Below are 288,358 nucleotides of genomic sequence, written 5' to 3' on the forward strand. Positions count from 1 at the left end.
TTCTAAAAAAAAAAAAAAGAAAAATTTTAACATATGGATTTCTACAGCGTGGGAAGGCTTTGCTTTGCATTCAGGATTCTTTCCAATTAAACTGAACATTAGCTCAGCCCATTTAAAATGCGTATAAACTGTACTTACAGGTTTCCAGCTATGCTTACTCTCCTTCTGAAAGATACCATGAAGGGCATGACCAGAACTGCAAAACTGTTTTAACCCTGAAGTTTACAAGTGGGTTTCTGTTAGTTGGGGTGTTTGCCTCTCTGGATGGAAAAATGTAGATACCTAAAGACAGTATTTACTTTTTTAAAGGTTTTTTAAACCATTGAAGTAGTCGAACAGTGAAAAGTGTACAGTGAAAAGAGTGTATTCTGAATAATTATTGTCATTCAGCATAACACTAGGGTGAAAACAATTTTGACTATGTTGAGTAGTCCACAAAGAGCTTCACTGGGACTAAACCTGGTGTGACATTACTTCCCACAATCACAATATGAGAATTTAGTTGTATTAAGTGAAACATACTATTAAGAATTGTATACTTGCAAATACTCTCCAAGGACGGGAATAAATCTGAAAAACTCATGCAAATGATTTCATAAACCAAAGTTTATTGGAGTCCACGATGCAGTAAGTCACTGTATCCTTGGTAAAATCTCGTGGATGACATTTTTTCTTTTAAAATAATAAAGACATTTTAAATAGGTTTCACACAGAAGCTGTCACGAGATTCATTTAGTACAGATCAGTCTGTCCGCACTATCTCTATTCACACATTCCAACCAACCTTCATTGTCAGAGGGAAAAGCACAGCCCAGGAAAACATCTAAACAAATAAATAAATCCTTTTTCCTGTCCTTTGAGAAAAGAGGTATGATTTCCTCCCAGAGAAGCCTCAGAGAATTAGGTGGCTAATGGAAGAATGGTACATCAGCCGGAAGTCCCAGGAGTAACAAGGGTGATGAGTTGCTTCCTCAGAGGCAGGCAGAGCTACATCCTGACTCTTTCAGTGGCTCTAAAATGAGCAACTCTTCTTTCACCAAGGGGGAGTGTTTTGCACAGAGAGCCCCCCTGGGTGCCTCAAGCCATTTCTCATCAAGCTCTGCCTAGGATAGCAGCTCTTGGCTGTATTCTCTCTGGGCTGTTGCTCCTGGGTGTTAATCTCCATGCAAAATGGTCCCTCCCACAGCTCACAGCATCACTGTGTCTCTATGCCATGATTAGGTAGAGAGGAAGCCATTGTTAGCTTCTTCATGTCATCAGGGCTGAGGCAGGCCAGAGATTTACAACTCCTCATGTCTCCCATTTGCTTTATTATTTCCCTCATCTCCCAGACAGGGCAACAGCATACTGAGAAATAAACCTCTTTACTCTGCCATATCCCTGTAAGTGGGATATCCTCATTAGCAACTGCCTGAGCCAGTCAGTCAAAGTTTTCCCAAATGCTTCTTAGCATCAGCTAAATCACATAATATTAATACCACCGATGTCTGCTACATCTCTATGGGATTTTAGTGAAGAGCAAATGTTATTAGAAGAGATACTGTGGCTTTCCCTTCATTTGTTCTTACATTGTACTCGATAAACAAGAAGCAGTTTTTCAAGTCACACAAATCAAGCACAGGTATCTAGGACCTAATGTTCTCTGTAAGATGCAGAAATTCAGTCTGTACAAAGTCAGATGGGAGCAGTGAAATGATACCAGGAACCTTTTCAGATCATTAGTGCCAAACCAACCCTGGCCAGGGCTGACCAAAACCAACAAAACCAACACTGTTGCTGCTATTTGGCACTTCCTCTCCACTGCCCCCAGCAGAAAAATCATTATCCTTTCTGGTAGTCATTAGAGGCATTATTACCTTCCTCACTGTGAAGTCACAGGTTGTCCAGGTCCTGTAAGACCCGTGCAGTTCCTGGGAATGCCTTAGCTTCAAGGGTGCAACTGAAGGGGATTTAATGGCGGGAAAGGGGAAGCATAAGATGAGTCAACATATCTCCACGGGAAAGTAGATTTATTCTGTTGCACACACACAGGACCAAACTGACTCAAAGGTGCATGAGGAAAAGCTGAAGACTCCTCTGAGCTCCCCATACTACTCTACCTCCACAGGATACAAAGTCATAATTTATCCAAACATTGAAGTCAGAGTTCCTCAGCTAGCATAAACAGGAGTTTACCCATTGGCTCTGGCCCTCCTGAGAACAAACTCCCATTGACTGATAAGTGATCCTGAGGATAAGGCACTATTGTTGGGCTGTTTCTAAGAGCTGGCCTTCATAAACTAATCCTTTCATGGGTGCCATAGGCACCACATTCTAAAGCACTAAATTCACTTGAGAAATCCCAGAATTAGAAAGAAAATTGACTCACCAATTTCGCCTGTAAAGGTTTTATTTTGACAACCTATATTTAAGAGGACACGAATCTAGGCATGATAAGATTAGCAGTGCATGAATAGGTGAAGTGGAGGCAGGGCTACCCCAATGTATTTTCAAATCAAATTTACAAAGGAATTCCATGTGCTCAAGGGCAATTATAGTCATGCAACTGTAGGTGACTCAAATCCATGACTAATAAAAATTAAATTGGCCCAAAATTAATCATATGCAGCAGAAATTATTTGATTCAACCAGATTAGCTGCTAAAATGCCTCTAGAGGGTTGGATTAGCAGAAGATATACCCTCCTATCTCCAGACTCAGAGAGCAATATCTTAAAAGGGCAAATTAACAATAGAATACATTAGCTAATTCTCCCTTGGTCTCAGTAATGAAGAAAAAAGCAAGGGAAACATGACTGTATGTGTTGCGTTGTTCCTGCACTTTCAGTTCTTCCATCAAAATTATTGCAGCAGATGCTGCAATGCATGATTGATGGCAGACTAGGCAGTTAGAAAGAGATCACTTGGTGGTAAGTATAACATGTCCAGTTTTGCATTTATTTGATGAGGAGATGAGCTAAAACCAACTGGTCTTTCCAGCTTCCCTCCAACCTTCTCTTCCATTATCTGAGCATGAAGCAGCCTAAGAGACCTGCTGGCTGGATGTGCCTGGTGGTGTGTGTGCTAAACCCCTGAGCAGCTCACCAGGCAAACCACCAGGCTCAGGCTGACTGAATTTTGTGAAGGAAGCTTCTTCAGCCGAAGACCTCACTTGAAGACTTGCTGTTCAGACAGACAATCTGAACTTGATGGTGGCTGGAGAGCATCCCTCAATACACACCAGAAGGATGTGAGCAGCACTGTCATGCTTTCCCCACTGGTTGTATCTGGGCTACACATACCTCCTTGTGATATTCATACCAGTTCACATTTATTTACAGGGTTAATTCAGCTTGAGTTGTTCAACTTCACATTGTGTTGTGTCCTTATTTCACAATTACAGACTGGCATCTCACTGCTCGAAACCTGCTCTTAACAGCAGCACCCTGTTCAGGAACTTCTGTGTTGTGGTACAAAGCAGATGCAACGCACCACAGAACATTTCCAGCATGTCCAAGAATATTGCATGTGGGCTAAGGATTGCATTTTGTGAACTGATGACCAATGAAACAGTCCTATTCATCCTAGTTTGATTTACAGCAGACTGAGAGACACAATGGCAATGAAAAACAGCTTTAAATATCCTTACTACCCTTTTCCAATCTCTGAACCTAGGATTAGATAGATATTCACAGGTTCTTGTTTTGTTTTACATCTCCACGAAACATTAGTGCTTCAAAAATAGAAAAAGTATAACCAAAATGTACATATAGGCTAAGGATCAGCCTACACATCTTCAATAGTACTTTAGTACTTTAAAAGCCTTCCTTCTCCATTCTCCCAGGCAAAGGTACACAGCTAGATTTCCATCAGAGTAAAGGCACTGTCCCTGTGGCTAACTTTAAATATGGAAAAACCATAACCCTGATATCCTGTGGTTTGCTCTGGATTTTTTTATGTTTATTTGTAGGGACCACCACTGCCACTCTGTATCTTGTAAATACATAATTGCACAGAATAATTCCCTCCACCAGAATACAGTCCAGTTCTGATAATTTTTGGTGTGGTCTGTAACAGTCACATACATGAAGCCAATCATATAAAGCAAAACAAAAAAGAAACCAAAAACAACCCCTCCATATTTTCTTACATGCTGTACTTCCAATACAGAAATATTGCTCTAAATAGGCAAAATACGTATTTAGTTTTCCCAACAACTGGATCTAGAACTGTGTTGGAATTTCTCCAGCACCTGATATAGACCAGAACTATAATATCATCCCAGACCTCTGCTCATTCAAATCTTTTTGTCCACTCCCTTGTACAGAAATGACATCAGTCTCATAACCCTTTCACTTTTCCTTGTAGGGTACATAAAAAGAATCCCTGCAGTTCTCAAATGCTAGTTAGGAACGGTAAAACTAATGAAACTCTTTTGTAATATAGCTGGCTAGGTTACACAGTGGTTGGTTATTGTGCTAGAAACTGTTTTTACATGTGATCCTAACATGAATTGACTGAATTTACCCAGACTATGGAGAGGGCCTCATTTATCTGAATTCTGATTTATAGTATATATATATAAAAAAAAAAATCAGGTTTCATTTACATAATTCCCTGAAGATACATAAATTTGCTCACCTGTTCTCATTCCTTTTTATAAACCTAGGCAATCTCTCTAAGAACATCTATTGGAAAACCTGGGAAAGAAAATAGAATTGATATCTATGGATGATTTTTTAATGTTTGGGAGACATTTAGCTCAAGCAGTAAACACCTTTATTTTTATGAATAGTGTTATTAAGGAGATTTCATGACATTAAGAAAGCTTCATTATTATAGCTTTCCTTTAAGTCACTATTGAGTCAAATATAGCTGCAAAACCTTCAGTGTGTTGGGTACTTATGCTTGAATCATCTTTTACATTTTTCATAAGCCAGAATCCAAACAAAGCAAAAACAAGATTAGGTCCCTATAAAAATTATGTCAATAAAAATAATCTTTTTTTAATCATCTTCCTATGAAGATCAAAATATGTCCAATGTGAGTATGAGCTCTGTATTCTTCCCTTACAGGATTTTTTAGACAAGATTTTAAGGTTTTAGTCACCAGTTGAAATATATTTACAGTGCTGATGGTACACAACACTAATCACAGAGGATTATAGAGAAATTGAAGTTGGAAGAGGGCTCCGGGCACAACCTAGTCTAAACCTGCACAAGGCTACTTTAGGGCTGGGTTGTTCAGGACCTTTTCCAGTCAAGCTTTGGGTGTCTGAAGAGAATGAGATTTCACAGCCTCTCTGGGCTCCTGTCCAGTGCCAAACCATTCTCTCAGTGAAGGATTCTTCCCTTAAGCCTCGCTGCACTGTGCCATGGACAGCTTAGCCCGTTGTCTTGCAAGGGCTTTCTACCTGCAGTGTTGTAGACCTTCTTTTTCATGCCCAGCTTTGCTCCCTTTCACGCAAGCTGCCAAGGCAGTGTTTTCCAGAGCCTCTGCCATGGTGTCTTTCTTTTGTTGATCTCAAGCTGTTTCTTCAGGCTGTTTCTCTCATGGACCTGCAAACACTGATAGCGTTGTTGGGTAAGGGGTTCTCACGGGAAGTGACTTCTACTGGTGTGACCATCACATCTTCTTTCTCCCCTTCTCCCGTTTCCCCTTCAGTTGCAGCATCTGGGTTGCATCAGAGAACCGGCAATGCACATCCACAGAGTTCAACTACAGAGCAGCACACAGCACCTGCTGCTCATCAAAGCCCGTTCCAAGCCACACTTGGGAACTCTGATGCATAGGAGAGGACATACCCAGAGGGTGTTCCTCTGAGGACCCATGAGCAGTTTCCCCACCACCTTCTTTCCGTCTGTTTTTTTCTCTTTCCCTACCCCTGTATTTTTCCCTAAAGAAATGTTTCTTCATCAGAACTGATGTACACACCATCAGCTATGGATGGTCCTTGCTAATACACCTCCATGCATGGGAACCTGCCTGAACACACTTTCTGTTGATAATATTATAACAAGAATTTCCCTTTCTGCAACTCGTCTCTCATCCCCTTTTTGTGCACAAAGAAGAGTCATGTTCTGTGCTCCCTCTAACCCTTCCTCAGGTAAAGAAAGACTGAATTAAGATACAAACACACCAAAACTTAGACTTCCTCACATCCTCCAGTCTCCTCAGTGTCTTAGCAGCCCTTCTGTGGACTCTTTCCAGTGTGTCAACAACTCTTTTTAGGTGCCCCTAAACCAGATCCAGCAATCCAAGTGTGGCTTGTGAGTACTGAACAGAGGGGAAAATGTCTTTGTTTAGCCTGCTAGATATATATCCACTGCTCTCCACTTGTCCAGAGAGAACGGTATTTCACCACAGAAAGAGTTCAGGCTAATCAAGCACAGTTTTCCTTTAGTAAACCCTTCCTGGCTGTTCCCAGACTTCAGAAGTTTCTCAGGATTTCCCTGTTTGCTCAGCGTGGTGCCTTATATCAATTGCACTTTTGATAAAAACAACTGTGATTCCTCATTTTCTATAGTTAATATTCTAGTCTAAGCAAGTTTAATAGTATTGTGAAAGTGTATAAGGATCTTAAAAATTAATGACTTCACATTTCTTAAATTTTCTACCAAGACTCTTTTAGAAGATGTATAGCACAGAACTTTCAAAGGGGACACCCTCTTTTACAACAGTGGGCTTGTACTCTGTAAAGCAAGTATGCTTTTCTTTTAGTGGCTAAGTCAACGAAATAAGTGAAATCTTAAGGGCCATATCTTCATTTTATTTACATCAACACGCATTTTACCTACAATGTAACTGTACTAGTCTATGCAGTTTATGCCAAAGGAGGATCTGGGCTCCAGTTTCTATTTCCAGCTCTGTTTTTCTCATGTGAATGCAGCAGCTAATTCACAACATATGGGAGAGGTGGGGGAGGGAGCTCCTGCTCACACAGCTCATGCAGCTAGATTGATTTTTGCTAAAACTTGAAAAAAACCCCACAGTACATACCACATGTGACAAGACACCATCCTGCATTTCTGGTACAAATTATATTGTATAACAAAATGTGAGTGTAAAAATTTAGTAGCACAGCAGTTATGCTACGCAACACTTCACCTGCCTGGGAGTACTGTTATTTCCATTTTCATAGTAATGGGCTATTGTATCCCAAAATGTGCTGAGAGAAAATACACTGATGGGATTTTATGTGAACACTTGGAGAACCAATTCATACAATGGAACGGGACCGGAATTGTTTGATTAAATGCAAATCATTAATGTTGTAAACAATACAAATAGAGAGTAAACCTAAACTGAATGTGAAATAATGAGAGAAAAATGGGGTTTACGGTGTTTAAAATGCACGGGTCAGAATCCACAGTATCTGCTAAGGCGATTTTACAGTAGAAATGGGTTGATTTTTTGGTTATAGTAAAACCAGCTTTCATTTGATTGACTGGAAGAGATGTATTGCAATACTGAGCATGGTCTCTATGCCCATGAAAGTATTTCTCTTATTCACCTCCCTCATTTCCCACTGAAATCAACTGGCAGTATGAATATTGTACAGCCTTTTAGATCCAAACTATGTGACTTAAATCCCTTCAGAAAATGGTCTTGAGTTGGAAGGTTGTTTTTTTATCCAGAAATGAAAAGAAAGAGTATCTCATAAGAGAAAAGGAGAAGACAGCTTATATTTCACAATCCTTGCTTGAATGAATCTCAGTCCCCTGCTTCCCCAGATAAGCAAGGATGTTTAGACAAGCAAGATGGCAGGAGTTAGAAGAGACTGGAGTGTCTACAACATGGAGACAAAAATACTGCAAATTAGGAACAAACACAATGTGAACAGGAGTTAAGTGCTTATAAATACCCATTTTCTGCAGCAAAGCTGTAATCCAGATTCAAAGCTGCTTGTTTGTGTCTTCTACAGAATTTTCATTGCATCTCCAGGGTCAGGAAGGAAGGGAGGAGAGGTGCCAAAGTGACACTGTGCCCTGAAGTTTCACTACAGCTCTGTGCTGGATTGTTTCAAGTGGAATGCTTGAATTGTAAAGGCGCAAAACACGGTTCCCCTCAGGAACTGCTCACATTTGTGAGAACTGCAGAAACGTGACCTTAGGAAATATTCCCCCTTTTTATTTTTTAAGCACTCACCATCTAGATTCTAGATTTAGATGCCTGATTTTGGGAATTAAAGTTTTAAGATGTCAGATTTCATGTCCAGGTTGAATGTTTGGGTTTTTTTTTTCAATAATATATTTACCTGGGTCAAACATATCCCTGAAGTAACCTGGTCTATTGTGCTTACAGTCTTCTTAACTTTTATTTTTTGATTATTTCTTCTTTGCTTTACCTCTGTTTTCTACCCTGTGGCAAATAAACAATCCTTTTATTGAAGATAGCTGGAATTGAATGTGAAGACTCGTATGTATTACTCACTGATGGTGCCTTAGAGCAAAGGGAACCACCTTACTTTTTCTATTCTCTCACCAACCCCTCTTGTAATAGCACAGAGTATTGTTACTATGGTATGAGTCAGAGAAACAGTGAAAGAGACATTTTAGCAGACAGGATAAACAACTTCTGAGGAACTGGGGCCCTATTTCTGTCATTTATGCATCCTTTCCAACCCCTCATTGGGCTTTCATCAGATGCTATTTTCAAACCTCATGAGTTATGGGGCTTCCCTACATAAGAGCTCAAAATGCACTGCCATCTTCTTTGTCCAGGGGACCTTGGAACAAATAATATTCAGAGACAACATTCAACCAGACACTAATTAGTTTGGGGTCATTTTGAGATTTGGCTCGAGGGCTGAACCAATTCTTCCCGCATCCCCTGCTAAGCCAGGTTGTACATCTCTCATTTGAAGCTCTAGGTACTTTACGGTAGTGTGGTATGCACTGCGTCCTGTCAAGCTGATATGAAAAGACTTTCGTATCTGAAAAACATTCAGATACAAAAATCACCAGGAAATTTGGAAGATGGAAAAATTCCAGCTTTACAAATATCCTCCCAGAGGGATCTGCTGCTAAATTGAGATCTATTTGTTTATCACTTTTTAACTCTCTGTGGGAGACACAGCGCTGGGACAATGAGACATGTAGATAATGAGCTGGGCAGAAGAAATCACGTAAGAAATATCCCCAGCTTCAGGAGTTGTAATCTGTCACCATTTTTTTTAACACATTTTTCCTGTAACTTAAAAAGCACTGGATTTCCAACCTTTAGGAGATGACGACTACTACTACTACTACTACTACCACCACCACCACCACTGCTGCTACTGCTGTTGCTACTGCTGCTACTACTAGTAGTTATTGGTTTTGTTATTATTATTGTTATTGTTATTATTATAATTATTATTATTATTATTTCACGAGGAAAAGAACCTATGAAACCAAATTTCCTATGAGTCTGTTCTTTTACCCTCATGTCCATCTCACTACAGTGCCCCTGGGCAATTTCTGTCTTTTATAATACCTCTAACTTGCAGAAGATTACTCATGCTATGGTCACTTTGCAGCTAAGGTTAATAAAATAAGTTTTCTACATTCATAAGTAAATAAACACAAAGTCATGCATAATACATAGAAAAAAAACTCAAAAGGAAAGAAAAGCCTGGAATCATCTTCCCCACTGGGGTAAATCCATACCAAGACCTATCATACCAGGACTTATCATAAACACACCAGGACCTATCATACCAGCAGAAAGAACAACTTGCTTAGGAAAAATATGAGTAATAAAGGCAGGTTTAAAGAGTCTGGGTCTGCTTTGATCAAGCACTGTTATATTTAAAACATTGCCAGCTACTAAGATGTATACCATTGCTGATGAAACTAAAGGAATGTCAGAGTAGTGGCATTAATGAATAGGCAAAGGGACAATTTAGGAAGGCAATACCACATGAAATGAAGAAGCTTCACTAGCAAAGGGAAAAACCTCTCAGAGCCTCAGAGCAAACGGAAAAACTTCTCAGCCTCAGAGTATAACTTCAGTCCCATCAGGACCAAGGCCCTTAGTGCCTTTAACTCAGTAGGAACCCTCAGTGTTTAGCTAAGACAAAGATATCTGTATAAATTGTATGAAGCTGATATAAGTTTCCACCTGGCTAGATTTGACAGACCTAGTATTAAATTCTGCTGTAGATATGCAGTATTTTTGTGAATCAGAATTTTGCCATGGTTTAATGATGGAAGACAGGGTTTGCCCATGGTTAAAAGTCACTGAGATCCAATACCAATTAAAAATGGTCAATGTGGAAGGTCAGTAGTGCCCTACTTGGGTCTCTAAATGATTTGTAAAACTTAAACATAGGGCTCTCTGTCCTCCTCGGAAACACACATCAAACAGATTTCATAAACTTGTTATAGGGCTGGGAAAATCCCTATTCCCTGTTCAAATTCCTTTTGGAAGTACTTTAATTTCTGTTTAGCTTCCAGTATCAGAATGTTGTGAAAGCACCCTGTAATATGCATATCTGTAATTCTCTTTTGACTCTAATATTTGTATTAAACCTCAAGTTCTTTACAAATTCAACAGTAGTAATCCTAAAATACATCTGAAGTTACAGAGGACAGCAGTTAGCTCAAAGCTCAGAAATATAGTAGTATTTTAAGTAACATTATCACTGCTTAGGGGAAGGAAAATTTTCCTTTTTTTAGAGTCAGCAGTTCTTTATCTAATTGAGACTCCAGTGTGTAGTGTGTCTCATCTTTTGGCATTCTTTGTACCCTTAATGTCACATGGAGAGGAGTATTTGAATGATCACTCAAGTCACTTTTAGAAATCCTGATTTCATGCTGCTCCTCCATGTGACATGTAATATTGAAACAGTAATCAGGACCTATGAGAAGAAACCAAATATTACAAAACTAATTGTTCTTTTTTTTATGAGAAATTGTTTCAATGTCATAGACTTGTAAAAGACATAGACAATGTAAAAGACTTTTCCCAGACCTTTTTAGATCTATTCCTTAGGCTGCAGCTTTTTGCTCTGTGTTAAAACACTTTCCCAGTATGTCTAAGTGAGACACTCTTCCCTTTTCAGTCATCATGAAAAAAACATAGCAAGTCCCATTGATGTTAAACTTGGAAAGGGTTAGAAGAAAGGCAACACTCCCAGTGTATTTTTTCCCTTTTGTTAGATGTTAAAATAGAAATACCCCAAATGATGGAGTCCAAGATCAGATTTCTCATTGTGCCAGCTTCCTCTGAAGAACCTAATATAAAAATAATGTCATGTTCTTCATGAACCTACTGTCCCGTAATCATGGCACTTGTTACAGTTGGGAAGATCTCTGTGTTTAGGCAACATGCCAGCTGAAGCTGCCTAAGGAAAGTGTAACTGTTCCTAAGTAACCAGTAACACACTCCAGAGTGTGCATTTGTCAGCCTATATATACATACCATGTGTAGCTGAAGAGCTTTCAGGCTCAGACTAGGAATATTTTTGAGTGCTTATGAATAAAACTACACAACCATACATGCCAGTGTAAATCCAGATGTGGGTCAGCTGCACTGTACACAGCAGGGCTTAAGCAAACATCACCTGTGTGATGCAATATAGATGAAAGGAGTTACATTGAAATATCTGCTTCATATGAAATCATCGCACGTGCATAAATTCACATACATGTAACTGTGTTGATGCAGTCAGATTCCTGTGAGCATTTTTGAACCACACATGCACTGGTCTTGACGTTTCATCTGACTTTGGGAGAAACTGCTTTCTCTGGGATATTTGGTCCTTGGGACATTATGCGAAATGCCAATATTAGTATCTCATCATTGGCTCGTTTCTCAGTTTACTATCTCCCTAACTAACCTAAAAATTGATAAGATTGTGATAACTATGTGCCTACATTAGATTCCATTCAAATCACCCACCCCTTCATGGATTGCCATTAGCAGCAGCAGCAGCAGTAACAGTAAACATCACTCTAACAGAGACTGGCTTTTATCAGAGGAGGGCAGACTTCTTATTTACTTCATGCACAGCAGTGCTGCCTGTCCTAATTCTCCTACTTTTGCTACAACCAAGAAGAGCTTAGGACTGACATTGAAGGTAATGACTGACAGAACATGCCAAGTTAATACCAATAACTTAGCAGCAGGATGTAAGCAGGCTGGCAGGCTCTAACTTAAGAGGTACATAACTCTTGCTACTAATGGTAATACTCTCTCCTACACAAGGGAACTGCGGCCATCGTTCTCATACTACATCTTTCTTGGTTTCTAACTGTACTGGCATTATATGATATTATTTCTTGGCCCAAAAAATTGTATTTCAGCTCCCTTGACTGTCCAGAAGGACCAGTCAAGAGATGAATATTCTGGTAATCTCTTTCACTGCCTCCATGACTGCACAAGAGATGTCATGTCAAAGCCACATTCAAGCTGTGTCTTAGTCCCAGTCGTCTTCATCTTTCCATCCCCTTTCTAAAGTGTGTTGTTTTAGCAAGACTGCAAAGTCTTGGGTGGCAGAACATCTCTTCCTATGTGCTAGTGCAACAAAGAGAAATGGGCTCCTATCCCAGCTGAAATCTCTGGATGCTGCTTTAGACCACAAATGCTTTTGGATCTCAGCCCAAAATAGATAACAGTGTACACAAGGCTGTAATAGCCTAGCTCTGTCTTGTTCTTTTTCACACGTAGGAGTTTCCTTGACATTAGACCTGATAATTATTGAATGAATGGCCTCTTCCACTCTCAGCCCCCAGCAACCATTATCTTAATTGCAGTTAAGCTGGAATCAGGCAAAAAAAAAAAAATCCCACAAAAATCAACAGCATTAAGTTATACCTTCAGCACACAAAGCTGCAACCACTTCATTTGCATCTGAGGTGCTGTATATCTGAATACCTCAGTGCATTCCACCTATGCTTTGGGGGAAGTCCACTCAACTTTTGCAAATGCATGAAGTGTATAAAGCTTGTTCAGCAAAATGAGGTTATTGGCAGGGTAAAATCCCAATCTATTGGTGAGAGGGGGATTTTAAAACATGGCCAGGTGGAGCTTTTTCTTTCATCAGCCAGTAAACCACTCAGAACCCACTAACTTCTGAGGACTTGTATCTTAAAAGAAAGTTACACACAAAAAAAATGAGAAGTACTGTAGTCTGGCAGATCTGGATATTTTAATTTTCCAGCAAGCATAAGAAAATTTTTATCAGGTTGCATATTTAGGCTTCCTTATTTGTGGGAGCAGAACAGACCCAGATACAGCACTATTACATGGTTTATTCTGACAACACAATATGTAATGAATGAAAAAAGTTGTTACCAAGGAGATAATTGGACTTGAACACTGAGAATATCTCAATGTGCCAATTTTCAGCATCAGCTTTTCTTTTGCTGTGGCTGTGAATTATTGCTGGCCATATTTTTATAATAGTGAACTAATGTATTTTTCTTATTTTTGTGTGGCAGATTCCATAGCCTAATATATTGCTCTAACAGGGATTTTATGCAAGGCTTGGCCTGCTATATATTAATGATCTTTGAAAAAACCAGACCAAACAAAACATAACCAAAAAATAGAGTACCAGTAAGGAAGGACAGTTTGCAGACACGTCAAAAACAATTAAAGACAAAGTAATATTAGTCCAAAGAGTGCACAGAAAATCTTTTGCAAGTGGCAGGAATGGTACGTTCTGATGCAATATACTGAAAGGAGCCCTGCCTACCTGTCTGGCCAAACTTCGTTACCATATTACCCTCTAGTCTTATTACTTTAAATTCTGTTATGCTCTGCTTACTAATATATTTTTCTAGGCCTCTCTGATACCCACTTTTAGCATATTATCTGTAAACGAAATCTCTTTGCCTTTTTTCTTTTTTTTTTTTCAAAACCAGCTTCAAAACAACAAACTTCTGAGACATGCATATCACACAGAGTATAACAAATTGATTAAATTGCCTTCTTCTCAGCCTGTATCAAAGCACAAATACTAAGCATATATGACAATTATTTTTAATCTTTACTGATGTTTGATATTTGGCTGTTCACCACGTGGAGGGATGTCCCCATTTGCCTTATTGTTCCCTGTCCTACTTGTTGAAGGTGAAGCAATCAAAATCACTATTTTTTCCATTATCAGCTGTAGCCTGTATCCTATATCTCGGTGTTCCTAAGTCTGTATATCAATGAATTCCCCATACACACACAGAGGTTGGGAATAATTGAAGGAAACAGCCTAAAGGTTTGTCTGTATTCAAGGCCTTAAAAATTTTCTTGCACCTTGTTGAAGTTTCTAGCAGTGTGTTTTCAAACAGTGGTTACAATTAAGTCTATGTGTGATCATCTTCCAGTATTAGGAGTGCCACCGTTTCCTTCCTCAAGGGATCCCACTGTCCCCCTGAAGACTGACAACCGCTAAGGTCCAGAGGATAAAATGCTCATGCAAGTCCTCCTTAATAAGTTGCAGTCGGAATTGACATGCTGGTAAATGCTGGTGAAATGACCAGGACAGCCTGTCTCTTTCTACCTGCAGAGGGTAAGCAGTGATCCCAGGAGCAGCTTGCTGATGGACCATGGGGAAGCAGCTATTAGAGTAACTCGGAACTTAAGAGTAGCCATTAGAGGGAAGGGCAGAGAAGGGGAGGTTCAGCACCTTCTTTCACAGCCTGTGCTGTGCTGCTTCTCCCCATGCTGGGATCACTCATTCAAACATCTTTCCAGCCTCTAGGAAGTTAGTTCTAAGTTTCAGAAGTCCAGTGTTTTTTCTTCTCTTCCAGGGAGTCACTGGCACTCATCTAGATGCAGAACTGAAGAAGAATGTCTCTTTTGTTCAGATTAAAAACATCCATACCTTCTGCAAAGACTTCCTTAGCACTGCCATGCTAGGAAAACACATGTAATACCTACTTTTCCTGAATACTTGCTTCTCATCCAGTTTCTCTCCCCCACCCAGTTTCACAGTTTCTCTCTGCTCCCAGTTTGCCCTAATAAATCAGTAACATCACAGGATCATTTCCTAACTGTAGGTATGTTATAGGAAACAAGGAGATTTGCTTTGCAAGACTTAGGAAAGCAGCAAGTAGCTGTGGTATTCAGCACAGGGATTAGTCTTTCCTCTCCACAAAGAAATATCAAGGATAAGTAGTTCTAGATCACTTAGATACTTGATCACTTAGTTCACTCACCACAAAACCTGTACCCTTATGTGTTAACAGAAGAACAGCATGGAGGGAGAGCAAAAAAGAGATGTGATAGCATATATCTTTCTCTATAGGTTTACTGGAGGCAGAACACCTCTGTGTTTGAGGGTATGTCCTATATGACAAGCAATGGGTATAAAGCTGCTTAACTGTCTGCTTTAGTTTGGCTTGATATTCTATGTTGTGTGAATTAGTGGTGGGATGTGCTTGGTGTGGTCTGAATGTAATAAAGGAACCAGAGCTAAGCAGAGACCTCTAATTTTTCTCTGATCCTCCTCAGCTCTGTGTAACTGCACTACTAACACTCAGAAGTGATGTCCACACCTCCCAAGACCTTGACAGCTTTTTTTTATTTTACTTTTAAACTCCTTAAGGCAGATGGGAATAAGTTCCTTGCCAAGATAAAACCTGTTAACTGGGGTCATTCTATCACTGCTTTATTGTCTTGAGTGCCCACTAATCTTCAAGCAGCTTCACAAATGCATCCTGCTTCATAGCTACTGAAACCAGGCAGTGACTCTTCGAGTGATAAAGATGGGTAAGACAAAAAAATTATATGACTTCATTTTTTTCTCTCTCCAGATTCACAATAGTGAAACTGCAAGAATTTAGGTCAGTAGAGTCACTTTCTTTTTAGATTTTTCTAATGAAGGAATTTTTCTTCCTTTTCATCAGTTAAATGACCAAGAGAAATAGGTTGTTGATGTACTTATGAGAGCACTGCACACAGTGTATTCTGATATCATCTTTCAGTTTCACCAAAGAACATTTGTCATCACTTCTGATGGAATTAAATTGTTGTCTGCATTTAAGGCATCAGCTGAGAAATAAAAATGTGTACATTCATGCAGAAAATACTAGTATCAACATTAGCATGCTGAAGAATGCAATGATGCAGAGACTTTGTACAGACAGAAATACAATATAGTCTCTGCAGAAAACTCTTACTGTTCCCATGCAAATTAAAGGGAGATCAGAGGATTATGTGGTATGGAAGTAACAGTAAAATAAGGGTAGTGTAATAATTTAAACTCAAAGTTAAATTTAAGAAAAATTGGGTTCTAGTAAATTTAAATGTTCTATTTGATGAAAATAAATTATTCTGATTTCAGCAATTTTTAGGTTTTGTTCTCAGTAAGGAAAAAACAAGCCTCAAAATAAAAATGTGTTCAGTTCTTCTCTGATTTCCAATTCTTGGCCAAACTGCACTATTAAAATTTTGCTCAATCAAAAAGTTTCTCTTCTCCATTTCTGGCCTCCTTTTTCCCCTAACCAGTAATTATGCTATCAGTTGCCTCCCATTCCTCTCCTAGGTATTTTCTCAAGGCCTGTCCCCACTACAGAAATTTATGATACAAAGAGCTGTGCTGGGCTTCTAAGGATGCTTGTAAAACACTTCACATCCATACGCCAAAGTGCTCCAAGTGGTTTGTATTTCTGCCAAAAAACACTTGGATTTTTCTTATGTTCAGCAAGGGCTAAACTTGGCTTAAGGCCAGTAGGGACAGCACTAAAGGAGATAGGATGCAGCACTCATGCTGCAGCCCTACAGAGGCACTCTGTACATTCCCAGAATCCTGTCAGAGCTACACTGGGAACGGGGAGATGGCTGCCCAAAGGGCTCTGCAGCTGAAAAGCCTTGGGGATGTGAGCAGAAGTGCTCTTATTCAGAACAGCAGTCAGCATGATACCTCTGGATATTACAAATAGTTAGCATTTAAACCAAGGAACTGGGATAAGCTTAATAAGAACCCTTCTAATTATCAGGGTATTAGCAAGGAAGTGAGAAAATTACACAAGTAATAGAAGGGATTGCTGCTGCTCACCCCCTGCCCTGCCTGTCCTCCTCACCCAAGCATGCAGAGCTCTCCTTTCTCTCCTTTCAGTCAGGATCTAGAGAAGCAACATGAAGAAAAGAGGGAGGAGGGGGGAAACCCGCATTCAAAATAGCAGCAAAGAGCTCTTCTGCAAACTCTGTCTGGAGGTATAAAAGATACAGCTGGCAGCTTACACTGCTTTACTGAAATAATGAGACTAGAGCTGTACAAGCAGCTACCTAAAATGGGCATTATTAGTTTTCTTTATTAGGGACTGGGTGGGAGAGCGAAGACAAGCAGCACTTCCCCAAGCTTTGTTCTTGTCACTTGACAGCTTTTTTGTCCTTGAGATATTCTCTCAAGGGGCCAGAAGTACACATGGCTCCAAGTCACTACTGGATCGGGAGAGGACATTGAAGCTCAGCGTATCAAGGGATATGTGTCTGCAGCAAATTTGATTGTTTAAAATAATCTAGAATAATTTTGTCAGGAAAGTAAGATTTAATTGTAGAGAAGAATTTAGGCTAAAATTGGAAGGGATTTTAAGCGTCATTATTTAATTCCCCACATAACACATTAGGCACAGGACAGGGAATCCTGATTTAACCTAATGATGAGCAGACTGACCAGATTTTCAAAGTGAAATAATGGGATTCCTGTGGGGGAAGGAGCTGTTTTCAGTCACAGAGGTTTTGAGTGAAAAACAGTACAAAAAAGGAAAAGGCAGCTACCTTCTTTCCTCCCTTGCTGTTCTGCTCTACCTTTCCTCTACTCCACTTGTGAGAGGCACAAATTCCTCACTGGACAAGCCCCATGACAGCAAGTGACAAACAGTAATGTTGATGAAGTCAGGCAGCAATGCTGGGCTTGTACTGATGAGATTAACTGGAGGAGAAGCAGAGCCAAGCAAGGATCCAGTTTGCCCATCCAAAGACTCCCTGTTCAAAAGCTGGTGGCTGCATTGTGAAAGGTGAGAGATACACTGGTCAGTACCCTCACATACCCACAATGTACTCACATACAGAGTCAGGCCCACATCCTCACTCTGTTGTGCAGGTCATTCACCTATAAAAGCCTTATTTCACTGGCTGGTAGATAAATCATATTCTTTCAATGATAACTATGAGATAGTCTCCATCTTGTGTGTGCTGACACCTCACGTCAGTCTCAAACACCTTGAGGTTTTTCAAAAAGCATCACTACTGGGTTTTGGCCAGCCCTCTGAATCAGCATCCTTGCCTGAGGGTACAGGACATCCTCACCTTACCAGCAACTGGAACATAGTGAGGGGATCTCCAGTTTTTGTTCTTTCCTGCATCATTTGAATCAAGGCCTGCTGACCTAGCCTGTTGTCTGCTCGCTTAAAGAATCATCCCTTAAGGAAAACTTTCTTATTCCTCTTCCTTGTGCTCCCTTTGTCAGATGAGCCTGTCTTCCCAGGCTCTCAATTACCATGAACATTCTCATTTTCTCCAAAATTATTGCCCCTTGTTCTGTACAGGAGACAGCTGCCAAAGTCCAGGACTGAACTGGTGGTGAACATCTCCATATGCTTTACATACCTTACACTATCTGTCACTTGAATTAGTTGTATATGATATCTGCACAAGATGATAAGTTTTTTCCAAGCAGGAACACAATTTTTATGTGTTGGGTTTTTTCTCCTCTAGAATTCCTCTATTATTCATAAATAATGAAAAACCTAAACCCTCCACACTGAACTGGGACAATTTAATATCTAAAAAGAGTAAGGCCAGGCTTGAAATAAGGCTTTCAGTTTCTACAACAGATGTAAAACACATGCAGGACTGATGGGACAAGCTGGAAATACAATATGATCGTGAGCTTGCAAGTATGTAGCACCTCTGAGACTCATTTGGTATACAATAACATAACAGTGCCATCCTAGAAAAATACTACTGAGGTATTTAAAAGTGTACATAAGCTCTATGTTTTTCTGCCTTGCCTCCTCTTTGTCAAATTGAAATCTTCCCACTCTGTTCCCCACAAAAACAGCACTTGGTCACTTTTGTCTGTTCAGGCCAATACTAACAATAATAGCAGTGGTCACAACAATAACAAGTCACCATTAGGTTTACCATTTCAAGACTTAGTTATCATAACCATACCTTTTCTGATCCCACTAAAGTCAATGTTGCTTCTATTTGCTTGGGAGGATGTTACTGCTGAAATCATCCTTGTTTTCACCAGTGGTGTAAACCAGTGATGTAAACCAGTGGTGTTTACACCAGTGCTGTAAACATCCCTGTTTGATTTGCCTCCCATTTCTTTGCTACACTGGTCTCCAAGTCTGCTTCCTGCTGTTTTATCTGTTTGAATGCATTTGCCTCCCATTTCTTTGCTACACTGGTCTCCAAGTCTGCTTCCTGCTGTTTTATCTGACTTCAGTATTTGGCCACCGCCTCCTCTCAGTACGTAACATCAGCTTTGGTAACCCAGACCTCCCATTACTTTCACTGTGTTTGCTATAATGCTCCAAACACAAACCAACTCTAGGCAGGGCTCTCTTGGAGACCACCTTGTTCATTTAAGTTCTCCTAGTGGTTCTTTTAGGTTAAGACAAGGACTTAGCAAAGTAGATATCTATGCACAATGAACAAGCTACAGAGCTCACCATGCCACATATGAATTTTACAGCCTTTCTACCCACCTTCACTCTTTTGCTACTATTAAGGAACCACGCTGCACTTACTACTTTTGTAAGGTTTCTGAGGAGTTCTCTGGGTTTCATGTGGCACATTACAAACAGTTACTCAGCATAATAAATAATAATTAGCAACAAAGCTGCTCTGGGCCAAAACATTACTATTATGAAAATCCTGAGTTCAGTTCTGGGGCCCCCATTAAAACAAGGGCACAGACCTGTTGGAGCGAGTCCAGAGGAGGGCAATAAAGATAATCAGAGGACTGGAACACCTCTCCTATGAAGACAGGCTGAGAGAACTAGGGTTGTTCAACCTGGGGAAGAGAAGGCTCCAGGCAGTCCTCAGGGAGTCTTCAGTCCAGGAAATCTCTAGCAGCTTTCCAGTATCTAAAGGGGGCCTACAGGAGAATTGGAGAGGAATGTAGTGGGCATATAGTGATAGAGAAGAGGGAATGGCTTCAAACTTTAGGAAGGTAGATTTAGATTAGATTTAGATTAGTAGGAAGGAATTTTTTACTGTGAGTGTGGTGAGACACTGGAACAGGTTGTCCAGAGAAGTTGTGGATTCCCACTCCCTGTAAGTGTTCAAGGCCAGGTTGGATGGGGCTTTGAGCAACTTGGTCTAGCAGAAGGTGTCCCTGCCTGTGGCAAGGAGGGTGGAACTAGATGATCTTTATGGCTTCTTCCAACCCAAACAATTTATTTCATCAACAAAATGAAATGAAAAGCAAAAAGAAAGAAAGACCAGTGTTTTTGCCCACACCTACTGCTCCCTGGCAGCAGGTAAGACTGACCTACGTAAGCTGATGATTTCTCCCACACTTTCAAAGCACAATAACTTAATGGAAATGCCAGTGAAGACCAAGTCTGTATTATTTCTCGTTCAACTCACCACTGTCACAGAATGGTGCCTAATAGATACAGAAGGGTGAGCTGGAAGAAGTCTGTATTTTAAGCTGCATTTTGGATATTAGTTGTCATTATAAAAGTTGAAACATTTACAGTAAAGATTTCTTCACATTTATCTGGAGATTCAGGTGAAAGAGAAGGAAACACAGTCAGGACATGGGAGATTTCAATGTCCACAGTATCAAAGGAATCTAGTTATGTAAATATGACCCAGGGATGTGAAAACATTAGCTCAGGAGGGAAATTAGACCAATCTTTTTGTGATGCAGTGTAAAATGTTCAACATTACCAATGTTACTACACTTCCTGAAATGCAAAAGTTTAGACTCAGACAAAAGTTCTTGTTGTGAATAATGAGGATGTCAGAGAGGATACGATTTTCTGTTCCTTTTCAAGAAATCTCTGAAGTCACATTAAGAGCAAAACTGAAGCAATTATAGAAATTTAGGAGCCTGATTTATTTTTCCACAAATAAATACTTATAAAAGAACAAAGGAAGAAGAGGGTAGAGTTCTGATTATATATCTACACATAAACAGCTATTTGTATTATATCTTTAATAGGTAATATACTGTGTTGTCCTTTTCTATCACTAGTAGCCCCTAGGAAACTTCCTACAAGCACACTCAGAGAGCACCATTCTACCAGGCTTAGAACTTGGCTTTGGTGTTAGGACGCCATATGTTCTTACATCAAAATTGCCCTGGAGATGATTATAATTTTCAAAAATTCTTCTTGATAGACCATCAGATTAACACCATCTTATCCCCGATAACTACAAATTTGTCTGCTTCTTTTTACAAGGGAAACAACATGTTTCTCAGAAAACATTATGCTGTTAGTCTATTGTTTCCCTGAAGACACTCTGGGGGTCACCATGACGGATGTTTTATTGGTATGGGCTGTCTTTATAAACATGTTTGAATCTCAAAGTGTCCCAGGCAAATTCAGTGTTTGATTAAGAGAGAGATACTCAGTTATTTGCAACATAGACCTAGAGCCTGAGTAAAATAAAATGACACAACAGTGTTGCCACAAATACTGGAGGACTGCACAAATGCCTTCCAAGGACATAAGAAAGAGCAGCAGTCCTCAGAGAAGCTACAGGCACAGTTCCCACTTTAACATCTATTTTTCAAAAATTTCTCCCACTTTTACTTCTGACGTTAGAAAAAGAGTTATTTCTTGAAAAACAAAACATTTTGTCTTATTTAAAAAGATGGTTTAAATGTTCCTATTAACACATTTTACATTGTTATTTTTTAATTAATTTTTAAAATTAAACACTTGAGGAAAAACCAAATAAATATTTACCAAACATTAAAATCTTATCAACCTTTACCAACTAAAATAATATGTCAAATTCAGCAGGACTTTCTTCAAGGTTTTATCCATACTCTAAAAAGTATTTTTCAGCAAATGTCACTTGACAATATTCTCAACTCAACATATCTCCACTGTTGCTTCCTTAGCTATCAACACTGAGAACACCAATTCACACGTTATCAGATATTATGAAACTAGAGATGCCCAAAACATCAAGAGATTTGGTCAGTCTCCCTTACTCTTCAGCTGGCGGTAGAGGGAATCCAGCCGTAACGCAGTTGGGATAACAATAGATTTTCAGCAAATTAGGCTGCTGTGCCAAAGCCCTGGAGATCTTCCTGACCGCTGCTGCTGCTGCTGAGTGGGTGCCAGTGGGAGGCCAGGGGTGAAGAACACTGCTTCTCCCCTCATCCATCACAGGAACGAGCCTCCCTCTGCGTGGTTCCCCTTTGCCCCATCCGTGCCCATCCCAGTGACAGGAGAGGATATTGGCCTGGCCCCACTTTTCAGCCTTCTGGTAGTGTAACTCTGCTTTTGCCATGCAGCTGAGAAGCTCTGCATTGGCACTGCTCCAGGCATGCTGTATTGCTATGCTTTGGAGGTTTTCACAAGGATGAAAGAAAGCATTTAGGGAGGTTCCAGAAACGATGCTGATGGCTGCCATGCTAATGCTCGTAATGAATTCTAAATTGGTAATGGGACCACTTATGGATAACTAAAGGCTTATTCACTCCCCTGGATATCTGCTTTTTTCCTTTACTACTCTTTGCTGGATTTAGTGCCACTATTCACTTCGCACTTTTTCTTCTTCCTTTTTTTTTTTTTTTCAGTTCTTTTACTTTTCTACTGTAATTTCTCATGTTGTACTCTACAATTATCATCTGTCAGGCTCTCCACTTATTCTAGAGGCCTTACTGCAGCAAATCCATGTCCTGCAAATCTCTAGGTACCATTGCTAGTTCTCTTTTCCCATATGGGACTAATCACTCGAGTTGCATGATTTTGAAACAATGCAGTATGGATAATAACATTTCTGTGAGTATAAAATTTCATTTTACTTCTACTGGAAAAAGCAAACTTCATTCATACCACCTAGGGATGGGTGGTATAATGACAAGTGGTAAAATAATAGGTGGTACAATAACAAAGGATTGCATTAATGGGCAGCAATCATAACTGACACAGACCTGTAGTCTCTGGCTGATGCAGTTTTAAATGATGTTAGTGTTGATTGCAGTGTGTCTTATTGCCTTAGGAGATATGTGTTAAGTATAAAGGTTTGCAGTTAAAATTCCGTGAGGCACAAGACTCCTCTGGAATATCTATCATGTCAGCAAAACTGCTAAATTGTAACTCTGGTCAAAAAAAAAATGACACTATAAAAATGACATCTATCATGTACTGTATTTATTTTTCCCTGGTGATTTTCAGATTAAATCTGCTCAGTTTACAAATCAAAAGGGATCTTTTTCTACATGCCTTTTTATCCAATAGTCTATGTTCTCCTGTTCAGCTTCTGCCTAAAAAAAAAATTAAACTGTGTTATTTCTGTTCCATACATCATTTTCCATCCACTCACAACAAAAATTCTCCAGCTAAAATACAGGTTGTATTTATACTGACATGGAATGAATCAGAACAAACCATATCTCACTCACCTTTCAGATCAAAGTAAAATGAGTTTTTTTCTAACCAGTAAGCTACAAACAGATATAGACAACATGGAGTGATCAAACTTACAATTTTTACAACAACAAACTGAAGAATATTCCATATCAAATATATAGCTAACTACATGTCACACATCTATCTGTATATATACACATATATGTATATATATATATATGTGTGTGTGTATATGTTTGCATGTAATACACACCTCTATATTTCTATACATATATATTTGGATATGCTTTCAAGCATTGTCTTAATCAAGGGCTGTCAATGATATTACATATCATTTAAATATGTATGCTGCTGCTTCCCTGAAATGTCCTTTCACATTTAGGAGAAAGGACAGTACCAGATTTTACTAGTACCAAATGACTGTAGCCCTACACTGCTTCATCTGTGCTGAAAGGCATTAGGATTATTTGCATCATTTCCTACCCCTTTCTTCTGTCTCCTGTTTACTCACCTATATTTCATTAACTCTCCCTTTTGACATGCTGAATTGGGTCAAATTGTGGATCTTTTCTATCTATAGTAGGTAATACAGTTACCCAGTTCTTGTTATCTCTTCATAGCATATGAATAATGTTATACAAGATGCTATAATACAGAATGAACATGGCTAGCCAGGAGGTATTTTTTTCCAATGGTAAAGGAATATTATTTAAAAAAACCAAAAAAACCACAACAAAACTACTATAAAGAATACTGGATTTAAAATATCAGGATGATGGAGAAATCAAGAAATGCAGAAATGAAGCTGATATTCTAAGAAAAAAATTACCTCTACTTCATCTTCAGCATTAATCACTAGAATGGCAATCAGATTATCTCATCTAACAAATGACGTACAGCCAAATGGAGGTAAACCAAAGCAACGCAAAGGTCATTCAGGTAAATAGAATATACTTTGTGCAGTGTGCTTTGCCATGTTTGAGTCCACTTTGGCTGAAAGTATGTGTCATTAGTTGGTCAACATGACTTAGTTGTGGAGCATTTGCTTGTACCAGATTCCTCCAAAACTTTATTTGTGAAGTGTCTTTTGTATCAGCACTATTTGATAATGTAAATCTGGTGGTGATTTGTCCCTCCATCACATCCCACAAGAAAATGACATCATCATCCATTGTCTTGTCCCATCGCAACTTTATTGCAAGAAGTTACCTGGACAGGAAATTATCAGTCCTTAGGAATAATAATATCAGTCATCATCCTCATCACCTTAAGCCCATGTCCTCAATAACGTAACCTACCATGAGTACATTTGATCTGTTTTTCACTTCATGTGCTGGGCCACAGTCTTTATTTTCCAGACAAGACTTGGGGTGGAGCCAAGGTAATTAAAAAATTACCTAAAGCTCTCAAATTGTGACTAATGGGTGGTAGTATTATTCTCCAGACACAAGGGTGATTTTATGATAAAGGTAAAGCTTGTCTATGCAGGAGACACAACATTTTAGGGGTGTCTACAAAACTATGAATTAAGCTACCACATGAAATAACGGCCTTTACAAATCTTTCCACTTTCTGCTATGACTGCATCTGATCAATGTTAATCATTTCATTTAGTGTAGTGCTGGAAGGTGAAGGGGAGAACAGGAGCTGAGACAGAATTTAAGCCTCAATTTGTCTATATCAGTGGTTGGCTTACAATATGGTCTTAATGTATTTGTGTCAGTTAATAAATTGCTATAAAAACCTACAATAAAAATGAATTAAGCTTGACAGCATATATCTGAAATCTATACTAAAACATATTCTTACACTGTTAGAAATTAAAACTGTATGGGAAATAGTTTAATCATCATGGTAAAGGTCAAGATTTTATAATCTCTTCCCACACCAAATCAAGAAAAAAATTGAGATCTCAAGAATATTCAGTGCAATCCAGCTCAATTTAAACAATTAAGCCAACAATATAATTAATTTCAACCAATGAACTTATTTAAAAGGTTTGATTTAATTCACTTAAACTTGCAATTGAAAAATTATTTGGACTCATTAAATGGTTGATGCTGTTGTTTTATAGACTGAGCCTTGATTTGCATTTTTTAAACTGTCAAATTCTTGCCAAAGCAGAATCTTCCACAACAAGTGGTTCTGCTCGAAAACCATGTTCAACCAACACCTCTGTATTTTTCTGCCCCAAACCATCATACACTATAGAGTCAAAATAGAACTTAGAAGTACAACATGTATATAAACTAAAAATGTCAAAAATTAATTCTAAAAACTAGGCACCAGCTATGGACAGCCTCACAACCAATCCATTTCTGATCTACAGCGTCCAGTGAAATTATGCACTAACCTCAGGTCCCGACTGAGACATCCATCTGGATCCTCACCTTTAGTGGAATATTTATTAAAAGTAATTACTCCCCAGGACACATTCAAGTGCCTTTTTCTTTCTCTTTCTGATGTCACAGGAGCCCACATGGTTGAGATGTCCATGCTAGACTTCCTCACAACTCCCTGCCCTTCCTGCATACACCTGACACGTGGTCTTGTCTGCCATGCCGTTTAAATGCACACCTGCACACTCACCCTCCCTTACTCTGCCCTTCTTACTACTGCTATTATTTTAACTAATGATAAAAGAGCTAAAACTTACTTTACTAGATGCAGGTGCTTTTTCCTAGTGAAACAAAAGAATTATTCTCTTTCAAAATGGCTGCTGTTTCCTACTGCCTTCAGCAACACTGATGCTAAGATATGTATAGAGAGAGAGGCTTTCTAGACTGAAAGAGGAAAGGGTTTTTAGAATGATGTTCATAAAAAGGAATTAGATGTTGAAACGTATATCTGCTCAGATAAGAGTAGTCATAGATTTATCCTGGCTGTACTCCAAGCTAGGAAGTTGTGAGTGTGCCTTGGCTTGGCAGCCAGAGAGGCAAATTAGCAGCGTATTAATACACTCCACTTTTCAGCTTACTGCTTCAGGTGCAGCTCTAGATCAGGCTGACTCATATTTGGGAAGCTCAGAAAGAAAGATGGGAGAATGGGAATATCTGGATACTGGTGACCCTCAGCTGTGAACAAAAAGAGGTCAAGAAATTAGTTCCAGAATTTAAAAAAGCCACTGATCTGGTAAGAAATTTACATCAAACCTTACTTTAATGAACCTACTCAAAAGTAGTATCATGTTAACATTCATAAATAGTATCATGCTAATGTGCATAAATAGCATCATGTCATCTTAAAGTAATTAAAGAAATTTAAGTGGTGAAATTTTTAGTGTTAATATGTTAGGTGTTAGACAACTTAATGGATAGCAAGAATTGTGCCCCAGCTTTGATTGTGAAGTTGTGAGTTAGTGAAGATCATACTGCATGTGCAAGTGAGAACTGATGGGACATGAGTTCAAAGATGACAAACAGCAGCCTCATAGTGATCAGTCCTCTCAATACCCTCCAAGATATCCCACACAGACATATACACCTAACTGATCTATGCAGCCTTGAATTTGATCATCCTATCCTGTTCCAGTCCTCACTATGAGACATGGAGACCCGGGAAGACTTAGAGCACTTTATTCCTCATATATTCCTTGAACATTCTCTCTTCCAATGCTACATTAATCTCCATGAACATAGAGAATAACAAGCAACTCTTTAAATATTTGAAGTTTGTAACCATGTCCTTCCCCTGTCTCTTTTTCTTATGGAAAACGACTCATGATGCAACCTTCCCTGGAACATGAGGTTTTTCAAATTATGGATTACATTCATTCTTCTACTTTTAGCTAGTCTGCATCATTCTTGAAATTTAACACCTAGAACTGAGCACAGACCAAAATCTAATACCCTAGTTTCATTTAAAATACTGCAGTTTTCCTGTGCGCCAAATATGTACAGCAAGATTTCAATATCTTTTTTTTTTCTTTCTCCCCTCTTTGCATAATATATTTAGATTTCATGGTATTTAAAAGAAAGGTTTTGCAGGACTGATTCTGTGTAGTGGAACTCCAAAGACAACTCTCACTGATTTAAAACTCAGGATTGGGGTCTTTAGGAGTGATGTTCTCCCATGGTATTACTAATTGGGATGCTAAACCTACTTCCCACTTTTTCTAAGATTTAGAGGCAGGCAAAAGCATATCCACTACCTGGATGTAACAGTATGATGAACAGCTGTAAGCACTGCTCAGTTTAATCCTCTTGACCTAAGGCTGTCACTATATCACTGAAAAGTTACTTCTAGCTCAAGAAATCACAATGCAGAAGCTTAGTTAATTTTTTCGAGACCAGAGCTGGGTGAAAGCCGGTTTACCAAGCACTGAAAGTAAAGATTAAGATGTAGCTAAGAGGAAATATGGGCATATGCCTTTTTATCTTTCTCCTGCTTTTCTGTGTTCTTTTGAATGAATGAATAAATACCTCAATTTGAGTTATTTTTACCCAGAGCGGTGATCACAGACTCTTCGGCAGGAAAGATTTTGCATTTGCTGGATATAACTGGATCCATAATGCCAACACAGCTGAGAATACAGAGCTACAGGACTCCAAGACTTCATCTTTTGTGAAGGGTGAGGGAAAATAAGCCTGTCACTTGATAAATATCCTAGCAGGATCTAAAGCACAGTTTGTCATGCAACCATAACATGCTTAGATTTACTGTGCCAGATCCTTAAAAGAAAGCTGGGCTTGTTTGTACCCAGTCCATAAAGTTCGAACTTTGTGGGAATTGCATAAGCATTTTTCTGAGAGCCACTTGCCACTGTGTTTTGAAAGTGCATCTGAATGCAGATGTAAAGACCTTCATGGTAGAGAGATAATTATATGATATGATAGCAGTATCAGTGCTGATTCAGAGCTGTATGCAGCATGCAGCATCACTGGGTAGTCCACAGAAGCAGATTACTTGGTACAGGAGCCATGCTCCCCCCTTCAGCTGACACATAAAACTGGGGCTGTTAAATGGAAGAAACTGAGCCCTTTCATCCCCTCAGCAATCTTCTCTACAGATCGTACATCTTATGTTTCCCACTGAGAACAAATTTCTGACCTCCTGAAGTCTCCTCCCTTTATGTAATATTAGAAGTTTTCAGGGGATGTCAACATCGTAAAAAAAAAATAAAGAAGGTAGATAGAAAAAGTTATTATTCATACCTACCTAATCTCCAAACACTAACAGTTTTGGGTTTGTGGTTTTCTCTTCCCAGACTAATACAAAATTCAGTTTTTAAAGTTGCTTCTGTGGGTGGGAGGATGCAAAAGACGTGAGTAAAGCAGGCTTTCTAACAAATGTTCTTGAGATTGAGTATTCTTTAATCCCTTTTTAGGAATGTGAAGTTCTCTTAAATTTTACTTTGTTGTTGAGCAATTTACGTTTTCTCCAGTACAAGATGAAGTGACAGTAAAGTCTGAAAGCAAAAGCAATGTAAAGAAAAAAATAGTCTTTAAAGCTGAGTTTCCCAGCCTCAGCCATCTTGAGGGATGCTGTTTTATTCGCCCTTTTAGTATATTAAGTCTTAAAGGATTATTATTTCTAGTAGCACTATAAATGTGACAATTTCTCTACACTGCAGTTTTATTAGTGGAAAATGTGAAGATGGTTTTGGCAATGGTTGAACAGCATGTGACTGGACAGACAGTACAGAGAAGTCTATGATGCATCAGCAGTAGCCAGAACAGCAAACCAGCCATTGAAGCATTGATGATAAAAACTCTGTAAGTATATAAATCATGCAGAACTGAATTATTATTAAGTTCAGACATTAAAAAATCAACAAGGCAAGCAAAATGTCTGGATTTTATATTTTATAAAGGAAATCTTATTGCTGCTGTGTTTTGGAATGGATTTCTGAATTGAAAAACATCAGAGTTGTGAAACTTGAGGAGAAAGGAGTTCTGATCACATTATGGACCGTATAAAAGGATACTGGAAGTGGAAAGGAGAATAATTTTGCTGTTCATCCTGCCTCAACTTTAGAAGGAAAGAGTGCCTGTTTTTGATCCAATGTTTGCTTTTTACAACTAGTATTTTTTTATAAAGCTGTACTAGAAAACAGAAAACTACCTTTCTAGAAGAGATGTGAGAATGTGTGCAGAAACAATACTGGTTTAAATTTTTTAGGATAAATCCTGTGGCATAATTGCCTTTACAGCTTTACAAAGTAACACAAATTTACAGAAATTTATAGGCTTTACATCTATCTCCTTCAGACCAGGCTTTCCACACCATAGCTCCAGCTTAAACATTTCTTACATTTGCTGCATACGTGCCAACAAAAATCCCTGACAAGTCAGGTGATGAGATGGGAAGAATGATTCAGAGAGACTGTAGTGCTTTGAAAGTGCTAATATTTACTGTTAGCTTCTCTGTTATAAAAAGAAATATTTCAGTCAAACTGTGAGACTGAACTTAATTGTTTTGCCATTGTAAAAGTTCTTTCTTCTCTATGATGGAAATCTGTCCTCTATTCCATCCTGGTGAACAAAGAGAAATAGGAATTTTAAAATCTTTTACACCTGCATTAAGTAGCAGGTACGTGGAGGAGATATGGAACTGAAGATCCAACAGGCTCATATGTAACTTAAAGAGCTGAGATTAAAGTGGCCTATTTAGAATAAATGTTAGAACAAAGTAATACAAAATTGTAGCAGAGGTTTTCAAGATTCTTTATGGGTGTTCTGCTGTATTTATTAGTTAGCTACTGAAAGCTTTTTATATGGATTTATATGCAAGTTATTTTTTAAATAAAACTTTCTATGTCAGTTCCAAGTTGTCTGTTTTAATTTAAACTTCAGTGGAGTGTTCCAAAAATAACTGTAATGTAAGTACTTATCAAAACTTCAACAACATAAGCCAATGTTTATTTCAAGTACTATCTAATGGTGGACTGCTGAAATGCCCTGTCTTGGTTTTCCTCTAACTTTTCTAAAATTTGGGATTTTTGAAACTTAAAAATATACAAGACAGCATCAGCCTAATTTACAGAGCCTTCTTTTCTTGGCTGTCTTAACAGGTTCATTCCACTATAACATCTTCTGTAGTACTGGTCTCATAAGTCAAATCTTATCAACCCAGAGGTACTTTCAAAGACAGAATGTATGCATTCTCTCTTCACCATCCTTCTTAAAGATGAAGAATAACTTCCTACTTTCACTCGCTCCTTTCTGCTGCCTTTTTTTTTTTTTTTTAACCTGTTTATGGAAAGGATAACTGATTTTTTTGTCTTTAGGAGCAAAATTGCAGTTTTGCATCATTGAGAATTATTGTTTGAATGTGAATAAGACCTCCTGAAAACAAAAATTTTAGCTAAGCAGCTTTTGCATTTTAGTCCACACCTTACTTATAACACTACTTAACCTTAGTTTTAATGCAAAGCTAAAATATATTGCCTACTTTTATCAAAAGCCAAAAATAACATAGCACTCAGTACTTTCCTGTGCAATTATTATTAAAGTTGGGGGAAGAAGGGAAATAAAACTGACCTGAGCAGAATGAAAAATCATGCTGCAAATAGACTCAGCTGTGGCAGAGAGAGAAATAAGAAAAAGAAAAATACAGCAGCGTGTAAGAAATAAACAGTAATTAGTGAATGAGACTATTAAAATTGGTATTTAAAACTTGGAAGAAGATCAAGCAACTTTCTTGTAGCTTTTCTATATTAACATGTATAATAAAACTTCATATCAGCAAACTGCAGCATAAAGAAGTTAACGTGTTATCCTACCACTAAAATAGCATGAAAAAGTCTTGGAGGGGAAAAGAAAGGAATCTGGGGGAGAAAGGTTTCTGCAGTATGCAAAATGATTTATTTTGTCTCATGTGTATTTTGCAATAAAGATTTAAAATTTAACAATGACAAGGACTGTTAGTATTGCAGCTAATGTTCTAAGCAGAGGTACTTGTGTTACTCAGGTTTCTTTTATTAACATTAGAACTCTGTTATTACATAGAAAGAGACAGACAAACCCTGCAGAATAACAATATTTGTGCTTAAAAGTTTCTGATATAACAAGAATGCTTCTCAAAGTGCACTTTATTGATTTTACAAATACTCTCTGTTGAAGAGGTAGGAGTTATATTAATAGTAATCTAAAATGTTCCTAACATTTCTTTTGCTTAAAACAAAAAAAGTTGGAAGATTTCAGTTACTGTAATGCATAATATACACCTGTCCCCAAAAAAATCTTTCAAAAATGTTATTTTTTGAGCTGGTGAAGACCCCAACCTCTCTAGAAAGCCCATATATGTGAAGGCCTACTTTAGTTAACATTTATGTGGTTCTCTACATGGGCATTGTAATGAGGTCACAGTGCAAAATCCAAGTGTTTGTTTTTCATTCCTAATGGCAGAAAGGTTTTAAACATGAAGCAATCACTCACTTCTTCAAGAAAGGTAATTTATCTCTTCCCTTAGCACAGTCAGATCCTGGAGACTTGCCACTTCAATTCTCTGGGATTTTATAACCCACACTACCATATTCAAATAAAATCTTATTGTATTGTGAAAAGGGGAGGGGGAAAGAAAAACTGTGTTAGCACTGATTAAAGTTGAAGCTTCAATTTTGTGAAGGTCAGGAAATTCAAAATAGCTTCTTATAATATCTTTATCCTGCTTCGGTGTGTGAACATGTTAAGGTTTCTTTTCAGAGAGCTGTGTGTTCATGTGACAAAATACCACTTTAAATTGTTTGAAAGTGAACTAATTTCAAGGTGATCCAGACCTCACTTTCAAAGAGAACTGTTTTAAATGTGATTGACTTTTCCTTTTAGATCAGTACAGTAAAGTTGTGTGTTTCTTGCCCATGTTGCTTGACAGGGAAAGCTGGTGGTATCCAAAACAACTGACTCTAGAAAACGTAGACTTGTTACCAAAGATTTTAACAGTATGATTTCCAATAAAGCCTGGAGTAGCCGAGATTGTGAAATCCAGACAATTTATTTAAACGGTACCATTTTCAGTTGTCAGCCATCAATTTGAAAGGCAGGTAAACTATCCATTAAGTCATCAAAGCAAATCTAATGTCCACTGTCTTAGCATTTCCAGTGTTTTCCCTAAAATTAAACTTTTGTACTTTCTTTAAAGACAACAGTAATCATGTCATTCCTTTTGCACATTATGTCCAAAGCTGAGCATATTTTTTAAAATTAATCCCATTATTCTGTCAGACATCTCTCCTCTTTTATCAGTTGAAAAAATAGCCTCCTGTAGAGAGTCAAATCTTTTATTTATCATTTCAGTGTTAGCTACAATTAACTTTGTTATTTTAAAGGACCTACCCTCTTACTGAAGAGACCTGAAGAAAAAAATTCTTCAGTTAAAAGGACACACACTGTCAGCATTGTTAGTCTTTGAAAATCGCCTCATGTTGTGCTTCTTCAATTTTATTTTTTTCAGGAGTAGAGTACATAATTCATACACACACATGTAACTGGCTGTAGCAATGAATAGTAAATATTAGACTTTAATTTCTGCTGTAAACAAATTTATTGTCCATAGCAACACGTTACTTCTAGATTGATTAAAAACCCTCAAAATTTACAGGAATCTTTAAAACAAGAACTTCAGCCATCCAGCTGTCCAAGTTTAATCACCTTGGCTGCATTTGTTTAATAATAAAGTAGCAAGTTCCTCATGCAACATTTGCTCAGAATTTAAGAGATACCTTCAATGGAGTTCAATGAAGATTGAGCTGAATTCAAGGAATTAGTATAAATCTTGGACAGAGAGGATCAAGGAAAGTAAAGGAGCATCTAAAGGGTAACTAAAGTGCAATATAGGAGAGGGCACACTGTTCATTCCCTGCAGTAGGGGCCAGAAAAATAGTAGATTCTCAGATCATGGCAAATTCAAAGACAGTAGAAGCCAAAGGACTCACTCCTAGCAGCAAATTTTACTTGGGATTCACCAGAGAGAAGGAGGATTCAAATTTAGTATATGCTCAAAATATTCACTGCTCCTTTTTTCCAGTGACTTGTGGATTTTATTAGCCAGTTCATCAGCAGGTTTCTTCAGTGAGTCAAAGAAAACTGTTATCTCAGTGCCTAATTTCCAGGAAGTCTAAAATTTCTGATTTTTTTTTTTAATTTTCTCTATACAGTGGTTGATTCAACTCTTAAAGAAACCTCAAGCTTTTATAATAGAGTATTATCAGTTGAAAAAATTTGGTCATAAATGCAACAATGTAAAGCAGGTGCAGACTCTCCTCTGAGACCTTCCCAGCTTCATGGTTATCAATTATTAAGGTAATTACAGGAGTAGCTTTTGTCAGTTCCATGTTTGAACTGTTGGCAAGACACTTAAAAAGATATTGCTTAACGTCTTTAATATAACACAAATAAAATGTTTTTGCTTTCTGGGAACTTGTTTTAAAATTTACTTGCCCTGTAAGGACTAAGGTGATATCCTCATGTCTTTTCTGTGCACTTCTGCATCAATATAGAGTAACAGAACTGATTGTTAGGTGGTTAAAGATCTATAGAACTACGATGGTTGTGTAGATAGATGAATGTATTGGCTGGCCAGAGTTCTATTTCTGATTCTTCCATCCAACACAAACAGAGCAACTGGGTTTGGTTTATTTTATTTTTAAAAGTCAGTTTTATTTAATTTTTTTTTGGGGGGGGGAGGGGACGTCAGGGAAGTGTTTGGTTTCGGTCTTTTTTTGTTTTATTTTGGATTAAGATGAATCATTACCTGGGTGGAGTGCCTCCTGGTAACCGGATTATTATTATTTCATTTTATTTCATTTTCTTTTAGTTTGAAACAAACAAAATCCTTTGTTGATATCATATTTGATATTTTGCATTAGGAGTTTTCTTCAGACCCAGCATGACCTCAAGACAATTAGTGCTGTCCTTCAGTTGACACTGGCAATGTTTAAATTACTTGCTAGGTCTAAGCAAAGCATTCTTAAAATGTATTGGCACTGTAGCCCATCATGACTTCATATAGCTAGGATAATGTACATTATTTTGTACTAAACACTGGTATAATTCTATTCAATGGGATTTTTCCTTGTAACAGTACTTTATTGGTGTAAAACCACGCTGACTCTAACTGCTTGAATTATCTCACTAAGTGGCATTAAGGTTAATTTGAATCTTGATCTTGTACTTCTGTGGTTTACAGGGCTTTGCCAGTTTTTAGACAAGACTGAGCTAGGGGAGAGACATGGCATTCAAAAAAATAAACTTTCTCAGTACTTTAATAAATACTTTCTGGTACAGGTTTTAGCAAACAATATCGAGTAAAATTAACTCATATACACCTATCTGAGGCTGCACTTGTAATTGACCACACATAAGATAAACCAGTTTGAGCACAGGAATTTAACAATATCAAACCCAAGAGGGTCTGTGTCACTTGATGGCATCAGCATACAGCAGTGTCACTCTTAATGCTATTTGTTCAAATGCACCACTCTGTAGCCTGGGAAGATGCACTATGGTATGACGTTCCACCACACACCTGTATCCTACACATTTGGGTCATTATGTTTTTCTCTCAGTGCAGGATAATCCCTGCAGAAAAGAATTTCAAACTGTGCCTCAGATTAACACTGTCCTCACTGTTTTTTTGAATTCCAATACTTTTGCCACTTCTGTTTTTAAACAGTTTTCAGGACACTGGAAGAAATCTTGATTAATGCTGTGAATATAAACTTATTTATACAAATAGGCAGTGTCTATACCACTGGGATTTTACAGTAGATGGATATCACCATGAAGTATTGTGTACTTTCAGATGTCATGGTTATCTGGCTTGTGGAAGAGGAGTAACAGGCTCAGCAGACAATTCTACAGAACATGGTTCAGCTTTCCTGGCTTCTGCTCTTGAGACAAGTTAACTGCAATGACAAGGACCAGAGCAGTGATGCCGTCAACAATGGCAGCAAAATACCAAGATGACAAAGGTTGTTTTTCTCTGTATCTGCATGGTATGTCCTCATCTTCCTGTCATCAGAAAACTCAGTTTTCTCCTACTTGTTTGTCTTTAGCTAATTATTTGAGCAGATTGACAGCGAAGCAGTCATAGGGAAAATCAGAAGTACTGGGAGGAGCAGTGTTGTCGTGTCATATCAGTAACTTTGGCTGTTCAGGATGGCCTATGAATTGCATTGTATAGTTGCATTCATAATTCCATTAGGACTCATAGAGGAATGACTAACTTTCAGAGGGTTTCAAGCCTTCATCTTTCAAAGTCTTCGCCTACAGGACAAGGTATTTTTCCATGTTGCTGCAGGGCCTCACCAGTTATTAAGGAAATTCCACTAGAATTAATGTGGAAACATCAACATTGCCAAGGACTGGGGTTCATTTCCAGCAGTGTCCAAAGGAAAATCTGCTCTGTGGATAATCTGGATATTAATGTTAAGAGTTTGCACCTCAGTAGGGAATATCTGATTTATTTTCAGTTCCCCAGCATATGGTGCTTCCTCTGTGTTCCTCAGATAGAAGAAATAATAGTTTGGCTTCATTTTGCTTAGTTTAAAATTGGAAAATGTTTTTGGACCAGTTATAGTTAAATGCTGAATTTCTCCCAAGGATGTGTGGAAAGAACTGTTTTATTCTGAAGGAAGGAAAGAAGGAGCGAGTTATTGCTGTGAGAAGGTCCTATAGCCATTTTTTGAAAGGCTGCTCCCCACAGTGACAGAAGCAGAGCTTGGGGCCATGCTGCTCAGCCTTTGCCGAAGATTTCCATTGGCATCATTTCTCCATTCATCTTCTTCATTTTGACCCCTTCCTGACCCTTTTTCTCCAGTTTGATCCCTTGGTCCTATCATAAGAAACTATTTGCTTCTCAGCTGTCTCTTAGAGCAAATGCAACAATCCCCCAACAGATTTTTTTCTTCTTTCTTTTCCTGTGGAGATGTCTGCTTCTCATTGGAGACGAGCTACCCCCTTTACACAAGCTGCAGCATGACAGAAACATCCCAGGCACTTGGTGACCTCTCTTCATAATATTGGTGCTAACAACATAAAAAAAATCCTCTTCCCCTGTCCCACCTTTCCCACAGTTTTTGGGGAACCATTTCCAACTGCTCTTCTACCTTAGGATTTCTTTTGATGTCCCTTGAGAAGCTGAACTATGCTTAAAATTAATTTCTTCTACTTAAAGCTTCTGTGACAGTAACTGCTTGTTCAACCAGCAAATTGTTAGATTTCAGTGGCTAGGAAAAAAACAAAAAAAAAAAAAAAAAAGAAAACCAATTTGATGGTTGCTAATACCATCAAAGCTGGTTTTACTTTTGAGGATGTTACCCAGAGGCAAGACTTTCCTGAAGTATAGAAGCATCTTACTCAAAAACCCAATAGACAAACTGGAATGATGCACAAGGGTGCTCTTCATCATGATCTTTTCTTCATTTTACTCTCAACCCTAGATGCACTCCAGCTGCTGGAAGAGTAAAGGGAAATACCAACCATTTGAGCAGGCACAGGAGAGTTTTTCTTCCTTGAAGTCCATGCTCTTAGCTTTCAGTACTATTTTATTACCCCCAAAATAATTGCAAAATACGCTGTAAAACTAATAGCATTCTGCAGTGGCTTTTTAAGGGTAAGTAGTTTGCAATATCTTAAAATGTGTCTGAACTGTCTTTGTAACGTGATTTTGGCTGTTTATGTTATTAAATTTCAATTGCAGGAAAAACTAAGCACACTAAAGAAACCATGAGCCAATGTTCTTTCACTATTTCTCATACTGATCTGTCACTATAATAGGCACCCTTCCTCTGCAAAGCATCATGTTTGGTTGTTTTTTTACTCCAAAGTCTTGGTTTATTGACTTTTTGGAGGAAAAGCAGAGAACTCACTGAGTCCAAATATGACCTGTAGCCACACTGCATTTTCATACTACAGTGACACCTGAGGACACAGAAATCCCAGTTGCCTGTTTGCCACAGGAGCGATGGTGACCAGGAGACCGGGTCTCAGAAGCATGCAACTTTTAAAAGGTTCTCACAGAAATTAATTGAAGGAAATTGCTGTTCCATAATGAGCCTTGTATTAAATTAGGGCTTATTTCATAATGAGCTTCTCTTTACGAATTAGAAAGGAGACACATGTTGAAATTAGCTTATACAGGATTCTTTGGACATGTGTTACCAGGAAGAAAACGAAAGTAAAATTTATTTTTAGATGAACACCTTGCTTCAGCACTTGCTTCAGCAGCACCTCTAAGATATTTTGGGAGAGATACTGTGAATGGATATTATACCTTTTACGGCCTTATATTCATTCACAAAACTTCAGTGAGCACAAAACCAGCACTCACTGAAGTTGAAAGGCAGAAGAATGAATGGCTGTTCACCTGCATTTCAAAGTTGCTGCCAAAGGAAAATAGAGCAGTTCAAATACCTAAAATGTTTAAACTTTTTAGGAAGATGGGGGGAATAAAAGCAACAGTCAGGAGTTTGCTTTTGGCCATCACCCTCCTCTCTTCTTGGCTGAATACAGTGACTGAAGAGACAGTGCAAAATGGTGACAAGTTCCTGCCTGGCAGAGCAGGTGCAAGTTCTGTGTGACTGTCCCACCTTCCCAAACACCCTGGCAAAACAGGTTTTGAAAGTGGAACTGAACAATGATGAGGATGGTAGTTCAGCTATCATGGAGGTATTGCTGAAGTCAACTCAGCCTACGTCCTGCATCAAAACTGCCTCCATAATTGTCTCAGTGGAGGTAGGGTTGGAGATCCATGTGACATCAAGGCTGCAAGGGTTATCTATGTGTTAGAAACTATGGAAGAACTTAGAATGGTCATGTAGGAATGGGGGTTTGTCCCCATAAAAAGGCTGCAGGTGGGATCAATAGCCCAACTGAAGTGTACCTTATTCAATGCAAACAGCATGGGAGATGAACAGGAGGAGCTGGAAGCCTCTGAGCAGCATGAAAACTATCATGTAGTTCCAATCACGGAAACATGATGGGGTGAAACACACCACTGGAGTGCTGCAGTAATGGCTATTCCTTCCTCAGAAGGAACAAGGAAGGAAGGAGAGCCAGTGGGGTAGCCCTGCATGTTAGGGAGTGTTTTGATTATCTGGAGCTTAATGATGGTGATGATAGGGTTGAATGTTTACGGGTGAGAATCGGGGGAAGGCCAACAAAGCAGGTACCATCTAAGGAGTCTGTTACAGACCACACAGTCAGGATGAAAATACAGACAAAATAGTCCATAATCAGCTGGAAGATGTCTCATAATCACTAGCCCTTGTTCTCAGGAGAGTCTTCAGCTTACCAGATATCTGCAGGAAATGCAACACAGTGGGGAAAGGGAACAGTCTAGGTGGTTCCTGGAGCATGTGGAAGAGAACTCCCTTACAGAGCTGGTGAGTAAGGCAGCAAGGGAAAGTGCCCCACTGGATACTTTCTGTGTGTAAAGGACTGATGAGTGAGGTGATGGTTGAAGGCTGTCTTGGGCATTATGATCATGAAATGACAGAGTTTTTGGCTCTCAGAGAAGTAAGGAGTGGTGTCTGAAGAATGGTCACTTTGGAATTCCAGGGGGAATTTGGCCTGTTTAGGAGATTGGTTGACAGGTTCCCTTGGGAGGCAGTCCTGAAGGGTAAAGGAGTCCAGGAAGGCTGGACATTCTTCATGAAGGAACTCTTACAGGCACAGCAGCAAGCCATTCCAATATGCCAAAATTAGAGTTAGTGAGGAAGAAGACTGCCCTGGCAGAACAGAGAGCTTTGGCTGGAATGCAGGAAAAAAAGGAGTGTTTATGACCTTTGGAAGAAGGGGCAGGCAACTCAGGAGGACTACAATGATAACATGAGGTTACGCAGGGAGGAAATTAGAAGGGCCGAAGCCCAGTTGGAACGTAATCTGGCTACAGCCTAAGAGACAATAAAAAAATGTTTCTATAAATACATCAGCAACAAAAGGAGGACTAAGGAGAATATCCATCCTTTGTTGGATGTGGGGAAAAATATAGTGACAAAGGATGAGGAAAAGGCTAAGATACTTAGTGCCTTCTTTGATAGTAAGACCAGCTGTTCTCAGGGTACCCAGCCCCTGAGCTGGAAGACAGGGATGGGGAGTAGAACGAAGCCCCCATAATCAAAGGGGAAATGGTCAGTGATCTACTAAGAGGTGAGAGTGTTCATTGACCACTTAAGGACACACACAAGTCTATGGGGCCAGATGGGATCCACACAAGTGTACTGAGGGAGCTGGCAGAAGTGCTCAACAAGGCACTTTCTATCATTTACCAGTAGACCTGGATAATCAGAGAGGTCGCAATTGACTGGAGGTTAGTCAGTGTGATGCCCAGCTACATGAAGGGCTGGAAGAAGGATCTGGGGAACTACAGGTCTGTCAGCTTGACCCACATGCTGGAGAAGGTCATGGAGCAGATCACCTTGGGTGGCATCATGCAGCATGTAGAGGACAACCAGGGGATCAGGTCCAGCCAGTATGGGCTCATAAAAGGCAGGTGCTGCTTGATTAACCGGATCTCCTTCCATGACAGTGTGACCTGCTTAGTGGACAAGTTGAAAGCTGTTGACATTGTCTACCTAGACTGCAGAAAAGCCTTTGACACCAATTACCACAGCATTCTCCTGGAGAAACTGGCTGCTCATGGTTTGGATGGGTGCACTGTTTTCTGTGTAAAAAAATTAGCTGGATGATTGGGCCCACAGAGTGGTGGCAAATGGAGTTACATACAGCTGGCAGCCAATCACTAGTGGTGTTCCCCAGGGCTCAGTGTTGGAGACAGTCCTGTTAATTATCTTTATCGATGACCTGGACAAAGGGATTGAGTGCACCCTCAGCCAGACCTAAACAATTTTATGATTCTATTAAAATACTGTCTTCAGCAGCAACTATTGTCAGACTTTTGTTTTCCTAGCACTCCTCAAGGAAAAACAGTACTGTGAATAGAGGGCTGAGTCATGATATGAATGTGTATGCAAAATGTGCAGAAGCCACTGAAAGAATGAACCCCTTCCAAAACTTAAATGTTGCTCAGCAGAGCCCTCCAGTTCAGACTGACGTTTCTAGTGCTTACACAGCACCCTGACTCTAGGGAATTAACAATACCAGGAAGAAACAGATGTGAAGCAAAGTAACATGCATGAACAAAACTTGAAGCCAACCCAAGGCCTGGAATTTAGTGCATGCAATGCAAAGGTACAGCCATGGATCATATCAATTGTGGTTTTGATGGATAACTAAACACCACATAATTCTTTGGTTTGATGTAATCATGATACAGACTCCTCACAACTGTGGTACATCCATTACCAGTAGTCCTCCTCTGCTTCATCCTTCTCATCCTTCATCCTCCTCCCTTATCCTTCTGTCTTTGTTGCCACTTCTTAGTTATTGACATGAGGCCCCATATTTGGAGTGACTTCTTCTGTAGTTCTGAAAATCTTGTATGTGTTTACAATTTACTAATTCATCTCCAGGTGGGATTACACATGCTTCTCTTCAGAAGCCTATGATATGTTCAAGCAGAATCAAAAGGGGCATGGCTGCTTTAATGGATATGGAAACTCAATATTATTTATCAGTGGATTGGGGCACTCCTGGCTTCCCAAGGGTATTTATTTGTAGAGGCAATCTGGTCATGATGACTCCAAATCAGTGGCAGGAGAGAATACAGAGCGATGTACAGTGATGAGCGTGGGATGGAAGTGGAAGACTGCCAGAAGTGGAACTGCAAAGCATGTATTTACAAAACCATCAGTGCAAAGGAAAATGAGGATTCTTCCTGCAAAAGTCAGATGCCTGGGAACAAATACTGAAGGGTGTGTTTCTGAACAAGGAATACTATTTTTGGAAACTGTGGTTCTTACTGGGGAGTCATCTGAAAACCAAAGAAACCCCCAAAGCAAGGGTTAATATGATCGCTGTATCTGTTAACATGGGAGTATTGAGTAGGAGTCTAGTACATGTATTACTTCTGTTTTTCAAATTACTACAGCTGCTGGTGAAATACAGCCTGCAGTTTTAGCACCAGTATTTCAAGCAGTATGTTAAAAATGAGAGGGTCAGGGAAGAACTGGAACATTTATTAAATGATTGGGAACTATATGTTTTAATGAAATACTCAAGGACTTTGATTCAGTTAGTTTAATGAGGAAAAGCTTTGACTTATCAAAGGCAACTGGTCTGTAGTGCCAATACAGTAAACAGACATATGAGAAAGTAACTCTTTCAGTGCTGAAAGAAGCAATAGGAGTGAATGTCTAGCAATTGCACAAGTTAGACAAATGCAGCTTACCCATGATTTCCCTGTAAGTGTTTAAGGCCAGTTTGTAAGGACCAATCTGTTCTAGTGGGACCTGTCCCTGACCATGGCAGGGGTGTTTAAACTAGATCATCTTTAAGGTCCCTTCCAACCCAAACCATTCTGTGATTCTATGATTTTATGATACAGACATTTTTAAAGAGAAGGGTAAGCATCCACTGGAACAACTTAGTACAGACAACATTAGACTCTCCATCATCAGTAATTTTTAAATGAGAATTGAATTATTGTTTTGTAGAAAAAAATAATCTAGTTTAGGAGCAACTACTTCAGTAATGTTTTATAACCAAAACTATGTCAAAAGACAGCCTACACCTTTGTTCATTTAATCTAGGATACATAACATTTCCAATGCAACAACTTTAAGGTAATCACAAGCATGCATAAAGCATGCCTGACTACAAACCCTGTGAGGTATAAAAGCATTTTCAACATTTATTTCTTTTTGTCCAAAAACTATTCTTGGCTGTGCAATAACTGTGGTGCAACGTAGGTACCACTGCAGTAGCAGTGCATCAGACCAGGTGGTAGCAGCACAAAGTTCAGAGCTGGATGCAAAATCCTTCCGCAAATCAAAGTGAATACTTGGATGTTTAGTCCATGCTGAGCTCCCTGCTGTTGCCTGCAGCTCAGGAACTGTGAACAGACAAGGTTGTACAGCAACTGATACAGCACCCTCTCCAGAGTGGTTCAAAGAAAGGCCTAGGTGGGAAAAGTGTCTGTCCCCGACTTGTGAAGTCAGACTTTTCACAGAAGAACCTCATTCATTGGGAAAATGTAACAGTTACAAGACTTGTCATGGATTCTGTCACTCTAAATCAAGCGTCTATGTCTCCCTCAAACACATCTCCTTGCTCTGCACAAGTTCTTGGCATTGTTAGGAAAACTACTAGGTAATATTCTTAAGTCTGTGCTTTGATGAAATCAAATGAATTATTAAAATGGTCCCTTCTGACTTTAGAAAATATAAAAAACCAGTGGATATTATCCACTAGCAGTGGAGAAAAAGAGATTTTATTTTAAAGCCAAAGAACTAAAGTAAGGGATTTTTCAGTTAGCTAGTTAATCGTTTTCAGAATCTGCACATGTACTGAATTGTGCTCTTTAATACAGAAAATAAATTAAGGCTATGATTAAAAGAAAAAAAAAATCTTAACGTCTACTCCTAAATACTTCTGTTAAGATCTCGGAAAAAAATGGACACACTTTTAAACACTACAATCCCTCAGGAACTCCCATTGATCCTAAGGTGAGAAGCAGCAGAGTGGTGTTTATAAGGAGGAAGGATGTAGATTTAGGGCTTTGACAAAGGAGCCTTGTCTCATCTTTCGATGGCAGTTGTTAACACCTTAATCCAAACAACCCTCCTGCTCCTTGGCCTCAGAGTCACCACGCCTTTTTCTAATCCACTGCCTGGTAGCTACCTGGGAGCAGCACTCAGCTATTTAGCTCACACTGCTGTTGATGCATTTAAACTAACTGGTGAAGAGGGGTACAAGCACGTGTTTCCCTCAGCTCCGGGGATGGAGACCCCTTGGGAAGAGACAAGGTGGGCAGTTGTTAACAGTAGCCAACTACATTGCCACAGGAGAAAGACTTTGTCTTTTTGTTTGCTTTGTTTGAAGAGCTTAGTTGCAGACAGAGCTGTGCCTGAAGACATCAGATTTTTCACAGGACATACCTGGCACTGTGAGGACAAAATCCCGTCTCCAGGCTGCCAGACAAGGAATAATATTCTTCCCCTATGAATAAATGTTCAGAGACTTCCTGAAGTTCAGGTTAATGATCGGATCATGTAAATTCAGATAGCATTTGGGGATAATTTAGGCTTACATTGCTGCAAAACAGAAAGAAGATCGCCAAAATGTCATTTTAAAGATGAATGCCATTTTTAAGTCCTACTAATGCAAAAATGATTCAAAAACCAGGAAGGTTTTTTTTAATCATCAGATTTCTCTAAAAGTATGTAAATTATTTTTGCATGGCTACTTCACTGAGTGTCTAATTTTACCTTGGACTGAATTTTTGCAGACAAAAAGTAAATTCTTTTAATAAAAGAACTACCATTATTAATCTACTTGTCAATAAAAACAATTTTTCAGATGCTTGAATCCACAACTTCTTAACTTTTTAACTGCTCTAAACTTTTTGAATTCTTCTGCAATTTTTAGGAACACTGTGATTGAAAACCCAGTTTTCGTACTTTTTGAAAAGGTATGAAAACTTTCCTTGAAGCGGAAAAAGGTATCAACAGCATATGAACTATATTATAATTCTGGGCCATGTTATATTCTACCTTCATGTTCCCAATGGAAAACCTAATTACTGCTATTATAATGCGTGACAAAGGAGGGTATCCATGGCGTGTATCTACAGTTTATATTGACAACACAGTTTCTTCACTGGAAGAAGCCCTATGTTTCTGTTATTTTGTGGGGAAATCTTTAAGCACTACATTTTTTTTCCCCCAGTATTGCATCCAAGAGAGATACTGCCTCAACCCTTCCCTTCAGCTTACCCTTTGATACATCAGCCAGACCCAGCTCATCCCCTGTGCTGTTGGGGCCTTTCAAGGGGAGCAACAAACTCATGAATATAGACAGTCCCTACCATCTCTCCGGTGCTTAATAGAACAGAAAGTACTGGAAATTCCAGACCAGTTCCTCCAGTCTCCAAATAAGGCATGCTGACTTGCTCTAGGAAGAAGGTTTGTTTGCAGAATTTTTGCAACACATCAGTTGTTTGGGGAATAAGAGATATATTAGATGCAGACAGATCTGTCAGGGGACGTAGCTGTAGAAACTCTTCTAACTATAACAACATAATTTTTAGATCTGTAAATATGCCAGATTTTGGTCAACTTTAACAGAAACCGAAAAAAGGCACAACCTCAGCATAAGAATCATGCTCTTCCCAAAGTTAAAGTCTATTCTCCAGAGCCTGGAGTAAAATACCTGAAATGGCAATAAGAATTTTCATAACAAAAATAAAATTACATATCTTCCTTGATCTCATTCTTCAAAAAGGACAAAGGATATTTCTGAAGTTTTCAAAAAGCACTTGGCTTGAAACAGCCAACCAGTCTAGAGAACTGAATCTTGCTAACTAAAAAAAGGAAATACTAAAGTGAATGAAAATAAGATTTGGTGATAGAAAATATTAGGTAAATGTAATTATAGATATTAAAAATTATGTTTAATAATGAAAGTGACAATCCACATAACAGTCCTTACAATTTCACTAAAGTAAGTTATTGAAATTTCATTACATGAAATTATTATTTACGTTGGTTTACTATAAACAATTAGGGTCCCAGTTTCTTAATTTTTATTACCTAGAAGTCAGGAGTAACAAGAGTGGTTGTTTGCAAAATTCTTTGTTTCTTTTTTGTAGTGTTACATACATACCTCTTCAGAGAAGCCAACAGCTTCATTCATGCTAGTGAATTCTTGTTATGGCTAAAGGGGAGAGTCTGGGACTCTGCAGACTGCATAAATCAGAAAAAAGGCTAGACTTCTAATCCCAAACCAATAAAATGATTACTTGATATAACTGAAAAGCCAATCAAGAAAAAGGAAATACTTCACTTCAAATCATAAATAATAATAAAAAAATACATTTACTGAAGCTAGCTTTTTAAGAGGCCAGTCCACCCTTTTCTACTGGCCTATTCAATATGAAACAGTTCAATGACACTCTAAAACTTTCTATTGTGGGGATTAGAAATCATCATAGGTCCTTGTTCATCATCCTTTCAGTCAATCATCAGTTACAAGTCCATCATCCTTTATCACACTATATGATTAAGGCCTTGTTCTGGAAAAGATTTTTTTTTTTTTGAAGATATCCCACTGAATAGAGATGCTATTCTGATAAGAAGGTCTCTATCTTGATTTTCAATAGAAACTCTCCATACCAAACAGCTTGCAGGCACTGGGCAGTGACGCTGAATGAGATCCCTGGAAGAATGAAATACAAGTACTAAGCTTGACTATGCTGATCCCAGATCCTCACACTAAGGCTATAGACATAAAGCAAATTACACATTATGCAAATACATTTTATCACACCTGGATTACATATGCTCAGCTTCTTCTCCACAGAGAAATTCTTCACAAAATTCATTAGCAATTTAGAGAAATAGAAGTATGGCGATAGATACTATTTAACTATACCAGGAAAATGAAAAAAAATCCTCTTCTACCAAATCAGATAGATAGATAGATAGATTGATAAAAAGAGATTGATGATGCCAAGGGTTGCTAAAGCAGAAACAGAACTGCTGAATGCAACATTCCTCTTTCCTAACCCAGCTGATTTTCAAATTTGAGCAGAACAGCCCACTAATGCTGCAGCTGTAGTTACTTTTTCATGTCTTACATTGTCTTGATGTATGAAACAGACTGGAGAAACATGTAGGGCTAAGCATGTTGGAGTAATGATAGGTCCAGAAAAGCCCATCAGGATAAATTGGTTGAGTTCTGTAATAAATTAAAAGATGCAGTCAAGTGAATATTACTTACTGTTAAGACCACCTTTTTTTCCTCTTTCTGAGAGTATTTCCTAAATAAAATGACAACTTATCAGGGGTTTAGTTCACACAAGTAATCCATATGAAAAAGCATATTAAAAACCCCCAACACTCAGACCAAACAATTCAGAGTCATATTTATTTTACTGAAATAAGAGAAAGATAGCAGCACTTACAACAATATTTTAATTATCCAAACTTTTAAAATATTTAAGCTGTTTTAGCATCTGTGACACTCAGTTTTTCTTACTCATTTGATGTTATCTACATGAAAACTGTATTCTCCCTGGCCATACATTATTATTTACTTCCTCAAACAATAAATCATTTTTATGTGTTGCCAACAACTAACAATCTCACTATTCAGAAAAAATCTCCCTCCCCTTAGGAATTTTACATGTGTGAAATTGCTATACAGAATACACAAATATGCTTTTCCCCCATTGCCTGTTACAGACTGCCCATAAGAAATCTGGGGTCTTAAGATGACAACAGAGACCAAGTTAAAAACCGCTGTCCTAAAAAGTTGTATTTTTAGTTTTGTTAGTGCTTATTCCTTTTCTGTTAAAACAATATTCTGGATATTTATCTGGATCAGCTGACAGTGTGCTGCAGCCTTTGTGTCATAGTTAAAAACATTCACTGCTTTTTCTACTATTGTGATAAAATTCATGAACTCACATTGAGTGCCCTCAGATCCATGAATTGTGTGGTTTGGTTTTGGTTCTTCAAAAAAAAAGAAAAAAAAATTTCTTCATATGGCATGAAGAATACAAGAAAACTGGGCAAACTAACATGCCCTTAGTACTTTTGCTCAGTACGTTTAACCTTCCATCTCGTAAATACTTAGACATATGAACGGGGCTATGCATGTGTGCAGTGTAACTCAATTTGCTAAGATCACACGTATAAATGTCAGATCAAGGCCTAAACTGTCTGTAAAGTGCTTAATTTACATAATTTGAAATGAGGAGAGTAGTAGTGGCATTACCTGGCAGATTAAATGTAAGACTAGACCCACAGGAAAGGGTCTTTTTTTCCAAAATATTTGAAGCCATAAGCAATCTAATATGTTCCAAACTGAAAACATTCATTTTTTACAGAATTTTTATGAACCTTAGGAATGAAAATTAATTTGGACAAGTTGAAAGAGAGACTCAAACTCCATGACTAACATGGGAATTACCCTAATCCTCTCTTCAACTTAATCATGGAATTTTAACAAGGTTTTTCTGGAAGCCCTTGAGATCTCCTAGGTTGAACATTAACTTATGTCCATTATTTTTATACTAGTTAAAACACATACTCATAAATGCAATCTGAGGCCGAGTTAGGAGATCAGCCCTTTGAGTTCTATATCACTTGTTTGAATCTTGGCCAGAAATTGTCACCATTTGCTGGCTTTTGCATAATATACATAAAAAACGCTAATGATCTCAATCTGACTCTCCAGCTATGTCTACTTAATGCTAGATTATTTCAGAGGGGGAGAAAAAAAAAAAACAACTGTTCTCTTGGGCTTATGCTACAGATGAAGATCATAAAACCTGAGGAATCATGCATGTTTGGAAGCAATGGACAGGTTTCTCCTCTGCTCTCTCCAACATATGCCTTTCACCATAAAGCAATGCAAAGATTATACCTTAAAAGGTATTACCCAGCCCTGCTCTCTTATCTCTTTATCACAATATCCAAAAGTAAGAAACTATGAGCTGGAGGAATCTTTTCGTTATAATGTAAATGAGGGAAGCCAACTGCTTGACAGAAACTTGTTCAAGGCTAGAAGACTCAGTAAAATGATGTTGGTGCGAACAATTTTTCTGCCAGTGTTACTATTTCTGCTAAGTAAATTTAAAGGCAGCAGTAGAACCGTAAGATGCATCAGCCAGAGCTCAGATCTGGTAACTTTCCAGCTATACTGCAGTCTTTTCTTTTTTTCAGGCCTTTAGGGATGGATGGGTTGAAGGATGTGTGGGGCCAGGCTCATTTAGGTGACAGGTAATTACTCTCATCGGACAGTTGGTTTATGGAACTGTTTATGCTTTGTGCTTTGCATTTTGTAGAACACTTGTAAGAGTGAATAAATGCCCAAATACATTAGTCATTAGCAAATGCTAACATTTTGCCTACCTACCAGAAAACACAAACAGGAGTCTGTTACTCAGAGAAAGTCACCGTTTCATAAGCATATCCAAGCAATTCTCATTAGAATTTCTAAAGAGACTGAACACATGCTCTGTCAGGTGCAAACCCGGAAAACTCTTCCTTGTACCAGTGTTTAAACATCAGCTATGCCTCTCTTGCTTACTTTCCCTCCGTCTTGGGCTAAATTTTAAGCCGAAATTCACGACCAGGCGTTGTTTCCCTCACTTACTGTTCTTCACAAGTCCCGGCAGCGGTGCAATCGCACGGGCTACAACTTTGAAGAGGGCGCGTGAAGGGAGGGGCTGGCGGGGGTCTGTTTTTCTAATTGAGGCTGCCTCTTCCCGGCTGAGTCTCGTTTGGTTGTTATGACCTGCAGGTGGTGAGTGGCTCGCTCGCCGCCCGGGCCCTGCTCTGCCCCGCGGAGGCGGCGGGCGGCGCGGCTCCCGCTCAGGCACCGGCGGGCGCGCATCTCCCCCGCGGCTTCTGGGCCTCTTCTCCCTCTTCCCTGACTGGGGTACGCAGCTGCGTGGCAGCTCGCAAGTGACGGCTATTTTCAGTTTCAGGGCTAATGAAATCAGCATCGTAAAAGCGCGTACTTACCCCGCCTTTCACCGACAAAAATATAAAAGCAAATCCGCTGTTTCCTTTCAAAACATGAGCATGACGGTTTGTGTTATTTTCTAAAGCAGGGGGGGAAAAAAAGTATTTTGCCTGCAAGTTCAAGTGTAAAACAAGATGCCTTAAAATAAATAATGCACCATTTTGGATCACCACTTCATGAGATTGTCTAGGGGCCAGTGCCTACAAATCGTCTCCTTATTATGTCCAAGGATGGAAGCTCTGATGCATGGACACAAAACAACTTTGCCGATTGACCTGTGGGCGAGAGAAAATCCGTGCCAGCTCTGCAAATGAGCCAGCACTGGTACTCGCTTGTCTAACTGTTCGCTCAGCAGCACTTCCCAGCTCCGTTCCGCACGCTGACATTTTTGGACAAGCTTTTGAAAACATTTGCTGATAAAATTCAGCAGGTAGTTCAGGAAAAAAAAAAAATACGGAGGGGAGGTGGTTAAGGAAAACAAACAAACAAACAAACAAACAAAAAAAAACCCACTAAGCAGTAACAGCTGAGCGGAACTCTCCGAGCCGCCGGCACCCGGGCAGCGGGCGGGCACGGGCGTCCCACGGCCCGGGTAGGCACCAGCGGCGCCCCCGCAGCTTCTCACTGCACCGACTGTTCCCTGCCGAGCACGGCAGCTCCTTCCTTCCCCAGCAAGTTCTCGCCACCCCCCTCCCCCCCCCCAAACCATTTCAGTGCACCAAGTGTGTGGGTTGGAATTTATTTCGCTCCCCCGCTCCTGAGCTGCTGGCGTTGCGGGGCGAATGGGCGCTGGCGCCTGCCCCGCTGCCCTCAGCGCCCGCTCTCCGGGGACCGAGGAGAGGCAGCGCTATTCGCAGGCACAGCGGCGAATTTCCCCGGCGCTCACTGTGCCGTGCCGTTCCCATTGGCCGCGCGGCCGGCAGGGAGCGACGGGAGGCGAGGAGGGAGCTGCCAGCAGCAGAGAGGCAGGCAGGCACCGGGCGAGCGCGTACACAGGCGCACGGCAGGCAGAGGCTGCTGGGGTATTGTTATCATTGTGCTTCGGCGGAGGGCTTTGCCTGCAGGGGGAGGGGTGGAGGGAGGAGAAGAAAGAGGGAGAGAGAAAGTGCGGGGCGAGCATGCAGCAGGGCTGGGGCCGGCGAAGCGGCGGTGTTGGCGTGCCCGGGCTGAGGCGCTGAGAGGAACCGCCTGCCCGAGCTCGCTGAGGGGCACCGGCGGGAGGAGCGAGGTGGGCACGATCCAGACGTGGGGAAGTCTGCCAGCCGAAGGGAGCCGCCACCGCACCGGCCTCGCAGCAGCAGCGACTACTTCTTTCTTATCTCCCAGCCTTTTGTTCGCCCATCCTCCTCCTCCTCCTCTTCCCTGCCCACCCTCTGCACCGCGTAGGGGGCTCGGCAGAGAGACAAGCAGGCTGACCCAGAGCTGAGTTTCATCCATCCTCCGCCCCCCGCTGTCTCTGCCGTCTCTCTCTCTTCCTCCGCTGCATCGCTGCCCATGAGCTAGAGCGGCAGCCGGCTACGGCAGGCGGGGGCAGACGCCGAACGCAGCTCCCGGCAGCTGCCGCTGCCCGACCCTCCCCGCCGCTCCCCTCGCCCCGCTCCGCGGGCTCCAGCCGCGCTCCGGAACTGCTGGGGGCCGCCCTGCCGCCGCCCCTTCTCGCCTCCATGTGCCGGGTAGCGGGAGCGCCGCCGCGGATCCTGCCGCCGCTAGCGCTGATGCTGCTGGCGGCCCTGCAGCAGGTAAGCACCGCCGGCGGGGAGCGGGCCGGGCTGCGGCTCTTTGTTCTCCTACGGGCGACGATGCCCGGGGAAGGCGGGAGAGCTGGGGGGCAAATGGGAGGTGGGGGTGGGGGACAGGCAGGCTCCGCTTTGAGGAGGTGAGGTCCCGGGGAGGGGGTCGGGAGAGGTGGCACCCGCCGCTGCCCCGCCGCCGGGGTGCCCCGCGGTGGCTTCTGGCCGCTTGCGCGGAGCCACCTGCTCGGGGCAGCCCCGCTGGGCTCTGGCTCCGCGCTCCGGGGAGAGACAGGGGAGCCCTGGGCCGGTTGAGAGGGAGAGGGTGGTCCCCGAGACGCGAGAGGTGACGGGGCGCGGATTCCCCCCCCGGCTGCTGGGAGAGCAGGTGCCGCGGGACGGGGGGGCCGGCCGGTCCCCGCGCGGCCGGCAGGAGCACGGGAGCTCGGCCATGAGCGCGGGGAACAAAGTAACGGAGCGGGGGACAGAGCGCACATCCCACTCCTCCGCCCCGCGTGGGGAAGGGCGGGCGGGGGTGCCAGGGAGGTGCGGTGAAGGGGGCAGCCCCCGCACCTCAACTACCCCCGGCTCCCGTGCCCACTAATCGCTTCCCGGGAAGAATTTAATCAGCCTCCGCCTGGGCGCCGGGCTTCCCCACCCCCTGCCGCTAACGGGAATTTCCACTGGGACGGGCTCGGGCTCCGAAGTGTTTAATTTATTATTATCCGAGTCCCGCTGCTGCCTCGCCGGGGCCCTCTGGGCGGGCTCTGCCTCGAGTGACGGGGTCCTGGGCAGGTGGTCGCGGGACGCGGGGAGGCGCCGGGCACCGCCGGCCGCCATGCGCTCCCCGTGGGGTGCAGAAAGTAGGGGTCTGCGGCGAGATGGGATTGCCGGGACGCTGTAGGGGGGGGGAGGATGGGGAGACGACAAAATGGATCCCGGTTGGGGCAGCGAGGGCAGTGCCCGCGGGGCGGTGGTTGGGCTCCCCTCCGGCAGCGCGCGGTGTCCGGAGCGGGCGCGGAGCCCGCGGCACCCCGAGCGGAGGTGGGGAGGGTGGCGGTGGGTTCCCCGTTCGGTCTGTGCTGGCTGAGCTCGTATCCGGCGCGGCGCCGGCGGTGGAGAGGGCGGTAAGTCCTAAGGACAGATGGCGCAGATCATCGCCTCTTAATGGTATTTACGGTTGGGGCATTTCTGCCGGGCCGGAGGAGCGGGTTGAGGCGAGGCCGGCGGCGGGGCCGGGGTGCAGGGGCGGGCAGGGCGCCCTCCCGCCGAGCCCGCAGCGGCTGGCGCAGGGCGGGGGGGGCGGCGGGCGGCAGCCACTGTCCATGGTGCGGCCCCGCCGCCTCCGCCGCAGCGGGGGGCAGGAGGAGCCCGCCCGCCTCCGCTTCCCCGTCCCTCTGACACCCCCGTCCCCTCACGGGGTCCCCGTGCGAATGAGTCCCTGCCGCATTTTCTGAGGCTGTCTTGGGGGCTGATGACTTGCACCAGTCGAGGTACGGGGATTTTCCCTTGAGTCTTAGGAGGACGCAAGGCAGGCTTGGCTGGCGTGACACGGGAGTATCCGGCTGGGCATGAGCGGCTGCATGTGAGAGCAGCCTCCCTGTTCAGAAACTTGGGATGTGCCACTTACCGGCTGTTGTTGTGTTGGGTTGTGTTTTTTTCCTAAAGTCCTTATGTACTGTTTACTGTATGTGCTTTCAGTTCTGTTTAGTCTTCCTATCTCAATAAATCTTTAAAGCACAAAATCTGCAGTAAGCTTTTATTCCGTTGTGGTTGTTTTTTTTTTTTTTTCCTTCTACCCAAGGCAGGTTTGAAATTGAAGCACAAACTATGAATTAAGGACAGGAGCTAACCGTGTTGCTTTTATGTATCACTCAGTGTCACTGGCACGTTACGGTTGGGGAATCCAATTTCCCCCTTGTTTGGGTATCCATTAAATCAGGTTAGGGTTGATTTTTAATAGTGTGTAACAAAATTGGAACTTAGGTATGAAATCAGATTTATAGACCTGTGTCTGTACAACACTTTCATTTTAAAAGCTCTTTTTTCCTCTCCCCTTCTTCCTTCATGTTTACTGTGAAGAATCTTCGCAAGCTGGGTGCAGTGCTAACTTTTATTCCCCTGTCATCGCACCTACTACTTTTGGTTTGTAGGAGGTTATCAGTGTCAGGTTCTTGTGAAATGATGAAGCTTTCCCCTTAGTTTTTCTTCTTTGCAACACAACTGCTGTCTGCTTTTATTTTCTACAGTTAATAATCAGTTTGTTATTTGTTAGTTGGTGTAGAAAAGCTGACATTATGGTATTACTTGAAAGATTGTAACTGGAAGCAGATTTTAAGGCAGATCTGTGGATGTTTTTTATGTACAGAAACGGGGCTCTAGAATTTTGGCAATATGTAACCTGCTCAAGACAGAAGAGAATGAAAACTGCCCTTTATTTTGCTGGTTAGCAGATCAGTATGAGTCTGGGAGTATTATGTGTAAAAAATCCTGACAGAAAAGAGGATAAAAGGAGTGAGTTTTGTTTTTCTGGCTAAAACAACAGTTCCAGTCCAACAGGATTTAAGGAGTGGGAAAGCTAGCATGAGTTTACAGGACTGAAAGTACTGTTAGAAATAAACTGGAAAGGGGAGTAGAAATTCTGCTCAAAAAGGGAATAATTTTTTTTTAACATATAAGGTGATTGAAGCACTCTGGATGTTGTCCATTTCTAAATCAAAAGCAAGTAAACAATGAAACAGTTTTGGAGCCTTTGGAGCTTAGGTGACTGGTTTGAATTCGAATTATGATGACAGAGGACATGAGTTATTACCCTCTGCAGGCAATTTTGGTCTTATTCCAGGTCTTAGCGAATGTATCCAGGTGATAAAGCTACTATCCTAAATGACACTCCTGTTAAGCTGCCTCAGCTGAGAATTCGGCAGTGGCATTTCTTGCCACCTCTACCCCTCTAGTAGAGAATTGGGATGAGGAATATTAATGTGGTTTTATGCAGAAGTGACAACGAGATCTCCTGTTGTGGGTACATATTCTCTCATATAACTATATCTTAGATATTTTTTAATCAGTCTATTTTAAGTAATAAATATATGATTCTATAAGCATGAGTTTTAAGATGTCTCTGATTTTCAACCCCATTAACAGACTCCATCATCATTAACTCCTTACAAAGTGAACTGAAATGAATTGAATGCGTTTTATAATGCATCTCATAAACCCCAGACCAGGATAGCTGTGTGAGTACCTCAGCCTTTTTGGAAGTAGATCTTACTGTTCTGGTTTTGCTTTGTCTTCAAAGAATCTATTGGAAAAGTTAAATGTGGTAGGCTATTGCAGCAGAGAGTTCTCTAATCCTTATCTGTCTGGTCTCGGTGATAGTGATACCACTGACAGAGCCTCAAAATTCAGATAATTGAACTGAAGGAAGAAAAGTATCTCTTTGGATATTAAAATGAATATATTATTTAAATATATATTTTGTTAAAATAATTTTTAAAAACTACTTTTTACATCTATTACAGGACAGAAAAGGTTGCATAATTCAGCAGCAAGGCTTTGGAATTTAAATCATTGGTTGACAAAACAGGAGATAATTTTGTGTATTAAATGAGTTCTGATTGTCTGGTGAGATACTGTAGCAAGCCGAGGAATACATATACTGCTTACATAACCAAAGGTGTATGTTCTGTTGTGTTGTCAATGTTTGTATTTTTAATAATTATGTATTTTCTATAGAGCCTTCTAGTACTCTCTGTCCTCATGGGTAGTACTGCTACTTAGGCATGCAGTTCAGTGTGCTAGAAAGATGAACGTATAGTTTTGATACCAGTTTTTAAAATATTCTCTCAAATTACCATAATTTTGAACTACATCTAGTCAGGAATATGTAATTCAGAAACTTCCTATCTGTTGTTTTCCCTTCTGCTTCCAGAAGTTGGAGGACCTCCCAGAAACGTCACTGGAAGAACCCTGTCATGTTCTATCTTACTTGGTTTCATTGATGCTTTTATCTCAATAATTTAATTTATTAGTTTTTTAAATAACTGAACAGTAACACATGAGACAATTTAGTTATGACAGAATTGCATGTGTATATTTAAAAATAGCTTGAGGAAGCTGTGAGTAAAGTTATTTTTACTCAGCACAGACAGTATTGTGTAAGGGATTTTTGTCATGTGGTAAGGAGCAGGAATTTTTGAATGGCCTTTCCTGCCTGAGTAAGAGAATAATTTGCCAGTTGAACTCTGATTCTGTTTCTCATTGGTTTTGTAAATGCTTTTGCAGGTTAATAAAAAAGTCTACAAAACTTGGCAATAGTTTCAATAGTTCACCACTGCTCCCATTAGGATGAGAATTTATTTCAGACAATATATACATACAAAACATAAGTCCATTCCCCAAAGGCTGTGCAATCTCTGATGTTCCATGGCATTTTCATTTTAAATTTTTGTTACAAAGCGTGGGAGGAACCCTTAGTGGCCTTACCGAATACCTGTGTACTTCCACTAACCCGGTGGCACCAGTTGAGCATAAGGTGCAGTGAGACATGTTGGGGTGGAGAGTAATAAAAGCAAAAGGAATACTTCATGTCTTTTACAGTAGCAATGCTAAAATACTTCTCACCTGCCACTGAACTGGGACATGCTCTTTGGCCACGTTAATATTGGTATACAGAGAAGTGAGTCTTGAGAGGAAAGAAAGGTATTGTATGTTATTGCAGGATAAACTCAGTGAAGATTCGTATTTTACTAACATATGTTTGTAGTTTGTGAGCTGAGCTGAGAGGGACCTTTTTCACCTGGCTGCCAGACCATGTTGCTGTTCACCTTGAGAGGTGTATAACCAAGTCTGCATGATTCATCATTTGATTTGATCTTGCAGTTCTTGTTGAAAGATCATGGGAGCTCTGTCTGAATAAAGAAGGGAAATTAGGCTTTCTATTTTTAAATGGTTTATGAAAACAGATACAGGATCAGCAGCTTCCAAGATGGAAGGTATATCACTGCCAAATCTTTTCAGTGTTTCAGTTAAACTATTTGGTTTTAGTCAGTATTCATGTATTTAATTAAATATCATGTTTCCAAAAGGCGCATTTATCCTCTCCTCTAGGCACTCCTTGACATATTTAAAAAATATATTTTTACCAACAGACTCCTCTAGGGAATCTTCCATTCCTTATAATTAGCATATAATTATCACCCAGCAACTGAAGACATAGTTAAAATTTTGTGGTCCCCCCAAAGAGGCCTTGCAAGGCCTCCCCAAAGGTGAGGAAAAAGCAGCATCCTCCTGTACACGTTAGCAGCAGTTTTCATGGTCTGAGATGTTCAGTGTGAGCAATACAATGGCTATTGTCAAATCAGAGAGAGGTAATTTCCTCTTACAGAGAAACTAGAATATATGGTCCAATACAGGACTCATTTATTTGGTTGGGGTTCTTTTATTATTATAAAAAAAATGTAACTTAGACTTACAGGAATTCTACTTGGTTTTGTTGTTGCAATTGAAATTTTAAGATACGCTACTCTGAACTGTGGCTTACTTGAAGAACCGTGTGTTAAGGAAGAGATGCAGTACTACTGTGTTCTCCTAGTTGAGGGAGGGGAAAAGTCCCAATTGGGTGATGGCTTTGAACTATATGGAATATACTCAATAAGTGTCTCCTTGTTTAGTAGAGCAAATGAACATTGTTTCTCAGTTGGAGTTAACAGAATAGGCTATGAACGTGGTTTGTAAAGCCGGCAGATGAACAGGTTGAGAGCAGACTTGCTGAGAAGGACTTGGGAATGCTGGTAGATGAGAGGCTGGACGTGACCCAACAATGTGTGTTTGCAGTCCAGAAAACCAACAATATCCTGGGCTGCATCAAAAGCAGTGTGAGCAGCAGGTTGAGGGAGGTGATTCTTCCCCTCTGCTCTGCTGTGGTGAGACCCTACCTGGAGTGCTGCCTCCATCTCTGGGGCCCCAGCAAAGGAAGGACATTGACCTGGTGGAGCAAGTCCAGAGGAGGGTCATGAAGATGAGTAGAGGGATGGAACACCTCTCCTATGAGTAAAGGGTAAGAGAATTGTGATTGTTCAGCCTGGAAAAGATAAGGCTTCAGGGTGACCAAATTGCAACCTTCCAGTATCTCAAGAGAGCCTACAAGAAAGGTGGAGGGAGACTTTGTACAGGGGCATGTTAGTGACAGGACAAGGGGGAATGGCTACAAACTGAAAGAAGGTAGGTTTAGGTTAGATACTAGGAAGAAATTCTTTACTGTGAGGGTGGTAAGGCACTGGAACAGGTTGCCCAGAGAAGTTGAGGATGCCCCATACCTGGAAGTCTTCAAGTCCAAGCTGGATGGGGCTTTGAGCAACCTGGTCTAGCGGAAGGTGTCATTGCCTATGGCAGAGGGGTTGAAACTAGATGATCTTAAGGTCACTTAGAACCCAAGGCATTCTAGGATTCCATGAACCTTTGGTGGTTTAAAAAATTTTATTTTAAAACACAGATGTTGCAGATTTTGTCACTTGAGGGAAGGTGCTTGAGAGCTGTAAGTGTTGGTTTAATTTCTTATCTAAAATCTTGTGATTCATGAAACAGAGCATTAACTAGAAGTGAAGATGGCCTAACGAAAGCCCTTTCTGGTGTAACTGAATGACCTCTGGGAGGATGTAGCCTGGCACCCACTTTGGAAGCTTTTGGCTTCCCGAACACTTTGAATGAAAGGCACATTTCTTTTTCTTCAGTTGCACTCTAGTTGAAAACAAATTGTACTTGACTACATTTGCTGAAGTACTGAGTACTGTGGGTGTATAAACTGTTGCAGCTTTTCTTTGCAGCAAGTTGGAGATTTAAGAGAGTTGCTTAACAGTTTGAATTTTAGCATCTAAAGCTTTTCAGAGATGTTCTATCATCCTGCAGAATATCTTTCGTATGCCTTATGTCAGTAAGTAGAAACTTTTTATAAAATGACACCAGCCTTTTACAGCATATCCCACTGTGTCAGATAATGTCTGTACACAAAACTAAAAATGGAAAGAACAATCCCTAGAGTTGCAACCTAAGTTTTGCAAGTGAGTATTGGGTACCATCCTGCCTTTTAAATTAATGAAGAAACACCCAGTCTTTAAACACAGTCACAAATGTTTCTGTGATCTGTACTTAAGTTGAATATTGCTGTCATAACTGCAAATTAATGTTGGTTATTAAGGAGGAAGAGCTCGAATACCCTGTTCTTGCTTAGTCATACATATAATTATGTCAGACATTGTTTTGAACTTCATACGATAATGTCCTGGTGAATTGGCTGGACTTGGCAAATAGTAGCTGTACTGTGTGCAATTATACTCTAGTATGAAATTTTCTCTGATGCATACCCCTCTGTTTCTCATTTTACTGCCTAGGCTTATTTTCCTATAGGAATAAGTTACATTGATTATAAAAGAAAGCAGTATTTCAAAAACAACTTCCCTTGCATTGTGGTACAATCGCTCTTAAGAAATCTTACATTGTAGTACATGCAGAAGAAGAGACTTCGAAGAACAGAGACTTTGATATTTCGGATTAACATAGCTGCTACTGAACTCCAGTGGTGTATGGCATATGCAGAAAAAGTGGTGAGCTTACATTTTGAAATAGATGTTTTTTTAAATGGATGTTTCCAGATGTTTGGAATTGCATTTTGAATGTGTTTACTTTTAAGAAACTCTGGAAATTGGAAACGGTTATTAGTCCAGAACTGTCAAGACTATTGAAGAAATCTTGCCTGGCTTCATTCTTGTTTCAGTTTACAAACTTTTTACAACTGTGAGGCCTGTATTGTTGGAAAACTTCTACTGGTGATGTTTAGAAAAACATGTAAATGCGAATCCTTTAGAATTATAAAGTTGAGATTGTCAACAGGTTGTTGTGGTGTTTTTGTAATTTTTCTTTTTTAAAATTGAGCTGTAATACAACCTAGGAATTAAACCATGGATTTCTAGATATGAAACTAAAGTAGCTGAGGAGTGGGGTATCAAAACTGCAAGCTTAACTGTCTAAGTATATCAAAAGGGTGAATTCTTTTAATTGATTGAATAACAATTTTGGCAGAGGACTTCTAATTTACATCATGATGCTTCATAATTGCAGTTTGTGTGTTGCATTTAATCTGAGATTCTACAGTACCGAGTTTATAGGCATGATCTTCCACCATGTTTGACTAGGTGTTAGCTCTCTAGCATCTGGAGATAGTAACGCTTATTACTCATTTTGCAGTTAAAATTGACTAAATAAGTCATAAAGGATGAGGAAAGCAGCATAGTTTTTCAGTAGTAACTCTATTTTGCCCTAGCAAACCCTGTCAGCACTTAAGAGGAGAATTTTCCAAGTACTGGAACTTTTTTAAAGCTTTGTAACTGAATTGAGTAGGTTTTGTGTGGGTACAAGCTAAAGTAATTGCTTTCCATCTTAAAAGACAGGTTTTTTTTTTGAGTAGAGTCCTTCTGTAGATGAATGTACAAGTAATATTATCTTATGTTTGAAACAGTCTTGGGAATTGTGCTAATCACACAAAACCCTGTAAATTACTATAATGTAATTTGTAATCATAATCTTCATTAGCTTTCACCTTTTGCCCCAGATAAGGGGATAAAAATATTTCAGCATCCTCCTTTGCTTAAAATGGTTTAAATCTTGCAGTACGCTTAGGCTGAACTTGATATGACCCAATGTGTCTGAAGCTGCAACTTCAACTTAATTCAGAATGCTTAACATAGGGTGATTAAGAATTGCTGAAAATTTGAATTCTTCCTTTCCCTTGTGTTTTTATTCTGAAACAATCTTTACAAAGGGCTGTTTTTGGAGAGCAGAGTACAGTCTTTTGTTTCCGGATAAAATTGATGGCTGCAAATGAAAGAATAAAGAAGGCTCTCTATTCATCTCCCCCAGCCTTTGTTTCAGTGGGCATTGTTTCAGTTTATAAGAGCTGTTTAGTACATATAGATTACTGGAAAGGCTGAAAGATTCCAAGGCGCATGGGTGCAGACTTGTTAAAAATCCTACTATCTCCTCAGCTACCCACCGAACCACCCAGTACCTCTTTGTTATCAAGGATACCATGAAAGTCTTTTTTTTTTTCTTTTCCACCACATTTACTTTGAGGTCACCTTTTGTACAATAGTTTAAATGAGACTCTTACTATTTTTCTTTCAAATCATGGGAACCTTATCAAACCTGTGATTTAACTTCTAAAGCTGAGGTAAACTGGTTTATTTCTGGTTTACCAACTTTTTGTCTTAAAAACTTAGTGTGTAAATAGAGTGTTAGGGCTTAGCTACAGATCCAAGTTCCAGTTTTGCAGGTAAATATAGTCTCATGGTAATTTAAACTGTTGCTTTATGTTTGCTTTCTCTTTGGGGTCCTCATATAAACATTTTCAAGTACATTAGGAATTGTTCACAGGTGAGATACCTATGTAGAGCTTAAGTCACAAGTAAATCCACACCACAGTTTCCATTAACCTGAAACTTGATAATTACAAGTTGTCTCACTGAGCACTTATCTGGATATTGAATTAACTTGCTGATTATGTAGTAAATTTTTCAATTTTTGGGGTTTTGTTAGTGTGAGTGTTGAGTTGCACAGTTAGGAATGTGTTGGTGTTAATGTAGAGCAATGTGTTACAAATGCCTCCTTATATCAGTGATAAAATGATTCTAATAGGGCTTGGCAGGCTGAGCTTGGCCATGTGTACAAGTGGAGAGATTCTTCTGTCCAGTCCCTTTTCCCTGAGGAAACCCTTGTGGTTTGAAGTGCTCCTGTCCCACGTGTCTTTCCTTGAGATTACTATGGTGAATGGGTGAATAACACCATCATGTCCTCTTTCTCTGTACTTTTTTTTCCTTTTTCCTGTAGGACTTTCTTTACCAAGTGTTTGCAGACATGCTTACATGGCCTTGAACAGGTCTGCTCGGTGGAAGACCATCTGGGAAAGTAAGAAGGAAAATCTCATTTAAGTCTTGATCAGATTTAAGTATGATATGACGGCACAGCTGTTGGTGCTTTCAAAGACCATATACTACATCTGGGCATGCATGTGGATAGGCCTTTATTTGGCATGTAGGCATGTTTGAGGTTGTGCGAGGGCTCTCATGATTTCTTGGACGTATTTCAGCCCAGGCTGGAATGGGAGCTGGTCTCTCTGCCATGGGCAGTGTGAAAGGGATTTTGCCATTTATCCTCACATACTCACATGTAAGATGGGCTGTTGTCTTATGCAGCACTAAAATGAGACAAAAACAACCCACTGAAAAGAAATCTTAGTCCTTTGCCATAGAACTGTCCTGGAAAATATCTTAGCTATCAGAAGTATATTGTGAATATGGAAGACTACAGAACAAATAAGTTTCCGAATGCTGTATTATATTTTTTAATAAAAAGGCATTTATGAAACTCCTAAGACTGTGATTTGAGGGTCTTAACAAGTGAGAGAAAAAACAGTTTCAGTCGCTCAGCTCTTCCCTTGTTGTGCAGATTTAATAACGAGCTGCTCTGCCTTTAACTTAATGTCCCTTTGAAATAGGAGATTGCATTGGAAACATTTGGCTTTATATGGTATCTTTTTGAATGCTAACAAAAGTGTAAGTTCTGCTAACTTTGTGCAAATGTAACATTTTATCTTGGTTTACTTGCTCTGGTACAGCCTCACACAGATATAGTCTAAATAAAGCATTTTAAATCAGTGGTTGAAGTCATTCCTCTCAAGTTATCTGGCTGTGAAAAAGTTGCCAAAGGGTTTTGTGCAACATTTATTTCCAGAGGAAGGAATGTTTTTGTTCCCCTTATGATTCCCCTTCACTCTTGATGGCTGGTTTAGTGGAAATGCTTGGTTGTCAGAAGAATCAAGATTGTGTATTATTTAGATCTTACCAGACAAGTGGGATTTGTTCCTTCCATTCCAGTTATCAGAAAGATTAACCCTTTGCCCTCATGGTCCTAATTACAGGCATTCAGAAACAAAGATTCTGCTTGTACAAGACAGCAGCAAAATGGAGTATGCCAACCCGCATGTTTCTCTGCTGAATGAGGGTTGCAAGTATTACATAAATTTTGTCTTGTGTTTCAGGCACCGATAAAAGCAACCTGCGAGGAAGATATGTCATGCAAGACTGGGTTTCCTGAAGATGTTCACAGTGCGGTGGTGTCAAGGAGTGTTCATGGAGGACAGCCTCTTCTCAATGGTATGGTTAGAAAGCATATTTTGATTCTTTTTTTCTTTTTGTTTCCTTTAGTTGTAACCATAAATCACTCCGAAGCATTTTCATCCTTAAATAGGGCAGAAACTCTTGCAGGAAAGCACATCAGCTGCTCTGTGATTACTTTTTGATTATTATCATAGGACTTGGAAAATCTATTGGCATTAGTGGCAGCACGTGCACCTCTGACTGTACTTTGAAAACTCCGAGTGTTGCAGAACTTCCTGTTGTTGTCCACTGATTCTTGTTCTCAGCACAGCATTCACTCTGATGGTTCAGTCTATACCTAGAGCCCAAGTATGCATGATGAAGAGGCAATGAAAATTTCCTTTGTGCTTTATATCTTCCATAGAAATACTGCACTTACACCCAGTCCTAGCACTCATATTAATGCAGAGACAGTTCCCATACTGCTTTTTTGTGGCAACCTGAGAAGAGACACCTAGTACCAGGACAGGCAGCAACATGAGAGAGTGATTGTCTGTGAGCCCTTGGTCGGTGACTGCAGCTCTGCAGGCTCTGTAAGGACCAGTGCTAGGGCTGTCTCATGGACAGTGTGCTGCTCTCTCACCCTGGCACCTACCTGCATCTGAATGGCACAGTGCCCAGGCTCAGGATGCTGGTGCTCACGTTGTGCTTGGTGAGTGCAAGCCCCTGCCTCCACCGGGGATGCCCTGCAGTCAGTGCATCTGCCCGCGGGTTGTCCAGGTTGGGAATACGGTTCATTGTTCTTTTGTGTCTTAATTTTTCAGGGATAGAGTAGGACACAGAGGCACATGCTCTGAATCTTTCCTTGGTTTCCCAGCCAGTTAAGTTTCAGTATACAAGTTTGCAGAACTACAACATTTTTAAAAATGTGCATTAATTTGCTAACATATTTTTTTAATCTAATTTAGAAATTGTGGAACTAAGAACATCAGTTTTAGATGGTTTCAAATTCAGCTTAAATAAGGAATAATTTAATTTAATTTGTTGTTTCTTTCACATATAAATTTGGCTACACAGTTCAAGATATTTAAATGAAAAAAATTCTAATGAGTCTGCAGAACAAATGAAATAAAAGCTGTAGTCTTGATTTTACAGGCTGTATGTAGCAGTCTCTCCTTAATTATATTTTACAGACCTGTTTTGTGCTTTCTTAGAAGTATAATGGAAACTCGAGTGCAGGATGAATTGATTAGCTTTAATGTATTTAAACTTGAGTTGTTAAAGTTTCTTTCTATTCAGTTTCAACGAAATATACTCTACCACCACAGATTTTTCTTTTATTTAAGGATAGCTTAGAAATTTATATATTAAAGTAAATGTTCTGACAATTGGGAAAATAATAGAAAGGAAAGAAAATGTTCCTTACTTTCCCACCAAATGAGAGTTAATAGATGGCTATACTACAGATTTTTGCAATAGCCATCAGCACTGAGAACTCCTTGGTGAGTGATGAACAAACATGGATGGGGGTAGAAACAGGGACACGCAGCACAGCAAAGTGCTTTCCAAAGGTGCCACCTTGAAATCGCCATTTGTTTTTTACTGGTTAACTGTCATGCTATCAGTTTGTCTTAAAATGGAGATCACACAAGTTGTGAGATCTGCTCTGTCTTGTGGAGGTTCTCTTCACTCCATGAAATCAAGACCCCTTCTGCAACTTCTCCTCTTTCTTTTCCCACCAGGAACCACAGTGGACTGGACACTAATTGTTTGTTGCATTGCTCATGCAAACCTGATGATAATGACTGACCAGCATTAATTGAATCTCAGCTAGTAACATAGGATGACAGACTGACTTTCTTTTTCATTACTCATCCCATTCCAACAGTCCCCTCCCTTGCTTCTCAGAAGTGAGTGAAGCATGACTGTTGGTTTGTCCTTGAATGGTATTAAAATGCATAGCATTTTAGGGAAGTAGGAATTGGAAACACTGTATGAGGCAAGCAGTATGTATCACACCATATCAGCTGGTTGAAAAATGACCTGGGGGAGTCTTTTTCCTACCACCGTTTCCTCAGCTGAATTACTGCAGTGGTTAATTCTTTTGAAAATTCTGACATGCTTAAAAGCATATAATTTGCTGGTTACACATAAACATGCAGTCCATCATTGCATAGCTTTGACTTAAATTTAATTATACTGTCATTTTGAAATACTATTGTTGTCAAAAGCCTATTTTCTGGTTATTAAACTAGATTCAGATGATGCTGCAAGTTAACTATAGTTGCATGACATTTGCTTCTTGGGGATAATCGTGTGCCTGATTCTGATCTCCGTTGCCTTTCCAACTTAAATCGGAAAAGACCTCTAAAATCACCAAGTTCAACCATTAACACAGCATTGCCAAGTATATTATTACACCGTGTCCCTAACCACCTCATCTGCAAATCCTTTAAATACCTCCAGGTTTGTGACTCCACCACTTCCCTGGGCAGCCTGATCCCACGTTTGACAGCCATTGAGCTGAAAAAAATTTTCCTAATATCCAGTCTACACCTCCCCTGCTGGAAGGTTATGCCTATTGCTTGTTTCTGCAAGAAGAAACCAACCACCACCTCAATTCAACCTCCTTTCAGATAGCTGTAGAGAGCAATAAGGTCATATGGTTGGCCTTGGCCCATTGATCCTCTGTGGAACCTTCCTACCCTCCAGCAGATCAACGTTCCCAGCCAGCTTGGTGTCATCTGCAAACTGACTGAGGGTGCACTTGATCCTCTCTTCCAGATCATTAGTAAAGATATTGAACAGGACTGAGCCCTGGGGAACACCACTAGTGACTGGCTGCCAGCTGTATGTAACTCCATTTGCCACCACTCTGTGGGCCCAATCATCCAGCTAATTTTTTTTACACAGAAAAGAGTGCACCCATCCAAACCATGAGCAGCCAGTTTCTCCAGGAGAATACTGTGAAAAATGGCATCAAAGGTCTTTAGTAAAGTCGGGGTAGACACCATCCTCATCCACTAAGTGGGTCATGGAAGGAGATCAGGTTAGTCAAGCAGCATGTGCCTTTCATGAACCCATGCTGGCTGGGCCTGATCCCCTGTTTATCCTCTGTGTGCCACATGATAGCACTCAAGGTGATCTGCTCCATGACCTTCCCCTGCACCAAGGCTGACAGGCCTGTAGTTTCCCAGATCCTCCTTCTAGTCCTTCCTGTAGATGGGTGTCATACTGCTCACCTCTGATGCACTGGTACCTCCCTGCTTATCCAGGACTTCTGTAAATGATGGAAAGTTACTTGTTGGCCAGTTTTGCTAGCCCCCTCAGTTCCCGTGGATGGAACCCATCGAGTCCCATATATTTATGTGTGTCTAAGTGGTGTACCAGGTCCCTGACCATTTCCTCTTGGATTATGGGCTTCCTTCTGCTCCCCCTCCTTGTCTCCCAGCTCAGGAGGCTGCATACCTGGAGAATAACTGATCTTACTGTTAGACTAAGGCAAAGGAGGCACAAGGACCTTAGCCTTTTCCTCATCCTTTGTCACTGTGTTTCCTCCCACATTCCGTAAAGGATGGAGATTTTCCTTATCCCTCTTTAGTTGCTGATGTATTTATAGAAACATTTTTTTATTGTCTTTTAGGATGTAGCCAGATTATGTTCCACTCCTGGCAGTGTTTCTTGTGGGCAGGCCAGTCCTCCTGCTGGCACTGTGACCCGCAGTACTGCGTGACCTGGCAGCACCCACAGATACTGAACTCATGTAACTGTTTTTCAGTTATTGTGCTTGGGGAGTAGTGACATTCATAATACGTGCAGGACTTCTTTTCCTCCTCCAGGACATCCTCGTTAGTGTTGTAATATCTTGTTACACTGAGGACAAGAAACTACTCTTCTAGATGGTCTGTAGGAAACTGCTGGATTGCCAGCCACTGCAGACTTTGTTCCCTTTGTTTGCTAGAGTTTTCTTCAGCTTTGTGCTTCCATCCCCAAGGGACAAGGCGCAGATTGTCCAGGCAGTTGTCTGCTGTCACTGAGTTCAGATGTACTACCTGAAATCTGGGAGCAATTCCTCCCTGGTGTCTCTCCAATGGCATCTCATGCAGGAGGTGGCCAGATTCCCTTCCATGGTTCTTGTAGAATGCATAAGCAAATACTTTAGAACCATGTCCATCAACATCTACCTCTACTTTGGCCCTTCTAATTTTTTCCCTGTATAACCTTGTTACATCCTTGTCTAGATACCAGTTTCTGAATGATTTAGAGATTAAAGCCTTAATTTTCTTTGGTTTTGTGCATTGATACCAGAAGCACAGAGACTTTGTGGAATTCTAAGCTGCAGAGTAATTTGAACCTAACTTGATGCGTTCTTGACAAGTTGCTTCTTAAAATACTGACCAAGAAAAGGATGATATATTTATTACCTGTCTTGTTCATTTGCTTTTGTCTGGTACAGTGGGGGACAGGCTTCTTTTAAGTTTTTTGGCTTCCATGTCACCAAAATTTAAATAAAATTAGTGTTGTCATATGGCTTGTTGGTTTCTGCATTCCAGCTTTTACAATAAGGTAGGATATCTGGCTTTTAAAGTATTATTGTAAGAAATCTTATCATCAGGGTTCCACCATGTACTACTACATGATACTGTATGTTTTCTGAAGAGATTTCTCTTTATCCTTGTATTCAGGTGATGCTTGTTTTTGGGGGAGGGTTGGACCTGTTACCATTGCATTTAAAAAAATATATATTTGATAATAGCTTTGTTCATTCATGTGATTAAGACATTCATATGGCATCTACTAATTTGTCCTTTTGTGCATGAGGGCAAGTACACCTTCAGTTGTTATCCAGATGTTCAGTTGTCCCAGTATGTGAAAAATTAATGGAGCAATATATTCAGAGTAAAATAAATTGGCGAAGGGAAAAGAAACCGTACATTTATTAATGGGGGGGGGGGAAGTGGGAGGAGAGAGAAAGATAGGTGCCCTTGCTGCCCTTGGTTTTGGGATGAGAAAACAGGGAAATAACGCATCTAGTTGAGGAGTCACAGCAAAAGAAGCTGGAAACCGTTCCTTTAGTAGGTTGTGACTGAGCCGTGTAGGAGGTAACCTGCACTATATGGACTGTGTCCTGTTGTCTCTTTCTGGCGTAGTCTCACCAATGCCCTATGCTCCAGGAAGATGCTTCACTGGCCGTAGCCTTGGAGACTCTTCAAAGCTGATGTCTTACAATTTGTCTTGCACAATGTCTGGCAGTTCTGACTTCAAGATACAACATGCTTAGGTCACTATACAGATTTAAGCTAAGTCTTACAGGCCTGGTTTTGAATTTGTTTATTGTGTTTTACATGTTGTTCCACTTGGTTCCAGTCACTTCAATGAAATTACGATGAATTTTACCAAAGTACTAGGTGAGCTCAGAATTACTACCTTAATTTCTGTAAAGAGAGAAAAAATAAAGTAATAATTTTGGAAACAGAATTAAAAGAAACCTCATGCACCACTAAAAACTGGCTTAGTAATAAAACAGTGGAGTTTTTAGAATTTAATATACTTTGAATTATTTTAGGACTTAAATGTTCCAACATTTAAAAAAAGAAAATAAATAATAGGAAAAAAGCTCTCCAACCATCACCTAGCAGAACTAGATAGTTAACCCAAATTTGTAGGCACCATACTTATGACTTGTTTCTGTAAATAAAATGTGATTGCTGTTTGGAGGGCCATATATAAGACGTGATATTCAGAGAAGGAGAGGTTTAAGTTAAGAGGGAGTTCCATTTAATATATTAAATGCCCTTGCTTGTGCTGGTTTTATCGCATTTTTGTAGTTCATCCAGGAAAAAGTACTTGTGGCAGTTCGATATGTCCAGCCTGTTTATCTAATCTTTGTTCTATATAGTGCAAATTTGAAGGTACAAATAATGTGTTTCAGCTAAAATCATTCACCTAGGAAGGTTACTTGAATGGTTATTTACTGAATCATTTCTTAGAGATTCTTACTCTGATAACTTATAGTAGTGGTTTCTTATCTTTCAAAGACATTATTTTAACATTGTCTGTCCTGTTAGTAGTAAGTACATGATTTTAGTTTTGTGCTAAGCAAATTCATGCCTAAATGTATCCTTAGAGCTCTGTGTAGCTATAAAATTTTCTAAGCTCTTTGAGTTGCACAATGATAAAGAAAAAAATATGTTTTGGTGTTGATCACAGAGATAAGTAGTGATTATGGGTGAGTAACACCGCAGTTCTGTGAGCCATTGGAGCCAGAATAAGCATCAGCGTCAGCTTTGCCAGAAGAGGTGTGCTTGCACCTTCCTTCCTCTTTGAGCCTGGTACCGAGTGCTCATAAAATGAATGGGGTTAGCCAATTTATCTGGGCTAAACTTACACTCCTACTCCTTTAGTTTTTTTTTTTACTCAAAGACCTTGTATGTTTAAATACAGCTATGGTGTCCCTGCTGCCTTTTCTCTTCTAGCAGTGAAATGCTTAGAAAATAATATTTGTTTTGATGCTTTCAAACTGAGTGACAAAACTTGATTCTGGCATTCCCACAGACTTATTTTGTAGTTTACTGTTGAAAATACCAATTGATCTGAAACAACCCAGAAATGTGTTGCTGGGAGTGCGGCACTCAGGCATTGCCTGGCATTTAAGAGTAACTAACATTTCTTCTTGATGTAGTAGTGGAGGGTTGCATGGATGCTGTCTGTCCCAGGTGAAGTCACTTGGCTTTCTTTTGTTGCTAGTGGTGTTTTATTATTCTGCATATACAAATGTCTATCATTAGCTAAGAATAAAATTCCTTCTGAGAAACTCATAATGCTTTAAACTGAAGACAGCAGTACATCTTTTAAGACTTGTGTGTTGTTCTTTTCCATGAACAGCTCTTATACAATTGTATTCTTACTATGGCAGCATACACTGGGGGCTTTGATACCCCAGTGCATATTAACTGTAGAGCCAGGGGAAGTGTTTTTAGCAGAATCATATTTTCCAAGAGGGAAACTAGTCTTTCCCTGGAAAAATAAAAAAGCCCTTTTTTTTTCTTTCCGTGAAAAAAAAATGGAAATGGTAACCACTTTGTTTGAAGTCTCCTTGCCTTAAGCAAAAAGACAAGTTGACAAGTTCCTTCCAGGCAGACAGCCAAAGAATCTCAGATGGATGGGGTCTCTCTATGAGCTGCTGGCAAGCTGGGGAAAAAATGTTTCAATTCTTCCCAAAAGTATTGTTTTCTGAAATTCTTTTCCTATACTCTTCACCCTGCCCACCCTTGCAAAAAAAAAAAAAAAAAAAAAAGTCACACAACCCACCATCCTTCTAGTTATTCTTTTAAGCCTTAGTGGAAGTGAGAATTCTTTTTCCCAGAAGCTTGTGATGGGAATATATGGTTTGGGGTTTTTTCCCTTCAGGTTTCTTAATATTTAGTAGATGTAGTTTTGTCTTCTTCCTTTTGAAGCAGAGTAAATTTAAATGCTGTTACTTGGTGATGCTGTGCCTTTTGTTTTATTGTACATTACAGTTGCATTGCAGTTCTTGGTTTCTTGCCTTTTTAATCCTTTTCCTCTTCTTTTCTCAGTTTTCCTGTTGTTATTCTTTCCATGCCCCACAGCATCTTAAATTCTGCAGTGTCAGTTTTGAGCTTACTATCCTGGATTGAAAGAGCTACTTCTGTTTACTTAAACTACACTAGCACAGTACCTGTTTTATAATGCCTCTTCTCTGTTCATGTACCAAGCTCTTAATGTGTTCTTAGGTACTTGTCCCCTGAAAATCAGAGCTTTCTTCTGAAGCAAGAGGCTGCTTTTCTTGAAATGTGGTTTCCTTACCCCCTTTTGCACATTCCTTAGGCATAGAATATATCCTGAAGTCCACATAGCATATGTTCACCTTGATGAACAGTGGTAAAATACCTATTTTAATGGTGGCTTCTTTTTTTCTTTTTTGTCTGACTTGTATGTGATACCTGATTTTACTCTTGAGTATTAAACTACTGACTAATGTTGTTATCTTCTCATTGCAAGCTTGTATGTTGAATATTACATATATATAAACAGAGAACAAGCATAAATAATGAAATGAGGTGATGTTTGAATGTGAACAAAGGACAGATATTTCAAAAACATACGTCACATTATGCGTTGGTGGACTGTAAAGCTATTGTGGAATTGTAGTATGTGGATCAATTTGTATATTCAGCATCAAAGAATTAACTACTTGAGTTCTAGATGAGAAGAAATTCTAAAAGAAACCTATAAACACATACTAAAGAGAATGTTTTCTTTTTATGGAATATTTGGATTAGAGGTGGAAATATATTTTGTAGTTAAATCCTGACTGAACTATTCTGTCTACTTTTTCCAACGAAGAATCATGATTTGCACTTATTCCATGCATCTATTTCTAGTGTAGGCTTTTATACCTACAACTTGATAAAGAGAAAAATACAGAGACATTAGAGAAATCTGGAATGGTTGCAGTGTTATGGGATCTGTAAATTACTCTCTTAGTGAATTAGTCCAGCTCAGATAGTAATTTCCATTTATGGTGCATTTACTTGGAATGCACTGAATTACTTAGTACTTATTCCCTTTTCCTATATTCAGCTGGTTACTTGTGAGGGTCTCAAAGGTAGTGTCCTTTTTGTGTGTAGAAATATGAATTATGAGAACTGAGTTGTCAGCTGCCCCAGTAAGCTCTTGACATGGCTCAATGGAGGATGGCAAAGGAGTTGTTTGTTTCTGCCCTCTGGAGCTGGGTCTAGCATTACACTGTTTCTAACACCATTTAGTGTTAGCCTCAGTTTTAAACAGTTCAGTTTTAAACTATGCCATCTGGCTTTGATTCCCAAGGGGCCATTATTTCTCCTGGAATCACTATAGTTAGAGCCTTCTTCAAAGCTGACCAGTGCTCTAGGGAACGCTGGGAGGAATGGTGGTTGCAAAGCTGTGGCAGAAATCCTCCTCAGCAGGCAAAGGTGCCTTTAGGTATGGGTGATTTATTTTGGGATAGAAGAAAATTTGCTGTTGCATGCAAGAGCTGCAAGAAAAAAAAATTGTATCTTTGGTATATAACTGTATGGAATACACAGAGCAAAAGCTCAGGTGAGGCCATCTGTGCTAGCATAACGTGAGACACATGGTATGTATAATTATGCATTCAAATTCTCATTTAAGACTACAATACATCTTTTGTTGACTTGTCATTTTTCTAACAATCTGGAAGACAAATTGAATGGAGCATCCTACTGGACTGATATTGTAGGAGAACGTCCTTTATTGCAAAACATATTACCATACTAAATAGAGATAAATTCCTGTAGTATTTAAACACTTAAAGACTACATCAAATCAAATACTGCTATGTTGAAGACTTGGATGTGAGTCAATAAATCCAAATACAGTTTGAACTGCTCTAAATTGGATTGAATGCAGTGAGGCAGATTCATTACTTTTGGCTGAACTTGGGACACTCAATGTGGGGGCATTTTTTTAGTCTGGAAATGATAATTTTTGGAAGATTTCACTTCCAAGCTTTCACAACATGTCCAAGGCATCAGCCCTGCTGAACTGAGGAGAAAGGAGGAAGAAAAGAAAGGTGCAAAGGAACGGGGTCGGATTTTTGGGATAAAATTTACTAGAGTTGTTTTTATCTTTTAATTGGGCTGTAGAAGGAGCAACTGGCCTTTGGTACCCTTTAAATCTTTCCAATTTAATGCAGCACAGATGGTTTTTAACTCCTCTCCATATGCCCCAGCTGGTTGATGTGTCCTCCATAGGGCAAGGAAAATAACGCAGGGGCATAAATGGAGGGAGACTCTGGAGTGGAAAATGGAGCTGAGTCTAGGGAGAAGATAAGGCAGAAGATCCAGGTTGTGAAGGATGGTGAAATGCATGGAGGAATGAAACCTAGTGTTGTTCAAGGGGGAAAGGAAAGCACAGGTTCTCCACAACCCTAGCATAGAGAAATTTGGCATTAGTTGGAAGAAGAGGGCAGAAGCAACCTAAGATAGAAAGTATCATGTTATACTTTCAGATTTCTTCATGACATCCAGTTTAACTTAGTCATGGCCATCTGATACCCACCCTAAAGTAAATCCTGAGGACCCAGTGGAGCTTGCCAGTGTGAAGTAGGTGAGCAGCTAGTGCTGAGAAGCTTTTCTAGGAGAAACAACTGGGCCTTTTTTACACCAAAATGACAACATGATGTCTGTATCTTCCCTTTTTTTTTGCAATTTGTACCAATGCTAAGAAAATTAATCGTCTGAGTATTCAGCCAAGATCAGAACACGCACAGGGAAGAGCCTTTTTAAAATACACTGATCCTATAGCCAAGACATCAGGTTGGCTAAAGAAGTACCTACCTACAGCTGCACATCATAGCTTGTCCGCTGTTCTGGGGACATCATTGGGTTTGAGCACTGTGAGTCCATAAGTGTCTATTGAGTGATCTCGAAATACGTGATTTGGTACCAGTAATGTTTTTTTCATTGTTTCTCACCTTGTGTATAGGTGTGCAGTTTTTAAGTGCTTATGAAAATATAAGATTTAAGTGAATGTGGGAGAGGATATACCAAGAATGTAACTCTCTTTCCCATAGGGATAAATACATGACACTGATGAAGCCTCAGAATGAGTGAGTTAGATCAGCAAGATATTCTCTCACATAATCATTCCTGCTTTTTCTGGTGGGTTTTAGGTCAGCTTGTGTTGCTAATTTACTGGATCCTGTTGCGGTAAAGGAGATAAGTTAATGAGAAATGTGGTCTGTTAGTGGTGATGAGAGAAAAGGAGGTCATAACTGAATGAAACTGCACTGTGTTGGATTCTCTGTTAGTTTTTTTGGTTTTGTTTTGGTTGAGTTTTTTTCCTTTCCTTTTTTCTTCCTGCAGTGCAATTGGGAGCTTTCTTTCTGTTTTAATTTATTGCAGGATTGGGCAACTGAGGATCAGTTCCCTCCCATCCCTTGCTGCCTACTGCATCCCAGCCCTACCCAGGCATAGTAGTGAATTGTGCTAGTGGTTCTTAGCCAGCAATCCCATTAACCCGCCAGCCTGGCTGCAGATAATCCTGGAGAACCAGGGCACCCACCACCGCCCACTGCTGCCATCCCTCACCCCACTGGCTGCAGCTCCTGCCTGCCTGTTGGCACTGATGCTCCGGGCAGAGGAGCAGCACAACATGGCTCGGGTGCATCCCCTCTTTCTCTGAGCTGCCTGCAGAGCTTTGCAGACTGGCCCATTTTGATTTTTTTTCTCTTTTACTGTCTGATGCAGTTTGGCAGACCTGTGAGCAGGGACAGATAATTATGATCTTGTCTGCTTGCCTGCAGGAGCAAGCTCTTTCTTGTGCATTGTGCTGCCTTTTAAGAAGTAGATTTTGTTTGGTTTTGAAAGTTAATGGCATATGATTCTCAGGTTGTAGAGAGGAGGAATTATTTAGGGCCCTCTGTGAGTTCCAGTTTAACATTCTCTCAAATAGGAAAGTAAGGAATCCCTAAAAGCACAATTCGTAACATAAAAGCTATCAAAGTAGCACTGCAGTCTGTTAAAGTGTTTAAAAATTTGATTCGCTGCAGTTTAAAATGTGAAATAAATGTACACTAATTGTTTTGAATGGAGATGAAGATGTTGTTTGAAGCCAGTCTTAGAAGGAATTAGTGAGATAGCACTGCAGTTAATGGTGGAGCACTATTTTTCTGTAATGGGCTTAGCAATGTTCTCTAATTAGCTTGCAAATTGATATTCAAATACGAGTAAACTGGCAATCAAATACAAGCAAAACATCTATGTAAGTAGACTTTGGTGTCTGCATTTAGCATACCTGTATTGAAATTATGTGTGGGTAAAGGGTAAGCTCTTAGTTGGTTTCAGGATAGAGCGTTATTAATGGTGGCTCACTGGTTACAATAGGTCAGTATTTTGGCTTAAGCACATGAAAAGAGGAAAAAGACATTCTTTTTTTTCCACAAGTGAGTGGCTTTTAAACATGAGTAACATAATGCTAAGTGTGTATGAGTTTTTTCCCTGTCTTCATTTCTTTCAGGTTTTGTCAACTTGTGCACAGATTTAATACATAGCTGAGTCAGTGGAAGTTGGGTTGGATTTGGATCATATTTATGTTCATTATTAAAATTATTGCCATATGATATACCCATTTAATTTTAAGCCTTATGCCAGAAACTGGATGCATAAAATACTATTGATGTTTATGTTGTAAGGTTTTCTATGGCATAGGGTACAGGTTCTTGAACTTGAATTTAATGCCTGACTCAAGTAGTTTTCTACAAAAAAGAATGATAGAATCACAGAATGGTTTGGGTTGGAAGGAACTTAAAGATCACCTAGTTTCAAGCCCCCTGCCGTGGGCAGCGACACCTTCCACTAGACCAGGTTGCTCAAAGCCCCGTTCAACCTGACCTTGAACACTGCTGGGGTTGGGGCATCCTCAGCTTCTCTAGGCAACCTGTTCCAATGTCTCAGCACCCACACAGTAAAGAATTTCTTTCTGACAGTACAAGAAAACTGGTGCATAAGAACTGTTGTCGGGAAATGTAATTAAGATCATACATTTAAAATTTATTTTTCAACTTCTTTTGATGTCTTTGTTTTCTAATCTATAAAACATCTCTCAATCATTGACACGCTGATAGCTTGCAAACTACCCTCTGTAAGCATATTGTTTATTGACAGTGGAAATGTGACTGTATCCACGGGTTTGTAAAAACACTGTATGTGGTTTTATCAACCCCTCATACTCCTTCCATCAGCTCTTCATTGTGTTTGTTCAGCATCATCTTTATGATAGAAGTTCTTTGGAATGTACTTCCCTAAATCAAATTCTTACCACTGTGCATTCATTAAATTCAATTAATGTTTACATAGATTTAGCTTTCAGTGCTGATTATCATCTAAATTCTTCAAGGGGAAAAAAAACCCAAACAAAGCCAAAACAAAAAACCCTTGTGTTGTTTTCTGTAAAGCAAGTAGTATGCATTTTACACCATAGAAGTAATACATCAGTGGAAGTCTTTGGCTTTCTAATTCCGAATGTGCTCTTCTGTGCAAATACCCACAGTTTTCCCTCTTAAGTGCTTCAGTGCATGTTTGTGCTTTTATAAAAAAAATTGATTAATTTGGTTCTCAGGGGATGGGTAATGGGGCACTGTACATCCCTTGGAGGTCACAGGTTCAGATCAGACTGTCACCTGCATCCAGTAGCCACTAACTTACAGCTGCTTGGAGGTTATGCAAAAAGAGCTTTGGTTGATTTGGTTTCTTGTGAAGGAGTCTCTGTTGAAAGGGTACTTATTACATAAGAGGAGAAATACTGCTGAGATTAGTTGAAACTGGGACAGCACACACGGGCAGGGAGTGCTCATATGTGCGAAGGTAGCTGGAGAAGGTCAATATCACAGTGCTTTCCCAACTGTCTGGAAGAGAAAAGCAATGAAACACAGTAGAATTTTAACCTCTCGGAGCATATTTATGCAGAGCTGAGATATGTTAGGGCAGGAGTTTTAACAGCTTGGAGCGAAAAGTGCATCTAGCAGTTGAGGTATCCGAGGTGTTTTTGCCTGTGTGTAATTGATTCAGTGTGTTTCCCCGAACTGGAATGAAGTCTCTATTGCACTGAAACTTAAAATACAAATTAACAGCAAAAGAAATCCCTTTCATTCTTCCCCTACATGCCACTATCTGCCCTTCTGACTGTGTCAGGTCTTACTTAATTAAAGTCTTGTCTTATGCCGGTGTGCAAATTAAATATTTAAGAATTACACATGCCATTATTTATAAAAATGGAACATTTTTTCCTCAGAGAAGCTGTTTCTGTCGGTTTTTACAGCTGCAAATGATCTGCAAGTTATTTCCTCCTTCAGATTTTTGCAACAAGCGCTCTGTAATTTACAGGTGCACCCCAAAAAGCCATAGTCACGAAAATGGAAAATTTTTGTTAGCCTTCAGTGGATTTGCTGTTTAAAGGAAGTAAAGCTTAGAAAAGCACAGGTGCACCTGGGTTTAGGACCCAATTTTCCAAGAGAGATCCTGGCAGAACATGGCTGCTTCAGTCTGCTGGGCAGGTCATAGTGCAGTAATGAAGCCTGGCTTAAGGTGGCCACCTTCTTTGTGGTTTTTATATTTCACGTGATTTAAAATGAAAAGGAAAGTTATGGTAGTCTTAATAGTATTGAGTTGTGTGTTTTTCACAAAAAACAAAAGTATACAGAGATTCTTAATTTTTAAGCCCCATCTGTCATGCAGGACATGAGGATAAGAGACTGAAGAAGTAAACTCTGAACATTTGTTCCTGTAAGTGACTATAAGCTTTCAAGTGGTACCTAAACTTTTTGTAGGGTAACCAAATAAAGTCTCTGAGAAAATTGGTTTTGAAGATTGCCTGCTGTCTGCTCAGAGACGGTTGTGTGACTTTTGTTGCATACTGTGAAAGAACACTGTGCCTGGGTCCACTTGGGGAGGAAAATGTGTTGCGTTGCTTGTCTTTTTGGAGTGATCCACAGCTGTGTGTCATGCATGGCCTTGCAAGCAGCATGGACCTTGGCAAGAGCCGATCAATGGATGAGGGCACCTTTGTTTGGGAGATCAATACGTTGTAATGAGCTCAGTGCTCCAGTTCACTGATAAGGATCACTGGGGGGGGATATGAAGGTTCCTGATTTTTTGCAATGAATCAAAACAAAATTTACATTTGAAGACTTTTTTTTCTCTCATATAGGGTTTGAATATTTTCTAAGTTACCTCTACAGACTCTCTGAACATCCTGTAATGTGAACTCTGAGGTTATCTGTAACCTGGATGCTAAATGTTTTTCACAATGACTTCTTTTTGAAAATACCATCAAATAAATCAATAATGGCTTAAGTTAGAAAGAGTGCCAGAAGAGTTTTGGAATACTTCTTTGTCGATTTGTTTCCTGACCGTTACTGGAGGTGGTCTATGTTTATTCCTCTGAGTCAGAGTTGATGTTTTTAATTTGCAAACAATTAAAATATTGTGAATGTGAGCCTAGCAGAGGAGCAGAGTCTGGTAAGGTTTTTATGTAGTTCCTTATACATGATTTTTAATTGTAATAACTTGTAAAACATTTCCACCTTTGTAGAATGTGAAGAGATAGTTTGGTAAACTGTTACACCAATTTTTTTAATAACATTTGTCAAACATATATATTTATGATGCAGAGAATTTTTTGGACTATGTGTAGTGTCAAAATGTCATTGGAGGTCAAAACAGAGTTAAGTGCTTATAAGTCTTTGTTTTTATTTGGTGCTAGAGTTATAAAGTCTCTGTATTACTGAGTAAGAATTATTACTAATTATTATTAGTAAGAATCTTGCTGTCTTACATTTTAAAATTTTTGCTAGCCATGCACAGATCTGCAGCAGGATAAACGGAATTCTGAGTATACTGTGCCATGAACTAAGAGAGAAGAAGGTCACCTTTGTGCCATAAATGCAAACTGTGTTGATAATATTGCTCACTTTATATCACATACTTTATGTTACCTTTGCTAATTTTGCCAGCTACAAAAGGGAAGATGTTTTATTAAGGAAATTATAATATTAGTCAAGTCTTTAGAAAGAGCTGGAAATGCCAAGAGGACAGTGAGATCTTTATTACTTGGTAAGGGACAGGCAAGTGGTTATAGGTTGTTGCAGTATGTTCCGGATTAGTTCTGATAAAGTCATTGGGGAATTTTTATTCATTTATACACATTCTCTTTGCTGCCTTTCTGAACACAAAAATGTACATGTGGATGAACATGACTTTTCTCAACTTTTGAACTAATGCTGCTTCCAAACATTCAAAATATGTTCTCCTCACTATAGCAAGTTCAATTTAGCTCGTAAAAAGCTTTTGCTACAGGCTGCAGAATTTTTAGTGGTTCCCTGACTTGAATCATCAGGTGTCCAGAGCGCTCCAGGATGGATGTTTTAGGTTCCAGGCACTATCCCTGGCTTTTTAAAAAAAGTTAACTCATCTGTGATTAGAAGACTTAAAAGATGCCGTCATGGCAGTTATTGGCAATGACTGGGAAGGTTAGGAGGCCAGTTTAGAAGACCAGTTACCCCAAGTTCCCTCACTGTAAGAGTACAGTTCCCCTAATTTAGAGTAATGCTGATACACAGTATAAGAATTGAAGAGCAGCATCAGCAGCTCCCAGGTAGAGAAAGCGTATCTTGCTAGTGAGAGAAAAACATAAAACAGATGGGCAGTAAAGTAACATTTGCTGATAAATAGTCCTACTTGTGCCTCGCTCTCCCAGACCCAAATACACTGGGAAACTTGACTTGGTGTGGAGGCACTTTCATTGCTCTGGATCAGGTGGCTGAATGAAAGCTTGGTTGGTCTCTGTTTTTGGTACAATAAAAGGTAGTAGGACCAAAGGGTGATGGACTGAGGGATGGGGGGAAAGAGACGTTTCAAATGGGAGCTGAATGGTACAGCTCTTCTGATGTGAATCACACTGCAGAGAAGACAACCCAGTGTCTATCTTCACTGCTGATATAGGAGCTCAGGTGGGTTTTACTTCTCAAGTCTAAGGGCTAAGTCCTGTATTAGAACAAAGTGATCCAAGGGTAAAATGCCATGGGAGAGGGCAAACCCACATATCTTCCTAGTGCTTCCCAGAGGTCTGGCTGCATCTTTTGTGCTAGACATAGTGGTTGTGCAACCTCAGTATGAATCAATGCATTGGGCAGATCAAACAGCAGGCTTACTCTGGAGTGAAAGAGAAATGATATTCCCTTGGATCAGCTGGATGAATCAACTTGTCCCATGGCTTCACCACAGTGGCTTCTAGGAGAAGAGGGAGATGCATCATGGGCTGAAAGACGACTTCTTTGAACAGCATCTTGTACCTAAATCATTTTAATTGTCTACCAGAAGTGCATCCTAGCTGTGTCTAAATATTACTCATCATCTAATGAGGTCTTCATCCTTTGTCTCTCTCTGGCCAACTGTACTGCTTTGCTGTCATTTTAGATCTGCAAAACCAGAGTGGCTGATTTGAGCATCTAATATGCAAATGAGATGACCTTTTCAGTGTGATTACATTTTTTTATTAATGTATAAATCATGGATATTTCACCATTAGCTCAGACCCTTCTGTGAAATATGAGAATGCTGTGCAGCATTTTAATCTTTTCTCCAGTCTGTCCATTCTCTCTCCCTCCACAGTGACAATACAGCAGTAAACCCCTAAACAAGTGGCAGTCTCTTCAGACAAGAAGAGTCATAGGGCTTACTGCAAAGGCAAAATGCAACAAGCAAAGTGACTACCATAGATGTAAGCCATTTTTGCATGCACTGCCTCTTGAACTCTTTCTTTAATCACCTGACAGTCTACCTGAGGTGCTCCAGGGGCTTCAGCACCATCCTCAGACTCTTCCATGTAAAGAGCTTTGAGGGACAGTTCTGCAGGAGCCTCCTGTAAGGACTTAAAGAGCACTATGAACTGTCTCAAAATGTTACCAAGTAAGAGAAGCCACCAAAACAGATAAACACAGATGGCAAACAGGAGGGCGTTAATTCCAAGACCTAAATGGAGGTGAAGGTTTGGAATGAGCACGCTGGACAGAGTTGTACTGTGCAGACTGTGAGAAAGTGCAAACTGGCAACAGTAGGAAGCTAGACCTGATAAGGCGTATCTAGGTAATCTATCTGGACAAAATTCCCACCTGCAGACTGTAAGCACACCAGACAAAACTCCATCTTTGGCTAGCTGTGGAAAAAGGAAGCAGGTCCTTATACATGTGCCAGCCCAGGTTGTGGGAACGGCATCTACCCCCATGAATCTCTGGCACTTGGACTGTATAAATGTGGTACCCCAGAAGCAAGACTTTGGGACCCCCACCACTGAGCAAACCAGGGTGAGTGAAGAAGGACTGGTGGGATGCAGAAGGGATCCACGTGATAGTGATATATTTACACAATCTATGTCTGTCTCTCACTCTCCTTCTCCCCTCCCACTTCTCTCTCTCTTTCTCTCTACCTCATATTTACTGTTAAATAAAATTTGTACTGTTGACTTTGGGTCATGGTCTTGTTTGCACCTTAAATGCAGGCAGGGGCATCTTTTAACAATCAGATCCTAACACCTCCATGTATCCATACTGTCTCCCTGCTGGAGGCTGCCATCCTGCAGCAAGGCTGTTGACGCAGGCTGCCTGTCTGGGCTTTGCCTCTGAGGGTCGAAACCTCCTGTGAATTATCAATAAAGATGTGCTGACGCCAAGGCAGCTGCAAAAGAACTGGAGCAGCAAGACAGGGATCTGCGTGCCCTGCTGTCATGTTTTGCTTGGCACTGTCCTCAGCAAAGAGTCAAGATAGATGTCTGGGGATGGGAGTATTTTGTGGTGGGAAGGCAAAAGAGCCCCAGGCCTCCCTATTTGGTGACAGGGACCTTTGAAGTGATCTTCAGAAAGTGGTCTACTGAAGTGCTTTCTGCAGTAATTTCCTGCAGCAGCTGGGCTTCCTTCCTGCTCTTCAGCTAAGGCTGAAGTCTAGTTCAAGGTACTTCTGCTGTGGCAGTTGGGGTTAAAAAGAAACATTCTCTGTGATTTCTAATAATCAACTTGATTAAGTTTGGGTTGAAAACAAAAGGAAAGTTCCCTTTTAAGCTGAAGATGATGATTTGTTTTGGAAAACATTTTTAAAGCTTCCCATTAAGGGAGGGGGAAAAAAGCAGTCTTGTAAACTATCTACTACAAAGTTCTTTAAATAGCACAGTCTATCTCTCCTCTTAAATTAGTGGTCAGCTTAAAAGTGATTCATCAAAACCAGTAGATTTACATAAGTATATAGTATAAGAAAGAGGAAAACTAGGTCCAGAGTTTCTGAGAATACTTGAAGTTCAAGACAAATCTGGATAGTCTAAAATAAACCACAAACTTAGTAAGTTCTAGTATTTAGGGGTTTGGGGTTTTATTTGGTTTTTATTTTGGAATATCTCAACTGGAAAAGAGATTCTGTAGAATCTGCTATGGATATTACATTCTAGAAAGGATTTACAAGTTATTTTTATGAATGTTATGTGGATGTTACTGGGACTGACAGGGATGCTGATTTCCTGCTTAGGGATGAATAGGAATAAAGGTGTCTCTAGAGACTATAATAATTAGTGTGCTTTTGAGTATGATGAACAAGAGAATGTATCTAATGGCATAGGTATGATTCTTCATATAAAGATTTTTTTTATACCTGATTTTATTTTAATCTGACCTAGTGGTTGGGACTTCCATTACTTTTTCTTATGACTTACGTGTTTTCCTAGTAGAGGTTTTCCCTTGAAGCTGAATGTTTGGTAGTACCTTTTCTTTTAAATTAGAATACTGATATGCAGTTGCATAACTAAACATCCAGAGTTACATTAGTGTTTCCTACTGGTTTATATGGATTATTTTTTTATTTGTCCTTGACTTGTAATGAGCCTATGAGCTACAAGCTGTCTTTGTGCCCATGGGCAGATCCTGATGCTAAAAGTAAAAGCTGACAACTGTGGCCAGAGGGGGCTTTTCAATGCAATACCGTGTGGCTTTGCCAATAATTTTAATTTTCTAAGCAGACTTTAAGGGGAGGAATGGGGGGCTTTCATTGTTGTGTCAAAAATTTAATGAAGGCATTTCTTTTTTATTCTTTTTCCTTTACGTTTGAAATATTTTGTGCATTTGTGAGAACATTATGAAAATAAATCTGCAGTATTTAGACAGATGTAGTACAGAATGATTTCCTCATCTGAATTCAATGACTGCCTGCCTTGCATGGATGGCAGTTGTCATAGTGCAAAACTCCAAAAGTAAACTGTAATACTAAAAAAGAAACAAAGCAATTTCAAGGAGTACTAGGTATTTGATAATATTGAGCTTTTCTGGAATGCTATATAAGGTACTGAATATGAATATTATATTTTAAAAGAAACAATTTTAGTACACTTGCAACAGTGCACATATTAAGCAGAGCTCAGGAAATGCTTCATGATAGTTAACAAGCATCTGAGTCTTACTACAAGTACTCTAGGTGAGAAAGGAGTAAAACACAAGAAAAAAATTAATTGAGGGATGAGTCTCAGTTGAATAATGTCACTATGGATTTTTCTTTTATTCCAAATCACAAACTGGGAAATCCATGAGGAGATTAGAATATGGAAATCAGTAGTTTCCTGTACAGTTACTGTTAAGACTAGTCATTAGACATTAGTTCTTTAGCTTTTTCTCTGTTCTGTCAAACTGCAATAGATCTGAAAGCAAGGGACATCTGTTTTTCTCAGATGACAAATGCAGTACCTTAGTGATAATGAAGTTTTATAGGCTCAGGTCTCAGTAGATACATTGGTTTGTTTTTTTCTTATTTACGTTCTTGAAGCAGCAGAGTTAGCACAGAGGCTATGCTCTTAAAGTCTAGAAATTCATGGTTAATACTAAAGATGAATAGTGCCATACAGTGCTGAAAAACAGAACATCTTGTCAGCTGATACAGGAACTACAGGGAACATCACTGCTTTTTGGGAATCCTTTCACTTTCTAGTCTCTGATGCTGTAGGGAGCAGGAGCCCACATCCTGTTGTCTGTCATTAGACATGCCAAAGGGTTGAAGGTGATTTGGAGGTGGAGTACTTGCTGTGCTTGCTGTTGGAGAGTTCAGCTGGGAGACTGCACTTGCCAAAAAGGTCTCTTCCTTTGTTCAGCCACCCTGCTCCCTTGAAGTGTTTCCTGAATGCTTTCTCCATCTGTCTGTCTTTATACTTAAATTTCTCACTACCTAAATTTCAAAAGCTGTGGTGTTTGGTATTTAGGAACAATTTTAAATTGGTATGACATTGATTTAGACGGTAACCTTGGAGAACTTGGAGGAACAGGATTTTTAGAGCAGGATGCTAAGAATGACTTAAAAAAATGCAGAGCAGTGTTCATAGTTCAGAACAATTGTGCCTGAGAACTTCCCAGTAAAAACGCTGAGATGAGAATGGGCTTTTTCAATAATGCAAGAGTTCTGCTATGTACTAAAGGTTTTGATTTTTAAGAAAACAAAGGAAAATCAAGAAAACCTTGGTTTTATGTAATCTGTTGTGCAGCCTTTATCTTCTGTTCGATGCTGTTGAACAGCTCAGTATGAAATACTGGTTTTTGACACCTACTCCAGTTTGTCATCTCCCATGGTGCAGCCTTTGCTCTTACAAGGATACCATCATGCATACAGGAGAATAGCATGTGGACTAAAATTATCTCGCTAAAGTAAGTGTAAGGCTAGTTGGAAGTCATTGGGTTGCCTTTACCGAAACATTGCGTCCTTAAGTGTTGTAATTCATCACAGTTTGTTTGTTATACTGCTTGGCTTTGCGTCATTGGTCAAGGTGGCTTGTGTCCTGTGAATCTGAAGGGCTGATCTAAAAAACCTTTGTATTGTGCATCAGGGAAGGAAAGCTGTGGGATCAGATAGCTGTGAACAGAGCCACATGTACTTGGCTGCTGCCCACCCATGGGTGGGATGATGGAGGCAGAGTCATGGGCAGCCCCCAAGCATGGTGACATTTGTGTGCCATGGGAGGGAAGGCAGTGGGTTTATGAGGCACAGTGTGCTGCCAGTTCTATCAAGCAAGACTAATCTGTATCTAAGGAGATTAGACCTGTGCTCCACCCTTGCACCGGGAATGAAGGCTCAGTAGCAATCTTCAAAGTCTTGAGTGACTTGAGATGCATTTCTTAAAAGTGCATTTTAAAAAAGAATAAAGAGCAAGTGTCAAAGCTGATCTCTATATTTAAGAAGGATCTAGCTATAGGATAAACTTCCAGAGACTACCTCAAGTAGAATAGCCTTTAGAGAAGAAAAATAAGTCTTTTCAAAGAATAACTGTCTGTTTCACCCATAAGAGACAATGTAAAAAACCCTCATGTAAAGTCTTTTTGTATATTTGGCTGAAATAGTCCATTGTAAAGATAAAGAAGTAAGAAAAATGGGGAAGTCCTCCTCACCTCAGCAGAGGCTTGGACTTGAAATACTCACAGAAGACAGATTTTGGTAACTGCTAACCTTTTGCTGTCAGTATTTTCATCATGGAGAAAGTTGAGGATGGTTTTTTTAACCTTTGTTTTTCTTTTTCCTAGTCTTTTCTACCCCTCTCTTTTTTTAGTCTCTATTAATCTAGTGTTAAGCTTTGGAGAAGGAAGATTTTCATTGCTACCAGGTACTGTCTGTTCTTTGATAACAGCTCTTACTGTTCTGTCTTTATTTTCTGTGACTTAAAAAAAGAATCCAATGAGTGAATTCAGAGAGACCATAACGTGCACATGCATCAGACTTCTCTTTGCATGCTACAGATACTGAGGCTGTATAAAGCAAATGACTTAAGAAGTGTGGCAGTGAGCTGATGGCCCTTATCTCTGGGCCTCACCTCAGTGTCAGATCTGATGGGGCTTGGGCGTGTAGAACGTGTTCCATATGCCCAGCCACTGTCCTGCCGCAGCTACGCTGAGGTCACATGCTGAAGGCACCTCTGATCATCTGCTGGCAACTCCCAGGATGGTAACAGCGGAAGTGTCTGTGGTTTATTTTGGTCCACTGACTTTGTCTCTGACCACAGAGCAGAGATAGGAACTTAAAAGGACTGCATGCCTCCAAGACTCTGTAGTGGGTGTGATTTAAGAAGTTATCTGCAGGTGACAAGGTTTTCTGTAAACTTCAGCGTATGGATTTTGACTGTACTTTCTGCTATATCCATTATTAGTTGGTAGTCGTTATTGTTTCATGCACTAAGTAAAGTTAAAATGTGGAAGTGAAATTTTCAGTCAAAAGTGAAGCAAAAATTAAGACATCAAGGGAAACAAGCAGTGCAGATTTAAATGCTGAATACTTTTAAAAGTAGTGAGTAGCTGAGCATGTTTCTCTGGGCATCCTTTACAGCTAGAAAAAGAATTGGGGTCAAATCCTGCCATATTGGATGAAGTTCTCTTTTGTTTCTCCACTGGTACAGTCTATAAGATATGACAATCAAACATGCAAAGATGACACAAAAAATACAGTTAAATAACCTTAAGGTGGAAAAAAAATCATAACAATGTGGGCAAAAGTCTAATGCTTCCCATTTGTTTGCCTTCTATGTAAAATGACGTGGATCTAGTAATTTAAAGTTACCTGACAGTAATAAAAAGAATCTTTGGTCCTTAGGTGGTTAGAACTGATACACAGTCGTCTGTATCCTTTGACTACTAAATTAATCCAGCTATGAAAATGCCTAAAGAAAATACTTAAGGGGAGGAGAGCACTACACCGAGGGTACAGCACCCTGGAATTTGTTACTTTTTATGTACTAATACCAGGAATTGTGATGGTTCTGGTAGTGGGATCGAACTTTTTAGCATTTGGAGACAACTGACGTTTTTGCGTGTGTTGGGTTTTTTGGTTTTACAAATCCGGGTTACTGCTGAAAGACAAGGGAGTTGGATGGGCCTTATCATGTTGCTTCTTATATGAGCTGAACTGATTTTGCGGAGCCTGCCTTGATGTTCCATGCCTTGAAAAAAGGCTCCACTCTCTACTTTTCAGCGCTAGACCTGTGAACCATTGGCAATTGTGCTACAGAGGTTTGATATAGAATTAATACATGAGACAGTTGATGTACCATTGCATTCAATCCAACTTCATCTTCCTTCATCTTTTGCACTCCCTGAGAGCAAAGAGACTGAAGTTGGCCCACTTAACTTGCCAACTGAAGTCTAAAGAGGGATGTGGTCAAGAAGGAAAGTTGAGAGGAGGATGTCAGGGTTTAAAGCTCTTTCATATTTTTCCAGACAAAATTTTGTTAGGAAGGACCTTTGTGGTGATGCTTTTTTTGTTTCCAAAACTCTTGGACAATGACAAACCTTGGGTAGTGCAGGCTATCATTATCGCCATCTGTGGTCTAACCATTGCGCAGTATGCATATTTTGTGATTTTGTCTATAATCTTCTGACAGTATAGGGCTGTTGAAATGCCACATAAAGTTTATTCCATCATTTTTACTAGTTAGCTGAATTTTCTTCAAAAAGCAGGTTTTGCTTCGTGGCAAACCTTGGAAGATGTTCTCTAGGGTTTTCTGTGCGTAAGAACTAATGACAGTGTTACAAAAACAGCCCCAAACTGCTTTGATTGAGTCATCTTGCTCCACTCCTCATTTGTTTTCATAATAGTTGCATGTAGGCTGAATTGACCTTTCTGACTTAAGTTTGCGCCATGCAACAAGAGGCTCTGGAGTTACTTTAAGGGCTCTCAAATCTGTCTTCCTTATGCTCCCGTTGTATTCCTGCCCTGCTGAAAACAGGACCCAGCCCTGCCTCTCTGCATGTTTTCATCGTGCTTTCCTAAATGCAGACCCCAGCGTTGCTTTTGCCACAGTTCCTTCTCCTTTCCTCCTCTTCTGTATCCCTAACCTGCCAAACCAAAAAGGCCTCATCTTCTCAAGTGCATAGCTCAGTACCCAAATACTCGTTTGCCTTTAGCATTGCTGGAACAGTACTCTCCTGCGGGAACAGGTTACTGTTGTCCCTTATCTGAGATCCTCCTTGTTCATATGCTTAAGTGGAAGCACATCCAGAAGGTGGAAAACTGAACACTACCGTCCATTGCTAGCGAATGCAAAAAACATCTGTAGGTGTAAGGTACACATTTCTAGTGCTGTTAGTTTGAATTATATCGCACAAACAGATTTACCTTTCCATTCTTGTACAGCCTTCCCATCTCCTGTAGATGGCCCTGTCATATGTGTGATACTGGGATTTGGGCATCAGGCCCGTGGAGGGTTTGTGTGCTGAGAACTGATCATCTCTAAGGACTCACAGTGGAGCAGGGATTGGTTTTAGTTCTCTCTCAAGAGTTGTATTTAAATGATATGTTGAATAGTGGAATTATTCTTAATAAGACATGATGTGCATTCTTGAATGTGTAATGAAAGACCAGAAATGCAGGGATTACACAGCAAAGAGGCATAAATGGTTCTGTGGGAATAATGAGAAGTTATGCTAAAGTTTCTCCTGGACTCTTGGGATGCAGTGCAAGACCAAAGTTAACTTATTTTCTCATAAACTCTGTAATCTAGCAAATTACATAAATGTTTGTGGTTTGCTTTGTAGGATGCCATTCCACAGGATGGCAGTACTGAAAGGGCTATGTTCATTCTTAAAGTGAGATTACAGGGTGGGGAGAAGTGGTGTCAGTTTAAAAACAGAGAGGGAAATTTACTCTCCTCTTTCAGTTTTGTGACAATGATAAGGCTAACTAGACTTTGAAGTCAGACTACATTTTAAGTTGGTGATTTGCTGAGGAAGGAAACTGACTGGTTGATTATACTACAAAGATATCCAACATGACCAAGATACTACAAGTTTTCAAAAGTTTTTAGATAAACGCTGTACCTTTTTACAGTACAAATGAGGCACAGAAGTCCAACCACCCTCCTACTCAGTACAAACCTGATGATTTAATAAATCTGGATTTGGGTTTGCTGTTGAAGTTTCCTCTAATGGTCTAGAAGGAGTTGGGCAGCAACTGTCGGATGAAGACCTGAGCACCAGCCCATGGGGGTGCACTGGCAGAGTCCCAGGAACAGGCAGTTGCATTTCGGCTGCTTGCTGTCACAGCAGCTGGACCCATTTAGTTGGGTACTCTCCCTGTGTCTTTCTGAGAAAAAAAAAAAAATCCCCTCAGATTGCAAGTAGAAAAAAAATTAATGAGCTCATATGTTAGGAATGAGTAAATGTCCAGAAGAAGTTTATACTTACAGATGTTTTTAGTGTCAGTAGCTTGCAGGGCTACTTGCCAGGAAGGGACCTCTTGGTCAAATGCCAAGACTAAAGTGTTAGAAAATGAGTTGGTTTATCTCTTCACCATTTGTCATGCTCACTGAACGTGTACGTTTATTTTCTTTTTTATTAACTGCCTTGCAAGACCCCTGTCCTCCCGTATTTTTCCATTCTCAACCCTCCTGACCCCTTCCCACCAGTTGTGGGTTTTTCTTTTAATTGTGGACCAAAAGGGTGCTAGAGGATTTTCAAATAACTAAAATCTGGATAATTGCATTTAATTAATGGAAGAATAATACATGTACTGTAAACAAGGAGTCCTTTCAAGATAAATCTTGTCAGTAGTTACAAAAATGATAGTGAAGGAAACCCACTCTTTTAAGGCCCAGTGTGGGAGGGTTATCTTTTGGTAGAACATAGAAGGTAAGTTACAGAATATATTAACAGTTTATCTTCGTGTTCTTTCTGGTTTGCAAGCTGGCTAACCAAAATGTACAGAGAAAGTTTTTGCTTAACCCATTCAACAAAGTATTACCTCAGAATGAGACATTTGTAAATGCTAATTTTTTCCTTTGTGCAGGTGGGCTAAAAGAAGGAAGGTGTGTTAGGTTGTATGCAGTTTTAGGAACATCTGTTGATCAATGTACATACATAATTGTCTCTGGCATGTTTTTATTGCATAACAACTAGAAATTTGCAAACAAACATGATTTCCTTTTGAATAAAATACAATTTTCTTAAAACTAATTCCTAATTAATAATGAAAAATAAGGATTCTTGTTAAGTTTCTTTTGTCATTTGTCACAACTATATTAACTTGAGAAATGATAGAAGGTGTAATTTCTTTAATGGCTTATATTTACAAAACTGTTCAAGAGGTGTTTTGGTTTTTTTTTTTTTTTTTTTTGATTGAAGCTTATTTGGATTCTGTGATGGTCATTTTGACACCAAACTATGCTTTCTACATTTATGTCAGTTGTTTGGACTTAAGAAGCTACTAAGGCTTCTTGCCTTCCATGAAGTTTTGAGCTTTTGATTGTTTTAAGGCAGTGTATCCAAAAAGGAGGTGGCCAAAATGTTGTGCTATGTAATATTGGAATAATTGTTTTTAAATTTTTTTTTGCAGAGAACAAACTCAAAATACATAATATTAGCTCAGGAGAACAAGGATCTATTTGACTGAAGACCCTCCCTCCATGCTTTCTTTTCTTTTCCATTGCAAATCAGATAATCTCATTTCTGATGCTGCTCAGACTTCCAGAACATAAATCTTAGTAGACTAAATGTTCAGCTGCATCTAATGACTTCTGTGTACTCTTGAACTGACTGCATAAATTACATAGTAGAAGATTCATGCACAAAATATACAAATACTGAGTAGCAGTAAATGGGGTTTGTGGATGGAACTCACTCCATGCAGATGGCCCATTTAAGATGCTTCTACTTGACAGCCTCTGCCAGAGGTATGTTTGTGGGAGGAGGGAAGGTAGTAAAAGGATGAAATGTAATCCTGGCGCTGTCTGAAAGGACAGGCTGTAAGTAAGCATCTCACTTGACAGCCTGTCCAGGATTTGTCGATCAAATAACTTGGTTGTATATCTTTCTTGTAGTTTTTGCATTTGTTTTGGAGGCTGCAAATAAACATTACTTGATAGAAAGAAAAGTAAAATAATGTTTTTCTTAAGAACTTCGTTGTTAAAAGCGGGCAGCAGTCAAATTCAGGATTGATCACATGGTAGTCTGAATGCCATCCCTCAAACAGGGTGAAGTCTAATTGCTATCTGGTGTGTGGAGCCAAGGGACACTGTATTGAATAAAGATTTAAAATTAGACTCCAGGAAAGGAAATGTAAATTTTGTGTACCATGCCTAAATTACAGGGAAAAGTCAGAGGGGATGGTCTGGGCAGGCTGATGGCAGGGCTGTTGTGGAACCCTTTGGGATGGCACCCTATTATAAAAGTGGCAGGCAAAAATGATTACATCACCTTGTTTAAATAGAATTGACCTTAGAAATATTTTTTTTCCTTAGGAAAAAGCATCATATAAGTCTGACGTTATTTGGGACCCTTATTTATATTTACTGCTATTAAGAGATAACCATCACATTTAGAGGAAAGTAATGATGCTTTTCTCTTTCTAAACATAATTACTGTAAGCAGCAGACATCAAAGGTCAGGGTTACCGGAGCACTCTGTAGGATCTTCAAACAAGCTATTACCAGTTAGGAGGCTACATACAATACCTAAGGGGTGGCTTTTTTAAATAGGACCCCTTATGGTGAAGGGAAAGCTTTCAAAAGGTATTGTAGTAGGCCTTTTATCTAAAATTGGAGTTTTTCTCAAGCATAGTAATATCTTATAGAATGGAACTCATTCTAGATGTTTAATTGAAAGACATGCTCTGTGCAAGACTGAGACAGAGAATTAACAAAAAGTCAACAGAGGACATTGTATTCTGGTCTCACCCTAAAGTCAGTGTCTGTGTGTGTATTCTGGAAAACCTGTCTGTAAAAATGGCATTGTACTTCCCATTGTAGTGTTCAACAGTGAGATCTACATCAAATATGCTTACCCTGCAAGTTTAATTATGTTCCCTCTAATTGCTAGTCTTGCATTTTCAGTCTGGAACCTAAGTTTAAAATGCATTTTGCTTTATCATTTTCAATATTAAAACTTGTGTGGATTCAGCTAAGTTTTTATTTTTGCAGCTGTAGTCCTTCAAAGTTTGCCCAATGGTGCTGGTGTGGCTGTATTGTAAGAGAGACACTGTATACTTAAAAAGTAAAAGAAACTGTTTTTTCCTGGTACTTACACAAGCCTTCCCATCATCCTCCCAAAATAATTTTACTTAACACTCACATAGGTGTATTGGCTTTTTGCATTTGGCTCACAGTTTATAATTAATGCATAGTTTGTTGAGGAAAGCATCTTTGTAGATAGGATGCTGTAATGCCAATCTTTGTCTTTCCTTTTGTGTACGTATCAGTGTCTCCTTCATCCTTATGGAGTGTGTATCCATTGATGCCTTTGTTTGTTTAGTTGTTCGGGTTTGTTTTGTTGGTTTCTTTTTTTCCTGGACAATTAGGTAACTTTTCTTATTGACAGTTATTTTTGATTTATTTTTGTATCTCCCTCTCTCATAAATCTGAGAACCACAGACCCTTTCAAAGACTAGATATAAATTTACTCTCCTGGAGCATCGATACAACTAATCTTGAACCGTAGCAGATACTAATTCTTGATTTTGTAGATCAAGGCTTTTCTGAGTGAAACATAGCTAAAACCCCAATCTTTTTCTTTTCCCGTGATAGCTTTTTGAAACCAATGGTAGTTAGAAAGCCAGTGTGAGGAAACTCCTACATAGAATTACATGAACTTCTGGGACTTAAGTCTTTCTGTCACGCGCCCTATCTTACACTTGTTTGGCACATGCATGAATATGCAGGTTCAGCAACCTTGCTGTTTTGCATCATTCCTGTTCAGTGCTGTCTCTGGAAAACAGTTCATAAAACAGTTTTATGGATACTTTTCAGATATTGATGTAATTCTTACTCAACACCTTGAAAAAGTAAAAAAAGGATGATGTTCATTTCTTTCACCTCTTTGTGGTAAGCTGTTCATCCCTGGAGCGTATCAGAGTCTTACCTTCAGATCCTTCTGGGGAAGGAGGTGAGGTGTTTGTTGTTTTATGGCTTTGGTGTGGTTTTTTAATTCAAAAGTTTGGGGGTTTTCATGTTTGAGAAGGATTCTCTGAGGGCTTTCTTATTTTGCTATTCCTGTTTGTGGTTTTTATTTAAAAAAATAATCTCTTATTCATGTGGCCGGTGCTTTCTAAATCCATGTTTTATAATTCCCACTGTACCAGCAAAGCCCATATGGAAAACCACCAGAACTGCAGAGAAGAAAACAAATCTGCAGGTGAACAACTCACATAGGTTGCAAAGATCTGTTCCCACTTGAAAGACCGTTTTTCTCCAGAGGTGGTACAAGGTTTTGGAAGTTAAGAGAGTCAGGGGAAGTGCTACTTCTTTAAACATAACTACCTGGTATGTGATTCTTATTAAAGACTCGTACTCTGCTTCCATTGTTCTTATCTAGACAGGCTGATGGTAGCCTCATGGGTCATGCAGCCTTACAGAATTCCTCCTCCTCCTCCTCCTCCTCCCTAATCTGTGTCCTTCAAATACTTTGCAGATAATATCATGCCTTCCTCAGTTGTTGCTTAGCAAGATACAGACTATATTCAGCTCTTTAATCATCCAGTATTAATTGCTCTTGCCAGGCTGCTTCTTGGGTTTGTTACTTAACTTCTTTGGTTTGTCTTTATTCTTCTCTTTCTTAGGCTTGGACAAACAAAGGGTTGGGAAGTTAGGGAAGATGATAGTACATATTAAACCTTTATCACTAATTATCCTACCTTCAGTCTTTCTGGATGATGTAGCTATGTGGGTTTTTTTTCTACTTTAAGTCATTAGAAGGGGAAAGTCGTCTGTAGTGTTGCTGGATTGACTTAAAAGGGAGCATCAGCATCCTGTAGATGCAGTGAATGGAAGGTTGGTTTTTTTTGGTGGTGGGGAAATTGGTTTAAAGAAGCATAGCAGCTTAGCCATACTCTGGTATCAGAGAGGACATAGGTTTGTAGTCCTTTTGTAGCTGTATTTTCTTGACCTGGTAACCCTGAGTCACTTGGTGGTTTTGAATGGTGTTTTTAAAACAAAGAGCAGTTGACAGAAAGAAAGAAAGAAAGGAGTTGTTACAAATATGTAAATATGACAACTCTTATTGTAGTGAGAACTAGTAGCATCTTTACAGCAAGTTAAAGAAATATGTATGAGTTACTGCCAGACATTTTATGTCTGACAATTAAAATTATTTAGCAAAGCTGGGTATCTGAAACAGAATCGGAAAGCAGATCAGTCTGGGGAATTGTCCCATCTGGCAGCTATCTACAAGAAATTATTGCGACCAAGAATGCTTTTTTTTTCTTTCCTCCAAATTATATATGCTTTTCCAAATTTAACAGCAGCCCTTTAAGAAATATGGGGTTTGAGTTTCATTGCCCTCACTGGTTGCAAGTAAGCACCATTGAGGAAAGACAGATCTCCAGACTGAAGCAAATAAAGGATTATTGCTCTCCAGAATTTTTATCTGATAGGTAAAACCTCCCAGTCTCAGATTTTTTTCCACTATGGTGGATTTTTTTAAAAAAGCTACTAAAGGCAGAATAAAACAACAAATATAACAGGATTTGAAATGCATTGAGTAACCATGACTTCCTTGTCTCTACAGCCAGCTGCCTTGTATCAGTTCTATATCTCACTTGTAATGAAGATAGCTATTTAATTACTATGTTTCCTGTTTCTTGTTTGTATATTTTGAAAGGTCTGTTGGAGGTGTATTAAGAAGTTACGTTATCAAGACATTTAAGTTTGTTAGATGGAGAGTTACATGTCATGATTAAAATATTTTAGGCCTGCACAAAAAGGAAAAAAAAAAATCCAACAGCTGCTTGCTTTTATCTGTTCCTAGCTCCTTGTGGATGTCATGATGAAAGAGATGATGACTCTGTGCATTTTCCCCTTCCTCTGGAAACTAGCTTTTGCTTTGGGGTGTGAGGGGGAAGAGAAAGTTATCCTTCTGGATTTTCTTTATAATATTTAACTTCTATCCTGAAATTAATAGCCCTCTCCAAATTCTGTGTTTCCTTTCATGAGACTTGTAATTGATACATGAGAACGTATAGTCATTGACAGGTAGCTTTCCCTCTGACAAGCTTCCGTGGGTGGTGTAGTACTTTACAACCCTGTTGATAGTACAGTTTTAAATGTTGTGTTCATCATTAAAGAATTATTGTTTTGGGTTTTTTTAATGTAAATCAGCAGATACCACAGTTTTTTGGAAATATTTTTCCCTATGCCTGGAACAAACTTGCTTGGATGTTAGATGCTAGATACTTATTTATTAATAAAATAATACTGTTTAACAAAGAATATTTAGGATAGCAAAGATTTATTTGCAAGCACACCCATTTTCTTTACATGAGAAATATTTTTAATAAGCAATTAATTTGCCGTGTTTTGGCTTTCTCCAGCATGATTATTTCCTTCTGTAAATCATTAACATTGTATTGTATCTGCTGCCACGTGCAGAGTAGAACAGTCTCTTATAGGAAGAAGATGACTGGTTGTATTTAAATTTATTTTGTCCATAAACATTGGCTTTTGTATAATTGTATATGTTCATACCTGAAAGAATCAATACTTAAGGAAATAATTTATATTATAGGAGGTAAAAAAACCCCCATGAATCAGTATAGTTTCTCTGGAAGTTTGTATTTTAAGTTCAATATTTTCAAAAGGAGAGTTTTTCTTTACTCTTTTTATAAAAATCATGGGCAGATCACTTCAGCTCTGTGCTAACAGCACAGAGGTGGTGTCATGCACAGGGAACTGAAGAACCACAAAGACAAAAAACTTGAACAGAAGTTTAGACTAAGCTTCTGTATTACAAAGACTAAATTCTAGCCTACATAACTGGTCTACCCAACAGCATGACAACCTCATGAAATACAGACTCTGGTATGCTTTAAGAAACCTCAAGGAAATAGTACTTTAAGCTGGAGAAGGACCTTCCTATAATCCTAATTCTTTTCCTATAAAATAGCAGTGCAATTTTAGAAGTAGTTTATTGCATTTTGGTCTTGTTCTCATCCTGGTGGAAATCCTGCTTAATTTTGGACAAAATGAAAATACTTCCTTTTTTTTTTTTTTTTTTTTTGTCTGCATGCTTTTAATTCTGAAATGAGCACCGGAGAGAACCATGTGTCATGCAGTATATGTCTTGGCGTCAGTCAAACATGTTTCTGCCCTAGCTGTCCCTTCAGCACATACCAACTGTACTGTGCCTGATCACATGAGGAATTTTAGCTGTTGTGGTGGAGCCGTGGGACACTTTAATTGTGACCCAGGATTTATACTGTGCTCTACAGTAGTTTGAAAACATTATTCAGTGGAGTCCTGTACTCATCAAGAAACATGTACTGCAATGTGAATTCTGCTCGAAAGGCAACAATACATTGCCTTTCTGAAAAGAGGTTTTGCACATCTCTGGTACTGTAATTATTCAGAAATGAAAAAAAAAAGGAACAAAAAGGCAACTGTTCGATTCACCACGTCCCAAGGTTTTGAAATAATGTATTTTTAAATGCCTTTAATTTTAGACTTTTTCTAGTTTTAAGTTGGAGTCACTTTTGAAAGCAGAGAAGTTTGCATGGTTCAGTGACCATCATTATGTCCCTAATAAAAGCTTGAGATGAGCACCTTTAAAGCAATATTTGGGGTTGATAAGTCCATCTTTATTTAATTTTGCCTTTAATGTAACTGTGGTGGTAAACTCCTTTGCACAATATTTGTTACTGTTTAACTGTCATTGACATGAGAGGTGATGTTTTAAAAATGGATCTGGTATCCAGCTCTTGGATCTTGGCTCTATGACTGGGTAAACACCTGCAAGACATCTTGCTGTGCATAGGAAAAGTGCATATTTCCTTGTTCCCAGAATTGGAAAAATGCACTGGCCACAGTTTTGCTCTTCAGAGCATTTGCACATTTTCTGCTGAAACCATAATATGCAAAGATAAACTAATACCACAAAAAAACCCAAACAACAAAACACCCCCACTGGTAGCCTTTGTCAAACACTTAATTTAATCTACTTGAAATCAATTGTGTTTCCTAAAGAGAAGCCTTATAAAACAAAGAATTAAGGGGATGGGAAGCAACACTGATGTTTCATTAAAAATTCTGATCTCCTGTAGTGTTGTTGTACTAGTGATGCACGTGTTTTGCACTACTGTAAAATGTTGCATTCCTTATTTTGTGTCAGCTTGGCGTTGGTGCAGCTGCATTGGAGCACAAGGGCAGAAGAAAAGAATCTGACCAAGCAATTAAAAAGACCCTTTGTAGACATGAGGCCTAAAACTAGTTCTCTTCAGCCTGAATTGTTGTTATTCCTGTTGGTTGTTTGCTAAGTCTAGGAACAAAAAGGCTTTTGTATCTGTTAAGAATAGTTACTAATAAGGTGGAACCCGCAGCTGAGAATTAAGAACCTGGTATTTGGAAGAGCCAGAAGAGTTGGCTTCCCATTTGAAGACATCTATTAACAAACCAAACCAAAACAAAGCAAGCAAGTTTATGAGCAGTGTTCCATCCATCTTTATCCCTGTTTCAGAACGAAGTTTCCCACAGATTTGCAAGTTTTCCTTTGGTAGATTACTGAATAGATGACTACATTGCTACATAAATAAAGAGATTTGAGACCTAAGTTGTGGAAATGAATCCTATCTGGCATCTTTGTCTAGCATTAAAATTTCATTGACCATGGCTGCTAAATTTTAGGAGTAGATTCTTATTATACACAATTAAACTTTTAGCAACATGAGGAAGCAGGCTTTCATATTTAGTTTTCATAGTGTCATATTTAGTTTTCATAGTGGAGGAGAAAGTAAAATGCTCTCAGGACTAGTACAACATGTGTTGAAGCAATCTGAGTTTATCACAACATCATCCATTGATATATTGTCAGTCAGCTAGGGTTTTCTTCATAATTCAGTTTCTTTGCATAAATAATGCTTAAAAATGTTCAAATGATTGAGTAGAAAATAATATGGATAAAATGAATGTTAAGGAAACCAAATTTGGTATTATCAAAGTCCTTTGCAAATACTGAAGTAGAAAATTATGTGTAGCTTTGTTAGGCAGGGTTTTTATTTCTTCTTTCAGGAATAGAGTCATGTCATCTATGGTGCACCTTACATACTTTGTGGGTAGAAATACTGTGTATACTGTTTCAGTAATATTTCTTCCAGGGAACTGTGCACTTGGAGTTTCTGAGAAAGCATGGTACACTTTAGCCTGAGCCTTATACTCCTAGGAAGCAGAGTGGTCTCAGCAGCAAATTGCCATTTCTGTGCTGTAGTGGTGTGGTTATATTGGGGGAGAGCAATTCTGGAGACAGTTTTTCTTGTTTGGTGTATGTTTTTATTAGCAGTTTCCCTCTCCCTTGTCTTTTTATCTGCCCTGTGTGCTTCTCCAGTAAAAATGCATTTTACATGCAAATGATGATAATCAACCTTTGCAAATCCATTTGACTCAGTTTTAAAGGAGCAGAACTGGAATGATTGAGGAAAGAGGAACAGAATTCTTGACAAACTCATGTTAAGTGGTTCTTGATGTGTTGTCTTTTTTCCATATTTACATGTAAAGGAAAATAATGTAGGGGGGTATGGAAAACTACATATCTTTCTCCAGTGATACCTCTCCAGTAATTTTACTAAGATATCCATGTTTGACTAATCAGTTCTTTGATTGAGAACTTACATTGCTTCTGAAAGCAATTCCATTTACTAACTTAACTCATTACCAGTATTTTTTTCAAAAGAGGATTAGTTTTAATATACTGTGATACACTTAAATTGTTTTCTTTATATGGTAAATTTCTTTGAAAAGTGCATTTAATAAGCCATTAACATGGAAGACTAAAATAGTACATTAACAAAATGAATGTTTGACAAGCATGATTCTTTAAACGTACATTGTTTTTTCTTTTCATATGATTGTAAAATTGAAAGTGCTCTTAGTGTAATTCAATTTCAACAAATGGTGCTTTTAACCAGTTGAAAAATAATCACTTTTTCTTTCTACTTAGCAAATTAAATATTTTTACCAAGCAACTAGATTATTAGCTTAATGTGCATCAGTCATTTTGACCGACAGTAGAGGGAAAAAAGATGTGTATGTTTTAATTAATATATTCAATCTGCTGTAACCAAAAAACCTGTAAAAGTTTATGCAGTAAATCATACTGCATAAATTTTGTAATATAAAAACTATGATTTTTGTCTTAGTAGCATAAGTTTGTGTAAAAAAGAATGGTGTAGAGTCTGGGAAGGTAGGTCGGAACAGCTGAAAATTAAACACCATGAGTGTTTAAGCTGTTCTTCGTGACATTTTTGGAGAGACTGAGTTCAAAGTTAGAGGCAACAATATGTGTGGAAGTGCAGGTTGCTGCAGGTAAGGGGACCATAGTGACACCGAGTCTAATCTGTGAACGTTTCCATCCAAACTGGATTTCAATATTAGTAACTTAGTCTAAGATTTTATTTTGTTATCATTATTTTGCACTTAAGGTGAACTACAGATAAAAATGAGTAGGTAGATGTGTAACTATTTATGTGTCACTTGACATCAGGCATAATAGTTAAACACTAAAGAAAATACGCTTCCTAGAGTTAGTTTGGAAAAAGAGTTTTTAAATCTAATGTTACAACAAACACATAGAATTACTTTAATGATTAAAAAGATAATTTCCCATCTTTATTGCGTTTAGTAACCCACAAAAGAGTTTTTCATTTTCTACAAAATCAAGCAGGGAGGCCCAAGGCTGTGAAGTGCCATGGGACTTCTTTCTTGCATCCATTTGTAGCTGAGTGGATGTGTGGAGGCATCCATGCTGTGCAGGTGGAAGGGCCCATTTGACCTTGCTTCCAAAGTTCTGGTACCTTATGTGGACAGGGAAGAACAAAGCTGTGCAAGACTCTGGTTTGGTGATCTACCTGGTCCTGCTTAGGCTGTTTTTATATCTTCCTGCTTATAGTAACATATTAGTATTTACGTAATACATGCACTGTCATCGTTTTCTATATAGTTTTTAAAGCACAATGATAAAAATATGATAGAAAAACTTGCCTTGTCTTTTGAGATGATAGGCCAGTATCTTTATAAGTTTTGTTTATTTGTTTTGTGTTATTGTGGTTCACTTAATTGCATCAGCAACAGTTGCTGCTTGCGTGGAGTGAGAAGCTTAGTTTCTTTCTTACTATGTTTTTGTTCATGCTTTTGTTCTTGCTTGAGCTGGTTTCTTTGATACCCTTGGTTTACCTCATGACGTCTTGGTGGTTCATCTTGGATCAGCAGCAGAACTGCTTTATCATGCTTTTCTTTGGGCAGATGCACAGCCCTTTGTGCGCCTGCCTTCCAACTTTCATTCCGCCTTTTGTCTCTTTGGTGTGGAAATTGATCCCTCCTAAAGGGCACTGTCAAATTCAGCCAGGGATAAAAGGATACCCTCCCAAAGCTGGAGGAGAAAATCAGCGGGTCCCTAAGGATGAGCCTGTTTTAGCATGGCTGCATAGCTAAAATATTAAAGCCAGTGGCTCTGTGTGTGCCATCTTAAGAATTTGTCAGTGTGAATAACCCCCGACCCTCCGACTGTATGCAAAGCAAGGCCTGAATAACAGCTTTGTGCTGAAGGAACTTAACACACGGAGCAGGACTAAAAGCCGGGTTTCATTGGTTATTTTGGACATTTAGCATTCAAGTCTCGTAAAAGAAAAGCTCGTTATGACTCAGTTCCGTTAATTAGACGTAAATTACTGTCTTTAGTGCCTTAACACAAAGGAAGGTAAGGGGAGTTCTGCTGGACCAGAGGATACAGAAATTGTAATGAGATGAGGGCATAGGCTGGGAAAGGGTGGCTGAGCACAAGCCCCCATTGAGCTCAGGGGGCTCACGCTGAATTTTGCGTGTGCAAGGACTGAAGTCAGAATAATCACTTTTTAACCTCCACACAGATTTGCTGTGTTTCATTCCAAGATGACCAGTGTGGCTGACTCTAAATGATGTGTTGAACAGATGTAGTTCATCTAGTAAAGAATTTATCTACTGCGGAAAGCTTTAAGCAATCTCCGTTTTAAAAAGGCGATTAGCCTTTAATTCTTAAAAGTTCAAAGGGACATCTGAAGTATTCCCTGCATTCTTTTGGTCCTGGGATAGCCCTGGTCTTCTTATAGTTTTTATCATCTCTTTATCATGTACAGGCTAAAAATATTATGCCTATTACATATTGTCTAGTGTACACTGTCATGAAAATTCTGTTTTAGAAGCAGAATTGTAAAAGCATTACAGAAATAAATGAATAAATATGTATCTCTGTTCACAAAGAGGTAATAATTTGAGTTGAAACTAACAATCCTTACATTGAAATGATGCTTTACTCCACTAAAAATTATTTCTAAAAAGCATTTTGCACTTTTGCTTGTTGGTTGCTTCAAATTCAGAGCTGATAGGATTGTAGTCCACATGGGAATGTTTATTGTCCACCGTGGTAATAAAGAGCAATAGCCATACTCTTTCCTCTTTGCTAGGATTTGGTCCAGGGGTAACACTAAACAAGCCTCTGACTTAACAGCGTTTCAGTTTTTCTCCTCTCTAGAGTTGAATTCAGAAGTAATACAGTAGCATAACATCCTGATAATCAGAGGCAAGTCAGTGGAGTAGTCAGTTTTGAAAGACTGAAAGAAATGGGAGTACTTAAAGCAGCATTTCTTTTTTTTTTTTTTTTTTAATGTTAATATCTAGTGAGGAGAACCTAGTTGTGGGGAATTAATGATGGGACAGGCTCATCACTAGAAGATTAACATGTTGAATATTTTTTATGTTACTGCATTGTTATCTGTTCATCTGTTCAATGCATACTTTTTAGAGCCAAACAGCAAATCTTTCTGCAATTTCTATGTTGTTTCTCTAAGAATAGTTTTCTGTTCTTCTGGTAATAATGTTGGTAAGCAACAACGCTTCTTATATGTGGTGAAACTGGGATTTTTGGTCTTGCCTCCTGATGTTTAGACTCTGTATTCAGCAAAAAAGCCACTGAAGTATTAATAAAGGCACAAAACAGCAGGTTGCTTAGCACCATTCAGAAGCCAACACAGCAAGGGGTGAGGTTTGGGGGGAGGTAAGGGGAGGACACAGATGGACTTGTAAGTAAATATCAATGAAATGTAATATCACGTTATTTTTGTAAAGAAAATGGAATAGAGTTTAAAACCTATAATAAAATGATCAGTTTGGGCAACTGACACCTAATGTATTACAGAGTATATAAAAAGGGTTTGCCAGTTGGAATATCACATTTGAAATGCAGGAAATGCGAATGTTACATTTCTTTGAAGGCTGTTAAAGCAAAAGTATGATCTGCTCCATTCCCAATAATTCTTTTTGGGTTTATTTTTAATTGATACTCATTTTCTAGCCCTTGAACTACCTTTGAAGTAACAACCTAAAAAGGACAGAAACAATTTCACAAACTTTAATACTGCAGAGGCAAATCAGACCCTCAGGCCCATACTTATCTGCAGGCATATTTGCTCTGTAAGTGCTAAGGGTGACTCTGATAGCAGCTGTCTTGCAGCTATGCTGTTACAGAATTATAAAACCTAAACTTGTTCTGAGGTGTCCTAGAAAACCAAAGCCATTTTTTTTTTTAACTAAGTGAATTCTTTTGTTCTTATCTCAAACTGTTTGGCTTGTAAATCCCATTTTAGCCTCTTCAGTTACTTCAGCAAGTGGGTAGGGAAACATTGCGTTCTTTACTGTGCAATCTTATTCGTTAAGTATGGTCACTGTAAATCATCATCAGAGTGACAATCTGTTAGTGACAGGATGGAAGTTACCATGTTTGCCCATGCAGCTGCAAGGGTGTAACCATTACCACTAAAGGTCATCTCTGAATGAAGAAGTAATAGTGGATATTTAATGTAGTAGCAGTTTTTGCATGACCAGTGTTAAATGTTTCATTATCCAGATTGTGAGAATATTCTCTACAGATGGAAAGCATTTTTTTTCTCATTGCAATACTGCTAGCTAAGAATAGTCTTATAGATGTTATTGATGTGATTCTTGTTTGTTGCAAGACAGAATTCTACACTGACTCTTTCTGCTCAACCAGTTTATCATATAGGCCATTTAGTAAAATGCTTATTAAATAAGAATTCTTATGAACTACATAAATAATTTGAGAATCAAATCCTGGAGCAGGCCTAGGAGCCTTGCTGGAACAACCTATGTCCTTCATGTCCCACCTTCAGCATCATCTGATTCTGATCTAACACACTGGAGCACATAAAGCATAAGCCTCAGTAAGTCTGTAGTTATCAAGTTTCTGTCTGTGGAAGGGCCAGCCTGGTACTTAGTTCTGTGTCCTGGGACATGTTTTTCTTCATCCTATTACTAAGTGGAAGACTGACTTTTGAAGAGGTTGACTCAAAGTAATTAGGAGTATGAATAGAATAAATGAGGAAGTATTTAAACATACAAGATTTCTTCCTTAATCCTGAAGCACAAATAGCAGGGACTCCTATCTCATACATAACTAGGATGGGCCTCCTTCCAAGCAATGAACCTTCTGCAGTTAGATAGTCTTTGAGAGTATGTGATCTCTTCTGCCAACTTGTCTGAAGAGCTCAGCTTCTAGCTGCTAATTTTGTTCCCTTGTGTCCATGTGTATACCTTACTTCAAATCTCAGATATTTTCAAAGAGAATAAATCCTCCTTCTCTAAAGAAACAAATGTCTTCCTTTAAGACTGGCATTTATAAGTCTAGGAGTGCCAGACTTTGTATCTCTGTTAGCCGTAGTTCAGCAGCTGGTACTTTTTGGCCTCAAGTTGTGCCAGGGGAGGTTTGATTGGACATTAGGAAAAAATTCTTCACTGAAAGTGTTCTCAGGCATTGGCACAGGCTGCCCAGGGCAGTGGTTGAGTCACCATCCCTGGAGTTGTTTAAAAGTCGTGTAGATGTTGCACTTAGAGACATGGTTTAGAGGTAGACTCAGCAGCGTTGCATTAATGCTTGGGACTCAATAATCGTAAAGGTCTTTTCTAGCCTTAACAATCGTATGCTTTTAAACCTGGATGGGTCCTAAACTTGGGAAGTTCCTTGTTATAGTTGCCTAAATTCATGTTTTGTTTGGCTGCTTGGACATTTTGAGAGAATTGGTGTCTTTTCAGTAGCTTTGGTGTTCATGTAAGGTCTTAGGAACACAGAGGGAAGAAATATATCCAAAGATTCAGAAAATTAGAGAAAACTTAAAGGCATCTTTTACCCATTGTACTTGATTTCCCTTTGTAATTGCAAGTCCCCTTTTTTTTCCATAAATATATGACATTGAAACTACACATCATCTTCTAAATGATCTTTCCTTCCTGCCCTTTAGTCTTAATAGCTTCCCTGCCATCATAGCACTGTGAGGTTGTACCAAGAGAGAAGCAGAGTCTCTGTGAAGTGTAGTCAGTCCTCTTGGGGGAATTGTTGCTCGCGTGCAGTGCTTAGCAGCGCAACGTCCAGGTCTTAAACTTCAGACTTACATTTGAGAGATATCTTACAGGTTGTGGAAAGCAGAGAAGAAGGTAAAGTTATCATCAGTCTGTTTCTATTTGAGCATCTCTGCAAGTTTGAGTGTGGGTTTGTGGGGCACTTTACTGTGAGGGGAGCAGGAGCTGGTGGCACAGTGTGCTGCTGACTGCCAAGAACCGGTCAGGAAGCACAGTCAAGTGGAAAGGAAGCAACCCTAGCCATGCAGTGAAACTAAACGCATCACAGGTTAAAGACAGCAGGAACCTGTTATTTTTATCTGATTCATTGTTCTAAGAATTGCATTCTCCTTTTTAGTGTTAGCTTTGCTCTGCTTCCAGCTGGCACATCTTTTCATATTAGGCCTTACGCCCTTGTTTTGCAGTCTTCCACTGTTATTTCTATTGCTGTTTCATACTTAGCTCATCACAGTTTTCTTCAATGGCCTATTAAAGCTTCCCTCTGGATTCTTCCTGGTTGGTTGGACACTGCTCAACAGTTTATGGGAAGCTTTTTGTTTGTGCCCACCAACTGCAACGCAGACTAGAGAAGACATTACTCCTTGTCGAGTGGCAGCGCTAATTGCAAGCCACAGTGGGGGTAGGTCAAGGCTATTTTGGATCCAGTGATAGGAGCCTTTGCTAGGCCAGCTGGTATCCATTCAAGGTCAGGTCTCGTGTATGAGTCCCCAAGGGGCAAGTATATATATACAGATATTTAGCTAGAGCTCAGTGGAAGGATTATATCAGATCAGAGACTTTTGAGAGACCTGTCACCCTCAGACATTAATTCTCATCTAGACTATTTACCTGTAGGCAGTCTCAACCTAAGAACTGTAAACAAATATTTCAGTCATTTTTCCCTCTGGATATCTGTATATATAAACCACTTCTGATCTGTACTGACTCATTCTCTCCTTTTCAAAACAGTGCCTAAAAACAGGCTCTTGTTTCAGTCCGGTTAATCTTATTAAGGACAAATCTGCTTCACTGTAAGGTTATAATTTTTTATTAAGAAAAATCCCACCAAGCAACCACAAATGCCACAAAAAAAAAATCTTTGTTGCACCATGTAGATGTCTGTTCTTTGACTCTGTGGACATAACTTACATAGGTGGATTAAACACTTTTTACAAAATAGACAGTATTGGTGGAGTGTGGATTTTGTTACTAAAACTGGTGTCATTTATTATCAGCAGCTGATGTATTTGTTGGGTAGATGACACCAAAGTACCTTTATCATTTGAATATGCCCTGCAAAAATTCTCTTAAGGCGTTTTCACAAGTATCTCTTTGTTCAGTGCAAATTCTCCAGAAATATCAGAGATAGATGGAAAAGGAGTTGTGTGTGTGTGTGTGTGTCCTGTCCACTCCCCCCACCAAATCTACATCTAGAACCACTTGATCTTTGATCTTAGTTTGCTGGTGGTTTGCACAGTAGCCCAGGGCAAGTCTTTTGACTTTGTATGTGAGCCTTTCTTGAACTCCAAAATAAGAATACTTGCCCAGCTGAGAATAACACTGGAAAGATTTTAAAATAAAAAAGGCTTTGTGTGCCCCAAATCTTGCGTCATTTTAAAAAAGTATGCGAGTTGGCCTAATGAAAGATACTTCTTCATGTAAAACTTATCATTCATTGTTAAGCCTCTAGTGCATGTTGTCTGGGCTTCTGGCCTCTCCATTGGAGAGGGAGTTATTTTTAGATGGCAGGTTGCCCAGTCTGTCTTAACCCTTTAGCAAAGCAATTTGTCTTTCAGTTGAGTAAAGAAAGTGTCCAGATGATGAGATGTTTGAACTTGCTATAGTTGGTTGCAATGAAACCCACCATGTTCAGGTAGTTGTTCTTGTCTTTAAAATGTTTATATTATTTGGTAAATTGGGTAGAAAACGGGGTAAAAGATATGCCAGATAATTTCCAGAAGTCTGCTTCTTTTGAGGATCCCCTGAAGACACAAGCCATTACATAAATACTACATTAACAAGCATCCTCATATCAAGGACTTAAATACACAGTTTACTTAGGGCACTTGGTGTATCCATATATATTTATTAGTATGCCTGCATAGGGCATCCATGTATATATAAACAACACAAGTGTCCTAAGATGAGGAAAACCTGTTGTTTTATATTCTGAGTACATTCTGCATTTTTCTGTATCCCCTAACAATGTCAATCTTGTTAAGGGTAAGCTGAAATTCTGAAAATATGCCAGTTGATGGTCCTGTTGAATATATGTGAGGTTTTCTTATGTGTCTAGTACTTGTCTTCGGATAATGTTTGAATTCGTTGTCTGTGTTTTATTCTTTTGTTCTACTCTCAAAATGGAAATTGAACTTTTAATATCAATTAAAGATATAATCTTTGAAAAATTAAAGTTTTTCACCAGTGTTATTAGCAAGTTTTGTCTTTTTACCGGTGTATTTCTGAGCCAGGAATGTGTCCACTTTGGAATAAATGTAGCAATAACCTATATATTTTGAACTTGTAAATGTTGAAATTATTTTGAAATAAGATTCCCGATCATCAGAAACTTGAATAAGAAACTCTTAGGGGAACTGAAGTGGTTCTGAGTTTTTTTAACAACTTCACAGGCAACCAGATCTCTTCTGTGAAGTGTATTTAGTTGTGATTTCAGCTGAAAACTTGTCAGACTTGGTGTTATGAATATTGTATTAGGGGAAAAAACGTTTAATTGTTAATGTATAGTTTATTTGACATTACTGACTTTAAGCAGTGATTTACCCCCAACTCCATGAGTTATATACACCTATAATTTGGAAGCAAATTCGAAGACTGTTGATTATAAAACTAGCATTCCTGTTGCTTCTGCTTAGCAAGCTGTTATGCACACAGTCAGTGTCTGTAATATTTATTATATACCAGGATTCCCATTTTGTTTTCCTCCCCTCCCATACATATTTGCTGTATGCTAGAGTTTTGCACTTCTGTTCCTCCTGTACAGTAAGACTCTCTGTGAATGTCGGTGGGAGTAGGGCAGAGCTGACGGTATATAATTCTAGTGAACTTACTTCTCCCTGCTTTGGTGACACAATCCCACAGCAGGAATACAGGCTTGTTTTGCATTTCTTTTTGCATTTGCACAATAGAAAAGGGATTTAGCTTGAGAAAATGTGGAAGGGATATAATACACAGATTTAAAAAAGCAGAGGGAAAATGAGCTAGAGGAAGGAATGTTCAAGTATAGTATTAAGAGCCTACTCTGATGGGTTTGAAGTGATTTTGCTATTTTGGAAGCAGATAACTAAACAAAACAATCAGTCATAGATACCTTCTTAGTACTATCTCCTACCAAATTTTTTATCCTGCCAATTTCCACCATAGGAACAGCAGGGATGTAAATACCAGCTAGAGCTAAAAAAGTGCGGTTAGCAGCAGGAGTGTAAAACGCCAGTTTTTCAGCTATTGTGTGAATACTGAGATGTGTTACCAGTCCAGGACTGCATCTTCACAATGATTTATACATATGTCCAGTTCAAAGCATATGAGTAGTCCAAGAATATTTGTTTTGGTACAGAAATCATTTTAGCGGTTCAGGCTTTGTTTTCCAGTCAGTTAGGTGAATCCTACAAATGACCTCATAGTGATCTGTTTTAGCTAAGGCTGCAAAATGCATCTTTTGATTGTGCAGTATAATTTTCTGTGCGTTTACCTTACGGATGTCTTTCTTCCATGATCATGCTTTGTTTGTGTAATTCAGACTTTATCTGTTACAATGAAGGTTTGGCTTTGGAAAATTGGAAACAGACTTGCGGTTATAATTGTATCCATAAACCATGCAGCCTTTCATTCTCAAGTCTAAATAAAGAACAGAATTCCCATAAAACAGAGTAATGGAAGCAAGTGGCTTCTGCTGCGAAAAATGAGAAAACCTGTTCTACTTAGTAATAAAAGTTTCAATATGTTAGTTTGCAAATATTTATTTTGGGCCTTGATCTTGTGATAACTTAGTGTATTGGCTGATTAGTTCAAATACAGAAAACAAACAGAAGTTTATTGTCCAAATGTTAATAGGTTCACAGAGTTTCATTCCCTTCTATGATGAAAGGAAGGAAGAAAATATTCCAGGTTCTGTTTTTTACGGCTATGTCCCTTCTTGTTGCTTTTCAGGGTTTTTTTGTACCAGGAGGTAGTAGATGGGTCAGTGGTAACTTTGGAGTTTGGCAGTCTGTGTACATAACCTACATGAAGCACAGGCCCTTAAAGAAGCTCTGGTAAACCGAACTGCAGTGACTTTGAGCTGAGGCAGAGTGGAATGCACTCTAAGGAACAAACCTCTAATTTGCTATTTCCCGGTTTTCTTATGGTAAACTAATTTTAATAGACGTCTGATATGCCAAGGCCACAATGATACAATTCAGCTGTCAGTAAAAGCATATTATCTTCTCAACTGCACCTGCCTATAAATAAATGTGGTAGAAGATCTTAATTAAAGTTTGCCTGAAAAGTAGGATTAAAACTTTTATTTGTTTATATATTTTGTCTGGGAGTCAAGAGGAGACTTTTGTTGGTTTTGATGTTTTTGAATTGGATCTAGGGGAAGATTAAAGGACTAGCTAAAAATTCCCTTAACCATGGACATACATTGTGGTCATTGTGTAATTGTCTTACTGAATGTCTATGGGTTCAGTGTATAAAAACACCTTGTGCCCCAATTCTGAGCAGCATTTGAGAGCCTCCTCTAACAGAATGAGGTAGGCTGCAGATGGGAATCAAACCTGAGAAGTAATTTTGATGCAAAAGCATATGCAAGTGCCTACTTTGTTTATCCTGTGGTTGTTCTGCCTGCCTGTTAGGATGTGTCTCTAGTGCAGTGTCACAAAATGGATACTGTTGTTTATGAATCTCATGCAATATTTTATTTGCTTTAAAAACTGAAGTCAGTGGAGAAGGAATGTTGTATATTGTGTTCTGCCTCATTCATCATAAGCAAAACATAGTTGTGTATTTCTGAGTCTAGTCTTTACTGTTGCGATTGATGTCCAAGATGGTGATAGCACAGTTTGACTAATTAGTTCCCATAAATGTCACAGCAGGAATCTTGATGCCATGAGTGCAAGATTAACCTGTATACATATTGGAGGATCTCTCTGTTGTAGACAGAATCTTGCACTTATACCTGTTGGATAGTTGGGATTTTAATTTTACTAACTCAGGGAATAGAATTTTTTTTTCCCTCATAAATCATGCTACTGCCACAGATGCTTAAGTTACATGAATTAGCTACACCAAGGAATAGGTCATCTATACGTGGAATGTATGGATTTACTCATTATCAAAGAAACTCTAAATGATGCGTCAAAGAGACTTCTCAGCTACTTTGACCCAGTCTGCAAAACTAACACAGTTTCCAAATTTGTACTTGCATTACTGAATTTTTTTTTTTAAGGCAGTGGTGGCAGATTTGCGTTATAGAGATGACTGACGAGTCAAAGACTGTGCTTCAGAAAGAATGACCAAGCACTGGTCAATTGGTCATGCTGGTACTGCAGCATCCTAAGAAGTTCCTTGGATTTTTGACTTGTACCCAAGAAAACACTGGGATGATGGGTAGATCTTTTTTGTTTCAAGTACAGATCCATGACATTTAGACATACAAGAAGGGGACATGGCAAGCTTCGTGCTGTGAGTGTTAAGAGGTATAGTCGTGGCAGTATGTCCTACTCATGGCCTGCCTCTCCAAGAAGGTATTGCTGCCTTAGCAGAAAAGCAAGCATTACAGGCTAAGCCCTGGAAGTTTACCAGTTAACCAGTGTTCAGTGTAGTATCTGAGGACTAGATTTCTGGATTTTTTTTTTTTTTTTTTGACCTTGCTGAAATCATAGCCTCTCCAACTGAGAGGTATTCTGTCTTGATGATGTTTGGCCTGGTCTAGATATGCCTTATGCCTAACCTATGTGATGCCTGGAATGAGATTCCAAAATCCATATCATGGTATTTATAAATAGTTCGATTTTTAGTGGTCCCAAAAAACCACAGCTGCTATCAGCAGTTCAGTTAATTCAGTATACTGTTTTGCATTTAATGGCAAGACAAATCATCCAGAATTAACAGAGATGGGTTGTTTTAACACTGCTTTGGGATGTTGGTTGTTTTAACACTACTTCGTGATGTAGGCAGCCCTGATTTGGAAATAGATTGGGTAGCAGTTGATCCCATCAGGTTGAGTGCCTTCTGCATCATTTGACCCAGGTTTTCTGCATTTTTCAGTCATGTTTATGAGAGGGTGGCAGCTGTCTACTATAGATACACAGTTTTACCTAAAGATATCTAGAGATCTTCTGTGATAGTGTTGGTGCTGATTATTTCAATATCCTTTTGTCAGATACCTATTACCTGTTTTATAACCCTTCAGAAGAGACTGGGAAGGCAAGGAGTGAACACCTGTCTGTGTAGCCTCATTGCTTCCCTCCTCTTCAATTTTCTGTACAGACAAGAGAGAGGAGCAGCATGAAAGAGGAGGAGGGTATGATGTGAAAAATTATCAGATCTAATTTTTCCCTGTTTGTCTCATCTTCACCCATCCTACTGTCAGTCAGAACTAAGTGTTGATATATCATGCCCAATTTTTGGTGTACTCACAGAATTCGAAAGTGGGCATATAAAAGTCAGCAGCCTGTGAAATTAGGAAATTTATATACTTTCATGCAAGCAGGCGACTTGTGGCAGGGTGAGACCTTCCATCTCTTTTTGTGAGAAATATTTACATCCCCTACGCTCTTATCATGCATGCTCAGTATCATGCTTGTCCTGCAGGAGGTTTAGATGTAGAGACAGGGAGAACCCTTGCAGAACCCTTGCAGCAAACATTGCATTATAAACCTAGATAGTCACTCTCTCCAGCTAGACCTTAATGTTGGTGCTTAATTCAGGAACTGATAGGTTAATGTGACAGTGTGTATCTAAAACCAGTAGTTACTACTATTGTCATGGCATCCTCTGATATAGGTCTGAATTGCATTATCATTGAAAATACTGCAGATTGAAAAGATCCTTGTGCATGATGCACATGTTACAGTCCAGTATGGAAGAGGTCCAGTCTAACTGAGTGCTGCTTCATGGTAATAGCCTTCATCTCCAAGCAGGTTAAAGGGGACAAAAACTGCATGCTTGTATTATCTCCTCACAAAGCTACAACCTGACAGAGTATGGTAGGGAAGTTACACATTTCAGAGTTACAAGACTTACTCAGTAATTGGAATAGGAAGCATTCATTATTCATGGCCTCTTTAAAAAAAAATAGACTTCCATGAAAATTCTTTTCCACGCCTATCTCAGTTACACTGAGATAAAACTTCATAGTCAAAGCCTAAATGTCTCTAGCCATTTCTCTGCTAGTTACCTCATGGTACCTTGCTGGATTTCTGCTTCAAGTTTGGAAGGAGCCTAGCAGAAGAACACTTGAATAAAAGAAGAGAGCCCTCAGAGCAGCTCCAGGGCCCTTGCACAAACCAGGAGACGCTGCTTGCTTTATTTCTCATAAAGACCCTTAGGTGGAAGGGTTTAATGCTTGTTCAGGGCTAAACTTTCAAAGTGAGCAAATGTGAGTCTCATTTGCTGGAGCTGCCATGTCGCAGGCTCCTGCTCCCAGGGATAAAGGGTGCTCTGGGGCTGCATGAAACTTCCTAAGCAAGTGCAGATTTCTACCTCAATGAGCTGGTCCTGCTGCCAGCATTCTCTGCATACCCATCCCAGGGAGGCCCTCCTCCGTAAACTCCACATGAAAGAGAGCAGACTAAAAGCCTTAGAAAGTGCATCCAGCTTTTTGTTTCCTTTGTCATCAATACAGTGTGTTCTGGTGTCTCCAAGACAACCATGTCTAAAAGGCTGACTGCATCTTTTACTGCAGCTCTATAGTGAGTTTGCTGAGATGGGCTGTGAGGGCCAACCTCTAGCCATTTTTTTAATCCATGTTTCTGAGTAGTACCTCAGTGTTCATTTGGTGCTTCATTTGGTTTCGGTTTTATTTCTAGAATTAAACTTTGCTTTATCAGATACTTGTTTTAAAGATACTGGTTTAGGGTTGTCCCAGCTCCTCCTTCCTTGAATAGTTGTAACGAGCAGTTATGATGTTCCCAGTAACAGTCTGCAACAATGCTGGCTTTCTTTGCATTTCGGGCCCATTCTGCATCTGATAATAGATGCCTTCCTGCCACTGAATAGAGATGTACTGAATTTTGTGTTCTGCCTGCTCTTTGTTGCCCATGTGTGCTGCCTTCCTTAATGATTACTGATTTCAAATTTAAGTTAGGAGAGTCAAAATACTTAGTTCTATGATTTTTGTAGAGTTGTCTTGTCAGCTTGCATATTTGCAAATCAGAAGAACTGGGGGAGGAGGGGAATGATGTATGTTTTCTCTGATCAGCATCATCACAATGCTTTTTCGGTGCTCATCTGCCCCAGATTCACGGCCTCTATGTCCCCTTCTGTGTAATGTACTGCTCTGCCACTTGCTTAGAGAAAACTGGTGAATGAAATACAGTTTCATGAGGTCAGGGGCTTTGGGAATTGCTGTTGTTCTGTTTCCTTGCAGTTGTCTATGAGAAGCTGGACCAAAGGTGGTCTCTTGCAGCTGAGGTGAAGAGTAGTTGAAGATCGTGTAATTATTTATGGTTCATAGCCTCGTCAGTGAACACCACTACCCCATCCCTGCTATGGGCCTTGTCAAAGTATAGATAGCATTGGGTATCTGTAGGAATAAAGCAACTGTTTTTCTTGCTGTCACTTTCCAGAATACTTGAGACCCACAGGCTGAGACAAAAGAAAAAGAAAAAAAATTCTCTCATAGCAAATTCTAGCCTGACTGTGAATTTCGTTCTCTTGGCAACCCCATTGTAAGATATGTAGATAATGGACTGTAAAAAATATGGATAAACAGATAACATTTTTGTGTGTTGGGAAATCTTTAAATGGATGCAACATCCTTAATAGTGTTTGTTGTAGGCCATTAATTTATTTGTATGTCAGAATCCAGTATCTTAGAGATAAAATTGATTTCTGCAAGCACTGTGTTGTTGTTGTTGTCGAAAAAGATAAGCAAAGACTTGCCTGTAGACAATAAGAAAGGACTGTGGGAATAAGACAGCATTAGTGGAGCTGTAGCCTACAATGGAGTGAATGAGAGCAACCCGTGATGTGTATGACCAGGGCCATAACTAACTTGGCAGAAGCGTTCCCCCTTACCTGTGTGCAGTTGTTGAAACCAGTCATGTACTCCCTTAGCACTGTGTTTAAAAACATTTCCTCTGGTTTTCTACCAGGGTCCCAGCAGAGCAGTCTGATTGAGGGACAGGGGAATATGCTATAAAGGAGGGGAGACTGGGACACCCTTAATACTTTGGCAGCCTTGATTCCCACACACGCCCCATATGCACCCCCCCTCCTCCCCTTTTTCTGTTAGCCATAAGACATTCTAGGAAAAGCCACAGGAGCAAATCCTCCATTTGGTGGTAAGATTCAAGGCATCAGAAACTGTGTTGTAGCTCCTTTTCATTTCCCTAGGATGCATTTTTGCAGTTCTCGTGCATACCAACTCCCCCAAATCAATACCAGTGTGCAGTACAGAGAGTTTTCTGGTATCTACTGGTTTCCCTTTAGCACTTCCTTTACAAACACAGTGACTTTACTCTGGAAAAGCTGGTCTTAGGTTGTTTACATTTTATTTATTTATTAAGTATCAATTTGAGATGCATGTTCAGGAAGGTTTTTTTGTTTAACTTTCAAATGAAATCACAAGTGAAAACTCATGCATTTTTCTGTAGCAGTCTCTTCATTTTTTCCTCTCTTGCCTCATTTAAAGCAAGTATAAATAATACCAAGATTACTTTAATACTTTCAGTCTTTGAGGTAGGGGTTTTTTTGGTGGTTTGTTTATTTAGGGTTTTTTTTCAAAACAACATGAAATAACATTTCCTTTGGACACCATCCAGCATTTTTAACAGAACAGTGGAGTAAATAATACCTAGAAGTTGGAGGGGGGAGTAGGACATGTGACTTACTTATATTTTTGGGGAGACTTAAATTTTATATAGACTTGTAAGAATTTAAGGTTGATATGATTGTCCTTACTACAGTAACAGGCTGTGTCTGGTTGGTTCAGGCTTTTTACGTCCTGCTTAAATTCACGTTTATAATAATGTAGCTGCACTCCTTTAGTTCCTCAGTTGCACCATAAATCATTTGTTTCATGTGTATGTAATGTTTTTAGTAAATTGACTGATGAGGGCATTGAGTTACGTAATAATGAAGACCTTGAAACTATAATTAGTTTTAGTCTACTGTGCTATCAAAATAACATAAAAGACAAAGCACTTTTCCCTGAGTTATTGTTTTAAGTTGCATTTAATAATCACAATTTATAATCTGTTAAATTTTTAATTACTTCATTGTGTCATGTTAAATAAAGATTTTCATTGTGAAAGGTAGATTGTTCCTCTCTGTAAATATTCAGCACTATCCAAAGTTGCCGCCTTCTGAGATTGTAGTATCTTACAGTTAACTTCAGTTTAAGGAGTTTTGACAAAAATTGCAGTTTTTCCTAGGTAGGGCTTGGGGGGAAAGATAAAATGATTGTTTCATGTTATTACTGTCACCAGCTGTGTTATAATTTCTTATTTAACATGTACTAATGGTCAACCTAAACTACACAATGGTCCATAAATAAACTTTAAAAATCAATGCTTCTGTTTTTACCATTGGTAACACCTGCTAGTAGGCACTGTCATGTAACTTCTGCCAAACTGTAAATAAAATAATTTTTCAGCCATATATTTCTTCCTTCAACTTGCCATGCAAATCTTTTGCCTGAAGAGATATTTTTCTTATGAGGAATTTATGTGGATTCATTGTGTTTTGCTATGAAGATGAGGGCAGATGGTTGCTCCAGTTGTAAACCTTTGTAAAAACAGCTTCCTAAATACTGAGTTTTGGAGGGATTTGTTTGCCTGCTTTCTGTTTGCTTTTGAACTGAGTAATAACACTCTTTCTGTACAAGTTATGTAGAATAATTTGGGAGGCAGGAAAGAGAGGAAAAAAATAAGTGTGCTACACGTAGCATAGCACTTGGCAAACTTGATAAAGAAACAGACTCTAGGACTCGGCCCAATTTCCCTAGACACCAGTGAAGTACAAACGCTTTTATAGCTTTCACTGCCCAAGGCAAGCTGGAAAGAATTACCACCCCTCCTAGTCAAAAGCCACTTGCACAGTAAACAAAATAGTCACTAAACAATTTGCTGCCCTTAATATTTGGCTGACCTGCGTGACCCCCTGTCCTGCCTGCATGGCAGAACTGTCCCTGCAGCGGTGTCACTGGAAGACTCAGGGCTACAGCATTTCAGTGGTGTTTGATATTGTATTCTTGAGCTGTGTGTTTGTGGGTCAGAGCATAAACTCCTTGTCTGAGGAGAGGCTGAGATGGCTTCTCTTGTCTGGGAAGACACAGGTTTGTAACAACTACAGGAGGAGCAGAAACTGCCTGTGGTTAGGCTCAGATGGTACTTGCCCTGTGCAGTGTGAAACTGCCCAGCTCAGCCACGGCAGCAGTAGCAGGGGATCCTGCTCACCTCTCACCTTTCCACCTCCATTTTGCTTCTGCAGGGAAGCAAATGTGCATGATGCTATATGAGCAGATGAGAAATACTGTATGTGCATGATGCTTATGAGCAGATGAGAAATGCAGACTTGACTGTTGGTCCACTAAATGCAGTAAAGTACTGTGTCAGGAAAACTAAATGCACCTTTTAAAAACTTGGTACAATTTAATTTTGGGAAACAGGAGTAATTTACAACACAGCATTAAACAATATCAAAACTGTATTTAGTTCTGATGAGCCAGTTCTCTAAGTAAATATATACATGTATTGACTAGGTCTTCTAACCGTATTTCAGGCTCAGTTGAAAAACATAAGGGACAAAGCCTTCTTTCTTACATTAATAAAAAACTCTAAAATCTCAGCCTTCTGCAGATGATGATCACGATGAGGAAAAGTATCAAATGTTATCAAATATTTTAAAAAATAGTTACTACTACCTGACTGAAGACATTTCGGAAAAGATGGATTCTTTCCATCTAGATAAAATACATTGCTTTTTTGATCTTAAACATTTAATTTTTCCTTCAGATCAGTAAGCACCACAAGCTCACCTATGCTTTTGACCTGAAGAGGCTACAAAGAAAGAATGGTTCTCTTTGACAAGAGAGGAAACATTTACATTAATCATACTCATTTATTTTTCTAAATAAGAAGACAAAGATTTTTATATGTAGTTTAAGTGGTGACAGATTTTCAGGACAGTTTTTAGAAAGTAGTATTTTTTTAACTCATTAATTTTTAGATTACTCAGTATGATTTCCAAATTTTGTTTTACAGATTTTCATGTTGATTTCTGATTACTTTGTGGAAGTCTTCTGAATTCAGGTCTTACCTGTTTTTTGGAATTAATTTAAGAATTGTTTCTGAATTTTCTGTAAATACAGCATGAGTTCTGTTTGCTCTTCATTTGTCATTAGATAATAGCATCTCAAGTTGTGATGGGGAGAATGCCAAATAGTGGAAAGAAGTGATGTGCCCAATGTTGATGTTTCATAAAATACTGTGAAGTAACCTGTCCGAGGTGAGGGAGATCTGTTTGTGTAAAGCATTGCTGTATATGCTGGCTCTGCATTAAGATTTTGGAAAGACCATTGGTCTGCTACCTTTAGAGTTGAGACTTTTTTATTCTCTCCCCATCTTTCTCATTTGGGAGAATGATAGAAAAGATTTCACTGGCACCTAAGAGAAAATGCCTCTAAATTGCCCTGAAAAACACATACACATTTTTTGGCAAACACCTCTTGAACACATCTAGTTGAAAAATGTGAAGGTGGACAATTGGCTTCTGTCACGTGTTAGGAGGTAGGAAAGACATAATTGAGACAAGGTGTATTAAGGATATTAATTAGTAGTAAAACAAGTTAACATTGCAGTACTTGGCAAAACTGCAGACATATGTTGGATCTGAAGGTAAGCTAACATAAATACAAAGCTATGCAGCTGTGCGTGAGACGGTTGGATGTGACTTGTAAATAGTTCAAATGTAGTTACTGATTTTTGTCCTGGGGGCTTGTTGAGAGTACCACAGTTCCACAACTAAAATTTCAAGTATCTCCAGTTACTCTGTTTCCTTGGTCCTCAGTGAAAAAGTTGAATCGTTGTATTGGAGACATCCAACAATAAAGGAGGTAGGGAAAAACCATATAGATTTTTTTAAAATGTGTAAGTTATGTCTATAATGGGCAAAATGCCAACAGATGCACATTAAAAGTGAAATCTCTACATTTATAAAACAATAAACTGCACTGTAATGAACTTTATCAAATTGTTAACTTCTAATAAGGAACAGCAGCCATGTTGTGTGTTTGAGAACCAGAAATCTTTTTTTATTTTACCTAAATGCCTTTCTCCATATCCAGGTTACTGTATGTATTTCATTTGTGGCATTATGTGTGTGTTCCTTGGTAATTTTTCTGATTTATGACACCACTAAGCACGAATCTGTTAAGACCTTCATATGAATATTATTATTTTATGACATCATAGTTTGTTGTCTTTTGTAAAATCCTTAAATTATGTACACAGTATTATAAGGATTATTGAAAAATGGACAGGACTTGAAAATGGAGTTCAATTTTCAATGACTCTTTGCTTTCCCTTGGCAGCATATCAAAGCAAAGTAATAACAACTCGGTGCCAGTGTTTTAAAATGTAGCTCAGATGTTTATTGTAAGGTCAGATCTGTTCCATCTCACTTGCTGCTTCCTCCTGCTGCTGGAGAGGCTGCTTTTAGTTTGCAGAAATCCCTTTCTCTTGGGAAGGTGAGCTTCAAACACCACAATCTTGGGCCCTGAGAGGCAAATCAAAATAACACATCACTCATTTACTGTAGGCATTGCCTAACTTGATAAGAGCTATTCTGGACTCAGAATGCTTGGCTGAGGTGGCTGATCAAATTGATTATATTGCTTGCTAACCTGTCTGATTACCTCATCAAAGTGTCATGCGTCAGCCATGTGGACTCTCTCCATGGGGCAGGAAGGTCTGCAGTAAAGGGACTGTGAGTAGCCTGTCCAAAAAATCTGAAGATGTGATGCCACATTTTCTGGATAATGCCTTTTGGACAACTACTGAGCCTGTGTGTGCAGCCTCTCATCTCAGGCTGTATTCCTTGTGAGCCTTCTCCTGAGGGCAACTGATTTCCTCACCTTTGCTTTAAAATGGGGTAGGGTGATGTGAATGTAGGTCTGTTTTCTATTTACAGTGTGCATCTTTTAATAGAAACTAAAAAGTGAAGAACATGTGACCTGACATTCCTTGAAATTAATAGAAAACTTTTAGTCTTGGGCTGGGTTTTTTTGTTTGATTTTTTTGGGTGTGCATGTGTGAGGGAGGGTTTGTTTTGTAACTTTTTAGTGTTGGATAAGTTTGGGGTTTTTTGGGGCGGGTTTTGGTTTTGATAGTTTTTCCTTGCTTCCTTTGGTCTAGTTTTGTTTGGGTTTGTGTTTTGGGTTTTTTGTTTGGGTTTTTTTTTTTGTGAATTTTTTTGGTTTTTGTTTTTGGTGTGTTTTTTTAAATTCTCTAGAACACAGCCCTAAATCCTAGTGAAATAGATCCTAAACATTGCTGCACAGAGTCCGGTCCTTGCCTGCAGGATTTAGACTGGCCAGACCTGCATGCAGATGGCTGTCAGTTACCTCACACATAGGCGAGAGGAGAGAGAGGTTTTTATCTGCTACTGACAAACATCAGACTCCAACATCTGATGACAGGTTGCTATTTCATGCTCTACAGTTTTGTTTCAACAGAACTGCAGTATGCTGTTTCACTGAATGACTTTGTCTTCTCTCTTTAGGTGTAGCAATTGCATTTATGGACTGGAAGCATTTTCACATGCCTACAAAGCCATGCCTGGGTTATAGTATTGAGGAGGAACTGTGCATCATGCACCAAGAAAAAAAAGAATTTTATCGTGAGGAACTTTCACAGTTGTTTAGGTAGATCATGAATCTGGTTATATTAGCTATCAAAGTACAGCATTTCAGTGATCTTAGCCCAAGATGTTCATGCTTATGCTTAACGTAAGGAAAAATATCCCTGGATCAGCAGTCATTACTGTAGGACACACCGAGTAGTATTTTCTGAAATACATAGCAAGTGTAGCATGGCTTTCTCTATTCCCTACGCAAACTGGCATTGTTCTGGGGGAGAGGAAGTGAAAAGAGATGTTTGTTCTTGTGAGTGAAGGCCACAGGTGCCTATTTGTGGAAAATTGAGAGGAATACAGGTGGCAGTTGAAATAGCCATTGAAATGTTGAAATGTTTATTACAATGGGGCTTTTCCACTCAGATTCCTTTTGGAAATGAGTATTTAGTATTCTGGTAAGAAAAGCAAGGGGTGCCTTCCTATTGGAATAAGAAAGTACTTGGGTTTCTAAAGGAAAATTAGTTTCATTTTTGTGGTGTGTTGATTCAGAGAGTTACCACTGAATGTTTCCGTTATTCAGGTGCTTGGATCATGTTTGATTCATCTAAATGTAATAAGTTATTACTATTTTCATCTTGTACCGAGGACTCTGGTCAGGGATCTGTCCCATTGCACCAATTGCTGTAGAAATAATCACCAGACAGTTTGCAGTCGAGGCATTTAGAGGGTGTTGCTCCGTAATCTTTACTAAGAAACTTAGAACGTCGTGACTAATGATTGAAAAATCAAGACTTCATAGAGTGCAATAGCTCACTGCTTCTCAGCAAAATAGTCTTGACTTGGACAGTAATAGGTTAATTACCACATCCAGAAGTGAATCCTAATGATTCCCTTTAGGAACCATTATCACATGTGGGGTTTTCGTTGAGATATTTATAACTGTAATCTTTGGTCTCAAAGCTCATGTAACCATTCAATCCAGCAAAGGGTTTCAGAAAGGTAATATCCTGCTCTCATCCTTAGGCTTTGCTAAAAGTAGAATTTTCAGTTCTAGTTCAATCAGCCAAGCCCCTGCTATTTTCAGGCATTATTCCAATCTAACACAATTTGAATGTCAAGTGTCTTGTGTTTTGCGCTCACAAGGCCCACAGGAAAGTCTAGACACACATACACACACACAAAAAAAAAAAAAAAAAGAAAAAAGCTGCGTTTATCATACGCAGTGTATCTTCAAATATATCAGAAAATCTGTTCTTTTTATTCTCTGTTATTCTGTGACTAGACTGAATCACGACTGTAAAACAAGAGTCTGTTCAACCAGGTCTGTCTCTTCTGTTTCCACCTGGAATAAATTGCATAAATTTGCACGGCATTGTCTTGGCATAGGATCCTTAAGTATGTCTTAATTTTGCAGTGGCTGTATTGAAAGTTCTCTTTTGAATGAAGTCTGTGTGCATCTCTCTCATTTGTCTGTATATGAATCCAAGGATTTATTTTCTTTTTCCTATTCCTGTAATAACTCTGGTACCGTGTTGTGCTGCTGTCACACTTGTCTGCATTTTGTGAAGAAAATGTTTTTTATCAATGGTTTGGTTTTTTTCTGGTGGAACGCCTTTTTTTATTTCAATTTTATTACTGTCAATTTAAATTTAAGGGGATTATCTCAGCCTCATAATTTTGTAATGCCTAAACAAGATATTCAAAGAACGGTAGAAGATGTTGAGGAAAGTAGCGTCACTTGAATTTTGACTTAAACTGTGTCAGCTGTGTACAAGTGACCTCATGTTGGTCATTTTAATGAGTTTGCACTGTATGGTGCAGTCAAACATGAAGTAACAATACTATTTCTGCTTGCAGCTAGTATTTCTCTAACATAGCTGGAGTGAGGTAAACCATACATGAAATAAAACACTAATTTGAAAAGACTTGAGTCTGAGGTCCCTACTGCAGCTTAGACCTAAAGAAGCCAAGTTTCTCTTCCTCTTTTGTTTTTTCCTTTTGTGCTGTTGAGATTTGGTGACCCTGCAAGGATGGGTGATTTTCATCTCATTGAGAATATGGTTTAGGTAATCAACCAAGAAGATAAAAGTAATTAATAATCATCTGTGAGCATTCACTAACTACCAGTCACTAAAAAGTATTCTAGCCCTGGATTTTTTTTTTTTTTCTGGTCATTGAACTTATTTTAGCTCATGAGGAAAAACATGTAAAGTATGTACTCATTGCTCTTTGCCAGCATGTGTGGATTGATTACAACATTCCCTACAGTATTGCAACGTTTTAGGTGAACTTCCATGGTCAGCGTTGTCAAATAATTTCCTGTATATTTCTGATTAATTCTAATCCTAGTGGACCTTCATTTATTTTTAAGGTATCTACACACATTTATTGGATCTGGGGGAAACATGAGGTGTATTTGGAGAGATGCTATAGCAAGATTCTATGAATCACCTAAATAATACAGGTATCTTCAAATAGATGGAATCCTGATAGTTCTCTTGATATTTCTCCCTCTTTACTGATAATCAATTAATGATTTATTAGCCTGTCACCTTTGCCATTTTAAGTGTTGAAAGCTATACACAGAGGGAGAGTATACCCATCTAGAGGTTACTTTCACCCACAGGTACTCCCTTATGATGAGATAGACATGGCACCCTAGCCTTTTGAGTTCTCTGCTTTGTTATGGGAAGCACTACTGTGCCCTACCTGTGAAATACTCTGTACTAGCCTGCACCAGTCATCGAGTGCTTTTTTTTTATTTATTTTTAAGGTCCAATATCTGTTTAAGAAGAATAATGATAAAAACCTGAGGTCTGACTAGATTCTATTAAGCTGCCATGCCAGCTGGTTTTCTGCCTGAGGCCTACTGGACATGATCCAGTGATAGTGTAATCCATAGGATTTATGATTTTTATTGCTATCTAACCACATCAGTGTAAATACTGCTAGGCTGTCTCTGCTGTCTCTTCCACCCCCTTTGGCAACTGGCAGATTTCTTGCCCCTGTTAGGTACAAAAGCACAGTGTTCAAACAAATAGGGTATTTTTTCACCGTTACCATTTGCTGAGGTAATGAGCATCCCTGTGTTACACGATAATTCTGCTTTGAAATCGGCTGTGCCTGCTGTTTACTGTGGGGATGCTGGTGCAGTTGTGTCCATATCCAGCTCTGTTGGCTGGAAGGTTCTCCAGGTTTCCCCCTGAGATAACAGCATTAATCTTTTAGGAAAGAAGTGGCCTGCAGAGCTTCTGCGGTAACTAGAGTATGACTAAGGACCTTTTAAAAGTCATAAAGAAAAATTGCAGCTTTGGAAAATTAAACTGTAACATGCCTAGAGCAATGACATGTGAGATAGGAACAAAAGCCACCAGTGTTGGACAGAGCACACAGAGGATAGGAGAAAGGAGAGGAAAATCTATACTGGTGTTTGTGGAGGATCATCTCATTCAAATGTGTGCTGGTTTGTGAAGCTGAAAGACAAGTTTAGGGAAAGTTGTTCCCTTTTCCCTCACAGCATCCATAGCCACATGAGAGGGACTGCAAAATGTGGTCCCCAGCAACAGGTGGTATTCTGGGGTATACAGAAGAATACAGAATATGAAATGTTCCTGCACCTGCTTCAGGACTTTTTTTTTTTTTTTTAAATGGGAGGCAAGGAATGTTGATCGGATCACTGCCATTTTACCAGTGCTCAGAATTTTTGTTTGATGCAATGCAATGCAAATACAACACACACTTCTGCCTGAGCAGTCCTGTAATTTAATGAAAAACCACCCTAATTTTATTTTATTGTATTTCTTTTCAGGGTAAGAAGTGACATGTAGCCTAAAAGCGATATATGCTTCTTGCCTATGTTCTGTTGTTGTTCCTAAACCCCTTTTAGTGTGGGGGCTTAAGCCACTGTTTAAAACTGCTGAGAGGTTGAATTCATGAAACAGATCATCAGCTCATTTGAAAGCATGCACCCCTTTGATACTTCAGCAAGTTCTGCCTCTTTACAGAAACTCCAGGAGCCTGCACATTTATTTATGTAGTTCATTTGTTTATTTTTGTTAAGACAGCCTTCCAGTTATCTTTCTGCTTAGGTGTGCTTGAAGCCTGAGCTGCAGCCTGAAATTAATAAAGCTTTGGCACCTTGGTCAGGAGCACAGCTGAAAGTGGAGACAGGAAAAATGAGAGCATCAGGGAATAAAGTAAGTTTTAAAAACCAGAAAACAGAACACCTGGAGAGATGGGGAGGTGGAATAAGAAAGAAAGAAGAGCTAGGAAAAAAGCTTGAAACAGGAAGCATATAAGAACTTCGGGCCAGGAGCAGTTGGCAAAGGGGACATACAAAAACATCTATTCTCTGTTCTCATTCTCCTTATTGCTAGCAAGGGAAAAGAAACAGGAGGGAAAAAAAGAGAAAGCTAACTTTATTTTGCATTTTCTAAAGATAGACTAAAAGGCAAAGCTGCTTATCTGGTTTTTACTAGATATTTAAGTCATTACTGTAGCACTAAAACTACCCTTTAATTGCTGCACCATAATTGTAGGTATTTGTTTCTTACTCTGCTTAAGGTCACATTAAAATGAATAGGGGTAAAAATAGGTTTCTGTTAAGTGCCTCAATTTTGAAACTGTTTTCTGCTAGCTGTCTGCAGAGACAGTACTTCCCCTTTAGTCTCCTGGTTTGGCTGTTAAGTGGATATGTTTTTTAATTACCAAGTTGGATTTTAGCAGGTGTACTCAGTTGATGCATTATGGGTATAAGAGATTAGTGTTTAATCCTTCTTTTTATTACTGTGTAGAATGGTATACTTGGGAAAGTATTAAAGGTGCATTGCGTACTCTCGGGTACAGAAATGACATTTATTACTGAGTTTTCTTTCAGCTAGCATCATTTAGAAAAAAGGCTGGCACAGAACTCTGCAGGGGCCTATAGGCTCCTCTGTAGTGAAACTGCCTGAAACAATACAGAGTGGAGGAAAAGGGAAAGAAACCTTTTTGTGTTTTAAAACAAAAGCAGTTGTCGAAATATAAGTACTTCCCCTTCTTGAAGATGTTTATTCTCTTTTTCTGCATTTTATTCTTTCTGAAATGAAGACAAAAGGGGTGTGAAAGCGCAGAAGATCTTTGTGCCAGTGAGTGGTAGAGGCAAGGACTGAAAAGGGTCAGTGAATCAGATATAATTTGGACTCTGTTTTAGATACCAGTGCTGTGTTTTGCTGATGGCTGGTATTCCCGTACTGAAAAGCTGCAGAGGCATTTCTGTCGAATAGAAAGAACATTATCCCCATTTTCATTCTGGCATGCCTGTTACGACTTTGTTCTGTAAACAAAGAGGATTATGGGAACTGGAAACTGGATGGCATTTTATTAAAGAACTGTGTGAGTCTTTCCCTGTGAATACAGAAATTGGGCAGTCTGGTGATAGCCACCTTTGAAAGAAAATACTTTAAAAATAGACATTTGTGTTTGAATTACTAGGGTTTATGAGGAAGAAGTCCTGTTATGTATGACAGAACTTTAATATTTCTCAATTGTACCCTGCAACAAAATACTTTAAAAGAAAAAAACCTCAGTGCAATTGTACAAATTAAGAACAAAAAAAAAAATGTTGTAGGGAGAGGGAGACCTATGTCTGCTATTGTTCTGTCATATAGGCTACCAGATTGCTTTGAAAGTATGTTATTTTAGGAAACCTGCATATTTATCTATTTAGAACTAGCAGTCTGGGGAGTGGGGCAGGAGAGAGAATTGCATTGAATCATAGTTGTAGTAGCCAGCACAAATTATTTTTACCAGCATATCATAGAGCTTTTCATAAAACTTTATAGCTTTTTTGCAGTATACTACTTACTTGACTTCCTAATTCCACAAGGTAAAGTCATATATTAGTACTAGGTTTTACCTAATTCCTGCTGCAGATCACTCAAACTGCTTTCAGTTAATGAAAAAAGCATACAGTATGAATTAAGCGGAAGTCTTGCATATCACTTTTCCTTTTAATTATTGTTTTCCTAACTGAATAGACAGTTAAACAGTACGGCAAGGAAATGTTGAAAGTTAAGCTACTATTAGTCAGATCGTGAAACACCTAAAGTTGGTAAATAGCTTGAATGTATCCCCAGTTTTATCTCAGTGGAAACCTTTTGGTGTGATGCTTTTTTCACCTCTTGTGAGCTTCATAACCTGCTTTTCACCAGGTTTTAAAGCTTGTGAAGACAAGTGAAATTAGGAATTAGAAGCAAATGGCCATATTTGGCCCTCAGTAAGTGGCAGAACTCCAGTTGGGTTTGTGTGACCTGCTGAAACAACCCTCTACTTGGCGTGGGCTGGGGTGGCAGAACACAGTGCTCAGCACAAAGGCAGAGAGATCTTCAAAAGCAATTACTGAATTAGCAGACTTGCCCTTCAGGAAGTGGTGAGTAGCTGCCTTTTGACAGCCAGGCTTTCTTTTGAAGTGTCGCAAGTTGGTTACTCCAGAAAGGCTCAAAATGAGTAGTGCTTTGAGATTTTTCTGGATGGTCTGGAGTACAGGATAAACTAAGTGCATGAATATAAAAATAGAAAAGAAAAGGAATTTAAAAAAAAAAAAGACTAGAAGAACCTGTTAGAAACAACTGAATTGAGTTGTCTCTGAAGAATATAATGACAAATTGAGTAATGATACAGGTAGGAAAATGCCATTGCCTAAAATAACCTGATTATATTCCATATATATTTTGAATCAGCTAGTTTTCTCGGCTTACAGCTGAAAACAAGACATTTTTCTGGCTGCTGTAGACCACCCATGTATCAAAAATCAAATATTAAATAATTGTTTTAAGCTGTTTTCAGGAAGTTCTAAAATCAGATCCACTTTAAAGATGCTGCTGGTGATGGAAAAGGCAAGTTAGAATGTAGTTCAGTTCTTTGTCAGTGTAACAGTTCAGTGTGATGTCAAAAACCCACTTCTCTTGAAGGTCATCTATAATTGTAGTAAAGGATGTCTCATGGGCATTTCATATGCCACTCCAGCAAGCCATGAACTGAAATTTGAGCATGTGCACTGTGTTAGTAGGGCTAACAGATCATCTTACAGATACAGAAGTAACCAGTCTGAATAAATTACTTATTTATAAACTAAGGGGGAGATTATGGGGGGATTTTGTGTAGTTTTCTCCTGCTTCTCTGTCTGAGAAGACTCGTTAAATACATAGTGTTCTTGAAGAAAGCAGTGTTCAGGTATTATGTATGCAAATAGCTAGACAGTTCAAGCAGAATGTTTCCATATAATTTTTCGTTCTGTCAAAGGTAAAAGTGGTATCTAGTAGGTAGTTGTAGCTAAGATACTTTCTTATTCTATTTATTTTGTCTACTGCAGAATGATTCAGAGTGGATTAAATATCCTTAGGTTTTCCCTTTTATGATGCACGCTCTCAACTGTATTGCTGAAGTACATGTATTGTTAGCACTTGGCATTCGTTGCAGTTTCCATAATGTCCTCTTACTGAGCCTTTGCCTTCAGGTCGACGCTTAGGCATTGAGAAGAGCATTCGAGAGGAGTAACACCATTCCAGCAGATTTATAGCAGGAAGCACACTTACTTGTTTGTATGCATATGGATGTTATCTAGAAGTAAATTGAATATTTCCAAAGTGCAAAAAATCCAGATGGCAAACTCGGCACAACTTGTCTCACAGTCAAAGCGAGTAATGAAAATTCAGTATCAATATTCTATATTATACAGAAATATGTTCATGACAAATTGACGTTAATAATATAGCCCATTATACCATATTTCTGCTCAGTCCTTGCTTGGATCAAGTAATTCTGATGTTATTTGCCTAAGAGAAAAAGAGCAGAAGCAAAGTGTCGAAGAGTGCAAACCATCATAAGTAGCTGAAAAAGGGGTTTTATTGTCTGAGAAATGGTTCTAGGTAATTGAAGATTACTAGTCAGGTACCGGAGGTTAGACTTAGACATGTATTTTGCAGATATTGTAAATCATTCATCTCATTAGACCTGAGCATGAGTGGTAGAGATCTCCAGTGCACTTTAAATGAATTTGCATGTCTAGTTCTTAACGTTTTGTACACTACATATGTATGCATATGTTGTAATTACTTCCCTGCAAGAGTGTTAAACTGAGAGCTTCCTTTAATACCGCACAGCTTTAGATTTTCATTTTAGAATGTTGCAGTCAGAGGTTCTCTTTTATTCTTGCTTTAATAATATGTACTTGTCTTGGGTTTAGGACAGGAAAAGGCTCACAAATTAGTATACTATTGAGTATTTGTCTTAGGGTAGAATATTTAATAATAATCTTATACTAATACTAAATAGAATTTTTCTTTTGTTTAAAGACACTAGTTTTATATATCCTTGTGCACAGTCTTATTTTGAGCCTGGGAACTGATTGCATATGCTCCCGTGTTGCATATTACTGCCTTGATCTGACTAAAGGTATTCTCTTTAAAATGGAAACAATTATATTTCCTATTGTGATTTAATACTTTCTAGGGTTTTCAGATAATACACTTTTAAAAAGCAGATATTTTCAGAAGATGCAAAAGATACTCAGATGAGAAATACTTAAAAATCCACGAGTTATTTTTACAGATTGTGATACATCTGATCATTTATGCAGTGTTATTAAAACCCAGTAAAATCAGATAATTAATCTCTGCTGCATATAAAATGACTAAGATTCTGCATAGTGTCTCTAGTTAACCTTTTTAAGTGAAAAGAATCCCTGTGATTGATTGGTCAACATAAAGTGACTTACAGAAAGCATACCTCCCTTTCCTGTGGTTGTTAGAAAGAACATGGTTGCATAAACAGTCATCATTCACAGTAAAAAAAAGTATCTCTTGTAGCATTTTTGAAAAAAATCTTTGCCTAAAAACCCCTGTCAGAAATCACTCTTTGTTCATACTAGTTGAACACTGAGAAATGAAGCAAAGTGATCTAAATCAAATTTATGAGACTGATAACCGTGCAGCTGGGGGGAGAGTAGCTACTGCACAACCTGTACTCTGCTGAGGGAATTTAATTATAGATGGTTATACTTGAGTATAATTTGATAATATGTGCTCCTTGCAAAGGGAGAATAATTCTCACAAAGCATTGACAATTTTATACGTTTTTAGCAGGATACTGTCAAAGGAAAGGGATTTTCATTGAATTCATATAATACTGTTGCCTGGAGGAAGAGTATCAGTGAAGTGGCTAGCAGGGTGTTTCTTTTTTTGGTTTTATTTTTTTTGTTGCTGTTGTTTTGTTTCTATACATAAGAAGATGGGGGGTGAAAGGAATCCACTTCTTTATGAATTTGAAAATCTAAAATAGGAATATAGTATACTACTGTGCAATAGATGGATAATAATTTTTTATAAAATATGGCTGTGATATCTTAATCTTTTGGAGCTTAATGACTGATACTCATTTTAGCTTTTACCTTTTTGTAAAACAGTAATGATCAATGCTTAGATTAATACTCATTCTCTTTCCCACTCTCTACTTTTCAGAAGTAAGTCAGGGAAGAGCCAGAAGTGAATCTGGCTTGCTCTTCATTCTTTCGGTCAAGATGCTCTTCTGAGGAGCAGATTTTGAGAGCAGTCATAGCTGAGAGGTCAACAGAGGCACAGAGCTATGGGTTATATTGCTGCCTGGCTGTTATTTGGGGATTTTGGAGGAGGGGTTTGGGGCGGTTGTTGTTTGTTTGTTTGTTTGTTTGGGTTTGGGTGGGTTTTTTTGTTTGGTTGGGTGTGGGTTTGTTTGTTGGTTTTGTTGTTTGTTTTTGTTTTGTTTTGTTTTACTTAGTCTCTTAATGTGAACTGTTTCTAAGAGTGTTTTTCATAATCAGTGCTGGCACTTCAAGGATGCCCAGCTTCCTTTATTCCCGGCTTCTGGGTGGTCTGTGCCTCTGAAACCCAAGTACAATTAGCACTGTTGGTAGACTGTCCTTAAGTTCTTAAGTCACTAAATGTAGTACCTTTTGAGTAAGCTCTTCTTGGACATCTTTTTCTTTTTGTGCTAGTCAATACAGTATGTCCAGCTCTAAAGGTTGGACAATCAGAATTACAAAATTAAGACTGTGGTAATGACTTCTAGGTACTGCAATAGTTGTTTTAACTGGTAGTTTTATATCCTTGGCTTAGAATTGTGCATTTTCTCAGTTGGCTGTTGCATTTCAACCTAGTGTTTCAGAGAGCTGACTCAAGCTGCAAGGCTTATTTTGAAAAGAGTGGGAGATCAATGGGATGGTCAACATCTGGGAACTGGACCTTCTGCCTGTCAATTTTCTCTTCCCATGTGAACAGCAACCCAGAAGTTCTGACACCTTCTTCAAATCCTGCAACCCTGTAGCTTGTAGATCATAGGAAAGGAAGTCATTGTACTTGATAAAGCAGGTAGGATAGTCTTGAGGAACCATAGGGATTGCTTAGAGAGTAATATATGTGAAAACTTACATGAGAGGCTGAGTGTTAGAATTTCAAAAAAGCACTCTGCTTATGAAGAAGACCTGAAGCAACATCTCCAGAAGTGTCACAGGAGGAGCCCTACTGGTGAGGCTTCAGCCTTTTATCCAGGCAGATTGTTTTTCCAGGGTTCAATGTTTTGTGGACATAGCATGCTCTTCTCCCCAAAGTGAGGTTGGCATTTCACAGAGGAAGACCTTCGAACTCTGTGAGCCATCTGGAAAGAACAGTATCCCTACCCAGTCCAGCAAGTCCATTATTAAGAAGGTTGGTACTGTATCGTTTATTTGGAGAAGTGCTGTGCTTTGTCTCATTTTTGTACTTGCTGGACCCTCCTAAAGTACAGTCTTTTCTGTCAGGAGAGGGCAAATGGGTGATTCTGGAAAACTGAAAGAATGCAATAAGGAAAGAAATTTAATCTGTCATCTGAACATCATCTCGATCCTTGAAGTTCAAATACAAAAAAGCATGATTCTTCTTTTCAATACCTTCCTGGAAACAGTGCATTACAGGAGAAAGTGCACGATGCGTGACATTTCGTAGTGATTTTTCTTGAAAGGGACCTTTAGGTTTTGCAGCTAAATAGTTTGTGCATGGTTTAACACAATATAAAAAGTCCAATAACTGAAATGAGGCATAAAGCATCATTTCGTCTTCACCATGTGGATTTCAGCACAACCTTCATAATGATGTTTCGCATTTCTGTTGCTCATACAATCAAAATATTTCATAATGCCTTGGAAACATTAAAGAATGATCATTGATTATAAAAGCACACTTTCATTTTTTTGCTTATTATTATTTGCAGTAATACAGAAGATAAGTGGTGGTGATAAGAATTGGGTAAAGGAGGCAGTATCCGGTTATCAGTTCTGTTTTGTGCACTTCACATCATTATCTATACAATTGATTTTACTGACTTCATGTTGCAGTGTGCCTCTTTCAGACATGACAAAAGGAAGGAGGGAAGGAATTAAACAAGAATAGTTAACTCCTAAGTAGACTAATGGATATGTGTAGTACACAAAATAGCTTGAAAAAAGAAATAAAAAAGGCAAGATCTTTAACTTAGTTTTTTTCTGTGAGGTAAGTATTTACTGCCTCCCCCATCTTGTTGATGAGGGATGAGGAAACTTAGCCCCAGAGCTCCTAAGTAACCTACCTGAGATGACACAACTGGATCGCAGGCTGAACTGGGCACAGAACTTTATCTCTTAACAGATTTGTGGATTTCTGTCTTACCCATGTTGGCAGAGAACGTGCTGAAAGCACAGTTTTGTTTGAAATCATAGTTGCAGTGTAATTTAATTTTTTTTAGTGTATTTAATGAATTGACTTGACTGGATCTTTATGAAGCTTGAGGTACAAACCCCTGCAACCATCCACTGGAAACCAACTGAAATGTAGCATTGAACATGGAAGGAGATGGTTTTCTGGCTGGTGGGGGCTCGATCTTTGGGAGAAAGGCAGTCTGTCTAGGCTTAAAATCTCTACCTTGCAGTCCGCAGTAGAATATCATTGTTATGTGGACAGACCACTAAAGTACAAGTCTTAACTCTTAATTGCATGTGATAATAGCAGTTACAAGTTAAGTATTTCTGCTTTTGAATTTATTCTTAATGCATTTTATGTCACACTGAGTTCAAGTGGGCCACTTTTTAATTTTTTTTTATTCATCATTTTGTGTCTGTTTTACAGTGAGGTTTCGAAGCTGTGATGGAAACAAAAAAATACACTTTGGAAGCAGTGAGCCAGAAGATTTCAGAGTAGCTGAAGATGGTGTGGTCTATGCCGAGCGAAGCTTTCAACTTTCAGCAGAGCCCACGGAGTTTGTTGTGTCTGCTCAAGACAAGGAAACCCAGCAAGAATGGCAAATGAGAGTTAAGCTAACCCCTGAACCAGCCTTCACAGGGGCTTCAGAAAAGGTAAAAGAGCTACTAAATCCAGCATGTATGAATGTGTCTCTACAAACAGGCATAAAAATAGGGGTTTGACTCTGCCTGTCATGCACCTCTTCATAAGCTTGCTTATTAATGGACACCTGGTGCATGCAAAGCTGGAGCTTTGGAAGGAACTTCTGTAGTCTTACGCTGTAGCTTTGCTAAGGCGTGGAAAGACATGCCTGTTTAACTGTATAGGATTCATTTATGTTTGAGCTTTTTGTTTGTATAGTTTGAGATTTATACCTGAATTTAAGTCTCACACAACCATTTCTTTATTGTAAATTTCTTGGAAGTATTATAGTATTTATTCAAGTGGTTAAATATAACTGGAAAATAAACAAATCTGTGATAGAATGCATCAGTCACGTTTATTAGATGGGAGCTGTAGATTTACAGCAGTAAGTAGGAAAGCACTTCTGGCAGGGAATATTGGCTTTGTCTTGTCCCGTCATAATCAAATTGGAGATTGTATAAATTATTCATGATTCCAGCACTTACTTGTTAAGGAAGATAGTCTCCCTCTGCTGGAAGCTGCCATAGGATAAACCACTTACTATAACAAAACTCAGAAATAGCAATATGCAATTAACAACGTATTTACTTTAGGAAAGCATATTAGGTTGTCTACCTCTTTCTGTTATATTACTTGCTGCCTGCTGTTTCTTGCCTTCTCTTTTAAAGTGCTTAGTTTACAGATAAAGAACAAAATTCATTCATAGATTAACATTCCTGTAATAGGTACACATTAAAGATTTAAGCATAATGTCAAAATAGACAGTGTGGTTATGCAAGACACTTTTCCTGAGAACACACTGGAGACCGACGCTGTGTAATCATCATCTTTTTTGTTTGCTTGCATGATGATTGTGTTAAATCTGCTAAGGCGTGTTTTTGACAATGGAAATACTGTCATTTTGTTCATGGAAGTGTAGTAAAAGAGCAGATGCTTAGATATGGCAGAGCATGCCCTTTTCATTCCAGTGACATAGTTCAGGTATCCTTACCATCAAAAGAATGTAGGGTAGTAGAAGTTGGCCCTCAGTTGGGCATCTGTTTATACTCTGTGACATAGTCCATTAAAATAAAAAAAAGTTTTTCTTTTAAAATGTTTGGAAAGCATTTTTGTCACCCTTTCTCCAACCTTAGGCATGCTAACTCTGTGTGCTGTCATCCAAAGGATGAAATGACTGCAGATACAGAAGGGAATACGAAGGGAATGTTGACACCCAGCAGAGATTAATGCCCAGTGTGTAAAGTGGGTCATCTACTGCATCCATCATGGATGACATAGGTTTAAAATAATTACAGCATTAATTCTATGGGATTTAATAGGGTCATAAATATTTGAGACATTCCTTACCAGTATGTATTAAACTTCTCTTGGAACTCAAATTATGTTTTAGCACACCCAGATCTAAATTTAGTGTACATTAGCACATTACCTGAACTGAAGTTCTAACTAATGAGAAATACATAAAGGCATGCTATTAAATTTGCAAAATATTAACTACTTTTCAGGAATTGCAGAATAGTTTACACCGTAGTGCCATATTATAAATGGTTTATAATTCCCTTTCTCCTCCAAGTTTAATAAGGAAAAAAGGAGTTCTTATAATTTTGCAGTGCAGTTGCAGAGGAAAGACAGCCTTTCAGTCAATTATGTAATTGTATCTGAGTTACTTTATGATGTCTGCTAGTAATTCTACTTCTAACATGTGCTTAATTTTATCTTGTACCTGGGAAAGGACCAAAGGAAAATTGAAGACATCATATTTCCATGGCAACAATACAAGCACAGCAGCCCTCTGAAGAGGCAGAAGAGAGACTGGGTTATTCCTCCAATCAACCTACCAGAAAATTCCAAAGGACCTTTTCCTCAGGAATTAGTTAGGGTAAGGAAGTTAATAGGAGTGTGGTTCCAGTGTCCCTCTGAGAGCCCTTGAAGAGGTTTTGTGTAAATGCTGTCTTGTTCATAGTCCAGGCATTTATCAGAGTATTTTGGGTTGGCTTCTTTTTGCTAGCTCTGCATACCGTGCTGGGCTGCATCTGATTTGCTGGGCTTTAAGTTGTCCTTATGCTTCTGTACTGGTGAGAGGTGACCTTGGTTTGGGTGGTAAGTGTGATGACTTCCTTAAGTGGATAAATGGTATCTCTGTTGGTTCAGGAGTTCTCCAGTCTCCTGCACTGGAGTTCTCTGTCTGGGGAAGGGTGTGGGCATGGGCAGGAGAGGAATACACCAGGAGGAAACAGGATCTGATGAGGTGAGGACAGCAGCTGTTCCACAGGACTTTGCAGCCCAGACATGGCCATCGTAAGGAGCCCAGCACCTCTCCTGGGCTGGCTTCCAATCTTGGTGCTGGCTGGTCATGATGAATTCATTGGAACTAGGCAGAGCATCAGCCCAAGTTCGTAGGGTACAGTTTTACTCTGTTCTGTTAATGTATGTGCTGGTGATTCACCTACTCCTTACAGATGTGCTACCCTTCAGTTTTTTCCTTAAAAGATGAAACAAAAATTTAGTCTTTAAACAAAAATGGAGAGTTCCTAAAGAGCTTTTGCCAGTAGTGGAAGAGAGTCTGTAGCTTTGGTCTGGGAAGATCTAGGAAGAGGGGAAAAAACAAAACAGACTTTTTATTTCGTATATAATTTTATGATAGTATATGTTTTCTGTAAGATCTAAGTAATGCTGTTTAAGGTAAGAATACTTACTTGTTTTGGTTTAATACAATTCATGCTATTATGAGAAATAGACAGGGATATTTTCCCATTTCTGAAAAATTCATTGACCATCTTTCTAACAAAGGGTGCTTTTGAAAACTTCAAGCTTTAAACCAAGTCTTACATCATTTCCAGAATAATTATTTTTACAAGTTTAGCTTAAAAAATGAGGAGAAAAAAACCCCAGAGCTGCTGCTTGCCTCAGAAGCAGTCCCATCCAGCGGTTGTTTGTAGCTAATGTAAACTTTATCTTTTTTTGACATGTAGATTAGGTCCGATCGTGATAAAAGCCTTTCGCTACGGTACAGTGTGACGGGCCCAGGCGCTGACCAGCCTCCAACAGGCATCTTCATCATCAACCCCATCTCAGGACAGCTGTCTGTGACAAAGCCTTTAGACCGGGAACAGATTGCTTCTTTTCATGTAAGAGTTTAATTTACCATAAATCAGATTATCAAATTGAAGATGAACATCTGCTTCAAACATGACTTGAGCAGCCAGCATTTAGTTTTCTATGAGATATGATTTGAAGAGTTTGTAGCAGATTTGTATTTATTGAAGTTAATAAGGCTAACTCTTACTATATTTAAGCAGCTTATATACATTAACATATGTAAACAGTGATTAAGTGTATTTAGATAAAGTAATTTTAAAAGATTGAAATATGGATACTGTAGCTTATATTTCAAATACAGGCCATTGATCACAGTCTCCACTGAATTGTATACTTCTCAAAAGTTTATTTTTAATTCAGCAACTCAGATTAAGATGTGACTGCTATAAGAATTGCAGCAGCTGTGATTTGAGAAATGGATGGGAAGAAAAACGTACCAATTTTCATTTTAGGGGCAAATCTAAGCATTTTAATGGAATTGTAAATTAGGTCTGTCAGCTTATGAAAATGATATTCTTTGCGCTAAAGAAATTGACAAAGTAGACCACAGATTCCAGTATTAGAGGAAAAGGAAGGTTTCAAGGAAAGGGACCAGGTTGTGACCTAAAGTTGTCTGTGCTTTTGAGAAACCGTGCTGAAATCGCTACAGGAGTTGCTCAACTCCTAAAGAGAGTTTTCCAGCATGTTGTGGATTAAAACACTCCTTGCCTTGCATTCCGGGAAGCCCTTTGAGTGCTGCTCCCAAACAGAGGACACAGCAGGAGATGTCAGGGGGAGGAGGGGAGTGGGGGAAAGGCTCTCTGAACAACAGCTCTGACATCAGGAAGATTTTTACTGAGCATTTGACTTGGCGATTCAAGATTTACTGGCTTGAGAATTTACATTTTTATGAGTCATTTACAGAGTGGTGAGTTAATAATGCTGTTTTACTCCTTTCTAGTCAATTTGTAACCATAAGATCTGTGTGTATGTATATTTGTATAATGGGCATCAGCAGGACTGCTGTAGGAGAAAGTTGCTCTTTTCCCTAACAATTGCCACACTCTGACCTAAATACATAGGTTTACATTTTCAGAAAGTACTGTATTCCTTTTTTTTTTTTTTTCCCCTCTTGAGGATGTTGTAGGTAAACCTAACTGTCAAAGTTAGTCACTCAGCTCTTTTTGACAATCAGGGCGTTAAATTTAAGTATGTCAGTAACTTTGGAACTCAGTCTGTAATTTAGCTTCAGCTTAATTTTAGAGTGGAATTTCAGTATGTTCACTGACAGTGATTTATCACAAACCCTACCTTGGTGTTTAGATAACACAAATTTATTCTCTATGTTTTTTCTGTGCATTCATATCTATTCAATATATGTAAGACCAGTAAAGAATTTTTGAAAGTGATGCCAGTGTTCATTCCCTATCAGTTGTGTTTCATGTTTAATATAAATCTTGGTATTTTTTAGAGTCTGTGTTCTAATGATCATTATTAAAAGCAGAATTATATGTGGCAGTAGGCAGTGGTAGTAATCATAATTACATGACCTATGATAATTTTCAGCAAATTAAAGAAGTAAGTCTGCAACTTAGAATACTTTAGAAGTCTGAACAGCAGTTCCATTAGCAACTTGAGAACTTAAAAGTTTGATATGAGGGAACAGTGACAGATAACAAAATGCCCTGAGCTAAAAATGTCTGGCCTGAAATAATGTCACCATTATTATATCTATTCGCATCTGTATGTTGTGCAAATTCTAATACTTTTAATGATTTTTTGCAGCTGAGAGCACACGCAGTTGATGTAAATGGAAACCAGGTGGAAAATCCTATTGACATTGTTATTAATGTCATTGACATGAATGACAATAGACCTGAATTCTTACACCAGGTTTGGAATGGGACAGTCCCTGAAGGATCAAAGCCAGGTATTACATGGGCTTTTGGGAGATGGGGATATCATTTTGTAATATCGTGTTTACAGTATCATTTTGAAGGTGATGAAGGTAGTGCCTTCAGACCTTGTAATACTTTCAAAGGTGTCTTATGTGAGGAGCATAATCTCAGATATTATCTTATTATTTCACCCTATTTTAATTCACTTTTTAGCATGCTAAGATTCGTTTCCAAAAGGCAAAATTGCTACGTACGTAACCTAAAGCAAGAAAGGCTTTAAGAATATAAGTTTTGGGTTGTGTTTTTGAAAATCCTATTTATAATGTCAGAATTCTTAAATTTATTTTTATGACAGACATTGACGTTCAGTTAGTTGACAGGTCAGGGTATAAGAGACTTCGGAAATGTCACCAAATCCAGTTCTAGCTCTGATTCTCCGAGGCTTTGGAAATACTGGGATTTGAAATCAATGTCATTTGAATTCTCAAGAAAACCTAAGTGTTGTTCAGATCTCATTAAAATTCTAATCAGCTCAGACTAAAGTTTGCAGTATGGCTGAAGCCACTTCCTTAATTTGTCAGTACTGCAAAATGAATTTTTTAGAAAGGTTAGTGCAAGAAATGGGTTTTCTCACTTTGCAGTGTTGACTTGGCGTTTAAGATACATCTCAAAGACCTTTGAAAGAGAATTATTTATATTGATTTTCCCTCCCTATCAGTATGTGCACCGATTCTGAACATCAAGTATATTTCCTTTGGCCCAATTAATCACATTTGTATCTAAACATGAGATACTCTGTTGTTACAGATCTGTTATTTGTGGCAGAATTGTAGGATTTCATTGTTTATGGAACTTCTTGACTTATAAGCAAATCTGATATTTTATAAACACAGAGTATTTTTATCTCCTCTTATGTATTTTAATTATTCTGTTGGTGAGTCTTGAGTTTAGTTAGTTTGTTTTAAGTAAGGAAGGAATGTGTAGAGTTTACCAAAAGAAATACATGCTTTGACCATTGCTTGTAAAGTGATCTTGTGTAATCTGAGTGTAAACTGTTTATATAACATCAATTATTTATCCTGCTGCTAGGAACCTACGTGATGACTGTTACTGCCATCGATGCTGATGATCCCAACGCACAGAATGGGATGCTGAGATACCGAATCTTGTCACAGGCTCCGAGCAGCCCTTCTCCAAACATGTTCACAATCAACAACGAAACCGGTGATATTATCACTGTAGCAGCTGGGCTTGACAGAGAGGTATGGCAGGTCTTAATCCCATAGGCTGGGTTGCACTTAATTATTTAAAGATGCACGTCTTGGGGGTTGCAGGTGGGTGAGAGGCTGGACATGAGCTGACAATATGCACTGGTAGGTAATCGTTTCCAGGGCTTCATCAAAAGAAGCAGAGCCAATAGGTTGAGGGAGGGGATTCTCCTTTCTGTTCTGCTCTTGTGAGACCCCTCCTGGAGTGCTGCATCCAGCTCTGGGGTCCACAGTACAGGAAAGACATGGACTTGCTGGAGCAAGACCAGAGGAGGGACATGAAGATGGTTAGAGGGCTGGCGTACCTCTCTTACAAAGACAAGGGGAGAGACCTGGGGTTGTTCAGCATGGAGAAGAGAAGGATGCTGGGAGACCTTATAGCAGCCTTCCAGTACCTAAATGGGGCCTACAGGAGAGATGGAGAGGGAATTTTTATGAGGGTGTGTGGTGGTAGAACAAGGGGGAATGGCTTTAAACTGAAAGCGGGTAGGTTTAAATTAGATAAAGAGAAGACTTTCTTTACTGTGAGGATGGTGAGCCACTGGAACAGATTGCCCAGAGAACTTGTGGATGCCCCATGCCTGGAATTGTTCAAGGCCTGGTTGGATGGGGCTCTGAGCCAATGGTGTAGTTGGAGGTGTCCATGCCAATGGCAAGGGGGTTGGAACTAGATGATTCGTGAGGTTATTTCCAGCCCAGACCATTTTATGAATCTATGAAATATTTCTCCCCCTTCCTAGTCTGAACTTTCTCCCTTTCTTCACCTTGTTGACACTAGTAATTGTCCTAGGCCCAGAGTACAAAAACCCAGGGGAGAGAAAATTGGACGTACACATTCTTTACGTGTAGTCAACCTTGGTTCGGTGGGGTCATGGAAAGGATCTTGTCCCATAAGCCTGTTCGCTTTTAAGGAGCAGGTACACACTAAAACAGAGCAATACAGTTAAGGAGCTCAGGCCTTGGTGCTAAAATGGGAGCAGCTTCAGACCTTTCCTGTTGATGAGCTCTGTGGGCAAAGAGGAGATGGAAAATTAATTTGACTATATGGTTTATTCTTTCTGGAAGCTTCAGGAAGGCTTTTGTGCTCCTCTGTCCTCTTCCTTTCTCTTCACAGAGAGCTAGTAAATATTTTAAATCTTGTGAATGCTGTGTTGCTGCATTTGCAGTAATTCCCTGATCTGACTTTTGCTTATTAAAACATACCAGGAAAAATATTACTGAATTTAAAATTTGAAAAACACACTTCTAAGAAATAAACCAGTCAGCACTGGAAGCTGCATAGATATGAACTTGTCTCAAGGACTGGACACACATTTAAAAACTTTTGGGGGAAAAGAAAAATTAAAAGAATCTGTCAGTAATTCACTGCTATGTGCCAGGCAAGTCCCATTCTGTCTAGACAGTTCTTCACTGTGCTCACCACCAGAGAAGGAGGGTGCCAGATCATCTGCTCTAATTCATCCATCTGTGAGGTTGGGAATAAAAATATTTCCCTCTCAAATCCAGATCTGTCACATGGACTAACTGTTCTTTTGAACCACTTGAAAACTTCAGAGGAGATAGCATTATTTTATAAACAAGCTATAAAATCCAAACAAGTCTCTTTTGAACACATCTTGTTTCAACTTCTGTTTTACTAACCTTGTTTGAGCTCATTAAATCTGAAGGTTTTTATAAACTGGATTTGCTGTTCATTTTTTAGCTGTTTGTTTATAGTTATTTGAAATAACTATATATTAGAATAAAAATGCTTTCTGATGTTCTGGGTTGGCTATTAATATTCTGATTCATTTTAGTTTGAAAAGGGTAATCAGTAGATTTGAAAAACTAAACAGACTGTTAGATATTGCAATTAATTTTGGAGGTTTTATTAACATTCGTTCTATTTAAGTTGGTTTTGAAGAGAAGGGATTTTGAGGAAAGGAAAAAAAACCCTGAACTTTACAGTGTTGTCTTATTAAATTAAAAGAATGATGGGCAGCTTTTCCCTTGTTTTTAAAATCCCCTGGTCATCTTTGACAGATGAACTTTCAGAAGGACACCGCGATAATTCTTGAGTTTTATCACTTAGTGACTAACTGTACTGGAGGGATTTAACTCGGAAGAAACCAGCTGCCTGTGGAGCTTAGACCCTCACATTAACAACTGGAGAAGCCTTGTCATTTGCCATTGGTTTTCCTGATGAATCACTCTGCTGATACCCAAATTAGTATATATAAACATTTCTCGATCATGTTGGATAGTAATGATTAATGTTAAATCATTCAAATATTAAATTAGACTAATATGAGATAAAATGGGTTTCCTTCCCAAGCCATTGCTTTGCTTCCTCCATTTCCTGAGTCATTTTGTAGAAGTCAATTACATTAAAATGACTGGGAGTCTAGAAAGCCAGATCTGAATTGAGCAGATCTTCTGACAGTGGGCCAGGGAGTGCCCTGTTGTCCATGAACCCCAACTGGTCTGCCCACTTCTGCCATTCCACCCTTTTCTCCTAAGTGTTGTCTCTCTTTGTAAAGCTCTAATTAAGGTCATAAAATGCTAGACACAATTTTAAATTCTTAAATAATGTGACACATTATTTATGGGAGCATAAGTGTGTTGTAGGTATTAAAAAAATGAGAGTGGTTCCTCTGATAGCATTCCTCATCTGCTAGTATTTTAGATTAACATTCAAAATGCATTATCTGTGCTAACATGCACAGGAGGAGAGTTGCTTAGGTAAGGGAACTCAGCTTAAGGCAGAAGAAATCTTTCACTTGTTATCTCAAAAGGTGCTGTTTTATGAGATCCAACTATTCTTATTTCTTCCGCTATTTCTGTGGAATTCACTTCAGCATTAAAACATCTGCCTTACTGCTGGAGGAGCTGAAGAAGCCAGGGAGGGTACTTAAATTTACACGCTGACATTCCTGCCTCACGTGAGGCTAATTCAGTGAAGTGCTCTTTTATTTGGCCTGTGTTGAAGTGGAAAGATGTGAAGTGATGAGGTCTGCGTTCTTTCTTAAAGCTGCCGGTTCATTTTTGGATGTATTGCTGCTAAGTCTCTGCACAGACTGCTGACACATGCTCCCCAACTTATTCCTGGCTGCTTCTCAACCCACAGTAAAAAGAGGAGACCCACTTCTCCCAGTTTCCCCATGCTTGGAAAGTTGTGTGCTTGTTGATTTCTGAAATTTCATTCTCGGCAGTTGATCTTCTTTATGGCAGTGCTGGGAAGAGGGGAAAAAACAACCAAGCAACCAAAACCACATATGCACTGTCTTCTGGGCCACTTTTTGGGGAAAGTTTATAGTGCACTGCTTCTGTTGGAATTACATAAGAAGATTGTAGGGAAGCTGAGTCTCTGTGTAATAATAATGGAGTTTTCATAATGAAATTTGGTTCTTGGGATCAATGTGTTAAGACCCAGGTGAATCAGAAGCACCTGCTCTTTCAATAACATAGAATCATATGGCAGTGAGATTTGCTTCAATACTGCTTTAGATTTTATTGCTTCACCATAAGTGAAGGGTTTTTTTTTTTCCTTTAGGATGTTTATTTAAGCCTTTTGAAGGTCAGTTTTCAAGTATATTTTCCAAGCCAGAATTCGTATATGTATATATGCATTATTAAACATATATACTGCCTTTCTGTATACATGATGCAAGTCGTGCTTTTTTAAAGAAATGGGGGGCACATATAGTAATACACATTGGAGGTGTCTTGGAAAGGTTTATTTGTGAAAAAGGGCATGAGCATAAATTATCTTCAGTGGGAGATAGAGGTTCATGCAGCTTATTTTAAAAACTTCCTATTCAGTGACTCATATTTGCTGCTTGGATGTGTGCATAACCGTTAAATCTCTCATGTCTGTCGTACTGTCTGGCCAAAAATTGAAAGAAAGTTAGATATTACCAGTGGTACTGCCCTTACCTTTTTTTTTTTTTTTTTTTTTTTTTGTATCAATACCTGTAGTTTCTTTTTGTAAACGGTGTGATTCTTCAGCTGTCCTGCAAAGGGCCAGGAGTTGGACTCAATGATCCTGATGGCCCCCTTCCAACTCAGCATATTACATATAATATAAGATTCATATAAGTTGTTTTCATGAGAAGTAATCTGTCATATACCAACTCTTTAGACAGTGGGAGAAAATAAAATACCAAATGGGGGGGGAGAAAAAAAAAAAAAAAAAGGAAACAGGACATAAAAATATGCTTTTCTTGAAGAATTTTTGTTTTGCCAGAAGGTTTTTGCCAGTGTTAGTGAACCATTCATGAAAGTGATATTTCAGAGTAATAGCAGCTGCTTATGTTGGTGTGTGTTTTTTTGGGAAGAACTGAATGATAACATCTCTCTCAAAGGGAGGAAGATGAACTGGTAAATGAAGGGACATGCACAATATTTGCATGCAGTCAGTTAAAATGAACTTTTCAACAACTCTACACAGAAATCTTTCTGATTTTTTTTTTTTTTTCCACAAAACCTTTTCCATGTTGTTTTAAACATCTGCCCAGTCTGAGGTCAGGTCTCTGCCAGGCATTTCTGGTGCTTGAGGGACCCTGGCCCTGCTCCAGCTGTGAGGGGGGAGTGAGTGCCTGGCTTGAGGGCCGTTAGCGGTGGCGTGCACGCAGGGGGAGAGGGGGGCCACGGCTGCCATATTCGTCCAGGGTGTTTAACATTTATGGAAATAGCCTGTTTGGCACTTCCCTCCCCCTTTTTCCTAGTGCCCTTACTAGTCTCTCTGAGCTTTGACATCTTTGGTTTCCATAGAGATCATAAGAAGTTGCAGCAGCGGTTTTATCCTTGGGTTTGGCTGAAACAAAACCTTGGCAGTTGTGGCCGTTTGGCCGAGAAACCTACCTTGGCTCAGTGCTCTCAAACGCTTTTGAGGACTTACGCTGTTCTAGTATAAACTGCACTCTGGTTCCTTTTTCATCATTTGAAAAGCGTTGTTAAACCTGTGATCATAGTATTAACTGTATAAACCGGTTTGATTTTTGAGAGTAGGAAGCAGTCAGCCTGTCCTTTTCTTGGAGATATGTGAAAAAAGTCAAACAGTAGTTCAGTATACTTAGATGCAGCTTGGTGCTGTATTCCTGTGGTACAGACTTTGTTCCTGTTATTTTGGGTGATGTTAACTAGAATAAACAGTATGATAGGTTCCATTGCTTAGCGAAGTACAAGTTTGGGAACACCTGCTGTCCTATGGTAATGTTAGTTTTGTCTAAAACTTATGTTGTCATCTTGTGTTTTAGAAAGTACAACAATATACATTAATAATTCAAGCTACGGACATGGAAGGAAACCCAACATATGGTCTTTCAAACACAGCAACTGCTGTCATCGCTGTGACAGATGTCAATGACAATCCTCCAGAGTTCACTGCCATGACTGTAAGTACAGGATGGGAGTTACTGAAGGATGCACATATTTAAAACCATTCTCCACTTTTCTCATTATATTCACAGACAGTAAATATTTATTGCTTATTAAATACTGCACTGGCAGGCAGAATTGAAATATGTGCAGAGTATATATCCCTTAGATACACTATTCTGCTTTGGCCAAAAGGCAAAGCTGACAAGGGAATCAAGCCATCGGTTCTCTGGATGGCCTCAGGTAAACTTCATTAGGTAAATTGTCAGAGCTCCAGGGAAGAGAGATGCGCCTCCCCATTTTGATGAATATTTAGTATGGTGTGGCTTTCTCATGTTTCTGTAGACAAGGTAAAATGTTTTCTTGTCTTTTGCAGTTCTATGGGGAAGTGCCAGAAAACAGGGTAGATGTGATTGTAGCAAATCTCACGGTAACAGATAAAGATCAGCCCCACACTCCTGCGTGGAATGCAATGTACCGAATGACTGGAGGAGACCCGACAGGCCGGTTCACCATCGTGACTGATCCCAACAGCAACGATGGGCTGGTGACTGTTGTAAAGGTAAGAGATGCTTATGTTTCAGAGAATTAAGCAGAGATGGAATAAGTGTGAGAACACTGAAGGGGAAAAATGAGAACTCCTGAGGCCAGCACAAATCTGGAAAGAAAATGGGTGGGCACTGGATTTCTTGTGGAACTTTGCAATCTCTTTCTTGGAGTGTTACCTTGCGTATACTGTCTGTAATATTCCAACTGATCAGTTTTAAAAATCAGGCTAGGTTGTTGAAAATGATGGATTGTGAGGCTTTATTTGCCAGAAATTAGAAATTAGTCTGTGAAAAAGCATTTGCCTAGCATTTTTTGCTAGTCTAAAGGAACAGCGTCCTACCTCCTGGCCTCCGTTAGCAGTCACACTTGCTGTCTGCACATTTTATGTCAAGATGGTCCCATTAAGGAACAGATATAGGCAAAGCACAATCAGAGAGGAAAAAGTGATAGGTGGGAGGCTACTTCTACAAGAGACATCTAAAGAGTGGCTATTTTTAAAACCTCATTTAAATACCTTTTATGGAATAACCTATCTTCATTCCCTAGCCAAATGTGTTGAGGGGTGAATTATTTCAAGTGATAATAACAATGTGGTTCTATAATTAAACTACTAAGCAGTAGCAACCTTTCCTCATGGCCCTCTAATAAGTGTCTCATCTCTGATTTGACCTGCTCTGGTTTTGTCCGATCCATTATGAAGTCAAATGTGAGAGACCAATATTCCCATTTGGAAACTAAGACATTCACTTTTCTTCATTCTTTTCCTCATTGTTTTTTGTTTGTTTTTAATCTTCGCAGTATCTAGGTGACAAAAAGATACAACTTTTGTACAGCTATAATGGTAATTCACACTGGGATTTTTTTAAGAACTGTCTCTGTTTTATAACTGCTCTTCCCCAGAGGTATTAATTGTTATAGTGCAGTCTTTCGGCAAGAATTATGCGAGTGTCTGTGCTTTTTTAGCACTCCTTTAAGCACATAGACATGGGAAGAGTTGGAAGCCTGCCTACAGTTTCTATTGGCAGTGCAGTGAGTTGATCTGTCAACCTGTAATGCAGATTGGATTGTCTCTTGTCACTGACTTCATACTGTCACATGCAAACTGTCCCTGTAAGGCACAGGGTTTCTTCCAGTCTAGAATCTTTGTGAGCAGTACAGTGCACGGTACTAGGGTGAATCAGGTCTCCAAGAATGCCTCTACCCTGTGCAGCGTGACAGAGGAACTCTAGCCTCAAACTGTTTTTATTCCTCCTTATTTGGACTTGTGGCTCAGTGAGGAAGTCTCAAAACTGAAGGTTGTCTGCACTAGCAAGATAGGAGCCATATGTGTACCAGAAGTAGGGTTACCTGGAATTACCAAGAGCCTTTCCAGTGAATCGTTAAGGTCATGGGAATATCTGATCTGTGGGGCTAGGTATGGTCATGAACTTGTTTGAAGGAAACTTTTATCCTCCTAACAGATAGAGGCAACTTTCTCTCCCCAGGAGAGCTCCTCAGGAGGCACATGTGAGTGCCTGTTATGTCATTTTGTAATGGAACTATTTGTTCCCTCATTTACCTCTAATGGCCATACCAGAATAAGTTAAATCCAAGAAAGGCAAGTTTTCTAGCTGTTCTGACTTCAAAACTGCTGCTAAGCAAAACCCAAGCCCATGGCCTCCCACTGAGGTGATGCATTTATTCTGTTCTCTTTAGACCCTGTACTCACTTGAGAAAAGCACTACAAGTAATGTTTAAAAATGTACGTGAAATGAAAAATGTTGTTGGGTGTCCATTGCTAATATGAATAAACATTAACATTTCTACTCTTTGCTCTTCCCAGCCAATTGACTTCGAGACCAACAGGTTGTTTGTACTTACTGTAGCTGCGGAAAATCAAGTGCCTTTGGCTAAGGGGATTCAGCATCCTCCTCAGTCAACAGCAACTGTGTCCATTACGGTCATTGATGTGAATGAGAGCCCGTATTTTGTTCCGAACCCAAAGCTTGTGCGTCAAGAAGAGGGGCTACCTGCTGGTAGCATATTGACAACTTTCACTGCTCAGGACCCAGATCGTTACATGCAGCAGACATCCCTAAGGTCTGTATAAACATCTTGCAGTTATTTAACAACTGGAATGCAATATCTGTGTTCTGGAATGGGTGGGGAGCATAAAAGATGGCATGTGAAATGACTGCATTCACCATGACACGCAGTTGTACCAGTACATCCTGTGGCTTTTGTGCAGCTTTCTCTAGAGGGATTTTTGGCTGAAGAGAAAGTGACCTGGCCAGTATTTGTAGATGTGTATGTGTAAGCTGTAGATTTGTATGTGTAAACTGGGTCACTTTCTCATCCGAAGCCCCATTTCATCTAGGTAGAATGCAGTTATGCATCTTTGTTAATGTTACACCCCACCATATTCAGTCAGAGCAGACACGTGCTTGTGTGAACTAAGATAATTTGTAATTTAGATTCAGCATTAATTTTAACGGGGCAGCAAAACCACATCAGATTGTTGATCAAATCTGAAGAGTTTTCTTTTAATTTATTCTCCGGCAGTGCAAAGGGCTGCTGTTGTCTATCTGTGAACTGTTTCTACTGATAACTATGATCATAATTTGACTAAAACTTTTCTAAATGAGACAAGAGAAGAAGACATGGAAATCTTAAAGCATGCTTTCTCAAACCTCGTATAAAGCATGGTCATTAACTGCAAAGCTGTGGCAGTGACTTGCCTTGGGTCAGAACTCAGTTTATCCAGGTTTTTTTAAGCTCATGTAGAAGAAATTCCAGAGCTTACTTCCTGTCTCTCCTTTCAAAATCAGTATTATGACAATTTTATTTTCTCTTCATTGTGATAGTTCAATCATTTCTGGACATAACTGCCGTAGATATGACATCATGAGGACTTAGTATCAGATACTAAGATAACTTGCATTTGATTAATGTCAAAAGGGAAATTTATCAGATAAAAGGATGGTTTTGAAAAACACTCCTCTTTCAAATTAAGATGAGAAGCATGCAGTAAAACTCTGAAAATGAAGTGATGTTGGAAGTGCCAGAACAGCATGAGTTAGTGTAACTATAACACTCTCTATCCCTTTTTACCTCTCTGTGGCTCTCCACACTGGATGAAAGTTATTATGAACAGCTCTGTAGGTATAGAAAACCCAAGAAAGATCCTTAATGAATGTTTTAATTGAGTCTGGGTATTAATGTTACGTAGTTTATGGTAATTGTATGACCCTCCAGTTACATGATAACTTACATGGCAAGACACTTCAAGAATCTAAATGCAGGACTGGTTTCAATATGTATTTTCAAGAATTTTAGTCATAGGGCTTGATAAATGGAAATTTGTGAAATACTATCTTCAAATTCCAAAATTGTGTTCAGAATGCAAATTGAAATACTAATACTGTCTTTGTTGTCCATGTTTATGTCAGCAAATAAATAACACAACTTATGATTAAATACACAGGTACTCAAAGGTTTCAGATCCTGCAAACTGGCTGAAAATTGACCCTGTTAATGGACAAATAACTACTACAGCTGTTTTGGACAGAGAGTCGATATATGTGCAAAACAATATGTATAATGCAACGTTTCTTGCTTCCGATAATGGTATTTATCAATATTGTATGGTTTTTTTTCAAAAAACTTTCTTTTGTGTGCTTGAATGGCTTTCAGTTTTACTGGGGCAGAAAACAGCATATGCTTAGAATACATCCAGTTGGAAGTCTGTATTCATATCAGACTTTGTATATTTCCTAGCTACTTGGGAAATGGGCTGAAAAATAATTCTCTGAGTTTGTAGAAAGACTGGCTTAGTTACATTAGTTGAGTTTACAGAAAACTGAAAAAAACCTGCATGGGAGTGTGGTACATTGAGTGAATGAGCAGCATGAGTGGATTTTGTGGGAGTAACATATTGGTGGAGGGGTTTTATGTTTTGCCACATTCAGGCTGCAGCAGTGCTGAGGGAAAAGTATCTTTTCATTGTCAGTTTTTTAATGACAATTGACACTGCTCAGAAATGAGTCCTTTGATTTCAGCTGGAATGCTGTACTGTTCGTGGCTGATAGCAGAAAGATGGACAGGCGCAGTTAGGAACATTCTCACATTAGAGGGGAAAACTGGAACACTGGGGCTGTTTGCTTTGGAGAGGAGACAAATGGTAAAATTTTGTGAACTGGAAGCTAGATCAACTGCTTCTATACCTGGGCTCTGTTTTGGAGAAAAAACATAAATGGAACTGGGAGATTATAGGAGGTGGAATGAGAACCATTATTAATTATACTAAGAAATTCAGTGCCAGATCTTCACATAAATGTATGACTTAAGCAAGGTTTATGGAAGCATAAGCACGTTTGTTATGGATAGGAAGAATGTCTAGAAGTAGCATCCTGAAAGTCAGTATTATAAAGAATTTAAATAGCAATCTTGTGGTAAAGGGTGATCATAAGTCTTCAAAGTTACAAAAAAATTTGTCCAGAGGACAGTTTTGTACCTTCTTCTTTGAAGCCTTTGATGTGGACCGTCTCTGGAGATTAACTGTCTGGTCAGTGAAGTCATTGAGTCCCTGATATGTGGATCTGCAGTTATTTGCTGAATTTTACTGAGTAGGGCTATTTCTCTGAGAACAGACTACTTAAGAATTAGTGTGTTATCAGGAGCAGTGACAGTGTTAGATTGGGTTTGTAAAGACAGAATCCCAAAACTTAGGTAAACATGTACATGGGAATTGAAAAGTGTTGGTATAGATTCATTTAAGTAACTTTACAAATGGAAACAGGTTTCATACTATTTTCTTTTCTTTAAGGAATACCCCCGATGAGTGGAACGGGCACACTTCAGATATATCTGCTGGACATCAATGATAATGCCCCCCAAGTGCATCCAAAAGAAGCCACCACTTGTGAAACACTACAACCTAATGCTATTAACATCACTGCTGTAGACCCTGACATAGATCCAAATGCAGGCCCGTTTGCCTTTGAGCTGCCTGACACACCTGCTAGTATTAAGAGGAATTGGACCATTGTTCGAATTAGTGGTAATTAATGTTATAGAAATCTTAATAATTTTTTAAAAAACTATTTCTTCCTGTATTTGACTTCAGTTTACTTTTTATTTCACAACACACACTGACTTTGTTAATAAGAACGGGAAAGCATCTTAGTGTAAGTTCCCCAAAGAACAAGAAATTTTAAGAAAGAAAAGAGAGTAGCAGACTTCAGGATTACTGTGAACACAAGTGTCATGTAGTGGTTTGAGCAAGAAGTTAAGGCAGAGCTCAAAGATGAGCCATTTTTGCCAATACTATTTTAAACCCATGTGACCAGTACAATACTTTTTAACAAGTGCCTTATTTTCACACACAGGTGATCACGCCCAGCTCTCCCTAAGAATCAGGTTCCTGGAAGCCGGTATCTATGATGTTCCCATAGTAATTACAGATTCTGGAAATCCACATGCATCTAGCACTTCCTTGCTGAAAGTGAAAGTTTGCCAGTGTGACTTAAATGGGGACTGCACTGACGTTGACCGTATTGTTGGTGCAGGGCTGGGCACTGGTGCCATCATTGCGATTCTGCTTTGTATCATCATCTTGCTCAGTGAGTAGATGCCTTTCTTAATCATAATGCCTTTATTCTTGTTTTGCAAGTACGGTTATGTTTTCATCTCAGGTACCTTGACAAAGACAGAGGAGTTGTTAAAGACTCAGGTCCAGGAATTGTTGTGGCATGGTTCAGTGTTTTGGACAAGTATGAAAACTTTCTGTTAGTACAGGATTTGGGGTCTGTGAGACACTGTAACTAACACTTGCATGACAGCCCCACAGTGGATCTGTGAAAGAGATTTTCTGTTTATACCCATGGGCGTAATGTTACGTCAGTGAGTGACCAAGTTGAAGGTGTCATTAGTCCCCAGACATCTAACCTCTTTTGTGCTGCTTGGTATTGTGTGATTTGATGGCACCTACAGCAAGTAACAGTGATTTTAAGGGGTGCTCTGGTGTGACTACTGTTGTGCTTCAGTTTAATGAAAGTAGTCTGTTGGATGATTTTGGAATGTAATACATCACAGCCCTTCACATAAGTCCTGACAGAAAGGCAGCTATGCAGGAACAAAGATGCGTATGTTATAAGGACTGCATAAAGCTGTGCTAGTATTTTATTTTGTATCAAGTGCCTTCAATAAGGGGAATGACTAAACATCATGACTAAGTGTCTGTCCGGTGTAGTAAATTAGATGCTAGCTCTCCTCTACATTATAGTTAAGTGATTTCTGATTGTGATGGAACACAAGGAAGGGATTAGCCTGTTCATAGTATACTATGCACTGGTCTAGAACACTTAAAATTGTGGGAAGAAGCAATTTTAAAAAAAATAATACTTGAACCTGACTAAACCCATGACTGTACACTGGCACACAGTATAATTGTTTGCTTGATTCAAAATACTTTTAAAATGTTGACTATTAAATTAACAGAGCCTTACTGAAGGAGAAATTCCTTTCTGAATCTAGTGGTTTATGAAGCATAGTCTTTCTTAATTCTTTTCTTGACAAGTTTATTTTGCAGATGTGGAATGGATTTGTGACTTACAGCCTTGAATATGTGATTGATTCCAAGTCAAATTGCCTATAGAGGCCTGAGTTTAAACATCTCTTGCTTAAACTGTCTCCTGTCAAATTTTTCGTTTAAAAATCCCACACCTCATCCAAAACAGTCAAATCCAACTTTCTTGGCTTTTTTTTTTTTTTTTTTTAAATTTCAATCTTGGTGTTAAATCTGTACAATTGTTCATGGCCTTATTTCAGAATCATGATGTGGTTTTGTTTCTTGTATTTCTGTATTTCAGTTTTAGTTTTAATGTTCGTGGTATGGATGAAACGCCGTGATAAAGAGCGTCAGGCAAAGCAGCTCTTGATTGATCCTGAAGATGATGTGAGGGACAACATTCTGAAATACGATGAAGAAGGGGGTGGAGAAGAAGATCAGGTAAAGAATGATTAGTGGGTTTTATGTATAGATTTGCACTTCACTCTATTATCTATTTTGTTTCCATTGACACTTTATGATAGGTAGCTAATTTTTACATTAAATACTGAAGGCAATAGGTGATGTTTTCAAAACATTAAATAAAACTCTGCTTTCTTATGTTGGGGGTTTTTACAGTCCCAGATACACCAATTGCTTGCCATTTGGATAGGATGTAAAACCAATATCTTGTCCTGTTACAGCATTCAGACCAGATTCCAGCTAAGGGTGTTATATTTAAGTGAAAGTTAAAATCCTCTCTCATTTATGTCTGTAAACTTTCTTCGCTCTCTCTGTGGGATCCTGCTGTACAGAATCACCAGCTCAGAGTGTCTAATAACATCTAATCCAAATATGACCCTTTCTTGGTGGTAGGTGAATGCCTTTCTAGATACACAGTAATGTTGGCTATTGACAGATTGGCCACCGCTGGGATTTCAAGCTTGGAAAGTATTTAGGTTTCAAGTAGCTGTCAGGGCACATCTGTGTTTATTCAAATACCTTTCCAAGCAGGTGCCATATGCATTTACTCTCATGTCACCTCTGGTTGAACCACTGCTGATATGTCAGAGGACTAGGACTGATGTGTATATGCTAAGAATAGCTTCTTTCCCCCTCTCTTTCCAAGTTAGTGGATTTACAAGCAGTGCGATTTCCTTCCTTCAGAGGAATTTTTATAAAGTGCTTTATGAACATGACAAACAGTAGATTTATGCACATTATTAGTGGTAGAAGTAAGTGTAATAATTACAAAGAGAACAGTGCATATAATAGAGTCTAAGAAATTTTCCAGTTAAAAGCCTTGAAAAATTAAGTGTAATTCTACCACACATCCCCAGTCTCAGTCATCTGGCACTTGAGTTATCTGAAAAGTCTCTCCCTTCACTGGCACAGACTTTTATAGTTTCCTTCTGCTCGTCTGTTTGTTTGTCTGAAATTTGTGTTTCCCTTAGTAATTTCCATGCTTCCTGCATTTCCTCAAGTACTGTCTTACTTCCTGGCTTTTCTGCACAATATTCCTTTTAAGCAGTTTGCAGAGGAAATCTCAGTTTATGCACTTTTCCAAAATTGCTTGTGTTGTTAAATAAAGTGAAAACAACCCTTTGAGTCTATGCATATATGCCAGTTGTTTGTACATAGATAGTTTGAGTACAAGAACTTCATCCTGTTTGTGCATCTGCTATTGTACAAAAGAGTTACAAGTTTGTTTTTTTTAAATTAAGACTTCTCAGTGCTGTGAGAACTAATTTTTCAGTTCACATATCCCCAGCTCTTGTTCACCCAGAATTCTCTGGAGGATCTGTGCAGCAGTTGTCATGGAGTTTTGATTTTTAATTATTGTCCACACAACCCTCAGGACAGAGTAAGGTTCTCTTAGTATATTCCATTGGGAAGTCATAGGCAATGCTAGAGTAGTGTTGGGAGAGATTGTGCTGCAGATCAGAAACTTTAAACATTGTAACAGTTTATAATGAGAGTAAAATAGAAATGACTCTGAAATCTGTTCTCTGACCATCTTGTACTGTGCTCCTCTCCAATGGAAGTGCTGTCTTAGTGAGAGATGTAGTTAGGGTGGTGTGGCAGGAGGTAACATTCCGTGAATTCCACGGAGATTAACAGGATATAAACCATCCATAAACGAAACCTTTCACCAACAGTGAATGAGGGTACTGCAGACAATGAAAGGATAAATTGCAAATGGATGGAGTAGCAGTAAAATAGTAAGAAATGTGAAATTAGGATCATTTCTTCTCACTGTGTGCAGAGAAAGCACCTAGGCACAGAGAAGTTTAAGGGCTTTACAAAAGACTCAATGATTTTTAGCCACAAAACCCCTACTTACTTTCTTAAGACAAATTTTAAAGCCACTATTGCAATTTAATTATCTTTGCTGCCAGCCATGTTCAGGTACGCTGAACCATTAAGCAGTCTCTGAGAGTCTAAACCATCTTTACACATACTCCAAATGTAACAAACAAGTCAGGAAAAAGAAAATAAAAGCTCACTGAAAACATAACAAACTTTTATAACCACTTCTGTAGCTGGAGTTTTAGACCACTACTAGGGCAATAAAGGAGTAGATTCTACAATAGCTTCAAAGCTAGGAATTTGTTCCTGTCCAGAGTGGCTGAAGAGAGAGCACAGACTTTTTATGTAGGCAGTTATTTTTCTGTCTACAGTGGATGATGTAAAAAAGTTCTGTCTTGCTTTTCAGGGAGCTTATTTTACTTTATTTTGATTTGGCATTTTGTAAAATCAAAATTCTCCCTGTGCTATGATAATAGTTCCTAGGTTTGTTTCTTCCTGGTTCCCTCCTGACCCCCTTCACCTCCTTTGCCCAGGGGAAAGAGGGAGGGATTATATTTCTTTTGATTTTATTTGGTTTCTCAGACATTTTATATGAGATTTAAGAACTTGGAATGTGAAGCTGTACAAATGTCCCAACAAGTTCTCTACAAGTAGTAATCTCTTTTTTTCAAACTGTGGCTTAGCAAAATACTGCATAAACCAAACTGTGTACAGAACATGGTGGACAAAGGGTGTTGGCTATAAAGATCTTTGCATTTTTGTCAAAGTTAAGAAAAGCATTCAGTTGTAAAAGTTAAAGTGTTCTAAAAAAGCATGGGACTAACATAAAAAATATATTTTCAGAATGAGGCCTCATAGGGCAAATCTGCCATTGTTCTATTAAAATCAAGAAAACTCATTTCATGGTCAGTCTTGGATCCAGAAGTCATCAGCAAATGACAAAGGAAAATGCTCTGTATCAGTACTTACATTTTATGGTGCACTGTTCACAGAACCCTCAGGACTGATTAAACAAGCAGCTTTAGTAGAAGGCAGTATACAAGGTGACTCAAATGCAGAGCCATCCAATTTAGGGTGCATCTCATGCAGTGAAATAGAGGGGAATGCTCAAAGCTTCATGTGAATCTTATTGACAACAACATTTTAAAAGCTTCAGATATTTTCATAATCATTACCATTACTTCTATTTATAGCCAGCAAAAGCAAATTATTTTTTAAAATCACATGCTTTTCTAGATGAATACCTGAAGATTTTCGCAGTGTGGCCTCATATTTCCGAAATGTTTAGGTAACTTGAATATATGGCTAGTAGGGCTTGAAGGTAAGTGATAGAACTTAGGACTCTCTGTATCCTGAACTAAATTAATTTTAAACTTGTGGCTTTTCTCTTGAAGAAATAGATTTATTTAAGAGATTTTATTTATTTATTTTGAAACTATGCAGTTGGGTTTCCTTAGCTGTCATGGCAGACCCAGAAACATCTAAAGCATGTTTAGCATGTTGCTTTGAAACTCTTTGTATGTTCTATCAGAGTAATTTCTCTCATAAAAAGTCTAATTAGTGCAAATTCCAGCTAATTCCTCTGAGTCATAGCAACTTCCAGCAACAAGATGAAATTCCTGTTTGATTTTGTTTGTGTTTGGTTTTTTTTTTTAGTCCTGTGCTAGGAACTCCAAGGAATCATGAAGTGAAATCTGTAGTAAAAGAGCAGTTTAGTCCATCGTGTAGGTCTTCTGTTAATCCCATCTGATGCCATCTTGGCCTGCTTTGTTTGGTCTGACAGACTGAATGCATGTAAAGAAAATGGAGGATCTTGAATGATTCAGTCTTCCTCTAGCCTGACATAATGTACACAGGGTTGTGTGATCTCCACAACATTTCAGAAAAATCCTTTTAATTCTCTAAGTCAGGAAAACTTTTGATCTGTGGGTCATAACGGAAGTCAGCCTGCTCACTGCTGAAGAATGTTGTCAACACTGGCAATGTTTTGTACTTCTTTCACCTAAACTTGTGTTCCTCAGAAAGCAGGCTGAAAAACAGGCTCCAAAAGCTGTGCAACACTCCTGTCATTCCAGGCAGAAACTTTTTCTTGGTTTTGTGAAAGATCACTGTACTAGCAGAAGTTGGAGATAAGGGAGGAATGAGAGGATGCGGAGTTATTCCAGATAGAAGGTGTTGTGTTCTTGTCAGGATTTTATTTACTATTTTCTACTTTTTAGGTACCTGACCTATAGGGGGGTTGGCCATAAGAGGCTTTGAGTCAGCCCACAGAAGTCAGTGCGTCTGGTTTGCAGTGGGGAGAAATGTTGTTCATTTTGTGGTTAGTTTTGGGTTTTTTTGTTAAGCCTTGGAATTTTGTTTTCTTTTTTCTAAAATTAATCTTAAACTCATTGGGGTGAGGGATGGTATACTTTTTTATATTCTGAAACAGATATGCCTAGTTTAGGTTCAGATTAAGAAACTGGTAATGGCTGTCTTGATTATTAATGGATGCATAATCTAGGGCTTGTAATTGTTTAGCAAATGGGGAGGTGTGAGGTACAAATGGCGAAAATTGTCCCCTGATACAGTGTGCAGTGAACTCACAACACCATTCTCAGTTCTAGATATCAAAACATGCTGTTGGCCAACTATTACAGCACTTAGCATGTGTCTGCAGCACAGTTCATGCACATAGCACATCACAGCCCACAAGCATCACTAATTCATTTTCATCGCATATCTCAGGTCATTATTTGTGTGACTTACATCGAGGCAGTGGGTGCTTGACTGGGATATGTGCAGCATATGTCAGCCTGATAACTGTGATACATTTTTTTTTCATTTAATTGCTTTTGTATACATCTCATTGCACAAGATGATTGTCTCCTCTCCTTTGAGCTCATTTCTATAATGTTTTCTGAGTTTTAGTAGTTCTCCCTCATGCAGGTGATCCTGTTGAATCAAGTTGCCTGAGCAAGTGTATTGCAGATGAGCTGTTTTGAACATACATGTTAATCTAACCCTCAAATCTCTTCAGCACAAGAGTTCCCAATGCAATGATTTTACTTTATTCAAAGTAGATTTCTTTCTGGGGATTCTGCATGGTCCTTCCTGTATCACTTCTTAATTTGGCGTTAGTCAATAGCTTGCTTTTTGTCATGTTTTATTACATGTTTATGTAAAGAAGAAAAATAGTTGCATTTATTTCCATGGTGTTAATCGCATTAAAAATAAAAGCACAATGATTTATTGTTATGTGTGCAGGATCTAAATTCTAAACAGAAATTGCTTCTTTATAGAAAGGGTAGCTTTTGTTCCAGCATTTGTGTGTCATAGATAAAAGCAAATTAAGTAATCCTTCAGAACTTGTGTGGGTTTGGGTTTTTTCCTTATTGTCATAATTTTCTGTATGCCTACAATTTAAGATTACATTAGTCTTCTGTGCTTGATCTTGTTAATAGCCTCTGCTGTATACATGATAATGGTCCTTACCTACTAGATAAACTTTATAAATCCATGTGGTTATATTTTGTTTTTCCCTGCCCTCTCTGAGTGTTATTCAGATCATTTACTCTCACTTTCTATCCATTATTTTGCATTGCATTAAAAATGGAACATGTTTTATGTTCAGCAGTTTTAAAGGTAACGAATGAAATAATGGTTGCTAAGATATATCCTATGAATATACAATATTATAATTAAAAGGTAGTTATTTTGGGGATTGTGTTTGCTTACCAGGATGGTAGCCTTACTTTTTTGAATGAGTAACTCATATAGTGCTCCTCTGGAGGAATTACTGTGGATGTCATTCCTTGGTGAATCTTTATCTCATCATATGAAAAGTCATGTTACCATAATTCCATTACAAATTTGTTTTGTTTTATCATATCTAAGACCTCTGCCTGTTACTGTGTTTCATCTGCAGCTGGAGTTTAACTTTCACCTTTTTTATTATTAAAAAAAGATAAATTAGCATCTTGGTTATCTTAAAAATTATTAACTTGTAATACTCCAGATACATCTATTATAAAAACAAATAAGAAAAGCAATATGAGAGAAAGTAATCTAAAAGCGAGTGGCAAATAAAGAGCAGCTCTTGGCGCAAGTATTTTAACTGGCCTCCCACCTGCAGCCTACATCTTAGTCAGTCCTCTGTGCTTTGTTCTTCTTGAAGTCCCATTTTTTCAGCAAATGTAAGATTTAGGGTGGGTTGGAGCATTTTTCAGCACTCAGGCAATATTTTAAGTGCAAATCTCTTAACAGTTGTTTAGGGTGATGTTTGGTGAGTTTAGGGGTAGAATGGTAAGATACAGCAGCATTGGGTTTTGCGTCCTTTTTCTTTGTTTTTAAAAGATCTCAATGGGAATGTTCGGCTATAAAATATTTCTTCCCTTGCTTCCACATCCCATTTCACGTGGAATAGACAGGAATTGTCTTTGGAACACAAAGGCAAAGGAGAATATGTGTTTTATCCATAGGTGTTTCGAGTCATAATTTGCTCTGTTCTCTTTGGAAAATAAAAAAATTAGTTTATACTAAGGCACCATCCTGTAGAAGGGGCAGATGAAATGCAGATTTCTGCCCATGTTGCTTTACATGCAATTAAACCACTGTAGCTGATTGTATTCAGTGAATGACACCATCAAATTAAGTGATCTGATGGCAATTGAGTTGATCATTTCTTGTATGGAGATAGATCTGAACTTTCATATTTCTTCACAAAAGCTGCATCCTTTGAAAATGAGAAACAGGTATAGTGTTTTTCTTACATTACTCATATTTCCAGGCCTGTGTTCATAACTACCAAAGCTTTAGTTCTATAGAAGGTAAAAACCCAAGTCACCCCTAGAAGTGTATAACAGTCTCATGAGCAGCCAGGAAATAAATGGAGAGCTCTGAGATAACAGAGAAACCAGATTCATAAATCATTAATGAATGTCAGTCAGATTCCAGGTACTAGGCTGTTATAGTGGAAAGCTCAATTTAGATATAATATATTACAATATTTTCAGAGTTTTCCTATCTCGAAAAAAGTCAATCCTGTCTATGCATAGCATTTTATAGTTTTAGTAAGTTGCAGTTTCATTCTGTTGTTTACAGTTCTGCTTTTTAATGTTCCAGTATACATTCCTATAAGGCAGGTTCGCTTACTGTAAGAATTTTTACTTTAGGTTTTTTTCCAAAGAACCTAAGTAAATCCTCAAATTTAGCACAGCTAATCCAGGAGGAAAAAAAAATGAAAGCTGTATAAAACTAGAACTTTCCGAGAAACTCTTATTTCCTGACCTTTCCACCTCTTTTTTTTCAGGGATTGTAGGATCTGGTAACTGTCAGTCAGAAAGTGACTTAATTTTAAAAAAATCTCTTCTGCTGTAACTGATGACTGCTGTATGAGGGATTATTACTCAAGTGCTATTCTAGTAAAGCTGCCTTGCCCAAGAGGAAGTCGTTCTAAGGAGGAGATTTTGAAGGTTGCATTATCTTGTTTCTCAGTGATTACTGGGGAATATAAAATAGCCTTTTCCTTTATTCTGGATGTTTCTTCTATTCAAATAGAGATACTTGGACTCTGCTTTGACCTACTGTGTAGATGTTCTTAAATAAATACTTTGGGGCTTTTGGACACTTCTGCATACACATCTGGTAAGGTAGTTAATTTGCAGGGCTTGGCTAGCTGATTTTGACATTGAGCTCTGTCTCACAGGGGTCTCACATTTCAGGAACGTAAGGTGTGAACTAGTAATGTTGTAAGTCTTTGCATAAAGCTGTCTGGAACTAAATGAAGCTAATAAGGTCAATGTTGTAATCAACTTGGGGGGGGAAGGGATTATTGAGGTTTTGTGGGGAGTTTGTTTGACAGTCATTGATTTTGCAAGATGCAACTTCTGATAAAATGTCCTTTCAGTACATCTTGATTTGATTTTATTTTATTTTGTTAAGAGCAACCAGACGTTGCTTTTCAGTACAGATGTCGAGGTTTTTTTCAGCAAGAACAAATAGCGATGACAAAAATGCTAACCAAAGAGACAGAAATGCTGATGGTTGCATCAAGAGAGTTCTATTGATAAAGCATTGATGTCATCTCTTTTACCACCAGTTATCTGAAAGGCAGCTATAGCGTCTCTGGTGATCACAGATCCCTTAAAAAACAAGGGGAAAGACAGGGGATTGTTCAACTTGCTTCACTTAGAATCCTGTCATAGAATGTAAGGTTTCTGTTTCCCTATTGACTGTAGACTGGGACTGTCAGATTAGTCTAAGTTTCTGGTATCTAAAGGCCTGAGTTTTTTCTAGATGCAAAATTGGAGCAAATTTAGTGGCCTTCCAGTATGGGAAAACTAAGTAGATTCTCTCTTCCATTAACAGTCTAAGTTTGTGGAGAAAAACTCAAACCCTTTGGATTTGCTGAAGTCTCGACTGAAGGAAGGGAAAGAGTTATTTGTTCTAGAATTGCCAGAGTTAGACCTAAACAGTGTAAATAAATGCCTTGGACAGAAATTAGCAGCCATATGAATTAATTCTCACAACTTTTTCTGAAGTGCACCTCCAGTGGAGGGACAAGTCTTGTTCCTCAAGAACTACCGTCAGTAGTCTCTCAGCAGATTGTCATTATGAACAGGTTATATGGAAAAAGACTGGTGCAAAAACCAAAAACACTGTTGACTTGTGGTCCTGATATTAACAATAAAAATAATGACCCAGAATATTGCTCAAGCTGGTTGTCCCAGCTTACCCCAGCATGTCTTGTTCTCTCTCTGATGTTGCTACTTTTCTATTTAACCGTCAATTCTGCAGTTAACTATCTTAACAAACTCTGCTTGAGGCTAACCTTAAAGTCTGTTCAGGAGCTTTAGGTAATATGTGAAAAGCTTTCCCACTCTTCTGTCTGTGAAAGCGGGACTGAGTGAAGAGATGGAACTTTAGCAGCCCTTAACAGCTTATACCCTGGCACTTTAGAACATTTTTACTTCTTTTACTTTGCAATAATTGAGTAGAGTTGGCTTTAGACAGAATGTTGAAACAGCTGGAGTCGTTGCATGATGCTGTGTTTTCCTGGCACTAAAGCAGTTTGGGGAGATGGTGGATGACTTGCCCATACTCAACTGAAGTACAGCTAGTATTGATTCTAATGATACGAGTGGTTTGAGAGTCCAAGGTAATAAGTACAATGGATCTTCTCTTCCTGCCTGGACAGTAATAGACCTGCAAAATAAATTTCCTCTGACAGAAGGCTAAATGGCAACATCATAAATTACCCTAGAAAAGAAAACCAAAGTGGGAGTCCATATAAGGACACATTCTGCTGTTACCTCATGGATGAAAATCTTTGCTGTCTTTTTAACTATTGGAGCCTGGATATGTCTCAAACTGTAAATACACACAAAAAGATGTCCTTAAGTGCGAAGATACTGGACTGACTGACTTGATTCATTTTGCATTTCTGTATGACCACTAACCTGTAAAAGAATTGTGTACATTTATGTATGGGTGGAAAAAAAACATTTTCTCTATCTAGAATTGAAATGACCAGAGAGACTCTGTAGGTTTTAATACGTTGTTATTTAACCATACCAATTTGAATTCCTCCATAATGAAATGCTTAAAATTGAAAAAAAAAGAGTATTTTTCATTTCTCCCTGTTGGTGTTTTCCACCTTTATGTCTTGGGTGGGTGTGAAAAGCACTCGTGTTACATATTTATAAATTCTAAAAAGTACATTCTTCTCTGTTTGATAAGGTTTTCTGATAGCATGTCTCTAAACTATTTTGATTTTATGTAATAAAAAGCAAAAAGGATAAAAAGTTCTGTTCTGTTTACTTTTCTCCAACTCATACCGCTTCCTGGAGATCACTTACTATTCTGTTTGGTACGTGAAGTACCGAAGGGTAGGAGTTACAGCTCTGCCCCAAGGAACTTGTAATCTAATTAAAGCATATGAAACTGCATTCTCAGATCTCGGTGGAGCTGTTCCACCTTTCTTGCCTATATATTTGTGTGCAGTCATCTGAGGACCCAAGTAACAAATTAGAAGGTGCAGTGGATTTAATAATCAGTTACTGTTCTCCTCGCAAACCACCCTCACTGCTATCAACAGACTTCTCATGTTGAGGTCTGGTTTTGAGGGTGCAGTAGATCAAACTCTGAAAAAGGATCTACATCCCATGAGGTAACAGCAGAAGTAAAAGCTTGCATTCCTTTCTTGAGAAACTCAATAAGGAACTAATAAAAATCTAATTGTCTGCACAGATGACTTCCAGCAAGTTGTGATTATAAATAAGATTTTTACCATAACATCGCTTTTGAGAAATGGATATTGATGATTGATAAAGTAGTTTATTTAGGATGCTTTTTACCCTGCCCCACAAATAATCCAAGCAGTTACCTGGCATATGGTGGAGTTGGCATGAGCCCCCACCTACTGATACTTCTTGAATGGCATCCTAGAGCACGACTACCTTCTAGACATGACAACAGTGAGGTCACAGAGTCAGGTGAATGACAGTGCTGAAATGCATCACGCTGTGCAAAGAGAACGATGGTGTATCTTAAATGCATAAACATTGATCTAATTAAATTTTTTACGTACATGCATACATATTGCTTATTGGAATTCATAGTGCTGTGCTAACTTCTTCAGTCTGCCAGAGTTTGGAACTGCAGCATCAAGGACTTAATGAACAGATTCATGAGTAATCTCTAGGAAGTGCTTAGAATTAAGGCCAAATCTGAGGAGCTTTGTACTTCTTATGACATTTTTCCCCCCTTTGGCTTTCGTATTATGGAAGCCACATGAAATCAGCAAGGAGTCTTAAATTCATTCTTTGAAGGTATTAGAAAATGCTGCAGAGCACTGTGCTTGCCTTTTTCTCAGAATGGATGGTATTTATTTGCTTAGAAAAATGAGAGTTGGATTTGGCATCTTTGCTCTATGCAGTAAATTATTGTTACTAGGTAAAGTGTTTAGTCTCTTAATAGTACTACTCAAATCCTTGCTTCTCAATGGAAAACTTATGAGAAGCTCTACAAATCTGATGGAATAGAATGAAAATGGTAGATGCAGGGAATATAAATCAGATCACATCCTGTTGGTATGCAAATAACAATGTTACTGACTTCTTCTCAGTAAGCATTACAATCCTGAAAATAGGACCTCTGGTAAAATGGTACTTTGGGTTTTCCCTTTTTTCCTAGTCATGTTTCCCCCTGACAGATACTGTTTGAAATTCTGCTAACGTACTGTCTTTGTTTCATATTTTGCAGGATTATGACTTGAGCCAGCTCCAGCAGCCTGACACTGTGGAACCAGATGCCATCAAACCTGTTGGAATCAGACGTCTTGATGAAAGGCCAATTCATGCAGAACCTCAGTATCCAGTCAGATCAGCTGCTCCTCATCCTGGGGACATTGGGGACTTCATTAATGAGGTAGAAGAGTGAAAAAGAGTTTCCTCCTAAGATCTGATAAGCTTTTATATTTTGTTTATTCTACTCTGCATGAGTAGCTGTTATGTTAGAACATAATAACTTTTTAAAACATCCTTAGACAATTAAAATTGTCTTGCTAGACAGAAGTAAATATGTTCTTTTAAAGTGCAGGCAAATTTAATTAACTTATTCAAACAGAAAGAGAAGATATATCAATTAACTTCTGTACATTTGTATTAATTACATTCATAAAACGTTATCAGCTGCAACCACAATATCACCAAGTAGGATTATTCAATGGGTTCCAAGTAATAAACAGACTAACAGAATTATAGTATAGTCTAAATTCATTTATTAATTCACAGTAATTTAATCATGGAAGAAGTTAATTTTCATTCTCCTCATACATTACCCTCTGAATCCCTGTAATAGTGGAAATTCAGCACCTTCAATAAGACCAAAGGAATTCCATGAAATACGATTAGTGAGCAGGGCAACTAAATTAAATGTTATGTAAGTGCTTTTAATACTCCTTGTCTTGTCATAGAGCTTTCAAAGATTTTGCATTATTTTTGATTCTTCAATCTAGTAAAGATAAATGTAATTAAGATTCAGACTATACCACATTACTCACAATTCTGAAAGAAATGCTCCTGCAAATATTTGTTTCATTATTTCTGTCACTGGTCAGTCTTAAATCATTGGTGTTGCAGTACTTATGATAGAATGTGTTTCTTGTGCTTGCTGGTTATAGAAAAAGAATGCTAACCTGAAATTTACAACTATTTTTTACTATATTCCCTATATGAATAATTGTAGTTAATTATTTTCTCTAATTTTCTCATATCTTCTTTGGCAACTAGACCTGGACACATTCTGCAGCGTATTGCAGAATTGTTTCTGCCAATTTGTTTATTCATGTTTGCCTTGAAGAAAAATCAAGCTAGTATACTAAAGTCTTTTGTGTTAGAAAGCTGCAGAATATTTTGGTTTTTTTGCTTTTATGGTGTACAGCAATACAGTTGTAAAAAGACCTACAGGAAACTGACTAGCAGGAAATGTCCAAATATTCTTATACAACATTGTATTTTAAGAGACTTCATACTTTTGCATGCATTACACTTCTAAATATCACAGTTAAAACTGGCTTCTGTAAAATAGTGGAGAAACAAGGCAAAAGGCCCACATTGTTGATCAAGGCAGTGTACACACAGAAACTTCCCTGTGCTTCCTCGTCTTCTTCCAAACAATCAGAGATTCCCATCCTGTTCTCACACAGCTGTGACCAGAGACTGTCCACCTGGCAGGCAGTGGCACAGAACCCCGACTTTCCTTGTTATCAAAGCAGCTGTCAAGCTCTGTTACAGAGCAAAGGCAAGGAATGGGTGTGTTTCTCCTGGAAAGCCAGAAAGGGACCAGAGTTTGTCTAGCCTCCTACAGTTCTTAAATTACTTAGCAAGCTGTTCTGGCAATATTGTTTTTCAGTAGGTTATTGCTCTTGAAGGTGGGGGCATCAGTGTGTACACATGGAGTTGAAGAAACGATCTAACCCAATATGTTTATATCACAGTACAGATGAGCACGGAGCTGTTTTCTTCCTGCTGTCTACTGTATTATATCACTACCTCCCTTTATGCTTCCCCTTGCCATCCACCAAAAAAGAAAGCTTCTCCCAGCTATTAATACACAGTAAAATAATATCGTTAATGTCATTGATTTTAAGATAAACCTTGGAAATATGTATGAAGTCAAAGAAAACATGGCAATTTTCTTGTCTACAAGTTAGCTCAGAATTAATTATATCCTCTGACTGAAAGGAACTATATGAGGTATTTTTTATGTTTTAAGCATTATATATTTATCTTCTCTTCTTCATAAGGTATTTCTTAGGATTTCACAGCAATTGACAGCAAATTTCTTAGCAATTCACAGCAAATCACTTTACTGGTGGGCCTAACCCTCTGTCTGGCAGACAGTAGCTACCCGAAGGTTGTCCATGCTCTGTTTTGCCAGAAGTCTGAACAAAATGGACATTTTATTTTTCTAATACAGTGTCATCTTAATTCGTGTTTTATGTTAAAATTTCCCATGGTAAATGGGATTCTAAAATGTCTGTTGGGTGTGTGTAGGAAATACATCTTTCACAGTAGTGTTCACTTTATAGCTAAATTTCAAAATTATCAGTATCTAGAGCATAAACTTTGAGACTGTACAGGTTTCAGACTCTATTCAGAGATCTCCCCTTGCAGTCCTGGTAAGATTATACCCAAACAATTTTTTAAGTTTCTCTCAGTTTTACTTGAAGTAAATGGAATAAATATCTTGAATAAAACCTGTACCAAATGTTTCTTAGACCAGTTCACCCAGAAGATAGACTGAGCTGTAAGAATAACATAGCAAGATAAGAAAGAGCAAAGTTCATATACCTCTGCATCCAACTTCATTATTATTAGATGTAATTTTTCCTTGGGCATTTCTAACCTCAACCACTCACAAAACTAGCCCTGTCACTAGCTGAGCAGGGAGAGGCTGCCTTTGAGTTGTGAGTACCTTGGTAACAAAGTCTGTATTTATCCCCTTTGTTTGAAAAGATGCAACACTTTTGGACATGTCTGCTCTTTTGGAGGACTTGACCTTATTCCCAGGGATGCTGCTCGGCATGATCCTTTGGGATGTTGGTCCGTGTGCGAGAATTAATTTAGTCTGTTGAATGTTCACCAGCACCTCAGAAACACAGCCAGCATTGTTCAGATTAGCCTCTGAATTACTCCAGCCTTTGACAAAAAAAGTACTATAGGTCATTGATTTCAGTTACTGGTGGGTTTAGCTACTGTTGCCAAGAAAGCATGTTTGGGGTTTTTTCATATTGTTTTTATTACGGAGTTATAAAACAAAAAGTGAAAAAGACCTAGTGGGTCATTTTGGTTTGGTTTTTTCCTTTTAGCAGTACTCCATTTTTCCTTGTATATTATTTTCTAGCTGTCATCCATTGTGTTAAATCTACTTAACTCAATGAGACGTACATAAGTAAGAGTATTTTGCAGAGTCTAATGACTTCTCAGTTGAAAAACAAGTTAAAACCATGGTAAAAAGTCATGTGTTTTTATAACACTTGGTTGAGTTAATATATACAGAGCTATGAACTGTCTAAAATAAGAAGGTTCCAGAGGTATCTTATAGTCAAAATATGTTTTGCAGGCATAAGCTAAATGACCTCGGGGACTTTGTTGTTTTGTCTGTTTCAATGGATAGATGAATCTCTAATTTAAGAGGGGAAGGGAAAAAACCTCCTTTTCTTCCAGTCCACTGTACAAACAAGTCAGTGAAATAAGTCATGTGTTATTAAGAATCCTCTGTAGACTTTGTTTTCCATTTTGAGCCTTTTAAAGCATAACCTGCAGAGTGTGGAGCATAATTAACACTTAGAATAGTCAGGATTTGCAGGACAGTATAAATTAGTCCTGTTCAAAGTAGCTTTGTTAGTCCTGTTTTCAAGAACCACCAATATTGTCCCTAGAAATCTCAAACAAATTATGTTGTGGTGGAGAGTTTGTGGCTAAGAATATGTTTATAATCAATAGAGGACATAGTCTGAGGTATACTAAATTTAAATTACAAACTAGAAGTCTTGTCCCATGAGGACATGGAGGACCCTCAATTCATCCTTAGTAAATGGCTATTGATAGAGTGCACCTCCATGCAGAATAGAATCCCTCAGTGTTTTCTGTTTTCTCTTGTCAAGTCAAAAAATGGTTCCAGATATAAACCATTTTTTTGTATGTCCCCGGAGGGATCTGTTCTTCCTTTCCTTCTCATCAAAAGTGTGCTGAATCTGATTAGGTAATAGGATTAATGAAAATAAAAGCATTAGGTTTTGTGATGTTTCATGTTAATTCAAGATTTGAAGGGTTTGCTTTCCTTTGATTTGAGAGAAATTGAGAATGCTGCACATACTAAGGCAAGTATAAGTTGCACTGTAGGTTCCCCCGTTCGACTCCTTATCTCGTCCTTAGTGAAAGTTGCTACAACTTTATATAAAAGGGGAAGAGGAAAAAAGTGAGACTGTGACTCAGTCTGTCCTAGGTCTGAAGCTGACCTTTGTGTTGCCGTGGTTCTCCTGCGACTGCTTGCTGTGCACTGGTGGGATAGCAGATGCAAGGAAATGTGACTTAGTCCACTATCCCAGCAGGTTCCCCTGGTCCCAGTAACATGCCCCAGAAGTTCTGTTGTCACATGAGCTTCTCTCTACAGTGAAAACTTTGGGTTTTCAGATCAGGAAACTGTAAACCAAATAACTCTTAACAACTCTGCTGCTCTGAGATTCTTCAACACATCTGGCAAAAACTGAGATCTCTCTTCAGATGACCGCTGGCAACACTATGGCAGCAAAATCAGTAGAAGCCACTCCTGGCAGCCGTTTGTTGCCTTTCACTTGTGCTGGTACCACCCACTGAAAGGAGTGGCATAATAAACAAAAAAGGTGGCAGTGTTGAAACCAAAGGGAGCTTTGTAAGCCGATACCACTGCCAGAGCTGTCAGACATGCTGTAGAACCCAACAGCAACACCCAGAAGTAGACTGGGTACGTTCAAAGCATAGGCTTAGCAGAGGGAAAGCGAAAACATCATAGTGTTTCTTTCTCGTTTTAATTTGTAACTTGCCACACAAATATAGCAGAAACAGAAAGCTTGGTTGTCATTTGAAGAGTTAGACATTAAGCTCAGTCATTACACTATGAATCTGAGGATTTTTAAACCAGAAGTGCAAATGTTAGTGTGACTTGTGCTGTGTGGTTGAATCAATACCTCCATAAATGTGACCCATAGGTCCATTCTATGAATGCAACAGATTACACCGCTAGGACAACCTTTGAAACAGTGAATTTGTTAGTGAGATACCATCTTGTAAGGCAGTAGCTCAAACCAGTTTTTTTTTTAAATGCTATCCTGATGCCAACAGCAAATTGAAACCAAAAATTACAACTTCTCCTTCGGAAAGGCATATGGAAAGAGGCTGCCTTCTGCCTTGGCATGGATAGCTCATAGGTATCAGAATTTCTGCAGCGATGTAGGAAAATGTTTTGTTGACTGATTTTATTAATAAATTGTTATCCCATGGTTGGCTGGCTGTAAGTAGGCAAAACTGCAGGGAAATAGCATTTCTTTTCCAAACTGACTTTCTAAATGACTTTAACACATGGATACCTGGGATTCATACCTCAGCACTCCTTAACCTCAAGTGCTATTTATTCCCCTTCGCTGTCACCTGTGTTCCAAATGCATGGGTGTCTGTCACCCCAAGCAGGCTCAAGGAAAGATGTAGACACCATAAGGCCATTTACTGCCTAAGAAGTAAAGTTGAATTTGTGCATCAGCAGCAGAAGTTGAGAGAAAGTCTTAGAACTGTCTGCTGCTTTGAAGTCAGTAAGGAAAGTCTTCCAGCACTGGCTAGTGCCTTTTCGAAATCTCAGATCTTTAGTGCTTATTATGGCCATCAGGATGGGAAACGCCAAAGAAGAGAGATAACAAGCATCACCAATTATTCTTATCAGATAATTCAAAATTGTGCTTCTAATGCAGGCTATTAATAACCTGCTTGATGTTGTTGCACTACATGAAATGATCATTTCAAGTCCAGAATGTGTTCTTGATTAGAGGTCATTAGTTTGATAAATATGCTGAGCCTTTCCACCACTGATTTGCAAATTATTTTATGTACATTTTGCACACATCTGAATTATTTTAGATAGGCAATAAAGAACCAGGATTTGTTTCTACCTTATCAATGCCATATGCTTTAATTAATGGGTTTAGCTATAATACATATTTCTAGAAGAAAAATCAACATCTGGTTCCATTATGTCACATTTGGACTGAACACAATTGAGAGTAAAACAGACTTTTCTAAAACCAGAATATGTTAAATGATTTGAAGGAGGCATACTCATTCCTTTAAATAAATGGGAGTATAATAAAGCCATTCTTTAAATAAATAAACATTAAAAATTAAAAGTAAAACCGGCACAAAAAGCACTGGTTAAAATTAATAGTGAGCAATTTAAAATCTCAGCACAGCCTTATAGAATTCTGGAAGATACATTATCCCATGTCAGTGACTGCCAGAGTTGATCCTATTCAAAGGGGAAGATCTTGAAAAAAATTGCTAATCCCATGGAAGAAACTGTGAGGCTGAAAAATACAAAACATAATAGGGCTTTTTAACTTCAGACTGCAGCCTTTTATAGTCAATATGTAAATCTTCTGTGGATAAGCACAGAGCAATTGTCTCACATTCTAAAATTAGTTACTCATATAGTTGTTTTGGTTTGGACTTATGTAAGAAAACAGGGAGGGAAGAGGCTTTCCTCTGGAAGAAATGTGGTTCTTTCCTGGATTTTCCTCTCACTCTGTGTTAGTTTTAGTTTGGGTTATTAATTTCTATAGACTAGAAATTTAAAATTATTGAAGACCTGCTATTCCTGTATTGATAACTTCAGTACCTTGAAACAAGGAAACAAAAATGTTTATAAGCTTGGATATCACTGTGTGCATGTTTTTTCTGAAGAGGAGGTGGAATCTCATGGATAGCTATGGGAGAACACATAAAGCTTAAGCCAACATACCATATCTTTTTCTCACAGCAGCCTACAGAGGTGCATGAATTTACAGGACTAACTAAATAAGGATTTTGGCACATGCAGATGGACTGCAGGCCAGACAAATCAGTGGGTATGTCATTGGCCATGTGAGATGGCTGTTAAAGGAAATCTGCAAACAGACCTATTTCTCCTTCCTCGTCTGTGTGTTTAACCATTCTCGTATTGCCCGTGCTGCAGGTTGTGAGCTGTATAGCTCTGAAACTGTTTGTTTATTTATTAGCTTTGGTCCCAGTGCCATGATGCTCTGTTAAGGTTTTGTTAGAGCTGTAATTGATGCTACGTTCAGAATGTCCGGTGCTGCAATGCTGGAAACCTGGTCATTCTAATAGGGGTTACAAAAATAAAAGTTCTGTTTTGCACCAAACAGGAGAAGAGGAAGAACTTTGTTTTCTCAGGTGCTGCTTAATAGATGACTGCACTGCTATATTCCAGTTATGTTTTGTCTTGATCTCAGATACAGAACTTTATCTTCTTTTCTCCCTCTCCTTCTTGCAGGGACTTAAAGCAGCCGACAACGACCCTACAGCCCCACCGTATGATTCCCTCTTAGTCTTTGATTATGAAGGAAGTGGCTCCACTGCTGGATCCTTGAGCTCTCTTAACTCCTCAAGTAGTGGTGGTGAGCAAGACTATGACTACCTAAATGACTGGGGCCCACGTTTCAAGAAACTTGCTGATATGTACGGTGGAGGTGATGACTGAACTTCAAAGTGAACTTTGGTTTTGGACAAGTACAAACATTTCAACTGATATTCCCCAAAAGCATACAGAAGCTAGGCTTTAACTTTGTAGTCTACTAGCACAAGTGCTTGCTGAAGGCTTTGGCTTAGGCTGCAAACCAATTTGGGCTCCGTGGAATATCAGTGATCCAATGCTGTTTGGAAAAAAATATTGAGCTCAGTTACACTTGAATTTTACAGTACAGAAGCACTGGGATTTTATGTGCCTTTTTGTACCTTTTTCAGATCGGAATTAGTTTTATGTTTAAGGCTTTAATGGTACTGATTTATGAAAATGATGCATTAAAGAGACAAAATATGTTGGGGTGGGGAGGAGTAAGGTGAAACACAATATGCTTCAACATGCATTTGTTACATCGCATTGCTTTTATTAAAATAAGGAGATTAAAAATAAACAAAAAAATCCTCATGGAACAATTTTATTATCTGGGAGAGAAGACCATGAGGTGGAACAATGTACATTACTTCTAGTTTTAGATGTTAGGGGACTTTTTTCACTAAAATTCTAAAACTTATGCAGCTGGTTGCAAATAAAGGGAGTTTTCATATCACCAGTTTGTAGCAGAATTGATTTCTTTTTTCTTATGCTAGAATGTTAGACACATTTTGGTCTTAATCCATGTACACTTTTGGGTTTGGTTTTTTTTTTATTTTATTTTTATTTCTAGTATTTTTTTTCCCACTTCACTGTAAAAAATGGTATGTGTACATAATGTTTTATTGGCATAGTCTGTGGAGAAGTGCAGAAACTTCAGAACACGTGTATGTATTATTTGGACTATGGATTCAGGTTTTTGCATGTTTATATCTTTCGTTATGGATAAAGTATTTACAAAACAGGTTGCAAACAAGTGACATTGATTCAATTGTTGAACTGTAGTTAGAGTACTCAATATTTTTTTTATTTTTATTTTTATTATTTTTTGTTTGTTTGTTTGGGGAGGGAGAAAAGTTCTTAGCACAAAAAGTTTTACATAATTTGTACCAAAAAAAGGGGGGGGGGCGGGGGAGGGGAGTTGGCCTGATACTGGTGGCACGAGAAAATATACAGTATGTTTTGGGGGTGGGGAGGGAAGGGAGAAGAAGCTTTCAAACTGGAGAGACTTCTGAGAACAGCTTTGCCTCTGTATTGTGTACCAGAATATGAATGATACACCTCTGACCCCAACGTTCTGAATAAAATGCTAATTTTGGATCTGGTGCTTGGTTTGGTATTTTTTTCTTCTACCTGAGCAGCCCTGACTATAATAAATAAAAAGTACACACAATGCGTTTGAGTTTTGTAAGGAGTTATGTGCAGTTCTTTAGCATTTCATACTTACCACTGGACTGAAAATAAGCTGCATATAGAAGAAAGTGTGGCACAAATTTGAAAGGCAAGTTCCCCAGTAAAAGCGAAGTAACTGCGCTGGGATTTCTGGAAATTCACAGTTTTCAGTTCCACATGGGTGGTTAGCTCTTTGGTTTAACGTGAATTATTTAAATAATAGAACTTGCAATATTTTTGATTCATTTCTAGACTGACAGTTTAATGATTGTGTGATTATGCTGTGGGTTATATAAATAAAATAATTTGCAGATTTTGGCAGTCATCTGCCACCTGGACTTTCTTACGCTGAAGTAAAGTTAGCCCCTGCTAACGTGAGTGCAGACCAAATCCTGTCCGTCAAGGAGGTACTCGTGGTCATGGAGCTCTATCGAAAAGCCCCATTAGGAGATGAGTCATTACTAAACATGTTTCTGACCTGTTGTGGTGATTTATCTGCAAACAAAGCAAATGTAGGTACAGCGGTTCTGTCTTTGTTCACTTGCAGCAATCTGCTCGGGTTCAGTCATTAAGGACCTGATTGTGAACAGTGTGAAGCTCAAACTCAGCAGAAACATCACCGTTCCTTACTTGAGAGAAGAGGAGCAGTGGGAGGGCGATCAGCCTCTGGGACTGGCATAGCAGCCTTCTGTGCTGGGACAGCTGGGTGGGCAGGGAGTTAATCCGGGTAATGCTCTTCACTGCTGCCACTCCAGTGCTTCCTCAGCACTCACACTGTAATTTACATAATTTGACTGTGACTTTGGGAGGTAAATCCTGAAACCCAAGCTGGGGAGCATTAAACGCTGCATGTGAGGTAACTCCACTGCACTTTTTGTGGGCATGTCTCCTTCCTTCCTCTTGCTCCTGACAACAGGGGAGAGGTCGCAGTCCTTGGATTGGGATTTAGTCTTTCAGCCACTGCCTGGTTGTCATTTATCTCGAGCCTTTGCAGCCATACCTTGATGCTGTAACAAAGCCTTGATTCTTCAGTAGTGTGTCAAATTTGTCAATGACCACCTGTAAACTATTTCCATGTTCAGTTTACAGAGTGAGGGGAAAAAAAGATGTAGATCAGGACACAAAAATGAAAATCTGACCATGCAGAGTTAAGTAAGGAAAATTTTGGTAAAGGGCAGGTTTTAAACTGTAAATGAATATTAAACAAGCAAAATGCTGCTTTTAGCACATTGATTTTCTCTCTTATGTAATTTATGTATTTTAAGCAAAATTCTATTATTGTTACTTGGAACCAACTAGCAACAAACTAGAAAAGCTAGATGAACTTTAAAAAATACAGAGGGGGAAAGATCTGTGAAAGATTTCCACAGTTTGAGCTGTAGCACATTTTTTTGTTAAAAGTGGGCAGAGGTTATCTTTCATGAGCATTTGGCTCTTCCGTGCAGCAGTAGGAGCTTTATCTTGATCAGACAATCTTCCAGCTCTGTCTGCAGCTGCTTTGAAATTGTAGCAACGGTTCTCAGACCTAGTGTTGGATCATCATTATGTCTGCTGAGCAGAACAAAAGGCAAATGATTTTTCTGCATCTCAGATGCTTATATAAGAAGAAAAAAGACATTTGAACTGATCCTCTTTCATCAAGTTTCAGTTTGGTTTTTATTCTAGAAATGGGCAACCAGGTTTTGTACCCATGGTACATGCTTCAGTCCCAGCAGAGGACTGCACTGAGAGGAAGATGGCTGAATTTTGACCCTACAGTTATCCTGGGAAATTTCCACAGCCTAATTTGTAAATGGGATTTGGCAGTTGTGCATATTATCTCTGCCATGTGGACACCGAATCCAAGGAAGTTACTGGCATAAATGAGGCCTTAGGAAATTTCACATCTCAGCCTTTCTACAATTCGTATTTTCTTTCAGTGATAGTCCTTCATAGCCTATATCCTTCTGAACTTCAGGTTCAGTAAGGGTGGAGAAGGATGATTTTGGGGAATAAACATCTTAAATGGATACCAGTGACTTTATGTGTGGATGGATCTAGCTTACTGTGTTTTCTCTGTGATTGCCAAATATTGCTGAAGAATGCTAATACTCGTCCCAAAAACAGTCTAAAGTCTAAAGTCTACTTACCTTACTCTCTCCAAATAGTTCAAGTGGTTCTTCTGGTGCCAAAGTAGCGAAGTCACTAAAAGGCACATGAGGGATGCTCCTCGGGAGTTCTGTAGTATTTTTTTTTTCAACCTTAACAGATTCCTTACTCAGAAGAACAATGGTATCTACTCTGCCATGGTCCCATTCACCTTAACACACAAGGGAAAACTCTTCTGACATATGATGAGACACATATCCTGGAAGGGGTCTCTCAAACTTGTCTGCAGTCATTAAAGATGTGTCATGTAAGCCACTACCAATTCTTCATTTATCTAACTATTCCCACCTTTCTAAGGAGCCTTCCTGCTAGCAGTAGTAGTATGGTTTTCACAGATTTTCCTTGATAAATGCGAGAGCAAAGTCCCTGCTTTTACCTCAGTCAATATTTACTATTGAAGTAAAAATCAGGGAAGTCACTCAAATGCTTTAATACCTAATTCACAGTGGTATATTTTATACACAGTTTTCAGCCAATGATGATACAGATTTTGTATGATGTCCTCACTTGTTTTGTTTCCTCTACATTTATTTACATAAGCTTTAATTTTTAGTCTTTCTGTAGAAAAGGTTCTTTCCTAGGAATTTTGTTAAAGCATAGGATAATTGCCCTTTACTTTTATCTCACTGGAATAATGAAAATCTTTCCTCTTAGCAACAAAGCTAAGGGAAATAGAAGTGGAGAAGAATGGCTAAAGAAAAAAGGCTAAGCGCTCCCCACAGGGACTCAAGGTGCCTTCCATCCAACGGATAGGGAAAGAGCATCCCATTTGTTAGGGGCTCTTTGATTAATCAATGTAAGACACTCTCCAGCCAAGCTGCCGCATCTGTACTGACCAAACAGCTTTTTTTTTTTTGGTATAACAGAGAACTTGGAGACACCCTTTCTCTGTAGGTACCAGTGTCAGTGCTGCTGCCTTTCCTGCTGGGTTATGTTCCAGCACTGAGCTTTCCCAGTTTTCCCTCTCAGTTTACCTAGGCAGTTGAACAGTCCCAAATCTCAAATCAGATTCTGCATATTCTTCAGTTTGCAGCCTCAAGGGATCAAGGTCTTAGTTTTGTTGTTTGGTTGTTTTGCTGTAGACTTGAAGATATATTCTCAACATAGCAATAGCTGGGAAGAGTTTTCTTCTTTTCCAGAGTTTAATGTCCTGAGCAGTATTTTACACCTGAAACCTATATGGGTTTCTAGAACATCTAAAAATGCAGCGATTGCCAGTGATACAGTAGGCACTTATAGTCAGATTTCGTATTTGTATGCTCTCTTGATTTTTCTGTCACAGAATGACATACACTGTGGTGAAAATGTAAATTGCAACACTCCACTTAGAGCTCTTTGGGAAGAACAAGTCGGGGTGAGGTGGTGGACATGTACTCTCTGAGCTGCTCTTCTTGTAGCTCTGGCTGCAGAGAGTGCATTTGTGTGTGTGTGTGTAACTACTGCCACTCAGAAGATTTAAGCATAGTCACAGATCTCATGCCCCTTTTCCTTGAGCACACAGAAACCACCCATGTGGGACCCTTGGAATGCAAATCTTGGACCTCACAAGCACCCACACATCTCTTCTTTATGCCTTTACAGTCGGTTATTGCCTAGACAAGATGGTCATTATTTTCTATTAGCATCCATCTTTCTTCTCCTCCCCCCACCCTGTGAGAGACTAAATTTTAGAAAGTATTTAGGACCATTTGTCTCTTATTAACAAAGGGAATGAGCTCTGATTTATGAATTATTCTTGTTGCCTGATGTATTTCCCATCTAATACATAGTTTTAAAGCCCTTTTGCTTTGCATAAACAAATTCTACATAGTTCTCTTGGCAAGGCTGAGAGAATGATTCTGCTTTTGTTTCTGTTTCCACGTCCCCATTTTCAGTTTCTGTAACCATTTCTTTTGCTGCTTTTTTCAGACTTTAATCAATATCCTGTAACAAAACAAAATGGCCAACCTCCTCTTCTTTGGAGAGGCTATTTTTTCTCCTCCCAGTGGAGAACATTCTTGTAGACTCCCTATTTTCCTGTGTTGCACCCAGAAAAAAAAATAATTAGATTTTGCATTGTTCACAATGGATTATATTTGTTACTATTTCTTAAAATATATTCATTTTGAGACACTTTTTTTTTTGTTCTTTAGCACCAATGCATTTATAAACCTCATGGTGGTACAGTATGCATTTATGTAATTTCATCAAACCACCTTCAGGTGGTTCACTCCCTCCCAAAGAGCCCAAATAGTGATCCTGAAAGCAACATATTTTGCTCTGGGTATGAATAATGAATAGTAGCAATTGGGAAATTACTTTATATTCCTGCTTCTGAAGATAAAATTTGTTGATATGGTATGGGTATATATAGACATACTGATCTGTGGGCCCACCCATTCTGTGTTCCAAATTACAGAATTTTGATTATTACATTATATTTGTTATCTGCAGTACTGCAGAGTGAGCTTATAAAACCCCAGCTGTCTCTGTGTGCCATAAATCAAAAGTAATGGCTAGATAATCAAAATTATGTTCCAATTCTAGAACATTCATTACTGGTGGCATTGTGTGAAGCAGATATAAAAACAAGCAGTGTGCTAGGATGATTAGAGGGAATTACGCTGAAAACGTAGAATCATTACTGGTATGTTTTGACTTGAAGTTAACAAAGAGCAGTTTGCTCAGCAAGGTTATTTCAAGATAAACTGAGAAATAAACAAAAATTAATCTTTTAGCCTGACCTAGTCAGGAAGCAATATTCAGTGCCCTATCTTTCTGAGAACTGACTTTTCCTCATTTGGGCAAAAGGAAAGCAAACAAGAAAATGACCAAAAATAGTAAACCCAACCCTTAAAAACCCCTCATGGAATGGGAGAGGCAACTTCAAAGACCTTCTCTACTGTCATGTTTCATAACAGAAGAATTCCAGGCTATTGCCGTGTTTTTTGATCTTTCCATTTTTTTTGCATGGCAAGAATTCACACTGACTAGAGCCCAAATAATCTGACTGCAGAATGTCTAAGTCCAAGCTCTAACTTTGAGTTAGTAACTTTGGTCTTTCCGGTTGTTCCTTGTTGGTGTGACTAATTAAATACTTGCTATTCCTGAGAAAAGACTTTAAAGCCTTAACTACTATTTGGGATGTAAAAAGCCCCAGTCCATGCTCAGTAACTGTACCTTGGTGTTTATATGCTGAGAAAATGCCATTATTCTGAAAATAATGAGCTTTTGCATTAACATCTCTGAAAAGTTCTAGATTTTGTCGTGAAGGAAGCAGATCACAAATCCTTTGCATTTATTTACAAAATAAATTGTTTTCTGGACATTCCCACTTAGCCTTCATCTCTTTGGAGGCAAAATTGAAGTGGCAAGGTTTTCATATGGGATGATGACCACAAGGAAATATTTTGAGCCCTAGCCTTCAGGCTTGTCCTTCAGAGGTTGGAACTCAGTCCTTTTTGCTGAATAGCATCCCATCAGGTCAAGTTCTCATGAAAAATGTTGCCTCTTTGAAGTTCAGTATTGTCAACATATATACTGGAGCAATGCACTACAGAACGTAACTGAGAGTGGCAGAACACAGCCCTTTGAAAGTGGGTTCAGAGCCAAAGCTCCCGAGTCAACTGAGAGGCTCCCACTGTCAATACCCTCAAAGCAGCATTCAGCTCAGAGAAAACATTTACATCTATAATACTCCTGAAGCCATATATGATAGCATTTGAGGCTAAACAACCTTGAATCGCCAGTAATATATGCATGAGTACATTTCTTTCATAAAATAGAGATTGACATAACAATTCCAAGTTGTTATCAATTGTCAGTTGGCTTCCTTTTCAAAAATGTCCTTTAATGACTTCATATTTTTTACAACTCGCTATATTCACAAAGGTGCTTTGTTTGCTGAACTCTGGACCATGTTGTGATGACAGGTGACCCAGTTCAAATGAGCTTTTACAGAAATCTATTTCAGAACTGAGTATTTGGAAGAGAATTTTGATGACAATTTTGCTGGCTGATGGTCTCAAGAGACCACTAGATGCTCAGACTCTTCGTAGCTGTCACAGGAATATCAGATCAGCTGCCATTCTAGAGGAGAGGGAAAAGATGATGCTGTGAAATTAGATTTCAACACTGCTCCATACCTAGAGTAGCAAAAAGCATATAGTAAAGTGCTGGGTCATGAGCTATATAGTGTATAAGTATTTATTGTAGGTTTGTGGGCCACCTGCACAATGGTTGTGGTTTTACAAGGATAGGATTCATATTCAGTCTCAAATAAAACATCAGGCTTCTCTGAAGATTGTCATAAGGTTATTTATCCTCCCAGTTCACAGGAATATGATGCACTTCTGCATATTTGTGCATCTTATTGCGGGGGAGATTTTCTCCACCACTTGAAAATCCTTACAAGTCTTAAGAGTATAAATTTTTGTTCCTTGAATATAACACTGTGTGGGATCCCCCATAAAACAAACAAACAAACAAACCACCACCAAACAAAAACCCACAAAAACAAATTAAAAACAAATAAAAAAACAAACAAACAAACCAAACCAACCAACTGAAAAAAAAAAAGAAGAAAAAAAAAAAGTTTGTAAATGTCCACTTAATAAAGAGTATAATGAAATTAGAGTAGCAAGGGTAGATTATAATAGCAGCACATCTCCAACACTATAAAAATTTGCCCATTGCAGACTATTAAAGAGGTGTTCCATAGCAACATCATCTTGTAGGGACCTTTTTTTTAATTCTAAAAATGAGTAAAAAATGGGTATTATTTTAGATCTAGCGAAGTGAGGATGAAATGGGCACTTATTCTATGATCTTGAAGATTTGGGACTTGTGACCCCCCTCAGTGAAAATGAAATTGCTAATGTCAACCCATCTTTGGCAGACAGCACCTCGCATTGATTTTATACATAATTCAGCACAATTGACAGCCTTTTCAGGACAAGCTGGAGACTGATATGTTATGGAGGCTAAATTGCTTCTCCCTTCTGGAAAAGGGTGTCTTTTGAGGCCTCAATTTATGTTCAGTGGTGTAGAGCTGGGACTGTGAAAAAGTGGGACTATGCTATGGCTGATGTGAAGACACTCACAGTGAAGTACTGGCACAGTAAAAAACTGCCTCCGCTGAAATTGTTACTGTCATAAGATATCCAAAAAAACCTTTTTCTCCCTTTGTCATGCCCCAAACTGTAGTGAAAGAAATGAGAGTACCTTACCAATGTTTAGTTTTGCATATGCAGTACCAAATATATTGTCTGTGCAATCAGCGGGCAGGCCAGCCATGGTAAGACTTATCAACAGGAAAGCTGATGGAAAAATAGTGCAGCATCATTGCTGATGCTGTTCTACTTTTGTCACCTGTTGAATTGCTCAGACAAATTAGCAGCTCTGGGGTAAACCTGTGCATAAAACTGAAATTTATCCATTTTCTTTAACTGTCTGTGTCCAAGTTTCCACCAGGGCTCCTGGATGGTTATGCTGGGGTGTTTCCAGGGTAAGAGCAAGTGCACATGCACTTCTCATGAAGTAGCTGCTAATCCCCACCATCCTTCACACCACAGGAACTTAGGTACTGGCCCCAGTTGCCCTCCAAAGGGTTTCTTCTACAGTGGTAGGGGCAGGCAAATGTGAAATAATAAGAGTAAAGGTGCGGTTTTTTTGCTTCATCCTCTCATAGAAAATCTTTTGACTCCGAGGAGTACCACCTTTGGCCAACAGCTGGTGCACAGCTCTCATCACGGTGGCTACCCAGATAGCCAATCTCTGGCAACCACAGACCTTGTGCAGGACCAGAACAGAACAGAACAAACTTCTTCTGTTCCTGAGCTGGATGATTCCAGAATTCCCGCTGTTGTTTTGAAGGACCAGCTAAAATATCTCAGCAGTTTAGGAACAATAGTAGCAGAAACCCATTGTTTTATCTTATTTTCATTTTTTGTTGTGTTTATGTCAGTTCCCAGATGAACACAGTCTTCACTGATGGTATGCAAAATTCAGTGCATGTAAGAAACTATTATTGTAGTGTAATCAGATAATTAGATGTTTTGTCTCTGTCTTGCACTGTTTAGTATAAAGTACTTTGAATGACAATATGGCAGCTCTTTTCCAGCAAACTTTACAGGCTGCTTGTTGCAAACTGCAACTTGATTTTAATTGGATGTCCGGAGATTTACTTCTAGGAAGGTAACAACCTTAGCACAATAGCATGAAGCTGCATCTTTTCACTGTTGCCAGTGTTGTAAATAAAGGCTAATTTTCCAACAGACTTGCTCTTTCTTCAATGATCAGGTTTACCAAAAGAGGTAGACCTGATCCCATAACTTCTGCAGACTCTGTAATATGCAAACACGTGAGCAATCCAAGTGGCATTGTGTGTGAATGAGTATTTGGGGGTGGGGGCTGACAAAAGAGAACTACGTTTTGAAATAACAACATGAATTTTATTGAAAAAGCATTGAGTTGTTTGCCCTTTTATTTAGCCTTTATGATAGGAAATAGAAATGATTTGGCTTGCCAATCAGACCTCGAAATGTGAAGGTGAAAAAAAAAGCAGCCCAAAACCTCAGTGTAATTTTGAGTCAAATGAGGTTTGGATCAAACTCAAAGCAATTTATTTTTATATACTGTCCTCCATACAGAGTATTACAAAGCAGTTTACAGGGAAAGTTAATCATCAGAAGCTAAAGGGAAGAGGTTTTAAAAGCAAGAATAATTTGGTAGCTGGGAGGAATCATGGGGGCTTTTATTGGAGTTCTGAGAAAAATGAGAAAAGTTCTAGGCAGAGCACTTTTTCTGTGCCTTAGTAGGCAAAGTACTGCATTCAGTTGTGTCAGGAAATGGCACATTCTTTTTAATGACATAGCTTATCTTGTCAGAGAACCATGTTAGTGTCACCCAATCCCAGGTCTGCTCCAGTTCAGCTCTGAAGAACAGCGATGTAGAATACGTGCCATAATCAGGAAACACTACTGCTGAGATAGAGCTTCACTGATTTCCCTCTTTTTTTTTTAGTAAAACCTGACATCTTCAAACTACCATCAACTTGGTCCATTTTGAGGTTAATATTAGAACAGAATGCTAATATTTTTTTTTTTCATTTTATGGATGTGAACACACACGCCTACACCCGTATCCACATGTGTATGGAATATACTCGCTACTATTTAATATTTTGTATATTGGAGAATAATCCCTGATCTCTTTATTCAGTTTTGCATAACTGCTGAAACCACTCAGATTAGGCTGATTTACACTAGCCGAGAATTTTATTTATTTCATTTGCTTTATATTTGCAGGTATCAATCAATTAGTATTTCTGAGAGTCCTGTTTTAGTGACACAAGATGTAGAAGGAGCGACATAGTAACCGACTCCAGCCCCAAAATGATGGGGGTACCCTTGGAGTCATCATTCCCCAGGCTGACTTTCCCTCCAGACTCTCATGGGCTCCCCAATACACAAAGTGCTTTCCAAACCTTCAAAACACTCCAGGCAAAACAGAGTTTTTGCCCGATGGCTCTTCTTCTTTAGCCGAGAATATCTTTCCCTGAAAGAGTAACATAATTCCTGTTGCACCCTATGTCACGTTCACTGAGTGGTCTTTGTCTTACACTGACAATTCAGCCTGGAAAATACCTCAGGAAACAAGAGGAAAATGGATGTGAATACTTTTGATTTGGTTTGCTTAGCTTAAAATCTTAACTAGCCCAATCGTTTGTTGCTGTTCAAATTCTCCAAATTCTTCCAACAGCTGTATGTATGAAGTGTCAAAGAATTTGATGTATGAGTGTCAGCTTGGTGGGGAGACAGGGTCCTACCAGATCCTGGAAGCTGTTCAGCCACTTTTCAGGAAGGAAAAGGAGGTGTGAAATAGTAGGGATCAATTACAGCCCTACTGTAAACAGAGAAAAGGAAAGGGAAGAGGTGTAAAGCTATACACAGTGATGGGAGGACAGCAAGGCAGGGTGCTGCCACTTAGCACTTGCCAGGAGAGGAAGGAGCCCTCCATGCTGCACCCCGGTGAGCTGCTTTGTTTCAGTGTGAGTTGGAATGTGCTTTGTTCTCACCAACCTTAAGTACGTGGTAGGATACTGCAATAGAAAGCCGCTAGTCTACCTTACAGAAGAGGTAAGAAGATGTAAAATGCTTTTCATTTCACATGGGTGATAGGAAATGCTTTTGTCATGTATTCATTAAGGGTGTCATTTTAGGAAGCACTGACTGTAGGAGATTTTATGCCTCAAGCTTCCTTCAAGAACAGTTTCAAAGAATGTTGTGATTCCATTCATCACTTTTCTAAACGATGACCTCTAACCCCACAGTTTTTACACAAGTGTAATTTAACAGACCTTGATATTCATGTTTATTACCACAAGGCAAATGTTGAGCCCATGACTGTCCGTGTAAGAGAATGATGATGACATGAGACTCAGATGGTATGTGATATTGTGTTACAACACTTGTGGGTTATAACACCAAACTGGATATTAAGTCTCTTCCTAGTTCAAACATTCTTTTCTGCTGAAAGCAATGCTTGCCTCACCCTCCAAATTGCCCTTCAGCCTGAGGGTGCTAAGATTTGTTTTCATTCACACATTTTCACTTAAAAATAGGGGTGCCTGTTGCAAAAGTTTGCAGTATTTGGAAACAAAAACGTTTGGCTGTAAAAAATCAAATAATAAAATGCTTACAATGAACTTTCTAGTTCAGAAACTCCAGAAAACTGCTGCTGCCTCATATTTGCTCTATGGTCAATAAGATCTTCTTGTGAGGCCAAAGATGCACAAATAGACACAAATTGTTTCCAATCTCTTTTGCTTATTTGCTCTTCTCATATTTTAGTCCTCACTTCCCTGTCTCCTATGATTTCTTTTCTTTTCATACTCGTGAACTTCCAGCTTTATCTGTATTTAGTATCTAGTACAAACAGGTCTTTAGGAAACTAGTAGGGCTGTGAATCACTTGTTCAGGAAACCAATCCTTCTTGGTTTAACAAGAAAACAAGACACATTATCTTTTTTTCTCAGCCTACTACTTTCAAGATTCACAGTTCACAGTATTGTATTACCAATGAAAAAAAAAAATCAGTTCTCCAAGATTTTCAAAGGTGTCCTTGGTGGCCACTACATTCCAAGCAAAATTCTATTTTGAAGTTCAAACAAAAAAATGCTTTTGGTTTATGTTTCCCTGTTTTGGTAGCAAGAGGGACCTCAGGAGTGGCCTCTGTGAGAAGAAATCAGGAGCTGACCCCATGTGGGCCAGAGATTTTTCCAGCTGGCTCAAAAAAGGTCTGCTGCTGCCCAAAGCTGAGCCTCTCAGCAACATTGTTGGTGCCTCTCTGATAACATATGTACGGAGAATCAAAAAACATGATGTAGCATCTGTGAAAGAGAGGGAGGAGTGTGAAAAATGTGTAAAAAAACAGCCCTGCAGACACCAAGGTGAGAGAGGAAGGAGGGGGAGGAGCTGCTCCCGGTGCTGGAGCAGAGATTCTCCTGCAGCCCCTGAAGAATGTAATGGAGCAGGTTGTCCCCCTGCAGCCCATGGAAGACCACAGTGAAACAGGTGAACATGCCCTGAAGGAAGCTGCAGTCCATGGAGAGGAGCCCTTGCAGGAGCATGTTTTCTGGCAGGGGCTGCTGCCCATGGGGCACCCATGCTGGAACAGCTCTTGAAGAACTGTACTCCATGGGAGAGACCCCACAATGGAGGAGAGGAAGAGTGCAGAGGAAGAAGAAGCAGAGATGAAATGTTATGGACTGACCAGAACCCCCATCCCCCATTCCTCCCTCCCTCCCTACCTCCTCCATGACAAGAGTTAGAAATGGAGGAGTGATACTGAGCCTGGCAAGAAGGAGGAATGGAGGAAGGTGTTTTAGTTTTGTCTGGTTTTCCCACTATCCTACTCTAATTGGCAATAAATTAAATTCATTTTCCCCAAGTTGAATTTCTTTTACCCGTGACAGTAATTGGTGAGTGATCTCCCTGTCTGTATCATGACCCTGTCTTATTTTCTCCTACATCTGCTGAGGAGGGAGAGTGAAAGAGCAGCTGGGTAGGCACCTGGTGGCCAGCCAAGGTCAGCCCACCACAAAACATACCACCAATAATATTTGAGTGGCAGTATCACTGCATCATTAACTTTTCAAAACATATATAGAAACAAACACACACACTTGCCCCTTAGTTCTGTCAGCTCTGTGCAGCATGAATAAAACAGTGAAATATCCTAGGAATTTTGCAACCCTAAGGATTTGAGAGAGGAGAGGCCAAAAAAAAAACCAACGCTGAAGGGAAGCTGATGAAACACAACCAGGGGATTGAATAGGTTTAAAAAAACAGCAAGTGGTTTAGAGCTGTAACGAGGAAAACAACCCTCTGGTTCAAAAGCAACTGCTTTCTTGTCCATTTGCAGGATAATCAATATCTCATCCTAAAACATCTGTGAGCAAATATAAAAAAAAGAATGCTTTCTTCTGGAAAAGATTTGCTGACCCAGCCCAAGTTCCATCAGAAATGGCAGGATAAGTAACTTCAGAATATTGATAATGATTCTCAGGGAAAAAGAGCTGAATAAACAGCACTGAATAAAATGTAAAATTGCATTTTATCTATTTTCTTGTAAACCTCTGTGCTAGCAGACCTGGACTGTGTCTGCCTCTAGCATTTGATCAGAATTCTTTCTCAGTCAGCCTTTTTTGTTTCCCTCTCTTATTTTAAGCATAATTATCAGATTGATAAATATGTGCATCAAACATAGCATTAGCAGAGCCTGTGTTCTGAATTGGTGGATTCTGAATCTGTTGGATTGGTGCTTTTAGGAGCAGAGACAATTTAGGATCAGAAAATGAGCATGTTTCACTGAACAGATTATCTTTTTCAGCTAATAATAATTCATATTAAATACCATTTTGGGAAAGATAGAGACCAACATGCACAGTCTCTTTAAAAAAAAAAAAAAAAAAAAAAAAAGTGGAAAATTTTCCCTACAGTACTCACATATTATGAAATCAGTTTTGCCTTAAAGGAAAATTTTCAGAGTGGTTTCAATCCTACAGTAGATCTGTATGTCCCTGGGCTCCTTACATATTTATGTTGCAGTGAGCAGTACAAGGACCCAATAGTGCTCCCATTTCAGGCCCTGTGTAAAATTAGGCTTAAACTCAGAGTAACGATAATGGAGACTGAATTGTTCACATCGTGAAAATTTTTGTCTTAAAGGTTTCAGTTAGACCCTACAATACACAAACCAGCTTAAACTAAACATCTAACTCTGCCAGGACATCAAGGTACTTACTCTTTGTAGCTCCATAAAATCAAGGTTCACTTTCCACACCAATATGCCTAAAAAATATCTCCTCCTCAGTACCACAGACTTTCCTCAAGGCAAGCTTAGTTTTGGCACTTTTAGGAACAGTTCAGTCTGCTTCTTGGAGGGAGCAGCAACTTTATGGCCTAGAGAAAAAAGATGAGCTGTCTGAAACAACATGCTACGTCCAATGAGCTCGAATCTTGTACACAACCTGGCGCTGGACAACACGATGATATAGGAGGGTGGCAATCAGCCAAGCAGCAGCTAGATCCATGTTTCTCATGGAATGCTCTTTCCCTCCATTTTTTATCGTCTCAGATGGGCAGTGACAACAGCTGCTCAACAGTGTCTTCCAGGCCCTCAGCACCTGCAGCACAGAGCTGACTGGTGGTGCCGGGTGCTGGGGGCGAGGTACTCTTAGGTTGTGAGAGTGCTGAGCTGAAGGCTACTCAACAAACGTGAGAGCAAGTTTCTGAATGAGATCTGTGTGGACTAAGCACAGATGCCTTCTGAGCATCAAAAACAATGGGTTTTTTAAGCCTGTTTGCTCTGAGTGCAGCATTTCCAAATTAAGTCTTTCAGAAGGCCATTATGCTCTCATAGAATCTTGTAGTCATAGAATGGTTTGTGTTGGAAGGGGCCTTAAAGATCATCTAGTTCCAACTCCTCTGCCACAGGCAGGGACACCTCCCACTAGACCAGGTAGCTCAAAGTCCCATCCAACCTGGGCCTTGAACACTTCCACGGATGGGGCATCCACAGCTTCTCTGGGCAACCTGTTCCAGGGTCTCACCACACTGTCAGTTAAGAATTTTTTCCTAATATCCAGTCTAAACCTACTCTCTTTCAGTTACAAGACATTCCTCCTTGCCCTATCACTATCTGCCTGTGTAAAAAGTCCCTCTCCATCCCTTTTGTAACCCTTCCTTCAGATACTGGAAGGCTGAAGAATTGTATCTAGAGGCTTTAAATGGTCCAGCTGAAAAGCCTTGGACAGGCCTGAGCTTCAAGATTGGCAAAAAAAGAAAAAGGGTATTTTGGGTGGATTACAGTCACATACAGGACTATCTTTTGGAAGATTTCAGCTTCTCCCTTGACTGGGTAAGGAGATGAGGTATTTTAGCAAAGAGATACTGTGCATTCTCAACCACTGGGAAGCTGTCCAACCTGACTGAACACATTGTCGTGTGTTACAGAAACAAGGAGAATATACAGCAATGCTGTCCATGCTCCAAAAGGTGTTTTCAATCTGTGGAGGTTACATTCAGGAGCTGCACAGCTTCTTTTGCTTGTGCAACCATACAGACTGTATTACTGCACGTTTTCTAATTATCCCGCTACTGTGGGAACAGAAGGTCAGCAAACCCCCCTAGATAAATATTTTTGTCACCTTGTGCTTGATAACTAAGCTTGCCAAAGGGTAAACAGCCATGATTTCATCATCAATCTCGGAATGACAAGGTTCTGAAGTGCACAGAGTGCACGGCACGTTGCTTCAATATCAGGGGCAGAAGATGAGCATTGACAAATGGAGCAAAGGGTAATATTTTGATTGATTGTTTGCATAGGAGCTTATTGGTGAGGCCTGAGAACTTTGATAAGATACAGAGATGAAGATATAAATTTAAACTCTAAAATTTATGTATCTGTTGCAGCTCTGGGGAGAAATGTGGATGGAAGAGAGTTTGAACAGTACAAAAATACTTAAAATTCTCTAAGAAAGGAGTAATTCCAAATGCAATAATAAATTAATTAAACACTGTTAGAAATATAATGAAACTAGCACTGCCTCCCACAGGCAACCCACTGTCTTAAATAAGCATTTAAATAATCCCCCTGTGCATTTTGGTACAATTTTGTCTGACCTTTATTTGAAGACCACCAACAGGGCAATTGAATAGGGTTGGTCAGCCTCTGTGAATAGGCTTTAACCTGGAGTCAGTTCTCTTTATTTCTTTGCCTACTTTCTTCCTCTTTATTTTAAAATTCAGCTATCCTTTTAGGGGTCATTTTTTCTTCATCAAAATCTGCTGCATTTTTATATCTTCCTGTGGCTATCGGTCTCTCATTTTGTCCTCCCTAAAGCTTTTGTAGTCAGCTCTTGATGTTTAGAGTTTTTTTCTTTGTTAGAAACAGCTTTTAAAACCAAAACCTTTTTTGGCTGTCCTAAAAATCAGTTTAATACCTATTAAGAAAATAGAGGGCTGCGTTCACTCCCTGAATAGCCACAGTCACATTCAACACATCTAGTGGGAAGAATTTTTTATTTATACTGCATTGTCCCCTAGCACTGCTGCCATATCAGGACAAAGCTTTGAGTCTCCATACTGAGGCTGATGAAGATAGGGATTTCATCCTTGAGTATGCAACTCTGCCTTTTAGAGCCTGCAAGATCTGTAAAGTTGAATAAAGACTGTAAGAGCCTTGAGATTAGCTCAGTTGGTGCTAATAACCCCATGGTTTTGGGTTTGATCCCCCTATGGGCCATTAACATAACAGCCGGACTCGATGATCCTTGTGGGTTCCCTAGAACTCAGAAAATTTTGTGATTCAGAAGAGCCAAACTGAAAATACCTGCATACCTGTGCATGACCAGCACAGTCATTTTCCTCCTGGATTTCCTCTTCTTTAAAAGAAGATGGTACTTCCCTCCAATATCAAATATCCTTTCAAACTTAACAAACTGCTGCTGACAACCATAGCCACCACACAGAAAAATTATCTGTCAAAAGAAAGAGATTTTGGATTAGTAGTTCTTCAGCCCTAATTCATACTCTTAAAGAAGAGGGATATATACAGCTGCTTTGCTGTCAAAGACATGAAGATTTGGAAGGTACCTTTTTTTTCCTCCCACATCTAGCATATGTTTTAGCCATGCATAAGACTTTTCCAGAATGGAGGGAACATGAGAGGAGGAGGAGGGGTAGGGAGAAGGCAAAATTGTCTTCCTTTCTAAGATACAATCTGTAGTGATTATAGAAGTGCTCACTTTAGCTGTACATATTTTTGAAGATAAGACTTGTTCATATCAATCAAAACAGAGTGGCAGCAGCAGAGTGAATTGCTTCAAGTAGTTCTGCTTTTCAGGCTCTGATGCAGCCCTTTGATATGTTTTTTCAATTGTAGAGGGGCCCTAATGTCACAGGCACAGTTGGCTTCCCACTCAACTATCACACATAACAGTGGGGGACTCTCCTGCACTGCAGGTGCCTCTAACATCGGTACCACAGGTATTCCAAAGGCCACAGCTTTCCTGTGGGCCCATGGCCTCTCCCATTTTACCTCCATCTTAGTAAGTTGATAAATAAAGTGCTCATGAGACTTCTTTTTTAAAACTGAATGGCTGAATTCCAGCCACAGGTGATTCCAAATGAATAACACCTTCGGAACCAACCACTTTGCATGAAGACGTTGCAAATCTACTCATGGTAGGCGTAATCAAGGAATGGTGGTGGGACCAGGTGAGACCTGGCCAAAAAGAGGAAAGTACTGAATGACATCCAGGTAGAAAGTGATGTAGAGTTAATCATCTGAAGAAGCAGAGGGTGAGAGGGGCATGGGAAATTCCAATATTCTGCTTTCTGGGCTTAACTTAACCGGTTATGCACAGTGCAGCAACTGTTAAACCTACTAAACCATTTCTACTGACATCAGTGCCAACCATTCCACTGCCTCCAGTGAGAATACAGTTGGGCTGGTATTCCATAACCTTACCCTAGAAAGTAACATTTTGAAGCACTTAATTTGTGTTTTTAAAAGTGTGTTTTGTGGATGAACAGTCTTTGCTTCTGTCTCTTTGAGTTGCAACTAAAACTGAAGGTCACCTAGTTTTCTGTCAATATTAAGTAAACTATAAAATATCAGGAAAATTTTAGTAACATTTTTCTGTCTTGAGTAAAGCAGAAAAGGTAGAAATTAATATTTTAAGATTTGCCTTTTATTATTTAAAAACTGTGATTAATGCAGGTTTGCTGACCACATTTTTTGCAAGTTCTGACTGCATTTGAATTGGTTTGCCTCTCCTTGCATAGCATAAGGCAAATGAAGGGTTGGCTATATATAGCTTTTATCTATACCTGTTAAAGGTAGACAGTCAATACTTTCCATAGAGAATAATTTGTTTATATTTATATGCCAATTATTAACTGTTCTGGAAGCAATATCTCTGTTTCCACCATAAGCAGTGCTGGTCATTCTTTAAGGACTGAATATTAAACAGCTTGATAATGGGACTTGTGCAGAACCATACTATCCTAGATTGACTCTTTCTTGGCTTGAAGACAACAGACTCCAGTCTTGCAGTGCAGGACCCATGTGAGGTCCTGAATCCAAATCTCACTCTGTGTGTGTGCATGTGTACAAGTGGGGAAGGGCTGGGTCTAGACCTTCAGGAACGTGGTAAGGCCTGCACATCAGGCCTGTGCTGAGGGCACAGGGCAGAGCTAGAAGGTTATGCTGCCAACGCAGAGCACAGGGCAGAGCTGCGGGCCCTGCAGCCAGGCTGTCAGTCAAGGCTGAGCTGCCTGGTGGCCCATCCACACCACACCCCTGCAGACTCTGGCTGGCTACAGCACAGCTCACTCTGGCCTGGAAGGCACTGACTGGATATCCTGCCTGGGAGGGAAAACTAAAGTCTGTAATACAGGAGACTCCACGTGGACTCTCTCTCCTGTTCTCCCTCTCCAGCTGGCACCATGTGAATCATAGAATCTTGTTGGTAACTTATTTTCCTTTCCTTTTCTCTCTCTCTCCTCTCTTCCTTTACTCTTATAATCTGTTTTCTTCTTTTATCTTTTCCTTCTCTTGTGGGTAATTTAAAACCAATGAGTTGTGTTTTGCTGAAGCTGGCATATTGATTGTTTTTAGTGGGTGTTTCCTGCGGAATAGGTCTTTGTGCTGAGTGTTTTAGTGAAATGCCTGTTCTTGGTTGTATTTTACTCCTGTAAAAACATTTTGCCGAAATATCTTATTTTTCTCACTAAATTAAAAGAATTTCTCTGCAGAAGAGTGTGTGACTCTTTCTCTGGATGCTAATTAGAGGTTATAATGAACCAAAAGTCTTGTAACAAGTCTGAAATAAAATGTAACCCGCTCTGCACAGATTAAGGCTTAAAATCCAGAGTGTAACAACACACCTCTTTAAGAGTACTGCTAAACTTCCACAAGGCAGGAATCTGGGACCACTGTCACTTGTGATGGAGAGTGGTAAGCTCAGGTGGCCAAGTGCAGCACGCAGAAGTAGTGGCATGGAGAGTCTTTCAGCTGATAGGGAGCTCTGAAGCACCTTCAGATATCGTGTGCAAATTAGCCCCTAACCATGTAAAGACAGAAATCAAAGGCTAACCTTGGAGAGAGCCTGGGACATGCTTAAGACAGGACTTTGAGACATAGGAAGGAAAATAGGCCCTCTTTTCTAAAAATATTGTAAATTCTCTACAGTATGACATCATCATCAACTAGGTACACCCATGAGTGTGTTCAATAGCAAATTTAGCAAGAGCAGCTTCTGTGTGCCATGCAGCCACGCTCTTACAGACTGCTTATGTCTTCCCATCTGAAAGCTACTCTTTGGAGTGCTGTTTCATCACTTCTTTCCAACAGCTGTTTAAATCCTACAGTCTGATATTCTGGTGCAGAAGAAAGAGGAGGTGTAGAGAACACTAGTTATTCAGTGGATAAATGTGTCAGCAGTGGAGTCCATTTGAAATTCTCTCTCTTGGAAGAGTCCTAAGAAAAATAGACATACTCAGGTGGTCCTCAAAAAGCTTTTTCAGTCCCCCCATCAAGATGCTGCAAAACAAAGAATTTGCATCTTTGGAACAGGAACCTGGGAATGATGTATACTCATGAGAAAGTGCTACGGAAGCCAGTGCAGTAGTTTCCAGCTTCAACATGAAATACATCACGTGGCTTTACCAGGCAGACAGATCTAGTTTTTAATTGGCCTTTCTTGGAATTCAGAGGCAGACCCCATTCTAAAATGGTGCAACACATAATAATAAATCTTAAATACAGAAAAACTGCAGTAACCTGTATTACTTGTGTCATCCATACAATGGCCATTTACAATGCCAGACAAATTATAGTAAATATAATAGATTTGCCAAGTTTATTGATGTTCATATATTCTTAATTGTCAGAAATAGACAAAAACATCATACGTGGCACAAAGTAAATACACTGTACTAAAAAGGAGTCATTAGCTTCTCTAGGAGCAATTTAGGCTAAATTCAAGATACAGATGGCATAATCTTCGCTAAGGATAATAGCCAGATTCATATATAGGGTGTAAGCTAGGAATAGCAAGGCTTCTGTGTAACCATAACTGATGTTTATGGGCATTGCTGTAACAGTGACGGAAGAACCAAACTATTCAAGAATAACAGAGAGATGCAATTTAGCTTAAAAATCACATGTGATTTGTAGTGAACTCCTACCTAATTACCTGATAGTCAGGATGGGTGTGAAGAAGGTAATTTGTTCAAAGGAGAGGACTGGAAAGAGTTGACAGAGATAAGTATTTGCTGGCTGTCCTTCTATCAGGTCAAAGAGCTGAGCATATGCTAGTAATGTTATTGTGAAGAAAAAAAAAAAAAGAAAAAATAGAAGTCAGAAAGGTAGACTTTAAATTACTCTCTCAGTCACCTACCCAATTAAGACTGGGTTAGTTGAAAAATCATCAGGCACTCATTTTGACTGCTGTAAACACTTGGGAAAAAACACTAGGATGCTAGTACATTAACTATACTATTGTTCTCCCTTTACCTATATCGTTATTGTATTTTGGATTTGTTTTTTTTCTGTTTTTTGGTTTGGTTTGTTTTTTTTTACACAACCTGCTAAGTTATTGCATTTAACCTTTTGCATAAAACACAGAGGACCAAAACTGTGCTTTTTTGTACAGCTAAAGGCAGCCCACACAGCATTAAAATGACTGACCCATCATTTTGCTGGTCATGTCATGTGTGGGTGGCAAGATGTAGAAATATCCTTTAAAGGGTAGTCTCCCTAAGTTAACACAGAATGGAACAAGAGACCAAACTAAATAAATAAATAAATTCTGTTTAACATTTCTTGGAAAAAAAAAAACCTATAGTGTATATATATATATATATATATATACACCTAAAAAAACCCAAAAAAAACCAGAAGTTACATCACAACCATGAAGATAACAAGTGAATAACTGAATTGAATTGTTTTAGTGCAACTGGCTTATATTTCTAACTAAGAACTAGTTCTCTGTCTCATAATTCTGGCACAGAGAAGTCTTTGTTAAACATCCAGACCACCTATTTCTTCAATTAAGATCTGAGAGCTAGCAGTACATATTTTGTGGCATTTTTAATCAGCACTTTAGCAGGCCACAAAAGAGCAAAAACGAGAAGTAAAGTACTTTTATTGGGAGCTTTTCTGGCATTTATACATCATGTTGAAGACATCAGAAAACAAAGCTAATTTAAGAACAGATCTTCTCCTCCTCCTAATGCACCAAAAAGGGCCTGAAATTATTCACTTTAAATTCAGTGAAAAAGCCTCCCTACCTTTAATGTGTTGCACCAAGTTCCTATTAAAATGTCAATATTTACAGTTGACACCAAGTAACATCAAACTGTCACAGCACTTGCCTTTTGTGCTAGCACAAAACTAGCTCTCCTTGGTGAACACCACATGGAAAGCACTAGGAACAGCAGTCACAGTAGAGATAACAAAACGTTTGATGAAATCTGGGCACTGAAATCCACAGTGCCCTTCTCTTCAGAGGCACTCCAAATGCAATAGGCCCACAGTGGCACAGTAAGTAACTCCCACATCAACCTCTACCAGATAAAATAATTAAGTCTACATCAGTGATTTAGAATAACACACCATTGCCACAGGATCAGTGTTGTGCAATTTGAAGAAGAATGAACCTGAGCTGCACCATGCCATTTATTTTCCATAAATGTTTTGGCTTTGCCATGCTATTCTTGCATCTACAAGAGCCTGTTATCCTGGGTAAAATTCTGTTTCATTGGCAATTAACTCTTTCTGTCCTTTAAGTAGCCACTAATTTGAGAATTTACCATTATGTGATGCAATTTTCATCACTGAAACTGCTCTGAATTTCACTGTCAGTACTGCATTTTTATAGTAACCCTTGCTAGTATCCAGCAACACCACCTCGGAGTCAGCAATCTGGTAGAATTTTGATGGCTGCAGCTGGATGATCACCGATACAGAGCTTGGGAACCAACTGATTTGTATTTCAGTGGTCAGCAGGGACAATAGAAATCCCAGGACTCAGAAGAAAATGAGTAGATTTAAGCTTTTCCCACATGCTGTGTTCTCAATAATTCGAGCTTTCACTAAAAGAAAAAAAAAAACAAAACTTCTAGCCCTTCCAATTGCAATAATAGTCTTCGCTATGTAAATCCCATCGCTGCTGTTTTGTTGAGTCTGCAGCCAGCCAGACTGAAACAATAGCACCCAAAGAGCCCACAACTCCCCGGTTGCATCTTAATGGGCTGTTTGTTAACTTCAAAGCTGACCATTTAAATGCTAACATTATTAGGCAAGTAATCCAAAACATAAGCACCCAGCTTGAATCATTAGCATTTAATTACCTAACATTTTCTCTTGTTTAATCTACAACGCTGTGCTAACTGGTCTTAATTTTGGTTTTGAACAGTGCAGCGCTCATAGTTGCACTGCACTGTGCGGAGGGTCTCATGGAGAAAAAGGAAAATATTTGAGCTTACAAAAACCTGGTTCTTTTAATGCCCCAAACAATGCCCCGTTTTCTTAGCATTTAATGGATTTATTTAGGTTATTTCCCTTGACTGGGATCATTGGTACGTGCTCTGGACAAGGACTGTTGTTAGAAAGTAAGTGAAGATTCAACTGCTAATGAAAGAGTTCATGGTTGTTTCCTTTCTTCTTTCTTCGAGCAAATGGGAAAAAAAAGTTTCTATTGCTTTTTCAAGGTAGTATAAAGGTCACTGACAATAGCTCCCCTATAGATGCCAATGTGTGACATTTTGCCTGAATACAATAGAAACACGATAAGCTACAGAAATATTCAAATTCCTTTCTAGATAAAGCTGTTCCTGAAACGTGACTTGTTCCTTAAAACAAGTACAGAATTTAACTGTTATCTCTGAATCTTACCTGAAGCTTAGAACATGTTTCCTGAATGTAAAAAAGTACAAAAAGGTGAAGTAACACTATTCATGTAAAATACATACAGTGAGGACAAAGGTGATCTATTATCTATAAACTGATGATTAAAGTAAAGAGATGATTTGAAGTTTTAGTTTTTAACAGCTGATTTCAAGCCTGCAGTACGAAGATGGATATTCCACCCAAATTCTCAGAGAGATATTCCCTCACCAAAAAACAATTCCCTAACTCCTTTTTTATTACTGGGAGACACCTTGTTGTGCTTTTCAGAGGCATGAGAAAGATGAAAAAACCAGGCAATTGTGGTGTATTTTTGACATTTTGTACTCTGAGATTTCTGTTCTGCTGTTCACTTCTTTTTTTCAGTGCTTCTCTGGTATCTTGTCTCCATTGCTAAACCAGCAGGTTTTTTCCCTTGATCTAAGAAGTATTTTGCCTCCTGAACTAAAAACACAATGAAAACAACATACCAAAGTTTCACTTCATGGTAAATTCACCTAGACCAAGTTAAGACTGGAGTAAATTTTACCTGGAAGGAAATGTTATTCAACTTGTCCTCACTGGGTGGCCCATTTCTATTTACTTCCCTGCAGCTAGAAATAAAATTTTTTTGGATGTGAAGAGAAGCCCTGAAGTAGATGGACACATCAAACCTATGTATGCAGGAGAACAAAGCTGCCATGTGGTATGTTCAAATATTGTTTCTACATTACTTTTTCACTCAGAGACTAATTCATGGAAGATTATTTTATGTTAAACCTGTGAAACTCCCTGGATTCACCATTACACAATATTAGCTTGTGCATACTGCACTGATCCATGCTGAAGAATTGCATTAAGGACTGTTTTCATCTCTGGACAAAGAAAGCATTAGTAGGCAGATTCACTGTCCAAAAGAGTTATGAGGTGGAGCTTCCAGCCATTCTTCAAGATCACCCATAAAAAGCTGAAGACGATTGCTGCAAAGAAAAAAAAAAGAGAGGAAAAAAAATCCCCAAACCATTGAAATGAGTGACTGCAGGATCTGAGTTTGGACAAGAACTCAGGCAGATGTAAAGCAAAAAAGGACAGAAAGGTAGAAGATAGGATTCTAGGGACTGGACAGCAAACTGACTGAAGTGCTGCTTTATCGCTGGCTGCCTGTAGACCTTTTCCTCTCAGCCCTAACAAGCAATCAACCAAATCCCTCTATCATTCTGTAGCAAGTTACGCTGGGGGGCCGTCCCTTTTCCCATTCCCAGGCAAGGCTTTCTAAAATCTCCTGTATGGTTCTCCAGGCGAAAGTATGGGCTGAACTCCTGCAAACTAATCTCAAGCTCTGGTGGTTTCATACCAGTTTGGCCATTTTCATTACACAGACTTTTTCAATCCACTCTTTTCTAAACACAGTCATGGGAATTTTATGAATCATCTTGTCATAGAGTAACATAATATTGCAATGCAGTAATGGAGGGTACCAGCAGATGGTGACATATGTAAATTGCTATAAAGATTATGTGCAACAAAAGAGTCTTTAGAAGGTACAGACACTCTATGTAGTTCTGCTTCCATTTCTTGTGATGCTCAGGGAAAAAAATCTTCCTTTCATTATTTCTGTCTTGGCCTGCTACAGCTGGTGGCAGCTGTTTGGGGACTTTTTTCTACCACTCAGATAATTTTGTTTGGCATTGATGCCTGAGTAGCTGCTGCAAACCATCTTGGAAACTCCTACAGAGTATGTCTACATTAGGCTTTTTTGCTGAGGGTTGTTTTCCTCCCCCTCCCACCCTTTCCTTTGGAGAAGTTATTATCAAGTGCACTGTTTACTGTTCATTGTCAATATCACAGGGGAGCCAGAATGCAAAATAGATGGCTGTAATAGCCACAGGGTAGCATACTGGGGGCTAGCAGAGGAGAAATGCTAATTCCATTGCCATTTCCTGGCCCAGATGGTCAGGGCTTCAGCACATGATGGTTTGAAATGCTATTATGAGTACAAGCTAATATCGATTCTACAGAGAAGACTTTGGCACATCTATTACCAGCTCTCTTAAATTGCTCCTCACTAACAACTTAGAGTAGCTGTTCATCCAGAGAAAAGAAATACAGCTCTGGGCTTGCTGGACTCTTCTCTGAGCTGACCTTATAGGAGGGAAAACTTTGAAAAGTCACATTAGTGCTTTTTCTTGGCAAGAATGAACTGCATATCTGTTCTGAAAAAATGACTTTCTCAAGCAGCAACCCTGTCCTTGTATCCCATACAAGTCTAGCCTTACTCATTCAGTGGGAAAACACTTGTGGCCACTGAAGGCATTACTGCCCCAGCTGTTCATTGTAGCCCATTCCCCGGAGGCCTTTCACCTCAAAATAGAAAGGGCCATGTGTTACCACTCCAGTCTTCTCCAGCAATCTTTTCAAACTCTCCTCTCTGGTGGATCAGATCAACGTGTAGGACTGTGAAATGGGTAGCACTGAGGCACAGGAATGTTCTCTGAGGAGTTGGGGTGGACAGCTGGAGGGCAGGGCAGGCAACTGGAGGTACCAGTTGCACTCCTGTGGCAAAACTAGTCCCAGCTCATCTGCTGGAGCTTTGCAAGGCTATGGTGGTGCTGACCACAGGGTTGTTGTGTTAGCACCAGCTAGTGCCATTTGTAAACAGTAAAGAAAATAAAGCAACTAGTTCTGTGGGAGCTGAGGAATCAGTATGTTTTGCTGAACCAAAGAAAGGTTTGTCTTCCTATCAAGAATTATCCCACATATTTAGACCTATGGAGGAGAGGAAGCTGAGGTTAATCAGTAAATAATGGAAATAGACTAAAGCAGTATACAACATTAAAGCAGCTAGAATGGAGACAATTCTGCTTCCAGACATGGTCACCAGTGCACCCAACCTATGCTCAGTCCTAATGTGAATCAGGATGTTTTGAATTTGCTTTTCCCTATCCAGCTATCCTTCATTTTCCCAAAAGGCAGTCTGTTTCTGTTACTAGGCTCTATTGGCCCCACAACTACCAGATATAAGCAAGAGGTATTCTCAAAACTCCTTTTCCCTTCAGGTTCCTAAACCATGTAGTCTCCTTCATTCATTCAGAGTATGGGGACAGAAGGTCTTCTCCATTTCTAGAGAACTCTAGGAGATGCATGTGTTTCTCCATTCAAGAGTACAGATGAGCCAGCCACGGCTGCCACTTTAGCATAGTATTAGCTGTAGCCCTTCAGAGGAGATTCACTTTGAAAACATGGTCATAAATGCTTGTAAATTGTGAGGAAGAAGAAATCAAGAAGCAAGCACAGTGATCTAAATCCATCCCTTTTACTGTGGAGTGAGTAATTTTCAGTTGTTTCGGATTAAATGTTCCTTAATAGTACAAAGTGTATACCTGCATCTCTGGGATTCTTCTGTCTGGGAAGATGTTTCCTTGCAATCCAATCATTTCTCATTGACTACAGTCTTTTGTATCTCTAGTTTGACTGTTCCTAAATGCCATTCACTCACGAAGACATTGCTACATAGCATGTGTTCTTCTGCTAGTAAGCACTGTGTTCATCACTGATATTTTTGTGCCACTCATCATGATTTCAGCATCTCCAGATTATCGTGAGCTTTTGACTGAGCATATCATTTTTCCTGTGTCAAAAGCTTGTTGTTCTCCATTTATGGCCCTTGTAGTGCATTTTGGGGTTAGGTTTTTGCTACATAGCCTTGGGATCAAAGACAAATACAAATACATACACAAAGTTGTTTGCCTGCAACAGGCAGGTCATTGGAGAAAGACATACCCTGTTATGAGGTTACAGAGCACTGCACTGCAGTCATCGTGTTGCTCCATTCAGAATAAATCAGAGATGAAAGTATGTAATTAGGGGAGCTGTGTATATTCAGGGCAATCAGGACATCATCAACGAGAACACTGATGCCAAAAAACCTTGCAGAATTTATAGTGTGAGTAGGAGTGTACTAGCCTCTTCAGATTTACTCTTCTGTCTAGCAATTGATTTGGTAGCAGGGCTGGCTTCAGGAAAAAATAATGCAGCCAACTGCCTACAAGGAACAGCAAAACAAGATCCTCAGAATGGGCTGATCATTGTCCTGTTGTGTGAAAATGGTGTCACCAGTGTGGCTAGGAGGTGTGAAGATAAATCTGCATCTGGAGGAAAGTCATAGGCAGTGAAGACTAGCTTTGTTAGTTGGGCCTGGCAAGAAAGAAGGCAGCAGAGGAGAGGTGAAGGTGGGTGAAGGCAGGTGTGCTGCCCTGACATTGTAGTTTGCCTCTGCTCTTGACAAACTGTGAGCTAGCTCTGTCCTGCAGGCACAAAGATGTCCTGTTTCTTGAATGTAAAGCTCTGGTTCTCCTCTGTCCCGGCTCATAACATTTTGTCTGTGTTGTAAGGGATCAAACTCCTCAGACCATGTTTTTGCTACCATTCCCATTTTCCCGACTTTCCTTCATCCTTCAGAGCACTCTTCAGAGCACCATCATAGAGCACACAAGAGCATCAGCTGTGTAAGGCACTGCCACTACTACTTAATTCCTGAGTTCGGAATTCTGCTGAGGTTCAAAAGTCCCTGCTTGCTGTGTCCAACTGCTTGATGGGATATGGGTAGAGTGGGATAATTTTGAGATGAATTGAAGATTTAAATTGACTCTGTTTTTAAGATATATTTTCACAATATAGCCAAGCTGATGTACAAGTTCACCACTGACTAAAAGGGGAAACTGTGGTAACCTTTCTTCTGACTCCTCCTTTCTCCATCCTCTCTCCCTTTTCCCCTCCCCATCTCTGATCCCATATATCAACTTTCCCTCCCAATTTATTTACAATGGTTCATCTGCTCTCAAGTGAAACTGCTTTACAGTGTCCTTTTTTGCCACCTAATTTGGCTGATGTGGCTTGCTGTGTGACTTAGATGAGTATATGAGAGTCAGGTCAAAGTGTGCAGTGGGAAAGCATGGCTAGGAGCAGGGCTGATGGAGATAATCAGGAGTGGAGCTGGACCTTCTGCATCATAAGTGTTATGTTACTTTTCTGAGGCCATATCCTAAGATCAAACTCTAACTGTGCCATGCAGTAGACAGAAATCATGTAATTAATTTTGTTTATTCTTTAACCTGGACATTTCATAGAATAATAGAGTCTCTGAATCAGTTGGGCTGGACTGGATGACGGGATGTGTTTCAATCTGCTCACAGCAGGGCCAAAGGGACTATTTAGGGCCCCTTTGGTTAAATGTGTGCCAACCTCAATCTGGTTGTAAGATTTACCTGCTGACAATCTGTAGAGCATCGAAGTACCTAGACTGACATGAAAGGAAGCGAGTAGATTCAGCCTCCCTCAGTTCCATGGAAGATGTCCTCTGTGTAAGTGGTATTCATGGCCTCATTTTCTCCTTCTGAATCTGCAGGTTTTCAGAATAGTTCTCTTGGTACATGCTTTCTTCTGTAAGGGGTCCCTGGAATGCTGTTTTCCACAGTAACTCCTGGCAGGTTCAGCTGAGAGCAAATGCAAAGATGTTCATGCTTCATAAATACGTAAGGCAAGGATGTTAGGGAAGGGAAATATTCTTTCTATTCTATAAAGGAAAGCTTTGCTGAATCTTTTTTCCCTCTACAGTCCAAGAGAACATGTGCAGCAGTGTAGCAATGGGAGCACCAACCTCCTGAGGCTCAGCCCAGTGCCTTTCCTGTAAAACTATTTTTCTTCAAAGCTGTCATCGATGAGGATTTTGTTAGCTGCTCACAGCTCTGAGATTTGTTGGGTACTTTTGCCTAAGCTCATTCTCTTTCTTGAACACAAGAGTGCATTTGTTTCCTTGATCTGCTATCATACAATTTCTTTTTGAACAGAGCTTACTGTGCAATCTTATGTCAGCCTCTGCATTTGTTCTTGTGCCATACACAGATTTGTCTTTGCCTGGTGTACCTCCTTGCACCTTATGGAGATTATAGCTGCTCTATAGTTTGTGCAATCAGTGTCTTACCCACCTAATTTTTAATATCATCTATAATTCCATTAGTAATTGTTCCTTCTACAGGATGTTCCAACTTCAATATGAAAGACATTTGAAAGGCTGCAACAAAGCAATCAGATGCCTTGCCTTCTTTTGCCAACTGTTGGGAACACATGGTGGCCAAATGCAGAGTTTTCATATGGGCACAACAATCTTGTAATATTTTGATTGGAACATTCATTTTGTTCACACTGTGTAAGGTCAAAGATGAACGATTTTTTTAATCCCATTCTCCCTGCACAGTGTGAGTTCAGCTTTTAATTTTTTTCTGCACTGGAGACCTTTTTCTCTTCTGCTGATGTGCACTGAAATATTCTGTCTGGCTTGTTCAGTATTTCCCTAGATATCCTGCTTGTCTTAGCTGCTTGGGTGGATAATTTTACCCATTAACTGTTACTGCTCTCACTTACCATTTGATATCTGACATCCTTTGCCCATTGTCATTTACATTCTCTTTGCAGTTGGTATAGGAAGAGACCCCTTTTGACCTCTGCTGTTTGCTGAAGTCTGTGAGCCTTGCGTTTGGAGAAAAAACAGATGAGAGAGCTGGGTATCTTTTATGTAATTCCTTTCTACTTATGTAGCCCTTAATGTGGAAAGAATTAAACACTGGGAAGCAATGCATTTTGCTCATATCTCAAAGTGGGTTTCAGTCAACATTCAGCTTCAAGCTCTTGATTTTTCTCAGGGCAGTGTTTCTACTGAAAAAAAAGAAATGAATATATGTTTACTCTTGTGTTGTTTCATAGATGACCCCAAAACCAGTCACACTTACTCACATAAGATTTCTGAGTGACTTCATCTTATTGTTTCTGTGGGGAGGCAGAGATCTGTGTAATTGCTGAAAAACAAGATGTTTTTTAAGTGTTTTTTATTACCACAAAGGAAGAGCAGCAACTGAATTCATTGGTGTCCATGATATTTTCTCGCTCTGTGACTGTACTGTTAGTGTACCTAGAGTGCCATTATTGGAGAACATCTACAATACCCACTCTAAAATACTAAATTGTTAACTATCTTCCTAGTTCAATCTTGTTTAAAAAAACAGACAAGTTATCCAGTATTTCACTGTGATGGAGCAGCTCTGCTTTCTGCAGCCTTAAGTAACAGTAATTTATGATACAGACAACAATACAAGTGCATCACCAGGAGATAGAGTGACATGCTCTGGCTTTTCAACCTGACTGCTTTTTCTGCCCATCCTTCCTGATACTATTTCTCCAAATTAACTTTGCAATGGACGTATTGCCACTCTGGTAATATGACTGCATCTGGACTCCCAGTTATCAGAAGGTGTGGTCAAAACATTTCCTGAATCATTGCCTGGTCTCTGCGCTAAGGATGTGTGAAAGGATTTTGGAAGGTCAGACACTTTCTGAGTAAACAACATTGAATGTCCTAAAATACACTGTCTCTACTGTGAATTTGAAAACTTTTCTTCAGCACTTATGCTAGCAAAATTTACTTGCTTAGAGGTATGTGAAAGACAAAGGCAAAGCGGGTTAGAACACGGCCAGACCTAATTCAATTTTTTATTGAAGTGATTATCCTCAGGAAATTTTTACTTAGTACTAATAATTTTAAAGTTGATTTCTTAGGAAAGAGATGGAAAAAAGAAAGAAATTTATATAGAACTCAGGAGCTACTGTGACTCTGGGATATAGCAGTGTCTGTAGAAAAACGTCTGAGCATTTTGTTTAGTGCTTGCAAGTGAGTTGAATCCTAACTCATGCTTCTGTTTAAATGGACTATTCCACAGGTCATATTTCTCATTTTCTTCAGCCAGCTTGTCACCTGGTTAATATTGCAAAGATTTACACTAAATTCACAAATGCCAGTTTAAGGTGTCAAAGCTCCTTTAAAAGAAAAATAAAGTTAACCTGGGCAAAATGAATAATACATATTTTATAGCCAAAAAGCGAGTTGCTTTCAAGTTTCAGAACTGCTAGTTCTTGCAGTCTGTGATTGCAACAATATTTTTTCCTAAGGAACAGAAAGCATTTATACCTTGATATCCAATTCCTTAAGGTATGCCTACACTTATAAATTTTAGTATATTTCCTCTCTGTTCATTGTGTACTCTGGCAGAAGTTGGGAAAGAAGTAAATTTTTACTTTATACATGCTGAAACACAAGCAAACATTGTCACCCCTAACACTTCCTGTGAAGCAACAGTCTTTGATTTTTCTCCAGAATTAAACAGAAAGAAAACACTTATAAATTAGTGCCCCAAACTCTACTAGAGAGTTTGCTCTCCACAAGAAAAGAGCACCTCACTGCTGCAGTCCCTAATGTACATGCTGGTTCACAAACATTGTAGCACACAAACATTTGTATGTTGAAGATCTTGGAATGGAATGTGAATGACATTTCCAGATTTTAATTAACAGGAAAAGATTGTAGAATGTGTAAAGGAAGACTGCAAAGATTGCAGTTCAGTCATTTTCAATAGACTAAAGATAGGTAGAAGCTCTTATCAAACCGGGTCATACAATGCCACTCATGGACTGAATTGAAATTTTCAGTGATTTGGAAGATATGCAACCCTGTTGTTCTAGGATAATATAACTATGATTCACTGCTTCAAAAGCAATCACAGATCAGCAACTCCTTTCTGCCCCCAGCCACTCTATCCCATGTCAGAGTGAAGGTCACAACAATTTTCAGCAAGCTGGTGAATGCCTGGGGATTTTGTGGCTTGTGTTTGTCAGGATTATGTGAAGACAAGTTTGCCATCTAGTTTGAAAGTGCACAGGACTTATGTCTATAGCTATTACAGGGTAAAATTATTTAGGAAAAGCTATGGCATGGAGCATAAGAATGCATCCACTGTCCTTGTCCATATACACTTGCATTTGTAGACAGGAGGTCCCATGGGCAGAGTGAATTGCGAAGGTGTCCTGGGCAAAGTAGTCTCAGGTGAGAAAATTTTACTTTACTCATTGCCAATAAACAAAAATCTACGATCACAATGAAAAAGAAGGATTTGAATACTTACAAATGCATGGGTAAAACACCCATCTCCAGTCTCAGCTGACCTTATCTTCTTCCTGGTGAGGCGATAAACAGCGCAGGAAGAGGAGAAGCAAGCAGTAATGCTCTTCTACTGCCCTATGTCACCCACTAATTTTCCTGCCTGGCTGCTTCTAAGTGTCCCTGTACCAGGGTGGGTCCCTCATGAGTAGACCCAGTTAACTTCTGCCCTTCACAGAGAGGAGAACTTTGAAGGGCACAGGGTAAATAAAGGAGCTGTGAAGCAGCTTCTATGGCAGGAGAATATGGCCATCAGATTAGGAGAGACGTATCAGCACCAACAGAGTCAGAGATCAGAGGCGTTTCACAAAACCATGCCATGGAAGGGCACTTCGGGAGGGTGAGAAGAAGATGTCATGAAAGAAGTGTGAAGACCAGCAGAGGAAGGTATAGAGCAGCAGAGTGGAGGTGCAGAAGGTCCAAGGGAAGATTTAGCTGCAATACTGCTAGTGTTCTTCTTGAGAAGAGGGATGGTTTTTGTCCTGCTAAGAGCAGATCACCAGCTCTTTGGAAGTGATGGGTGTTTTACTTGGGTTTTGTGTGTTTATGCCAGGCCTTGGACTGACATGCCTACACAGCAATCCCTGCAGGTTGTGCCACTGCGTCCTGTGGGAATGAATCAGCTAAACTGGGGTGTTTGAAACGACAATCTATTCCCACATGTTCTGGAGGCCATGAAGCACTTACTTCGGTGTATACTACACCCCCTTACACCTTGAGACTTATTAGATACTCTCACTTAACTTCGTCTTAAATTTGTAGTTTTAGTTAATCATTTTTTTCTGCTTTTCATTTCCCCCTCCATGAGACAGAAATGCTGTATACTACTACTGGAGAGTCAGTGGGTGTCCTAGGTCTGGAGCTATCTATAGCTGAAAGAGCTTGAGGACTTGCACCGAGGAAATCTCCTTGAACTGAATTGCCCTGTAATCAACTAAAGTGCAAAAAATTACTTGATTTTGAAAGAAGCGCTTGGAAACTTTGCCAGAACTTTGTTAAAACATTTCAGGTCTTTCATTGCTGGTCCTCTTCTGTAAATACAAACAAACAAACAAACTAACCCAAAAAAACCCTCTTCTCTACCTTTTCTCTATGTGTTCTGGCATCAAAAGCAGAAAAGAAGCAGGAGGAATGACTACCGCTGAATGGAGGGAAGTTTCAAAGTTTACTACAGAAGCCATGGTAAGGGAGGCAGGAAGGGAATCCCATTTTATCCCCAAAATACTCTGTGAGGATGTCACAGGAAGGAGGCAGAGAGGCCTCCAGTCAGACAGCAAACACAACACCCGTGTTTTCTGCTGTGCCATCTGTTTCTACATCTTGCAGTGCATTGCTACATACAGCTGCTGCCACCAAATGCCCAGCTAATTTTAGGTTACTTATCTGTGCTTTAGCTTGGGTAAGTAGTCTCTCAGCCTCCATTTGTAGGAGATGACACATGAGCTCTCCCACCTGCTGTAGATTTCATGACAATGTCCCTTGGGAGACCATAAAGGCAGCTATGCATTTGTGGGATGAGAAAGAAGAGTCATATCATTAATTAGAAACTGCTAAATTGTCAGCAGCATAGGCTGTAGTAAGCAGTTTGGTTTCAGCCCAGAGAGGAGCTGACTTGCAAAATAAATTAAAAAAACAAACCCTCCTTGACTGTAAGGGTGCAGCTGTATTCATCAATGCTTGTATAAAGAAGCAAAGCAGGATAAGGCAAAGCTTGAGAACAATGCAAAATAACATTGTTACAGCAAAAAAAGGAATGAACTCTTTTAGAAACACAGACTTCCACATCTCTGGACAATGGAGCCTCTCACTCTTGCCACTGAAACAACAAGTTGCATCCGGGGAATGTGGAGATCGGTATATGTAGGACTTCTGGTTTTTTCTTGCTTATCGATAAGCAGTGTCAGGGATGGAAGGGAAAGAGGAGTTATTCACCTGTACTTTCAGTGGGACCTTCACCTCAGTTGGATATGTATGTGGAGAACGACCTAAGCCGTACTGTGGAACAGATGAAGTAAGGATGGTAATTCAGCCATAACTTGGTGTATATATGAGTACCAGTGTTTCTCCATATTTGAACCTTTGGGTCGAGAAGGACTTGAGAAGGAGACATTTAAATCCAAGACAAAATGTTGGTAGTCAAAGAATTTGAAGGGGAGGAAATTGACAGTAAAATACTGGAACTAATAGGTCAATATGCAATTCAAGTTGGTGTGCCTGCAGGAAAAAAAAAAAAAAGAAGGCTTCAACACAATCTCCTTGATGAAAACCACCTGCTGATGGAAGCCAATATTCAAATAAAATAAACAAGTCTATCTTAAGAAATAAAAATAATGCCACTAAGAAAGTATCGTAAAGTAAACTGAGAGTGTGTACCTTCAACTTGAATACTGTTTACAATTCTGGGCACAACACTTCCAAAAGGGTAAAGCAAATGGATCCACAGAAGGGCAAGAAAAAAGTATTGGAGGGATAGTAAGATGTCTACTGTGTGCATGGTGATTATAAAGGTGAATACTTTAGAAAGAAATAAATAAATTATTACATAGCATAAATATATCCATTACCGACTAGAACAGAAAAGGTCAGACAGAGGCATCTGTTTGCTTTCATAATAGAAAAAATACAGAAACACTATAAAGAGAAAGGAAACCAATTTAAAACTGTTAAAAGGGTGTTTTGGGAAACATAAACAGCATACAGTTGTGTATGAACTGATGTAAAACATGACTGAAAAAAAAAAGGGATTAGTAGGATTCCAAAGAGGACTTAAAACCAGATCTCAAATGGTATTCAGGTGACTAACTCCTACTGAAGTACACGTAGTAACTTCAATTAACTATGAGCTTAATTTTGGGAGGTTCTGAACATGCTGGCTGTAATCCAGTAAGACTCATGCTTTGCTCTCAGCAGGTAAATATTGTCCCTGATGAGTGCAGAAATTATATCCCCGAGATTGAGCACACACTTATATTATTATTATTGATGCTTCTACTTATATTATTTGCTGGACTAGTGTGAGCATATTCAGTATTGACTGAAGTTCCATAAATAAAATGCCCAAAATTATTTATCCTAGAGGAAAAAATTGCTTCATTGAGGAACAAACACCCAGTGATCTGCATATGTTAAACAGGAACAATAGCATTTGTATAACAATATACAAGATCTGACTCAAATATGAGGTAGAATCGAGCACCAACTGGAAACATACGCTGGTTGTTTACGTCACTGACAGGAAAGATGTTACATTAAAAAGAAAAAATTCTTATAGCTTAAAACTGCATTTCACTGTCTAACACTCTATTTTGGAAGAAATGAATAATCTCTTGTCGGTATGCCTTAGTGAAAAAAGAATCATCTTTCAGAAAAATACACCACCTCACTTAGAATATTTAAAGCATCAAATATATGAATCAAATATAGTAGTTTAGACGGTTTGAAGTTCTGGTTCATTGTTGTAGAGAGCTGCTGGGATTAGTTACACGGTATGTGTTCCTTGGTGACAAAATGAGCTGCCCCTCCTCCACCGCCCTTCAGCCCTTTATGCCTGCTCCCACACTCATTGAGATGTGCCAGCACAACTGCTCTTGGGATCATTTCGTGGACCAGATTAGGGAGCTCTGTGTTGAAAAGCAAACAAACAAACAAAAAACAAGGACAAAAGCCTTTTTTTTCCTGGTTTTTCTTTTTGCCCTGAACTGTATCAAGGGTCTGAGACACAGTGTGTTCCACAAACAATAGCGTTGCCTCCGTCAAGGAGACAGCAAACTGCAGTGGAGGGGGAGCAGTAGCTGGGTCAGGGCAGCGCCGAGAAACTTCCCAAGGCAGTTTTGTCAGCAAAAATAACATTTAGTTGCCCCAAAAGTGTCTCTCTGGAGTCAGTTATAGCAGGATTTAATTCTGAAATTGATATTAATCCCATCTCTCTGTACGTGTACTTTTATACATATGTATTCATGCATAGAAATATATATTAAAATATTATATATATGTGTGTGCATCACTACATTTGGAAAATACTTAGTCTCATCAAGATGTGAGATTTGACTTCCTTGAGGGAAAAAACCCGCAACTAAACAAAACCACACAGTCAAACTGATGTGTTTGGAGACAGATTTAGAAATTCCTGGGAAACCACACTGCAATGTTCATAAAGACCTATACAATAGAGTCCTAGCTGCCTGCCACACAAATATTCATCTCGTGTGAATGGATGCTTAAGTATGAAGCAACAGCCCATAAGCGTGGGCAGAGAAGCAGATGGCAGGTCACTCTATTAATACGGAGAATTCAAGCGATTCCAAACATTTTGTTGTGCTTTTACCCCCATGAACTGAAACTGTATGACAATGGAGTAAATTTTCAGTGGTTCCATTTTAGGAATGAGGAATCTGCAGATAGACCTGATCAGATATTACCCATTTACTACCAGTTTCCATGTACTTGCACCAAAACACCCATTCTTCCCTGCTTCCTGAAGTGTGTTCTATGTCAGTCAGCAAGATGCTTTGTAGAGCTTGTGTGTGCAGAAGTGAAGAAGCAGTCTGAATACAGACATTTTCCCTGTCCCGAGGATAAAGGGAAAAACAGCATGCCCAAGAAAATGAAATAACGGATGGATCTCGAAAAATAACTTTTGTCTCCAGCCTTCAAGACAGCATACTATGCGTTGATCAGTGCCAGTCACTGGCATGTCTCATGAGCAAAGTTTTCCTGAGACATTTTCCTGAGAATTGCATCCTCTTTTAAACTATTAGACAACCTGCACTTTAGTGTGGCTACCCTTAACCACATAAAGTGTTTTTTTCACGTTCTATATCTTCTTAATACTTTGTTACCTGGGGAGCTTTATTAGCATTGACCTGTCTGAAAATGACTGGGGAACAGAAATGCAAATTACTCCTCGGCAATGCAAATACGTGGCATTTTGCAAATGAACCTTGCAAAACTTATGCACATGTTAGACCATATTCCTGATTCAGCCTCCACAGTCAATTAAGCTGGTGGTGACTATAATGTATTATACTGCATGTCAGAGGTTAATTGTTCTCACCTTTTTTGTCTTTTTCGCAGCAAGCATTCCTACACACCACCTTCTCTTTCTCTCCTGACCAGTGACAACACCAGTTGGAAGCAGATGGCTAGTTTGCTATGTTGTGTCAGATGTGTTAAATGTGAGGTTGCTGAAGGTGACAGTTCACATCACTCCAGGGGAATATGTTGAATACTGGGTTTGAGAGCTGGACTTCTGTAGTATGTAGTACCTAGCTTTGCTTTTTCTTACTTCTCCGTGCTAGTAAGAGCAGCCTTGGAGGTACATTCTGTGAACATTGAGATATAGGAGCTGCCCCAAGGTTTCCTGCCTTCAGATTTTCTTTTGGTCTGCGTTCACACCTCTGAATTAAAACTGTGTTACTTCAGAGCTTCAAATATGATAGGCATTCCACAGTGAAAGGAATAAGCAGCTGTTCCCTGGAAAAGCTTTAATAAAAAAACAGGTACCCAGCCCCTATTGAAGGATCAATCTTCAAATATAATTGTGCACTGACATACGAAAGCAAGGAATGTACCATTTTCATCTGCCAATATAATTTATTTCCAGCCACAGCTCTACCTGACCACTGTTAGATGCAGTCATTGTATTCCTCACTGTACAGCAGAAATGCGACTTTGTACATTTACATGTGTGTGATACATGTAAATACCACTTTTCAGAATTTAATTTCTGCTTCTCAAACAATATCATCCTCAATAAACTCTTGAAAAGTTTTTGCATACTAATACTTAATAAGTGAATCTAAATCTTCACAGATGATGTAATGAGTACATCTAGAACTTCCCCATAAATTTATCCATCAAAATACTTTGATTTTACGTAAACTCCTCTTGAAAAATGATATCCCATGCAGTTAGGGCTGTTATTTAAAAATCAAATAATAGTGTGCAGAAACAAGAAATTTTGCAGATAATCAATAAAGGGTAGAAATCTTCAGTTCTAATATTTTTCACAAAGCAGCTCTGGCTCCTCAGTAGGAAACCTCAAGGGAGACCTACAAATCCCTGCAAGTAATAAGTCTGGAATTAAAATTTTTAATTCTTTTGGTTACTCAAAAGGACAATAATGAAGATATTGCATTATGTGTGATTACAATTTGCCATCTGACCCTACTTTTGTAGACATGAATTGTTTCTTTTTTGTGTTTGTTCTGTAAGTTTTGTTAACTCTCTCCAATCCAGTGTGTGCCACATGTCTGTAAGTGCTTTCCTCTCAAGTGATCTAATCAGTTAGAAAATTAGATTAAACCATGACCAAATATATCTAACTTATTTCTAACTTTATTTTCAACATGCTGCTTCTTACTGGAACCCTAAAATCTGTACTTTCTTTTTTTTTTTTTTTTTCTGTAGTTGTTTTATAAATCTAATAAAGTATAGCAGTTCTCACAGCCCTACATCTTAATAAAGTGCTGGAGAAAGTAGTTACTCTCAGCATTTAGATTTTGAAGAATGTCAGTGTGGAGATGTAGGAAGCAGGAAGCAAACATGTTTTTTTCAGATGACAGTAATGTAAAATATTTGGTGGTGCACCAGCATTAAGAATATACATTTCCATTTTGGGCTTTTTACAAGAATAGGAAAGTGACTTAGCCCACTGATTTGTCATCTTTGCTGGGACTGACAAGTGTATCGATTTTCACACCTGTCTCCACTGGCAAAAGCAATTCAGTTAAAGGCTATTACAAATCCCTGTTAACCAGTAACAGGTTTTGGTAACTAACAATTGCCTGTGTTGAAAGGTATGGCAGAAAAGAAAATATCTTCTCGTTCAGTTTCCACATAACGTTGCTGTTCTGTAGATAAGGTTTCTGTAACTTAGAATTTATAACTCCAAGAGATAACTAAAATAGTGTAAATAAGATCTTCAAGTAGAATATCTTAAATTTGAAAGACACTTTTTGACCTTTTGACTTCCTTAGGCTTTGCATCACTTTTGGTGACCATTTAAGAAATAACCCACATTTTAGATACGTGCACATATGAACTGGGTTGTTTATCATCACTGCTTGTTCTTTTATCTGAAAAAGTAGAATAGACTGGGAAAAATATATGGGGATTTTTTACACCACAGAAAAAAACTTCCTGTGCTTCTTAGACTCCTCTACTAGTATGAGCAATATGGGAAGATATATCATTGTTAAAAAGGTCACAGAACATTGTTTTTAAGCAAAAGACTTTCCTTGGAAATGTTGTAGGCATATTTCATTGGAACAAGTTTCTAAAGAATCTATTTAAAGAGTGACGAAAACACTCTTTACTCTTGCCCAATCTGTGAAGGCAGCTGCTTTGGGAAAGGGAATGGTAGCAAGGGAGAGTGAGGAAGAGTGAAAAAACCCACTATGCCAAACAACCAAGTATCATTATCTCTTTGTTTTTTCTCATTGTATTTTTACACATGTGCTTTGAAATTAATGTGCTTGGTGGATCTTCCTGGCTTTGCTTGAACTGAATGTCACATCAAGTACCCTAACTCAGCAATGGTCTTGTACTCCTGTCTGATACTCCCTTTGTGCATCAGGCAAAGAGAGATTTTGTTTCATGCATCATTCATAAACTAACTGCTGGGATTCTCCAAGTTGCTACATCTTCCAGTCCTATTTCAGAGACTTAAAACAAAAAGAGTTGCCTGTACTTTTGTGGAAAATGGTCACAGATGCTACATCATAAGATGTTGCTAATGTCAAAGAAAACAAGTATTTTGAATACATGGTAAAAAAAGTAGCTACTTTTGGGTCCCTGCCTTGAAAATTTTCTTAAGTCATATTGTGCCGTGTTGGAGTATTATTTCACATGCTGATAGAGGGGACACCTGTATCCCCAGGGTAAAGAACAGGATAAACCAAAACCTCTGCTTTATGTGGAAAGCTGCTGCTGGTGAACTTCTGCACATCACTTAATCTTTCAGTCAATCAAAACCTTTTCTCTTAACCAGCTGTGTGACAGTAAGACTACCTTTCCTTGAATTCAGCCTATTCTTTGCACTATTGGGCTTCTTTCCTCTCTTTTCTTCTCTATATTTTTCCGCAGTGGATGGTAGATCCTTTCTTCCTGTTGTTTCCACCATCTGGAACAACCATTCTGTGACTGAGTTGGGCTCATTTCACATCTCGTCTCATGGGACATCTATTTTCTTTGGCCTGTGCTTCCTTTCTCAGATTAAAAATAATAATAATAATAATAGACAATAAAACATTCATTCCTAAACTTCTTTGCAATCCTGCAAAGCTGCCAAAAACTGAAGATGTTGCAGCAATCACCCTTACTTCTACCTTGACTGGGTGTGAGATCCATTGTAACAAAGACTATTTGTATTTGAGCTGATAAATGTAGCCCACATAGATATGTTCTCAGATGTTTTTGGTAATGGTATATAATCCATCACAGTGGATTTTGAAGCAGGGTCTCAGGAACGGTGATGAATCCTGAGCTGAATTAGTGTCTAGCAGGGCAAATGTGTGCTCCTATCTGTTGCCCAGAAATTGTTCCCTACAGATGGCTAGTCACATCTTTCACTCTGTTTTCACCTGATTAGGCAGAAGTATAGGAAGTCCCTGTTGCAGATCCCATCCAATCAAGTGAAACAGAACAGGGATTTGATGGCACCCAGGAGAAAAATCCCATGTTCACATTTCTGACTTCCCATTCTTCAAAGTTCCCCAAGGAAAAGGGGGCAAAAGCTTTGATCTTGCAATGTGCCTTGCTGCCTCTATGACCATCATCTCATCTTAGCCATATGATTTTTCTTGTTTATCACAGACAATTTGTGCATAGATGTTAATGGATTCAGGACTACAGCAGAACTCTGAAACATGCCATGCTATTCATACCACTCTTCAATTTTTTTTAAAACATTGTCTCCTGCTGACCCTATAGAGCTTGAAATAAATGCACTTTTCAATACACTAAATTACAGTATAATATACAACTACAGGAAGGACTGGAAGGAGGATCCAAGGAGCTACAGTCTGGCCTCAGTACTGGGAAAGGTCTCAGAGCAGATCATCTCGAAAGCCATCATGCAGCACAGACAGAACAATCAGGGGATCAGGTCCAGACAGCATGGGTTTATGAGAGACCAGTCCTGCTCCACCAACATCTACTCCTTCTATGACAAGGTGACCTTCTTAGTGGATAGGGGAAAGGATGTGAATGGTGTCTGCTTTGACTTTAGTAAGGCCTTTGACACCATTTTCTACAGCATTCTTGTGGAGAAATTGGCTGCTCATGGATTTTATGGGCACACTCTTTGCTGGGTATAAAACTATCTGGATGGCTGCACCCAGAGAGTGGTGGTAAATGGAGTTAGATCCAGCTGGTAATCAGTTACCAGTGATGTTCCCCAGGGCTCAGTGTGGGGGCCAGTTATGTTTAATACCTTTATCAATGATCTGGACTGTGCTCTCAGTAAGTTCACAGATAGCTCCAAGGTGGGTGGGAGTGCTGATCTGCTGGAGAGCAGGAAGGCTCTGCAGAGGGATCTGGACAGGCTGGATCAACGGGCCAAGGCCAGTGGTAGGAAATTCAACAGTCAAGTGCCAGATCCTGGCCTTGGGTCACAACAACCCCATGCAGTGCTACAAGCTGGGGGTAGAGTGTCTGGAAAACTGCCTGGCAGAAAAGGACTTCAGGGGGAGGGTCAAGGGAGACCATATTGCTCTCTACAACTACCTGAAAGGAGGCTGTAGCCGGGTGGGGGTTGGTCTCTTCTCCCAGATAACAAGCCATAGGACAGGAGGAAATGGCCTCAAGTTGCACCAGGGGATATTTAGATTGAATATTAGGAAACATTTCTTCATCAGAAAGGTTGTCAAGCATTGGAACAAGATGCCCAGGAAAGTGGCTGGGTCACCATCCCTGAAGATATTTAGAAAGTGTGCAGATGTGGCACTTGGGGACATGGTTTAGTGGTGGGCTTGGCAGCCCTGGATAAAAAGTTGGACTTTATTATCTTGAAGGTCTTTTCCAAAATAAACAGTTCTATGATTCTATGATAATACACAATTCACCCCAAAAGCCATCTGAAGTGTCTAGTGTAGTATAACTAAAGGAGTCTTCTGAAATAAACCAAAATTTTGAATGTGACATGGAGGGCAAGCTCAGAAAGATGCCCTGCTACTCTCTTACTCTTCATTGAGGTTGACATAGAAGTTGCTTCCTGTTAGGGAGCTAATAAGGACAAAAGTAGCAATAGAACCTGACCTTTCTGTACTTTTTGCTTAGTGACCACTCAAGGAATTTAAAACCATCATGTTCAACCCACTGATGTCATGTTACTAAGAAACCTAAACAGATATTCGAGAGCACAATTACATAGACTTTTCCTTTCTTTCTCTAGCCCACTTTTATCTCAGGTCTGTTTGTGGAAGGAATAACAATGGTTCAGCTGAACCGTCAGGCTGGTTTTCAGGTCAGAATGAGGGGTGCCATGACTGAATGCTATTTACAGTGTGGTGAAGTTTAGGTTTTAGTTTTTAGAAGAGCATTATTTGAAGTATTTTTCTAATTAGTCTTCTGCTACATTTTTCGATAGGTGGGATCTTACTTGGATACTGGTTGCCTGTAACACCATATAAATTCTCAACTCAGTCCTGGTTTTCTTTATATGCAAAATCCCTCTTAGAGTGTGGATGAACTCATGTTTTTTGACAAAACTTATGAAAATAAACTAAGGGTGGAGACATGCATGGTGAGTGTGTTACGCTGACAGACACCATGTTCCCCTACATGCAGCAGAACTCACTACGTGTTAATTCGTGTGCAGCATGCTTTTTATTGCTGTCACAATGAACCAGGGATGATAATGCTCCAGGCAATTTGTTACAGAAGAATTCATACCTATAATTTAAAGACATCTCCACTCATTTTATATTAAAGGTGTGAGGATTTTTTGTGTGATGGTAGGACGATATATTTTGCTATGGCACAGTTCTTTCATTCAAAGTGCCTGTACAATGTGTTTAAAGGTTTATATGAAGGCTGTGTTTTGCTCTAAGTGGCTGCCTTGTTCCTGAATGTTCCCCCACATGCTTCAAAATGAAGACATTTAGCCCTTCACCCTATGAATTACCAGCAGCCTTTCACTCAACTCACATTTAATTACTGTGCAAGTCTTTTTCTGTGGGTCTTTGGACCTCATTGTGTGCTGGTGTTACCCCTTGTGGAACAATTTGCATAATACAAAGTATCAGAAAGTGTCATTTTGATTTAGTCTGCTCCTGTTGAAGTGTAAACAGCCACTCAAGACTTAAGGCATGGGTATTTTCTGTTCCTTCCTCCCCTTGATTCAGAACCTCAATGGCTCTTCAGGCAGACTGATCAACATTTTCCATAAGGAAAACTGAAGGGCAAGAAACACTACAAATCCCTCCTTAAGGCTTGTATGGTATGTGAGGGGATTGGAGTTTTTCACAAAGCAGTATTTAAAATGAAGCACATACTTGGTACAAGCCAAATCACCACACTGGAACTTTAGCCCAACCTATTCTCTCTATAGTATTTGTTGCTACCATTTACCAGATCCAAACCAGTAATTGTTTGCAAGGCTTTGGTGCAAAACTCTTTTTCTTTGTGAAAGGACTCTGTATATTTAATTCATTTTAGGTCTGTTTTTAATAGTTGTCCAGGAGATATAATAAACCCTTTTAAATTTTGTAAAGCACAGGGAGAGAAAGGAATTACTGAGGACTCAATTTCTACCATCATAGCTCAGCTGACTTGTTTTCTCCGATAGCTAAATTGCATCAGTTCCTTGCTGAAGAGCCTGTCCTCGCTTCATTACAATTTTCTAAATCTGCTCCTTGCCTTCTGAACTGTCTGTCACTTTATCTGGAGGACATATCAGTTCAAGGCAATGGACAAGACTCACTCCCTGAAGAAATTTAACCTTTGTGTTGGATTGACACATCTGTGCACTTAAAACCATTTTATTCCTAAATCATGTCCAAGTCAAATCCCTCAAGCCCCAGCATTTCAATGTGGAGGCAAGGGGGCAAATTTGCATCTAATTTTGAGGGGCTGGTGAGAGGAACCAGGCCAAAAAAGATGTCAATTATGAACAGGACAAGCTGTTTTTCAGCTGCTTTTTAAGGTGTATGCATAAGCAAATCCTTAGCTGCTGTAAATTAGTGTAATTCCACTCACGTCCAAAGAACTATCTTCATGTTCATTATCTGGATCTTTATTTTCAGGTACTGAGTGCGTTACACAATTTCCTGTGTGAGGTAATTTGCATTCAGGCATGCTCCAGCTGCACAGTTCTATAATGTTTCTACGCCTGTCATTATAAAATGCTGACTGAACAATAACAGGGACTAAACAGGAGCATATGAAGAGCAGAAAAGACTCGGGATGAAGTGCGTGTCTCGCACATATATTCAATGCTTTAAACTGCTTTACTATTATTTTCCATTATTTCTTAGCTAGACATAGACAGTCTGCTGTACTGGAAAAGAAATAGTCTCTCCAAAAATTGGAAGAAATTAAAAAACTAAAGCTGTGGCACAGCTGCTTTTTTTTCCTGCTGCAGGAGCTGAGAGAAAAATGTACTTTGAGGCTAAGCTTTTCAGTGTAGAGAAAGTAAAAATAAAAAAAAAAAGAGCCAAGGACAATCCAAGAAAACTTCTGTGTTTAACGAGTTTAACCCTGAAAGAAAAAGATATTCACTGCAGTTCACAAAACATCTCCTTGCCACCTAGTCTATGTGTTTTACTCTAAAAAGTAGAACAACTGATGGGAGAGGAACTGGGAGGCAAAAGTGTAGCTGTCAGAAAGACCAAGTGAAAGTAGCTCTCGAGATGAGAAAAGAAAGAAACAAAGGAAGAGAGAAGCAGCACTAGGAAATGTTCTGTTCCTTTATGTGGACAGTCGCTTGCAGTCTCCCTCTCTGCCAGAGTCTGAGGCATGCTGAATTCTGGCCATCAAAGCAGCACAACCAAAACCTTTCAGAGACATCAAATGATGTATCCTGCTGACTGCTGGTCTTCGGTGGGATTTTATGAAGCTGCTATTTGAAAGCCACTGATGATGACTTAAGAGTCACCATTTAGAGCTCCAAGTGGTTTTAACTTTGAGTTATGAAGTTTACTAGAGAAAAGCATTATTAACAGTTCAAGTACTGTCACAGTGTCTTTCATCCTTCAGTGAGATGTTTAGCCTCCTGATGAAGGGTTAGTAGCTGTTAGTGCAGCCCCTAATACAAGTAAAGTTGAATTTCAGGTGTAAAACATTAGGTAGCTCACAATCACATTTAGTTAAAAAGTGTTAATAGTGAAAAATAAATCAGCTCTTTGGAATTCTAGGTACTCAAGCACAGATAATTTGGGGAATGCAAAGAGCTCTCTTACTCCTTACACTTCAGACTGCAGTATTTCTAGCCTCCAGTGAGGGAGCAGAAACTGTCTCTACCATTCAGTTAACCAGTCACAAAGCTCAAATAGCCAAGCCAAACTACTTTGTGGATTGTTTGAGAACAGCTCCCATTCTGGGAATTATTCATACGGGATGTTCAATGGTTATTTATGGACAACAAATGCTGCAAAACAAAACCAGATTACTAAAATAAAAATACCTGTAATTCTGCAAGAAAACAGAGATATATGTAAAAAATTCAAAATAGTTGAGCACCATTGAATTCCAAGTTCAAATTACCACCCTTGAGAATAAACCTAAGTAAATTTAAGAAAGCAAAAGATTTTAAAAAAAGAGAATGTGGATTCTTTAATATACATCTGAAGCCCAGTTCCATTTGACCCGAGAGACCATGCCTTCAAGCAAACTGGGTGCACCAGAGTCAGCTATAAATGGATTATACAGTATAGTAGGTCTGCGTCTGAGCTCAGAGATGTTTTGTTCGGGCTTAGTTCAAGCTAGCACCAAACTAGAAGCAATATTTCTCCATCAACATATTACTGAATGCAGACAAATAGGTGTTGTGGACTGGCAGATCCATACAGGTTTCGCTCAAAGCTACTGTCCTCACATCAGAGAGACATTGTGTTCTGTAAATGTGCACCTTGAATCAACCCTAGTTGATGGGGTATGAGTGCCACACAGTAGGGCAATAACAAGGGAGGTGACTGTGCCTTGTGGGATCTCCAGGTTCACCATCAATCTGCCTAGCACACTGATGACATTGAAAGAAACCACATTCTTTTACACTTATGCAATATCGCAATGAGGCTTATTGGTTTCCCCCCCCCACCTTTGCAAATTAGGAACTCTAAACTTAAACACAGAGGGGACCAATAATTTTCCTCTCCAAATGAAAGAAAGTAGAAACAAAATTCTCTTCAGCGAAAGACACGTAGCTAAGTCCCAGTTGGGGTGTGCTTCAGTCTTCCTCTGTTTTCAACCACCTAAATAAGTCTCATAGTTCTGAGATCAAGAGAAGGTGACAATTCTTATCTGTCTTGGGTTTGCATGGCCATGTTTTGGTAGTGGGAGGACTAGAGGGGTGACTTCTCTGAGAAGCTGTTAGACAGAGCCAACGCAAGCTGGCTCCAAGAGGGACCCATCACTGGCTGAAGCTGAGCCCATCAGTGACCAGGGTAGTGTCTCTTGGATAACAGAGTTAAAAGCAGAAAAAAACCCTGTGCAATTTCAGCTGGAGGGAGGAGTGAGAATATATGAGAGAAACAGCCCTGCAAACCCCAAGGTCAGTGAAGAAGTGGAGGAAGGAGGTGCTCCAGGTGCAGGAGCAGAGATTCCCCAAAAGTCGGTGGTGCAGACCATGCTGAGGCAGGTTGTCCTTCTGCAGCCCAGGGAGGCCCATGGGGGAGCAGATATCCACCTGCACCCCAGGAGACCCCACACCAGAGCAGGTAGATGTCCGAGGGAGTCTGTGACACCCTGGGAACTCCACGCTGGAGCAAGCTCTTGGCAGGATTTGCTGTAGGGGACCCATGCTAAAGTAGGTCTAGAAGGTCTGTTAAGAACTACAGCCCATCAGAAGGACTCATGTTGGACAAATTAATGGAAGATTGTCTCCAGTGGGAGGGACCCCACACTGAAGAAGGGCAAGAGTGTGAGGAGTCCTCCCCCTGAAAGATTGGCAGAGACAGTATGTGATAACTTGAAACAGCCCCCATTCCCTGTCACCATGTGACACTGGGGGAATGAGGCAGGGAATTTGGAAGCAAAGTTGAGCCTGTTGAAAAATGGATGTGTTTGAGAGTTTGGTTTTACTTCTCATTACCCTACCCTGCTCTGATTGACAATAAATTCAGTTAATTTCCCCACCCTGAGTCTGTTTTACCCATGATGGTAATTGCTGAGTGATCTCTCCCTGTACTTATCTTGACCCATAAGTCTTTCATTATATTTTCTCTCCTCTGCCCAGCTGAGGAGGGGAGTGATAGAGCGGCTTTGGTGGACACCAGGCATCTAGGCAGCATCAGCCCATCACATTATCTAAAATGGGGACTTTCACAATGAGATGATTCTAATCCAGTAATTTTATTTTTGACAAGAGACTTGGCCAGAAAAACAGAAACCTTAATGTGAGACACTCCAAACATGCTTTATGTTGTAAAGGGGGAAATAAAGTTGGAAACTCCAAACTCACAACTGCCTTAATTTCAGATGAACCAACAAAAAACCTGAGACATTCCAGATGTTTCAAGACTTTGGGATTCAGATTCAAATTCCACATATCAAGCCACTTTTAAAAATAAATACGAAATGTGGTACAGATTTAGACAATTTAATTCACTGAGTTCTACTCAAATCCTGTATAGACAAGTTGTTTTGCTATTCCCATCAGTAATGACTTTTGTAATTGGATATGCTGTGAAATTCAGCTCTTCTTCATAGCTCCAGCTATTACCAGTTTCTCTGTTCTCTTTTCGATGCCCAAATTATCTCATATTCATCTGGACTTTGTCAATGCAAAGATGTTCTTATTACTAGCCTTTGTTGTTTCCTGACTTGATTTTGAGTCAAAGTCCTTTCTTGTAACTATGTATCATTAACATACTTGATTAACTTATTAAACACTGCAGAACCAGCTCATTATGTGTTTTTCTGACGTGATTTAACTTTCATTTTTTTTGAGTTCATTTCAACGGAAAGGCTGTATGATGCAGACGGAGTGCAGGGTACTACATAATGCTCTCTCCCTGTCAAGCAGTGGTTCAAATCCAGTCTCTTCAAAAGAAGCTTTAATTACCACTGTCTGACAGCTTTGGAGAAGGATTGTTTAGTTACTGCCTCATAAAACTAGGAGTTGTTTGTGTAAAGATTTTGTTGCAAAAAGTGAAGAATCACAGAAAATGGGTTTTCTTCTAATATTGAATAAGAAACTTTATTCGAATAAGGAAAACTGTTATTCCCCTTTGCTTCCCTTGTTTCTTCTCTTTTTACCACACTGTAGAATTTCTGCTGTGAATTTTTTCATACCTTCCCTGTGCTTATCTTCTGCTTATTAACTAGAGCAGCTGTAAGATTGTTTATGCCACAAACTGACCCTGGGTAAGTCACTGTGTGAGCACACTTTCTTTTCCCAGCTTCAGCAGTAGTTCCAGCTAAAGAGGTTACCAGCCCGACCCTGCCGCCTAGCTACCCATCTTCACCAGAAGCAATCCAGCCTGAGATGCTTTTGGGAGCGTACTTGATTGGTTAACATAGATTTATACATTGCCTTTTTGAGCAGGCCCCACTTGTCTGGGCTGATATGGGTTGGGGAGCTTCTCCATGAGCAGCTGAGGGAGCCTGAAGGAGCAGTAGCTTCTGCTGGGAGAGAAGAGATTCACCACAGCACTGAGTGAACTGCAGCAGCTCCTTCTGTCAGATTACGTGTACTTAAAGGTGCCACATGTGTACTCTCTTGGTCAGCATACTTTGCCTCTCCAGTCTGTAACACAGGGTTGATGCTGTTCTCTGAATTTCAGGCAAGGTAGAGTTCATCAACATGTGCAAACTACTCCAAGATTAAGGGTGAAAAGGACAAAGAAAATCCAAAGCATGATTATGAATTGCTATGTCAGATTCTAACAGAGGAATGATGGCAGGCATAGCTGCTTCATTTTAGCCATGAAACAAAGAAAATGGTTTGTTTCCATGCTAACTGTTCACGGCAGATAAGAATTGCATCTCCGAGAGTCCCTGGAGAAAAGGCTTCATGTGGCTGTCCAGCTCCGCGTGAAAAGTGCACGCTAGGCTGTAGGTCACAGCAAACCCCTCCACCCCCAGTCCTAGATAAGAGAGGAGATAGGTCATTGTTGCCTTCTAGGCTCTTCTATTTTCTTGTCCATGCAAGCTCAGTTGAGCTTGCTACTATATCACGGATGAGAAGAATGGGCACCCCTGTCTGCCTTGTTTACTGCACAAGACATAAATTGCTGGTCTCCTGTAATGAGAAAAATCCCTAGGGGAATAAGAGATTTCTCTACCTCCCCACCATGCTTCTCTACATGGATGGACAGGCCAGGTAAAAATGTGATTCTTCATGATCCATGCATCCTTCTGTTGGTGCCTCACCGGTGAAGCAGCCCCAGGGCTCCTGAGTGCACTTGGCCATCACACCACCCTGCAGACCAGCAGTGTCGATGCACAGTTCCTGGCATATCACTTGTCTTCTGCCTGCATTTGTAAAACGGTTTTGTTGCAATGCAGGGATGCCCTCCAAGCAGAGTAGAGAAGGCCTGTTAGATCAGGTTTCTGATGTGGGAATTTGCTATTAAGTCAAAAGTGTAATTTCTCTACACTGTATGTTTACTGAACAAAATCACTGATACTCCAGGGAATAAATCCGCTCATTGTTGATATTCTCGGGAAGACAGTAGAAAAGATGTGCCTGTGTTAGGAGGGCTGGGACATGATGTCTTTGTTAATTAAGAATTGAATTTTATATTTTCCAGTAGACATACCTGTTTCAAGATTTACTGAGTTCCCATTCGCACGGTCCACAAAGAATCTAAGAACTACTTGTGTAAAGAAACTATTGAGACATTGGTTCAGCAAAAGATAAGGAAACACCGTAGAAGGTGACAGTGTCCCTTTGCTGTCTCAGAGATAAAATAGCTCTTATGCTCCAGGAAGAAAAAATGTCTCCTTTGGAAGAATTAGTGAGGGAATGTATATAGTCTGTATTGTGTGGGAAATCAGTCTTGATGATTACCACTGTCCCTGCTGGCTTTAAACTTGTCAGTCTCTGTGGCTGATAGTCTGGGGTCTTGCATAAGTGCTAAACTAGTCTTTGGGAAAGTGTAAAGCAGTTACACATGATATACACCACAGGACAACTTGACTGTGTGAGTGGTGGGTTTTCAATTTGCAATATGTCTTTTATAAAGAATCACACTTTCTTTTAGAACACATGGGGAAAAAAATATTCTTGTGTTCATCAAACTGTTGGAGCTACATGACAACAAGCAAAAAGTCCGTAAACCATGGAAAAGAGGGCATCATAATCCATAACACTGCATAATTAATCATTTTTGCAAAAACGCAATCTTAAAAGCCTTGAAGTGTTTATAAGCTTCCAGTGGCCTATTAATAAAACACAGTCAAAATGGAAATTAACTCTTTAAAATATGATGGTAGGTAAAATGAAATTTTCTACAGAATAATATTGGTTCGAGGGCATGCATATCTTTGTCTCTTGTTCTTTTAGAAAGAATCAGTGAATAAACCTAACTTTTGATTTAAATTGAAGGTATGTACGATAGTGTATGGTATGGTAATTGGTATAACAGAGCAGGAAAAATGTTAGCACAGGAGCCACATAATCTAAAAATAAAACTGTTCCAATGGTTTAGCAGATTGGCTAAACAACACAGTTTCTGATGGCAGTGACTATCAAGAAATTCAAGCATTTCTCAGTGGTTCATGATGTTTTTCCATAACCCATGACAATTTCTTTTTTAAATAAAACCTAATTGGTTTACAATACACACTCATCATTTCATATGCCAAAAATACTGTCTATTAGAGGAACATTAAGGCGATAAAATAATCCCACAGAAGCAAGGAAAACTAGTTGCAGATTAAACCTGTGTGGTGCAATATAAAGGGCACCACAGGAAGGCATTAATGTGGAACCTAATTTTGGAAATGTAATGATAATGATTATTTTCCAACAGCTAATAAGAAAATTGTCATTTATACTAGCGTCTTGCCTCCTGTATGATCTGGATGCATTCAGTATGGCTGAACTGAAGCTATCTTTTGGGTGAATGAAGTGTGGGGAAAGCCTGTGACCTGCTGTAGAGTGGAGCTCCCAGGAATGTTTCACACAGCTGCCCTCTGGTTGCCATGAAAAGGGCTGTTTAAGTGGGTGGGTGCTGAGCTTGGCAGGGCTAAGCTAAAGTGGTACTGAGTGCTTTGGAAAATCTCAGGCTAATGTCTACGTGAAGTGAAAGGAGCTGGGAGTATGGAGTCTTTATAGTCTTTTAATTCCATTTTTTTTTTTTAATTTAACTTTTTTAGTTAATTTTTCAGGTTTTGTTGTGCTTTGTAAATACTGAAAAAAGATCATATAATTGATTTGGTAGTAATATAATAACAAAATTAAACTATTTTTTAGATAAAATTGTGTAATAAGAGCATAAAACCTCTGAATAAGCTTCAAAGAAAGAAGCATGTTGAACTAGTCTAAAGGATTGGGAATTCAATGGGATCTAACACTGTTTTTTGTCAGTCATATCTTGAGTCAAAAACTGGGTTTTCAGACACAGTGGATTAGGAAGTGATGCTGGTCATCACCAAACCATCTCACCTGAATTTTCCAGCTGTAGTTCCCTGTACACATTAAATTGCCATCAGCCAGCAGTGCTGCTATGGAAGGTTAACCTGCACTCTCCTCAGATCTTGCTAGGGGATGAGGCTGTAAGTGTTGGGAATCAGATTGGGAACCCAAAGAGGTTAAATCTAGCTGGTTTTTTGTGTTTTGGGGTTTTTTTCTCTCTTTTTTTCCTTGCCTTTAAGTTAGTTTTACCCAGGGTCCATTCCCTACTCCATATCACTGTGTGCCACCACTAGCAGTGATGCTGTCTCCTCAGACAGGAAAGGGATGTTCGGCCATCAGCTGCCTGCGTCAGGGAAAGCAGGACTGTTTCCTCTGATGGCAACGCTGGAAGCATTGTGTGTGTCTGCATGGCATTTGCTCTTCCCCTGGGTGCTAGGCTGACTGCAGGTGGCACCGTCATGGTGGTGACCTAGTTAGCCAGGATCTTGGCCCAGATACAAGCTCAGTTTTCTGTCCCTGGGGAGTCTAGTTTCAGCATAAGGAAGGTAAAAATGGAAATGGGATTGCTCATCTCAAAGTAACCCTTCTAGCAGGTCATGGGATGCAGTTTGGCCCAGAAAACTGTTTCTCCTCAGGTGCTATCTACACAACTACATAAAGATAGTCACAAACCACCTTCTCCTGTCCTCTGCGCTACTCAGATGTAAGCCAGCAAAGGTTAATTGAGTGGTTGTGCTCAAACCAGTGTTATACTGACAAGAGCTTTGCAGTATGTGCTAACACAGCCAAATGGTGTACATTCCATCACGGGGAGCACAGGCAGAGGTAGGTCATAAATAATGACATCTGTCTGGTCTACACATGCTCAGAGTGATAAGGCAGGTATGAATCAAATGGTTTGATAGACACTGGCACCAGCAAACCCCTTCAGTACCTGCTGACTAAATGCTGAGCTCTAAGCTGTCAAATGCCATGGGAATGAGATTGAGTTATTGCATTTGCAAGCATTAATCTTGAGCTCAGATGAGTTGTGTAAGATCATAACTTGGGGCTTGGAAACTTTTATCGCACTCTTTGCCTTTCTCAGCTATAAAACGGCTGAATGATTTTTTGGAATTAAAAACAAAACAAACAAAAAGCACTGCTGTGCTAAAATCTGTCTTCCAGATTATAGTACAGAGCATATTTTTATGGCAGAGTTTAAACTAGAAATGTGGGTAGAATCTTAATTCTATGTGCTATAGGACTCACGTTATCAGTTGCCAATAACTATCATACTGTTTATGGTTAAATATCGCCTTCTAGGCCTACATTTAGCAATATCCCTGACCTTTACTGTTTCTTTTTCATAAGTACAACAAAACCTGTACTTTAATACACAAGCTACGTGTAACCTTATTAACATGTTTACCATGACATTCTGATTCAGTTTCTTTCATTCTTTAATAAGGTTGTGGAGAGAAAGGACATAAACCCAGGATGCTTTACATACACTTTACATACAGTAATCAGAGAGCACACTGCAATCCAAGTTATTTAAAAATACTGTTCTTTTATTGTCTAAAGGTAAAATCAGAGTCATGTGTGGATATGAAATTGCCCAAAAATGGGGTTCTGATAAAAAAATAAAATTAAAAAAAAAAAAAAAAAAGGAGAGAATTCAAAAGTGTGACCTTACTGAGTTTTATTCCACTGTGTTGCCACATGTTTAAGAAGATGTAGTTGGGTGAATAGATCATAGTCTGTAATGGGAATATATTGGTTAATGAAGGCACATGGGAGCAGCCTCATCACAGGCCTAATTGGACACAACACTACCGATCTCAGTGGCATTGTACCCACATATCCTGGCAGCAAATCTGGCCCCAAGCCTGTAAGCAATGAGCAGTGATATTAGAACAAATATGAAAAAGAACAACTCCACTAATGATTTTGAACTGAGATCACTGGTGACACAGTTCAATTACAGCATTAGTTCCTGGTGTCAGAGAGGGGTTAAAATGGAATGTAATGACTCTTTAGCAGATAGATTGGAGCAATTAGAAGTCTGAAAATGTCTCTCTATGTAACTAAAAATATAATTGCTTTTGAATAGCTAGGCTATAGAATCTTTTTTCTTCTCTTTTTTTTTTCTTCTTTCTTTTTCTACACTGAAAACTGTGATTTTTACTCCTATTACTCATCCACATGGACTTAATTGACTGAGGTTCTAAACCCCAACCCTCTAGTGAGTACTGATGAGGTTTTAAATTACTCTGAATTGAAGCACTTTAAAATACAGACAAGGAAGTGTGCTAAGGCAATACACCATATGGAGTGAAATTGTGGGTTTAGATTATCTTGGTTTCACATCTCTGCATGGAACTCCACTAAGGCCACCTTGGAAAAGGCAGCACTGCCCGCTGTTAATCACTGGGTACAGTTCCTCTGCTCCTGTCTGCAGCAGTTTCCAGCCAGTCACCAGAAGTATGTAGAGCTTGTGTTTATTATCCCTGGCCACAGCAATGTGATGACTGAGGTTGAAATATTTTCAGTGGAGGATGATCTTGTCCCTTCTACACTATAGCTGAAAACATGCAGGTCAGTAAGGATTGAGTGGGAGTGGGAGAGGACCAGTTCCATGTCTGACACTTCCCCACCAGGCTCTATCCTTTTACCTGCCTGTCCTTTACATCACAGGTCCAGAGCAACACAGCATGCCACAGCAACCCTTTGGTAGATAACTTTCTGTTCTCATTGCCTTATTTCTGGTCCTTCGGGGAGCGAGTAAGTTTCTGGGATCTTCTGATCACAAAAGGTCCAGCTTTTGATGATCATAGCACCTGCAGAGGAGTTCCTGAATGCTGAATAGAGACATTTGCAGTGTACTGAAATGAACAGGAGTGCTAATGGGATACAAAGCAGTCACATTCTCTAGATGGCCATGCTGTACATTTACATTTCAGCCAGCTTTTCAGTCTTCTGCAGTGCTCCCCTGCCTCTAAGGGAGGGGAAGCTCTTCTAAGTTACTAAGATACTCCGAACAGCAGTGTTTCCATATGACTAGGAGCTGTAGAGACAGATCTTGCACTTCCCTCCTTCCACACCTCAGATGTGTCAGACTTCAGGAGGAATGCAAAGCCAGAAAGCAATGTCTTTCAGCTGTCAGTGTGTGTGCTCATAACCTACGGATGCAAAACAGATCCAGAACTATCCTTATGAGGGTGGGAGTTGGACAAAAAATACAAGGAGCTCTTTAAATTTCACTTGTGCACCTCACATGAGCTAAAGAGAGTTGTTCCTGCAGCAACTGGTGAGATGCTGCTGCCCTTCCACATCCTCTGAAGAATCTGAAAGGCATACTGCAAAGCCACTGAGGCAGAAACTCATTAGAGGTCAAAAAGAAAGGAGCACAGAAATTGTCATACTGTGAAGCCACCCTCTCTTCTTCCAGTTTGTAACTCACTTTCATTAAGGTGAGCAAACTTCATTGATGGACGTGATGACAGAGGATTGCCAATAGCTCTCCAATAAAGAGCTACCTTGCAGGTGTCAGATGCATGAGACAAAATGCATATCAGATTGGCCAAGCCATCTCTACCTGAAATCTGATGCAACTGCCAAACAGCAAAAGATGACAACTTCAGTATGTCCATGGTTTTCTTTTTGAACATAGGGAATTGCAGAGACCAAGAAATCTTTTGAGCTTAATCTTAAACACTGAGACTACAGCAGTTTTTCAGAACATTGACTCAAAATGGGAGCACAGGCTCGATGTTGACATGAAGAGATAATGCAAACATACATACATTTCTATCTTTTTTACGGCACTAACAGATGTTCTGCCTCATCTTCTACAGTGCTAATGTGGGTAATGAGGCTGCCTGAAAACTTCAGGTCCCTTGACCTTGAGTGAAATTTTTCTCAATCCTATGAATAGCAAGGTTGCATTTGTTAGCTAAGGAGGCAATAAATGTTTATGCCTAATTTAAGCAATTGCAGATAGTACCTATTATGTTTGGAGTAGTGGTTTTTAACAGCAAGATGAATGGAAAAAAAGAAAGTATAATTACCATTTTATTAAGATATAAATCCATGGAGGTTTAATTGGAAGAAGACAGGTAAAGGAGAGCAGTACATTGCTTTCTTCCAGAATTTCTCCCACCTAACATTCCCAGCAGAGCAGTAAGTACAAACATATTCCACTAAGGAAACAAAATGAAGAAAGATTTTATTACAAGCACACTCTTCAGTGGATATTTAGTGATCTATAGGTAAGATATTATTACTGACACTTGCGACTTCTGAGAGTTGATTAATTGTTCTGAGTGTATCGAGTATATCTCGTCAGAGTCCAGTCTGTTTGTTTAAGAAGTAATCAGTGTTGGATGCTTGTTAGTGATTCCCAATAACTCAATTTTTTTCTCCTGACCACATTTTTAATTTTCACCTATGCAACACTTACATCAATTTTTAAGTGATACTATAGCACTCCAGAGTTCCAGGAGACAACACAGTCAATTGCATAAAAAGTCTAATAACTAGAAGTTCCTGGATTCAAACTGTGATTAGCCATTAACCTATGGTGTGACCTCAGACATGTCTCTTAATTCTCTTGTCCCTCAACTTAGCTATCTAATTTGTTTTCACACAATTACAACACCTAGCCAAAATATTAAGAGCCTCCTGTGAACCAGCTATCCTGGGAAAATGGAATTGGAAAACAATGACAAAAGGAGCACAGAAGGGAAGTGAAGAAGGTAATGGGTGCTAAAATAGTTACCAAAGAGGAAATAAAAAGGTTCATCTCCATTTACATGACTGCCTTGTTGCACTGTCTGCTCTAAACAAAACTTTTTCTAAACAATCTCACCAGCATCTGCTTCTTAAGGATTTATTTTACTTCTTCCAGATTTGTTAGCTAACAAATCTGGCACCCAGGTTCCTTTTAGAATTAAAGTAATCTTACTGATAGAGCAGATGAGAACAAGTACCTTTAAATGTCTGGAAAAATTAGGTAGCTGAAATAGACAACTTCAGCTCTCATCAGTGATTCCCCCCACATTCCTTTGTAAAGTAAATCTGTATAGTAATTAAAAATGTGATAGACATTGTTCTGCAAACAGTGGGAGCTCAGTTCTGAAATCCTTTTACAACATTCCACACACAAAAGGCAATTTCTGACACAAGGAATTTCAAACACAACTAGATGCAACTCCTGCTTGCACTGATGTAAACATTCTAAGTACGGACAAAGCTACAGGCGCTCACAAATTCAGTTGCCTTGTTCATTTTGGATTAAAAGCAGAGCAGAGAGTGACCCAGGGACATCACAAGTGGCCAGAGAAAAGTCACTCCAAGCATGGATGCTCTCTAATATCACATTCCAGCAGAGTCCTGATTGCTCCAGCACCACTGCACCCAGAGCTAAACACGTAATTTTGGTGCAGTAGGGATTACATCATGTTAGCCATAACACTTGGATCATCATTTCCTTAAGACATCTTTGTTCCAGAGTCCCTTTTGTATTGTGTGGGCTTAGTCCTCTTTGTGCTGTTTCTACTTCACTCCCTGCACTCTATTGTCGTAGCAGACCAGTAGCCATGCACCTGCCTTTGTTCACACATTTATGCCTGTTGCCAGATGCAAATTCACCTCCAATAGAAAAAAAAAAAAAAAGGCAGAAATTCACAATTAAAATATTTTTTTATCTGGATTGATTGTATATTCTACCTTTATTACTACTCTGATCTCATTTCCTATGGCTGAGATCCCTGAAGGAGGGTTTTTGCTGGTCACACATGCCTTTCCATGTGCCACAAGCCATACAACAAGCTAGTGTTTCACCCTTCCACCTTTCTGACCAGTCCATGGCACTGACATTCCTCTACTGTCACCACTTGAGTCTTGCTAGCACTCCTTGATGAAGCACTGATGAATCACTGTGCTGCATTTGTCTCCTGTTCCTCCTTGGCAGAAGGAAATTCCTAAATGTATATTTTCTTTTATTAATGCATATTTTATTTTTCCAGAGCCATCTTTTACTATGTGCCTGGAGGGAGCTTGCCTGTGACACTCTAAGGCCACAGCCAAGGCAAAATTAGTTGGTGTTAACATTTGACAACTCCACTGGTATATTCTAGCAAACAAGAACTTGGGCATACAAGTCCTTTTTCAGGCCAGCTCATCCACGATGCTTTTCATTGACAGGCCTCAAAAATCTTGACAAATGAAGGCATTGTGATTTTGCAGATGGGCAAAAGAGTTGTGGAGCAGGAGTCTAGCACACAAAGGGCGTGATCTTGTGGCTTTTAGGAAGGACTGAAATGTAAATAATGAAGAGAAAGGAAGAAGGCTGCATACCTAACCCCTTCACCTCAACATTATGCACTAGCATCTCCCCTGCCTGACACTGCCAACACAGCATTATCTTCCATGAACATGGTGGTAATTTGATATATAGTGTTTTAATTATTAATAAAAGGTGCTTGGAGACACTATGCCCTATTAGAGACACCTCTTACAGTGAAACTCTGCAGATGGAGCAGAATACAGTCTTAAATGATACAATTAATATTTATGCAGTTTGATAAGCTAGCTTAGATCCTGACCCTCACTGGGTTTCCGTGGAAGTGTTTTCCTGCTTGTACCCCTACCCTCCCTCCTGTTCCTCCTCCTGCCCCCATCCTAATAATAATCACGTGGCTGTTGCTGTAGCTTTCAGACTTCAAGGTCAAGTTTTGAAGCTCGAAGAGGGATGAATGATTGTGAGCCTTAAACTGGAACTCCTGACCACTTCCACCTCCCCCTTTTCTTCACCTCTCTGCAAGCAAGAAGAAGATGGGGATCTGCTATTTAAGTGCAAAACAGGATGTATGAAAGCACAAAGCTTGGGCAGTCAATCTTGGATTAGGGTAGCAGTTTTAAGTTTTGACAGGGTTTTAGGTGATGCAGAGGCAGAACAATAAGAAACTTAGGGTAGGGAAACTCCCGAAAAAGATTAAGTGATCCTGTGAAATGGTTCTGCAAGATATAATAGACCAGGGAGCATCATTTCTACATGCTTCAAAATTTAAAGGCATAGGAACCTAACACGTCTATCATGATTTTGTAAAAGGATAGTTCCCCTATTTTTTTGAGTTGTGCTGAGCTGCCTTATTTTACCTCTCAGTGACAGTATCAGCCTAGGGCCTATCAATACATCACTGTGGGACAATTCACTCATGGCACACTTTAAATGAAATATCCACAAATTGGATTACAGCCCCAAAGCGCTCAGTAATTCATGCTTTCACTGCATAATAACAAGTGTGCTTGCATAGGAAAAACGACACTAAATTTAGCATAAAACCTTGTTTTTCCAATTTTATGTGATGAGAGCAGACAAAAAAGCAGCGGTCTGCTTATGAAACAAAACTAACCTCAACCCTCCCCATCCATGTGTGAATGCAAGGCTGTGAGCATTAGAGGGCAGCACAGTAACACTTTCCCACCTGCAAGGAAAAGGATTTTAGGATGGCATCACTTCCAAGTGGTCCAGTTCAGACAGTTCTGTCAGACCTCTGGGAGTTTCACATATCTCCCATTAAGAGCTTTATTTTCTTAAAGGTCTGGGTGTCAAAGGATGTGTCGGTCACAGGAACAGGTGAGAGAACTGTACCTTTCACATTTTCGCTACTGATAAAGTTCCTGACCTTAAAATCTCTCTACTGGCAAAGGCTTATTTGTCCATTTGTGGCTTGCTTTCTTTGATCACATGTTATAAAGCTTTTAATGCTGTTTTCTGGGAGAGGGAAGAATCAATCCAGTGCAGTCATTAACATACCAGTTGAGTCATGAATGAAGCATATTGTATATCTTCCAGACACCCAAAGAAGTCTGTCATTGGAAAGGGCAAGTTTAAACATGAAAAGGACTAACGATCTGTAATAATGACAAATCACCCTCTTTGTTATCTAATTTACTAGTGCCAGGCACCTTTGTAATTTTTGTGCTGTGAATATAAGACTGAGTCTTGGTAAATAATCCATAATTACACTACTGTCAGATGAAGATTGATTCAAGAAGGCCATTTTTATCCTGCAGGATCTGAAAGATTTTTTATTTTCCTCTTTTCTTACATGACTGTGTCACTTCAGTTGAGACAATTCAAGTCCATACAGTATTGGAATATATATGCAAATGTTACAAAATTTATCCATTGTCCAGACAAGCCAGAAGACTGATCCAATTATAAAGGGATAAAACAGGCCCAGCTCTTGACTAGGTGTCATCACAAGCCCAGCTGGAGATCTAGACCAGTAAATGACCTCCAGACTGTCATTCTGCAGGCCAGTGGGCTGGAAACAAGGTCAAAGAGAAGCTGATTAGCTTCATCCCCAAGCAGCCAGAGTTTCTCTCTCTGCCTCATGCCCCACTCCACCCTCCTTTCAGCACAGCACCTGGCTCACAGAGGACCAGCACTGATCAGAAACAAACACTGAACATCTCCCAACTTGCTGTAGTAGGCTGTGAGTGTCCTGAGGTGATGTAGCTGAGGGAGGTTTAGGAGGCATGAGAGACACAAAAAAAGGTATGCCCAGAACCAAAAGGAAGCAAGAAAACTCTTTCACAACTAATTAGAGTGCTGTGGTGTCCTAACTCCATCTTTCAGACAGGTGAGAGGCTTTTTCTCCATGGCAAGAAAGAGAAAGCCTGTGAACAGATGCCTGAGGCCTGCAACACACATTCAAAAGACAAGGAGTAAAAAAGAGAAGAAGAGAAAAAAGTCTGCTCGCATACTTTGAACAAACCAGCTGAGTGAAGGCTTGTATCATTGAATTAGCTTTTAAATCAACCAGACCTTCCATAACCAAGGCCAATGCTTTCATTTTTATACTCAGCTTGACATCCTTTACCCACTCATTCAAACACTACCCGCTATCACTGAACTGTGCTGCAGGGTGCTTGACAAAACAGTGAAAAAATAAAAACATACATAAATGAAACTTGGCATGATATGTCTTTCTGCCTATGTAGATCAACAGCCTTGCCTTTATCATGAATTTCTTCAAAACAACTTTCCTTTCCATCAGACAATAATTTAGCATTGTCCAGGGAAAACTCTCTTATTTCATGCATTTAATTGTACCACAGATGACTGGAATCTGAGTGAGGAAACAGACAAAACAGACACTTCTGTGAATAAATTGCTTATGAACAGACTTCTAAAACTTAATTTGAAGAAAAAAAATTACAATGGCTGATTCTTGATTGCCTCTTGGAGACAGCTCTAGCTCCTGTCTGCCTCATGCATGAGCTTTTTGTTTATGTGAAACTCAGGTTATCTGGAGGGAAAGAATGTGTGAGACTGGTTATCACCTTACATGGACCTGGGATATAGTTAAATACATGTATGGATCATTTGTGTGTGTATTTATACATAGATATATATATCATAAACATTACATGCTGAGGAACACGATCTAGTGGAAGGTATTGCTGCCCATGGCAGGGGGTTTGGAACTAGGTGATCCTTAATGTCCCTTCCAAGCCAAACCATTCTATGATTCTATGATGATTATACATATATGTATGTATATATATACATCATTGAACATCCCTTATTCATTTGGCCATCCTGTACCTATAGCCTAGTGGTTCACAGAGAGTGACGGCACTATTCATTGTATGAGGCTTTCTCCAGCAGGGTTTACCCCTTCATGGTAAAGCCTTTGGAAATACTAACAGAAAACTAACTAAACCCGAAGCATTTACAGTGACAGCACAGTATATGAGTGCAAAGAGACCTAAGAGGGCCTTAAAAAGTCACTAGTTGACCTACCAGCAGCTGTGTAGCTTCCCAAGTATTCTACCTATGGCATTAGCTTTTTTAGTTTTCCCTTTGAGATACAGCAAGTTCACAGATTCAAGGTATTTTTACTATAGATACAAGCCTCAGTCACAGCAATGGAGGTAGATACACTGTTAGGGGGAGAAAAAATGAGTATAAAGAAACTTCAAGAGGGAGAAACAAGTTAAGGAAATAAGAACATGGCACCTGGGGCCTAAAGAAGAAATTGCTTTCATGATGGGCTTTAACAAGCTCCTTCACTCTTGTCAAAAATACAGTAGCACTATATCTTACCTGATATTTCCACTCCCCCTTCCCTGTTTCACTCATTGCCCCATTTGTCTCCATAGGGTCCTTCAGTCTCTTACAAGACTTCCAAGAGCAAGTAATAAAACAAGGTAAGCAATGACGGAGTTAGGGTCCCCTGGGAGTTTTAAAAAAAAACACCCTCCACTGGCTGCCCTGTGAAGAGAGTTATTAACTGATGTGACAACATAAGGCTTGGGGCCATGAAGTGTCTTATTCCCCATCTTAGCCAGTGAGGATTATTCTCAAAACCTTTGAAGGTCATCTAAACATTTGTTAAGACCAAACAATGGCTGTTAGTCAATACTTCTAAGACTGGCCTGTGTCACAGGCCACTTTTCAGATAACTTTGGCTAAACCCACAAAAATGGAACCAGGAGCTTAAACTATGATCTGTCAAGACTGTGGATCCTGTCCCAGCTTTTCCTGCACAGTTGGATTGCTGAACATTGCCCATTTCCAGGACATAGAAGTGGGAATACAGCAGTTTCATTTCCTTTCCTTTTCGTTTAGGTCTACAAAAAACCTTAAAAGTACAAAATAGTACTGCAATGACAAAAAGTGAGTAAATATGCTGTTAGATGTTAGAAGTTTACTGCTTCTTTTTGAAGGTGAAGACCCAGCTGTCTCCCTGTCTGCATCACTCAGTCAGGTGAGCTTGACTGAGCATAAGCAAGGTAATCATTCACATGTGATCTACCTTGTGGATCCTTTTTGAGGCACTGGAAACAGTAAAGGAATGCCAGACTTATAATCTTTTATATGGGACCAAATAATTAAATGACAAGAACACAAGTCCACAAAAGGACTGTTGTTAGTAAGAGCAGAAAATAATCCTGCCTGAAGCCTGTCTTATTCTGCATCTGAAAAATTGTACTCAATTTTGTTCTCTTGTGCAAAGCTCTCTGCTGCTGAACCCAAATTCATCATAGCCTTAGGAGACAGTTCCCTGATTGTCCAGACAAACAATTTTTATTGGAACTGTTTGCTGGTGTGTTTTGTTGGTTGGAAGGCACTCTGTGCCTGTACTCTGACCTGGAATTTGAGAACTCAAATGCAGCTTCAATGATGAAACTCACAGAGCTTCTGCTGTATTGACAGCTTCACTTTAGCAACTGTCTCCCACTGAAACTTGGTCAAACATGTGGGTTTTGTGGCCAGTTCCCTGATGTACCTTTTCACATTTGCCAGCAGTGTTGTTTTGTATGCAAAACTCTGGCAAACCAATCTAAAAAGCATTGAAGCTTTGAATGCTTCCTCAGTTTTACGGAGTTGCATAGCGGTGATAGCATTCACCCAGGAGATCACATGCCTGGGTGAAACACATTTTTGAAGAGTTAGCAATTGAAAATGCCTACCTCTTACAAGACAACCTGAACAAACAGACTGTTTTGGGGATAATATTCTACCTCTCTTGTTGAAGAACGAAATAAGATTTCTTGGGAAAATATTACTCCTCCCCCAGAAAACAAAGCACATAACTGTGAAAGGAGCTTCCTGGGCCCTGATTATAATAATACAGTAGATAAGTTTTAGGTAATGATTTAATAGTACAGATAGCACTGACACTGTACTTTTCTTCTCATCATGGACATAAATAATTGTAACAAAGTAATTTTCTTTCCACTTCCTTAATTTCTAGCTTTAACCTGACTTGGAGAGGGCTTTGATAAAAGACATTCTTGCTCCAGTTTTTGGTTCTTTTGTTGGCATGGACTAGTCTACACAGTTGGAAGAGGCAGTAAAAGATACTCTCCTCTGGTGTATCATTGTGGTCTTCATGACTTGCCTGACAATGAGTTAATACGGCAGTACTTATGCTTTGACTTTAGAGTTGCTTGGAACAATGTATGGATGCATGATTTGATGTGGCCTTCTTCTATACACCTCAATAGCTTTGTACATCCATCTTGGCATCTGCATGGAGCACTCTACAAGCCTGGGACCAACTTTTGGATGAGTTTTCCTCTTATGTGAGATGTAGCTGAAGTGGGTGCTGTTGTCCGTGTAGGTTTTCAAACCAATAATATTTGTCCTTGTTTAGGTTGGAATACACTTTTACCCCCTTGAGTATCATCCAGTTGTGGAGGTGTTAAGAACAGGTGTAGTTGGCCCACTGAAGCTAGTGAGTAGCATACCTCCACTGTTTTTTCAGTAAAATCACACACACTTTTAATGAATTATGCATTCCATGGCTTGTCTAAGACACCGGGGTTGCTTGTTTTGGTGATGAGATTCTTGTAAACTGAGGACTCACAAACCTTTTCTACTCCACTAGAAGCATATGTTTTGCATAAAGCATTTGTGTATTATAGATTGAGGGAAAAACCTCAATCTAACCTTTTCTTCTCTTAAGTCTAAACACATAAATGATGCTCGTAATTATGGCAGCAAAAGAACCGGTAAAAATATACCACAGTGAACTCTGCTGCAAAACTGCACTATGTGGTTTTAGGGAAAAGATATGCACCATTTATGCAGCTTCATTTTAAGGTGAAGCTTCTCTCTGGAGTATTGGATTTATTTTTTCCTTGATAATGCGACTGAGAAGACCTTCAACATAGTGTGATCTATCTCATTATAAAGGCAAATAGAGCTAATCAGAAGTATGTTTTATGATCTCCAAGTATAAAAGCTCACTCAGATAGGGACAGCATGACAGCTGGCAGACAAACAGCAGACTCTGTCAGAGGCAAAGAAAGCTACTCAACTGTTCTTTAAATTGAGTAGTAGAACTTTTAATAAATGGGACCTCCAATCCCCATAACAATATGTTTGGTGCACATAGCTCTGCCGTGACCTGTCCTTGTTTGAATGGTACATTACTGCAATCAGTCCTGTTTTGGATGAACATGCAGTCCTCTTCTAATCACTTCCTTGCAGAATATCATGTTTAATTCCTGGATTTCATGGTTCTGCATGATGAAGTTGGGCAGAATGGCGACTACTGTGCCTGTGAAGTGTTTGAGGGATTGGAGTGGCAGGCAGGTTGTACAGGCTGCAGGAGACAGGGAAAGGTATGAACACAACATGAGCTGAGGGAGCCACTCTTCAGGAAGGGTGAAACCAATCAGTTGGAGCAAGACATTTAGAGGACAGAGAGAAAAGGCTTGGAGTGATTGATGAGAAAAGATCACACTGGGAAAGAAAGTGAGGTCCTGTTGAAAAAAACTCTTAGAAACATGTCTTCTTATGACAGAACTACAGTGACATTGGAGATGATGGAATGACAAAGCAATGGATGATTTTCCTTTAATGAACCTTAATTCTTAAATATACTTAAATATTTCTGTTCGGATCAGTCCTTCACTCATCACTCTTAAGGCAGATTCCTGACCTTATAACTCCTCAATCAAGACCTGTGTACCATTATGACAAAATTCTCTTATTCCCTGGACAATTGTATCTTTCATGGGAGGTAAGAAAGAAGAATGTGTGTTTTTTGCAGTACAGCAAATCTCAGTCTTACAGGTGTTTAATTTCTGTCTTCATTTTCTCTGTATTGGTTCTTTTTGCCACTCATTTGCTTCTTCTTACCACCAAGAAAGACGACCAGGTGCCTAATTAGAAGACAGCAGCTTGTCAGGAATCTACCTCTAGTCCCGGCCTGTGCAGAGCATTCAAACAGAAGTTGTTCCCTTGGTAGCTACTAGCCTTCTCCCTTCAGGTTCCTTGTAAAGAGGTGTTGATGCTCCAGACTCCTCTGCTTTGTGTTGGTTCAGTGTTTCTGTTACTGTTATGATCCCAACACTCTTCTCATAATTTTATCTCAATACCTTGTGGCTGATTGTTTTCTAGGCCTGTGGCAGCTTCTCAGTGAGGAGATGGGGGGTTTATTTCAGGTGGACCATCTCTAGCATGTGAATGTGGCCTGGGGAACTTTGGCTAGAAATAAACCAGCATGGGAATTTCAACTGCACAAGGGTAGGCTGTGCTACTTTGTCTCATTTTTCAGCTTTCTGCTTTCATTCCCCTTGCTAGTTCTCCCCCAACATTTTTTTTTTTTTCTTTTTTTTTTTTTTTTTTTTTTCCCCTTAGGAAAGACCTTACCTAGAAATTCCACTAGGGGGATGGGGAGAAAGAACCACAGCATGAAAGGATGAAGTGTTTCAGCAAATAGATATCTTGCTGTAAACATTGCATATAAAACATGAAGGAGTTCAGCTTAGGAGTCCCTGGGCCAGCCAGACCAAGCTGCAGGAAGGTAGAGCAGATTAGGGCAGAGGTTCTTACTGCATTCCTTGCATTAGAGACCAAGGCATCTGCATTCATCTTTCTCAGTATTTCATTGAGAACCATCTCTATTGCCTCAAGAAGTTAAATTATATTTGCTGCACTGCAAGCAAGGAGGTAGTTCTGAGGAAAGAATTGCTATCATCTTTTACATGGAGACTCATTAATTTCTGTGATGTGCTAAATCTGCTCACTTGGTTGATGGTTAGTGCAGGCATTTTCTAATTGCTACCCATAATACACTTCTAAACCTGGAGAAGCTAATTTAGCAGCCTTTATTTTCATTCCCTTGTATTTTTTTAGGTGGGATTATGTTGATATCATGTAAATTTGCAAAAGAAAATCAATTGTGCTCTATAAAGGTACTATCTGGATGTCCACAGCAGAGGCAAAGGCTTCAAATGCTTATGAATGAAAGGAGGTAATGGCAGCAAAGTCAATATTGTAATTTTAATGCAAAGTATTTTGCCTCTTTGATATTGAAAATATATTGGCTTCTTTCAAATGTTATTTCGCTGCGTTGTCCAACAAAGATATTTATAGTTCTAAGTTAAATACATATCTCAGGACCTTTCAAAAATGACTGCTTTTTCCCTTCTCAACGCTTTTATTTTTGAGGTAACTATCCAGAGATATCTGGAAGGAAAAGAGTTTGTTTAGGAAGATGGAAGGTTTTCCTTGCTTACAGAAAAGCAAAAATAAGACGGGAAAAATAATGTCATATTTGCTTTCCACTAAAGAAGCAACAGTAGCACCAGTGGCATGAAGAAGTACCACTCCAGTGTCCCATTTGGTGAGAGAGGTCTTCCACATCAGGGACAATTGGCTTTGCACAAGGCTGCTAGTGTGGGTGCAAGAAGTCTGAGTCTTCCAGACTGCATTTACTTTGAAAAGACATCTCTGACTACAATTTGAGTCAAAAATGAACTGAGCCTCCAGTCTAAACTAAGCTTGCAATAGTGAGTTGCTGTCTGTGCTGATGAAGAGCTTCCTGCTGTATTTTCCCTCTTGCAACAGCCTGCTGCAGGGTCAGATGGACAGCCAGAGCTGATGTAAGAGGAAGAGTGTGAAAGAAGGTAGGGAAAACTGGGAATTGAATTTTCAGTATCTGTTTAATCAGTTTACCTGTAATACGAAACTTCATTTTATAACTGTCTCACTGAAGAGCTAAACTTCAGTCAGCCCACTCCATAGGTATGTTTTGTTCAAGAGGTGAACGGCCTCCTATTTTCACGTGCCCTGTTACACACAAGAACGTTGTTGTTAGACTTGCTGGCAGAAAGTAACTCTTCCATAGAGTGCAGTGCATCACCTAGGTTATGGCCCAGAAAAAGGAACAATGGACCAGAAGCCAGAAGAAAACTCAAGCAGTAGGTATAGGAAAATAGTTAGGTTTGAAAAAGGACTGCCAAATGTACTGCCCTGTGCTGCAGCCTTTGGTGAAAGATTGGTCAGAAAACTCTGGACACGAGTTTACAGTATTATTTGGACACAAAAGAACATTTTGCTGGGAAAGACAGAAGTGACTCAGATGCTGGGTCTCTTCACTTGATTTTTAGGGCTGCAGGCAAGTGTATGCACCTTTGTCTGGGTCCTGCCCTGCCACTGAGCCAAATGGGCAGGATGCTTAGTGGAAAAGACATGCCATGAGAAATTGCTGGATGTGACAGATAACCATGTAAGGAGCTGACAGAGATATCACCGTGAGGGAGGGAGGGAGGGAGGGACGGATGGATGGATGGATGGATGGATGGATGGATGGATGGATGGATGGATGGATGGATGGATGGATGGATGGATGGGTGGGTGGATGGATGGATGGATGGGTGGGTGGATGGATGGATGGATGGATTTCACAAGTGACTAAGAGAGAGTTACGTGAAGAACAGTCAGCCACCACAGATAACTGAGCTGAGGAGTGTGAGGACCTCCCTGTCCATAGAACCACAAGGCCACCAGCACCAAGGTAACCACATCAGTAATACTTTGTTTGGGTACAGATGTAACAAAACTGGCAACCATGGGAAAAAAGGGCTGCTGTTTGTTTGGGAAGAAGTTGCAGTGGGCAACAGGAGGTATGAGAGTGGCAGAAAGGAGGATAAAAAATGAGATGGGATAATAAGATGCACAAATTCTATGAGCAGTGCTGTCTGGGGGGTACTTGATGGTCAGTCCTGCTCCAATAAACCAAACTTGTTCTTCTGACCATACCACAGGGGTCTAAGCTGTGGCTAGAAGGTCCAGGGTGGGGCATGGGGTACTCTTCTGATCCCACAAGGGGATATCTAGGTGAATCAATGAGGCACCCAGTGTCATTATGTCCATACCCATTCCAGTCTCAAGGGTGCTGGTAGCTGTCACTTTAGACAGCTAACACAGTCAGGCACAGTCCCTGGGTACCTTACCTCAGACAGTAACAGGTAAAACTGCTGGCCCCAAATTGCAAACTGACGTTTTGTCCCAAGAATATATATCTATGAATAAAAAGATAATAGCCTTCTTTCAAGCAAAAACATAGTTGAGAATTTTCTGTAAAACTATATATTAGAGTATATTAGAAATAGAGTATATTAGAAAAGAAAAACAATAACCCATGAAAGGTTTGTTAGGAAAAAAGCATTTATTATTTTAGTGGGGTGCAGGCGGTTACTTAGGGACAGGAGTGCAGTGGGTTAATTTCTCAGTGTTCTTACACTGATCAAGTGGGAATGCTTGCAGGACTAATCATAAATAATCATAATCATATCCTGCCTAGATGGATATGGGTTTAAACATAGATGCAGTTGCCTGAAAATTGTTCTATAAAGATATTGAAGGCAAAGAGGGGATATGTGAAATTAACAGCAGAATGAGCTAATTAAGATCTTCAGATAGGTGCTTAAAACTGGGTTATTACGTAGAATGTTGCGTACTTGACTGTGTCCTTTCAAAACGCTGCTTTCTCCAATACTTTTGTTGCTGTTTTCTTTAACTTAACCCTTCCACTCAACCCTTCTGTTTTGACCTCTTAGGGACACAGGAGTGCACAGACGAGTGTCTGAGCTACTGAAATGTAGCTGGAGAACACTGAGCTCACCCTGCAGTTTTTTGTTCACCCTGCTGCCTTCAACATGTTTTGCCCAGACAGCCTCTGGGAACAGACTGGCACTGAATAACATTGAAAAGAAAAATTACTTTGGAAGTAGTACTTATTTTTGTTTGTCTTAAGGGTTACTGAGAGAGTCTCAGTCTATGCATGCTGAACGTTGCCTTCTGAGCAGGGCTGGGTTAAAAGCTTGGTTAGTCAAAAACTCCTTACATTTTCTCCTGAAAATATGTCTCTCTTGTAGTTTTTCTTTTTCACCCAAGGGTGTCTTGCCTAACTCATGAATTTATTTAGTAAAAGCCACAGGAAGGTTGAAAGAAAGTGGACAAGACAGAGCTGTAAAAAAAAATTGGCTGCGGCAAAGGAAAGGAAATACTCTGTCTCCATATTAGCCTTTCGACATGAAAGGGTAAAAGGTACAGAGCTAACCAGAATTCATCAGCCACTCCTTTTTCATAAATAATTTAAATTGTTCTCATTTTTTTTCAGGAAATAGCAATTATCCTAAGATCTAGAAGGGTTCTGCGCTCATGACAAAATTGCTGAACCTTTCCAGACTTTCTGGTAGATCAGCAGCAGTTTCAGTTCCTAGGTAATTACAGGTACGGTGTTGGCACAATTATTTGAAAACTACTTGTCTGGGACACTACTCTGGAAAGAAAATGTTCACTCCTCTCCATATGTGGAGGATCAAGTCTGAGGTTCAAGGGGCACCACCGGCATTAGAGGGAATGTCTCTACCCAGCTGCTTTACTACCACTGCTTTTAACATGGAAACATTTCACAACACTCCTAAAACACAAGCACATAAATTCACATACTGCTTTCAGACCAGATGATTTTTTTTCCTTTTTTTTTTTCCTTTTTCTTTCTTTGCTTTTTTTCCTGTCACCTGTGCCCCTAACAAAAATTGATGGTTCACATTGAATGCATGTTGTCATGCTATTTTTATGTGTCATTATTGGGACTGCTTCTTGTTTACAGTAGTTACCTGCCAACTGGTGGCTGGATTCTGCTGGACAATTAGCAATTTTCCCCATATGGTGCATAGATTTACTCCACATGTACCTTGCACGTGATAACATCTGAAGTTCAAATAGAGATGTTTGGACTGCTCTTCACTGTCTCCAGTGAAGCTTTCTCCTCTATGCTTTTCATATTTTCAGAGAACTATGGCTTTTAAGAGGGATGGAAGTGCTGTTTAAGTGGTTTGTGTGCTCCAGCTAGACCCTCATGTTCGCAGTTCTCCTAGAAATGAAGCAGAACTACAGAAATGGTGTTCCTAATTTGATGAAAAATAAATATGAAGGATTTTTTTCCTTTTCATGCAAACTTTGTTCATAATGTGCTTTATTTCTGGTGATCTGCTTTGTTTCCACCTCCTGCACAGCTCCAAATTAACAGATACCATGTAAAACCTATCACTGCAGGATTGAATTGTTTCAGAGTCCACTTCACTACATCTCATCCTTCCACATTCCAGCTGATCGTAGAAGTCATGCTGTGCACCCATTTAAATTGAAAAGCTTACAGGCTTGGTTAGGCCATTTCAAAGTTTGCAGAGATTTAGCTTTAATCCTCTTAAAATATTAGGCCATGTGACCTTGCATACCATATTGTCAGTAGGATAAAGATCCCTTTGATTTTTATTTACACTTCCTCACATGGGAGGAGGCAGGTTAATTCATTACATCTCAGTGCCACCTTTGGCTCCCCATCCCCTCCCTTAGGTCACTCATGTGGATGTAGGAATGCTTTGGCAAGGAGGGTTTGCATTTTTCTGCAGCTCTGTGCTCCAGTTTGTTCCTCAGAGACACGCTTACAAGATGTCAGCTTTGCAACTAAATACATTGTTTTATTTTTGCATAAAAGATGTCCTCCCATCTATCTTTATGGAACTGAGTTTTTCACTATAAATGTTTCATGCAGACAATTTCAACTATTCATGTACTTGCTTTTACTTTATAACTTTTCAATTAAACAATGGTTTTTGAAAGCTGGCAGTTGTTCCAACCTGCTGTTATTATGAATTTTGCCTTCAAGTTTTGGAGGTGGTTTTTTTTTTAATGTTTACAGTGTAGCAAAAAGAAGGCATAAGGAGTAGAGAGAAGAAAAATTCTGTAATCATGGAGGATAATGGATTTGAAAAAAACTGAGTATGCGAAAGTTCCACAGCCTCTTTCTTCATTACTTTGCATAGTTATTTACACATATGGAAAAGCAGTAAAAATTTTTTATTTACTAGTAGCCTTGGCTAGAAAAATAGGTTCCATGCAAGGAAAAGTATAGGGTTTTCTGTCTAGGAGAGCAGGGAGAGGTAAGGAATAGTTTTAAGAAATAAATTGAGAGAGTTTTGATGATGTCCAAGTATTTAGTTATTTTGATAAAGACAAAAAAAATGCAAGAGGAGGCCTAAATTCTGTGAAAATATCTCTTTAACTCAAACCTTTTTTTTTCTGTCTAGTACTGCATTCAAAATGTTGCTAATGTTGTTTCCCTATAGCCTTCCAAAGTCCAAACTACGGAAGGGTGGTAAAGCAGTGATGATTTTAGGCCCAGTGCTAAAGTTCCACTGCCTGTCTATAAAGTTCATGAGTTCTAATTCAAAATATTAACTTTTCCTGCCATCTACTAGTAACCAAGCTGTTTTTACACCCTACTAGTATTACCCAGGTCAGATTTTGTAAGTTTTCTCTTCCTACCTATCCTTCTGGATACCTTCCTTCTGCAAGAAGTAACTCGTGTTAGTTGGCCCTGTACTTGGCAATGCTTCATGAAGCAACAGCGCAGTTTGTAAATTATTTAAGCACATGTAAGCCATTAAAAAAGCCAAATTTGCCAGATAATCTAAAACCTGGCAACACTGATCTAACCTTTACCTGTCCAGCTGCATCTCCAAATGACAATACCCACTCCTAGAAAAAGCTGTACATTCACAGCCTTTCCCAGTGGTGACAATCCATGAGGATTTCTGTGGGATTTAGCAGCCTGTCAAATGTGTAAAACTCTATTCTAAAGGGGGTAATTTTAAGGGACACCTTCCAATTTAAATATCACCTTGATCTAAGAATTTTCTAGCTTTTATTCCAGCTTTTATTCCAGCAAGTAGTACCTATGTGCACAGACCAGCAAAGGTAAAACACCCCTGTTTTTTAATTCCACTGTTTATTTTACACATTCAAACACTTTTTTTTTTTTTTTTTCAGGTGAGTCTGTATAACTACATAAATCTTTAGAAGAAATACTTTCATTTTTTGGGGTCAGGAGCAGAAGAATGAAGATAGGCAGATAGCTATAGCAACTGGGAGGCTCAGCTCAATTTCTGACTGAAAAGAAAGAGGTCACACTTAAACCGTGTGGAAAAGTCTATAGGCTCTGGTTCACTTTTCCTTACATACAGCTGCAGCTAAACTGATTACCTTCTTCCCACCACATCCACTCCCAAAAGCAGGAGTGAGGGCTGTAACAAGGGCAGCTAAATCCAAGATAGATGATGAGTCAGAGGCTTCAGTTGTGATTTGTGCAGCCTGGCATATTAATGTAAACTGATAGCAGCTTATACTGAGCATCTGCTATTGCCTCCTGTTAAAGATGAGGTACTGGACTTGCTGGACCTTTGATGTGACCCAAGTGCAGCTGCTCTGGTGCGCTTTGTAAGGGCTCAAACCATTAGTGCAGTCAATCAGAAGAAGAAAAAAAAATATGCGAGAGCTGACCATTGCAAGTTCCTCAGACACCTCTGTGTAAATTATCAGAGCTTGGGAGTCCAGTGCCACAAAAGTTAGGATTACTCTATGGGAAAGGAGGACAGGGTGGATGTACTGAGAGACTAGAAGCTATAGATGAACTCCATCCTTGAAATGGGCTTACATTTCATAACCTAAGTTGAGGTTTGATTTCTATTTGGACTCTGAAGGCTTAAAATGTACTAGATGCAGTGAGATAAGCTCCAAACAATATTTGGGGGGGAGGGAGAGTCAAAAGGAAGGTCAGCGAGTGCTAGATATCTGTGAGAATAATCATTCACACAGCTTCTTCCTGAATAGTCAGTTTTAATTCATTATCTTGCATGTCTTGTACTTCAAGAAAGGTGATATCTGTGAGAAGGGGAAAAAAACTGTCTAAAGAAAACTGAGGTTGCAAATTTGCAAAGAGGTTTGGGATCAGATGTGAAAATTGAGTCTGCTTTTAATTAATTGAAAATAGCTGAATCGTGAGTCAATGTTATTTCTCTAAATGCTTGGTTATAATCTGAACAGGTACACAGCACACATCAGGGCATTAGATCTGTAGATGGTTGCTCTGGAATGGTAACCTGTACTGGAAATTAAATGTCACCCCATGTTTAGTATTTGATACAGTGAAATATGACTTTTGAGACTTGGGTAGAGAACTGAGGACTAAGAGAATATTTTAAGATACTGCTGCTGCCACATGAAGGAGGAAGGCAAAAGAAAGCCTCATGCTGGAGTGGGTGGGGGTGCCAGAGTCTGTTCTTTATGATGAAGTGACTGGATTAGACAGATTCCACATAAACAGATGCAGGGAAGTTATTACTTTCTTAAAGCACTGGTGTCAGGCAACAGCAATGCAAGAGAAGTGCCAGGTTACAAGCAGAGACTTTTTCTCAGGATTGCAAGCTGTTGCTTTCCTAATTTTCCATCCTTTCCCCCTTCTGAGAGATCTGATGAAATTACTAGTTGATGTGTTAGGTGATAAGTGGAGGGGGATGGGAACAACACTGTCTAGAAATTAAGAATGGGCTTTATTTTTTATTTCCTTCCAAAGCTGCTCCTTGCCCTTCAATCCTTCCTCCCTCTTCCCCCCTGCAGAGGTTGCCTCTTCTCCCTCCTATTGTCTCTGGTTATGCCCTTATCAGCCAAACTGAGTCCTTCTCTCCCTTTGTCTGCGGGCAAGCGCAGCCCTGTTGTCCCCCCTGCGCTGAGCTGCATGCCCAGCTGCTGGCTGCGTGGCAAACCACATGCCCAGAAACACACCACGGGTCCTGCCATGCCACTGCTGCAGCTGCCTTGGGAGCAACTGGGGACTGAGGGGGAATGGTCTGCTTTGTGGGTCATTCTGGCTCATTTTGGGAAGCTCAATAGCTGCAAGTTTTTTTATTGAGTGATGCGGAGCAGGGGAGAGTCTCGCTTTAGCAGCACACACTTTTTTCATTTGGAAAAGAAAAGAAGGCAAATTCAAAATTGAAAGATATGAAGATGTACCACAAAATTTTTGATAGAAATACAGAAAGTTAAAGGAAAAAAGGAACACTAAGTGACAAATTCACCAGTCTGGACAGAATGACCTGTGGAGCAGCTCTTCCATGAAGACGGATTGGGAAGATGCCTCTTTGCCGCTCACAACCAGACAATGAAACCTGGGAACAGGAAGGTGGAAGTGAGTGGAAATCTTGAGATTGGACTGCTAAAACTGAGAGGAGAAAACTCATTAGAGATGGAGGAGGAACAGTAGAATGGAAAGAGCTGTCAGATCACACAAGTTGCTGGGGTAGGAACCCCCAAGTTGTGCAGCAAATGCTGCCAAAGAAAGATTATTACAGTGAGTCCTTGCTCTAGGATAAACATCACCTGACAGGTTCTCAGGAAAAGGAGCAGATCTTAAAAAGGTACCTTTTGCCTTTTGATTGAGAGCGGAAAGGGCTATGGGTGTAACAAGCACAAGGTGTTTTAATTCTGCTATTTAAGAGGTGACAGCTTTGAGTATAGCAATGCCTCCTGGCTGTACAGGAGTCCCTGAAATCTCAGAGGCTTGAAAATGAAAGGCGACTGTTGTTCAGTGCAAGGAGTCCTCCCTAAAGTCTCTCTCTGACTGTTGCAAGGAAGCAAAGTGATGGCTGAAGCAAAATGTTCCAATAAACTCAGCTACTCAGAGAATGAATCCCTATAGGCAGCAAATAGAGCACCCAGTCTGCTATATTAGAAGGTGAAAGCAGGTTAGATTATAAATGCAGCAATAATTACAGTGTTGTTGAAAACAATTTCATTGTAAATGAAAAATTCAGATGATGCAGAGGAGTCAGTAAGGCTATGAGAGACTGCTCTGAGATCTGTGTAAAATGAAAAAGAGGGTAAAATAAAAAAAGACCATCTCTGGAAGAAGACTTGGGTCTAGAAAAACGAATGTGACAAAGTGGCCAGTCAGCACTTTCAGGGAGGAGATGCAGGCAGGCAAAGAGAAAAATTAATAAAGGATAATCAAAGATTATCTGGACTCCAGGGCACTGATAGCCTGTGCCACTGATGTCACGGAGCCACTTGAGGGGACTTATATCTGACTGTGGCATGGATGCATGGCCCTTCTGCACAAGCTCCCTCTCCATTGTGGGAATAGTGGACCCATCTCTCTTTATGGCTGTGCAGTGGGCTCCAAGTCACTCAGAAGTGTCTGACCCACTCTAAAGATCTTGTATTTTATGTGTGGATACACCTTCATTTGGAAAAATGCAGGACTAAATACAGCAGTAGACAGGCTTTGACTGTGCTCTTTCATCCCCTTACTGAAGATCTTGGAGATTTTGCAAACCCACACCAAAATGCTGAGCTATGTTTGTACATGAGATTAAAAGTGGCTGTATTTGACAGTGCTGAAGTAAAGGTTCTGTAAAAATCTGGAATCTGTTTCTGTGATCATTGAGAAATATCTGCTGGCTTTTTAAATTCATCTCTCACTGGTTAGTGTATAAGCCAGGAGTGCAGGGCAGCAGTGGCTGCATGTGCTGTGTTGCAGCCCCATGTCAGAGAGGTGAAGTGGAGGTGCCTGCCCCCCTTCTGACAGCCCCCTTTGCGTGGGCAGACACCCACCCCTGCCTGCACACCTTGAGACAGGTCTGTGCTCCACCCAGGGAGCATGGATGGATGACTGCAGGAAATGGGGTGTGAGGGTACATTTTGGTGGGTTGCTGTGCTTTGCAAGTGTAACCTCACTTCATCAGCTTCCCATCTTTAAAATGGAGGGAATACAAACTCCTCTCTAATTTAAAGATAAATTAACTTCTGCTTTGGAAGCATTCAAGTGGCATATTGAGAAGCACCACAGGAGAGTCCATGAAGAGATAAATTATTTTATGCAGAGGGAAGGGATTTGGTTAGTGAATATTTAAGCAGAGGCTGGAACTAGATGGTAGGTGAAGGGAATAAAACAATACATGGCACATCTGTGCATTGACACCATCTATTGCACTGAGTGAGGCACAGGGTTTCATCAGAAAAAATAGTATGTGGCCTTATAATGAAAGGCTGTATTGTAAGTGAAGGGGGAGTAGAAAATCTTAAACCTGCCATTTCCTAACCTCTGAACAGTTGACTTTGCACCACAATGTTCTTTCACTATTGTTGGTTTTGCATGTAGCACAATACAAAGCAGAAAGGGCTTTTATTATTAAACAAAAGTGACAACAGGATGAATATCTGTGGCACCAGGCTGCACAGGAATGCAGCAGAGTCAGCAGTCCAGTGCATGATTGTTTAATCCAGGATTTGGGCAGTCTGAAGGCAGTAACACAGCACTGCACAACCCATGTTAGAGAGCAGCAGTTAAGGACTGCATCTCTGTATTTCTGCCCCCCCCCCCAAGCTATTTTCTTTCCCATGTAGTCACCTGTACCGCTGCAAATCAGGCTAATACATGAAGATGCATTTTGCTTGTACCTCACACACTGCTCAGGAGGCAAGCAGTGAATACATCTAGTTCAGCATACACTCCTGGCTTCCACCATGTGCTTTGTGCTGCCTTGCAGAACTCTTTTTGTGTTAGACAAAGGTGAAACGTTAACACGAGGATAATAGTGAAGCAAGTTGACTTTTGGTGCTTAGAAGTAATAATAGATGCTTGCCTCTCTATGAACTTTGTGTCACTCAAGCTTAACCTTTACAGGCTTTTGTAGAATAAGAGATAGATTAGGTCTGCAGTAGAACTGAAGGTTAAAAAAAAAAAAAAAAAGAAAGACCTTAAATCCCAAAGGCATGGAGAAGAAGCCAGAGGTGTGATTGTATTGTGTCAGGCAGCAGTTGTTCTCCTCCTCTTTGAAGCAGCCCTGATTCACACAGGACAGTGTAATGCTGTAGTGTTACAGCCTTCTCTATTCTGTGAACCAATATACAATATTTAGACGAGCAGGAGACCCTCAGCAAATTTTAGCCTACAGCAATATTGCTAGTTTCTTAGTCTACTATTTCATGTTTGCTTTCAGACAATGCAGGACCAGCACCACAGCCAAATGAAGCTGTACCATACTCACCATTTGGTCCTACCTCCTCCTCACCTCCTTTCTTGCACCCCATGAAAAAGAGGAAATAATGTGGGAGTGGGAATGAAATGCCGAAGTGGGCAGGCACATCTGCTGCCCTAGTAATTACCTGGTGGCAAGGTAAGTTTATGGTGACTTAAGAGCTAGAGCCACAATTGCCTTGTGGACTGTCATTAAGTGGTATAGACCACCAGGTTTCTCAAGATCATGGGACAGAAATTGCTCTAATGGATGGATCAGTAAAGATAATGAAGATAATTTATAAATAAATGTATACATTAATTAAGTATCCCAAGGGTGATAAGTGTATGCACGTAGGAGAACAGCAGGACTAGGGGTGTAAAAGCAAAACCAGTTCAGATGCCTTTCCGTATCTCTCACAGCACTGCTCCTCCAGGACTGGGGGCACCAACCATCATGAAACCCTACACTCTTCTCAGTGTTACCAGAAGCCTGGTTCTAAAGTCCGAGTCAGGCCCTTCCTTCAAAGGGTACGCATTTGTATGCATTTGGAGGCATGAGGGACCCTAATGTGTTGAAGTGTGGGGACTCTGTTATATGCTGAAGTCTCTCTGCTGCACAAAAGCAGTGTAAGCACAGACCCTGAAGTGAGTGGGAACGTAATGCTATGCAGTATAAGCTGGTCTGAAACAGAGCTACTCTGATTCCTCCACCCCTTCTGACCCCAATTTTATGTTCCCACCCTTCATTTTTCTGCTGCTGCTTGTAAAGTCATGGCATGAGATCTGAACTAACTGAAAGCCTCTGGAGTGTTTTCTTTTTTTAGATTTATACAGTTAGTTTCAGCTCCCCAAACAAGCTCTTCATGCAGCTGTGTGAGTATCAGTTCTGGTGCAAGGGAGCGGGCAAGATCTCAACTGGGGTCAGAACTGCTGGATGCAATGCTGACTGGGGCACAGCTGACTTGGATCAACCTCGTCTAGTAAGAAATCACAGCTTCATTAAATATTCTGAGTGCTTCATGTTGTTTCTGGCCCGGCACAAGTGAGCTAAATACAGACCTTGATTACAGACTATGCCTAAATAATTGTCTAGTCCAAAGACATGCCTAGAAATCTCTATCACTCCCATTGATCCAGAATGAAAAGCCTCCAACTTCCAAAGCAGTCGTTCGCAGTGTTTGTTGTTGCCTGCACACATTAATGCTTGTAACAGCTTTGAGCCTTTTCTGTTCATCGTATGGGGCGGTAACAGGCTGTGGTGTAAGTGTATGACATGCTTGTAGTACAGGGATTGTGCAAATCAAAACTAACTCTGGGTAGGTGGGGAGAGTAAAAGAAAAAGGAGGCAATGAAGAACTAGTGGAGGAAGGAACACAAAAAAATAATCCGAGCCGTCTTTATAGATCACCCAGAATATTTACAGCTACTGTTGAGAGATGAGTTATTGAATGATACCTGTTTTCACCCTGGTCATAGATTTCAGAAATGCATGCAAGTACAATTATCTTCACCCAAGCGGTAAGCATTTGGACAGTTTTCAAAACTAAATGTTGTTTATGAATTGATTTTTGCCTCCTTAAGTTCAGCTCGGCTACCCTTGCAGCATACCAAGTGCCGTAACCAGCCTGATGGATCACACAGGGGTTATGTTTTGCATCTGGAGTCCTGCAAGAATTCGTCCTGAAGAGATGCTTTCAGACATCTGTACCTGGAGTGGGAACAAAAAAGCAGCCACGGGAAGATTTACCTGTCTCCCCTCTCAGGGTAATACTAAAAGCTCTGTCCTTTAAGGGCTGTCTTTTGTGACTGTGCAGATAACTCTAGTACTGCTATTGTGTTTTCATTGTTTGTTAGTAGCATAAGCACTGAAGGTGACGGGGGCTTGACACTTTCTTCTAGGCCAAATCCTATAGTCAGCTCTCAGCTTTAACTTGTGCAAACTCCAGATGTGAAAACTGCAGGGATTTGTCTGCATTCAGGCTTTTAGAACTATATTGGCTGCAAAATTGACTATAATGAGGACTTCAGTCTCTGAAGAACCTGTGCTGGCTGCTGTCAGGGACAGAAAGTGCATTGGATTGGTGAAGTAATCTGGTAATGTAAATTCTTCATATTTCATCAAGGGAGCATCTACTCTGCAGTCCCAAATGCTTCTTGGCAAAACAGGCTGGCAGCACTGAACTCTGGCAAGATGGCAGTGCTGTTATTTCTCCCAGAGGGCCAGAACTAAAATAACTCCCCCTGCTCTGGGAAAGTCTATAAATAGAGGTCTGCTGGGAGCCCAATTTCACTTTCACAGAGGCAACTGCCATCTGGGATTGCAGTTGACCCCCTGTTCCTTCTTCATCTCCACTCTTTCCTTCCTTGGTTGTGTTTGTGTGATTTTGAGGTGAGGTGGTCCAGGGAATTAAACCAACTGAAAAGTAATCATAGAGCGGACAAGACTGGTGCTTGCACAAATTGCACGTTATTTCCTCCGCATTTCTGGCTACCCCCAGAGAAGCTGACTCTATCTTCCATGAGACTTTCTGAAGTGTTGGGCAATGAAGTAAACAACGTGCAAGGGGGCTTAGGGATTGAAGTTTAATCCATGTCTATGTAGTAAACTTCCAGAGAAAGGCACATATTCAAACTGGAACACATCAATCATATGCTATTTACTAAATGCAGTCATAGTTACTGTTTCTGTACCTGAAAACCAAGCAAAGGATGAAACCTTGTAGGTTTTCAAACTGAGGCAGCAAAACAACTAGCTCAGAACTACCAAGCTGTAGTTAGCTCACAAGTCACCTTGAACTCATGAACCCTTGCTATATCCCCGCTTTCCTGAGAAAGTGCTGTGTTCCTGTGCAGGAGAGAGTGTGTCCTCAGGGAAGGGCACAGCCTAAATGCAAGCAGGAACACCAGCTTGGGAAAGCAGCACTGCAACAGATGTAGTCAGCTATGAAGATATATCTGTTGCATTTTCTTTTCCCTAAATGTTTAGCCCATTAAATGCTACTGACTAATAAAACCGCAGGAGGATATATTTTAACTGACCGCTACGATGTGTGTTGGAAAAAACCTTTACTAAAGATGCCCCTGGTGCCATGCATTTTGCTGGAGGGACCAAGTGACATCTGCTTTATCAAGATGCAGGAAATGCCATTTCCTGTCTAATCAGGGGCATCAAGCCAAATACTGGTCTCAGTTGTCAGCCAGTCAATTATTTGATTATGGATGTACAGCCAGCTTGTGTTTGTGGATTGTCCTTCAGCTAGACTGCAAAGATTACATATACATTTGACAGTCAGTGTTGGGCTTATTTTCAGCTTAAAACCATTACTTATCAACACAGAGGGCTGGCCTTATGGAATTTAATTGCTCCCAACTCCACTATTGTTTTCAAAAATTTGATGTGCAGTGATGAGTTTGCTCAGGTCCTCATTCTGTCGTGTTTTTGGGAAAAAAAGAATCAGTTTTTTCTTCCCCATAAGATGAAAGAAGTAGCAATTTTTTCCACTTATATCCCTAAATAAATTAAGATTTTCTGGCAGTGGTGCTCATTTCACCTCTTGGTTTTCAGAAACGCTATTCATCCAGAGAAAACAACTCTGTCTGTTGGCTTGAGAATCCAGATGTTTGTCATGTTAGACCATGTGGAGGATACATCTGAGTCCATCTGTATTGCCAGGATCAGTGTCCCAGGGACTCAGCATAAAAACACTTTGATCCCTCCCAGTGACAGGGTTTTTGCTAACAAGCCTCCAGACATTTCAGTTGGTATGTCATCACCCTTGCTAAACTAGAACAGAAGGATGAAACAAAAGTATATCCAAAGACCTTTAATAACATCAGTCGAAGGAGAACAAGTAAAACATCCCAGGTGAGACACTTCTGTAAAAAGCATTAACACTGGCCATACGACTGTAACGAGGACAGAAAGGCTTTTTTCCCCACCCTTTTGCTTTTTTCTTGTCTTTTTCTTCAGAGATAAAAGAGACGATAGGAGCTGTGAACTGTGAATTGCAAAGAACAAAGCGCTTAACATCTTTTAAATAGCTTGATAAGGTCAAAGTAAAGCAAAAAGTCTAAAATGCACAGAACAGAGAATGAACCTGAAAAGTCCTAATATGTTTTATACTGAGTGTCCCCCCTGCAAATTGTACCTCTCAGTGATGGCCTGATTAGTCCAAATTTTTCCCACACTTTACAGCAACTAAGCTACAAACCTCCTGTACACAGTGATAGGATTTATACTTTTAATTCCCACTGTTATAGAGCTGCAAATATACCCCATTGCTTTTACCTTTTAGAATCCAGACTGCGTATGCAGCGGACATGTGAATTGTGCAACCAGAGTTTTGGAAAGAGTGCTTCAAAATAGCAATTACTTGATGCTCTTGCACTAGGACAATAAGTAAGAAGTTAACTAATACCTTGTGTCAAAGGAGCACTCTGGTCAGTGAATAACTGATGTAGGTAGCATTGAATTTTGTGCTAGGCAAATGAAATCTAGGGGGTTCACAATCTAAGTGCATTACTGGAGCTGAAATCAGATTGTCAACAAGGCAGTATATGATTAGCATTAGCAGAGCGACTTTCAATAGATCATGTAAATGAAGCAGGGAGGGCAGCAAGGCCAAAACCATTGTCTTAATTAATAGAAAGCATGCTTTGTACATGATCTTGTTGCTTAAAGAAAAAGAACTGTGAAGGAGAGAGAATATTAAAATGCGAGGTTTTGTCTAACATGCTCAGCCACGCTCCTCCCACTTCTGGAGAATAATTTGGCAGAAGAGAAGCAATTTGACCTGAAAGAGTAACTCTGCATCCAAAGGCATGGAAGTTTTGCCACTAGGAGAATGGAAAAAATGGAGAATAGGTGATGATCCATCATGACCTAGAGGAGCAGAAACATTTATGTAGAACATCAGTTGGGCTATGTTGCTTTAAACATGTGGTAATAGAAGCATCAATTCATGAAAGAAGAGCTACCCACAAGTCTAGGAAATCAAAGGACAGATAACTCTTAAACAGTGTGATAGGACTGATCAGTTCATCTTGTCAAGCACCATTCCGTAGTTTCCTTGACTACTTATTATTAATAATGTTGATACACATTAAAAGCATTAGTGAAAAATGACCATGCATTAGGATATATGTAAACCAAGCAGTAGATTATTTGTCTCTAAAAGGCTGATGCTTCTGGAAGTATGCCTTTCATCTTTTTTCCAAGGTTATTATTTGAAAAGCTATTTCATTTTTTTTAAACGACAAGCAAGCAAACAACCCTCCTCTTTCTTCCTCACCCTCGCCAAGATATTTCTTCCTCCCAACCCTCACCAAAATATTTTTATCACCCTTTATACTACAATTTGGAACTGCAGCAAGGAGAAAGCTTCTTGAAGCACTAACTCATCCATATCATGCAGGGTAAAAGAAGCACATGTTTCTCCTGACACTGACTTCTTTTTGGCTCCTCTATGGTCTCATTAACATTCCTTTTTCCATCCAGAGCATCTCTCTGTTTTCAAGCTGGATAATGTTTGCATTATGGCTGAAACAACACAGAAAAGTTGGATTACTTGTACAAAGTATTTCTTAGTGAATGGCACCCTAAGAAATGTTTTCCTGCCAGAGCTCCCAGCTGTCCTCTTGACAGAAACTCTTGTGGCAATGAGTGTAAATAGCTCAGTTAGTGGTTCTAGGGTAAATGTGAAAACTCTCCTCGATGCCAAAGGGAAATTTCTCAGGAGCATTTCACAATGTCACTCTCCACAAACATCAAGCCATGCCTGGTGGTAACCAGGCTGACATTGCTTTGGTATTTCTCTTCTCTTGATTATACTTTGACAGACTGTTTAGTTGTTGAGTTTTTTTCATTTATTTAATGGCAGCTTTGCAGTGTTCGTTTATGTTAGCTAAGTAGAAGTGTGCCCACTAGTGTGTTAGCCAATCTTTCCTCCCTGGACAAAGCAGGGATGCAACCAGCTCTACTACTGTGTTTATGGTACACCGTGGTCAGAGTTTGCTTCCTTGTGGTTTTATTTTGTACTGTGACCTTTGTGAATATGGGTACATATCAATCATGTTAAGATTCCTGAAGACATTGTATCATCCTTGCCTGTCTTCTCAAGCTCTAAAGCAAAACAGCATCATTATATGCTACTTTTCTGCATAAGTCAGGTGATTCAACTGCAGGGAACATCTGAAATATACTGGTCACGTCACTGAGCTGTTCAATATTGTTATGCAGCCTAAAGAAGAGGAAGAAAATTGCACCTAAGAAACACGAGACCATGTCTCTAATGACCTTGAAAAAGATCCTGGTGACATATAGTGGTAGAGAAGAAAGGCAAAGTTAGTTTTTCTTGCAGGTGCACCTCATCCTTTGGCATAAATCGAAAAACACCCCCTCACTGGAAGACTCTTGGCAGTATCTTCAAAGATTATGGATGGATTTGTTACTACCCTTCTTGTTCTATCCAAATGTCACTACCATCAAGCAACACTGGAACAAGTAGAAGCCTTAGCAAGGGCAAAGGCGGATTCCACTCCTTTGTGTCTCTAATAGGTGTAGATTGATGCCCTTTACCTCCTGGGCTGTACCTCACGGAGACACCTTGGAAATTGCTCAGTATTAGCTGAGGAACTCTTGCCTATTGTCCTGATCTTCAAATTGTGGGATATACATTAGGTTTCCTTCTTTCTGTGAATGAAGCAGAACTTGGTAGCTTATTGTCTATTTGTGAAGTGTTTCAGCATTAATTCACAGTTTTGTTTCCTTTCTTAGGTTCTGTTAAATGCTGCTATGATTTCTGATCATGTTTTGCAAGACACAAGCTTTTTGTTAAATTGACTATTCTGGAGACTGAGCATCCTTTGTTAACAGTTGCGTTTATAAACAGCAGCTGAGTCAGCTGAAATACCAGACAATAATAATTGCAGAGAATTCGTATTTAACTAAAAAGTCCAATTTTATGTGAGCCAGAAAAGCTTTTTTTTCTTTCCCCTGAAGTATTGTGCATGTTCTCATTCTAAGTCTATCCCTGAGAGAATCTAAATTTACTCTTTCCTGGCTTTTGAGACGCACACAGCAAGACATCAATGCTTGGTAGGTAAAAAAGCTCTGAAATGAGGGAAGAGACAGAAGCTTACAAAAGAAAGTTCCTTGTCTGTATTTACTTGTTGTGATATCAGTTTGCAGTGTCTCTGAGGGTACATTTACAATGCTGAGCGCAGGAAGTACACTGTGCTGTGGGTGAGGTGGGTGAGAGTCAGCTGTCACATGAAAGCCATGTAATTCATGGCATTTTTGTTAGTCTGGCTGTGGTGTCACACTTCTACTGCTGCTGCTGTGTGGCTTTGTAATGAGAATGTGGTCCTGACTGCCCAGGGCAAAGCTCAGTGCCCTGTGTGTGTGTGTGAGGACATGCATGGGAGGAACAAGAACCTTGCACGTGTCTTTCGCTGTCCACATGGCCTTGGCGAGGAGTTTTAACACCAATGCTTTGAGACTCCTTTCTTCTGCCACAGTGGTGCGAGGGCAGACTCTCATTCACACAGAAACCTCTGCGAGCAGCAGGCCCAAACTTTTTAATGGAAGTACCTGCAGACAAAAAAAAGGAGTTCTGCTTTTATGCTTTTGTGAAACTTAAGCTTTATTCCTCAAAGGCTTTCTGCCAATAAGAACAAAAGAACAAAACCCTGCACATAAATGGCTATTTCTGTCAGCATCCCTAGAGGTGACATCTCCTCTGTCCACTCCTGGCTCTGGATGTACTGGCTGCTGGGAGCACACCGTCACGAGGAGCATGAGAGCTTCCTTGGCTTGTCGTGCTGGTTACCTGCCTGAGAGGACATGCTGATGGGGAAACTGTTTGGAAGAGACATTCTGAGTGTCAAACTTTTTTGGTGTAACTGAAGTGCTGTGATTATTCCAGAATTTTGCAAACATCACTGCATTTTCCTGAAAATGTGGCAAGTTACTCTTTTTTGATTTTTCTTTTTTTTTCCCCTTTCAGTTCTGTTTTACTTGTCCTTTCTTTATGCTTTTCATTTTTTTATCCTTTTTTTTTCCTTTTTTCTCATTCTTTTCTTTTAGGTAAAGCTGGTTGTGTTCTTCTTACTCTCCAGTCAATAGCACATTAGGACAGTGGCAGAAAATTTAATGCCCTTCTTTTTCTTTCTTTCAGGCAGTTGACCCCAAATCTTTTGGTTTACAGACTGTAAAACCATATTCCTTTACTCTTCTTTAACTCTGCTGGCATAAGACCTCCCTTTCCCAAAATGATAGATATATGATATATGAGGTAAAGGTTCTACACAACTTAATTTTGTAATATATCTATAGTGGCATAGCTAACTACATGTGAATCCTGTATAACAGGCAAGTAGTTCATGGTGGTGTAGCAGAAGAGCCTAAGGGACACTGGCAAAGATATCAGGCTTGTAACTTTCTGTGTTGGGGTTTTAGTAGCAGAACCACCTCAAGTAGAAGGTGTGAAAGTTATGGTGGTATAACATTCATAACCTCAAGTAATTCCAACAAAATACATAATTCAAGCCTACTGCAACTCCAAACATAGTAGAGCAAGAGGGAGTTGATGTGCTGCAGCGATTCCACTGTCCATATGGACACCACTGGTTGTTCCCAACAGCACAGCAAAGCTTGGCTTAAATATCAATGATGATAACACTAGCCACGGCATGAAGTTACTAAGTGCATGTTGAGTCAGAGATGGAAAAATACTGGTGTCAATTTTTAACTGAAGTTTAATCCAAACACAGAAGCTATTCCCATATGCTAAGAGCACCAATCACATTAGAGTTATAAATGAATGAAAAAGGTCTCTGTTGTCAATGGCACACATGCGGACAGGGATAAGATATACAACCAATTTACTCTCCTGCTCCTGAGAGCAGCTCTATGGGTATGAAAGATTTAACTGCATCCGTGTTAGAGAAGCTGTGCTGGTTTTAGTCCATTGTAGCTAGACAACCTGTTATGCTAGTGTAGATGAAGACCTGAGGTTAAGACATGCTGAGGGACAGAACATCACTTGTATTTTCTCTTTAGTTAACATAAAACATACACAGAAATGAAATGCTGTGCATTAATAATTTCCGCTAATTTATTATGTCAAGTGCAGAATAGAAAGTCATTATATTTCCACTGTACATCACTCTAGCATAAAAACTTCATAAGCCATTAGGATAATGATTTCCACCATTACTTGTCAGTAAAGTGTGAAAATATTTTTTTATTATCCATTTACATTAATTCAGCATGCACACATTTAGTCAGAAACATGGACCTTTTGAAGTGATTGCTTCCCATTGATTAATGCAGCCAGAAGTTTCCTGATTTGCCAAATGCCACAGAACATTTTATTAATGGTGTCTGTTTTGTGTATAAAGCTTTGCATCTGAAGAGATTTCATTTATTAAATAGTAAGGTTTAGAGGTACTCAGAGTTGAGTTAAACAAGAAAATATTTCTAATGGGGTTGCTGTGTTGAGGACTCTGTTCCTAATGCATACTAGCAGCGAATCTTTTGCCTTCAGATGAGTCAGAGGCTAAGTTTATATCATTTCTAAGGTCAAGAACCATCCTGATATAGTGAACCATCTGTATGCAATACAATTTAAAATGTTGCTTGTCCTCTGAGAAGGAACTTTCCCTGCCACGCTTACGTTCATTCAGGATTGGATGTCAAAATCCACTGGTAAACTTCAGTCTGGGTATAAGGAGGAAATCATCACATAGCTGACCATCTTCTCCCTTTAAAATAGCACCTATAGGACAAAATTTGTTTTTGCTGGGAATTTTTGATTCTTCAACACCAACATTTTTCAAGGGAAGAAGGAGTTTCTGGAAAGAACAAGACATGTACCCTTCGATAAGCAATAACCTTGTGCTAGAACAAGGACCAGGGGCTTAAAATTTTGGGATTTGACTCCTCAATTCAAATCAGTAACACAAACCTCTTCCACCAGCTGTGCTGTAAGAATATCGACTCGGCTCTTCCTTCAGCAGTTCTATTCAGCAGCTAACATGGTGACTGATACTTAATCTGATCCCCCATAATCAGAGACCGTCTCTGCCATGTCTTGAGGCCTCTTTTTTTATCCTAGTTTGAAATGTTTTCTTTTCTTCCTAATCCAGAAAGAGGAGATATTTGAAACCTTGGACTGGAGACAGTAAAAGCGTTTTCTGTTTACTCACTGTAATGTAGAGCTGGGTTGAAAGCAACAATGTTTACCTCGATTCCTTTTGTTTTCTCTTTCTGTGAACATTCAAGTGAAAAAGATTTTGTCCTCCATGTTTTAGAAAAACAATGTTAGCAATTTATTTAAAAGTGTCCTTGGAAACCAAATATTATATTTTGCCAAGGCAAGCACTGTTGCTCAAGGAGCTTGAATATGCACTCAGCTGGGTAATAGGAACAACATCATGTGACTAATAAAATCAATGTCTGCTAAGTAATGTGGTTCAAACTGGAAATGTTCTCGATCAATCCAGGGTTTGTTTTTTTTTCCAACTGAAGAATAAAGCAGAACTAGTCTAGTGCAGATATTTTCTTATAGAAAAAGTTTATGTAAAGGAGAATATTAATAGATCCAATTAACTCTCCATGGAGACAGCATCTCTGATTTAATGCTATCTTAACTTTGTCAAAGTAGCATTAGCCCTTGCCTTTATATAAAGTGTTCCATTCAATTAAACCAATTTCTGCCCTTAGTCCTGACATGGTTTGTTTTTACAATGCACTTTGAGTATTGAAACACAGGCTAACCTATCATTAAACAGAGCTGGGAAGAGATCTAGCATAATTATATGCTTTCTTATTCCTGAAGTGACTGATAAATATTAGCACTAAAAATCACTGGCAAACCATGAAGCATCAGGACACTGCAAATGTGGAAAGGGAGCTTGAGGGGGTAACACTGACAGCGTCAAAGAGTTCAGATCCTTCTTCAAAGCCAGGTGAGAGTATTTTATGCCCACCTTTACATGTCATCATGTGAAATTTGGCTGAAGAAGAGGCATCCGTGGCCTGTACCAAGGTAAGAAAGAGCAAAATGACAGTTCACAGCATTCAGCTTTTGTTCATTGAGAATCCTCTAGAAACAACATTCCTTTGGAATATGACTTTTTTTCATTTCTACCTAATCCTCATGCTAGTAAAGTATACTAATTTCAGACCAGCTCCTCCATTTAAGGACTGCAGATTTGATTCCCATGAAAGCAGAATGAGGGAAAATCTCTAGTGTGAAAATAAAGCAAGCTGTCCAATTAAATCACCATACTGATTCCTAATTCCACTGTGGCCCGTCTGAGAAGGCCATTAGGAACAAAAAAGCCTCTCTGAGGAACATTTTTCTGGCACTTCACACTCGTGAGGAAAGTATCTGCAGGCAGCCAGGCATGCAAAGTGCCTAGAAAAGGTGGAGGCACTTAGGAAACTGAAGTTGTGCAGCATTCTGTGCACCATAGGAAGGAAAAATAGAAATGTTTAAATACAGTAAGTAATGCTAAGCAGGAACTGCTGTGATTCAGGTGACACCTGAGCTTTACAGCAAAGACACTCAGCACCAGAGCCCCTCCTCTTTGGTGCCTTTCACTTATACAGACAGTTGTGGGGCACGTGCAGTCTGTCCATCGTAGGCTACTGAAACTGTGTGTTCCTTGGGAACTGCACTGGGGAGGGGAAAATAGTGTTTACTTACCTTACTAGCAGGCTGCAATAAATGCCTTTAATACATAATGTTAAACAGGCAATTAATAGACAAACATTTCTATATCTAGAAATGTAGTGGCATTCAAGTTAATCCCTAATGGTACAGAGCAATACCAATAAGCTTATTAAACTTCATATCCAAAGGCAGTATGTTTACTACAGGCCTTTCATATTTAGTGGTGAAATTCCAGGCAGTTATATCTTTTAATTTGAAGGTAAACACAGATAGATCCATCATTCAGAAACAGTCGGTTGTAAACTGAAAACGAAGGAACAAAATACAGTGGATTAAACATGGTGCCTGTGTGCTGCCTTCTATCACCATATAGCAGGACACTGTTTTAGTATCTATGAGATTTGGCAACAGAAAGGAAGATTATAGAGGAACACATTTGTTTTACAGAGCAATGCACTCCGAGGACTGTGTACAGAGTACAGAGGCAAGCCAGTGAATTTCTGCACCAAAGTCAACAAATAAGCTGATTGACAGTGTTTGTTTTGTCTCTCTGTTACACCCAGCCAAAGCAATCAAAACTCAGTAACCATGAAGGGACAGTATGAGCAAGATCTAGAGTTAATGGATGAACCACAGCAGTCGTTCAAGCTTAAAGAGAGCTTGCTCACCAGAATTTGGATCTCCCTTCTATTCGTAGTAGCAATAGAAGTGGTTTCTTCTTGCAACACTAAAGATAACCCCCAGAATAACAGGTAAAGAGTGAATGCTAGTCTGAGGGTTGTTGTGCTGTGTCTCAGCTTGTTTTCTTGGCAGCATTACAGAGGAGTGTAATTCTGTGAATCATGAATACAATTCATACTAGCCAAACTGACCTTTGAAAATTGGGAGTAGGCAAACATATCAGAAAAAGATTCAAGCTCTAACTAGTAATCTGATAAAATGAATGAATGATATTTACAGACCCTGCCAGTCTATTAAGAGGTCACTTTAGCAGCCCTGGAGGTCCAAATGTGAAGGTTTTCACTCTCTCATGCATATCTGAGCAGTCATTCATACATATTTAGTAGTAAGGTGTATTATCACTATTTTGGCTGTCATGCAGAAGGCTCAGTGATAAATCTGTATGTAGAATGCAGCGTGTGGTACAGAAAACTATGTATTTGTGGCTCTGAGTGTTCATTAAGCTCCTGAGAAGCCCAGCCAAGAGAGAGAGGGTGAGAGACAAAGACAGAAAGACTATGGCAGATGTGTAAAAACTCTGCATTATCACCTACAGCTGACCATGACCTAGGGTTGCACAAGGACCCTGTTTTGAGCAGGCAACACCATCCCTTCCCGTGGTGCCCTCCAGCCAACACGTCCCTGGATCTGTGCAAGTACACGGGAGGAACCTACCTGAGTAGATGTGGCAGCGAGTGGGATAGGTGCAGGACATGATTGTCAGCATACTGTGAAGTAAACTTTCTTCAAGAGAGCACTAGAATGTCAGTATTAAAGATTTTATCATTTAGTAACTGTAGACAGTTTCAGCAACATGATTATCAAGACCTACATCCTAGCTCAGGTTTGCTTTGTGTGGAATTGCAGACTCTAGAAGTGCTGGAGGAAATTTAAATGATCTCTTAGCTGTACCATTTTCTTAATCAAGGGAACCTTGCCATGAGTTGAGAACCTGACCTCTGTCATGACCCTGGAGCACGTAGCTCCATGTTGCAGTAACAGAATGTTTTTCCAGGCACACTGGTGATAAGTTGTGCCATTACTGGGCTTGCAACTTTGTTCTTTAATTAGCATTTGGAAAAATTGGCACATACTTTGCACACTTCCAAAACTGTGGCTTTTGCTCTGTAGCTGTATTTGATTTTTGTATATGAGCCCTTAAAGCGTTTTAGAATCTTTCTCTGAAAGAGAAAAGCAGATTACTACAAAAATACATTTGGGCAGGTGGGGGGGTGGTAGTGGTATTTGTTTATTTTTGGGTTTGTTTTTTTTTTTAGTCATAACAGCAAGGTAAATAAGAAGTGTTGAGAATTGCACCAGACTGGAAGATTTGAGGTTTGCTTAGAGCCATTTCAGTGGTGCTTTTGAACCTTCATAGCAAAACCATATAATTTCCTTTCTTCACATTCATAACTTACCAACATGTTTACATTTTCAGCTGAACATTTCCATTCTTGGCTGTGCTGAAAGGTGATACTCTGCTGGATATAACACTGAGCAAAATCCCTTCAACCTTTTGAATTACCTCAGGTTGAAAAGTATAATCCATTATCCAAATATTCTCCCTGTGTTTTTCTAGTAGAATAATATAACACAACAAGCTGAAGATGAAAGCTTGGCCTGGATATATAGCAATTGCTAGGGATTTCTTTGGCTGGAGATGAAGGAAGAAGGTTTATAATAAGACCACCTCTGTGCGTGCTCAATGAGTGTTTTACTTAGATTGTAACTCAGTGCAAAGAACCTTTTCCAGCCATCTCTATAAAAATTTTCTCTGCCTGGGTGGATAAGAGGCTGGTACTGAGACCGTGAAGCTGAAGTTGCCATAACAAAATATAAATGCTACGAAGATCTAAAGGCAGAGTCCTTTAATGTAATTTACAGGAAAACCAAACAAACATACTCCTCCCTACCAAAAACAAAACCTAAAAAACCAAAAATAAACCACTATTTTGATACAATGTGAATTTAACCATGAGTGGATACATTCATAGAAGCACTACCCATGCATGTGCGCACACCCACGCAGTACAAATACATCCCTCCTTGGTCTGGAAAAAAAAAAAAAGTAACTTTTAAGTTCCTTCAGCACTTTGTCCTCCATTATTCTTCACATTACATTGACTGTCCTTCATTGTGAGATTACAGCCATGTGCACAGATAATTTGTCTCCATGCAAAATATTAGTTAGTCAAAGAGGGGATATTGCTTATTTCCTGGAAGATATGAGCTCCAACACACTTGGGCTCATTTAAATGGTGACTTCTCATTATGCATGAGTTATCCATAACTCATTATGTATATGCAATTGCATATGCAATTTCTTTTAAATAAAAATAATAAAAAATAAGTTTAAGGAGGTTAAACATGTAAAACTCTGCAGTTTTACTTTTTAACTGGACTTTAAGCTGTGCAATGTAACACGATCATTTGAAGTCAGTAGTATTTTTTGCTTTTACTTAAATGTGGGATAAATACTGTGTTTTGTCAAAAATTAGAGATTCAAGAGATCATCCCATCCATCCTTTTACCCATAGCAGAGTTAGCCATACTTACAACATTAGCTGATGTATGACAATCTTGAGATTCTTTCCAGGAATTCTATCCCTATGCCTTGCTGTACTTACCACAAGAAAGTTTTTCCCTCATGTCTGTGTCAAATCTCTTGTACTGCAATTAGGACTATTAGTATTCACTTTCACTCTTTTTTCTAGCCTTCACCTTTTTTCTAACACAGTATCTAAAAATGTGTACAGTGTTCTACCTGAATCTTTACAATTGAGAGAGAAGAAAAATATCATTTTCTTGCAGGTTTTGCTTCTGTTTATACAGTGCAAACAAGCTTTGTTTGCTTGTTTGCTTGTTTTTCACAACAGACTGATATTATTCATTCATGTGACACATACCCAAGTTATTTTCTGCAAAACTCTTATCTGTCCAGCTTTTCACCAGCTGTATTCATGCAAATGATTTTTTTCTACTTAGTTTAGAAACTTCTGCTTGTCCTTAATAAAGTGGATGTCATTTTTTCAATTTCTGTTTCCAATTTGTCAGAATTTTCTTTCTTTCTTCCCTTTCTCTCTTTCCTTGTTAAGTGTAACCTGCAGATTTAGGAATCATTATCTTTTCTGTCATCTAGCCCATTAACAACAATGTGGAATTCTAGTGGACACAAGACAGATCCTTCATTAGTAACTCCCTTGAACACAGGTTTTTTTAGCCAATTTTGTGCTCACAGTTTTATTTACAAATTTATCTCCGTGTTATGCAAAGCTCTGGATATTTTTGTACCTACATCTCATCTGCTGGTTATCTTCTGTGGGTGTATAACATGGACCCCAGTCTAGAGCTGGGATGGTAATTTCACCTACGTGGACAGACATTACTGCTACCCCAGCTGTATGAATTAGAATCAGAGAATTGTTAAGATTGGAAAAGACCTCTATCAAGTCTAAAGATCTAGAAGATCAACAAGTCCACCTGTCGAGTCCAGCCATCAAGTCTGAAGTCCAGCTGATGCAGAAAGGGACCAGGGGAGTCTGGTAACCCTTCCCAGCTACCCATTCTAAATTAACAGTTACAGACCCATCACAAGAGGATATCAAATATTAGTAGTTTGAATGGAAGTCTGAGGTTTAATCAAAGCATTTTAATCTAGTTTTTGTTGCTATCCCAAGATACTGTTACAGTTTTCCATGTGTGTATCTATATCTTTGCATGAAGGTAATATGAAACCTCCCTCCCCTGCTTGGGCTGGTTTGTGGCCATTTCTGTGAAGATGGGAGAGACTCTCCTGGGACATCTACTTTCTTATAGGTGGAGAACATGCTCTCAACCTGCCAGATAGACAGAACCATTTCACAGATGTGAAGGACACAGAGGTTTGTTTGTTCCCTTGCTTGTTTAAAAAAGAGATAGTAGAGTGGTTGTGTTTATTTTTTCATGACAGAGCTGCAGTAAAGTTCATGTACTCCCTGAAGGCCAGAAAGACTTGAATCCAAAGTGCTCTGGGTCTTCTCTTGCATGCACAGGCCATGTGATTAGGCTTAAGGTAACAAAAATGGTCACAGGCTGAGCAAAACCTGCAAGTCCACAGGCCTGTCAGTCTCTGGTGGTGGCCATCCATGAGACTGACCTGTCTGAAACTCAATCCTCTCTTTGCTCACAGGGAGCTTACACAGAGCTACCTTTCTTCACTCTTGACTACCTCACAGTTTTACAACTTGTGCATGGGGGATTGGGATGCAGAGCTTCTCCTAGCAGCTTTCCAGCCTAGAAATACCTTATTTGCTCTCTGTGTTTGAGGTGGGGCTGCTTGCAGCTTGGGAAATGTGGGAAGAAGACGGATGTGTCCTGGCCCTACATCTGTCACTGCTTAGCCTCAGTAAGGCAGACAGGTACATAGGATTGATTCAGGGTATTTTTATGCTGTTCTCATAATCTTAGTATAGTCTAATGCCACTGATAGGTTTTTTGCAAATGCAGCCTGACTTTGAAATTATTTACAACCTGTACAGATGGATGTTATCCTTCCTGTCTTCCTTCTTGTAATTCCCAACAATAATCTCTTATCTCAATATTTTGCAATGAAAAACCAATAGATTAGCAACAATAAAATGAATAACAAATTTATTGACAGTAATTTATCTGGAGTCCACGGCCTCATTTTATCTGATGTTTGTTTTTTCTGATCCAACATTTTGCTCGCTTGTTTTCTTACTTGAGTAAAAACATCCTTAATGACTTTTTCTTGTCCAAAAAGAAATTTCTTTAGCAGAAAAAGAAAGGCTGATCAGAGAACAGCTTTCATTGGCATATTTGTTTTGACTGCTTCATAGTTTGTAACGTATGTGGGAATAATATGTAAAGCAATACCACTGATAATAAGACCTCTTACTAGAGCTAGGTAGGCAAGATGTATGATATTTATTTGAAAAATAAATAGACAATGCACTGTAAAATAACAATTTGCCATGGTGTATCAGGGTAACTTCAATAAAACAGCTGGGACAGATCTAGTATTTGGTAATGGGTACTGCTGATACACCAGGAAATGCAACTCAGTAGGAACAGATTCTGTGGAGAGAAACAGTTGAACTAAATTCCTAAGATAGACACTCACCATGACTAAAGAAACGAAGCAGAGCAAGAAAAAAATGAGGAAAGATATTAAATCTAAAAAAAATAGCCAAGCTTAAATTATTGCAGCATGCAGTGAGGTTTTTGGTGCTCCGGATGACAGAATGTTCTATTGCAGTGACTTCATTAAAGGAAAGTGGCAAATGCTCAGCAGCCCAGTGATACTTAAGGACACACTAGAATCATTTCAGACTATTTCATTTAGATTTTCTGGCACCTGTTCTGAAATAAAGAAGATCCTGAAATTAGGAAGTTCAAAATAATGCCATCGCAGTAGAGTTTCAGTTGCATAGTCAACACAAGTGAAATGAAAATGAAGTCACTTAATACATTCAGTGCTGGGAACATTATTCCAATTTCCTAAAAAAAAACCAAAACAACAAAAAACAAACAACCATCCCATAGAAATTGTCAACCTCTGTTTCTATTTTCTGTTCCACAGAGTCTTATGTTTCATTCGCAAGCATAACCTTTGAGCATTTTTCACATTGTCTAAGTGGCATGTCTACCATCTGTCGTCTAATTGTTTTGTCCTTCTGCAGAGAGGCATGGACAGTGGTACCTCTTCTGCTCGTTTGGTTACAAAGTGATTTTTGTATCATTTTTTATATGCAAGCTACATTTACACTTTTATGTGCACTTTTATGTACAATTCCTAGAGAAGAATGAAAATGCTGGGATTCACGATTGTCTGTAGTTCATCGGAAAACCTATTCAGGTAAGCTCCTAAGAAAGTTCTGTTCACTGAGGGGGAAAAAAAAACAACTAAGAATTACTGTTGGTTATTTTATCAAGCTGCATTAGTAAAAGCCTTATGCTTTTATTGTCAGGTGGGTATCTTTTATATTCACTACTTGGGAATGGAGGGAAAGAATTGCAGAGTTTTGGGGGAGATTAGGTTGTTAAGGGAGTTTGTAGTGAAACAGTGACCATTTTTTCCCTTCCTTGTGCTTTTCTTCCTGGGTTGAAGGAAAGCTGTTACCTCAGGGCTGAACACAGGGATGATGAAACTGCAGTGAAAAAAACCTCATTTAGCTTGTCTCTATTTGCTAATCTTCTTCTGCAGCCATGCTAGGCAATCAGAGAAGTAGTGAGAGAGGTGGGGCAGATGTAGATGGGAAATGGGAATAACCAGCTGCTCAAGGCACTCTCTGACCAGCTGTACACAACCAGCTTTTCCAGCCCAGGAATCAAGGATGAAGATGTGAGCCTGGAAAGTGTTTGAAATTTGGAACGAGCAATGGCCGCTGTCACCAAGATTTTAGATGGAGAAGGACGTGCTCTGGGGAGTTTGCGTGCTCAAATCGCTCCAGCTCCCCAGCTCACAAATGCTAAAACAAGAACTCCCTCAGTGGAATGATCTTCAACGTAGCTGTCTTGGAGAGCTGGATAACTACAGACCTTGTGAGCTTCTTCATCCTGCAGCATGTCATGAAGTTGAACAGGCTTGCCAAGCTTCACTTATGTTGGACCCTCCTTCTCCTAGCCACACTGCTTTGTTTTTGTGACCTGGTAGGAAATGGAAAATCTATGTAGGTTTCTTATGTGTTTCCGCAGCTACCTAGTCACAAATATGACAAACTATAATAAAGTTCTCATAAGGACTAACCCTTGCTGTGACAGTACTGCAGTAGCCCACTTGTGTTGGTTCTGCAGTTGCCACTGCTGTAATTTGTTTCTGAAAGAACGATGGCTCTTCTGAGAGTATTATACAAGCACCTGTTTCATCAGAGCTGGGGGATGCACTTACACACCTGTCAAACACATGCAAGGGAAGATTGATGTGGAAAGAGAAACCAGGTATATGTGAAGGGAAAAGTCTTAACTCAATATTAAACAGTGCTGAGCCAGGCCTGTTTCAATCTCATTTTCATATTTACACACAGTATTTAACCACAAAACAGCGTGGCTTACAGCGGGCTATGCTGGCACCGTTTTTGTAGTCACAATATTAATAGTTTATGTGACAGGCATTAAAATTAACTATGAAAGTATTTTTAAAAAAGAAAGAGTTCATGTGCTAAAAAGGACATGATGGAGAACCCAGTCAGTTGAAATGTGCTTTGCTTATGATGTGCAAGTCTTACCTAACATTGCAGTTTTGGAAGAGTAGAATTCCTCCATCATGACTGTGAGCTCACAGTACCTTTCTGCATTTTCCTTTCAAGCTAAAGGGTGTAATTTTTCCTTTGTAACTTTCAAAACTAAAAATTAACATTGCTGTGAGCTCACACAGACAGCAAAGCTGTTTAAAACCCTCACCTCAGCCATGCAGACAGCTGCTGTTGGTATTACCAAGTTTCACACAGCTTTTGTTATCACACTTTTCTATCTGTCCTCAAAGTAAGTGCAAGTTTTTGTTTCTTTTAATCAGCAACTGTGAATCTTAACTGCGTTTTAAAAAATGTCTTGTTCTTCCTTTAGAGAGTAAAAATTCTTGCCAATAGGTGAGCAAAATTTTAGATTTAGAGGAAATAATTAATACTGGAAGGCATTAAAAAAGAAAGAAGAAACTAGTTAGTTTAAAGCTGTGGTAGGAAATTATTTTTCATGTGATACCTAATATAATCCCCTTTTTGTCCTAGGAAACCTGCCTGTTGATAATGGCAGCTAGACAAAAACCTGGGAAGTTATCTTCCTTCTTTTTGAAAGAAACACCTAGCTCATAGGGAGCTGTGCATCTACAGGGACTTGTCAGTCATTCTAGCATGATTCCTCCATTAAAGGGCTGCACATTTCAAGGTTTCTGTTATTTTTGGCCAGTTCTCTGGGTAACTTGGACAAGTAGATCTTTGCACCTAAATGCCTTGAAGCTGAATTTTGAAACTGGTGAGTAGTCCTGCAAAGGAAACGTCTTTTAATTCTCCTTTTCTTTTTGTTATGACAGACTGAATGTGTTTGCTTTTTCCCTTTCAGATTACTTTTTGAAATACAATATGTTGCTATTGTCAGTGTAGAAAGACTGTGAATAGATCTGAAACTTGCTACTAGCTTGGGAAAGGATCATATATCCTCATTTCTGTAAATCCAGGTTTCAATGTCTTCATCACCTGCACTGACACCCAAAGAGACACCTGTACCAGCACAGTGTCAAGGTCATCTGGAATGGGAGCAAGGTTTAATGTTAATACCTGCAGGGTGGTGCATGGATGTAAAGGGTCTGCAACACCTATGATTTATAAGGAAAGCAAGATAAATGCACCCTGCCTTCAGACTCAGGAGGGCACTGATGCTCACTCAGCAGTGTGGGAGTCTTTCTGTCTTAAAGGCTTTTCAGAAAACAAATGCTGAGGAGATCTTTTGTGCATTTATGATAATTTTTATAACCTGGGCTTTTGTTTTAAAAATGTAGGCCAGCTCTTAGAAATGCAGATCAGAGGTCTTCCACATTTTAAATAATTAATGTTCTACCTGTTTATTTTATACACTCATCATGAAGTGGTCTCCACGAAGCACCACAGCAAGAATCTTGCAGTTTGCTAGCATAGGGGTCATTTACATGTGAGTATAGAGAGAGAGGAGGGACAAAGAGGGCAAAACGAGCCTTTGAAAGCTAAGAAGTGATGGCAGGTATGTGATGAGTGGCACAGTGCACACTGAATCCTAGGGAACACCTGTTAGTATCTTAAATTGAGTGGAAGAGCTACGTGTTGGGCTGAGCTGGTGCATAATTGGAATCCTGGAATGTATTTGTGCAGTCTGCAGTAGGTGTCCAGAAATATGTGGACTTGGCAAAAGCCATCAGTACCGTCAAATAATTATGAAATACTTGAAAGCACCAGGTAAATAACCTCTTCAGAATTGGCAGGCATCAATGGGTCATTACTTATTCTGTTCTTTCCTTCTTTATGTGGTGAGTCGTCGTAAATCCCTGATGGAAAATCCAGTGAGGCAGACAGGGGAGAATAGAATCGGCAATCCAAGCAGTAAGAACAAAAAAGAATGGCACTTAAAAATTTGCCTATGAACTCCACAGTCCTTTCCAATTCCAATCTGTGAGAAAGGATTTAACTGAGTAGCTTGGCTGGGTGAAGGTTTTACAAGCCTAACACAAAGGACCAATACATTTGATTTGGTGGACATGTAAGCTCTAACAGTAATATTCAGCAAATTCAATTTCTTAATCACTGTGACCATAAGAACCAAGTGTTTTTAATGTTCTCAGGATGTGCAGAGAGTAATTACACTGGATTCTAATAAGACTTGCTGTGAATTGTTGACCAATGATTCACTATGGGGGAAAAATTAATTAAATTTTAATGTGAAAAGTTATTGTTAATTAAAAGTTGTGTGAAAAACAGCCATAAAAAGTAGGTAAGGTGTACAGGTTTGAAAATACTGAAAGGGCATATAAAGAAAAGCAGCAAGACTTGGTTTTGAACTGCATTTTACCCTATAGGTTATATACCTAAAAAGACCAATCCAAATGCAGATTTTCTTCTCCAGTCATGAAGAATCTGTCCCAGGAAGACGAATACATGGTGACAAATGATAGTTTGCGCCCATGGCTGTAGAGATAGAAGTGGGCTGTGGGATCAGTGGATGGATTGGACTCAGGGAAGACATTTACTTTCACACCTTCTATGCATTTGCCTCTGCAGCATTGACAAAGACTGTGACAGCTGTGACAGTGTAGGAAAGTTGGCAACTGGAAATGATGTCACTGCAGCCTTGGGGTGCATTCCAGCCCAAGGCCTCACCAGCTATGCCTTTGACTTCATCCATGTTTCCTATCCCCTATTAGCCTGTGGTTTCTGGCCTCCACAGTGGCCTTTTTAGGGGGCCCTTTAAAAGCCATCCACTTATGTGGAAGCTGGAGAGAAAATGCCACAAAAGGAACTTGGCCACAGATCCCAAAAGTGACTTAAGTATATTTTATGGTTCTCAAAGAAAAATGTCGAAGCTCAGGACTGCAGCTGGACTGCTGCAGGTTCCCCCCAAATCAGGATCTGCTTTTGAGCATGACCAGAACACATAGAAGATGTGGTTAAGCAGTTCAAGCAGTCCATATCCCAATTCATGCACAAATCTGATAAGGACCTGTTTTCTTCCTCCTCTGAGAATTTAGGACAGAACCTGGTTTACTCTTACAACAGTTACCTCACCAACATTAATGTATAACAGAGAAATAACATGGGGGCTTTTCCTGGATTTTTAGGGAGAGAACTTTATGCAGGGAGTTTGAGCTGACTGGGGGACTTTTTGAGAATCTCATTCTTATGCACCTGGTTTTACTCCACGTCGTGTTGTCTCTATAAGCAGAGCTGTGGTGCCAGGCTTGGAGAACCAAGCACTGTAAGTTAAATAATGTAACACCACCACTGCGGCAAAGTCCTCTTTAGGCTCCAGACCTCCACACTTTTCTCCACAACAAACCTACAAAGGATCAGCAGGGTCTCAAGTTGCGTGTGTGTGGAGGGGGTGTCTCACCAGACTCCTTTTACAGATTGCTTCCTTCTTTTACAGTTGAGAGATTCATGAGTCTTAAGTCACTTCATTGTACATGTCTCATTCAGATCATTATAATGAAATCAGGAGGGTTAAATCACGCATTACAAAGTGCTTTTCTTTAATCATCAGTTTATCCAAAGGACTGACAAGTGAGCTATTGCACTGGATAATCCAATGCCCATTTTCCCCTGAAGGATTAGGATTTATTTACTTACAACTGACAAACATCTACTATCTCATTTTGATGGTATTTGTGCAAATGAAAATTTAAAGTTTTCCCCATTATATGGTAAACTCTTATGAAAACATCTTCTTAAATTTTCAAATATATGCAGCTGCATATCTGTATAGTCAGCTTAAAAAAATCTCAGTTCAGTGGTCTGAAATATATTGGAATATAAGCCATTACGGGTGATGTAAATGTTCTACAGTAAAATATTACTCACTTAACTCTATCAGTGGGTCAGTGACTGAAAGCAGAACTATAATTGTGGTCTAACTACTGAGATTTATTTTTGCAAACAAAAATGAGCTTGAATTTCTTCCAAATGCTCAATATTTCTTAAAGGGCAAATACATAATTAGAATTAAATCACAGTTTTAATTTAGCTTTCTTTGTGAACAGTGTACTTGCTGCTATAAAAGAAATCCATGTGGAGCTTTTAAAAGATGCTTGCAGAACCCTGTACCTCTTGATTGCTGAAAGCATCTCTAATATTAAATCAATACACACATGTACATGACCTTTCAAAGAGTAGTTTGTATGTCATTCTCAGTAACCCCATGAAAATGTTCCAGTTAAAATGTCAGCAGTGGGATCTTTTTTTTGCATCAGGAGTTATGCTTGCTACACAGTTCTGTGAATAGGATGACCCGAACCACACATGCATAGCTACACCAACAAATTATAACATTAACCAAATGGAACAATTTATTTTATGACTATACTATTGCCTAAATCACGTAATTGTGTGACTATTAATAAACGCAATTAGTGGAGAGGCTATCTCACAAAGAAAGATCGTGACTGCCAACATGTAACCCAAAATGCAGAGAGCATGGCCTTTGATAGCAAGGAAACAGTTGAAGGCAAATTATTTCTAATACTATGATTGTCTCAAATACAATAAAAACACAAGAAAGGCATTTGCATTGGCCTATGGCTGTGCAATTGCATCTGACCTTCTCATGAGGACAATTGTAGTTCTAAAATAAAACTTCAGAGCAGGTGACTACCCAAGCTTTTCCTTCTCCTCCCATCCCTTGCTTTCCTGCTCTGTGAACACAAGAAGCTGTGTATTGGCACAGGGCTGCTAGGGGGACTAGCTGAGAATGGGACCTTTCTCCCAGAAATATGAAAGAGAGGGGAGAGGGGGCTATCTTTTTGGTATTGTTTTCATATTAGCCCTTTCTTCTTGAACTATGCAGGATCCTGAACCAAATTCTTTCTTATTTTGCCTGATTCTATAACAACAACTTCAAACTATGTGTACTTGTTCTCCACTAGCAATGAACTGTCCGCCATTGAGCCCATTTTGTTGCAATTCTATATTTGATTGTAATCATACTTCTTAGTTTGACAAGTACCTAAATATCTACAATCTATTCACTTGTCCTGTACCTATAATCAATAATTCATTCTCTGAATAACTCCATAAAAATGGCAAGGATGATGAATATTTTCTTTCTCTCTCAGTGTAAAATAAAATCCATACTAGCTTCATCAACTGGCAATTATTAATGTACCTTACTTAACCAAGAATTGATTTGATTCTGACAAGTTCTTAATGTCTTCAAATTGTGGTAAATAATTGCTATCCATATTCAGCAGTTTAGTATACCAACATAAGCCGATTTTATTTTAATGGGAGACATATCTGTAAAGCCTTGAAGAATATTGGGTAAAAACCTTGAGTAATTTCTTTTGCTTTGATGCTTGTGCTGGACTGGGTGTATGGGTAGCTACAACAATAAATGGAGGCCAAACAAAGCTTGGGGCTCAAAAGTCAGAAGTGAAATCGAGCTTCAGATCCTTGAGTTGAGTCATAATGTATATGAATCGTTTAATCTCTATTTCTATTTTTACTTCTAATAACCTGAAATATTTTTGTGTAAATGTCTACCTTCTAGAAGTCCTCACAGGTTGTGCATACCTATTTACAATTCAGGAGTTTGAAAGGATAGCCTGTCTGTGACATTAGCTTGTCATAGAATTGTTATGTTTTATCTTATAGATATGGCTGTATTACGTACACCTCATATAAGTTTAACTTCAGATGCAGATGTTTAGCTCAGCTGTTTAGACTTCTTTGTTTAATGCCTTTCCTCTGTAAAAGCCTGAGAAGCAGAAGGGAAAATATTGATAACTACAGACTGAGAGACTGTGGGTAGGATAGGTCTTATCTGAAATGTAAATTGACGGTGGAATAATTAAGGAATGTGGCTGAATTGGGAAATGTAGTCAGTGTAAAGATCTCGTGGCTTTTAGTCTCACTACTGTCTTCCATTTTTGACTGATGTACAGCTCCATTTGACTGTATAGTGATCAACTTCTGAGTAAAGGATATTGAGCCTAAGTGAACTGTACTTTACAGTACTTGATTGAAGGTTCCTAAATCAAACTGAGGTTCCTGTATCAAATATGACCCTGCCTACTAATCTATCCCAGCTCTTATTCAAAGTCACTTTTCCCTTCCTGTTAGAAGAAAGGTGTTTTTCATTGCTCAGTATCACAGCAATAAGACATTGTAAAGAGTTAAGCTTGTTGATATAAGGTGAAAATCTTTGGAATGAGGAAAATAGGACTTGTTAATGCTTTCCCTTTGTATGGATAGCATTAACCTACCCAGACCTCAGGGAAATAATAATGATTAAAAAAAAAAAAAATCCTGTTTCAAATTCACAGAATTCAGGTAGAGAAGTACTGCAAAGATTTAGTAATTTGTTTATTTAAAATGGTACTGGGAGCATGAATTTCAGCCATCCCGCTGAAGTAAATTGTCCTAAAGTGGTCTACAAGTGTTTTTAAGGTCCCATACATAAACCTCTTCCCAGTAGGACAGCTTACATAAGCTTACTGGAAAAAGGCCTCTATTCAACAACAAATCTAACTTCACATTGAGTAGAAAACCTTGGTATAGTCTGAAATGAAGGCAAACAAAGTGCATATTGTAGAAATATCCCATAAAGATACAGGAGCTCACATTAATCGTGTGAGCTAGGACAATAGGTGACCTTTTCTAGTAAGAAATGAGGCATCTAAAGCAGCCATTAAATTTTGCAGGGGCCCTATTTAGTGTCTGTGGCATTCATCATCACATGATGTAAACATCCTCAGCCTGCTGACATTTGCCAATCATTCTTCACAGAGTTGAAAATTGGTCTAAAGCTTTTAGAACACAGCTTCCCAAACTCTGGGAATGCTAAGGCCATTCTAGCTCCTTTTCAACCTTAAAATAAACAGAGAGCCACTGTCAAGCAAGCAAGGTTAACAAACTCTGGAAAAGCATTAGTACTAATATGTTTTCAGCACTTTTCAAAGCATTTAAAGTTGAAAATGACTGACATGGGCCCACTACTTTTGCAGGAGTCAGATCTACAAAGTCACTGGAAAGATATCTATGTTTTGTCTTTCAATAAAAATGTTTATTCTTGCAGTTCTAATTCATGAAGTGTTTTTAAGAAATGGATGCTAATATGTACTGAGGTGTAGCCACTGCTTTAAGCTTCTCAGTTTAGTTTAAAACTCTGGACAGAGATGATAATCAGCTCTAAATAAAGATGGTCAGGAAGGAGTTCCCTTCTTGAGCTCGTGAACTCTCACTGTGACTTTGAAAACTTGGACATCTACTACTCTTCCAAGACCTTCTTTCACTGGTATATTTTTTTCAATATCCTATTAGGATTTTCTGCTTTTTGAATTTAGCCTCAGGCCTTCTCAGTTTCACAGAAAAATGATGTTGAAACAGCAGCTAGGTTTCTGCAGATCAGGTAGGGACCTTGAAACCATCCGTGGGCTTTCTTGTTTTCTTTTTTTCGTGGTTGATCTGCCAGTTCCTAACTGATAGCACTCACTTCTGACTAAGAGGCATCATTTTGACTCCAGTACCCTTCACATCCCCAGCTGTGTCCTGTTTCGCATCGACACTGAGGGGCTGGCCAGGTTTTGCAACATTAGGCTTCACTGAGTGCTGGGGAAGTTTCATGCTGGTGTAGGTGCAGAGACAGAGAGTCCTTGACCGCTGATAGATGATCTGCTTAGGGCTACCAGCAGGTGAGCCCTTGCTTCGACTACTGTTTTAGCTTACACGACATTTAATGCAGTTGACTTGCCTGAGAGATTTGGGAGAATGGGGAGATCTAGTCCCTTTCAAAACACCTTTTTTTTCCATTTCTCTCTGACAAGCCTGATACTGTTTATTAGGGACTTCCTCTACATCCTCCCCCAATAGTTCTCACCAAGAAAACATCAGCTGAATGCCACTTTTCTTCGTTTTGATGAGCCTTCATGTAATACTATGTCACAGAAAATAATGTCTGTTTACAGTGTCTTAAATGTCAAACATGAATGATTCTCTAATTCACTGAAAAATGGGATTTGAGATGAAAAGAACCTGGTCCAAGGCAAAGAAATGAGAGTTGAAACTTCTTAAAAAGGGGACAGCACTTTGATGAGAGGAAAAATCTGCATGCATAGACTCACAGGTAGATTGCTGCCATCCCACGTTTAGGTTATAGCACTGGATTTAATCACTCAGGTTATCCTCCACTCTTGGATGCTTATTACAGTCACTGAAAGGAATGCCTGTAGATAGCTAAGAAATAAAGCTTTGGAGGGGAACCAAGTCTCTATAATCCAAGTTTTAGTTTTCTGTGATATGGATTATTGCAATCCTTTCTCCTTGGATGTACCAAAACAACCTCTGTGAAACTGGTCTATGATGCAGCTGCACATCTTACAAACCAGACAGAGCTATCAATCTAGTTGTCCTTTGCTTTCCTTGGACCTACATGCAGTTTTTGCTTGGACTGAAAGTGGTTTTCTTCAGTTTTAAATCCTTGAACAGCAAGTTCCTGGTTATGTCAGTCTCCACATGTTTGCCTGTGGACTGTGGTGTCAGTGACCAGCAACCAGACTGGATTCACTGATTGTCAATATCGGTGGACAAAACAGTTTGCCTTTTAAGACTAGAATTGACCCTGTGAACACTACAGGCAAGATGTAACATTGACCTCTTTATGCAACCTCTCTAACAGATTTACAACGTGTAAGCCAATGGCTATAAATTAAAATCTTCATCTATTAAACACCACGTAAAGCCAGTACAAAATGAAAAAGGAGTTCAAAGAGCTTCCAAGTTTAGGGCAAGAGTGGACAGTTTGTGTGTTATGCTTAAGCAGCTCAAATGCATTGGTAACTAACTGGCTGAAATGTTTCCTTTAGGGCACATCTGAAGTATTGGATTCAGATCCTCTCCCTCTCCCTTTCCCTCTCCCTCTTCCTCTCCTCTCCTCTCCATTTTCCTCCTTGGTTCAGAAATCCTAGCTGAGTATCCCCGTCATTCCAGTAAGAAGGTGATTGTGTTAAGTAAAAAAGTTAGCTAACTCTAACTATGAAGCTTCATTTCCAGGGTTCTGAATAAAAATGTCTGAGTTCTGTATGACTTTTTTTCATACCAAAATTCTACTTTCTAGCAGATCATGCATCATAAGGACTTTTTTTGTTAAAAGGTGGGAAAACATTTTCCAGACAGTTAATGTTTTCCAGACCTCTGCTGTTTTGGGTGAAGAGTGACAAATAACACTACACATCAAAAGACTATTCTCATTTCAGTCGCCGTTCTTTCTGGTTTCACTGTCTCTCTGTCTCTCTCTCTCTGCCCAAAATACAGAAAAACAAGCAGCACTGTCCAAAACTCGGGACTACAGAGGGAGAAAGGCTATCAAACAAAGCCTTTATAAGGAGAGAGTTGCACAGGCAGGCTATAGCAGTGCCATTCCTTATGTAACATTCAGTCACTGCATCCATACACTCCTCACTACGCTAGCCACAATCCCAGCCTGTCCTCGAGCACTGAGTGCTACAAAGTTGTCAGAAACCTAAACCTTGAACCATACATAGAAAATAAGTCCTATGTCTATATTCAGGATCTGACAGTGATTTTTTCACTGTGAACATTGTTTTCAGTTTCAACCTGATTAGTCCATAAAGGGATACTATTTCTATGCACAGAATTTTCTTATTTTGTAAGAAAGTAGTGGGAATTTCCTGCATGTGAGTAATGATAAATGTTGTCTTCTAGTCCATCCAGAGGGCACTTTTCCTTTAAATATCAGTCTGCAGTGGTGGTGTTCTTCAGATCTTCATGCAAGAGGCTGCTAAATTTGAAATCAAGTAATTTAAAGTAACTTAAGTAACTTTAAATACCAGAAATCTTCTTTGCTTTGTTCCTTTTGTTTTCTTTTGTTTTAAATGCATATTTTAAAGGTATCCATTTAGCACAATTTCTTTTTAGCTCTTGGAGAAGCTAACCTTAGCCATCAGATTCATTGTAAAGAGACCATTTTTCTTCTGACAAGCTTGTGAGCATGCTAACCTATAATTCACCCAAATTTGCGAGACATTAATTCTCTCTGGCAGCTCAATCCATTAAAGACAGTAAAGAATTTGGATCAATTAATACATTCTTTTGACAGACGCAGTAATGAAATTGCTACTTCCATTCCATTTGCCCTTTGACGAACGTGCCCAGATCAATCCTAAGCAGTTACGAGGGTCCATTTTTATGTCTGCTATCCAGCAGTGACTAGATAGTCTTTGCGTGTTCCTGAATTATGTCCCTCGGATTATTTAAATGATATATATATCACAGTAGCATATTAATATTTCCAGGATTGTTCCCTATTTCTATTTGTAAAAATTTGCCATTTCACGCCTCTTGGATATGAAAATGGTACTAGCCTTAAGGCAGGAAATGGTGCAATGTAGAACAGTCTTTCTGCTCTTGGTGGCAGTCAGAGGCATTCTCTGTAGTTCCTGGGGTGCAAGGATGTGACAGGGACAGTCTTCTCATGCCTGGGAAACCCAGGCATTCCCCCAGTACCCAGATGCCCATCAGCTGAATTTCTTAGAATGGAGAAATAGAGGACTCTGGTAGGCAGGACAAAAAAACCATTTGGCATTGCAGCTGGCTTGCTGGACATCCCGGTGTCCCTCTCTGCTCCTCTGATTCCATAGACAACAGTCATAATTGAATCCAACAGCAGAAGGGCTCATATTAGATGCATTTTTTATAGTTAAGCTACGTGTATGAACATTTTTAGTACTGTATTTTTACCTCTTTCATAATTTCTTATTTCCCTAGGTTTTATGGGGCTGAATTAAAATGGCCTTTAAACTCAAGTCATAAGGGACCAGGGGTGTTGTTGACCCTGCTAATGATTTATAAATACATAGAGTTGGCTTTGCTGAGATTCACAGCATGTTTATTTGTGTTCTTCTTCTTCCCAAATCCCTGAAATCGTGCACCTTATATGCTAGAATTTGATTTTAGTAGAGTGCAGGTGGGGTTTTTTATGTTGTTTTATTATAGATGAAAAGTAGAAAATATCTTATTTGTCTTGGATTTTTGTCAAACCTGATGAAAGGTTAAATGAGGTGCAGAGGAGAAAGGTTCAAGTGAATACATATTCTTTCCAACTGATGCCATTGCCAGCAATTTGAGGTTCCTTAATTTATTTTTTTTTTTTTTAATTTAAGTAGATATCCAGATCAGTTCATCCTGATATTGACGTGGTGATACACTCTCTGTATTGTAGCAGCCATCCTGGTAACTAGTTATGTGATAGCTTTTTAATTTCTACAGTTACACTGGTAGGCACTCTAAAGGTAAATTATCACAGAGGAGTTATTTGTGGTCCACCTCAAAGCTAGAATTTAGCAGTTCAAAGCAGGAAAAGATAAATGTACTGGTAATGAGAACACGTGTGGATGACACAATAGCAGGGAGGTACAGGCATAAGCAGCACTGGATGAGGGAACAGGAATCACATGCACAAAAGACAAAAATAACCTTGAGAACTAAAGTAAGAGGAATGAGATCATAGATAACAGTAAGGAGTACACCAACTACCAACTATTATTTCGGGTAGAGAGAATAAAAACAATGCTGCTGTTGTGCAAGACACTGGCACTGTTCCTCAGAAAAGCTATACACGGTAGTGGTTTCCTACATAAGATGTGAAAACTGGGACACATTCCGAAAAGACCTATTACCATGATCTAACACCTAGATCTTATTTTACAAGGTCTTGTTTTGCAAGGGGACCATGTCAGATATAGACAAGGCTGAGAAGGGACATCATTATTCGTGTACCACAATAGTAAACTCTGAGAAGAAATAAAAGTTATTTAAGGTAGCAGAGAACTTTAGCACAGTTTCCCAGAGAAAGAATCCAGAACAGAAATTAAAATTAACTGACTTCTGGTGAGAGAAATGAGGTCTGGTATGATCTTCCATTAAGAATAGGGACTAGGAAAAATAAAAAAAGCACAACTTTTCTGAAAATAGTTTTTCCTAGTTTTAAGAAAAACATATCACTATATTTTCTAGGACAGCAGAGTACTGGACCTAGCAAACTACATCTGTTCAAATCCATTTTCTGTATTTGTAGAGGTTCCTTACATTTAGACATGTTATTTTTGTTCTTGAATACAGTCAGTTGACCCATTCACATCTGCATGCACACTGAGTGCAAAGCATAATTGTATTTGAAATTGATACAGTTGTTTTAAACACAGTAATCACTATTTTGAATATCTAACCCTCAGAAATTGTTACAGTCTGTTTAAAGATTTGTTTTCAGCAGCAAATATTTCCAGTTCTTTCTCTTTCCTGGGAGCAGATAATATTTACGGAAGCAAACAAGTAAAAAAGTCCCACATCTACAGGTACAAGCACACTCCATATTTGGACCTCAGGCCCATTCAGACTTCTACTATGTGATTCGTTCTACATGGAAACCAAGTGAGTTTTAAGTGTTAAAGTGAAATCAAAATAAGCTTTTAAAATTCTTATTTATTCTTCCTGTTTTGTATTTTTCTCAAAGCATTACTGAAATGACATTCTGAGCAAGACTACATAATGCTGCTCTTTGCCTATTGAGAAGGCATTCCTCATGTTTTGTATATTCGCTCAGAAAGCCTAATACTGGATGCATTTTTCACATCCCACTGTGGGGATGTACATTATGAAATGGTTTTAGCTTCATCTTCTGAATAATTCTATTCAGAAACAGCATTAATGGACTGTCTACCATCTTTATCACTCATTGTTAATCCTTCTTCCGCTCAGTTCTCTGCCTGTCTGGCATTTCAGTATCACGGATAGACTTTTCTCTTTAAAATACTGCTTGCAAACTTTTATATGTGTTGTGTACTTCAAATAACGAGATACACTTTCCTCCTGGAAGAGCATTAATAGATTAATGGAAGTCTTTCAAAGTTACTGGGTTCCTGACAGCACCTTTTTATGAATCAAGGGCCCTGTCTCACTATCTACTGGACTTCTGGACACATATGTCTTTTTACATTTTACACTCAGCAGACTCACCTGATTGTGTTAGAAGTGTAGTATTTTTCAGTAAGAAATTCCTAACATGCCCTGGATTTAGAAAATGATGCAGGAACAATGGACTTTGGAGACAAGAGAAAAAAATCCTTTTGTGTGTGTGTTTGTTAACTGCCTGCTTTATTGCAGTTCAATGCACGAATTTCAACTGGGAGTGAAAATTTAAAATATCTCGGTATTATTTGTCCTGAAAATGCCATTTCCTTTCCTTTGATGCTTCTTTACTTAGTACCAGCATAAACCTTGAAAAGAGAGTCTTTCTACAGGTGAAAACAGGTCTCTGTAATGGAAATAAATATGAAAGCAATCTTTGGTATTTAATGATGAATGTAGTGCAAATATGACATATAGCCTGCATGTACATTTGGAAAACTGTTTTGCTCGGGTATCAAGAAACACTGTTAGTGTTTCTTAGGAGGCTGTGTGATGAACATAAACAGAAAACAGTGTTTTCTATTACTGGACCTTAAAAACTCCAGCTTGTGTCTAGAATGAATGAGGTAGAAGATGAACCATAGTTTTGGTGTTGGGTTTTTGTTGTATATCAGTGTCTGAAGGATTGCCATCTTTTTCACTGAACACTGACATGCCATGCAGACAAGCCTTGCCATTCTGCATCTGCAGTGGTTTTGGAAGCTGAAGGGAACTGTTCAGCAAATGCAAGGGAACAGATCACAAATATGGGATCTTGAGAATGAATTTGAACTGGTATGGGCTTGAATTATTGGTTGTAGGAAAGAGGAGATAAATTAAGGGAAAAATACTTGAGAAAAAATTTGCCTCTGAAGGATCAGGCACTTCTGCTGGAGTATGAATGCAGCAGCCTGGTTCTGGTGGGACTCAGCCAAGAGCTCTCAGCCGATTTCAGGAGTGAGCTGAATTGACCAGGCGGTCTGATAGTTTTGTGAAGAGTGTAGTGGCCTCTACTGGTAAATCGAAATGTTACATGAACATTTGTGACGCCTCAGAATTCGGAAGAACTCTGGATAACCAAAAGGTAAAACTTGGAGATGTTTCATATTCACTGACCAGCCAGTCAGGGGTCCTGTCATGGTTTTTATTGGTGCTGTAATGTAAATGCGGTGATCTCATTAGGTTCTTTCTTTTAGTCCCAGGGGTTTTCTCTCCTCAGTTTGATATGGGGTTTGCCAGATAGATACATTCTCTCTTTTTGGTGAGAAAGGCAGAAGGTTTCTTGAATTATTACTGATCACATCTGACATACTTAGGCAGACAGTGCCATAATTTTTCCTATTGCATTTTTCTGTCTTTTGATCGATCATGAAGATAATGCAATAAAGATTTATTTCATATTGTTCCTCAAATCATTCTTTCATTGCAAATAATTTGTATCTTGCTAGCACGAATTAATCTTGTACTTCTTACCTGTGTATCCCTTGTAAGCTCATTTATATGCATAGTTCTTACACGATCTATCATATGTTATTATCAATCAAGCAATAGTTAATGGGCATTTAAAAGGAGGTTACTGCTTATGCTCAAACTCTGCTAACACTGTTTGTTCCTTCGTTGTTAATTAATTTGCTATATCTTCACAGAGATACTACTGTAATGCAATAGAAGTTCAGTTGTAACATTTAAATTAAATAATGGGAGCTTAAATAAGCTGTTAATTTTTTCCTCTTCTGATAGAGCTAACTTGCCATGAAGAAGAAGCTTTTCATTTTATTTTAGAAGATCCAACACTTCTATGGGAACAGTATTACCAAAAGGCTTGCAAAATGAATGAAGGCTGGGACATGAGATAGGGAAACAGCACTGGAGCTTGTTAACTCCAGGATCTACTCTTGCAGAACTGGTTGGAGTAAGGGAGTTTTTCTAAGAGATTTCCTTCAGTCTTTCAAGTGCCCAGATTTCAGAATTCACCTCTGTTAGCACTGGTCACTGGGGCATCAATGAAGATATAGAGGTCTGGGTCTCAGTTTCCTCCTATGTAAAACAAAAGGTAGAACTGATAATAAACACTTCTTTGTAAAACATTTTGATATTTATGAATAGCATTCTATGATAAATGCAGCAAGGCAAAAAATTGACCCATATTTTACTATCTACATTCAGACTTTAAAAATGTCTTTTCTTATTGTTCTTTGCACTCAAACCTGTCTCTGTGTGTCAGTGCTCTCATTTTCCATCATGCATGTTTATTGACTTGCCTGCATGCTGTATTCATGTTGCCTTGAACCTCCCTTCTCTACAGAAATACCCTCAATTCAAACATTAACTTTTCAAAACTGTGGGAGGAAGGAAAAGCGCAAAGAAAGACTTGACTTGCTTGTGACTGAAAGCTTAACAGAAACATTGAGCCTCAGCCACTTTTTCATAGGAGTTGCCTGGGTATATGGAAGCTCTGATTAAACTGCTACGTGCCATTGTTTGAATTCCATTAATAGGTTTGGTCACAGAATCATAGAATCAGTAGGGTTGGAAAAGATCTCCAAGATCATGGAGTCCAACCTTTGGCCAAGCACCACCATATCAACTGAACCCTAGCACTAAGTATCACCATCCAGTCATTTCTTGAACGCTTCCTGGTTTGGTGACTCCATCACCTCCCTGGGCAGTCCACTGCAATGTTCCACAACATGAAGAAATTTCCATGAAGAAATTCCTCCTGATGTCTAACCTGAACCTCCCCTGGCACAGCTTGAGGTGGTGTCCTGTCACTTGTTGCCTGGGAGAAGAGGCTACAACCTCCTTTCAGGTAGTTGTAGAGTGTGATAAAGGTCTTCCCTGAGCTTTGTTTTCTCCAGGCTAAACAACCCTGGCTTCCTCAGCTGCTCCTCATAAGAGTTGTGCTCCGAACCTTTTTACAGCTTTGTTGCCCTTCTCTGGGCACGTCCAGATGTTGACTTCACTCTGGTGACCTGGATTCTAGCGTTATAAACTGTCTGGGACCTTTCCTTGTCAATATATCTTTTCCTAGGGCTTTTTCCTTTTTTCGCCTCATCATGCCTAATGCTACCCTAGAAAATCAGGCTTCCTTGCTGAGAGATGAAGGTTGGAGAAAATGAGTCCAGGCATCCATCAAGTACGAGCCTTTCTATGATTCTGTGTCTCAAGGAGATGCTTATTTGAATCCACTAGTTAATAGCTTTAAAAAGACCAAATCAGTGTTTACCAGGGCTGGTTATCCTTCTCCTCCTGCCAAGTTGGAAATGCAAGAGCTGGAAGGGTGGGCATGTTTATGTAAGCTTTCATAAGCAGGTATCTTCCTTGAGTTATTCCTTCCCTGGCAAGGTCAAAATGCCTCCTGAAAAATTAAACACATTCCCTGCTGTGAGAGCTGAAAATCACCTCCAATCACACCAACATCAGTGCAGATGCCCCCATTTCATTGGTGTGGCTGTCAATCTCTGCTCAGATTCCAGAGCCAAATGTGAGTTTGTATTGACAGCACACTCTTCTGTAACTTTCTTCCCAGAAGTAAAGTCTTGTTGGTGTTTAATAAAGACATCTTTCGGCAGTCTCAAAAATGCTAGCTAACAATTCATAAGGCTGTTTGTAACCAAAGCACTGATAAGGATGAGGTGCATGACTGGAGCACTGTAGCAGGGGTACTTACCCCTTGCCTTCAGTCTTCCCACCCCCCTTGTTTTCTTTCTGCCATCTGCAAGGCTTATCTAGCCTATCTTATGTTGCTAAAGGCAACATAATAGAGCAAGTGGGTGAATTTTTGCCATTCTAGTGAACTCAATTGACTCACTAGAGGATGGACTAGTCACTGGGGCAGGTGAAAGGAAAGGAAACTCACCAATGCTGATGGAAGAGCTAGAAGGCAGCAGTTTAGTTTAGCCAGCTGGAGGAATCTCACCCAAGCTGTTTCTCCTGTTTTGGCTGTAGTTTTGTCAAATATGATGCAGTTTTGGGAAAGTCTGGGAATTGGAAGTATCTTACACAATATAAATTATTTTTCTACTTGCTTTTAATTTGGTTTTTTTTCCTCAACCTACATCCTGTGCCATTCCTAAGGATAATGGAGGTTTCTGTTGCAACCTACCTTATGTTCTAACAATCAAACAGCTCTATTATTTCATGCAAGAAAAGCCCAGTAAGCCCTGCACATCTAAATTTCTCCTCCTTATTTTTGCATTCCTACATTTCTCCTTCTCAAGAGGATGTGATAGAAAACAATGTTTAGCTTGATTTCCTCTGAACAAAATGAAACCATACCTGTCACAGAAGAATAACTCAGTGCAAAACTGATAATATTGAGAATGGTCTGATGAGCAGAAGTCTCTCAATCACTACATGCTCCCCACAGGACAACATATTAACAGTACTGCATTGTGAATAGTCTTGAGAAAAGGCTTCTGGCCAAAACATTGACATTCACAAGCAGCTGCTGCACTCAGAGAATGTAGGTTTTAATTATCTTGGGTAAAACAATCAATTTGGAGTGCAAGGCAAGTTAGACACCTGAATATTACTGATCACCTGGAAAATCACAATGAATGTATGCTTTTCTTCTCAATCTACCTTTCAACCTTCAGCTCATTCCCAGGGCTGTAACAAATGTATTAGGTTTTGCTTAGCAAAGCAGCACCACTGAAGAAAATTCATAAAATGAAACTTGAAAGAAAGTGGATTATTTAAATGAAAGAAGGTATGCTATTGTTAGTCACCTGCTCTTCATTCATTTCATGGGGATTTAATACAGTTGCATCTATCCAATTAAATAAAACATTCTATCTACTGATATCTGCTCATAGACCATAACTAAACAACCACAATTACTTCCTCTTGTTTCCTGCATTTAGTTTTTTAAGATCATCCCAACTCAATGCCTTAGATAGATGAAATCAATATGCACGAACACAAACATGTACATTGCCTTTTCCTCTATTCTCTTCTGCTAGAAGCCATAAACATCTGTCTTGGAATTCCTAGTGTTGCATTCCAAGTCCAGTCCTTGCTCTCAGAAAATGCAGACTGATGCTGGCAGAGTAACACCGGGTGGCAGCAGTGGGTTTTCAGCCAGTGAGCTGAGCTATAGCGAGGCTGTTGTCACCAGTAATGAAGATGTAAAAATTAATTTTGTTTTGATTTCTGAATAGAGTGCTTGGCATGTTATCCAACCCTAAATTTCTTCAGTTTGTCATTTTTTCATGCCTCACAGTCTCAGATTTCTTCTTTTCACTTAACCTAACATTGTAATTGTTGTGAGAATGACAGACTCTTTGGGGTTTGTGATATGGGAGGATGTGTCGTGTATGTATCATCTGCTGAGAATTTGGGATTGTTGCCAGTGCTTTGTAGCTGCAGGAAAATCGGACAGTTATTTGTCTTTAGGGTTTACGTCATGTTTGTCCTGGTCTTTGTCCTGCTTAACATGTCAGAGTTGTGACAAGCATAATACAAGAAACCCTTTCAGAAACGTATTTTGCAATTACTCCAAACTTTGCTGGGCAGATGACAGACCTGGGGAGCAAGCTGCGTGCTAAACATTAGTTTCTAACAGGGGGGTTTTCATCACTTGACAAGTCCCATCTGAGTGGGCATCACCTGGTTCTTGGGAGCAGAGCCCTGGGCAAAGACAATTTGTGGAGCTGTTTCCTTCTTTCTGGGGAAGATTAGATTGTGGTCAGACTCCAAAGCCAACATGCTATTACTTTTTCTGACATTCATGTTTCCTATTGTTCTGGTAATTCCCTGCTACATTTGCTTTTTAGAAATACACTTCTTGTAGGGAGACAAGTGGGGGATGTAGAATTTTGAGAGCCCACACCTCAAAATACATCTTACCATTTGCCTTAGCCATTGGTGACACAATCTCACCACAAACTGAAGTCACAAACAGGATTAATTTTGTTTCTTAATATCAGTGGTACAGTGGCATGTTTCAAGATAGTGCTTCAGGATTTCTTTTCTCCCCAAGAGTCGACAAAGATTTTCCAAGTGTCTCATTCTCCTCTAGTTGCTCAGACTTTTTTACTTCAGTGATTTAGCTGAGACAGCTCAAAGGAGTAGCATGTTACGTCTTGCTTGCTTTCACTGATGATTAATGCTCAAAAACCATGAGTCCCAGCTGAAAGCAGTTATGACAACAACCTCTGCAAAACCTAAATGTTTTGATTTTAGCACACTCCTGTTCATACTCTAAATTCCTCTTTAACGTTCAAGGTTTTTAATGTGGTCAGATCATAGTTCAAAACCCAATAAAGTCTTTTTACAGAGATTGGTAATGTGTCTCTCTGCAGTGAAAATCCATGTGTTCAACAGCTTATGTCTTGAAAGTCATCCACTGCCTTTCAAAAACTCTTTTCTCCCAAAAGTCATTGTAACAGAATCTGTGGCAGTGCAGTTAAAGACAACGTAATCCTAAATCCTAAATGCCTTGAAGGTACACATAATTAAGTGCAGTATGCACTTAAAGATACCTTTGGAGACTCATACACCACTAGCAGTAAAAAGCATGAACAACTAATTTTCTGCAATGTCACAGAATCACAGAACATTCTGAGTTTGAAGGCATCCACAAGATTCATTGAGTCCAGCTCCTGGGTGAATGGCCTGTACAGGGATCAGACCCTTGACCTTGACATTACTTAGCACCATTCTCCAACCAACTGAGGTAATCTCAGGGTCTGTTGGGACTTAATGATTTAAAATGGAGATGAACCCAGTTGTTTGGTTTGTCAAGTACTGAGAAGTGAATATATTTAGAAGACCAAACTGGACATGAATAAATTGAATTTACTTATGTTTTACCAGCAGCAACACTGCAAGTGCATGTAATGTGACAGTAGGATGCAGCCCCACATGGGAAAACTGTTCCTGCATATCATGCCAAAGCAAGATCTGAGGATGGATTTTTGTTCCTAAAAGAATAGAAATACATGTTATATATGGCATATACATAATATATATGTCAGCTATATAGCTGACAAGAAACAATAGACAAGACTTCTCCTTAGAAACAATTGCAAATCTTGTGAAACATACATTGAACTGTGCTAAAACAGGGCAGAAGGGGCTCAGAAACATCATCTTTTTTTCCATGGTTGCTTTCTGCCCCATTTGCCACCCTCAATAGCAAATGCACACCATTCCTCTGTGCCACCTCCACTTTACCATCGTGCCACCTGCTTCAGGTACCACACAAATCCTCCTATTTGAGTCCCCTAGGAAGTTCACAGAAGCATCCTTCAGTGCTCTAGACCGGTACCCCATCCATTTTTCTGTCAGTACCACCAGCACCACTCTTCTCTCCTAGAACATTCTTTTTTCTTAATATTTCTCTGTATTTTTTTACCTGGGTCTTGCCTACTCTACCTTGCCCCTACCATGCTTCCCTGTGTGCCCCTACACATGGTGATGTCTTACCTGTGGTGTGAGTTACTTGGCAGCTGCAGATCCACCCACCCCTGGTGCCAGAGGCAATGCTGTCGTGAAAGGCAGGAGGGATCAGAGCCTCACTGGTGGCTAAAGGGAGGAGGAGGTGTGAAAGGATGTCTGGAGGGATGGGGGGAGAGGGTCTGTAGCAAGCCAAGCTTAAATCAATATAAACTGCTGCAGAATCCATTCTAAATGTCCATCTTCTCACCACACCCTCAAGCACTTCATGCAGTCATGACTGCTGACTATTCTCAGCACTGGGAAAGCCACACTGATCATCTGTAATGCATGTTTACATGAAAGTTATTTACACAGATGCAGAATGCAGCAGTGCATTAAATAATTTTTCATCACATGTCACAGAGCAGAAGAAAATTTGGCTGCTACATTGCAGTTTCTACTGAAGTGGCTAGAACATAGTACATTGACATTCAGCTGATGCAATCAGCTTGAGAAATTTTGTCTTGAATGCATTTTGAAAAGCAATTAAGTTTCCTACAGTAAAGAATGCTTGTCAAATTGTATGTTAGTACTGGTTACTTAAAGCAGATAACACCACATTGTTTTAAACAGCCTGTCTTATCTTCCCTAAAGAATGAGATTATCTCCTCTGTCTTGTTCTTCCCATTCTCTCACGAAATACATTCATGTGTGTATCCCTCAATCTGTTTTTCATGTGGCCTCCCATTGTAATGCTCAGATCTGTAGCTGTCAGAGCAGCAGCAGGCCAGTAAAAGGTAATGATATTCTTCCATTTCTCAGATCCTGCTCTGCCACTCTCACTCACACAGAGTAGTTTCTCTTGTTACTGAGAATTATGGGACTGCTCACCTGCCAGGCACTACTGAAAGGATTAAGAGCAATGGAGGTATGGAGACATGGGTAAGAGGACGCTCTAAAAGTGAGAGGGCAGAGTCCTGCATAATTAACATGTCTGATTTGGTTAGTCAGGGCAGGGAGAACAAACACTTGAGCACCTTGGTGAGCAGGGATTTGCTGCAACCTCTAAATCTCATGATTTGTTTATCTAACTGCAATGCCTGTATTTATTCTTATGGTCTGGAACCAGAATGTGTATAAACACTAAACAAAATGAAGTTTACTGCTTCTCCCATAAAATATTTACTGCTTTAGTATAAAGCTATGTTAATGTGATTAGAATTTTCTCCATAGCTAGACTTTACATTATGGAACACCTTAAAGCATAAATGACACTGTTCTTGATACTACGCAAATATGCATCACTTAAATGTGCATTATTTGTAAGTCCCGAAGGAGCAATTGAGTCAAGTAAGCTAATTCTTCTGAGCAGGATTAGTATATCCCATGAGAAGCCATGTCGCATTACAACTGATCTCTCTTTTCTTGTGTATATATATAAAAATGCAGTCAGTGTGGTTTCTTGGTACCATACATGATCCATTTTCTTATATTTCAGCTCCGGGATGGAAGTCACTAGGGAGGATTTTTAATCTCATGACTTTTATGAAAACACAAGAGCAGAAGCATAAACCGCATTACTGCTGAAGGAAGTTGGTCTGAGTAGCTGTATTCCCACATGCATGAGTAAGTGAATTACAAGTTAATCCATGTGCAAAAGAGTTTTAGTGATCTCAGTCTGCCTTCCACGATTTCAACTCTTGCTGGAAAAAGTAACCAAACATCACTACAATCACATATTTGTCCACTGTCAAATATTTCTCATTTCCTTTGGCACCTCAGTAACTTCTTTTTCATTCTTCAGGTGAATAACTGGTCACTTAAGCAACAGGCACAAATTCCAGTGACAGAGCAGACTCACCATGCAAACATGTCAGCTAGTGAACAAGTGACATCTCCATGACTGGTAAAAGAAATCTCCACAAGAACTCCTTTATTTACATCTTGACAGAAACTGCTAAACCAAAGATCTGAAAAGTAATCCAAGATTATCAACAGATTAAGGCAGACAATGCGTGCAGCAGTTCTCAGTTCGAGTGTTTAGCATCATGCTAAGCTTTACCGAGCATAAGAGTGACTGGAGGTCAAACTAACATCT

General features: G+C 39.4%; 2 protein-coding genes across 2 annotated transcripts; one reads left to right on the plus strand and one right to left on the minus strand.

Annotated features, from left to right (window-relative positions):
* Positions 1-50,449: 50,449 nt before the first annotated feature.
* On the plus strand, positions 50,450-169,231 carry CDH2 (cadherin 2). Its single transcript, XM_050307280.1, has 16 exons — positions 50,450-50,752; positions 61,833-61,947; positions 129,987-130,213; positions 131,977-132,123; positions 133,217-133,372; positions 135,108-135,252; positions 136,310-136,482; positions 141,726-141,863; positions 142,223-142,408; positions 144,218-144,474; positions 145,859-146,001; positions 147,200-147,433; positions 147,762-147,995; positions 149,244-149,383; positions 160,475-160,639; positions 167,792-169,231. Exons 1-16 carry the CDS (start codon positions 50,678-50,680, stop codon positions 167,996-167,998), a joined length of 2,742 nt encoding a protein of 913 aa, XP_050163237.1. The 5' UTR covers positions 50,450-50,677; the 3' UTR covers positions 167,999-169,231.
* Positions 65,520-73,129, minus strand: LOC126642915 (zinc finger MYND domain-containing protein 19-like). The gene is given in 2 exon segments (XM_050320956.1): positions 65,520-66,141; positions 73,005-73,129. Coding segments are annotated over 2 exon segments (747 nt in total).
* Positions 169,232-288,358: the final 119,127 nt, after the last annotated feature.

The sequence above is a fragment of the Myiozetetes cayanensis genome, unplaced genomic scaffold, assembly GCF_022539395.1.
Source record: "Myiozetetes cayanensis isolate MyiCay16 unplaced genomic scaffold, myiCay2020 scf1, whole genome shotgun sequence".
NCBI classification, from domain to species: domain Eukaryota; kingdom Metazoa; phylum Chordata; class Aves; order Passeriformes; family Tyrannidae; genus Myiozetetes; species Myiozetetes cayanensis.

Excerpts from the sequence above, each read along its gene's own strand:
- CDH2 (XM_050307280.1), top strand. The coding sequence starts at position 50,678 with ATGTGCCGGGTAGCGGGAGCGCCGCCGCGGATCCTGCCGCCGCTAGCG. Across the intron at positions 141,864-142,222 it reads CAGAGTTCACTGCCATGACT|TTCTATGGGGAAGTGCCAGA; the intron begins GTAAGTACAGGA and ends TGTCTTTTGCAG. Across the intron at positions 149,384-160,474 it reads GGGGTGGAGAAGAAGATCAG|GATTATGACTTGAGCCAGCT; the intron begins GTAAAGAATGAT and ends CATATTTTGCAG.